Source organism: Equus asinus, chromosome 12, assembly GCF_041296235.1.
Source record: "Equus asinus isolate D_3611 breed Donkey chromosome 12, EquAss-T2T_v2, whole genome shotgun sequence".
NCBI lineage: Eukaryota > Metazoa > Chordata > Mammalia > Perissodactyla > Equidae > Equus > Equus asinus.
Window position 1 is genome coordinate 39685882 of NC_091801.1, and position 257550 is coordinate 39943431.

A 257550-nucleotide genomic window follows, 5' to 3' on the forward strand; every position below is an offset into this window, starting at 1 on the left:
ATGGCTGGGCCTTCACCTCTACGTTACTTCCTCAAAATAACAGTTGTCAGATGCATAAATACAGACATATCTATATAAATAAAACCTCAGAAATAAACATATGCAGAGAATCATATGCTCAGACTAAAATATCTTAAAACAACTCAATCAATTGATGTTTTTAGCCTTTTCAAGTTCAAGTGATAGTCAAAGATTTATTCTGATGCTGGCTGATATGGTCAACAACATGCAACTACAACATAGATGGGAGCTGTTGAATGTTTGGGTACGCTAGAAAGAAATAAAATCATTTTTCTAGATTGGGAGCAAGAATCACAAACTCAAAACCCTACAAGGGCCAGACAGATGACAGAATAAGTGAAGTAGTGAACTGGAGTCTACTGGGGAGGCTGTGTCCTACTGAAAGGAAGTCCCCACTACCCAGCACTAACAAAGGTTTTCCATCAAAAGAAGCAGGCTCGGTTTCCTAGATTTCTCTATTTTTTAAGTGAAACCAGACAACTTTTTTTTTTAAAAGGAAATCTCTTTATTTTTAAATGTTGGACCTAGCTCAATTTAAAAAACAAAAACAAAAGCAAACTACTGGCCAAACAAAATTTATCTACAGGCTCATCTGTCTCCAGTTTGGTAAACTTATTTTAGGAAGATGGGCCATTTTTAGCTTCTTTTCTTTTCTTTTTTTTACTGTAAATAGGATTTTCAAATTTAATTTTATAGTTTTCTTTGCAGTAACATTGGTTTATAACATTATATAAATTTCAGGTGTTCATCGTTATATGTCTATTTCTGTGTAGATTACATCATGTTCACCACCCAAAGACTAATGACAATCCATCACCACATGCATGTGCCTAATCACACATTTCGCCCTCCTGCCTCCCCGCTTCCTCTCTGGTAACCACCAATCCAATCTCTGTCTCTATGTGTTTGTTTGTGGTTGTTTTTATCTTCTACTTTGAGTGAGATCATATGGTTTGTGACTTTCTCCCTCTGACTTATTTCACTTATCAGCTTCTTTTCTAAATTCAATATTTATATTCATTTATTTATATACTTAGATGGGTAACTTATTTCTCTAATGTTTTTAAAGTTCTTAAGTTAAATTAGATAGAAGACGTCTTTCAGATTAATCATCTCAGAGCAATGGCTGCTAGTTAAGGTGGAGGCAGTGCTACTAGGTTGTAGGGGGGAAAGCCAGAAAGAAAGGAAATATTTTCTTGTAGAAATGTTTGTTAAAGACAGTCTTAGGTTTACTGTCCCATAGAAATTTCTGTGATGGATGGAAAGGTTCTTTAGCTGATCTGTCCAACATGATAGTCAATAGCTACATGTGGCTATTAAGCACTTGAAATGTGGCTAGTACAAGTAAAGAATTTTAAATTTTATTTAATTTAAATTAATTTAAATTAAAATAGCCACATGTGGTTAGCAGCTACTGTATTGGACAGAACAGCTTCAGATGTATACTTTAGAATAGGACATCTGGTTCAAAAGCTATCGCTCCTACGTGTATCCTTTTTACATATTGTCATATCTGATCATATATTGATTAGATCAATTTGGAAATTGACTTCGAAATTGGTGTTACTGATTTATATGCACAAAATGATTTGGCTTTTATAGTTCACCTTCTTCAACACTTGGATTGTCAAAATTTTAAATTTTGGGTAGTCAGATGGGCAACAATGGTAGCCTTGATTAGTTTACTCTTAATTTTCCTGATTATCAGTGAGGTTTATCATTTTGTAATATCAAACAGTGAGTTTCTGCTTTGAATTGTCTGCTCATGTACTTTGATCATTTTTCTTTTGAGCTATTTGCTTTTCTTTCTCTCTCTCTCTATCTCTGTCTGTTCTTCCCTTCTTTCCTTACTAATTTGTAGAAGTAATTTATAAATTCTTGATTTTAATCTTTTGCCTATTATATGAATCACAAACATATTCTCCCAGCCTGCGCACTGTATTTTCACTTTGTTTATAGTGCCTTATTTGATCAGAAGATCTAAATTTTTAAAGTCGTATGACGTGTCTAGCACTTATTTTATGGATTGTACAGTTTGTGCCTTTTTGAAGAAATTCTTTCTGAACCAAAGTCTATTTGATCTGATATTAGCATAGCTAGACCAACATTATTTTCATTTAGGTTTGCTAGATTTAGTAAATAAAAGTATTGGACATACAGCTAAATTTTACTTCCAATAAACAATGATTTTTTTTTCTGAAAAGAATATATATATGTTTATATATATATGTTTGTTCCATGTAATATTTGGGATATACTTCCTAAAACAAAAAATAGTCACTGTTTTTCTGAAATTAAAATTAACTGGGTATTCTGTATTTCATCTGGCAACCCTATTTTGTTTAGAAAATACCTGGCATATATTTTTCCCTCATTTTTCTTCCAAACTTTCAAGGTCCTTATACATTAGGTGTGTCTCATAATTAACGCTTAAATGAGATTTAGTTCCTTATCCAACATAAGGATCTGCCTCTTAAAATGTAGATTAAGTCTATTTGCATTTATCGTGATTACTTCCATTTAATATTTACCATGTTTTTTACTATGCTTGTTTTTTTCTTTCTCTGCCTTTTCCTTTATTGATTTGGTTTTCTTTACTCCTGCTTTTACACTCTACTAACTTGGGAGATACAACTCTTTCTATTATTTTAGCCAATGACTTTAATATTTTAAGCAAACGTTTTACTGAAAGTATACTTAATTATTTTAGAGATATGCATATTCTTTAGTCGTAAATTTGAATGAAATTGCTCTTATTTCTTGTTATTTCAATTCTTTCTTCTTGTGTATTTAATGTTTTAAAAGTCATCTTTTTTATAGTCTCTGTTAGATTGTCCTATCATCTCAAGTTTGGAGGAAATCTAATACTTATTTTATCTTTTGTGCACTTTTATTTCATGCCTCCATGTGTACTGTGTTTCAGAGTATTTAATTATCTCTGACTTTTTAGAGCTAATATCTTTTAATATCCCTATTTCTATTTGCAATGACATGTTTGTTGATGTTACAAACATGTTAAAGTCTGCTCTGCTTAAGTAAGAGTGTGATTGTTATTGTAAGATGAATACAACAGAATCCCTGTGCTCAAGATATTTATAGATGTTATTACCTCATAAAATAATACACATAAAATGCATCATTTTATGTGTGTGCTTGTGAGTATGTGTGTGAATGGAGCTTGCCACCAAATATCTCTCTCTATATATATCCATTGCACATAAAAAATACACACACACACACACACACATATGCAAATACTGATTCTACTGACCATTGCTATGATGGTGCATTAGTGTAAAAACTGACCATATGCCAGGTACCACAGTGGGGACACATGCAGCCACTGACTCACAGTCTTCATATTAAAAAAATTTGCAGCCCTTGTAAGTACAGAACAGTCGCACGTATCATGATAGCAGTGTTTGCAAAGTATTTTCATGTACATTCTCTCACTTAATTTTTCCAAATTTCTTATGGGAGTAGGAAATATATTATACAACTCTATTTGTAAAGTAGTAGTTGAGACCCTAAAGAGTTTTAAAAAGATTAGTTCAGAAAGTGTTCTTTTTACTTAAATTTCTAGGATTCTGTAAACCCCAATTCCAATTTCAGGCAGTATTTGATTTGTCACTACAGAGTATGGGCCTTTTGTTTTACTTTATTCACATTTTACACATATCTTAATGAAAAAAACAGACTTTAACCAGAGTTCTGTGCTTTTTCTTCACAGAACCTTGCCTGAAGGATAGAGTCATGAGAGCCACATAAAAAACAGGCTACTTTTAGAACACAAACTCAACATGACCACATACACCATGTTTAAATTAAACACCAAAGTAGATGTTTATATTTCTAAAATTACAGTAAAATAGGTATCATTTTCTCAGATACATCTGAGAGTAAATAGTTCATTGATTTATGTTGCTATTTTAGTTAAAATCACTTTTATAGGAAAAACATGACTTAATCATGTGTTATACACAAGATTTTTCCCAGTTAAATTTCATAACAGAATCCACACCTCATAGGCTAAGCAACCAAAACCTTTAAAAGCTATCTGAATTGCAGATACCAAACAGAAGAAAAGAGTAAACTTTCAGGATTCCTTTTACACATCAAGATCAATGAAAAGAGAATGTTTTTCCTTAATCAGGAGAGTGATGCAGATGACCTTTAAAAGGGTATGGATGAAAAGAAGGGAACCTATTGAAGACAAACATAGCCAAGGAAGGTACTTTGGTTTTTGGTGGGTTTTTTTTTTTTTGAGGAAGACTAGCCCTGAGCTAACTACTGCCGGTCCTCCTATTTTTGCTGAGGAAGTCTGGCCCTGAGCTAACATCCATGCCCATCTTCCTCTGCTTTATACGTGGGATGCCTACCACAGCATGGCTTTTGCCAAGAGGTCCATGTCCGCACCTGGGATCCGAACCGCCGAGAAGAGGAACGTGTGAACTTAACTGCTGCACCACTGGGCCGGCCTCAGGAAGCTACTTTGATTAATCAAATAATGCAATTTATAAGCAAACAAAAGTCATTCTTATTTATCTAATTAAAGAAGCAACTTGTTAGGGAGTAGTTTTAAAACTTGTATACCACAGACTAAAATTCCAGTTGTTGGAGATGCTTCTATACAGATTCAACACATTTGACCCTGTATTAGGTGTCAGTCTGCTGTTGAAATGAGTATCTGTGTAGGAAAGGAGGGGCTCCATAGCAATTTCCTGCTTACTTAACATTGCATTGCAAAAGCAGAGACTGGGGAAATGAAACATGGTAGAAACAATCTTCTAAGCATCTGTGGGCAGTCATAGCATTAATCCCATTCACTGCAGTGCACTCAGTGCCCTAAACACTGCTTAGCACACATAAACCACTTAATAGATATTTCCTGAAGAAATGAATGAATGAAGCTTGAGTACCAAAGATTACATTTTCCCACTTCACTCTTTCTCCCGAGGTAGGAACAATCCAGGTGGATATGACATAGGCTTTATAAGATTCTGCCAGTTGCTACCTAAAGGGCTTGACATTGTTGGCCTCCTAGACCTGAGTATGCATGCTACAGTGTAGACATCACACTGCTGTTTTATCCTCTAGGTTTTCTTCCTTGTCATTCCAGGTAGGGGTCCCAATGTCCTGATGACCATGTCCAAGCTCTCATGCCCTTGGAACCACAATTATTCCATATGCTCCAGTTAAATCAATTTAACATCAGCTGTGTTTGCTTCCTCTTTCTTTTTCTCTTAATAGAACAACATCCCTGTAGTTTGGCAAACTGGCTCTTCTTCTTACAGAACAAGCATCTCCTTATTTTGGAGAGCTGCTTCTCCAACTGTAACCACATGCCTTAGTGAAAGTTGCCAATCATGTTATTCTTCCATCCTGTCCCCAGATATTTTCATTTCCAATTGGATTGTGAGGTCAGAACAATCAGAATTCTTCTGTAGAACTTTTTAAAATGAAATGAAAAAGAGATATAAGCCCTTTTTGGGTACATCTGTGAAACACAGAGAATGAATTGGTTGATGACCACATTGTTTTATATGTGAATGGAAGCAGTCTAAGAAAATGAAAATAGTATGCTAAGAAAAGCAGAAGAGAGAAAGACAAAGAGAAAGAGATAAAGAGGGAAGAAGAGGAGAAGGTAAAGGCGGAGAAGAGAGAAAAGAGAAGAGAAAGATGGTGGGATTGGAGTTCAAGGTTCCAATTTTTCACTGGAGACTTTACCCCTGACTATCCCTCAACTTTGTGAAGAAATAAATAGTTGTTTTTGTTTACATTAACATGTATTTTTTTTAATCACTTTCAACCAAGAGTCCTAACTAGTGCACATAAACTGGTAGCCAAAGCCCTAGTGCCACTGGACAGAGCTGCTAGATAATTATTGTCTACCCATCCCCATCTCTATCCAGCTAAATGTGCTCCACCATCTCCTCCGAGATTCTCACGGCTGGCTGGCGTCAGCAACATGACTCCTTACATGGCTTTTGACACTGAGTTTTCCTTTAACTGCTAGCTTCTGCTATCCTATTTGCCCCAAACCAGCACCCTTACTCAACTCAGCATTATCAGGCTCCAGGCTCCCATGGCCCCTCATCTATGCTCACAGAAGTTACAGAAGGCTTTTGGTTGCTTCTTCCTAATATGTTCCTACACTTCTCTTTTTAGCAAAGTTTTTGAAGCAAGGCAACATAATGATCACTTCTATGCTTTAAAAAGATAACTCTGCAACTATGTGAAGAATAAATGATGGAGAATGGGCTGGAGCAGGATGATACTTGAAGGCAAGGAGACAAGTGGCTGATGAGAGAAGAAGAGGGTCTGATTAGAGGAAGCAGCAGCGAGATGAAAGGGAGTGAAATATGCACTAGAGGCACTGAAGAGAGTATATCACCCAACTTATTGAGTTATCAGATGTCAAATTCCAGATATCTTCATTTGGATAATTATCCAAATGGAAATTAGTAAGAAAATAGCACTCATTTTTTTTCTAATAAGCAAAACAGAAAACCCAAGATTTAGTGAGACAAAAATGCTGTTTGGAGAAACTTCATGTGGTAAGAGGTAGAATGCAAAGTGAATAATTTTGGCTACACCTGTTGTCACAGGGAAAAGCTATCACTGGCCAGGTTGGGGCTGGGGGTTCAGATAGAGAGTGGTAGGAGCTCTGGTGTGGGGTGCCAAGGCTTCTAGGGCACAAAGTCGGAAGTAACTTTTTTCTGCACTTAAAAAAGTAACAACAAAAAAATCCCATGGGGAGAGTTAAATATATGGTCAAGAGAGGGAACGGCTCTCTGGAAAATCACTGCGTCCTCCACCAAGAGCAGCAGTGATGCTGATGGAGATCCTGATCCAGAAAGAGACGGCTGAGAAGCTCGGGCTTCGAGGACGAGTTTGAAGTCCTGAACTCCATCCCCCTCTCCTTCTGCCTTTGGACTTTCCTTCTACACCTGCAATTTATTATACTTTAAGCATTCATATGTAATCTTCATATTCAGGACCAGTTATATCTATATTGGCTTCAGAATCTAGTATTTAGGACCTATGCCTATGTCATATAGCAGATCAACTGAGAGATTTAAAAGAAGAGAAGGAATTACAAGAAGAAAATGTTTTAATTAACCATCTCCAAGATCTCAGAGGAAGGATGTGCCTGACATTAACAAAGGGGGCTGTCTGCTTACAGTAATGCCTTTGGCCAAAATACAAAATGAAGGAAGAGAACCACATACTTCCTATTACACAGCTCAAGATAATATAAGCTTTTTGAGGAGGACTACATCACATTCTTTTGGTGGTATCTTCATTTCCCCATATCAACAAGTTTTCAAAACCTGTTAGTTTTCAATATTTGGTTATTTTTGAAATTTTAGTAAAATTGGAGAGATGCTGTTGTCTCTTTTTCAGTGTATAGTCCAGAGTCTCCCCTGCTGTGATATGGATTTGTGTGGATAGTAAATACATCCAGGGACATGCTGGTAACCCAATATCTATTGGGTCTCTTTTCTATCCCTTTTGTTCTTTCCTGGAGTGAAGAACAGGGACAGCTGCTTTTAGCACGAATTTGGCAATTCCTCCTGAAGAGGTTCAACTGGAAAAGGTGATTTCCTCTGGTGGGCCGCTCCTCCTCAAAGAGCAGTGACAGCATTTCAGCTGATTTAGGTTATGTCTGATGGGGACTGTCAGGTCCTACCTGTCAGTTCATTGTATCAATAAGACTGAGCTCACCTTTGGGCTGTCCAAGACAGTGGGCGCAGCACAGATCCCCACCCTTTTCTATGAGGAAGAAACATCACATCTAACATTCCAGATCTCCCTTGTTTCATTATCTCACAGACCTCAGAGATCTGGGAATTCAAATGTAAGTTTGTCCCGCATGCTGAAAGGGGAAAGTCAATGCAATGAATATAAACTGATTCTTCCCCACCAAGTAAAAACACTATACTTTTCAAAAGACGGTGGAAATAAAAATCTTAGTAACAGAAAAGTAAACCTAAGCGTAGGCGATAATCTAGATATAAATTGAAGTCTAAGTTTATCTAGTCTACGTATTTTTAAATAGACAGAGTGACTGATCAGTAGGCAGTAAACATCCGAAACATCCTAAAGAAGTGAAACTGTACCTGTGGCCAGAAGATATGCTAGTTTGTTATGCTATTAGAGCTTCACCTTCTTTTTTTCAAAGAAACAAAGCCAACTCTGTCAGAGCCGTATATCCTGTTGGCTTTTTACTGCAAATACCTGCATCTCTTTGCCCAAGGGCTTTCTCTGACCACAAGGGCATTCTCATATCACGGACAGGGAAGACTGGAAGGGCTGGGGGATGATGACAGACATCAGGTGGAGGATCAATACCCCCACTTTCTCAACCCTCAGGTGGGATAACACTGAGTAGTGCTCTATGCAGTTTTCCAGAGGTCCCTAGCAGGACTGAGTAATAGTTCCCCACAGTGGTAACCTGTTCATTAACACCCTGCATGAGCATCGGTCCCTTTCCTGTCCCATTTCACCAGTTCCTACCAGTGCCTCCAGTGGTTACCTCCCAGATAAACTACTTGTACTCAAATCCTTATTTCAGTCTACTGCAGGAAAAGCCAACTAATGAGAAATAAGAATATTTTTATGTTTGTTGCTACTGTTTTTATTGTTTGCTGTTCTTCATTTCAGAAATTTTCAATGAAATAGATGATCTATCCATGCCTCCCCCAGGCTACTTGGTAATCTCTACTCAGACCCAAAATTTTTAATGCTTAGGAATATATAGATCGGTGTTTTTCAAAGTGTAGTTGAGAAACTGCTAGCATCAGAATCTCTATAGAGCTTATTAAAAGGAGAAATTCCAAGGCTTTTCTAAATCAGTCTTTGAGGAAGAGCACAGGAATATGCATTTCAATAAAGTACCTCAGGTGACTCTTGGCTCCTGTTAAAAGTAAGAAGCAGTTACTTAGGTGAAGATCGTGAAAGCAGCCTGGGAAGTCTGAGACAGTGCTGTGGGCTTTCCTCATATGTAGGAGCCAGACACACTGATGAACAGAGCTGGATTGAGATGTTTGCTACTCCGAAAGATGATAGCTGTTAAGAGTCTGGGGTTTGAAGCCAGAAAGACTTAATTCAAATCCTGGCTTTGCTACTTACTTGTAATTGGATCTTGAGCAGGTTGCTTAATCACCCTGAGCCTCAGTTTCCTCCTATGTAAAACATGAGTAATATAGTAACCACCTTCGAAGGTTTGCGGATGATTAAAGGAGATAATGGTGCAGGTAAAGTAAGAGCACGGCACCTGGCACAGAGTGAGTCGCCATCTTCATCACCACTGTCATCTGTTCCCAGGAGAGCGCTGGAAGTACACATAATAAAGCATTTCTTGAAAACATCACACAGCTCAGCTGTACAAGGGTTGGTTCCTCAGTGGGACAATATAACTAAAAGATAAATCGTTGACTTAAAATTGGGGTGCCATAAAATTTACTATCCAACCAAGCCATTTTTGTCCAGGACAAACACTAAAACCAATGGAATGCCTAGACAACAGCTGAAAACTGGGATCTGCCCAGGCAAATCAGAAGAATATCTGGTCACCCTGCTTATAATCCAAGCTCCGTACTGCAAAGAAGCCTGTCTTTGAAATGGAAAATCCCAATATTGCATAGTCTGTCATTTTCTGCTGGCATCTAAAAAATGTAATCCTTATATTCTCCCAATGGTAGAATAAATAAATAAGGCTAACACTATGCTTTCCAGTTTTGCATTAAATAAATTATTTCACCGTTTAGCAGACTGTATTTGCCAGGAGGAGTTATTTTTTAGGTTTGTCTCCTATGTATAACAAATAACATCACGGATAAAATTACAAAAATTGTTTGTTAGTAGGTCGAAATTTAATTTATGTGGTTGGAGAGTGAGGTATGATGCAGTGGAGAGCCATAAATAAGGATTCGAGATAGTTCAATTATTTGGATTCTCTTCCTGGTGCCATCACCAGCTGGCTGTGTGATCACAGGGAAATTACTAAACTCTGCTGTGTTGCACAGCTCCATCAGCTGCAAAATGAGAAAAACGCCACCTGCCTTAAGTGCCTCAGAGACTGATAATAAGATCAAATGTGATGTCAGAGTAAATGCTTTGAAAAACTATGACAAAAGAACACATTTTTAGTAAAGGATGGAGCCTCACTTCTTAAACAGAAACCACTCATATCTCCTTTTAAGCCACCAAATAGAATTGAAAGAGGCAATGTGTAATTATAATAAAGCTCAAAAGATCTGGTCTCCTGGGCCTCATCTTCCTGGCCCTCCCATTGTTAGTCAGATGATTAATCATCAGGTTCTTGACTTTTCTCTTTGCTGGCTGGCCACCCTAGGGTGGTAGCCACTTTTCAAATCCATCTTTTGGCTTTGCAGCTATGCAGGGCAAAAAGCCTTCCCTAGGGTTAGGGCATGCCAAAGCAGAACCGGAACCCCCATTAGCCTAATTGATAGTATGACTTTTCCCTGGGGAGGAGAGTGATAATCTAGCTGTTTATCTTGTCTGTAGGTTTATCACCACTGTGCTCAGGCAGAGATGTTTAAATATAAAAATGAGGTAAGGCACATTCTTGCCAGACTCTGTGCCATTAAAGCCACGTTGGGGGTCAGAAGCATGAAAGGGGAGCATCTGGAACTGTGGTCTTCTCTGTTGCTGCTTATTGTCTCAAGTGGCGTTGGAGTAACGGGTTGCTCATGAGGGCACTAAAGGACATCTCTTTGTAATTGGGAGCAGGCTGGAGCTGTGTGGCCACTGCTACCCATGGAGCTGCTGCCTGCAAGCAGCTAGACTGCTGCTTTTCTGCAAGGCAGGAGAGGCCCATTAGAAACATGAAGGGGTGGTTTAATTCTGCAACAAGATGTGTACAAATGTATGCTTCCTATCTAAACCCATGCAACAGCTTCCAAAGTTAATTAAAAGCTAATTTTCTAATGAGGTGGCAACACTGGCAACAACATGCTATCAGTATGAGAGCTGCAGCCAGCAGCCTGCAAGGGAACAGGCAACCTCCTTCTTACAGGATGGAATATCCTACCTGCATCCATTAATTAGCCTCCAGCTGTATTGCTTTAATACTAGACAACAGTATAGACTGTCATAAAAATCATAAATTGCTTTGGCACTGCCAAGATATTGTCGATGCTTATTTTACAGCAGGACTCTTTCCAGCCTGTGTAACATCATAGGAAATGAAATTCATTCTTGGAAATATTAAATCCAGGGGGCAGTGCCATGGACACACTGTTATGTCAAGTGCCATGGGCATTTTAATCCTTTGGGCAATTGTTAATTGTAAATCAGACTTGCAATTATCTTTAATAAACAGGGAGAAAGTGCCTTAAATTAACTACATTTATGTTGGCTTTGCCTCTTGTTTTGATTTCAAACACATAGCCAAGCAGGATGACATGTGGTCATCATTCTAATGATATGGGTCTCCTGGCCGTAGTCAGACTGTGCCAGACCCCTGTAGCTGTTCCTTGGCTTTCTTCACAGGAAGTGTATAATGATGTCATGCAAACAGATGCTGAGAATCACCAAAAAATAATAATAATAACAATAACATTTCTATAGTAACTCCAGGATTCTGGATATTTAAGTCGTAGCTTGTTTGTTAAATTCTATCAATAAATAATTTGAAGACATATTTAGGGTGTATAAGATAATATAAGAAATTGAATAAAAGTCTATGACATAGTAATTTAATGGTAAGCAGCAGGTAGAAAAATCCACTGTACTGCTTCTGCAGGAAGCTTCTTGCTGCCCACTGAATAGGAGAGTAATTTTCTTATTATTTGCTCATCCTCTTAGAAAACGGCACAGAGCCAGGTCTTCTCAGTTAACTGGTCTTTATGTACACACTTCTCTCTCTTATTTTCTCTTCCGCATGGTCTCTCTTTTAAGTTCTCTCTCATTCTCAGTCATTTCTTATTCTCCTATTCTGTTGTATTTGTTCATTGTTTCTTTCTCTCACTCTTGCTCTCTTGTAGTCTTACATTCGAGTGCCCTCCAGAGCTCTCTGAAGCTTGTAATATGGTATTATGTCTATGTTGTTACGAGTTCATGGAAACTTCAATAAACACCCTTCACATTTCACTGGCCAACATTGAGTCACATGTCTGTATTCAAACCAATCACCAGAAAAGCCAATGAGACCATACAATTGGATTAGATTAATTAGGATCCATTCCCTGGTGTTGGGGCTGGCCTGACCATCCCTGAAGCAACGGCTGTGTGAAGAAGTGTGGACACCTGAACAAACCTTAGGTTCTGTTAGGGAGGATAAAGGGGAAAATGGCTGCTGGGTCAGCAACGAATAGTTGCTGTGAGGATGCTCTGCTACAAGGATCATGAGCAATATTTAGAGCATGGCAATCAGAGAGAGGTGAACAAGATCTGAAATAATAGCTCTGAGGATTGTTCCCAGAGGAATATGACAACTAAAGCTGAAAGGAATTAGAGTTCCACCTTCTGTGAGACTAAAAAGTGTGAGGAAAATCTGAACCAGTTCTAGGAGGAATAAGAGTTACCTACATTCATCTTTTCTCTAACAATTGTTTATTGAGTGCTTACTATGAGCCTGGCACTGCAGAAGCCTTGTGGTCATGACAAGCAAGCAAGACAAAGTCCTTACTCTCATAAAACTTACTCTCTAGTGGGAGAAAGAGATGATGAGCAGGTTAAACACAAAATTAGGGAAGTTAAGACTGTGAAGAAACTGAGACTGTATAAAATAGTAGAAAGTTCCTGGTTTGGGACAGGAGCAGGGAACATTAGCTGTTTGTCAGGGAAGGTAGCTCTGAAGATATGACAATAAAAATAAAATAATGAGAATTGACAATGAACTAAATACCTGCTGCAAGTGACATTCAGCTAAAAGGTATGTTCTCAAGAATCCTTGACTTGCTTGGTGACGATTTCATTTCTGAAACATTGCAATAATTGTGATTAAAAAACCATTACTAAGGACATACCATCTGCTAAGAATTTTGTGTATTTTATTGATTCGCTCAATAAATGTTCATTAAGCACCTACTATGTGCTAGGCACTGTTCTGAACAAGTGCTAAGAAACAGCAATAACAGAACCAACAACATTTCTGCTATTGGGAGCAGACATTCCGATCTAATTCTCATCCATTAAAAAACAGACAAACAATGAAGTAGATTCTAATTGCACTTAGCAGGAGAGAATACTGTAGCTCAGAGATATTAAATACCTTGATTAGCACTATATTTCAAAGCCTTGAATTTTGCTATTATAACACAGCCTTAAATAAACCAATAATGCAAAACAGCTGTGGTAGAAAATGCAGGTAGGAATTTTATGAAGGCAATTTTCAGAATATTCCGAGCAAAGACAGGTATGAACCTGTGAAGTGAGGCTCTAAAAGAAATGTTGTTTAAATTAAATTATTTATATTAATGTTTTAATAGCCTTAATAAAATAAATTGGTTTATCTACTCCCTAAACTTATACGAAATTTGAATGCATAGGTGCGTTATTCAGGGGAGGGGCATCCAGAGCTTTCATCAAATTCCTGAAGTTTCTTTATTCAAAAGGATCTAGAACCATCACTTTAGAAGTTACACAGACCTTCAAAGGGAGCTTTTCAATATATTCTAATGTAAAAGGATGTATTAAAGAGGAACACATGCCAAAAAAGTAGCAGAGACTTCTGAAGAGTACCACTAGGGAGTCTTAACCCCTAAATAAACTGAGGTGAGTGGAAATTGTTAAGGACAAATATAAAAACGTTTCACTTATTTGTATGCCAAATAAGAGCCGAGAAGGTCCAGGTTTGCCTGTTGCTCAGGTCTGATTGTATGATACTGACAGATGACACACGGAGAACAGATCTGATAAGGTCTGATGATTTTTCTGCTTTGGTACTCAAGGAAGGTGGTCTTCAGATAGGGAGGGTAGGACAAATGCTGGTAAGAGGAAATCGAATCCGGAAATCTGCAAGAAGACTAAAATTTCTGTCTGTCTCAATTGCATTTGGCTCTCAGCTTTCAAATGTTACTTATTTGGAACTTTAAGGAAATTTCATATCAGTTCATCTGTCTAGCTTGGATATCCTTAAGGAATCATAAGATTTCAAACTTTTGGAAGACTGGAGGTGAGTAAACTTAGCTCTGATGTTCCAAAGCAAGTCAGAGAACTTGACTCCAGTCAAGAGTCTAGAATGGATTGTTTAAAATATATCTTGTGAACACTTAAAATGAAGCCAATATTGTACAATAGGAACCTATCTCAGGCTCATTTTCTTTTAAGCTAGGGTTTCTCAAGTAAAAGATCATGGAAATGCAGTAAACATACTGCATACCATAATGTGTTTAATAAGTTCCCTGTTTGGGAACATTTGGTTTTTTTTCTAGAGCAAAGTACAGTATGACCTCACAGATGATAAATAAGAAAACACAAACTAAATGGAAGTGGTATTACCTACTCAAATATACGTCTTGGTGATATCAAAGAGAATTAGAAGTTAAATAAGCATGGTGAAAAGACTGGCTCTGGAATCAGACATTTTTATTAGGGAAACCTAGATCGATTACTTTTAGATTATGACACTGAGAAAGTCACTTCACCTTTCTAAGCCTCAGTTTCCTCCATGTAAGATGGGGATAGCAACATTACCCACCTCCTGGGGTCCTCTGAGGATCAAAGAAAATAACACATTTAAAGTGCTTACCAGTGGGCCTAGGCTGGCATAGTGTTCAATAAATGGTAGCTTTTGTTACTATTATTATTCCTAGATAATAAAATGTAGTGGTTTTGGTAGTTGTAAGCCCAAACAATGTTCAAGGAAAAGGGGCCAATATAATGGCATAATAAATTTTAAAACTGTTAAAGAAATTATCATATGAGGAATATTAGTAACAAGCGTAATAAGCCCTAATCTTCTCACATGTTAATATAATGCTCCATTAAAATGTTATTAATAATCATTAATGTTAATTTTATTTCAAGAGTGAGCCCTGCCAAAGTACTCAGAGAACTGTGAAGTCATACATAATAAAGGTCTAAAATATTATAAAAACATGTGAAAGAAGAGTACTGATGTACATATAAATGGTTCATTGAAAGTAACTGGAGAAAAGATAACCACTATAATTTGCCTATTTGCAAATGTGTTTCTATATCTTAGTGTCCAGTTATTCAGAACTGTAAAACAGATATCTACTTCTCGGTGAATCTGTGCCATACCCATCACTCACTGAGATGCTTTGTCACGCACAGTATTTTCAATAGAACAGGACCTAGTTTGTTCAGTCCCTAATTTGGGAATGTGCTAGGTAATTCTGGGAGTTGCTAACTAAATGATCTTTTCCTACTGACTGTTACTGTGTCATTGCAATATTAGGACATTACCAATTATTTATTTTTTATTCAATCCATTTACTGACCTTCAGCTACCTAAGGCCAATGTAGGAAAGGATGAATTAGACATGGAGACAGCCCGCAGGGAGGTAATAGGCTACATAAATAATTCTAATGCTTGATGGGCTGTGGTAAGTGCCTTATGAGAAGCACTGCTGGAGTGCTCTGGGGAGGAAGGGAAAAGGCCATTTCAGTTGAGTCTTAAAGCACCAGTACTATGGATCTGTGAGTGGGTTGGTGGTGAAAGTAGGGACAGCAGGATCAAAGAACAGATGAGGAAAACAGGTGAGCGCTGGGGAATGAATGAGTTTAATTTGATTTAGTTAGATTGGAACAAGGAGTTCATGTCAACTAAAGATTGAGGAGTGCTAAGAGGACTGTAGATTGAACCCTGAGAAACATTGAAATTTAGGGCCAGAGAGAGAGAAAAGGGAAGCCGCAGAGGAGGCTGCAAGAATCAGGAGAAGTGAAATAGTAGGATGATGTGGTATGACAGAGCCACAAGAAGAAAGGGTGTCAAGCAGAAGATAGTTTCCAACAGTGTCAAATCCACAGACAGGTAAAGTAAGAACTGGAAAGCGTCCATTGAATTGGACAGTTAGGCAATTGTTAGTAATCTCAGGTAGAGTGGCTTTCATGGAGAAGTGAGAACTTCAAGTGCAATAGATGAGGAATGAAAAGGAGGTGAAAAGGAGAGACAGTGAACATAGATGAACCTTAAGATATATGGTTTTTAAAACACTTGGTTATGAAGAGAAGACAGAAAGGGTAGTTAGTATTAAGGTCCTGAAAGAAGATACCCTGAAAGAAGATGCCTCAGGTCGAAGCACGTGTGGTGAACTCACACCTCCAGTCTTCCAAAAGTTTGAAATCTTATGATTCCTTAAGGATATCTAAGCTAGACAGATGAACTGATATGAAATTTCCTTAAAGTTCCAAATAAGTAACATTTGAAAGCTGAGAGCCAAATGCAATAAGGGTAAGGAAGGAGAGGACAGGATGCAAGAGAGAGAGCACAGAAGTGAAGTTGTCAGGATGTGAAAGTCAACAAGCTGGTCCCTTGGCTTGAAGGGAGGGAAGAGGAATCATGTAGGACAGCTAGGCTTTTACAGAAAGGTGAATCATTGACAGGAGAAGAAAACAGAGGAGGGAGAGAATCGAGAGAGCAGGTAGTGAATTCTTCTTTGGATGATCTCAATCTGAGGTCTCTTTGAGTTTTATTTTGTAGATCAACGATCTCTAAAGTGGAGTTTGTGCGTCTTTAGACGTTCAAGACGTTTGCTGTTCGTTCACTGGGCCACATTGCAGTTGATGTGCCTGTATTGCATGTGGCTAATTTTATAAAAATTATAATCTTTGTAATACTTTGTAATGAGATTGGAGTGACAGTACAAATCCTTTTCAGTACTCAGAAATACAGAGGCTATCTTGTAGTGTAGTACTTAAAAGAGTGGTAAAACTTAAGAGATGTTGCACGTTTATCTTTTTAAAAAAGACAAATATTCCAAATTTGCTGACCTTTTCTTCACTGAAATACTCCTTGCTCAGATCATAGGAGGCCATGCTCAGTAGGTTTTCCTCCTACTCCACTGCCCACTTTTCTCAGCCTTCTTCTCTGGAGATTCCTCATCTTGCTGATTTCTTAACATTGACAAACCTAGGGATTTTTCCAAGGATCTCTCTTCATCTCTATTTTTATCCATTCCCTAGGAGATCTCTTCCAATTTTACGACCTAAAATGTCACCCTATATGACTCCTAAATTTGTACCTCTAGTCTGTACTTCTCCCTCAAAACTCAAGTCTTAGATATTCAGCTGTCTATTCAACGTCTCTACTTTAATCATCCCACAAATATTTTTTTGAATATCTATTGTGTGCTAGGCACTAGCTTGAGCACTTGGAATTCATTAGTGACCAGGTAAAAGTCTCTACCCTGTAGACCTTACAATACAGTGGAGGGAGATTAAAAATAGACAATACACATAATCACTAAGTAAAACATGCAGAATGTTCTAAAGTGATAAGTATTAAGTAGTGAAGAAATAAGACTATGGTAAAGTGGCTTGGGGGTGCTGGGACAGGCCAGGTGGCATCAGGTTGCAATTTTAAATAGGGCAGTTATGGTAGCCCTCATTGAGAAGGCCATATCTGAGCAAAGATTAGCAAGAGGTGAAAGAGTGAGTCATATAAAAGGTCAGTGCAAGGCCCTCAGGTCGAAGCATGTGTGGTGAACTCAAGAGTCTGAACTGAAGCTGTGGTAGAGCAAGTGGGGCAAATGGGGACACTCATTCTCTGCCGTCCATACCTTCTTTTCTCCAAAGCACTTCTCATCACCTGGCATACTGTATTTATGTATTTGTATGCATTTTTTTCATTTGTTATTTCATATCTCTGCTTGCCTACTCCTCCAGAATGTGAGCTCTGTGTGGGCAGATATTTTATTAGTTTTAGTTCCCTGCTGTATTTCCAGTTACTAAAAAGTGCCTTGTATGTAGTAGAAATGCAGCAAATATTTGTTGAGTGAATGAAGACGCAAGAAAGAATATGGCAATATAGTAGGCCTGTCTCTGCCTACATTTATGCATCTTTTGATTAAAGACTGCAAAAATGTGAGTATTACTATAGTCACAGGCTATTGAGGCCTGAGAACAAATAAACTGTATATTTTTATAAGAATATGAATGTTATAATGTATAAAAGAATATGAATTATATAAATATTATTAGGGTATATTTCCGGATAGTATGATTTGGGTTGATTCATTTATTAGTTTTTGTATTTTTTTCTATAATGAACATATAATTGGATATTAAAAATGATAAAACATATATAGGGGTGTGTGTATGTGTGTGTGTGTGTGTGTACATATATATCTCCTGAACCTGTGATATTTGTTGAATTGATTTTTCTGAACTAGTGAAATAGACAGAGGTCAGCATACATTAAAGTCTTGATTTGGGATCTTATTATAATTTTTGGTTCAGTAGACCGTAATTGTGATATACCTCCATAAGCCACAATTTAATGAACCTGGAGTCTCATTTCTAGGACCAAAGAGGATTGGGAGACCTGGAGCTCAATAATGCTGTTTTGTTTCATTAAATGTTCTCACTGTCTGTGTGGAAATAAATGTGACTTGTCCCTGACAGATGATAAAAGGCAGGAGACATCATTAGTGTCCATCACATGACTCCCGACACCTACTGGAGAGAGGGCCTCTGTTTGCTCATGATCAGAAGTAAAATCTTTTGACAGATTGATTTGAAATTACTGCTTAACTTCAATGTTCAGATCTAGCCATGAAGCCAAGAGTGGCTTCCTATTCCAGCCTTAAAAACCTTCTTCTGAGGTTTTAAATCATTTCAGCCCTGTATTTCAGGATGTTTCAAGGGGCAACCATTCTTCACAAAGGAAAAGAGCTCTGTGAGGTGCTTTATTAGAATTCTTAAAAAGTGCCATCTCTTGAACTGCTCATTACTAGGAGCAACCTGATGCCAAACAACTTATGATTATTAAAACATATAATTTGCATTTAAATTAAATGAATTAATAAATAGCAGAGATTACAATAATGTGTTATATTTTCTTACTGTTTGCTGCCTTAGTTTTTATACATGCTAAAATAAAGAACAAAATCTATGGGTTTTCATTTGTTTTTTACTGAGAAGGTATTGAGAAAAATATCAACTGGAGAAATTACTTAGTCTCTATTATTTTCAGTGTTTTCATGAGAATGTGTTCTCAGATGGGTGTTCCCCTTAACATATGGCTTCTTTTTAAGAAATTGGACTACATTTTAATTATTTTAGAAGATATTTCTCAATGTTTATCTATGTCAGAAATCTTTTTAAAAAGATATAAAAATAACCCAAAAGTTTTGTTTATAACTTATTGTATAAAAAGGTTTTCTTATATAAATAAGTGATAGCCTTAATAACTAAATAATTAATATTTATTGAGAAACTATTATGTGTAGGTTTTATATCAGGTATTATGGTGAAAATCAAAACTATAAGATCTCTCCCCTCAAAGTATGTAATCCAATAGAGATACAACTTAAAGACACAATAATATTTTTAAATGTGAGATATAGTAAACCTATAGAAAACAAATTCAAAGTGACTTTAAACATTTAACCTAGAAAATGGTCAATTTCAAAATTTTAATTCCAAGGAAATTGTAGGATTGGAGATAATGGCATCCTCCTGAAGCTGATATCTCTCCTCAAGTCCTCCTCAAAAATCGTAGCAAAAAAGACTGCAAATAAAATCAGAAATTACTCACACCTTTAGCCTTACTAGGAAGTAGAAAATAGCATGATCAAGTTACCTATAAATAGAGATATAAACACCACATTCCAAGAGACCCCCTGAGACTACTGTAGCATGTGGGTGCTGAAAGCAGGAAGGGGAAACTTAAGAGACACCACTTGAAAGAGGCACACACAGATAAGGCATAGATCCCAGAGAAAGGAAGTACAACGCTAAGTGGCAAAATTTGAAAACGAGTGGTATTGAAGAAGTCAGCAACTTCAAAAAGCATTGCTTCCTAGAGAGAATTACAAAAGTAGAAAAAAGTTTTTGCCCTTGAGGATGTATGAGAAATGGGAAAGAAGATGGTAAGAGGAGAAAACTGAGGATCTTTTCAAAATGCAAGAGAAACAACATATGCCAACTTTTTGCCTCACCCCTACCCTGAGAGTATTCATTAAAGAAACTGGCCTCACTATACTGACAGAAAGGGGCACTCCTGGACTAGGGATTCCACCCAAAAAGTGGCTAGGAACAAAAAAGAAAGCCAACTCCATACAAAGCTAATGGAAGAAGAAAACAGAAAGTTCAAATCAAAATACTTCAGCTGATAAAATGCTCCCTACCAAAAAAGAGAGGAAAAAGCTCCACAAAACAGAAATATACTCTAACATAATTTTTAACTAAATTAAAAATCCTCAAACAAGCACTTGAAGATCAGATGTAGATATGTAGATATAGATATAAATTAGAATCAGAAAATTTAAAACTAAGACTATAAGTGAAAAAAAAAAGGGAGTAATGCAGTAACAGTTGATTGGCCTCAGTAAAGAAACTAAAGAAAAACCCAAGGTCATCTCAGATACAAAGAATAAATTAAAAGATACTCAAGGTATAATAGATTCTAGTGAAATTTAACAAGATACTTTGAAGAAAATCACGAAAATAACCAAGGGGATAAAAATGAGATAAAGTAACAAGTAAAAGGGTCAAAGAGAAAACAGTTGAAATGGAAGACATGCAAAGAGAGTTTAACATACATATAATTGAAGTCTCTGAAGAAGGAAAACAAAACATGTGCTATAACTGATAATGTAAAACTATAATCAAAGGAAAATTTTCAGAACTAAGAAAAAAGAACTATTTTTACATATTTAAAAGGGCCCATGATGTACCCTGAAAACTCAAAAATAATAAACTCTGAGACATTTACTAGAAAAACAATTAGAATTTAAAGACAAAGGAAAACATTCAGGGTATATAGGCAACAAGATCAAATTACTACAAGGGTTAAAAAAAATAGGGTGGCATCAAACCTCTCAAGGGCAACATACAAAACAAAGCAACAACACAGCACCATTTTAAAGAAACCCAAGGAAAGAAACTGCAAGCCAAGTATTTTATAACCAGTCAACTGCTCCTCAAGTGTCAAGGCAATAGAAAACCACTTTTAAAGGTTCACAAATCCAGGGAATACTTTAAACGTGAGACCTTCCTTGGTTGGATGAACTTCATTCAACTAGGAAATAACCTGGAAAACTTTGGCAAAAGAATTGACAATAAGCTTTTCATATATTTAATTTTAGAGTTAAATTTAAGAGTTAAATACCTAAAAGGAGGGTAGTGGCATGGGTGGAAGAATAGAGTGTACATGTTATGTTTTACATATGATGTGCTCTCGCAAAGTAGAAAGAAAACAACTAGAAATGGAAGAAGTGAAAGACAAAGGCGAAAGTGGAATAAGATTATTGACTGTTTTCTAGGCAATGGATGAGAGCCAAGGATACCATGTAAGACTGACAGTCCATAGAATAAAAAGTGATTTATGAAAATGTATATTTAGGGGACTAAAAAAGTATAAATATAAGAGAAACTTCTAAATAAATATACCAATGTTCAAAAACACCAAAATAATTATTTCCAAAGCAAAAACACACCAAATAAACACAGTACTTATAATGAAATACATATGGTATCTATAACATAAAATTATATACAGAATTGACAACAATATATCAGCCACATCAAAAAATGTGAATGAGGGGACAGCCCCATGGCAGAGTGGTTAAGTTCCTCACACTCTGCTTCAGTTGCCCAGGTTCGCAGGTTCAGATGCTGGGTGCAGATCTACTCTCTCATCAGTCATGCTGTGGAGGCATCCCACGTACAAAAAATAAGAGGAAGATTGCCACAGATGTTAGCTCACGGTTAATCTTCCTTAAGCAAAAAAAAAGAGGAGGTTTGGCAATTGATGTTAGTTCAGGAGGAATCTTCCTCACCAAAAAAAAAAGTGAATGAGCTTAACTCATCTACTACAAGAAAACAATTTCAAATTGGCTCATAAAGCAAATCTTACTTTTTGACATTATTAATAATGCTGAGGTTAACATACTTTATGCATTTTTGCATACTATATGCATTATCATAAAATAAATTTCTAAAGTATACATGAAATATAAGACTTTCAAAGTACACTGCAAAAGTGCCTTCTGGAAAGTGTATGAGATTACCATTCCCCGCCCCCTCCACAGTATATGAAAGAGACGGTTTCATTACATCCTTAATTAACACTGAGTACTAGGCTGCATGTTAGATTTTAATTTAATGTGTTATAATCCAACAGTATTTCCTTATGATTTCTGACTCATCAAACAATGCCTAGAAATAATTTCCCTACTAAAGTGTTCTAAAAATGTCTAGAATTTCTTCTAAAACTTTTTATGGTTTCATTTTTTTCATATAGAAATAATAAATTCCATGAGCAACTAATCTTGTTTTAAGCCATGTTATAAACATCTTTTAATTTCCAAATGGATAGTCAGTTTTTTCAATACATTTAGCAAATAATCTCTCTTTCCATCTTTATGCCTTACATGATACATTAAATTAATATTTATATTAGGATCTATTTCTGGACACTACACTTTCTCAATTGGTTTATCTACTATTCCCTGACTATGATATTATTTTAATTATTATAACTTTATAACACACTTTAATATCTGGTGGATTAAAGTTCTCTTTTCTGTTTTCATTTTAGAAGAACATTTATATTTGTATAATATTGACTTATCTCATCCAGGGAGACAGTTGGTCTCTTTTTTATTCAAGTTTTATTATGTTACCCTGTAAAGTTCTTTTTTCCATTGAAGACTCTTCATATTTTTTGCTGATTTTTTCTAGACAATTCATAATTTTTATTACAATTGTAAAAGACTTTTATATAATGATATTTAGCTAATCATTGTAATTATTGGAGAGATAGATAAAGCTATTGATTTTCACAGTTATTTTCTAAAGGAGTTATTTTGCATAAATCTTACTCAATGTTTTCTTAGTTTTCCAGTCAATCACATAATCTGCAAATATTATTTTTTTCCACATCTACCACTTATGGCTATTGTTTTTAGAATCTGATTGCACTGGCTATCACTTTCGGAAAAAAGTAAAATAATGTAAAACCATAAAACTTTTATACTTTAATGATAGTACCTTTAATACAAAACATGATAATGGAATTCTCATTTCAGTAGTGAAAAGAATGATGATTGCAATGGGTTGAATCAGATCACATATGTAAAATCTATGACTCTATAATGATAATAAAAGCAACAATAGGAACAGCAATGCCAAATCTTCATTGGTCACTGGTAGAGTGCTAAACTATTACTCTGAAATTTGAATTGCAAGTATTTATCCTTTTATCCTAATGAGATAATGGACCTAGGAAACAATGACGAATGGATGATAAAAGTTTCAGGTAAAATGTTGATATAAAATCTTGTTTTGAAGAAAATCAGGTTACTAGCACATGAACCCACTGATAAATTTCAGCATTACCATAAGTGAGACAACCAGATATTATATGTCTCATTAAGCACAATGAAATACTCTTGGCTTACAAACCAAATGAAAACAACAACAAAATTGCCTGGATCTGATCTAGTCTAAGATCTAACTCCTAGTTTACAGCAAATAGGACAAACATAGGAACAAAATGAATAACAAAATGAAAAAGGCCAAATCTAGAATGTTGGACATTCAAAGGACAAATAACTTGGTTTCTTCAACAAATCAATAGCATTAAAAAATAACAGGTTTGACACAGAATAAAAGAAATTTAAGACACATACAACCAATTGTAGTACAGATCTTGATTCAAACTTATTATAAATAGACATGTTTTAAACAGATAAAACCTATTATAAATAGATAATTAGGGACATTTGAATATGGACTTGGTATTAAATGATATTAAGAAATAACTAATTCTATTAGCTGTAATAATAGCTTCTTAGTAACAGAAAAAAAAACAACAAATAACAGACAAATAAATATACACCAAAGTTCCTGGCAGGGATGCATACTGAGATATTTACAGGTAAAATGTCACCATATCTAAGGTTTGCTTTAAAATACCTCAAGTTAGGGGCCAGCCCAGTGGTGTAGTGGTTGTTTGTGTACTCTACTTCAGCGGCCCAAGGTTTGGGGGTTTGGATCCCAGGCGTGGACCTAGTACTTGTCAAACCACACCGTGGAGGTATCCCACATAAAGCAGAGGAAGATTAGCACAGATGTTAGCTCAGCAACAATCCTCCTCAAAGAGGAAAAAAAAAAGAGGAAGACTGGCAATAGATGTTAGCTCAAGGCCAATCTTCCTCACACACACATACACACACACACACACACACACACACACACACAAAATAACTCAAGTTACAAAAAATGGGAGAAATATCTGAGTGGCAAAATACTGGTAATTGTTGAAACCAGATGATGAGCAGATTGAGGTTCATTATACTACTCTCTCTAGTTTTGCGTAATGCATGTGGTAAGTGATTAGGTAAAAAAGAAAAGCAGGTAAGAAGTAAGAGACAGTGGAAAAAAATAGGTGAGGATCAATGATGATTCTAAAAGAATGAAAGAGTAGAGACAGTTAATGTAGTAAGTACATATTTAAGTTAAATGACTTAAAGTACAAGTGAGGTTCACACAAAGTGAGAGGGAACGTTAGAGATGGCCTAGAATTTGGAGTTAGAGCAGACAGGGAGAGGGTGAAGAGTAGGGAGGAACAGCACTCAAATGAGATGCCTAGAAGGACACTCACTATCTGGATCACAAATGTTTAGGAACTAGTGTAATAAATAATTTTTTATGTCTGGATTATTTCTCTTTGGTCTACCAAGTTCTCCCACACTGTTGTTTTATGTAACGCATCCTCATAGAGGCTAAGACTATGACCTCTTTCTCATGGCCAATATAGCAAGAGCTATATCTGGCCATTGTTTATTTATAAAACCTTCTTTTAAAAAACTCCTGCAATTTGATGGACTTTTAAAATGTCTCTAAATCTCACTGTATAAATATGAAAACAGAAAAAAAAACAACCTCTGAATTTAGTTTTATCCTAGGATGTACAGAGAAGGCTCCAATGAAGACCTGCCTTGTCACATTCAATAGAGCAAGTGCAGAAGCAATTTGTTACAAGCAGATGGATAGTTGAACACTAAAAAGGATGATAAACTAGAGCGAAATTAGATATTGAAATCAATATCTTTTAGGCTTACCATGAAACTTCAGATTTACACAAACAATTGTATTTGAAGAAGTCAGAAAAAAATGCCATACTAAGATGGGTGCCCGTGAAAACAGAACATTACACATGCTATAGCCTTTATAGTCACCATTTACTTGGTTGGTCCAAATATTTATAGTTCATTGTTATGACTGCCAAAACTGGCAACCACAAGGATTGTTGTCTCAATTAGGACAGTAAACAGATTGTCTCTTTTTTTAATGAAAAAATCTAAAATGTAATACTTCACAGTTTAACATGTTTATTCATCTAAACGAGCTAAAAAATAATGGTGCGACATCTGTTCGAGAGGCATTGGTACCTCAAATTTTGGCTGCCTCCCCACCAATTTGGTTGGTGTTTTAAAAAATGAAAAAATAGGAGGGGGTACTGTCATCAAAAAATCTTCTGGCATGTAAAGTATCTTATTTTTCTTGAAATAAGGATCTCATGTCTGTTGCTAGGGATAAAAAAGAAAAATCGTTTAACACAAGAAGACACAATGCTGAATATGGCAGCAATTAATTGTTTTAAATGAATGTACTGACCCACTGTGGATATTTCCACACAGTATAGTTCTTTAATGCTCCTCTAGTTCCCCCTGTACTAACCTGTATATCTAAAACCTGTACAGAATAGGAAGAATGCTTCTGTACGTACTGAATTAATCTGCTACAGTTTTTTACTATGGGTTGCACTGATTCTAGGTATGATGTCAATGGAACAAAATCTAGCAAACATCATTCTATACAGGCTGCACTGGAGAAATTCCAAAAAAAGAAGGCAGTGCTGCTAAAGGAGAAGTGGTAGGAATCTCCCCAGAGAAGCTTCAGGTAAGTGTAAAGAAATCTAATTGTTGGTAGGGAGAAAATAAAAACTTTTTTTATGTAGTCTCTGGCTCAACAACCTTATTATATGGATGAAATACATTAATATGTAAGGCTCAACAACTTTGTGGATGAAATACATTAAAATTTAAAGTTTAAGTTTAATTTCTCCAAGTTTAGTTCTGACGCTTATATAGAGCATAATTTGCTCTACTGAATTATCATTGATTATATAATTTTAGAATCTGGAAAAGATAGAGCTTTACTATTCACGTAAATACAAACATTATAATGAAAATTCAGTTTTATTTTCATTTGGAGTGAAGATGTATATGAAGTTAAATTTAAAAACATTGAGTATGGTTTTTAACAATACTAAGATAAAAAGAGAATATTTGATTTCCTAGAAAAGAGCAAGGTTTCTGTTCTACAGCAAATTTAATGCTGGTTGTTTTGATCTTAAAGAGAACCAGGATGAAACATATATGTCTCAATACAACCAATGACCATAATGCTAAGAGTTGATCAATATTGTGATTTTTAAGTTTTATTTGTTAAATGCAAACAATTTTTGATCATCTACCCCATGCAAAAACTGTGCCAGGCTCTCAGAGGACTAAAAGAGATTGACTTAAATTTTAACATGCATTTATTAAATATGTGCAGATCACTACATTATTGGCATTTCAGAAATAAAAAAGAACATATTCTCAAGATCTTACAATCATTGATTGGGGTGGGAGTATTTCTTCCATCTTTATGAAAAATAGAAAAGATAGAAAATCTTCAAGTTTTTTGCTACTTTACAACAACAATAAACCCTATACTTGTATTACAATAGGCATTTTGTTCATCTGTTTTAAAAGAAATTCTAGATGAGGTTATATTTTTACAACATCTCTTCTCAATTGAATTTATATACTCTTTATTTTGCATGCAAAATAAGGACCAGCAACCCTTCAAGCTTCATTCACGGTATTCCATAGGCTATACGTTAAGTCTGCGTTACTTGAAATTTATTCTGCACAGTATGTTAACAAATAGATTCTAACATTCTGAAAAGTCGTCACAATTTTTCTGTTTTTGTCTTCTGGATTATTCTAAGCAGCGAATTATTGGAGGGGAAAAACTCACACCTAAAATTTGCGTCTGGTACGAGTCTCAGATTTATGCCAAATACCACCCACTGTTCAAAAGTATGGTCCCTTCAAACTACAGGCCAGATATCACCTCTCTGTCTTCAAAGATTCAAACCAGACTTCAATCTGGGATTTCTCAATAGAGGATTGGCTGCTTCCCAGTTAATGTGAGTTTGAAAATTTTGCATTTCACAAAAATAGTGTTGTGTAAATATATGTTGTCTCACTTTACCGGCTATCTATTAAAATCCGAGTTTAGCCTTTGGGACTTGTGGTTCTCTGGAGCCATCATAAGTCAATCAGTCATACAAATGGACTAGCCATAGACTCAGGGTATCAAGAAAACTAGGTAATGAAACTTGCCTATAATTATACTATGTTCAGCCTAATATTTATTACTATCAGAAACAACACTTTTTTCTCCAAAAGAACACCTCTAGAGTAGAACAAGACAGTAAAGTATTTTTCAGAGTAATGAATTTTCAAACATTTCCAAGGGTATAATCATCTATTTTAAATGCTGTAAATTCTGTTATATCTCACTTGGACACATATCTAATAAACAATTATTACATACCCTCTCATTTAAATTATCACTGAAATTAGAAATAATCTTTATTTAATCTGTTTTTAACACCATATGGGAGGGGAAATAACTAAATGAAAATTGTTCACGTAAATGTGATAGGAGTAGGGGAAAGCAGTATTTCTTGACATGTGGCATGTCACTCAGGAAAGGAAAAGGCCCATCATATCCAAAATGCCAGCTTGGATATTCCCTTGCCACCCACTTCACGAACAGACATACCACATGGCATTAAATGCTGCAACCTTTCCTAAAAATGCCACTTGGATTGGTCTGCTGTGGTAAGTAAGTAAGAACTCTTGGTCTGTCTCTTGAGTTTGTGATTTCAAGGGATAGAATTCAGTAAATAACACTGGCTAAATTTTGCCCTTAGATGTTTGGCATAAATGATCTGTGAGGATACTGGAACTTATGGCTGTTTTCACACTGATGAAATAAATTATGCTACTTGAAAAAATTCTACAGAACATAATGCCACACAGTCATATTCAACTATTTGAAAAGTCTCAAAGAATACCTAAGGTATTTATCAAAGCTTCTTCTCTTGGTGAGTATGGAATCAATCTTAACATTTTATTTACTCTCCATAAATACAATGTATATACCATAAAACACTTTGTGCATGTTTCAAATTATTCATTTTCTACACATCTTTATATAAGGTAGCAGAGCTAACAACTCTGCTGTGGACACATATTTTTCCATTTTCTAAGCTTTATGTATTCATGTGTTCTAAAAATATAAGAAAATTCCACTACCAGTAAAAATATTGAATATATTGGTTGTTATACCCCCAAAATAGAAAAGATCTTGAAAAATTATATAAACAGAGAACTACATATGTAATATGAGACATATTTTCTTCTATTATTTATTTTTCATGTAAAAGTTCTAATTCATTAACTCACAAGAGACAAACTGTAATTTTGTAAAACTACTTTGTATTGTTCAGATTTAAGAGACAAGAAAAATGATTGTGAGTAGGTAGGACTTCTGCTACGACTGTTGTGTGAGAAAGACTGCACAATTAAACGACAGACTGTTACATGTCTCCCTAACAAGAGGGGCAAACTGATACTGCAAGAAGCCAGAACAACATAATTAAAATAGAATTCCAAGTTTACAGTAATAGAGTAATAAGTTAATTAAAATCAAGATCAACTGAACTTTCTATTTACGCCAGTTCAGACAGCCCAAGAGGAAAGGAACTCTATTTTAGAGACATATGTGACTCTTTGAGCTTCTGTCATCCAGGTGCCATTTCTGATGGAGCACATGTGCACCGAACAGTTGGCAACGAAGGAAAAAGAGTACTGTAGCTGCATGTGCAGATAGTCTCTCTCGTGATATAAAATACGTCTGGAAAGAAAGCAGGGCTTCTTAGTAAAATGAAAAATTTCCCATGACTTTTCATTCTTTCTTAGGCTCTGAATGTGATTTGAGAATGTTTCTGTAAATGAGGATATATACTTTTATTTATGATGTATATGGAGCAAAAATAGATTTAGTAATTTGCATGTGATGGTGTTATACACATAAATGGCCAAAGGCATCCGAAGAATTTAGGATCTGTTTTCCACGTTATCTAAATGCACCATGAATAGCTTGCCTGTCAAAGTATAAAGATTTTAAAAGTATCTGGTAGCATACATTATACTACATTGCTAGGTAAGGTTCTTTTCCTGATACCCTATGCAACTATTTAAAAAGATATTTCTGCAAACCAAAACTATCAGTAGAAAGAAGTCAAGATGTTGCTGTTTCAGTACTTCAGAAAGTATCGGTCCCATGAGGTGCTTTTATAAAATTATCTTCCTTTTCATGAATTGACTGCTGCTCAGCTAATCTTCGTCTGGTTCCAGATCAGGGTCAACATCTGTTGACAGTCTGAGATAAAAGCAAGCATAGAAAGCCAGTAGGAGGGCCAATATTGCTGCAAGTACAAGGCCAACTTCCTGAGGAAGAAAAAAAAAGTAGATTTGAAATTGATGAAATGAGATTGGTTAATGTTACCAGTTTCATCAGATAAAATAGCCATATAATTCCATGGTCTAGAATGAATAATTTGAAACTAATAATCACAGTCTGTGTTTAACACTTTTTGCCATTAAGAAAAGAAATTTATTTTGTACTTGACAATACTCATTACAATGGCAAATACATCAGTGGGTGAGTCATTTCTATTATTATTTTTATTTAATTTGTTTATATTTTTCTAATAGTAAAATTAACATTTATAGGGGCCTGCCCGGTGGCGCAGCAGTTAAGTTCACATTTCTGCTTTGGCGGCCCGGGATTCACTGGTTCTGATCCTGGGTGCGGACATGGCACCACTTGGCAAGCCACGCTGTGGTAGGCGTCCCACATATAAAGTAGAGGAAGATGGGCACGGTTGTTAGCTCAGGACCAGCCTTCCTCAGCAAAAAGCAGAGGATTGGCAGCAGATGTTAGCTCAAGGCTAATCTTCCTCAAAAAAAAGAAAAAAAGAAATTAACATTTATAATTTTAATATATTTTCATAGTTTGGATATCAAAATGTTGGGTGCAAGCAATGTAGCTTGTCCCTACACAGTATATCTGTTCTCTCTTTGGTATGTTTAACTTTATTTCTTGCTTCAATAAATTTATTATTAGTTATAGCATTTGGATACAGATTTTTTTAAAAATTATCATTCCTTTTTAATGGGAAAAAACTATTATAACCAGTTTCTACATTATGTCTCTGTACACATCTTTATTAAATATTATTTTGTTGAAACTCTAATCTTCTAAGCTTTTAATTCTAAATTCTATAGTTTATAATGTGGCAGAACAAAACTGAGTACTCTTAGCTCATGAAGCATGATACAGTATAATTTATCACGATTGTGAAAGATGGTCCTGGATATCACATTTGATGACTTGATGTAGATTTGATTAGTCAATTATGTTGAAATAACCAAAAACTTACAACATATATAATGGCAAAGAACATATTATCTGTCAACAAGTCTATAAACTTTCTACATATATACATACCATGAAGGAACTTTCTCAATACTAACATATCATTTGGCTAAGCAGAAAAAAGAGAATATAGTGCCAGTTCAGGATTCTAAAGGGCCTAATATTCCCTTCTAATTTTCACTCCTGTATCACACCCCTTCCTGGTATTATTTTATGGAGAAGCAATTTATTTTCATTTACATTAATGCATTTTACATGTCATAAGAATGTAAAATCAATAATTTAACATGTTACCTAATAAACTTTAAAAACATTAAAATGAGTTTGGTTTATAATCAACATAGAATTTTTACCTGAATGTTGAAATTACAAATGGACACTTTATATAGATTTTTATCTTCATAATTACATTTATTTAGATTTCCAAACTATGAAAATAAACACTAATAAAACCATTGGATTGAAAGACTCAGTGTCAACTACTTTTGTAAGATTTGAGTTTTTCAATCTAATATATCAAAGTTGGAACATTTTGGCATCTGAAAAGGGCATGGCAGCATCCAACAGGTTTATTTTCTATATCTACAGCTGTGTTCCCAGACCCACCTGGTTACAGCTACTAATTTTAAGAGGATGTAATAAACAAGTGACACACAACTGCAAACTCCATCTGTTCTGTATAGTGGACAACAAAACTGCTCAACAGCAGTCATCATTAACCAGCTTAATGCAAGAATAAAGTTTTTACTCTTGATTTGTGGCCATGATTCTCATCTCGTTGATAATCACCTCTAATTGTTGCTTTTCAACTTCTTCTTGTCTTCTCAAACATCTCTGTATCATCTTCACTGTATATTTTCAAAATACCCAGAGGCATGAAAAAGGATTTTAAGGGCAGGGAGCAGAGAACATTCATAGAATAGAGCTTCAGAGGATCCATTAATTCAATTAAGTCTATTCAATATATGGTGCAGGGGGTGGGGCTTAAGAAGTATTGGATAGGGTGGTATGGTATATCTTTTTTTTCAAAATGTCCCTATTCCATTGAGGAGATGTGCATTGTGGGGACTGCACATTGGGAGGATTAAAAGAGTGGTAAAATTTGAAAATACTGCTTTCAGGGGGCTGGTGACACTAACATAAGTTAGAGAACGGTAGGCATTTATGACTCCCCCCACTCGCTGGCTATTTTTAGTTTTAGATCAGAAATAACAACAAAAAAAAGGAAAGTAACGTTTCCAGCTGGCTCATCCCAAGGGTGTGTTAACAGGATCTGGTTAACACTCGACTATTTTATTTATGTAACAGACAAATTAAATTTTTTATCCTTTTTCTTTTATTATGATTATACCTTTCAATTAAACCTTTTAAATAAACTAATTAACTAACAAATATAGATTACCATTTTCCTTCTAAATACTAGGAAACATAAGCTCCTTCTAAATGCTAGAAAACATGGGCATTGCATTGCAAAAATTTGTTAGTGATGTTGTAATTCTTGAAAAACAAACTTCTAATTGAACAGCAACCAAATAGCAAAATTAGCTGTGCAAATATTTTTCAGATGGCACTCATTTCATTACTAGGTCATAAATTATGACATTTTGTTTACATTGGTAAGACACAGGAAATAAAAATAGCTTCTCAATAGAAATTAATTCTAGATTTTTGACACACTCACATTCACATCTTATTCTGAATCATTACTATTCCCTCAAAACATTTTCTATTACTAAACATACATTTACAAAAAAGCTATAGAAGCTTCTGGGAGTAAAAACTCTATAGCATAACTCTTTATACCTCCAGTCCACCATTTCTCAATCACTCTTGTTGGTTTTATATGGTAATGAAATCTGGAAGTGATTTCTTGTATAAATTTCTCCAAGAAGATCATATCTTATTCATCTTTCTTTCCACAAGTTCTACAACATTGTAATACTTATAGCAACTTCTAAATAAATAATGAAGGATTAAGATTTATATAATCTATATACAAAGTATATTAAAATCATGTAATGCTCTGAAAACTTCACACTAGTACTATCCATAATATTCTCTCCACAGCAAAACTGAGAACATTTGGTAATTTGTGATAGAGTCACACGATGCAGACTTAGTTGAAGCAGGTGCTCTTTAGGCCAAAGACAAACATCCAAGGGAAGTCTTATTTATATAAACCAGTAATAGAGAATTCTAATTCAAAGAAATATTTTCTCAGTCAGCTAACAATTCATAAATGACTTCTATGTGCTAGGTTCATAAGTGTTTTCATTGTATGATTTAACTCTCCTGACAACACTGTGAGGTAAATGGCGTCATGTCCATTTTACAAGTGTGCCAGCTCAGACTCAGCTCCGCCAGGGTTAGAGCCAGAGGCAAGAGGGATGTGGTCCTAGGCCTCTTTATTTTGCGTTCAGTATTGTGATTACTGTTATTTTTCTGTTTCATGAAGTTATTCATATTTTCTGTAGATTTAAATGATTTGAAGAACCTAACTGGTTCATTCTAAAGAATAAGTAGTAAAGAAACAAAATGTTACAGTATCATGGTCATTCTGCACCAACTAGATAAGAATCAAACATGTTTGATGTTGATTACTCCTTAGGTGCTTCTCTGACATTATCGATATGGATAAAATCACTCACTGGGGAAATTAAACAGCATTAAATGGCAACTGCTGTACGAAACTTTGCTATTTAAAGTCCTACGCTAAAATGACAAGGCACTCAAAGTGTGACAAGGCAAACTAATTAGTATGTCAGATTTGAAATGTAAAACACATCCATGGTTCTCATTCTAAAAAGTTTCATATCATTTTAATGGGATCTTCACATACATTTTCAAGCAAAGTAAACAATGGTTAAAGGTAAGGTTTTTGTTTTCTACAAGTTTACAAGTCAAAATGATATGCTAGCTTAGAAAGGAGCTATGTTCTGATGTCAGTTAGAAACTATCCTGTAAATACTTTAAATCACAAATGAAATCTAAGACAAATTATTTTCCTATAAAAAAGACAAAAAACTTCTACATTGTTTTTAAAAAGATAATTGCACCATAAGGTAAATTTATACCAGGAACATAGCTATTTCCTCAAATTAAAACAATAAAAGTTAGAAGAGCAAATAAAACAGAGGATGTGTATAAGAAAGTGGTTTATATTTATAAATGAATGGCTGCACTGTTTCTCAAATTCTAATTTATTACTGCTCATTACATTGTGCCACCAGTGGAGTTTGCTATCCCAATATTTTTATTAAAAAACTCCAAAGACAAAAATACTGCATTGTGAAAGATAAAAGTAAGCGTTATTTTGCCTCAGTGGAAAATGACAAACAATGCTTTCACTACAAGAGACAATCATCAGGTAACTAATTATAAAATAAAAAACTGAGCACTGCTTTTAGAAAGGTCAAGTCATGGATATAATTTTAAATAAAATTTCATATGCAGATAGAAGAAAAGTTCAAAAGATTAATCAACTCTCTTTTAAACATAAAGGCAATTTACCTTTTTCATTAAAAACTGACACAGAGCACTAACTGAGTAGATTGTGTTATGAAAACATAACGTATCACATGGCAATGTTTGATCAAAATCAGCAATCAGGAGTAAAAAGAAGGCAGTGTTTTGTGATCATAACAGCAAATTCTGGAAGACAACCAATTATATCATCTGGCAGTTCAACAGCTGTTACAGCTTGGTAGTAATACCTTGGCATTTGCTATAAGCTATAAGTTAGAAAAATTGATTTTTTATCTGCCAGATAAAGCCCAAAATCTCTTTTTAACATTTTAATATTTAAATAAAATATATGTTCTAGTCACTTTGATTTTGCACACTTGACAGTAGAGCTGCCAAATTAATTTTTCTATTTATAGTTTAATTTGACTCAATACTTGGCAAAGAATGGACATGGGTAATAATGCAAAAGTAATTCTGTTGAACTTCATTGTGCTAGCACATTGGATTAATATCTGCTAACATCATTCTCAGTTACATTTATTCCTCTTACACAGTTAAAACACTGATTTTCTAAAAGAACAAGTTTGAGGACATCATTAGAATTTCACCATACAGAGTACTGACAACAATAACACAAAGAGTAAAATTATACATATTAATAATCTCAGCATATATAATTATAACTAAAATTTAAACAACCATAAAATGAAAGTTATTGAAAATGAAACAAGTTTTTGATTCAGGCCACATAAACCACTGAAATGTTTGAACAATATATACAGTAGCTAGAGAAAAAATAAATTGCAATTTTAAGTATAACTGGTTATCTTAAGTGACATTGTGTTTTATTTTAAGACCCAGTAAAATCTCAGGATAGAAAAGATGTTTCCCATTAAGTAAACTCTTCATAAAAACCTTTAATACGGGTATTCGACTTAGATTTTGAAATGTCATAAAACATTTAGAACTCAACATTTATGTAATCCAGCTTGAGAAAACGAAATGGCATGCATATATCAAATTTTAAAGTTATCAAATACAAGTACCTTTATGCCTATTGCTGTTTTCCTTGCTTCTGCTTTTAATTTGGTTGCTCGTAAAATAGGTTTGGTTTTTTTATAATCCTGTTTACCTAGAAAAAATCATTTCAGACAATGAGCTATGCTTACCTATAATTCAAGTTTAACAGCCATCTGCAATGTCAAAGAATGTTTACATAGAGTAAAACTGGGACACAAAGTTGCCAAGTAGTTCCCAGTTAATGAAACCATAAATTTGTCACCCTAAGGTCATCTTTTCCTCCTCTCTTACTCTTTCAGGATGAAGATTTGACAGACAGCTTTGATTTGCTTTCAGTTCATATCAAAAAAATAAAAACTTATTTTGGAGAAAATCTTTTGAAAGCATTTGGAAACAAACAGATAAATAAATGAGTAAACATAAGATCCCACTAATAGGTAAAGTTAACTTTGTCTTCATAATTGAAGAATAACAGTTCATTATAAATTTATTTTATTACGAATATAACAAATATTCGAATAATCAATTTGAGAAATTGCCTCAACCTTTCTCTAAATAAGAAACTAAGGAAGGATCTGCAAATTGTTAACTTTTAGTTGCTGAATTCATTAGAAAAATATATATTTAACTTTTGTTTGCTCTTAACAGAGGACAGAATAAATATGGCTAGATATAAGATGTAGGATAGCCACATTTAGATATTAGTTTCAATCTTCTCTTCCATAGTTCACAGCCAAAAATGAACAGTTAGTGTCACCAAATTTCCTTTTCTGTGTACCATCTGGTGACCTCACTAATGAGTAACAAAAGAGCCATTACACAGCCTTTAAAGAAAATAGATTTTACAACAATAACAACAACAAAAGCATTGACTAGAATAATACACTATTTTGTTAATCAAACTTTTAACTAAGAACTGGGTCAAATATGTCATTCTGACTGCAGTTAACACATGACCACATAATCTCTCTGGCTATTTTATATCCTCCTTATTTTGCCTTGTTGTTTCTATCTTACTCTCTCTCCTTTCAAAGATCAGTTCCTTTCCACAACTTACCCCTAGATTTCCTTTATCGAAATAATACAACTTTTATCTTTAATTTCCACATCTTCCTCACATTGAAATAAATCTGAAAGCAGTTGATCTAAAGTATATCATAAAAGTTTAATGTGCAATATATTTCTTAATGTGTCTGCTAATGATTCGAAAGTACGTTTAAATTTTCGTATAGAGTTTTAGAATTAGAAATCGCAGAGAGAAGTGAGTCAAACAGACAGGAGTAATGAAGAAATGCTATATTTGTGTTCATTAGACACATAAAGGTGTTTGTTTGGCTGAAGAGCTATGTATTTTTTTAAAAAGAGAGAGTGTATGCTATTTCCTTAACTGCTATTGTATAGCAGTCATTCTGGATCTATGAGCACCCAGAAGTTTAATAAGTATTATTTGATGATGGGGTTTAATGACTCAGAAATGAGCCAATTGTAAAAGTATCGCAAATGATCTAAATTTAAACTATGAAATGAACAAAATACAAAAAATATTACTCTGACCCATTTTAAGTTAGCAACATTTAAACATTTAATTTTGTTGAAAAAACCTTGACAAGTGTTGACTCTGATTTCACATCTCCACAGTCAAACTATTCATGCCATTATTCCCACTGAGAGAGAAAAGAGTTCAGAACCATGAAAATGGTGACACATCAAATGCCTCCACTCAGTGTTACAAAGCAAATTTCTAATGATAATCTAAAAAGAAATTTGAAGATTATAGATTTGAGGCCAAAAAGTCATTCCTTGTTTTATCTTACATATGCCCTATACTAATCTCTGGGTACAATGGGGAAAAATAAACAAACGAAAAAGGATTATCTTAACCCATATGCTTTTTACACACTTATGCAATATTCTGGATGATGTGTGTGTGATAAAACAGATTCAAATATATCTGAAAGAGTCAATGTTAAAGTGAGAATTTATTACTCTACTTCACTTGCCACATAACCATTGGTTAAATAATGGTGTTCTATTTCACTTCAACTCCTATAATCTCTTAGAGAATAATACCTCTAGATTTATATTAATGTCGATATGAACATTTGAAACTATGTTTATAATAAATGGTTTTAAAAATTACTGTACACCTGGTACTTCTCCAAATAGTGCATCTGTCATTAATTTAGCATTCTCCTTGCTGACTATGATATCCAAATGTATATATTACAAAACATGGTTTCAGTCTACTAAGTGAAAACATTTACAGGCGCATCTGTTAAGTTCTTTATAACTAAAACCAGATCTTTCCACTATATCCAAAAAGGTTTTCAACATTTGAATGTGTTATGGCTTCAAGAAAGATACCTATGCTCACACGATTGTGAAAAATATAAAATACAGAAGCCCCTGCATTCTGAGTATTTACACCTAGAAAAACTACATTTATATAATCTAGATTTTATATGTATATGGTTAATTGAACACGATTGAGTCTGATTTTGGTTATATCAATAATGCAATAATCAAAGTAGTTGTTTAGCAATTTCTCCTTACATTTTATATGAGAGAAAACCTGGATAATTCAAGTTATAAAGCCAATCTGGGGCCTCAATCATCTAGTTTCTCTATTCTCAATGACACCATTCATCAAATTTCTGTATTTTCATTTCCTATAATATAGTTTAAGTAACAAAAGCTTTTTTTCCCCATCTCCATGCTTCCTGATTGACTGGTTTATGCTTTCTCTCACCAATATAATCCTATAATACTATTGAACTATATTTTATTTTAAAATTAACAGAGTGAAATTGACTTTTTCCTTTTGGCATATGGTTCTATGAATTTTAATGTTCAGGTATTGATTCATGTAACTCCTGCCATAATCAGGATACAGAAAAGTTCTATCATTCCAAAAACTCCCTATGCTATCCTTTTATACCCACCCTTCCTCCTCATAATTCCTGGCAACCAGTGATTTCTTGTCCATTTCTATAGCTTTGTCTTTTCAACAATGGGGCAATAATGTGACAAGGGCTTCTTTTATTCAGCATTAGGCCTTTAAGTTTCACCCAAGTTGTATGTATTACCAGTTCATTCTTCTCTATTGCTGATTAGTATTTCATTATATGAAAGTACCAGAGTTTGTTTATCCATTCACTCAATGAAGTGCATTTGGGTTATGCCCAGTGTTTGGCAAGTGTGACAACAGCTACTATAAACATAGGTGTACTGGTTTTTATGTGAACACAAGTTTTCATTTATCTAGGGTAGGATTGCTGAGTTATATGGTAAGTATATATCTAACTTTGTAAGAAACTGTCAAATTATTTTCCAGAGTGGCTATATCATTTCACATTCCCACTAGCAAGGAATGAGAATTCTGCTAGCTTGTCATCATCACTTGCATTGATATTGTTTAACTAGGTTATCTAATTTTTAGCATATAATTGTTCATAGTATTCCCCCCTATAATTCCCTTCATAATCCATTTTATATCTGTAAGGTCAATAGCAATGTACTCTGTTTCATTACTGATATTAGTAACTTGAATGTTCTTTTTTTTTCTTAGATAGTCTAAAGGTTTTTCAATTTTGTTGATATTTCTAAATGACAAACGGTTTTATTGGTTTTTTTCTTCTCTATTTTGTTTATTTTCACTCTAATCTTTATTACTTCCTTCCTTCAGCTTGATTTGGGTTTTGTTTGCTCTTATTTTTCCAATTTGTTTAGGTGGAAAGTTAGATTATTGATTTGAAATCTTTCTTTTTTATTAATATATTAGTTAACAGGTATAAATTTCCATCTAAGTACTCCTTAGCAGCAACTCATAAGTCAGTAAGGAGAAGAAAAAAGTTATAGACAAAAAAATACATGTAGATTTCTATTATACTTACCTATGCAGTTAGTTTTACTTGTGTTTATTTTTTCTATTTGTGGATTCGAGTTACCCCTTGTGTACTTTCATTTCAGCCTGTAGGACTTCATTTAGTATTTCTTATAGGGTAGGTGTGCTATTGACAAATGATCTGGTTCTGTTTATCCAAGAATATCTTACTTTTTCCATTTTTTGAAGGATAGTTTTGCTGGATATAGAATTCTTGGTCAATACTCTTTTGTTTTCAGTACATCATATGTAATGAGTTACTTTTCTCTTGCTGCTTTCAAGATTTGCTCTTTATGTTTGACTTTCAATAGTTTGACTATCATGTGGCCAGGTGTGGATCTCTTTCAGTTTATCCTACATGGAATTTGTTGAGGTTCTTGGATGTATGAATTATAGTTTTTCATTAAATTTTGGAAGTTTTTGGATATCATTTTTTCACATATTCTTTCTGACCCTTTCTCTCCCTCCTTTTGTTCTGGAACTATTATTATGAATAGTTGGTATGCTGGATGGTGTTCTACAGGTCTCTGCATCTCTGTTCATTTTTTTTCATTCTTCATTCTTTTTTCATCATGTTCCTCAGATGGAATAACCACATGATGCCTGATTCTCCTGCTAGTTTAAATCTGCTGTGGAGCCCCTTTACTGAAATTTTTATATTGGTTATTGTATTTTTAACTCTAGGATTTCTATTTGGTTTTTTTATATACATAATTTAGATTTCTATAATAATATTTTCTATTTGGTGAGATATCATTCTCATACTTCAATTCTTTAGACATGGTTTTCTTTAGTTTTTGAACATATTTAAAATGGCTGACAAAACCTTTTTCCAGTAAGTCCAAGGGCTGAGCTTCCTTAGAGACAGTATCTATTCTTTTTCTGCATATGGACCATACTTTACTGATTCATTGTGTGTTTCATAATTTTTGTAGAAAACTGGACATATTAAATAATATATTGTGGCAACTCTGCAACACAGATCTCTGCTAGTATTTGTTGCTGCTGCTGTTTAGTTTTCTTTTGTCCGTGTTAGTGTTGGTTTATTTGGTGACTTTTATGGTCTGATTCTGTAAAGTATGCATTCTTTGTCATACCCAGCCACTTAGCTTAATGTTCACCTAATGACTGGACAGAAATTTTCTTTTTTTTTTTTAGGAAGATTAGCCCTGAGCTAAAATCTGTCACCCATCCTTCTCTTTTTGGTGAGGGAGACTGGCCCTGAGCTAACATGGATGCCCATCTTCTTCTACTTTATATGTGGGACGCCTGCCACAGCACGGCTTGACAAGCAGGGCATAGGTCCTCACCCGGGATCTCAACCAGCGAACCCTGGGCTGCCGAAGCAGAACCTGTGAACTTAACCACTGGGCCACCTGGCCAGTCCCAACAGATATTTTCTTAAATGCCTTGAACTAATAAGTCTTCCAGCTTTGCTAAGGGGCTATGCATGTGTATGTGTGTGTGTGTGTGTGTGTGTGTGTGTGTGTGTGTGTGTGTACGTGTGTGTTGGTGTACATTTTCCATGCTCCAACAGGAGTTTATAGCTCTGTTTTAGCCTTCACTTTCTGCCAGCTTCCTCAAGGTCAGCAAGAGGTGAGAGATTATAGCTTTTTCAGGTCTTTATTGGATATGGCATAGCCCTGCACAGGCTTATGGCTTTCCAGATTCCCAGCAATCTATGTCAGAGGTTTTTTAAAGACCCTATGGATGTATCACTGCTCAGTTTTTTTTTTTTTATTTTTTTTATTTTATTTTATTTTTTTTTATATTTATTTATTTTTTTTATTAATGTTATGATAGATTACAACCTTGTGAGATTTCAGTTGTACATTTTTGTTAGTCATATTGTGGGTACACCACTTCCCCCTCCGTACCCTCCCGCCACCCCCCCTTTTCCCTGGTAACCACCGATCAGATCTCCTTCTCAATATACTAATTTCCACCTATGAGTGGAGTCATATAGAGTTCGTCTTTCTCTGACTGACTTATTTCGCTTAACATAATGCCCTCGAGGTCCATCCACGTTGTTGTGAATGGGCCAATTTCGTCTTTTTTTTTGGCTGAGTAGTATTCCATTGTGTATATATACCACATCTTCTTTATCCAATCATCAGTTTCTGGGCATGTAGGCTGGTTCCACGTCTTGGCTATTGTAAATAATGCTGCGATGAACATAGGGGTGCAACGGACTCTTGAGATATCTGATATCAGGTTCTTAGGATAGATACCCAGTAATGGGATGGCTGGGTCATAGGGTATTTCTATTTTTAACTTTTTGAGAAATCTCCATACTGTTTTCCATAGTGGCTGTACCAGTTTGCATTCCCACCAACAGTGTATGAGGGTTCCTCTTTCTCCACAACCTCTCCAACATTTGTCGTTCTTGGTTTTGGATGTTTTTGCCAATCTAACGGGGGTAAGGTGATATCTTAGTGTAGTTTTGATTTGCATTTCCCTGATGATTAGCTATGATGAACATCTTTTCATGTGTCTATTGGCCATATTCATATCTTCTTTTGAGAAATGTCTGTTCATGTCCTCTGCCCATTTTTTGATCAGGTTGTTTGTTTTTTTGTTGTTACGCAGTGTGAGTTCTTTGTATATTATGGAGATTAACCCTTTGTCGGATAAGTGGCTTGTAAATATTTTTTCCCAATTAGTGAGCTGTTTTTTTGTTTCAATTCTGTTTTCCCTTGCCTTGAAGAAGCTCTTTAGTCTGATGAAGTCCCATTTGTTTATTCTTTCTATTGTTTCCCTCAACTGAGGAGTTACAGTGTCCGAAAAGATTCTTTTGAAACTGATGTCAAAGAGTGTACTGCCTATATTCTCTTCCAAAAGACTTATTGTCTCAGGCCTAATCTTTAGGTCTTTGATCCATTTTGAGTTTATTTTGGTGTGTGGTGAAAAAGAATGGTCAATTTTCAATCTTTTGCATGTGGCTGTCCAGTTTTCCCAGCACCATTTGTTGAAGAGACTTTCTTTTCTCCATTGTAGGCCCTCTGCTCCTTTGTCGAAGATTAGCTGTCCATAGATGTGTGGTTTTATCTCTGGGCTTTCAATTCTGTTCCATTGATCTGTGGACCTGTTTTTGTACCAGTACCATGCTGTTTTGATCACTGTAGCTTTGTAGTATGTTTTGAAATCGGGGATTGTGATTCCGCCGGCTTTGTTTTTCTTGCTCAGGATTGCTTTAGCAATTCGCGGTCTTTTGTTCCCCCATATGAATTTTAGGATTGTTTGTTCAATTTCTGTGAAGAATGTTCTTGGGATTCTGATTGGGATAGCATTGAATCTGTATATTGCTTTAGGTAGTATGGATATTTTAACTATGTTTATTCTTCCAATCCATGTGCAAGGAATGTTTTTCCATCTCTTTATGTCATCGCCTATTTCTTTCAAGAAAGTCTTGTAGTTTTCATTGTATAGATCCTTCACTTCCTTGGTTAAGTTTATCCCAAGGTATTTTATTCTTTTCGTTGCGATTGTGAATGGGATAGAGTTCTTGAGTTCTTTTTCTGTTAGTTTATTGTTAGTGTATAGAAATGCTACTGATTTATGCACGTTAATTTTATACCCTGCTACTTTGCTGTAGTTGTTGATTATTTCTAATAGTTTTTCTGTGGATTCTTTGGGGTTTTCTATGTATAGGATCATGTCGTCTGCAAACAGCGAGAGTTTTACTTCTTCGTTACCTATTTGGATTCCTTATATTTCTTTTTCCTGCCGAATTGCTCTGGCCAGCACCTCCAGTACTATGTTGAATAGGAGTGGTGAAAGTGGGCACCCTTGTCTTGTTCCTGTCCTCAGAGGGATGGCTTTCAGCTTTTGTCCATTGAGTATGATGTTGGCTGTGGGTCTATCATATATGGCCTTTATTATGTTGAGGTACTTTCCTTCTATACCCATTTTACTGAGGGTTTTTATCATAAATGGGTGTTGGATCTTGTCGAATGCTTTCTCTGCATCTATTGAGATGATCATGTGGTTTTTGTTTTTCATTTTGTTGATGTAGTGTATCATGTTGATTGACTTGCGGATGTTGAACCATCCCTGTGTCCCTGGTATAAATCCCACTTGATCATGGTGTATAATCTTTTTGATGTATTGCTGTAATCGGTTTGCCAAAATTTTGTTGAGGATTTTTGCATCTATGTTCATCAGTGATATCGGCCTGTAGTTCTCCTTCTTTGTGTTGTCCTTGTCAGGTTTGGGGATCAGAGTGATGTTGGCTTCATAGAATGTGTTAGGGAGTTCTCCATCTTTCTCAATTTTCTGGAACAGTTTGAGGAGAATAGGTATTAAGTCTTCTTTGAATGTTTGGTAGAATTCTCCAGAGAAGCCGTCTGGTCCTGGACTCTTGTTTTTGGGGAGGTTTTTGATTACCGTTTCTATTTCCTTACTTGTGATTGGTCTATTCAGATTCTCCATTTCTTCCTGATTCAGTTTGGGGAGATTGTAGGAGTCTAGGAATTTGTCCATTTCTTCCAGGTTGTTCAATTTGTTGGCATATAGTTTTCATAGTATTCTCTTATGATCTCTTGTATTTCATTGGTATCTGTTGTGATTTCTCCTCTGTCATTCCTGATTTTATTAATTTGCGATTTCTCTCTTCTTTTCTTGGTGAGTCTGGCTAGGGGTTTGTCAATTTTGTTAATTCTTTCGAAGAACCAACTCTTTGTTTCATTGATCCTTTCTATTGTCTTTTTTGTTTCAATATCGTTTATTTCTGCTCTTATTTTTATTATTTCCCTCCTTCTACTGACTCTGGGCTTTGTTTGTTCTTCTTTTTCTAGTTCTGTTAGGTGTTGTTTGAGGTTGCTTACGTGAGCTTTTTCTTGTTTAGTGAGGTGAGCCTGTATTGCAATGAATTTCCCTCTTAGGACTGCTTTTGCTGCATCCCAAATGATTTGGTATGTCGTGTTCTCATTTTCATTTGTCTCCAGATAATATTTGATTTCTTCTTTAATTTCTTCAATGATCCATTGTTTGTTGAGAAGCGTGTTGTTTAGTCTCCACATTTTTGCACCTTTCTCTGCTTTTTTCTTGTAGTTGATTTCTAGTTTAATAGCGTTATGATCAGAAAAGATGCTTGATATTATTTCAACTCTCTTGTATTTATTGATGTTTGCTTTGGTTCCCAAAATATGGTCAATCCTTGAGAATGTTCCATGTGCACTTGAGAAGAACGTGTAACCTGCTGTTTTTGGATGAAGTGTTCTATATATATCTATTAAGTCCATCTGGTCTAATTTTTCATTTAATTCTATTATTTCCTTGTTGATTTTCTGTCTGGATGTTCTGTCCATTGGTGTTAATGGTGTGTTGAGGTCCCCTACTATTATTGTATTGTTGTTGATGTCTTCTTTTAGTTCTATTAAGAGTTGCTTTACAAATTTTGGTGCTCCTGTGTTGGGTGCGTATATATTTATAAGTGTTATGTCTTCTTGGTGGAGAGTCCCTTTTATCATTATATACTGTCCCTCTTTATCTTTCTTTATCTGTTTTGCTTTGAAATCTACCTTGTCTGATATTAGTATAGCGACACCTGCTTTCTTTTGTTCATTATTAGCTTGGAGTATTGTTCTCCATCCCTTCACTCTGAGTCTGTGTTTGTCTTTGGGGCTGAGGTGTGTTTCCTGGAGGCAGCATATTGTTGGATCTTGTTCTTTGATCCATCCTGCCACTCTGTGTCTTTTGATTGGGGAGTTCAATCCATTTACATTTAGAGTGATTATTGAGACGTGGGGGCCTACCACTCCCATTTTGTGTCTTGTTTTCTGGTTTTCTTCAGTTTCCTTTCTTTCTCGTCCCATGGTTTAATCTGTTCTGATGTAGAGCTGCTACTTTCTGTTGTTGTCCTTCTACTTATCTCCTCTGCTCTTGGTTTTGTAGCCCCTTTCCTTTTTTGGATTTTTCAGGAATGAGGGTTTTCCTGAGGATTTCCTGAAGAGGAGGTTTTGTGGCAATGAACTCCCTTAATTTTTGTTTATCTGGGAAAGTTTTTATTTCTCCATCGTATTTGAAGGATATTTTCGCTGGGTAGAGAATTTTCGGCTGTAGATTTTTGTCCTTCAGATTTTTGAATATATCATTCCACTCTCTTCTAGCCTGTAAAGTTTCTGCAGAGAAATCTGCTGATAGCCTGATGGGGGTTCCTTTGTAGGTTAGTTTCTTTTGCCTGGCTGTCCTTAATATTTTCTCCTTGTCGTTGACTTTTGCTAGCTTCACTACTATATGCCGTGGAGTTGGTCTTCTTGCATTGATAAAGTTTGGAGATCTATTGGCTTCTGTCACCTGAAGATCCATCTCCCTCACCAGATTTGGGAAGTTCTCAGCCATTATTTCTTTGAATAGGTTTTCTGCCCCTTTCTCCTTCTCTTCTCCCTCTGGTATACCTATAATCCTTACGTTGCATCTCCTAATTGTGTCTGATAATTCTCGGAGAGTTTCTTCATTTCTTTTAAGTCTTGCTTCTCTCTCCTCCTCTGCCTGCAACAATTCTATATTGCCATCTTCCAAATTGCTAATTCTTTCCTCCATATTATCGGCCCTACTGTTCAGAGCATCTAGATTTTTCTTAATCTCCTCTATTGTGTTCTTCATTTCCAATATTTCTGTTTGGTTCTTCTTTATCGTATCAAACTCTTTTGTGACATAGCTCCTGAACTCGTTGAGTTGTCGGTCAGAGTTCTCTCTTAACTCATTGAGAATCTTAATGATGGCTGTTTTGAAGTCATCATCATTTAGGTTATATATCTCATTTTCTTTGGGATTGTTTTCTGTGTATTTGTTACTTTCTTTCTGTTCTGGAGATTTAATGTATTTTTTCATATTGCTTGATGTTGTTGATTTGTGCCTCCGCATGGAGATAGAGTTTAGTTGCTCCTTTCACTTGTTTCAGCTGCTGCGGTGGGGGGAGCAGCTGTTTATACTTCACCAACCAGGAACCCTGTCTGTAGTTGCTAACTGGGCCTGGGCCCCTCTTCGTAGCCACAGTGGCCCTTTGGATTCCCTCCTCTGCCGTGGGGGCCGTCACAGGGGGGCTTCAGGCTGCAGGTGCCTACTGTTGCAGCCCACCTAGATGTGCTCTCTCCTTGGGGTCTGCAACGGTGTTATGGGCTTTTCCAGCGGCCAGGGGTGGGATCACTTATATTTGTCGCTCCGTTGCTGTCGGCACCCACCAAATCTCACTTGTCCTCTATGGGTTGCAGGAGAGCTATTGGCATCTTCTACAGTCCGTGATTAGTACACCTAGCTATGCTGCTTTTGCCCTGGGGTCTTCCAGCCTTGTGGCTGGCGGCTGGGTGCCTTCTACTGGTGCTGTGCAGAGGCTTTCCCTAAGGCTGCTGTGAGCCTGTAGGGTTTCCCCCTAGGCTACTAAGCTGGGTCTCTGGAACTCTCTCCAGCCCCAGTCCTCTCCGAGATCTCCGGCAATCCCTAGCCTCACGGGGCGGGCAACGGCAGCTAGGGGGTCGCCCCGCCCTCTGGGATTCTCTCCGGGCCTCTCCCGGAGCCGTGAATGCTCAGCGTGGCCCCTCTGCTAACGGCAGACAGAGAGTTTTGTCTGCTGCCGGGGCGGAGCTCCGGCACTTCCCCTCCGGGTCGCAGAACCGGCCTTTGAAAGTTCTCCCCGCCCTGGTCCTCTCCGAGATCTCTGGCAATCCCTAGCCCCACGGGGCGGGCAACGGCAGCTGGGGGTCACCCTGCCCTATAGGAATCTCTCCGGGCCTCTCCCGGAGCCGTGAATGCTCAGCGTGGCCCCTCTGCTAACGGCAGACAGAGAGTTTTGTCTGCTGCCCGGGCGGAGCTCCGGCGCTTCCCCTCTGGGTTGCAGAACCGGCCTTTGAAAGTTCCCCCAGCCCCGGTCCTCTCCGAGATCTCCGGCAATCCCTAGTCCCACGGGGTGGGCAACGGCAGCTGGGAGACCTCCGTGCCCTCCGTGTCTCTCTCTGGGACCCTCCGGGCGCCCCGAGCACCAGGCTGGGTCTCCCCGCCAATGGCGGGGAGAGACTCTCCCCGCGGGCTCAGGTGTGCAACTCCAAAGTTTCCCTCTGCGTTTAGGAGTAATTGCGGGGGGTTTAGGTAGGGTTTTGGTCACCTGTTTCCACCGTCGCTCCTCTGTTGTGTTCTCGCTCCTGCCCTAGATGTGTGTAGATCCTCTGGGGGCGTCTGTTGGAAGAAAGCCGCTTGCGGGTACTAGGCTGCCCGTCGGGGTCGGAGAGTTTTCACCTATTTCCACATCCTCCCGGAGGAAAGTCCATCCGCCTTCCGATGTATAGTCGCGTGGGTGTCTCAGACGTCCTGAGATGCTGTCTGGATATCCTTTGTCAAGCGATAAGTGTCCAAATAATTGTAGACTCGAAGGGCGAGAGACAAAGAGGACTACTCACGGCGCCATCTTGGATCTTCTCCCTCACTGCTCAGTTTTTTATGTTTTTTGGTCAGCCTCATGCTAGCCCCAACTAGTAATGCTCGTTCAGGTAGTTGTGATGTTATATACTCTCCACTGATTGTTTTTATCAAATGCCATGGGGAGAGGGCTCTTCACACAGCGTGAGCTCTAAGTCAGGTCAAATAAAGACAAGTTCTGAGAATGGGGCTTCTTAGTGAGCTGCCAGACAGGTCAAATAGTGACAGTTCTCTGGATGGGGTTTGGGGTAGCTCCAAATCCTTTCTGCCTTCTCCAGTGGCTGCAGGCTGCTGTTTTTCATAACTACTATAGTTGCAAGGCCGAGGGGAGGAAGATGGGATTAGGAGAAGTTACAACACAACAAAGCCTGATGTTCTAACTGAGATTTAGCTGTTTTTCTCAAATAGATACTCCTTGGACTGTTGTAAAACTTTATTTCATTTCCAGATTTCTGAAAAAGTTGATTTCGACAGTTTTTTTTGCCATTGTTCTTGTTGCTTTTACAGAGGAGCAGACTTATGAGGTCCTTACTTTCCATTCAATAAGTGTTTATCCTCTATTCTTTTACTTTTAATATCATTATATTTGATATGCTTATCAAATATTCTTATATTTAAATATTCTTATATTTATATTTATATTTATATTCTTATATTTAGATTATTTTATAAGATTTCAACTTGAAAATCCTCTGTCCTTTAATTGGTGTGTTTAGACCATTCATATTTAATGAAACTACTAATATATTTTTATTTAAGTCTACCATTTTATATTGTTTTCTTTTTGTTCCCTTTGATTTGTTCCTGGTTCATTTTTCCTGCCTTTTTTTAATTAGTTGAACATTTTTTAGTATTCAAATTGTATATCATGATTTTAATATATCTCTTAGAATTAGTTGTCCTAGAGATTCAAAATATACACTTAACTTTTCAGAGTCTAGTTCAAATCAATATTTATTCAATTTTTGATTTTAAACATATTCTGCATTATTTTAAAATTTTTAACATGCACAATCCAATACATTTCATATTCTAATATAAAAGAAACAAGTAGTACATTGCTTTGTAGAGCTAGCATTACTAGTTGTTGTTGATATCTTTTTCTTTTTTTTCTTTTGAGGAAGATTAGCCCTGAGCTAACTACTGCCAATCCTCCTCTTTTTGCTGAGGAAGGCTGGCCCTAAGCTAACATCCATGCCCATCTTCCTCTACTTTACATGTGGGATGCCTACCACAGCATGGCGTGCCAAGTGATGCCATGTCTGCACCTGGGATCCAAACCGGCGAATCCTGGGCCACAGAAGTGGAACGTGCGCACTTAACCCTGCACCACTGGGCCAGCCCCTGTTGATATCTTTTGACTTTGCTTTGCTTATATTTGAACTTCTTGGACATAGGTCATAGGTTAGGAAAGTTACATCTCTACAGTAAACTTTTAATAATTCAGGGCTTTAAAGGTCTGCAAAGAATTATACAAGTAAATATACTACTTTAGCACAGGTGTGTTTTCCTCAAAAATGCCAGGCAAAACATTGGTGTCCCTGTTTGATGCATGTTCTTATTACAGCTTGATAGTTTTTCAATGAAAAGTAACAGGTACATGCATAGGTAGAAGGATTCTTATATTTGGTTACTGAAACTTTATATTTGTGATAAAAACTGAAAGCTGTCCTTAGATAATATTTGCTATTTAGTTCTGGGATAAAATTCCTACTACTCCTGAGTTTTGTGGTCAGTTTAATTGAAGAGTATCCTGAAATTGGTAGATGTGTACTATTAAAAAGTTACATTATTTTAAACTATTTGTATTGATAGAATTTTAGAATTTTCCTGATACTGTGAAACCAAAACAAAGTACAGAAATAGTGTAATGTCCAGGTTGATAAACGATAACAATGTCATTCTTAATCCCTAATCTCAATTACCTCCATTAAAAAAGCCAAAACATTCTTTGTTTTTTTCTAAAATAACTAAATATAATTTAAATTTATGAGATATATTTATACTAATAAAATTCTGCCTTTATATGTTTAAAATAAGTTGCAAAATTAATATTCCACTAGAAAATTCCATAATGTGGGAAACTCCTTTTACAGACTAGTGAGAATACAGATTCTGTTATCCACTTAATAACGAAAACATATTTAGATGATTGTGTTATTATTAAGATTGTCAATCCAAATAGAAAATTTCTCTGAAAATCATGACATTGAGTTAATATTTCTTCAAATCAATCTGAGATTCTTAATAAACAGAGAATGTGTGTTTCATCAATGTGAATTACTCATTACAAAACTTCTCCTTTGCATGTAAAATTCAAGATCATTCTTGGGAAGAAAGTGAAAAAGCCTCCTCCAAATATGCTAACTACAGCTAAGTAATGCACTTGGAATAACAAAACATATTTACCTTTATGTGAAGGCCAGGTTTACAAGAACTTATATAAGGGGAAAAATATATACTTAGGATGTGTGAACTTTGCTATTTATTCCACAATAGATTTAGCCATTTTTCTTTCACAATCAATTTGGATTTAATGCTGAAAACTAGGCATTTCAAAATTAAGAAATATTAAAACTTGCATTTTCACACAGGGAATTTTTGTCATAAAATTGCTCTCTGAATAATATCAGCAACTGAATACCAAATTGCCATGAGTATGTGCACATTGTTATTGAGTAGAATGTGAAATCTCTGAAGTAAGGTTATTTTGGCTAGCAAGGAACAAAATATTAGTTATTTTCCATCAGGAAACAAATGAGAAAAATATATATATAATAGTTTCCTATTTTCATCTTCATCCAAGCTCATAGTTGTATGAACCATTATTTTTTATAAGTAGCAGATACAATTGCTAGACTCTCTGAGAATAGTATCGCAAATAGCATAACATCAGATTATATCACCGATTATAAGTTTTCTTAGTTAACCTCATACCTAAGCATAATTGCAAATGTTCACTTATGGTCACAAGAGTTTTTATATCTTATTTTCTTAAACAACTCTTTCATTCATCACTAAAACTTATTTATTGAGCACTTACTATGTAATAAACAGTGTTCAAGGTACTGAATATACAGTAGTGGGAGTAAAATAGACCAAGTGCCTGTTATCCTGAACCTTGTGAAAAGATAGACTATAAACAAAACAAATCATTCAATTTGCCAGGTGACGAAAAGCACTAAAAAGAAAAATAAAGTTCGTAAAGAGCAGAAAATAAAGGGGAGACACGTATTGTTTCACATAGAGTGGTCAGGGAAGGCCTCCTTGATAATATCACTTGACGTCACTTGATGAGATACTTGAATGAAATTAGGGAGGAAGTCATGTAGATATCTGGTGGAAGCAATTCCAAATACTGAGAATATCAAAGTGCAAAGACTCAGAAAACTGTAACTCCTGGAGGGCCAATATGTCACTGAAGTCTCTCAAATCAGAAATAGAGCTTAATAGGTAATAAAATTTAAAAAGTTCAATTCCTGATGGCAGACTCAGCGGGCAGAAGAGATCCTACATTTACTTGTCAATTTCTGAACGTATATGCTCAAACTACAACTTTGGAAAAAGACAGGATCTTCAGCTTGGTAGCCTGATATTTTAGGATGATGTGAGAACTATTTTGAAAGTAAGGATGAAGTAGAAATATTACTCCTCTTCCTTACTAAAATGGTAAATCAAAGGGAATGCACATGCCTGGAGAAGTTTCAAAGATTGACTATATCATCAAAAACTAAACATTCAGTCACACTGATTATGTTCACAGACCTATTTATTTCCTCACTGTGGCTAGTTCATGTCAGAGACCAACTGAGTATTATTAAATTTAAACTTATGGTAGAATTTTCTTACTGTACTTACCGTAACAGAGTATAAAAGTTCTTTGCACATGCTCACAACTAGCTAGTTAATCTAGCCAATGCATTTTTCTAAGTTCTGATCACAGATACCATGAGACACTGTCTGCCTTTACTGAAAGGGACAGCAGTAAATTTACAGCCCTGCTTGAGAACTAAATCAACTCTCCATTTCAGTGCTATGGTTTCACTCCAAGAGACTTTAACTGCCTCACCACCCCACAATATATCACAATGACAATGACAGGATCCAAGCCTTGGCGAAGACATGGAAACTGCCTGAGATGCCTCATTTAGATACACGCATAATAGGGAGAGGAAAGAACATTCTGTTAAAATACAGAGACTTGCCACCTAAATCTGATTCATGGAGGTCCATTGATTTAGAGTATGTCAGGATTGTTTCCAAGAATAAAAGGTCAACTTGCTGCACTTTGCACTCCATCTACCATTAAGAAAGGGTCATAAGTACAACTTCTTAAAAAATTGGCACTGCTTGATTTTGTCACAAATCCATACCTAGGATCCAACATTCTTCTATTAGGCATATATTGTAGAGAAACTCCTGTATATGTAAATCAAAGAATAGACATGTCTAAAAATGTTCAAAGAAAGCTCATAATAGCATTTATTGAAAGAAAAGAAATTGAGAAGGATCTAATTGTCAAAACAAGGAGAACAGATAGAAAAATATCTGTATATACATACAGTGGAATGCTATAAAGCATAGAAAATGAATGAACTATATCAACATTCATCAACAAGAATAAAACTCTAAAACAATGTTTAATAGGAGCAAGCTATATAACAATATATACAGCATGATTTCATTTACACATAAAGTTACAAAAACTAAACAATATATTGTTTGACACATATCCAGGTGGGAAATTCATTAAAAAGAATTAATAAAAAAATCAAGATAGTGATCATCTCTCAGAGGCTTAAAGGGTATTACAATTGGGAAGGGGCATAAAGAGGCTTCTAAGGTACTGGGATATGTCCAATGTTTAACCTGGATGATGGATACATGGTTACTCTTGTTATTATTGTTTTTTTTTAAATCTACATACATATTTTATATATGTATAAACCTGGAAATCTGCTAGTGTTGGGTAGGGCATGGGACAATAAAAGATTCTCCAGGAGATTGCTATGAAAGCTACTCTACCAAAGGCAGAGTCAATGGAGCTTGAAGTGCTTTTAGCTAACTGACACATAGAAACAAGCCTTTAGCAGGTCCCAATAAAAAAAAAGGTGGCAACCTCTAGGGTTTTGGAACAGTGCCATACATCCTTCATGAGGTAACAGCTGCTAAGAAACAACTCCTGGATTGTTACCAAGCTCTGATGGAGACTGACTACCTAGTCATGAGACTCAGGGACCATTTGGCCTGAGCTGCTAGTCATGAAATGGGGGTTATCTAATTCAACAAACCATAAAATTGGGTACCATAGTAGTTAAAAAAATTCTGTAGATGGCCTTTATAATAAGCTGACACCAGCTAGAAGTAGACTGCTATCCTTAGAGATGATCCTAAAACACAGTCTATAAGGAAAATCCTCCCAATGGTCAAAGTTTGAGAAGTACATTTTGTTGTGCACTTTACCTCGAAAGAGAGGTAACCTAAGAAGACACCATAATAGTTTTCCTGAATTGGAAGCTGCGCCTGCCAGTTGGTCAGTTTGGATTCTTCATGTCTATTGGTAAACAGGCAACATGGGGAATCACAGTATTGGCTGGAGTAATTGATGCTGGTTATCAAGGATAAAATGATTTATTAATACATAGTGAAGGCCAAAAGGAATATGGAAAGATACGAGAGAATTTCTAGGGTAATCTCATGTACTATTATGACCAATGGTAAAATTTAATTAAATTTCTATAGAACTTTATAACTAGAAGAATCACCTAGAACCTTCAGGAATGAAGATTTAGGTTATCCACTAAAGGCAAAGGTCTCATCTAAGATGCTTATTAGGGACAAAAAGATTTAAAATGAATGTTGCAGGTAGGTCAAAATTTACAACTGCTATGACCAGCTAGAGAACAAAGAAGGGTAATCTGAACCTTTATTTCTTTGCTTGTTCCTAGAGTGTAATGCCCGTTCTCTCTACACAACCAATTTCTTTGTCAAGTTAGAATTATCAAAATTTTAAAAATGTTTCTTCCTTTTCCTTTAGGGTGGATCAGAATAGAAAAAAAAAAAAAAAACGGAAGACTAAATATCACTTAAGATCCTCAACTTAGAGAACAGCAGTCTCACGCTTGGTTGGGAACTATGTGGGGAGTTGTTGAGGTTCTTCTTAGATCCCGTCAGGATTATTTTCATGATAAAGGACAGAAATCCAACTTAAAATAACAGGAAAATATGAGAGAGAGCGAGATTAATTGAGTATTAATTGATTATAGGAGATAAGAGAAGAATAAGGGTTTAGTTGGGATTCACATGAACACGAGCCTCTGCAGGATTTTCTCTTTCCCCACCAGTTTCTATTTCTTGTTTCACCTTGCATTCATGCCTGTTTCCAGCTCTGGCTCACTTTCTTATAAAACTAAGAGCAAAATGGAATGGATACTTTTCCTTGGGATCATTTTAATCATTCTGATGCCCAAAAAGATTATCTATCAAGTTTCTTCCAATACAGTAGATTAAGATTCACCTAACAATATGTGTCTAGTTCCTAATTCAAGCAGTTTTAACAAGTTAAACTAGTCTGTCTCTGATTTCTCTCGTTAAATATAGATTGAAAATATATACTTGAAAACTCATGGTACATAATCAACAGAATTTCTTGTTCTAAGTCTTAAACAGGGATTATGAATATTAACTAAAAGCAAAATCATAACTAAAAAGTAAATATTGATGCAAAATAATTTTCAAATTATGCCTGGATCTTTTTACTCCAAAGATACCACACATATTCATAATTTTTATTTATACATACTTTGCAGACAATCTGTATAGTATCTGCTTTTGGAATAGAATAATTTAAAAAGCCATTTTCAGTTATAATTTCTAATCAGTAGCTATTATCTGTGTTAAAAGTTCCTTTTTTATTCATTATAATTAAAAGACATTTAACTTTAGCATGAGCAGCGTTTCTATAAAAAACCACAAGTAAATACAAAAACATATATTTAATAAAGATCATAAATATTTTGGTACCTTAATATTATCATTTACCATTCTATTATTTTAGAAAAGGATAAAAGTAATTCATACGCTCTATTTAATTCAACATAAAAACCTATATTCATGTTATGAATTATTTCACATTTAAAGCAACAGTCAGTTTTAACTGTGCCATGGCTTTACTGAGAGTTTCCTTAGTTTAATAAAAAAATAGATTACTTAACTGCTTTTGGCTTTTTGCTTTTCAATTCCTTAGCTCTACCCAGAAACAACACTGCATCTTTGCCCTTTGCTGATATTGCTGCCTAAGCTTATTATCATGTGAATATCTGGTTTTTGTTTTATAAATGTTCATTTTTCAGAAGCTCACTATTGTTTTCTTTGTCAACAGTCGACTTTACACTAGCCACACTCATTATCATCATGTGCAGTACTGCTCTTCCTCTGCCTTTGCTGCTTTAAAAATTAATGCTCTGTTATTTTCTGAATACTGCATAAGCTGCTTATGAGTACATTATGCTATCAAGCAAGCACATGCAGAAAAGCTTCCTAAACTGTTATTCTTTCAATGAAAATACAGCTGGTTCTGCTTCAAAGGCACATCTTTTCACCTGCAAATGGACTTGCTTCTACACTTATTCCTCAATCCATTGTCTTTTATTTGTGTCTGGAAATCTTTAATTGCCTTTAATTAGAAAAAAGTAAATTCAGTGCTTTAATCTTGCAAATACATTCAATCAGAATTCTGTCTGGGATGAATACCAAGTTCTATTCACTGTCTGATCTCTATAACAAAGATATATAATTTATTGTCCATTTATATAGACCACACCAATTAAGATACAACAGAAAAGCAAAGAGATAAGAGTCAAAATATTTGAAAAGAAAAATTTGCAATCTAAATTTCATTACCTAAATGAATTATTGGAAGATGAGTTATTTACAGCATGCCAAAAATACAAATAAAATTTGCTAATCAACAGTGAAGACTTTTATATTTTCTTCAACAGTTTTAGAATAATTTCTCATCAACTGCTTCAAATCCCTCCTCCCTTCCTCAAAGAAGCAAAATACTATTTGGAATCTTACTTTTCTCATATTACCAAAATTACACATAAAACAGCAATACAATTTGGCATATAAAGTAATTTCCTAACTGCCATATGAACACAACTTTTTGTTACTATATTACCGACTACAAATAACTGTAGAAAACCCATTATAAAAGCAAGGGTCAATAATAGTCTTTCTTATGGAGCCCTATAGCAAACTCCAGTAGCTATGTCAGCAAACACAATGGTCTGCATTTTGATAGGTGCAAGACGAGTAAAACTACAAATAATATGGTCATGGGGGAAAAGCAATTAAAATGTTAATCAATCAAGTTGATAAAAAGAAAATTATTGTAAAACCCAGAAACAAATAAAAAACACAGCTCCAGTGGAAATATGATGCCACATATTTCCTTCAAGAAGAAAAGGAGGTATCACCTCTAAAAGTAAAATTTGGAAAAAATATTTTTCTCAAAATTATTTAGGGACATCTGGGCTAAAGAGAGGAAGCTAGGGAGCTGGCCTGGTGGTAAAGCAGTTAAGTTCCTGCACTCCACTTTAGCAGCCCAGGGTTCACCGGTTTGGATCCTGGAAACAGACATAGCACTGCTTGTCAAACTATGCTGTGGCAGGTGTCCCACATATAAAATAGACAAAGATGGGCACAGACGTTAGCTCAGGGCCAGTCTTCCTCAGCAAAAAGAGGAGGCTTGGTAGTGGATGTTAGTTCAGGCTAGTCTTCCTCCAAAGAAAAAAAAAAGAGAGGAAGCTGGTAAATTAATCCTTAAAAATGAAAGTCTCATGCAAACTTTTAAAATCATGTATAAAGGCAACTCAAACCAATGATAATTTCTCAATGCCTGGACAGAAGAGCTTGACATTAATCAAAGATTTCAAAGGACACACCACCATTTAACACCACATTAAGTACGAAGAAACAAGTGCTACACTTTGAGTTACTACAAAGATAAGCCAACAACTTGCTCATGAGATAAAAATTAATTTCCTGGGAAATCATATTAAAAATGCTAACCAAGCAACAACTTATATATGGAGGGAAATATAGTTAACTAGAAGATATTATAAAGTATATCAATCTTTAGTTTGCACTTGGTCAAAAAAAAATCAACAATTTTCTTTTAAGTAGCTGCTACACGCAGTGTACCCTTGGCGATACACAGATAATATCAAAGAAAAACAAGAAAAAAGTATCACAGGGAGGATAAAACACAAACTTCAGAAAAGTTAAATAACAGCATATTTCAGTAAGTTTTCAAGTCAGTTAAAGATACTGTTTATTAATTCAAGAGAAATGATAAAACACAAGACTAATATAAACAGAGTAGGTTAAACAAAGGGTATACAGAATTTTAACTACCTGAGAATTAGGGAGATGGTTTTATTGATTATTTTAACAGATATTTATTAAGCACCTTCTATTGTTAGAGATCATTATTAGGGATGCAAAAATAAAATTAGATAGAGCTTCTGACTGCAAGAATGTTTAAATCCCAGTAGGTATAAATTCAAAAAATATATAAATATGCAAAACAAGGTAGAAAGAAAGTGGTATGTGCAATCAGTGAAGTAAAATGTTCAAAGTACTTCTAGTTCTGAAAACATGGTAGATTGAGCTACAGTGGACCTTTCTTGGAGGTAAGTACATAGAAAATGTAGGGAAAAAACCATTCTATAAAGCTCTAAATATTAAATGCATACATATTTACATACACACACATACATTTATGATAATAAAAGGAAATAAAAGAAATGTTCAAATACCAGAAACAAAGAAAAACACAAAGCAAGACAGCTAGTTCCAGCTGATATTACGGTAATCCTGGGTGCAAGGTGGGGGGTAGTGAATTAGTGCCCAGTTTTAGATGTCAAGAGGATTGTACAGCCACAACTAGAAGGACCCACAACTAAAACAAAAAAACATACAACTATGTACCCAGGGGGCTTTGGGGAGAAAAAGGAAAAATAAAATCTTAAAAAAAAAAAAAGAGGATTGTACATTGGCTTTTTTTTGGTGAGGAAGATTGGCCCTCAGCTAACATCCATTGCCAATCTTCCTCTTTTTGCTTGAGGAAGGTTGTACCTGAGCCACATCCGTGGCAATCTTCCTCTCTTTTCTATGTGAGATGCCTCCAGAGCACTCCAGAGGAGTGGTATATAGGTCCAGACCAGGGATCCAAACCTGCAAACCCTGGACCATTGAAGCAGAGTGTGGAAACTTAACCACTACCCCACTGGGCAGGCCCCTGGCATGTTGGCTTTTAAGGCCCAGGCATGTACAGAGCTACTGTGAGAAAGAAGCTGAAACTGAGGTATATGGGTAAAGTCAAGGTCCTCAAAGGACTGACCAAACCATATAAAAAGGACAGAAAAATAATCTGAACTTATTTGGAGAAAGAGCAAGAAATCTTTCTGCTTCCTCTAAGCTCTGGGTGTGGAGGAAAGATGCGTCTCCTGTGAGAAATACAAATCTTAAGCCTGTTAGACACAAAACAAGATGTGAGGTCCAAATTACTCTACAGAAATCCTAGGCCAGGAAATAAGCCCAGAATAATGGTCCAAAATCTATAACATCCCTACTGTTGATAAGTAAACAGAACATTGTTCTCTAAAAATATTTCACAATTCAGACTGCTGGGACTCTCACAGAGAGAGAAAATAGAAACAAAAACAAATGAACTTCTACTGAAGTTGAACACACACACACACACACACACACACACATGCACACACACTCAGAACTATAAAGCACAAAGGGATTGAAAAAAGAAAAATAAGAAAATAGCATGAGGTAAAATAAGCTAATACAAGAAATGGAAAAGTTGCTACCCATAAGAAGAAGGAATACCGGGAGAATTTGAAAGAATATATATAATTGGTGTTTAAAATAATCAAAGAGAAGAAAAAAGGAAAGAATAAAAAACAATGATTTTTAAATGATCAAATAGACCTTTTACACATGACAAAAAAAATCATTAAAATTATATATTCATGGGTGCACATTAGACATAGCAATAAATAACTGAGAGAGAGAGAGCAAAAAAAAAGATGAAGAATTTGTGAACTATAATCAAAGGGAAGATAGGTCTGAGAAATAATACACACAGAATATGGCAGAGATATAAATATAGAAAAATAATAAAAGTAATTTTAAGAGCTATGGATGTTGTAATGTGAGGACTCCATTTACATATAATAGGAATTCCATAAGGAGAGACTAGACAGAAGGGGAGAAGTCATTATTCAAAAGAAAAAATCAGAGATTGAAATCCTTCCAGAACTTAAAAAAGAAAACAATCATCAGGATAAAGAAGCACACCAAGTCCCAAGCCTTTTGTTTTCTTTTTACTAAATAAAAATAAATATTTGCATTAAGTTAGAGCTGAAAAATACTTAAGATGAAAGTAAAAATCTTAAAAACGGGAAAGAAAAATAATCACTAAAAGAAATGACAATGAAGATGAATGGAAGACTTCTCTTCAGAATGTCAGAAACGGAAAACAAACATAACAATACTTTCAAAGTTCTGAGTGGATACAAATGTCAACCTAGAATTATTTCTCCAGCTAAATTATAATTCAAATCTGAGAACAATATAAGAATACGGTCTTATAAGCAGAGACTGAGAAATTTTGCCACTAATAGATACCCACATGAAGGCAAAAGGAACAAGAAAACTTCACCAGAAGGAAGATGTGAAATACAAGAGGTAGAAGTTAGTAAAAACAGTAAACATGAAGTTAGATCTAAGCAATTATTAGTGGTTAAAAACTTAAGAATAATAATTGTAATAACTGAGTTTGTGGTGTTAAAAACAAGAGAGGTAAAGTAATACACAACACCACCATGAAAAATAGCAAAGAGTAATCAGATTTAAAGAGTTAAAAATCTTTATATTGTTTAGGATAAATAAAGATATTGATACACTTTAGATTTAACTAAGTCAAATATACCAGATAAAATTTGAGGGAATCAAAAAAAGGAAAAGAATAATATTCCATTGTGTATATATATCACATCTTTTTATCCATTGATCTTCTGATGGACATTTAGGTTGTATCCATAACTTGGCAATTGTGAATAATGCTGCAATAAACATGGAGTACACATATCTCTTCAAATTACTGTTTTCATTTCCCTTGGGTATATAACCAGTAGTGGAATTGCTAGATTGTATGGCAGATCTATTTTTAATTTTTTGAGGAACCTCCATACTGTTTTTTATAGTGGTTAGACCAATTTACATTCCCACCAATGGTATATAAGGGTTCCCTTTTCTCTACATCCTCTCCAGCAGCTGCTGTCAGCCATTCTAACAGGTAGTTAGATCTCATTGTGGTTTTGATTTGCATTTCCTTGATGATTAGCAATGTTGAGCGTCTTTTCATGTGCCTATTGGGCCATTTTGATGAACTCTTTGGAAAAATGTCTACTTAGTTCTTCTGCCCATTTTAAATTGGATTACTTCTTCTTGTTGTTGTTAAGTTGTATGAGTTCTTTATTTATTTCAGATATTAACCCCTTATCCATTATATAGTTTGCAAAAATTTTTCCCATTTTGTAGGTTGTATTTTCATTTTAATTGTCTATATTTTGCTGTGCAGAAACTTTTGAGTTTGATGTAGTACCATTTGTTGACTTTTGCTTTTAATTTTGTGCTTTTGGGGTCATGTCCAAAAAATCATTGCCAAGACCAATATCAAGGAGCTTCTTCCATGAGAAAGAAGGATATCCTGCCATTTGCAATAACATGGATGGATCTTGAGCACATTATGTTAAGTGAGATAAGTCAGACAGAGAAAGAGAAGTACTGTATAAGTCCAGTACTATATATTGGAATCTAAGAGTCAATCTCAAAAAGAATAGAGAGTAAAATGGTGGCTACAAGTGGATGGGGGTGGGGCATAAAATTGATGTTGCTTAAAGGTACACACTTGCAACAAGTATTAAACAAGCCATAGTGGTCTAATGCACAGTATAATGAATATAGACAACAATATTGTACTATAACTATGTAATATGATAAATATCGCTATAATGGCAATCATATTAAATACATCTATGTATTAAAGTAAGATGGTGTACACCTTAAATTCACACAATGTTATATGTCAAATATGTTCAATTCAGAACAAGAAAAAGAAAAAAGAGAGAGAAAAAATAGAATGCAAAACTCTAAAATTTTGAAGAATAAAAGAAAGTCCAAATTTTTCTAGAAAGAAGGTTAGAGTAGAGTTTAGCAAGGAAAAATCACCACAAAGAAAAAATACAAAATAAAACTGTAGAAATATATCCAGATTTTTCATTCACAGTAAATGATATAGAATTAAATTTTCCTGCTCACAAACAAAGATTCTTAGGCTATATCAAAAACATAAAGTATAATGTTAAAGTCTAGATGAAAGTAAAGGAATAGGAAAAAGATATCAGAATACTAAACAAAAGAAAGGTATTTACCACTATTAATGTAACATAAAAAGGACTCTAAGAAAAAACATAATAGCATTTTATAAATAAAAAGGCCATTATTTAATATAAAAGGGGAATTATCAGAAATATATACCAAGTTAGAAATGCTAGGCAACAAAAACACAGCCTCAAAATATATAAAGCAAAAACTGATAGAATTACAAGAACTGACAGCTTCATAGTGTTAGCAAGAAAATTTTAATTCTCCTTTCTCACAAACATTCATATAAAGTACAAAATAGATTTGAATATCGTAATAAACATAAGCAGTACTGCATCTCAATGTCAGAGAATACCTATTCCTTTCAAGCACAGAATATTAACAAAATTGACTACATACGAAGTGATAGAGGAAAGCTTAATAAGAAAAACTGACATCATACTGAACATTACCTGAACAAAAAGACAATAAGCTTAAAAAAATAGAGAGAGAGCACCAGCCCTGATGGCCTAGTGGTTAAAGTTCAGCATTATCATTGTTTTGGTGGCCCTGGTTCAGTTCCTGGTTGTGGAACCACACAGCACTTATCTGTCAGTAGGCATGCTGTGGTGCTGGCTCACATAGAAGAACTAGAAGGACTTACAATTAGAATATATGACTATGTGCTGGGGCTTTGGGAGAGGGGAAAAAAAAGAGGAAGATAGGCAAGAGATATTAGCTCAGGGCAAATCCTTCCCAGTAAAAAAAACCCAAAAACTATAAATAATGTAAGGGTGCCAATAATATAATGAAGAAAACTGACACATCTTAAATGAATACATCAGTAAAAAAAGTTTGGAAAACAAATAGCAAAGCATTTAGCTCAAATAATTACAAAAAAAAAGGGAAAAGTTAGAGAATTACAGTGAAGGAAATCATAAACATAAGAGTAGAATTATGGAAAAGGAAACAACAGAATCTATAGTCAAAAAAGTAATTCTTTAAAATGTCTAAAGAATTAGACAAGTCTCAATTAATACTGAAGAAAAAGAGATATAGTAAAATTAAATGACATCAAATAAAAAGAGAAATTACAGTAATATTTTTTAAATGATTAAGAGAATTTTATGCACAACTGTTTATGAATACATTTGAAATTTTTTCCTTCAAGGTTACCACTAAATATAAGGTAGCCAAATTGGCTCAAGAAAATATAGATCTATTAACCAATGAAAAAAAAGACAAAAAGTAGTTATAAATCTACACACACAAAAAAAGCATCAGACAGGGGTTTTGTTAGGGAGTTTTATAAACATTCCAGAAAGTTATATTTCCAAATTTATATAACCTATCCTAGAGCATATAAAAATAAGGACATTTCTCTGCTTCACTATAGAAATCTTGCATGACTTTGAAACTAAAACCAAACAAAGATGGTAAGAGAATGGAAAGATATATGCCAATTTCATTCATGAAGGAAGATATAAAAATCTTAAATAAAATATTAGCAAACTGAACTCAGCTATGCATTAAAAAAACATCAAGGCAAAGTGGGATTTATAACCATAAAGCAAAGATAGTTTAACCTTAGAAAATATATTAATATAGTTTGCCAAAACAGCAAATAATGTCCTTCAAAGACACAGAAAAAAGTGTCTAATAAAATTCAATGTACTTTATTATTTTAAAAAAGAAAAAAAGACTTAGCAAAATAATAACAAAGGGGAATTTCTCTAGCCCAACAAGAAGTATATGCCAAAAATCTAGAGCTAACATCATACTTAATGGCAAAATGATTAAGCATTTTCTTTAAAGTCAGAAATAGGATACAAATATTCACTATTTCCACTTTAAAAATAGAGTATAACAAGATATGAAAGATGAAATATAAAGATTAAAAATTAAATAATATTATATCTATTATAAAACCATCTGTACAGAAAATCAAAGAAAAATTACAAATTGTTTCAACTAATAAGGAAATGTAGTTAGGTTGCTTAATATATGACTAATAATTAAAATTCAGTAGTATATTTATATAGCAGCAACAATCAATTACAAAATATAACTTTATAATATCTATTCACAATAATAACAAAAAACTTAAGGTATGTATCACTTCTGTTTAACTCAAAAACACTCAATAACTTTATAAAGAAAAAAGTAAAATTTTAATATACCAAACACAATCACTTCAAAAGACAAAATTGATATGACTTTCATATATAAAGATAAAGTCTCTCCAAAGTAATCTATAAATCCAGTGGAATTCCAGTTTGACTACCAATGGCCTTTTTCATGACTATATAAAGTTAATTTTAAAGTTCATATGATAGGGTAGAGGTCCAAAAGTAGCTGACAAAAATTTTATTTTATTTTATTTTATTTTTCCTGAGATTGGCTCTGAGCTAACTTCTGTTGCCAATCTTCCTCTTCTTTTTTTTTTTTATTCCCCAAAGCCCCAGTACATAGTTGTATATCCTACTTGTAGATCATTCTAGTTCTTCTATGTGGGATGTCACCACAGCATGGCTTGATGAGCGGCGTGTAGGTCTGTGCCCAGGATCCAAACCAGGGAACCCTGGGCCACTGCAGTGGAGCAAAAGAACTTAACCATTCCACCATGGGGCCAGCCCCTGAGACAAGTTTTAAAAGTACAAAGAGCGGAGAGTATTTGCCCTACCATATGTAGTAATAAGTAAAGACTCATTACAAAGCTATAGTAATTAAACAAGTAAGGTATTTCCACAGCAATAAGCAAGTTGGATAAAGGAATAAAGTAACAGAGGGTTAGTATCAGTATATATAAAGAACTCAAACAATGGAATGAGAGAAAAACAACTTAATAGATTTCATTCAACTTTTTCACATAATATGTTATCCAAATTTGTTCAAGAAAATATAGATCTACTAATAGATGAAAAAAAGAAAGAAATAGTAGTTAAAAGTCTACTCAAAAATAAAAATAGAAAAATGGGCAGTGATAAATTCACAAAAGAGAGAAATCAAAAGGTCAATAAATATGAGAAGATTAACCTCAGTAAGCAATAAAACGAAAACTAAAATAAGAATGAATACAATTTCATGAGAATGAGATTGGCAAAAGTTTTAAGTGTAAAGGCAACAAAAAGATATGGAGAAATAGACAAACTTTTACACTGTTTGTAGGACTGTAAAATAGCACAACTACTTTGGAGAGCAACTTAGCAACATTTGGTAAAGCTGAAAATACACATATCCTATTATGCAGCAACAGAGTTTCTGGTATTTGCCCACAAGGAGAAAATAAAAAAGAAACTGGGCTAATATTTTGAGGAGACTAAGGCCACAAATTTTCTAGCAAAACAAAAACAGCAAGCCCAGCAAATCTCAAGTAGGATAAATGAAGACAAATCTATACTTAGACTCATCATAGTGAAAATCAGAAATCCAAAGACACAGAAAATCTTAAAAGAAGGTACAAAAGAAAAGACTGATGAAGCAACATTTAGAGTGACTTCCCAGAGCAAAAATAATAGCCAAAATGCAATGGCATATGTTCCTGTGTTGAAAGAACACACAATGAAATAAAAACAAAACCTGCCAAATGAGAATTCTATAACTAGAAAAAACATATTTCAAAAATTATGATATGTTAATATCATAAAAGAAACAGAATTTGCCCCAAGCAGGCATACATTCTAGAAACTTCCAAAAAATTTCCATTAGGGACAAAGAAAATGATTTCAGATAGAAGGTCTAGGATGTAAAAGAGAATTAGGAACAAAGGAAGTGATAAACATGTATACATTTGTGTATGAATTTTGACTGAATAAATCATAATAATAATGTCTTAAGAGTTTTAAAAATATAGAGAGAATTAAGAAATACAAGAATCATATTTTGGCCTTTGTGTTTCTAAATTAGGAGCAGAGGTACCTCAGACTCTCATAGCCATAGTGCTATTATACTGTCAAGTCCATGACTCACATCCTGTGACTTCACCATCTTTGCATCTGTCAGTACCTAACATAGTCTTTGGCCCCAGGGAGGCAGTATAGTGAAGGGATTCTCTGGTCAATTTCTTGGAATTGAGCACTGGCTCTACCTCTTACCAACTGAAGAAGCTTAGGAAAATTCTTTAACTCATCTGTGTCAAGTTTTCCTGATCTGTAATAATGGAGATAGTAATAGTTGGGACTACTGCGAGGATAAAATAAGATGTTCCCGGCACAAGATGCCTAATAATTGTTAGCTACTTCTATCATGTAAGAAAATAGAGATTTACGAGTAAATTAGTTTTATTTTTACATGATTTACCTAGCACATGTAAATATTATTTGGCCTGATATATTTAAGAACATCTATTTATAAAATATCTTAATTATGTTAAAACAATTTTTTAATTCTCTTATCTGATTTTGAAATAATTTATGTCTAAAACAATACATATAATATTAGCCAATCTCACACCATCTATTTTTAACATACTATTTCTGAAGAAATGATGAGGCCCAAACAAATTTATTTCACCTTACAGTCAGTAATATTTCAGAACATTCAGTTTTTCTTAGCTTATTGCCTTCAAAGTGAAAAGGTATTTCATCTCAGTTCACTACACATTTCAAGATCATACTACATTAATGAAAAATGTTCATTTAACGTAAAGATTCTAAATCTACAAGGTGTTTCCAGTCAAAGTGTCAGCCCATTTGATTCTCACCTGAGCAAAGAACATTGTAAAAGAGGCTTTTGTGAAAGCCATTAATCATTGTCATTTAGTACATAGTTGAAAAGGTAAAACTTTTAGCCAAAGATAAATATCAAACGGTGATATCAAATTCATCATTCAAAAAATGGCACTGGTTTTTCTAAACATAGTTACTGACCATACAAAAATTGCATAAATAAGTGAGATTTAGTAACAAAGGGATATTGCACAAATATAATGCTATTATTCTTTATGAAAGTTTATTAGCAATCTGAATTAGCTTACTAATGAGGTAAACATTTGCAAAAAACACTACAACACCCAGTTCATTTGTTATTTGTACTTCTTTTTTACTGCCAATACTGAAGTATCTCCCCAAAATAATTCTAGTAGCTTTATTCTCTCATTACATTTTGGATCATATGTGGGCAACATCTGCATAGGGCTCCATTTAAGGGAGACACTGTCAATGACAGAAGATCTGTCATCATTAGCATGTGTTCAGGCTTGTTGGACTTTCTGACTCTGACACAGAAAATCAGAAAATCCTTCCTTGAGAAAATCCTTGAATTAGTTAATATCTTAATTAATTAATTTTTATTAATTAACTAACATCTTTTCCATTTCATTTCTTTCTCTGCTTTTGCAAAAACCTTATATATAACATTCTATAGAATGTATGAGAATCTTAAGACTGCAGTGCATTATCCATAAAAAGAGTAAACAAAAGTATGCCCTCACTATTTTAATATAATTTGATTATGATTACTATATTTGCAAAGTACACACAGGATAAGTCATGTCCATGTAACACTCTTGTTTCCCAAGTGCTCTGACACTTCTCGCGGATCTCACAAGGCCCTGTGAGACAGGTAGATCTTGTGCCTGCTTACATTTTCAAAAGGAACTAAAAGAGGAAAGAGAACTTTGTATGGGAACATAAGGCATATCATGGTCCCCTTCAGAACAATTTAGCATAAGAAGACGGCTGAGGCTTCACAATTATATTACTTTCTCTGTCGTATTCTTCCTTGGCTCTAAGAAATATGAACAGAACTAAATAAAAAGAAAGATATGCCATGTTTGTAGAACAGAAGACTTTGGATATTTAACATGTCTATTCTCCCAAATTTATTATTAATAAAATTCAACTTCAATAAAAATCTTAGCAGGCCTTTTTTTTGTAGGAAAAAACTCTTCTCTGATGATAGAAATCAGAATAGTGGTTGCATACAGGGGGTGGGTAGAGACTGACTGGAAGCAGACATGAGCAACTATCAGAGAAGATAGAAATGTTCTATATTTTGATTAGCATATGTGGTTACATGGGTATATAACTCTTGTCAAAATTCTAAGAATTATACATTTAAGAGTTGTATTATGGATTGATCTGCAATATGGTTATTCTTTATTTATGTGGTCAGCACATCCCATTTGACCAGAGACTTCAATGTGGTAAATCAGTCCTTTTGTTTAAATCATAAATAACATAACCCACTATTTATTCATAAGTGAAGGAAGGATATACAAAAGAAATCAAATATTAACCTTCCCTCAAGAAATTAATCCAGTCAGAAGTACTATTTTTAAATTTGCATTTATCTGACTATCAGGTGAGTTAGATCTTTTCATTTGCCTCTTTTGATTTCATTTTTTTATTGTAGTACTTGTTTGTTTTGTTTTCATGTTTGTCTATTTAGTTTCCTCTTTTATGAATGAATGAATATTATTTGCCACGTTTTACTATGGGGTTTCTAGACTATTTTATTCATTTATAGCAGAACTTTATTTTTCTAAATATAAATTTTTAATTGATTGTATGTATTCTAAATATCTTTTCACTTTGAATGTCATTTGCAGAAATATCTTTCCTTTTATGTAGTGCACCTTATGTATCATATTTATGAAATAGGAATATACTCTTGGTAGCAATTATTTCTACTTATTTTCTGACTTCTATTGTAACTTCTTTGTTTACCCGTCAGTTATTTAGAAGAGTTATTTAAAATCAATTAATTTTTTTAATTTCGAAAGGAGTGGGACTGGGTAAGAATGAGAAGGAACATGTAAAATGAGAGGGTAGGGGCTGGGGAAGGGGAAGTTACCTTTTTTGCTTCTAACTGATTTCTAATTTACTACATTATTTCAAAGTCATGGTTGTAGGATACTGATTCTTTAAAATTGAGGGGACTTGGTTTATCACCTAGTATGTGGGTAACTTTTTAGAAAAACTCCATGCATCCTTGAAAAGAATGGGTAGAAAATCTTTACCTAGTTCCTAGTCTAAAACAGATAAGCTTTCTGTTATCTTCTATGCTGATAAGTGGACTTTTCTCTAGTCCACCATTTTATTAAGGTAACATTTTAAAGGAGAATTTTGAGGTTATCAAATTATTGCCATTAAGAGTCAACAGAATTAAAAGTTTGTATATGAATAAAAAGAAATGATTTAATAGATGATAATATTATTATATATATTCAAAGCTTTAAAGGATAAAAACCTTCAGCCAAGAATACTCTATCCAGCAAGAATTTCCTTCAGATATGAGGGAGAAATTAAATCTTTTCCAGACAAACAAAAGTTAAGGGAATTTGTAACTAAAAGCCCTCCATTACAAGAAATCCTCAAGAAGGCTTTCATACTTGAAAAAAGAAAAAAGGGAGAAAGGGGACACAAGCCACAGACTAGGGAGACCGATGGATAGAACCAGAACAGGATAGCAAATATTCAACTATAGCATTAGGGTAAAAATAAGGAAACTACCAAAACTAGGACGATCTTAGCACTCTAACTACAAATTAATAAGACGAGTTGGAATAAAAAATGAAAATAATTATTTAGGAGGGGAAGAGCAAAGGGTCTAAATCAGTATTGGTCGAGTAAGTAAGAGACCACCAGAGAAGAGACTATATTATACATGAGATTCTAAATACAAACTTCAAGGTAGACACTAAAATAAAGTACAGAACAGAGTCACAAATCATAGATAAGGAAAAATCTAAGAAACCCAGCATAAGAAATTGCAGTATTAAATGGATAGTATAAAGCACACAGGAAAAGAAACACAGGAAAACAAGATAATGAGCAACAGATTGACAGCATTAAGTCCACATGCATCAATAATCACTCTCAATGTGAATGGATTGAACTCTCCAATAAAAAGACACAGAGTGGCAAAATGGATTAAAGAACAAGATCCAACAATTTGTTGCCTCCAGGAAACACACCTCAGCCCCAAGGACAAACACAGACTCAGGGTGAAGGGGTGGAGGAAAATACTTCAAGCAAATAGCAAGGAAAAAAAGGCCGGTGTTGAAATTCTCATATCAGACCAAGTGGATTTCAAAATAAGACAGGTAAAGAGAGACACAGAGGGACAATATATAATGATCAAAGGGACACTTCATCAAGAAGAAATAACGCTTATAAATATCTATGCACCCAACACAGGAGCACCAAGATTCATAAAGCAACTATTAACAGACCTAAAGGAAGATGTTAAAAACAACACAATAATAGTAGGGGACCTCAACACCCCACTCACATCAATGGACAGATCATCCAGACAGAAAATCAACAAGGAAATAGTGGAGCTGAATGAAAAACTAAAACAATTGGACTTAATAGACATATATAGATCACTCCACCCTGAAGGAGCTGAATACACATTCTTCTCAAGTGCACAGGGAACATTCTCTAGGATAGACCATATGTTGGGAAACAAGGCAAGCCTCTACAAATTTAAAAAAATTGAAATAATAACAAGCATCTTCTCAGATCATAGTGCTATAAGGCTAGAAATTAATTACAAGAAAAAAGTTGAGAAAGGCACAAAGATGTGGAGACTAAACAACACACTACTGAACAAGCAATGGATCATTGAAGAAATTGAAAAAGAAATAAAAAAATACCTGGAAACAAATGAAAATGATAGCATGCCATACCAACTCATATGGGATACAGCAAAAGCTGTATTAAGAGGAAAATTCATCGCAATACAGGCACATCTTAACAAACAAGAAAAATCCCAAATAAGCAACCTTAAAGCACACCTAACTGAACTAGAGAAAAAAGAACAAATGAAGCCCAAGGTCAGCAGAAGGAGAGAAATAATAAAAATCAGAGCAGAAATAAATACTATTGAAACGAAAAAGGCAGTAGAAAGGATCAATGAGACAAAGAGCTGGTGTTTTGAGAAGATAAATAAAATTGACAAACCACTAGCCAGACTTACAAAGAAAAAAGGGAGAAAGTCAAATAAACAAAATCAGAAATGAGCGAGGAGAAATAACAACAGACTCTGCAGAAATACAACAGATTATAAGAGAATACTACAAAAAACTATATGCCAACAGAATGGATAACCTAGAGGAAATGGATAAATTCTTGGACTCCTACAGTCTCCCAAAGCTCACTCAAGAAGAGGCAGACAATTTGAACAGACCAATCACAAGGAAAGAGATTGAAACAGCAATCAAAAACATCCCAAAGAATAAAACCCCAGGACCAGATGGCTTTCCTGGGGAATTCTACCAAACTTTCAGAGAGGATTTAATACCCATCCTTTTCAAGCTATTCCAAAAAATTAGGGAAGATGGAACACTTCCTAACACATTCTGTGAGGCCAACATCACGCTGATACCAAAACCTGACAAGGACACCACGAAAAAAGAGAACTACAGGCCAATATCACTGATGAACATAGATGCAAAAATTCTAAACAAAATTCTGGCAACCAGAATTCAGCAATTCATCAAAAGAATCATACATCAGGATCAGGTGGGATTCATACCAGGGACACAGGGATGGTTCAACACCTGCAAATCAATCAACGTGATACACCACATCAACAAACTGAGGAATAAAAACCACATGACCATCTCAATAGATGCAGAGAAGGCATTTGACAAGATCCAACAGCCATTTATGATAAAAACTCTGAACAAAATGGGCACAGAAGGAAACTACCTCAACATAATAAAGGCCATATATGACAAACCCATAGCCAACATCATACTCAATGGGCAAAAACTGAACCCCATCCCCCTGAAAACAGGAATGAGACAAGGATGCCCTCTATCAGCACTCTTATTTAACATAGTACTGGAGGTCCGGGCCAGAGCAATCAGGCAAGAAAAAGGAATAAAAGGAATCCAAATAGGGAGGGAAGAAGTGAAACTCTCGCTGTTTGCAGACGACATGATCTTATATATAGAAAACCCCAAAGAATCCATTGGAAAACTGTTAGAAGTAATCAACAACTACAGCAAAGTTGCAGGGTATAAAATAAATTTGCATAAATCAGTAGCATTTCTATACTCCAGTAATGAACCAACAGAAAAAGAACTCAAGAATACAATACCATTCACAATCGCAACAAAAAGAATAAAATACCTTGGGGTAAATTTAACTAAGGAAGTGAAGGACCTATATAATGAAAATTACAAGGCCTTTCTGAGAGAATTGGATGACGACATAAGGAGATGGAAAGACATTCCATGTACATGGATTGGAAGAATAAACATAGTTAAAATGTCCATTCTACCTAAAGCAATCTAGAGATTCAACGCCATCCCAATCAGAATCCCAATGACATTCTTTACAGAATTAGAACAAAGAATCCTACAATTCATATGGGGCAACAAAAGACCCCAAATTGCTAAAGCAATCCTGAGAAAAAAGAATAAAACAGGAGGCATCACAATCCCTGACTTAAAAACATACTACAAAGCTACAGTAATCAAAACAGCATGCTACTGGTACAAAAACAGGTGGACAGATCAAAGGAACAGAATTGAAAGCCCAGAAATAAAACCACACATCTATGGACAGCTTATCTTTGACAAAGGAGCTGAGGGCATGCAATGGAGAAAAGAAAGTCTTTTCAACAAATGGTGCTGGGAAAACTGGAAGGCCACATGTAAAAGAATGAAAATTGACCATTCTTTTTCACCATTCACCAAAATAAACTCAAAATGGATCAAAGACCTAAAGGTGAGACCTGAAACCATAAGGCTTCTGGAAGAAAACGTAGGCAGTACACTCTTTGACATCAGTGTTAAAAGGATCTTTTCTGATACCATGCCTTCTCAGAGAAGGGAAACAACAGAAAGAATAAACAAATGGGACCTCATCAGATTAAAGAGCTTCTTCAAGGCAAATGAAAACAGGATTGAAACAAAAAAACAACCCACTAACTGGGAAAAAATATTTGCAAGTCATATATCTGACATAGGCTTAATATCCTTAATATATAAAGAACTCTCGCAACTCAACCACAAAACATCAAACAACTCAATGAAAAAATGGGCTGGAGACATGAACAGACATTTCTCCAAAGAAGATATACTGATGGCCAATAGGCACATGAAAAGATGCTCATCATCGCTGATCATCAGGGAAATGCAAATCAAAACTACACTAAGATATCACCTTACACCCGTTAGAATGACAAAAATATCTAAAACTAATAGCAACAAATGTTGGAGAGGTTCGAAGAAAAGGGAACCCTCATACACTGCTGGTGGGAATGCAAACTGGTGCAGCCACTATGGAAAACAGTATGGAGATTCCTCAAAAAACTAAAAATAGAACTACCATACGATCCAGCTATCCCACTACTGGGTATTTATCCAAAGAGCCTGAAGTCAGCAATCCCAAAAGTCCTGTGCACCCCAATGTTTATTGCAGCACTGTTTACAATAGCCAAGACGTGGAAGCAACCTAAGTGCCCATCAACAGACGAATGGATAAAGAAGATGTGGTACATATATACAATGGAATACTACTCAGCTGCAAAACAGAACAAAATCATTCCATTTGCAATAACATGGATGAACCTTGAGAGAATTATGTTAAGTGAAATAAGCCAGCGAGAGAAAGATAATCTGTGTATGACTCCACTCATATGAGGAATTTAAAACTATGGACCAAGAATAGTTTAGTGGATACCAGGGGAAAGGTGGGGTGGGGGGTGGGCACAAAGGGTGAAGTGGTGCACCTACAACATGACTGACAAACATTAATGTACAATTGAAATTTCACAAGATTGTAACCTATCAATAACTCAATAAAAGAAAAAAAATACTGATTATATAAAAGCCTTAATAATAATAATAATAAAATTGATTTTTGCTTTTATTAAATTAATAAAAATTTTAAGAGCTTTGAAAAAATCACAAGTGCACAAACTCATTTCTTCATTGGTAGATAAAGCTGTACTTATCTTTAGTTCCTTAAAAACTCTATATAGTCCTTCATTCTTCATATTCTATGTATCACATGTGTTAGGGAAGAGTTATTTTCTTAATATCACACATAACTGCTTTTTTCTTTATCTTCATTCACAGTAATGTGTCACAAGGAATTCATTGCTTACCAATTTGCTTTCTGTACTGATCAACAGGAAGTTTTATAGTGGAGGCATCTTTTCTACCCATCTTTGATCTCCAAAATGCCTGCTGCAAAGAAAGAAAATAATTATGATGAAGTCCTAAAAAAACCAAAAAGACTGTCTACAAACTTCAGGAATAATTTATTCCATAAAATTCATTTTTAAAGCAATGGGTAAAAATATCTTTGACTTATTCCCATTGGATATAAGTAAGGAACACAAAATTCTTTCAAATAAAGTATCAAGTATACAATTGCCTATAATTAAATTTCCCAATCATTTGTTTTTGGTAACATTCATTTTATCAAGTACTATCACTGCTGAATTAAACCACACTGTTAGAAAGCACTATCTATAAATGTGAAAATCATGTACTATTTATTCAGATGGGTTGGGGCTGTAGGCGTGCTCGTAGCAGTATGTTTCTTTCCAATTACCTAATGCGTGCTCGTAGCAGTATGTTTCTTTCCAATTACCTAATGTGTTACACAAAAAGACTAAAGTGTGTATTCTCAGGTAGTTTGAATTTTGTTTAAAAAAGCATGACATAAGTAACAAAAGTACATGAATTTGAATTCTAGCTATGCCTGTCTTCCTGTAAACAGTATAAAAAACTATTATCATTTACTAATATTCATGCTCACTACATTACATGCACTGATTTAATTGACAACATATCTTTCAAATCCTTTTTTTTTTTTTGAGGAAGACTAGCCCTGAGATAACTACAGCCAATCCTCCTCTTTTTGCTGAGGAAGACTGGCCCTGAGCTAACATCCACGTCCATCTTCCTCTACTTTATACATGGGACGCCTACCACAGCATGGCTTTTGCCAAGCAGTGCCATGTCGGCACCTGGGATCCAAACCAGTGAACCCCAGGCCACCGAGAAGTGGACCGTGCGAACTTAACCACTGTGCTACGGGGCCAGCCCCAAATCAAATCTTATTATTTTTATTGAATTTATAAAATATTGTGGCAGAGACCACAACTTACTTGTCAAAATTCATATTCTCCTTTCTTCCTGGCAAAGACCTAGAGTATACTTCCTAGCCTCAGTTGAAACATGTAATTGAGTTCTTGTCAATAGAATACGAAAGGCGGTGATGTGTGTCACTTCCAGACCTGAGCATTAAAAATCTCCCACGTAGAATCCTGACCTCTCTTTCCTCTTCCAGTTGGCTAGAATAGAAATGACCCCCTGACAAACCCTAAGGGTACATTTGTAGGAACACAAAACCTTGAGTAGCCTGGGGTGTAGAAGGGTACTCTCTAATTTGTTTACTATGCTAGTACTCTACTGAAAAAGGAAGAAATTCTACTGTGATTGAGTCATTATACATTGGTGGGGTCTATTTATTAGACTTAAGTGTTCCCCAGAGTGATGCCTGGAAGTTGCTCCTCAATGCTTCTATTAAGGAGCTATAAGATAAAGATGAGATCAGGCAAGAACTGACAAGTTCACAAGCAAAACTATAAGGGAATAAAGAGTCACGTAATTTGGAGACTAACAAGGTTGGAAAAGCTAACTACTTCTAAAAGCCAACTTCTTCTAAAAGTCAAACAGCAGGAAATAAAAATGAAAAAGGCTTTAAAGAACAAAGGCCCATCAAGACGACTTAGTTAAAAAACGAGAAAGAGAGAGACAAAGAACAGATTAAGGATGTTCCTCTCTCACCTGAGCCTATTGTTTCAGATCACCTGGAGGCAGCCACCTTTGGGTAGAAAGAGGGAAGCAAGGAGTTCTGAAGTATAGAAAGAAAGCAGATGTGAGAAGTATGACTAGGAAAGAAATTGCAGTGTGATTACTGGCACATGGAACTAACTAGAAATGGTAAGAAGGTTACTAACATCTGAGGGAACTATACATACAAGAAAACAAGAAACTTTGCCTAAAAATGTCTGTGAATGAAAACCAATCCTTGGGCCTCTAAACTTAAATCAGCAGAATGTAGCTCCTAAAGGCAGCAAACTGTAGATTTGTAACATCCACTTCAGATGTGACCAGGAAGGAGAACTATCCAGAAGGCAGAGCCATGGAGATCAACAGACAAGGTGGTTTCTCTATAAAGATCATAATTAAAATCTAAGCAAGAAACTTCTACTGTCAGTACAATGGGACTTCTGAGTGGTCTCCAGCACAACAGGTTTCATCATCACAATGGACCAATGACTCATGTGTGTTTGCATTCTTCCTATCCTTCCCTTTCTAAATGGGAATGATTATAGCAGATATTCTCTGAATGAAGCAGATAGCCTCTGCTTCACCATTTATTTGCGGCTTGGTGAGACTAGGGAAGAACAGTTAAATTTCATAGCCTGTAAAACCCAAGGAATCACATTCCAACCTGAGAGAGAGGACTTGCATTGGCTTAAGATCCTTGATTTTGTGTTGGATCCAATAAATAGGCAACGTTGGGATCTCCTCACATGGAAGGCAGGAAAAGGATGTGCATGGCTATTTCATGGCCAGAAAGGTAGACTATAGACAAAAGTATTGGCTGCTCACTAAAATACATGTTCTCCTTTTTTTCCTAGGCACAGCTGAGTACATTTTCCAGCCTTCTTTGAAGCTAGTTGTGGGCATGTGACTGAGTTTCAGCCAAGAGAATGTGAGTATTTTAATATTTGCTACTTCTAGAACTAACCTATTAAAACTTTTCATATGTCCTCATTCATCTGGCTGAAATGGACATGACCTCCAGAGTGAAGAAGAAAATAATGTAATGAAGATGGCAGAGCCTATGACTGCTTGGATTCTGAATGACCGCTTGGAGGAAAGCTATTTAACCAACTTGTTATCCTCTTCATATGACTGTGAGTACAAGGAATAAAATTGTAGCATTTGCGCTTCTATACATTTTTGCATCTATTTGTTATAGTAAGTAGTATCACCCTAACTAAAACAAATATGTATAGATGTCTCCATATAAACTGATATAATTATCAAACTGTAATTTTCCTAATGAGCATTATTAAGGTTCTCAAATGCCAAATGCATTTGAAATCCATTCAGAACTGTATTGTTTGTCTATATATATTGTGACACAGATAGGGCAATGCTAATAATGATCCTACCTAATACAGTAAAAGGCATCCCCAAATTAATAATTTCTACTTATGTTAAGAAAATCATAAATTCAGCTAAAAATCTATTTTTCTATTCATAATAATCTTCAGATTTAAAATTATAATACTATCTAGGAATGTATAAAGTAAGGCAGAAAGTCAAATAAATTAAATCTTCACCTCTCATAAACCATATAATTACATCTAAGATCCTTAAAATTTCCTAAAACCTTAAAATTTCCTAAATGAAACCAAGACAACACCTAATCCTATATTCTCACTTGTTATAAATCAGAACATTAAAAATAACTCTGTTAATACAAGTACCATTAAAAAAGGCAATAGATATATTATAATTATTTGTATAGCAATATTATTTGCATAATGTTTTTATGCACATTTTAATTGTAAAGAGGAGTCAAGTTATTTTAATCTTGATTGTGTGTAGCTTGAAAAGATACCATTCCATTTTAGGAGAGAAGTTAATTTAAATGAATAACACACAAGACATTATCCCCTCTTCAATTTAGTTTTGTTCTTTGCTTTTATGGAATAACCTTAATTTTTTTAAAAGCAAATTACTAAGGCTCTCTATCAAAATGGTCATCCTCTATGCATCTTCCAATTTCTTCCTGGACACTTAAACCAACAGCCCAGGAAAGATAACAGTTTAGCGGTCAGTATTTTATTCATTCACTACCTGTAGTAAACAGAAAAGTAAGGGATTCACAGATGATATCTTTTCACCAAAGTAAATTGGATTTTACTTATTTTAAAAATATACTTTAAATAAACAAAATTATAACAAAAAAACTAAAGAATCTAAACTTTTATAAGGGCCTATATATTCTATAAACACACACATTTTATCTGTATAATAACATGTGAATATAAAAACTTCAAAACAATTTCAACCAAGGAGAGACATTACAAATGGACTGGTTTTAAATTTTCATTCCCAATTATTTTAGCGACTGTTAATCCTTAATCAAAATTTAAACTTTATTCATGTCTTTGAAATTATCATATTCTATTCTTTAAGCAAAATAACATTTTACCAAATGTTGAAACAAAAACTGCCTATAAAACACACAGACTCAAATGACTCATATTTTATTAGCTGCAACAAACACAAGAAGTTGAAAAATATTTTACTTTCCTAATAAATACATTGAGGCTACTTTACATGATCTAAAGAGATAGCCATTCATGTGTGTGATACAAACTGTCAATGCCTCAGACATCTAGAACCTCTAAAATGTCCTGACTTTTCCTCCTTGTTCAAAGCCTTGCAGTAATCATCATTCATTTCTATTGTTTTGATGAGTAGATAGCAAACTCCCAAGAAATCCAGGGAGACATTAGCACATACAGCCGCAATTTCTAATAAGACAGCTATTTGCATTTGAGATCAGCCACAATTTAAAATGTGTTGTGATAGATGTGGAAAGGGAATAACAGATTTATATTAGCATGTACAATACTAAGATTGTTTTCACAGTTTAATTCCTTGGAGATTACGTCTCATCGCCTTCTTTTATAAAGAACACTGCATTCCCTGAGGAACTAACTTGCTCTGAGACCCAGCTACACTAAAATATGGATTAATAAGATAATATTTATTATTTATGAATTTTGCTGTAGGAATGATTTCAGATTAAATCATCAGAGACGTTTTTAACGTTCTTGAAACTTGATAACACATATTTAAGAGAAAAAAATGCTAATTTTATTTAATACCTAAATTGCGTATTAAAATAATTCATAATTAATTTTTTATTTAATCAAAACTTTATACTCTTTAGGACTTTTAAGATTGAAGATAGTGTTTTTGTTTTTAGCATGCTTATTTAACCTCAATTTTGCACAGTGATTTTGCCACACGTATTTTTAAGCATAACATATGACCTTTAAAAACAAAGGCAGTCTTGTATGCAATCACATTCTAACCAAGTTATTTTATTGCTCATTTATACCCTTTTTATGAAATCCAAAAAGAACAAGTAAAGAAATAAAAAACCTGAAGCTTTCACATATGTCTCTGCTTCCAGAAAAAGCATTCAATCCAGACTGTGACATTTAAATATGGATAAAAACACAGGTTATTAAAAAATTCAACCCATGACCACAGAAAAAATAATCAGCGCAGTTTTTACGTCTAAAAGATAGACGCTCAGTTAAGAAAAGTCTTACTTAAGTACGAAGTTATAAATGGGCAAAAAAGATGTTTGGTTATGGCTCCATCAGAATTGAGAGTCAATCATGAAAACACAATTATTTGCTAGATGCTGGGATTAATAAAGTAGTGAATAGAGAAGACACTTGTCCCTGATCTTATGGTGCATTTATTGTTTCCAGACTAATGTTTTAAAAATTCAAAGCTGATTATGTAATTAACATACGTTAAGTCATCAAATGATGGCCCATTTCCTAGATAAAGCAAAAATCTTTAGTATAAAGAACTATTAATAACCTAATTTTGTCATTTTTCCCTACTCGTGCACTATCAAATTCAGCTTTCAGTTCCATAATTTTAACAAGTTGTAGGGGAGGAAGACATTTCCTCTTCCCAAATGGGGGTTCGTCTGGCCGGAGAACGAATTAAATTCACATGAGACAGAATAGCAAGAGAAAATTAAACAAAGCATTATGAGGAACCATGGCCCGGGGCCTTTCTTCCCGAAGGAAGAAAGGGCACCGAAGAAGTGGGGTACACATAGTGGTTATCTACCCCCAAACAGGGTGTTTCACATGTGATTGAAATGTCCCTCCCACAATAGTCACAAGATTGCCCTGTTGGCACAATGCTTGATGGACACAGCAGGTAATGGTCTGCTATCTCGGTGGGCATAGCAGGAGGCAAGTCTATTGTGGGAGCTGGGCGATCACAGGTGAGCACAGCAATCAGTTCCTAGCCTAAGGAAAGATGCTTAATCCTTAAGAAATGCCAAAGTTGGAAGGGGGAGGGAAGTCAGTTACAGGAGGTTACCAGACTACCACAATAAAATGCAGATTTAAGTCTTTGCCTTTGGCATTGATTAAGAGTTTCTAGAGAGAAGGTCATCTCCTTTCTTCTTCCTGGTACAGAGAGGGAGGCACCTTTTACAGATAGAGATTTACCTTACAAATGTAAATGTGTCCTAACAAAGGGCAAGTTCCCTTCCTCAGAGCCTCCTTCCCTGTCCCAGTTTATTAAAAGCAATCAGCCTCAAATAATCCTGATGCCAAAGAGACATATCTTGGGGTGGCCAATTTCAGGTCCCCACAACAGTTATCAGTTCCATGATAGTTCCAAAATGTCATGTTCCAGGAAATGAATCTCAGTCATTGGGACTCACCCTTCAGCCATACTATGGAACTAAAAAGAATGCAGTATCAACAAATAGTCCTGGAACAACTGTATATCCTTATGGGAGAAAAAACAAAATAAAACTGGACCTCTGTCTCACACCACACACAAAAATCAATTGAGGATGGATCATAGACCTAAATAAAAGAGCTAAAACAATAAAGCTACTGGGAAAAGAAAAAGAGATTATGTTCATGACCTCGGGGTAGGCAAATATCTCTTAGAGACAACACAGATAGCGTAGACCATAAAAGCAAAGAAAGGATGTACTGTCTTTCACCAAATTAGTTTTTGCTCATCAAACAATTCCAGTGTGAAAATAAATAGGAGAGTTATAGACAGGAAGTAAATATCCATAATACCTATATCTGACAAAAGAACTTGCATCCAGAATGTATAAAGAAGTACTCAATAAGATAAGACATACAACCCAATAAAAAAATGGGTAAAAGACTTGAACAGGAACTTCACCAAAGAAGACATACAACTGACAAATAAGCACATGAAAAAGCTCTCAACAACCATTAGTAACCAGCAAAATGCAAATTAAAATTAGAATTGAAATATCACTACACATCCACAAGAATGTTTCAAATAAAGATTTCTTATACAAAATATTGGGAGGACGTGGAGCAACTGAAACTCTCATATATTGCTGGTGGGAGTGTAAAATCATACCACCACTCTGGAAAATCATTTGGCAATTTCTTACAAAGTTAACTACCAGCAATTCTACTCCTAGGTATTTATCTAAGAGAGATAAATATATATGATCACAAAAAAACTTTGTACAAAATTGTTCAAAACAGCTTTATTCATAACAGCCAAAAATTGGAAGTAGCCCCAATGTTGATCAACAGAAGAACTGATAAACTGTGGTTTATTCATACCGTGTAATACTACCCAGCAAAAATCTACTGATAATATGCAACAATGGAGATTAAGTGTCGAAAATACTATGCTAAATGAAAGAAGGAATAGCTCCTTTGGACCTAAATCAAATGGGCATTCATCAGTTTTACGTCCTTGTAACATCATTTAACAATGGAGATCCCTGCTCCTTCCCTGATGCACGCATTGAAACACTAACTTCCTATCAGCTAAGGAATAAGTAAGAATGATACAACAGAGATGGAAAGTCTAAACAAATCTCTTACAAAATAAGTAAAATGAAGGAAAGAGACAGAACAATCTGTAGAGAGGCACCGAGGTTAATGGAGATTTTTTGTTATGCTTTGTTTTGCTTTACTCTTGAGGGCTTGTTTTTGAATAAAGATGGAAATTCAAGTTGGTCTTAATAAGTGGAAGGAGGCAGTAGACAGTGAGGGGTGAAGATATAGAAAAAAAAGGAAAACATGTTGGAGGTTGCCATGTAGATAGCAAGGGATAGAATTCAGTGTACACTTGCAGGAATAATCATAGCAGACTACCTCTTTCACTTGAACAGGAAAGAGGAAAAATTGATGGGTAAAAATACACACAAGGTTTGAGGTTTGGTAGCCCAACATAGAGGGAGCTCTATCTGGTAGTTCACTATGAAATAGGAGACAAGATTATCTCCTAAGAGTAAAATGGATGATGGAAAGTTTGGAGATTTGAGAGTGCAGAGGCCAGAATTTATGCTATGGAGAAATGGAAAGGGTTGTCTAGGGAAAGCAGGATTAATGAGAAACACTAAGAGATCAAATGAATTTGGTAACCATGAATCTCTGGTAGCAGCGAATTACATGATTGCAAATAATGTATGTCTTTCTGAGTGCTCAGCTGCTCAGTGCTGGCATAGCGAAGGGATATACAGCTGGATTAAGGAAAGTTTAGGTTTTCCCAGACAGGCATGACTGAAGGGCAGTAGGGCAAACAAGTTTAGGATACTATATAAAGTGAGCGAAATGAGGTACCATGGAGTCTAAAGCTGGAGAAGGTAGCAAAGACAGCAGGGAGTTTAGAGTTAAGCAGAAAGTAGATCAATTTTTGGACTTAAAGATTTGGATTAAGTCAACTAATCATTCTTTTACTAGAGAAGAACTAAAGATTATTCATTGAAAGTGTGAGGTGACTGATATTATTGAAATGGAGCAGGTTATGATTCAGGATGACTAAAGAGATAGGAAAACATTATGCCAGATAAAGTTAAGGAAATGAGAGACCGGGATAATATATACATCACAGATGTGAATAGTGAAGACACCCAGAACGGTGCCAGGATTTTGGCTAGAGTGGAAAGGAAGATAGAGGAGTGACCTGGATGTCCATAGATAATAGCAAAAAAGTGAGGCAGAGGGCACTAGAGTCAAATGGAATGAACCACAAAGGAGCTGGGGGTTTTTTGTTTCATTTGTCTTATTTGCTTTCACACGCATGGAAAAGTAAATGATCTGGAAGTGGCAATAAGAAAATAAAATAACAACCAGCCTCTTGATCCACAGATATGTGGTAAGTTAAAAAAACAACAGTCTCCACTTAAGAAGGCATCAGGAAGATGGTGTCTATGAGAAGAATCAGGTTTTAATTAATGTCAAGAGGTAAAAGTAAGAATCAACGAAGTGCTTGAGGAAAGATGGGGTTCAGGAGGGATATAAAGAAAAATATAGGCAAGGACGGGAATAACAAGAGTTCAGGCTGTAAAAAAATAAATAAAACCATAGATTAATATGGGCTTAAGTGTTCAGGGGAGGAGAAATGGCCAAATGGGTCATCTTGGACAGTGAATAAAGATAACAGGAATGTGTAGTATCTTGAATTACCTAATCTCAAAACTGCATTGAGTACCACAGACTCTGTGGTACTGGTAAAGTGGGGAAATCCCAGTCCCTCTGGGAAAGATCAGCTGGCTGGAATTGAGTATCTCACAGGAAAGGCTAAGGTCTAGTTAGGCACAACGATTCACCAGGAGCAGCTAGAGGCTCTAGGTTAGCATTTGTCAAGGTGTGGTCCAACCATCACCAGCATCAGAGTTGCCTGGGATGCTCATTAAAATGCATATTCCTCGGCCCCATCACGGTCCTACTGAATCAGAAGTTCTTGGGCTAAAGTCGATGAATTTCCAGTTTGAGGTTTTGTTTTGTTTTGGAGGGGCCATTAAAGTTTGAGAACAAATACTTTTCTTTTTAACCACTCATAGGTAATTCTTCTGGGCGCTAGCATTTGAGAAACTGCTGGAAGTAGACATGAGAGCTGAGCACCACAGACTGTGAGATCCTTTAGCCTCCTTGGTGGAGGCTTGAATGGGGCAATGACTAAATTGTGGCAGCTTTTAATGATAGGCTGAAACTTTAGATTTTTTCTGAATTCAACAGGAAACCATAAAAGGGTATTGTGCAGTGAGGTAACCAAATCAGACACTTTTTAATAAGATTAGAAAAACTGGGAGGTTTGAAAATAATTAATAAGCTAAAAAAAAAATCTAGCTACATTCCAAAGGCAATCCAGTAAGGGAGCAATGCAGCAAGCAAGCAGAAAGGAAGTGACATTTGGTGCTTGACTTTTTAGAATCTGGGAACAGCCTGGATACAGGACATGAGACAGAGGAAAAGGTAAAGAGAATGGTGGTTTTAAACTTGAGTGATAATTAAAATACAAAGTCCCAGGCTTCATTCATCTGAGCTATACAGTCAGTAAGCTTAGGGAGGGGCCAAGGAAGCTGCATTTTAAACAAGTACCAACTCCCTGCCAAGGTTTTCAAACTCAGGTGGTTCATGGATCATACTTGGCAAAATGCTGAATTAGACAGATGGTAATGTCATTAACAGTAATAGGGAATATAGAAGGAGAAGCAGGAATGGAATAGGTGGTGAGGATAGAGGAGTACTATGAATCTACGTTATAAAATGTTTATAATTACTGTAAGAAAACAATGCACTTTTGTTTTTCCTGAAACCTAATAGAATTAGTTGATTCAAACATAATTGTATCACAAATTCCCTGGCCCTCACCAAAAAGTACCCACAAATATTTTACTTACTTTTATTTCAGTGCCTTTTAAATGCACAGATTGTTGTGGCATCTGGACACATGACATACTTGAAAACAACACATTAAATTAATACTGCCCAGAATAGACAAAAACCCACCTTGCATGTACCATCAACAATGCTCATCATTGGGGGAGGGAGGTGCTGCATTAGCTGGGTCCCAAGGAATTACTTTTCAAAATTCTGAACTTTGCATGAATATCAAAGTAATAAGCACTTCAAATCTGGGAGAGAGAGAATTTCTATTGAGTAAGTGACCATTTTCCTAAGCAGAAAAATGATCATTATGACTTACCAGGGTTTAAATTCAGCAAAATGGTAAATGTACCTCAATTAATTTTTTGTACTATATTTGCAAAACGAGGTAGGTTAGTTAAACTAGAATTGGCTATGATATAACTTTTAATAATCAATAAGAAAGACATTAATGACATAAATTACACTATTTTTTAAATTAAGGTTATTTTTTTATTTAAGCTGTACTTTCTAAAAGTTTCTAAAGGTTACAATACTACGGTACAAAATAAATAAAACTGCAGACCCTGTTAAAAGAGCAAAGACATCTACAATTCTAGCATAAAGGCAGTAACGTAGGCTAGGAGCTTCGCGAGTCAAGAGGAATGAGAAGCAGCAAGGGTTTGTTTGGCTTCAGGGATTCTGAGGTAGAAAAAGAGCAGTTTCGTATCTACTTTAACTAACATACCTTCAGACTGTTTTTCCTGATGAGACGAAGAGTAATTGAAAATAGGGTTATATATCTAAAGGTCACACACCTTGAGACTTCAATACTTATAATCCTTTTAAACTGCATTATTTTAAAGGAATTATATGAAACCCAAGATCATTTCAATTATCAAATCAATAATAAAAAACTTTATTCCATCCAGATGGTTCCAAAAACTTGTGGCTAAAGAATGAGGGCAAACAATAAGCTCTAGATGCATACATTTCAGGTGGCATCTATTCTTATCTCCACAATTCCTAAGGAAACAGATAAATATCTATTTTATCATAATTCTTCAATATGAACTGCCTTTTCTTGGTTTTAAAGTAATATTAGTGAATTCTTGTAATTCAGGGCTTTCAATAAGTGAACCATGACAAAAAGTTTATTAGCAAACAATACATTTTTTAAGTTTAGCCCAAATGTTAAATACATTTGAGTGAATCTTCTAAATAATATATCTGTGTTCAGTGTATATGAAATATTCTAAATCTATCAAAATCACTTTTTATAACCAAGTTGGCTTATTCAAAGTTAAAATTTTTATTTTTCTTAATTTACACATAATTTACACTGAAGCAAACATGAACCAAAACATGGTAGTTTTAGGACAACGTATTAACAAGTTTGGGAAGTCTACTGAAAAGCTTTTCTGAGTCTCTACATGTGCCTGGTCAATCTCTAAGAAAGGACTTGAGTATGTCGTGTCTCCAATGCTACTTGTCCAACTTTTCAAAGTTTGCACATTATCATCCCACGAAGCCTCTGGTTCATGTAAAATTTGGGGAACTAGAGGGGTTACTGGAAAGCTGATTTAGAAGGGTTATAAGGGAAGAGAATAAGCCTCTGGTTAATGAATAAAAGATATGAAGAACTGGCTAAAAGACTTGCTTATCAATCAGTTCCCCAGCTTTAGATATAAAAGGAATATTCTGTCAACAGAGACCTAGAATGGGGGGACCACACAATTTACCATCCAAACCAGGGAGCTTTTGCGAATGAAAGGGGGCCCTATGACACCAGAACAACAAGTGTAAACCAGGACTGTCCTGAGCCAAGTGGGATATACTCTTGCCCCAACTTTAAAGAATATAAGGCCAATTCACAACACACTGCAGCGCAACTACTTTTGTCATTCATAAATTGCAGTACAAGGAAAGAATGGCAAGTCTTTTTCTAGAATACTGACATTTTCTAGAATACACATTGTCCTGTGTAGAATACTTACATTTTTCTAGAATACTTACAGGAAATAGATGATTATTTTAGATAAAACTTGCTCAGATAATGAGAATTAAACAAGATCAGGTTGTGCTATGGGACAAACTGTCCTTATTTATGAAATCTCTCTGTGACACATGGCACTACTGAGTACTTGGTCCTGAATCTCTAAGCCCTTGGTTTCCAAGCCAGCATTCTCCCAATTCTCCTCCATTTTAATTTCTTCTTGATTGCCTTCATAAGCATTCTTCTTTGGGCTGCCTGTTAACTCTGGTGCTCACCATAGTTCCCCATTCCATATATGCTCTCCCTGGATGCCTCATTCCCTCAAATACATACATACCGAGGACCTAAATCTCTAGCCCTGACTTCTTTAGTCACACATCCAACATCATTCTGAGCATGACCAACCTAAATTTCTCATTTCTCCCTAAGACTGGCTTGTTTTTCCCATTTTCTACCTCATTTATTTTTGAACTAAAGCCACAGGAATATCACAGAAGTAATGTTGTGTTCTTCTCATTGCATGATTTCCTCAACTGGTAGTGTTGACTTTGATCACTTGATTAAGGTGATATCTGCCTGATTTCTCCACTGTGAATTAGTCTTCTCCCCTTTGTAATTAATAAGTATTTGGTATGGAGGTACTGTGAAACTATGTAAATACCTTGTTCTTCATTACATTTGCAACTACTGGTTTAGCATTTATTGATGTTTCGTGCTGAATTAATTATACTCAGACAGTTGCCAAAAGATGATTTTTTTAAAGATTGGCACCTGAGCTAACATCTGTTGCCAGTCTTCTCTTTTTTTTCTTCTTCTTCTCCCCAAAGCACCCCAGTACATAGTTGTACATTCTAGTTGTAGGCCCTTCTGGTTGTGCTATGTGGGACACCGCCTCAGCATGGCTTGATGACCAGTGCCATGTCCGCACCCAGGATCCAAACTGGCAAAACCCTGGGCCACGGAAGCGGAGCACGCCGACTCAACCACTCAGCCACAGGGTCGGCCCCTATTTATTCATTTTTGTGTTTATAGCAGTATGTACTCATAACTTACTGCTTTGTTCAATGGGTTAGAATCTATTTATATCATTTGTTCATTTTGATGCTCAAGTTGTCCTAAATTAGCCAGTGAAAGGTCCTTCAAGTGGTTTGTGTCCTTTTGACATATTATCATCATTTTTTTAAGCACCTCCTTATTTTTTAGAACAATAAAATATTTGAGGTTCATCTTATACTTGCCCTGCTATTGGCCCGGAATCTCACATTTAGCCCAGGAGCCCAGTTCCCTTCAATGAGGAATGGTATTTAGAAATCAAGATCTGAGGATAAGATATGCTTATTGCTACTGGCATGATACTGTTCCCAAGCCTTCTTGGTGGACCGAACTAGGGAATATATGTATTGGTGTGAATTCAATACTTCCAATTGCCAATCCAATGCCACACAACTCATTGTAGTTTTGTCTTTTCCACATTTATATGTGTAATTTTCTTCTCTGACAGTGAGAAACCTGTCAGACATTGTTATCAATGTAAATTTGTCATATTTAATTTTTTATATAATATTTACTAATAAAAAGTTAATACTGGGCCAGCACTGATGACCTAGTGGTTAAAGTTCAGCATGCTCTGTTTCCGTAGCCCAGGTTCAGTTCCCAGGCACAGAACAATACCACTTGTCTGTCAGTAGCCATGCTGTGGTGGCATCTCACATAGAAGAACTAGAAGGACTTACAACTAGAGTATACAACTATGTATGGGGGCTTTGGGGAGGAAACAAAGAGAGGAAGATTGGCAATAGATGTTAGCTCAGGGTGAATCTTTCTCAGCAAAAAAAAAAAGAAAAAAGTTAATACCTAAGATTTTTAACTTACAGATCATCTATGAAACAATAGACATAACAAATAACTAACCTGTGCTGATGTAGGCCAACTTGAGGATAACAGTGAAAACAAATATTAATACCCCACAGATGCTTATCACGTTATTTTATATCTTACAGACATCTGCTCCACTCTATGACAAGGAAAATGAGACTGCTCTTAAACCAACGAGGCCTACCCCTAAAGCTGGCCAAGGGGTCTGTTCCCCTTAAGCACATGGTTATACATGGGAGGGGTAGATAGAATAAAAACAAGATTCTCTGAAGATTTACGGGATTCTAAAAAGGCAACTAAAAGTGTCATTTCATTGTGTTGCCACATACTATGTACATATAAGTAAACATACATTAAAAAAATAAAATGAATATATCAAATTGCTAACATTCCAGATCTATATTATGAACTATGTGCATGTATATTGATTCATCGCTTAATCTAAGATTTAAAAACAATGATTCTCACACTTTTTCCAACTGTAAAATATATAGATAACTCACTGAACTTCCCTGATCTAGTTTAATGGCAAGCATCACTTATGCTAAGTATTAGTCATTTCAATGTGTATTATCTATTGTAAGCAATCAGGTTTCCAAATTCAACAAAAACAAACTGGGACAAGTCACTTAAGTCCACCTAGAAAAGCAATAAATACCATATATTTGTCTTCCTTTCTCTCGCACTCTCTCTCTCTTTGGCTAACTACTTCAGGAATAGTGAACTGAAAAAGAAAGTTCTAGTTTGGCACATGGATAGTTTCTAAGAAACATCCATGTTAACATTCAATTGACCAAATACAAGTATAGCAGGGAAATGTACAAGACCAGAAGACACAAAACCTTAGCGTAACCTTGTCTTTTCAATAAAAGACTGGATGACCTTGACAAAGTCATTCGGTTTCCTTTCTTACATGATTCTTTAATTTCTTTCAAACTTAAAAACCTAGTAGGGGCCAGCCTGGTTGCATAGTGGTTAAGTTCATACGCTCTGCTTCAGTGGCCTGGGGTTCATGGGTTTGAATCCCAGGTGCGGACCTACGTACCACTCATCAAGCCATGCTGTGGTGGCATCCCACGTCAAAAATAGAGGAAGACTGGCACAGATGTTAGCTCAGGGACAATGCTCCTCAAGCAAAAAGAGGAAGATTGGCAACAGATATTAGCTCTGGGCCAATCTTCCTCATCAAAAAAGGGAAAAAATTTTAGTATACATGAGCATACGTATCAGGTTAAGGATAATTGTTTCCATGCATAGAAACACATCTTTGTATATTAAGATAGGTCCAATAATAATACTACATACTTTTTAAACATAATCTTTTAAAACCAGTGAAAGATATGTTTACTGAGTTAAGCTTAATGTGAGTATATAAGGGGAAATAAACAGCTCAAAGAAACCATCAGAATACTCTTTATAGTTATTTTGCTTATAGTGGTTTCACAATTCTGTATGACGTACTAAAAACAGCTTTATTAATAAATAGATGTCAAAAGTATAAAAACAACTAGTAGACATCAAATTTCATAGAGTTGCATTAAATGCGCTTATTATATTGGAGTCCCATGTGATTATATCACCACTTTACTAATATAGGAATTTCTCTGACTGGTAGTTTTCAAACAGATTGTGTTATTAAAACCTATATTTACAAACAATAATGCAAATTACACATTTATAAAACCACCAATTCATACTACCAGAGAAATACCATAAAGAGTAAAGGCAAACTGCAGAGATATTGCAGGTTCAGTTCCACATAACCACAAAAAAGCAAACATCACAACAAAGAAAGTCACACAAATTTTCTTTTGTTTCCCAATGCATATAAAATTATGTTTACACTTTACTGTAGTTTATTAAGTGTGCAAAAGTATTATGTTTAAGAAGCTAATGTACATATCTTAATTAAAAAATACTTTTTTGCTAAAAAATGTTACCCATCACCTGAGGCTTCATGAATTATAATCTGTTTGCTGGTGAAGGGTCTTGCCTCAATGTTGATGGCTGCTGACTGATCAGGGTGGTGTGTACTGAAGGCTGGGGTGGCTGTGGCAATTTCTTAAAATAAGACTACAATAAAGTTTGCTGCATCAATTGACTCTTCTTTTCATGGACGATTTCTCTGTAGCATGTGATGCTGTTTTACCCACAACATTTTACCCACAGTAGAACTTCTTTCAAAATTGGAGTCAATCCTGTCAAAGCCTGCTGATGCTTTATCAGCTAAGTTTATGTAATATTCTAAATCTTTGTTGTCATGTCAACAATCTTCACAGCATCTTCACTAAGAGTAGATTCCATCTCAAGAAACACTTTCTTTGCTCATCCATTAGAAGCAACACCTCATCCACTAAAGTTTTATCATGAGATTACAGCAGTTCCATCACATCTTCAGGCTCTACTTCTAATTCTAGTTCTCTTGATATTTCTAACCAGATCTGCAGCTACTTCCTTCACTTAATGAGGGTTGAAATCAACTTCTTCCAAATTCCTGTTAATGTTGATATTTTGACCTTTTTCCTTGAATCATGAATGTTCTGAATGGCCTCTGGAATGGTGGATCTTTTCCAGAAGGTTTTCAGTTTACTTTGTTCAGATCCATCACAGGAATCACTATCTGTGGCAGCTATATCCTTATAAAGTGTATTTCTTAAATAATAAGACTTGAAAGTCAAAATTACTTCTTGATTCATGGGCTGCAGAATCGATGTTGTGTTAGCAGGCCTGAAAACAACATTAATCTCACTGTACATCTTCATCAGAGCTCTTGGGTGACCAGGTGCATTGTCAATGAGTACAAATATTTTGAAAGGAATCTTTTTTTCTCAGCAGTAGGTCTCAACAGTTTGCTGTTGGTTACTGTGAACTATGTTGGAAACAAATGTTCTGTCATCCAGGCTTTGCTGTTCCATTTACAGAGCATGGGGAGAGCAGATTTAGCATAATTCTTAAAGGTCCTAAGATTTTTGGAATGGTAAATGAGCAGTGGCTTCAACTTAAAGTCACCAGCTGCATTATCCCCTAACAGGAGAGTTAGTATGTCCTTTGAAGCTTTGAAACCAGGCATTGACTTCTCCCCTCTACCTATGAAAGTCCTAGATTGCATCTTCTTTCCATATAAGGCTGTTTTGTCTACATTGAAAAATCTGTTGTTTAATGCAGTCTCCTTCATTAGTTATCTTAGCTAGGTTTTCTGGATAACTTGCAGCTTCTACATCAGCTCTTGCTGCTTCACCTTGCACTTTTATGTTATGGAATCGGCTTCTTTCCTTAAACCTCATGAACCAACCTCTGCTAGCTTCAACCTTTTCTTCTGCAGCTTCTTCACCTCTCTCAGCCTTCACAGAATTGACGAGAGTTAGGGCCTTGGTTTGGACTAGGTTTTGGCGTAAGGGAATGTTGTAGCTGGTTTAATCTTCTATTCAGACCACTAAAACTTTCTCCATATCAGCAACAAGCCTCTTTTGCTTTCTTATCATTCATGTGTTCACTAGGGTAGCACTTTTAATTTCCTTCAAGAACTTTTCCTTTGCATGCACAATTTCGTTAACTGGTGCAAGACACCTAGCTTTTGGCCCTTCTCGGCTTTTGATATGCCTTCCTTATTGAGCTTAATCTTTTCTAACTTTTGACTTAGAATGAGAGATGTGCGACTCTTCCTTTCACTTGAACACTTAGAGGCCACTGTAGGGTTATTAACTGACCTAATTTTAATATTATTGTGTCTCAGGGAATAGGGATGACCAAGGAGTGGGAGAGAGGCAGGACGGCAAGTCAGTGGAGCAGTCAGAACACACATATTTATCGATTAAGTTTGCCATGTTATATGGGTGTAGTTCACGGTGCCCCAAAACAATTACAATAGTAACATTAAATATCACGGATCACAGAGCACCTTAACAAATATAATAATAATGAAAGAGTTTGAAATGTTGCAAGAATAACCAAAATGTGACACAGAGACACCAAATGAGCAAAAGCTGTTGGAAATGGCGCCAATAGACTTGCTGTAAGCAGGGTTGCCACAAACCTTCACTTTGTGAAAAATGCAGTATCACTGAAGGACAATAAAGCAAAGCGCAATAACACAAGTATGCCTGTATTGAATTTAAAAACTTGAGAAAACAACATGCAAAAAGGTTAATGGGGAGGAGCACGGGATTATTAATTAATACAACTCTACTCTGTAGAAACAAATAAAAATGGAGGAAAAAAGTACAATATTAAAAAGTATATTAAATGTTTCCATAACAATGGATTGACGGAGAAAAGGATATCCCAGATATGAACCAAAACACAAATGAGAAAACCATACATTCTATTTTGTACCAGGTTCTATCTCCCATCTCCTATTCACTAATTCCTATTCTATCAAATGTATAAGGCATTTCATGTCAAAGTACTGTTTGATAGGTGACCTTTTGAAGAACATTCAGTTTCACAAAGAAGAAATAACTAAAGAAAAGCTAATGAACAAAAATATAGAAAATATAGATTTGAAATAGTCAAAAAGCAATGAAAGACTTCAAATTCCATTAATGCCATGGACTACAGACATTAAAACACTTCAACTGTAAATTAGTGTTCTGGCTACATGAGTTTTCATTGTGTGAAAATGCACCATCTACACTTGTGTTATGCGCATGTTGCTGCATGTATTATACTTCAATGAAAAGTTACAGAAAAATATAGGATTCAGCTAACACAATACTTAGAAGAAAGAAACTAGAATAGACAAAAGATTGAAAAAAAAGAACTACAAAGAAAACACTAAAATAAAGAGTAAAGTTCCCCAAATTACAAGGAGTGATAAATAAATTAAGAGCAATAAATACTGAAATGGAAAATAAAGATGCAAAAGAGATGAGATGATCAACATAAACAAAAGCTAATCTTTTTAAAAACAATCACATGGAACAAACTCTTGTCATGATAGAACAAGAAAAAAGATACAAACAAGAAAAAAGGTACAAACATATTAGAAATGAAAAAGGGAGCATGGCTAAATATTCAGCAGAAATTTTACATAACAAGCGGACACCATGGAAAACTCCTTGTCAATAAATTTGAAAATTAAAATAAAACATACATTTTTTAGAAAACAGACTTACCAATACTAGTTCAAGAAGGTAGAGGTAGAGTAAAATTGAATGGAACTATAATCATCAAATAAAGTCAATTAGTGTTTAAAAATCTACCCTTAAAAAGAAAAGATACACATAAAACAAAACAGGCAAGACTAGATAGTATTAGAGGTAAGTTCTATTAACATTCCAGGAATAGATAATCCTTATAACAAGCTATATCAGATGTATATTTTTTAAAAAGCTATTTTGAAAAATTGAATAGGCACAATACTGCTCAACTCATTTCATTAGGCTAACAAAACCTTGAAATGAAAACAAGGCAAGGACATTATGAGAATGAAATCTCATAATCTCACTTATGGAGAGAGAGATAGAAATCCTAAACATAATATTAGAAACCAAATCCAGTACATACAATCATAATAACAAAATTTAACACGATTAAGCTGGACTAATAACAAAATGCAAGAACAGTTTAACATTATATAACACATTAATGATATTCTCCATGATGGCTGATTAGAGGGAAAATGCTGCAAGTCCTCAATAGATACAGGGAGAAAAAAGTCACACTAAATGCCCATTGATTCTTCAACAGAGAGAGAGAGAATAGAAAAGAAGGGAGGAAGAGGAGAAGAAAGGGAGAAAGGGAATGAGGAAGGGAGGTAGGAATGGAGGAAGGAAGGAAGGAAATAGGAATAGAAAAGAAATTTCTTACTCTGTTGATAGGTAGGCAAACAGATAAAGAAAAGATTATATTTAATAGCGAAAATCATAAAGGAGACAAAGATAATCATTGCACTGAGACATCTAGGTAATTTAGTGAGGCAAGAGGAAACGGACTTAGGGATTGGCAAGGAAAACACCAAGTTATTATTCTCAAATAATATGACCTGGGAGGTGGGTGAGAAAAGCTACAGGTAAATTATTAGAATCTGTACAACATCCTTTACAAGAGTTCAGCAAGTTTACTATGTATGAAGTCTACTATACACAAAAATCATAATATACTATAGCAGTAAAATCTATAAAATACCTATAAATATTACGAGTACCTCTAAAAAGTATATGCGAGACCACTTATGAAAATTTTTTAGGAGAATAGACTATTGCAATAAAATAAGAGCAGTAATTAATGAGTATTTTGGGAAGCAATGCAGCAATATCAAGTAAAATTTAAGATATGTATATCAGAACCATAAATGCCACTGCTTGTTATAGGAATTAGAGAAACAATCCTATATGTACACAAAAACACTAGCAAGAATGTTCACTGCAACATTTTTAATAACTTAAAATAAATTTTGGATAAAAATCAAAACCCTTTATGTACATCACAATTTATTCATCAATGAAATATAAAGCAGTTAAAATGTGTCACCAAAGATACATGTTTTGATATATTTATATAACATTTTAAAACATTAAAATCAATAGCTGATATTATTTAGGGAAAAATTACTTATTTAGATTATATACACATATTCATTCATCCTAATGATAAAACACCAAATTCTTTAGTTATCTGGTGGGAACAAGGAAGGAAGATAACATTTAGATAGCTTGTACAGAAGTATTTAATTGGATTTGTTGACAGCATATAGTTGGGTCTTACTTTTTAACCCAGTCTGAAAACATCGGTTTTAAATGGAGTGTTAAGATCATTGTATTTAATGGAATTATGATATCTTCATGTTTATATCCATTATCATGCAATTTATTTTCTATTTATCCCACCTGTTCTGTTCCTTGTTCTTTACCTGCCTCTTTTGGATTAATTGAACATTTTTAAAATTCTATTCTATCTTTGCTTTTATTAGTTATTCCTCTGTTTTGCATTTTTAGCAGTTACTCTAGAATTTATAATATACATAAATAACATAGTCTATCTTCAAATAATATTCTACCACTTTACATATTATATTAGGCCTTACAACAGTAAACTTCCATTCCTGTCCCCTACTCTTTGGGCTACTGTTGTCAAACACTTCACATCTATATATATTATAAGTCATTGCTAATACATTTTCTTTAAACAATCACGTATCTTTTTAAAAATTTTAAAAATGAGAAAAATATCTTTTATCTTTAGTACTATATTTACTATTTCCAGTACTCCTTATTCTTGTATAGATTGATGTTTCATTTTCCTTTCTCCTGAAGAACTTTCTTTAACATTCCTTGTAGTGTAAGTATTTGGGAGAAAAAATTCAGCTTCTTTTAAGATACAAAAGTATTTATTTTGTCTTTCATTTTTGAAGAATATTTTCGTCAGGTATAGAATTCTATGGTCACAACTATTTTCTTTTAGTACTTGAAAGATGTCACTCCTTTCTCTTCTGGTTGGCACAGCTTTAATGAACACTCTTCAAATTTATCTTTTTTCTTTATTTCATATTCCTCCCTTGCTCTGGCTACTTTAGAAAAAAAATTTTTATCACTGTTTTCAGCAATTTAACTTTGATGTGCTTTGTTGTCTGTTTGGTTGTCTGTTTGTTTTTATCCTGATTAAGGTTCCTTGAGTTCTTACATCTGTGAGCTTAAAGTTTTCATCAAATTTGGAAAATTTTCTGCCAGGATTTCTTCAAATATTTTTTCTGCCTCCCCCTTTCTGGGACTTCAACAACATATATACTAGACGCTTCATATAGTTTCATCAGTCACTGAGGCTCTTTTTAAATTTTTTAGTAATTATTTTCTGTCTTTCCTTTTGGAGGAAATTTTATTATAATACTTTCAAGTTCATTGATCTTGTCTTCTGTAGTGTCTAATCTGCTAATAATATTATCCAGTGAAATTTTTAATTCAGAAATTGTATTTTTCAGCACTAGAATTTTCTCTCTTTCTAAAGCTTTCATTTCTCTCCTATGTTCATGTTTTCCTTCAAAAATTTTTAAATATTTATAACTGATTAAATTTCTTGCTATTAGTTATACCAAATCCATCACTTATGAATCTATTTCTATTGATTATTTTTTCTCTTGGTTATGGAGCACATTTTCCTGCTCCTTGCACATGTCTAATAATTTTTTATTGGATGATGGACATTATAAATGTTACATTGTTGACTGTCTGGATATCATTTTCTTCCTTTGAAACATTTTGGATTTTTTGTTGGGAGGAATGGGAGGCAGTTAAGTTACTTGCAGATCCAGTTTGACCATGTTTTATTTAAGTTTTTCTGCGTTGGGTCTGGAACAGCCTTCACTCCAGGGATAGATCAGCCCTACTTCTAAGACATTAGGCTCTCCACTAAATGCCCTGGTTGATCATGAGGTCACACCATTCTGACTGACCAAAGTTCTAATATCTCACTATTCTATGCAAGCTCTCAGAAATGTTCAGTTTAAAACTTCCGTCCCATGCTATGCCCTTCCATATGGAGTTTTACACTACACATGCATGGCCCAGAATACAGAATACAAAAAAGACTCAAGGGAATCCCTATGCAGATTTCTGATGTGTTTTGGCTGCATAGCTCCCTCCAGAACTCTGCCCCAGAACAGCTGCCTCAGCTTCTCCAAATTCCAATCTCTATCACCTAAACTCAGTGAGTTTGCTGGGCTCTGTTTAGGTTCCTCTTCTCCATATTCATAATCAGGAAGTTAATTCCAAGAAGAAAGCCAGTGCTTACCTTGTTTGTTTCCCTTCTCTCAGGAATCACAATTCTATGCTGTCTATTGTCCAGTGTTTGAAAACTGTTGAAATATACCAGTTTATTTTTGTTAGCTGTTTACAGTGGGCAAAGTCTAGCCTTTATTAATCCATCATGGCCAGAAGAGAAAGTCTTCAATTTGCAATTTTATTTCTTAATCTTTGGTGTGAGACATAGATGTTTATAATATTATTTTATTACACTTCATTTGATAATGAAATATTTCATTACAAAACAAATAACATGCTTTTTATGTACAATTGATGATGAAAATTTACTTGATCTATGTAAACTTTGGTTTGTTTATTCATTAGACAGCTATTATTTATTTTCTTCATAGTTAAGAGTTTTCCAAAAGTCAATTAAAATATAGTCCCAGAGATCAACCTTTGAGGTTAGTTTGCAGGAGAAAAATCTGGGACTATTAGGTAGCAGTTAAAACTATGGAACTTAGCTAAAATAGATACAAATATACCTGAACCTGGGAATAAGAATGGTCCTGTTAAAGCCAAGGAACTTACCTTAGAGATATAAAAGGAAGGATCTGAATATAATTGGTCAGTACAACAAGTTTATTTAGAATGACAGAATCACATAATCAGAAAAAACCTAGAGATTAATAAGTCTATTTGTTCTTAACCTTTACCCCTTGGACAGTCCAACAAGCCTTATTAAAGAACCTGGGTTCACCCTACCCTCATCTTGCTAACAATGACAAAAAAAATAACAAAATTTTTATATAAGAAGACCATGTACATATTAATTTGAATTTTGCTGTTATAGTAATTGCGTGAAAATTAGACAATTGGCTTTTGTCTACATGAATAAATACTGACCTGGTTGAAAACTCATATTTGAAAAGCAACACATTCACAAGATCGATGCCTTTTAGTATAACTCTAGGACTCAACTAACAAAGGATATCCAAAGGAATGATATTTATTGTTTCTCATATTAATTATGCTTGATTCACTTCTCCATCATAAAAGGAAAAAAAAAACACTATGTAAATTTTGAAAAGACTCTAAGAACCAAAGAGACTACATTAACTAAAAATTAAACATAACAAACCTTTAATGAGTTCTAACTGTGGTGTGGGTACAATCAAAGGCACATTTACATATGATAGAGAATCTTTAAAGAAGTTAAGCCAGATGCAATCACTATGTATTATCCTATGTTAGACCCAATGTATGTACTTCTCCAGATTCACTGCCTACTGGATCCTCAGTCACTTGCCCAACGAACAGCACCAGCCTTTACCTTCAACTTATCTTCTAATACCACTGGCTGACTTGGCTTCCTCTACGAGTGAAGGTGAAGACAGCTTCTATCACCACCCCCACAGCCACAGCAATATCTGCACCTAGACCCATAGAAGCTTGGCCTTCCCACCACTTCCAGATTCCGATGAAGACCCATAGCACAGAGTGTGAGATCTGACTTCCCCAACAACAATCTGAAAGGTACAGGGACAATAACATACCATGAGGTGAGCTTTCACCAGTGAGAAATAAGAGATAGGAAGATGTTGGCAGATAAATTTCTTTCTCTTCCTCAATTCAACTAATTGGTTCTATACAGCTTGGCAGGAGGAATCCCACATGACTAAACAAAAGTCTATTTTTGTCATGCAGCTGTGGTCAGCTTAGTAACTACCTTGTGTTTCTTTTTTCTCATATACTGTTTTTTTTTCTTCCATTTTCATTCATTCTTGTCCTCGTATTGCACCCAGGCATAAGCTGTGCCTCAGACTCTGTTGTCTGGAAAACCTGTGATAAGATAATTCATTACTCTATTTCTGTCCCATCAATTCCTAAATATATCACAGCTTTTTACAATTAACTGAGGTACTCTGTAGTTTTTCAAAAACAGTTTTGAATATCCAATGGAGATCCAAAATAACTCTCCCTAGGAATTCATAAGCTTCTTCTTTAAAATAGAAGTCTCAAGCTGTGAATTCCCTATGTCTGCCCTGCTCTAAACCCAGATAAGAAGAAAACTACGATAATAGCCACAGAGATGTAGGAAGTGGAATGTCAAATGTAAATACAAAAATGTTGAGTGGGTAAAGTAAGAAAGACATGGTATTAACTACAAAAATAAATGAGGTGATCCTGGAGTACACAGTCAATTAAAAGTTATCCATATGCTTATATTGATAAGTAATAACCAAATCAAATGTAGTTGGCAGAATTCTAAGATCATCTCCAATACCCTCATCCTTGTATATCTCCCCCCTTGAGTGTGGGTGGAATCTGTGAATATGATGTGATTGATCATATTGATATTAATGATATTGATATTGTGATTGATCATAATATCTGTGAATATGATGTAACTCCTGTGATTACAATATATTAAATAGCAAAAGGGGTTTCCCAGATCTAATTAATGTGCCATATCAGTTGACTTTAAAAAAGGGATATTATCCAAGTGGGACTAATCTGATCATATGAGCACTTTAAATCTCGGTCTAGAGGTCAAAGTCAGAGAAGTCAGAGAGATTCAAAGTGAAAGGGATTTGATGTATGAGAAATTCTCCACTACTGGATGGGGCCATGTGGCAAGAAATATGGGTGGCCTGAAGGAAGCCAGTCACCCAAGGAGGAAATGAGAACTTCAGCCCTACAACCACAACAAACTAAATTTGGCCAACAACCGATATGATCTTAGAAGTGGACTCTTCCACAGAACCTTGCATAGCCTGGTTGATATTTGATTTCAGAGATCCCAATCAGGCCATGCTGGACTTCTGATCTACAAAATTGTTGTGAGTGAATAAATGGTTTTTGTTTTAAGCCACTAAGTTTATGGTAATTTGCTACGCAGCAATGGAAAAGTAATACATACCTGGAAATAAGCCATCTAATATCTAGATTATTGCATCAGTTAAATACAGTCATGAAGGTTATTATTAGTAATTTTTTGGGGGGGGGGGTGAGGAAGCTAACATCTGTGTCAATCTTCCTCTCTTTTGTATGTGAGATGCCACCACAGCATGGCTTGATAAGTGGTGTGTAGGTGTGTGCCTGGGATCTGAACCTGCAAACTCTGGGCCGCCAAAGCAGAGTGCGTGAACTAAACCACTATGCCACTGGGCCAGCCTCTTAGCAATTATTTTTAAAGACAAAAGAATGTGTAAAGTTTGTTAGATCCTTTCCTAAACTACATTCTTATTAAAAAATTAAAATGTCATTATACTCTTTTAACATATGTCTTAATGGTTTCTATTTTAGAATCAATATTTATTCTACTATAAAATGGCATTAGTACTCTGCAAGTTTTCTCTTTTCCACTGGTCAGTTTTCAACAGTATTGATCAAATCCTCCTTCAGATAAGCTAACATTTTACCTGTGAATCAGGTTCTCTAGAAGCATATTTGCAAAAGAGGATGATTATGGTCAGCAGTTTGCTATTTGCCCCTTAAACCAATAGAATAATGATCATTGATGTTCATATGAAAGGTCACAAGCACAGGAAATACATACTTTCTGAATTTAAAAATTCAATTACTTTAATATAGTTTTTAAATATATTTTATTTTACTTTCTTTTTTACACTGGTACACAGTCATATGTTATGTATATGACTAAACACAGCATCTCCTTCAGCCATGTCACACAATAAAAGAATGTATTTTATTTCTGCCCTAGCTCTTTGTATCTGACCTTACACATCACTCAGATATATGAAGGACTGATTGAAAGAATAACCTTTCATCTTTATGATTCTCAAAGAATTTGTGAAACATAACTTTAGATCTTCTAGCTGAAGAAGTAAAAAATGAAAATAGACAACCCCAGGTCACATGGTCCTTAAATGCTCACTCATATAGGTAATCCATTGGAAACATGCAGCAAATAACAACAAAACCAGGAATGATGGGCGCAAGATTTTTATTTGCACAGTTTCATACCTTTTTAGAATCACTTGCTTTGTTACATGGTGAGAGTACAGAGTAGTAGAATGCTGGCAGCTTTCACTAAGTGTTCCATGTCAACTTGTTCCTCAATTTTGAGAATTCCATTTAAATTTTTACTAAACCTTAGGCAAACACTCATGCAAGGAAAGGATGGCATTGTGCAATGAACTAATATAATAGAGTGAAAAGCATTCCTTATAAAAAGATAGAGACAGGTGATACACCAACAGTTTCCATATTCTTCACTTAACGCTTTTAACTGTAAATATCATTATAAAGAATAAAGAAAGAATAGAAAAAGATGTGGAATGAACTGAACTGATAAAAAATCTACTAAAGGTACTCATGTTCAATGTGATTAAAGAGAGAGAGAGTGATTATTTTGTGAACTGAAGATTGGAGTTTAAAGGGTTTATTCAGAAAACAGCCAGAAACTCTCTGGAGATAACTAAATTGTTTGCTACTAGTAATGGTTCTTTTTCATAGATTTAAGCAATATGCTGGTCTTCACAACGTGAGTGCTGAGAGAAAGGGAATAAAAACTTTTAAATAAAAGTTTTGCCTTCAATTATTAAAAAGGAAAAAATATACAAGTCTGACAATCATAATTTGCATAATATTTCATATTCAGGAAGGTAATCTCTACATAAATAGTGGGGTTTGCTTTAATTTGACAAGCAAGCTGTATAAGTTATCTCTACATAAATCAACAATCACAGTTATTCACAATAAATCAATATATTTATTATAAAACATTCTTCTTTATGGAAAATTGTGTATGTGTAGGTGCATCCAGAACATGTACGCACAAAGATGGTGTGTGTCCAGGCCTCGATATTCATTCTAGTGCCATCATGCGCCCAGAGACAGCTCCGTGTATGAAGTTTACAGTATAAAATACAGTTAATTTTCAGTTAAATTAGTTTCTAAAGTATGTCCAGAGAAAACCAGCAGCATTTATAATTGAAAATAGAAGCATAGAACAGAAAACAAAAAGAGAAAATATATCTTATAGTAAATAGTATAATTATAAAAAAGAACAGAAAAAGTTAATTTCCCAGTGAACCAGATGCTCTGGGCAGAAAGTAAATGACTAAAATATCAAAATGGAAAATTAGAAATCGGTTTGTTTAATAACATAGGCTAACTCTTAACGAAAATCTACTCCACTTCCCAGAATAATTTTATGATATGAAAATGATGAGTAAATTATTTCTCAAGTGTGATTCTTCTAGGAAACAGATCAGTGAAACAAAAAGAATATCATCACACCTCACACCATACAAACAAAAAATTCACATATAGAAGCAAAAACTCACAGTTTACATCGCATTCATGTTTAAAATCAAACATCACTTTTTCACATTCTGAAGATTCCTCCTTTAGCCCCCAAATATGGAAAGAAAAACAAGCCAGGGCTTTAATATAATATTTTTTTCCAACCTGGAACAGCTGCAAAAAACAAATCTTGCTGGAGATAAGCTTGGTTATAAATACCAACATCATCCCCTTTAAATAAGGGAGTCCAGTTTTCATACCATCTGCCTCTTTCTAAACGGGAAAGAAATATGAAAATCATAAACCAGGACATTCTCTTTCCAATAAGGCATTTAAAAATGAATGTAGTGAAAAGGTTATGAACTGCTCTGAGCCCCTGCCTTTAAACTCGGCCTGCTTAGCTCAGATCAGAAAATGGGATTTCATGAAAGTAAACAACTCTTATTCCATGTATAAACTGCCTGCAGTAATTAATAAAGAAACAAAAGAATGTTGTTTTCCAACTTGTTCACATTATTGGTCATAACCACAATCTCTGATTGGACCATATTTCTCCTTAATGCATCATACTCCCTACTGTTTATTTTTTAACTACATGAGTCACTTTTGTTACCTCTACTTTTTTCAAAACTTTTTTAGAGCTTATTCCAAAGACTTTCATGTTATCTCTTTCAGTACAAAAATCTAGTTACTAATAGAACAGGACTTTTAATACTGATTCTATCCTCTGCAAAAATCTTTCCTATGCCTCTCTCAAAACAGTGGTCTTTTTATATTTGAGTTTCGATTTTATCTAAAAACCTTCTTTCTTCTTTTGCCCTTAATTATTTTTCATTCTTTGTTAACGACCTTGTAATTGAGCATTTTAATTTTTCACTGTCCCACATCACTATTACTTCACTAATGAAGTCCATAAACCGTATCCAATATTTAACTCCTTAAAGCATTCACAGGAAAGAATTAATGCAAGGTGGCCTACCAAATAGAGCAGTTCAGAGGGGTATACTAGATACGCCCACACAAAGGAATATCCAGTATAGTAATACTGAGATCGCTTGAGAGAAAGTAGAAGAAACAGAGGAAAATGGCACCCTCTATTTTAACAATATATGTAAATATGGAGTCAGTTCCTTGGATTACAGTGGTAGGACTCTGAAAAGCTACTGAAACAAAGGTACCTAGGGAACTCCAGCACAATTCATTCTCATATTTATTCTCTCCCTTCCTCGTTTTCTCATACACACATCTTTATTGCATACACACACCTATATATTGCAAACAAAAAGAACAAAATTGAATTTTCCATCATGAGCATTTGCAGTTATTTTACAGTGCTAAGACTGTACTTAAATGTATCCTTCATAGGAAAAATATGTCCTAAGCCTTTTGTTTATTTGCTTTCATTCTGTTTTAGCCATTGACCACCTAATCTGTAATTTTAAAAGACGAAGTTGTTCTACAAATGACAAATGACATTTCATTGCCTTCTTGGAATGCTGCATCTTCAGTGTGTAAGGAGGAAGGAGAGGGAGAGATTAAAGTAATGGTCATAAAATTTAGTCTCAAATTAATTATTTAAAATAAACAATCATTTTACAGCAATCAATATTTCATCCTTTTCATGAGTTGATGTAGGCACTACAAAATGATATGAGCTATTAGATTATTAGCTTTGCAACAGAGAAGTTATTTTACCTTAGACCTATCAACTATTAGTTTAAAAATACTGAAATGCTTTTTTCATTTTAAATTTAGTCTACTGTTTATTTTCTGACTTCCCTCCACCAGAATGTGGTACCACAAGAGCAGGGATCTTTGTTTTGTACAGAAAAGAATCCCAAACAGTGAGAACAATGTGGCACACAGTGGACTCTCAATACTTATTTTTCAGTAAATATTTTCCAGAGGACAGTTATGTTAACTTAAAACATCTACATTTTATGCTTGTCATAAATAATTAAAAATTCTTTGAGTTTGAAAATATTAATATCAGCTCTCAATCTTTTATAAGAATATGAGCCTGATAAAGGGTGGGTTAACTCCTCCCTACTTTAACTTGTTTCCTTTCTGGTTCTGTCACTTTTTAGCTGTTTACCAAGATACACTCATTCACCATTTTTAAAATGGGTACAGTAAGAATACCTATCCCAAACGGCTGTTGCAAGTGTTAAATTAAACGGCTAATTCATATAAAGTAACTAACACAGTGCTTCTCACATAGTAAGCACTCAACAAATGTTATTAATATCATTACACCATGCTGGTTTAATCAGTTACTCACTGTTGAGGCACCACACAATCCAAATAATTTTTTTAGACTAAAAGCAAGCTGAAGTTGATGACTTCACATTCATTTAAAAAGTCAATGGGCTCCCTTATATTTAAGGTTCTCAGAGTATAAGAATGGTCTCATAATATACTAAGCCTGTAATAACTTAATTACATATAAATTCTACACTTTCTGCTACTATTTGGTCTCCTAACCATCTTCCATCATCAGCTAAGTGGCTTCCACAAAAGTATCTTTGGATAACTTTTAAGATGCCAAATTGCATATGCTAACTTATAGTTAATAAGTTGGAAACTCTGCATTAATAGAGTATCACTTACATGCTTAAAATGTGTGTATGTAATCAGTACTCAAAAATACGTACTTTAAGAGGCCGGCCTGGTGGCACAGTGGTTAAGTTCACACATTCCACTTCAGTGGCACAGGGTTCGCTGGTTCAGATCCCAGGCATGGACCTAAGAACTGCTTATCAAGCCATGCTGTGGCAGGCACATCTCACATATAAAATAGAGGAAGATGGGCACAGATGTTAGCTCAGGGCCAATCTTCCTCAGCAAAAGAGGAGGATTGCCGGCAGATGTTAGTTCAGAGCTAATCTTCCCCCCCCAAAAAACACATACTTTCATAAATGAGAGGCTTCTGAACAAAAAAAAAAAGTTTAAATGCTAGTACTCATTTTTAAAAACTGACAAATGAATTGCTAATCTTTGTCAGAAGTCCCAAATTATCCTCCAGTCTAAGTAAAGAACCTCCTAAGGGAACACTTCCACCAATTCTTTGTTATTCTCTCCTCAAAAGTTGTAAGCTCCTGGTGTTATTTCTACTAAGTCCATATGTCACAATTTCTCTTATATATCCACCACATGCACTGAGCAGGTCAGTATGGTTCTTTCCAATGAGCAGTAATCTGACATTAGATAAACTGGTTCTGTCACCTAGGCCTCAAAACTTTCATTTGCAATAATAAATTTAGCATTCTAAATATTTAAAATAATCATGGGTCTAATACACATTTGCCAACAAGAAACACAATTTTAGAATATCCTTTAAATTATAGTACACCCCAAACGATGTTTTCCTAAAATATTTAAGAAAAATATCCAAAGTATTCCAATCACTTTTCTATTTTCTTTTTAAAAATTAAACTACACTGTAACATTACACTACTTTATTTAAAAGTCTACAAAAAAAATGATTTTATAAAAGCACTGGAGAGGGGCTGGCCCAGCGACGCAAGGGTTAAGTGCACACGTTCTGCTTCGGTGGCCCGGGTGCAGACATGGCACCGCTTGGCAAGCCATGCTGTGGTAGGCATCCCACATATAAAGTAGAGGAAGATGGGCACAGATGTTAGCTCAGGGCCAGTTTTCCTAAGGAAAAAGAGGAGGATTGGCAGCAGATGTTACCTCAGGGCTAGTCTTCCTCACAAAAAAAAAAAAAGTACTGGATAACTGCCTCCCTAGATTTAGAAGATCTTCCTGTTATGAAATGATTGAGTCTTTATTATCACATTAACCAAAATTTGGGGGCAGGGGCTAGATTATATCTCATGAGCCCCTCTCATAGAAACAGCATACACAAAATTCTTTTAAAGTGTAAATTTTTAAATTATTGCTGAACTCTAAATAATTTGAAGAAAAAAGGAACAGAGATTCCCAAAACAATTTTTGCAGTGAAACGTGCAATCTGATTTTCTGCAAGTATATAACAGTAGCCAATAATCTCTCTGACCCAAGTCGGCCTCATCTCCCATTTGACTCAGTAGCAATTCCAGTTTGCAGGGTTCTCCCGAAGTCCTCCGCCTACCTTCATTTTAGTCTGGGTACATGAGCTTGTTTCCCAAGTCATAACAAAAATACACATCATTAGGTAAGAATCGCTCACTTTCCAAGTTTGTTCTAACTCACTCTCTTACAAACATCAACACACATATTTACACACACACCAAATACAAACTAATCTACACACACATACTCAGGCATGAAGACTGGCCACGTCAGTACTTCTACTTTGATTACAGTGTAAGAGGTGTCCTGTCTCTTGCCAACACGTCCTCTGTGCTCTGGAGCCCACCCTCTATATACTTTCCTCGCCCTTTTACCTTTGTTCTCCTCATCCTCATCTCCTCTGTCACTGCCTTCATCTGGGGTGTTACCAGCCTTATTACATTAGTAGTATTATTGGTCTTACTGTCTCCAGTCTTCTTCCCCTCAAATCCATCCCCCACACTACTTCTAGAATAATCTAGAATAATAATCTAGAATAATATTCTAGAATAATCAAATAAAACCTAATCAAAAAGTTCCCCTGAAGTATATTATATCATCCAATGTTTCCTTATGTCCTTTAGAATAGAGTTCTAATTGCACAGTTTGGTGTAATCTAGCCTCTGTTTTCCCTCCAATTTCTTTATCTGTCTTTATCCCACACATACACTGTGCTCCAACTACTTTGAATTACATACAATCCCTGAAATTATCATACTACATAAGCTTATTGCCTTTGCCCATGCTTTTCTTTTCTCTGAAAATGCTTTCAAATACTTCTTTGCCTGGATATTTTATACTCCTTTAACACAGTAGAAAGGTATGGCGGTCATTAATTCTACTCACATATCTTCCAATTCTCCTTTCTCTCTTGGTAGAGGGCAACACTGCTCTTCAAAGTTCCCCATTTGCAATTAAGCAATTTGCTTTGACCAATGAAACTCTAAATGCCAGTGCATAATTTGCCACTCTCTCTTCCCACTGCTGCAGTGATCATGGAAGTACACTGATGAAGTCTGATGAAGTCTTTGATGTCTTGAGTCTCTGAGCTTTCCTACCAACCCATTTTGGACATGTAGCCTGTGTGGGAAATAAACATTTGTTGTGTTCACACTGAAATTTGGGCTTGTTTGTTCCCACAGCATAACCTAGGCTATTTTGACTGATACAAAGGGTTACCTTTTTCAGGAAGCCTTTCATGAACCCAACACAATCTGATCCAAATGCTGCTTCTCCAAGTGATGACAGTATTCTATTCATACTCTTATCATAACACAACACTGTAGTAAGATGGCTGCTGTAATTATCCATCTCCCTTCAAACTGTACTTCTGAGTGCAGGAACTGTGTATTTCATCCCTGTATCCTCACCACTTAGCAAAGCATCTAGCGTATGGTAAGTGCTTAAAAAAATGTTTGCTAAATTAACTGTTTATTCATTCATTCATCAAAGGCCAGGGACTGCTCTAGTTACTAGAGACAGAGTAAAATCAGAGGAAACAAAAACTCCTGCCCTCATAGGAGCTAATATTCTTGTGAAGGATAATGACAATAAGCAAGACAAATTTAAAATACACAGTTTATTAGATAATGATAAATGCTAAGTAGAAAATATAGAGAAGGAATATTTGGATGGTGACCAGGGAAGACCTTATTTAGAAGGCAAACTTTTAATAAAAACCCAAAGGAAAGTAAGTAAATCGTCCATGCAGATATCTGAGGGAAGAGCAACTAAACAGAGAGAAGAGTGCACAAACCCTGAGATGGTAACACACCTGGCATGTTCACAGAACAACAAGGGAGCCAGGGAGACTCAGCAAATGAGTGGCTAGAGATGAGATTAGAGAGGTAATAACAAGGGGCCAGGTCTTGCAGAGATGTATAGGCTAGGTTAAGAGCTTTAGCTTTTATCTTGAGTAAAACAGGGAGCCATTGAAGAATTCTACACAGACTGAGTGGTGGAAAAGGATAGTGGAAGATAAGGTCAGAGATATAATGGGGGCCCATGTTCTTTCATTTTATGACATATTTCCTCTCCCCACAATACATGTTTACATGTGAAAAGAGGGTGTACCAATTAACCAAGAAAAATTAAAACTAGTATTGAATAACTGACATTTTATGATGATCTTAATCTGTTTATTACTTTACTATGCAAGGACATTGATTATAACCTATATACGATTACCAAAACATAGTAATGTACCAAGTATCATAGTGTATCAAATATCAAGAGAGATCAAGTATTTAATGTAGCAACAAATCCTACTAGACAATTAATAATACTAAACGGCTTAACAAATAAATCAGATGCAGATTTATAGCTCTATGGATCTTGCTTCATTTACTTGTATTTGCCCAAATACCACAAAATAAATACAAGCAAAAAAATTTTCCCATTGTAATACTGCCTTTCATAAGAAAAAACTACATTCTGAATGCAAGTTCATTGCCAAAAGCAAACAAACCAAAACAAGAAAAACGAAGCAAAAGAAAACAAATCAGAAATCAAAATACCTTTTGGCAAATGTTAAATCAAATAAACACACCTTGTATTGTGTTCTTGATGCTGCCAAGTCTGAACTCTGAAGAGCTGCCAAGGGGTAAGATGTTTCCAAAAGCAAGATCTTTACCGAGGAAGCGGTTGCTCACATTCCTGGCAAATTCAACTCCAGATACCAATAATAATATTCTTGGCTGCTTTTTCTTACTGAAATTCAAAATAGAGTATATTCAAATATTAAATGGATGATTTCCAGTTCCCTCATTGTCCACAAAATAAAATTACCACAGCAGCATTTTCTAAAAGGTATTTCTTGGTTTGCTAACTCTGTCATTATGTTCAATCAAAGTAAGTTTCTATGGCCAAATATACTTGGAAAATGTTGCATACTATGCCCCTTTTCCACAAGGCACACTTTCATAAAGGCGCTGGCCTAGTGGTGTAGTGGTTAAGTTCACGTGCTCCATTTCTGCAGTCTGGGATTTGTGGGTTGGATCCTGGGCACAGACCTACACACCGCTCATCAAGCCATGCTGTGGCAGCATCCCACATACAAAATAGAGGAAGACTGGCACAGATGTTAGCTCAGGGACAATCTTCCTCACCAAAAAAACAAAACAAAAGGGCTCTGAGAAGTCCTTTAATAGAGAAGTCCATTTTACTTTACTTGACCCAATGTGTCCCAAATTTATTTAAGACCCTCTTTCTACTGTAATAAAGAGTAACATTATTTTCACAGATCACACTTTAAGAATGCTTCATTCTATAGCAATTATCTGAAAAGTAGTGAGAGATGCTTTTTAGAATTGAATGTGAATGTAAACAGGTGGATTTGAATTTATTTTCTGTTATTGCAATTTGTACAGAGATGACCCATAAGAATAACTGCATTTATTCAACCATAAACTTTTAAGTATATGTTACCTTCTAAACTAAATGCCCATTAAAAAAGCAACAAGGAAAACAATCAAATAATGGTATGATTTATTCATTTTTGTTCAATGAATATTTACTGAATATATATTATGTGTCAAGTACTAAATTTAACTCTAGTTTTACACTGCAATTGCTCTTATATAGACAAGAGTATCAGATTTAAATGGTTCCAAACACTAACTAATAATAATAACACGAACTCAAAACTTAACCCCAAGTATCTGAGAACACAGTTTTATTAATTCTAATCACATGATTAAAAATACGGATTTTTAAAATAAGCTATTTTTAAATAGGGATAATCATCCAGGTCAAGCATCATAATATGAAAGCATAGTATCTTTCAAAAAACGGTGTTGCAGCACCAGCCCCGATGGCCTAGTGGTTAAATTTCGGTGCGCTCCACCTCGGCGGCCTGGGTTTGTTTCCACTCATAGGTATATACCCAAGAGAAATGGAAACACATGTCCACAAAAAACTTGTACTCAAATCTTCATAACAGAAGTATTCTTAGAGCCAAAAAGTGGAAATAATCCATAATAATAGACTAACAAAATGTGGTATATCCATACAATTGACTATTATTCAGCCATAAAAAGGAATTTATATTGATATACATTACAACGTTGATGAACATTGAAAACATCATGCTAAGTGAAAGAAGCCAGTCACAAAAATTCAATTAATACTGTTTCTTTTATATGAAATGTCCATGATGGGAAAATCTAGAGAGAGAGAAAATAGATTAGTGGTTGCTTAAGGCTGAAGGTGGGAGCAGAAGAGACAGGGAGTAACTGATAATGGATGCAGAGTTTCTTTCTGAGATTATACAAATATTCTAAAAGTAAATAGTGGTAATGATTGCACAACTGTGAATATGCTAAAAACCACCGAATTGTACTCTTTAAGGTAATAACTTTTAAAGTTGTGAATTATATCTCAATAAAGCCATTATTAAAATAAAAGAGTCAAAATAATATAGGTCTACAGTCTTTACCCATAATGTTTGGGCCAAGATATGTCTTGGAAGTTTTTAGATTATAGAAAGGTAATATGTCCCATCTACAACTAACCCCAACTGCGAAAACTGAGTTTCCTAATAATTAAGTGACTTCTCCAAGTATGCACAATCAACAAGGAAAAAGGGCAGTGATTTGAACTCAAATCTATCCAATCACAGAGCTTGCTCTCTTTCCTCTACAGGTAAGAGTGTGTTCAGATCGCCCAGCCAAGCTATAGACTTGACATCTGTAAAATGGAGAAAAGAATCCTTTTAAATTTATCACAGAGATTATTTTAAGGATGAAAGGAGATCATTTTTATGAAAATAATGTGTTGAATATAAAGGTCTATATAAATGTGAGACAATATTATCTGGAAAATTATTTTCACTGTATATCTAAACCAAGGTTTAAAATGAGATATGGTTTCAGTCAAAGTCCATACAGGCATTGAAAACAAAGATGTTAATTTTATTAGAAGAAATGCTAAGCACTAATTTAAACATTGTTTTTTAAATGTCGAAGAGAATCTAAATATGTTCAAGAGGTCCACAACTAAACTTTTACCATCTCAAGTTTTCATAAAGCTTTTGTAAGCCATATATAAAAGTGGCGTAGCGTGCAAACATATACATTATGTTTGGTCTTAACGCAGTTCTATGGACCCAGAAGCCAGACAGATTACTTTTTTACCTTATAGGTAGCTTCCCTAATCTTTTCAAAATTTAAAATTATTTCAGTTTATTTAATACACTGCTTACATAAGTTTCTAGGGTAAGCAGAGTTTTGTTTATACATCTTCCCTCAAGGAAAAACCTGTTATAAATAGGACATAAGTGGGTATACCCCAAGACAACTTTTGTTCTCTCAAAGTATAGTCATAGCATTTAAGAATTTTAGGGCCGGCCCAGTGGCACAGTAGTTAAGTTTGCACGTTCCGCTTCTCAGCAGCCCAGGGTTTGCCAGTTCAGATCCCGGGTGTGGACATGGCACCACTTGGCAAGCCACACTGTGGTAGGCGTCCCACGTATAAAGTAGAGGAAGATGGGCAAGGATGTTAGCTCAGGGCCAGTCTTCCTCAGCAAAAAGAGGATTGGCAGCAGCTGGCTCAGGGCTAATCTTCCTCGAAAAAGAAAATAATAATAATTTTAGAGTGTGCTATATTTGAAAAACTTTAAGAATCCTTATTGTAAAATACGAATCTGATCACGTTGCTCTACTGTTTAAAAACTTAAAATGGGACCTCTGCCTACAGGATGAAGATTGCTTTGCATGGCATACAACAGCCTTCTCACCCTGGGCTCTTTATTGCTTCAACTCCAGCCGGTGAACTTCCTTTCCCAACCACATGATCCTATTGACAGCGTAGTGGCTTTACAAATCTTCTCCTTATCTTGATGTTACCTTAGCCCCAGCGTCATCTACCTTGAAGTCACAGGCATCCTTCAAGGCCTCCTTTCAATGCCACTTCCTCTGTATAATTCACCTATAGCTGCCAAATAAATCTTTGCTGATTAACTGATTGACATATAACTCGTTTATTAAATATTGTACATGCTTACCTCTAAAAGTACATAGAATTTTGAAATACAATAGTAAAGTACTCATCATTTCTTACAATATTGCAGTATGAACTGACTAATTTTTGTCTTTGGAAACGCAATTCTAAAATCCTTACATGATTTTTGTTTCATTTAAGGCACAGAGATGGAAAAGAGAAAATGTGTATTATTGAATGTAAAGAATAATAGATTCTTGGTTTTAACCCCAGTCTATATAAGACCAAAGAGATACTGGGGTAAGTAGAACATTGAAGGGCAATAACTAAGTAAATGTGGGTTCATTGAATAGAAAAAAGAAAGTTCAGCCTTATACACTAAAGTTTTCAGTTTAGTCAGAAGTTGTAAACTTTTTCTGTCAAGGGCCAGACCATAAATATTTTAGGTTTTGCAGGTCAAGAGGCAAAATTAAGTTGTAACCATGTCACTGTGATTTGTAGCACTGTGAGAAGCAGTACAGACAGCATCACATTGCATCTCTGCTGCAACTACTCCGCACTGCTGTTGCAGTGCAAAAGCAGCCATAGGCATATGTAAACAAATGAGTGTATGTAGCTGTGTTCCAATAAAACTTTATTTATAAACAATAAAATTTGAATTTCATATAATTTTTATGTCACAAACTATTATTGTTTTGATTGTTTTCAACCATTTAAAAATGTAAAACGTATTTTGTTCATTGGTCATTCCAAAACAGGCAGTGAGGCATATTTGAGTGGGCCATGGGTCATAGTTTGCCAATTAATGATTCAGGTATGGGTTTAAATATGTTCTTACTTTTTTTTTTTTAAAAGATTGGCACCTGAGCTAACCACTGTTGCCAATGTTTTTTTTTTTCCTTCTCCCCAAAGCACCCCCAAGTACATTCATGTATATTCTGGTTGTGAGTGCCTCTGGGTGTGGCATGTGGGATGCTGCCTCAGCATGGCCTGATGAGCAGTGCCATGTCTGTGCCCAGGATCTGAACTTGTGAAACCCTGGGCCCCTGCAGTCGAGCTCAGGAATGTAACCACTGGCCACAGGGCCAGCCCCGGTTCTTACTTGTGAATTACCAGATTTCATCTCTAGCATAAACAAATCAGAAGATGAAAAAATTTTACTTAAATCGAGTGTTGTTACTGAATTGAATTAATTTTTACATTCTACATCTTCTCATAGAAGCAGTTTTTTACATTTGCAATCAATTTTTAACTAGGTTTAGCATAATTATTTAGAGCCACCTCCATATTCAAGGACTTTAAAATATACCATCAGTTCTTTTGTTTTTGGATATTAACTCAGCTTTTGTTTTATATTGTAACATCTTCTAATAAACTGTTGTACGTCTTAGTTCCCCCCCTCCCAAAAGCAAACACATGTAGTTTAGAATGCCTTACACTCTTAGGAATGGTTTTCTACTGCCATCACACAAGAAAGACAAACTGCATGGAAATTTCTTCTAAAAATTCTAAAAATGTTGCTCTATTGCCTTCTGGTATTTAATGCTACAGAAAAGAAGTCTGAGACCAGCCTAATTTTTATTTCCTGATAGTAATATGCTAGTTTTTCTCTCTTTCTAAATAAAGATTTTTTATCATTGTAATTTGAAAATTTTTTGATATTGTGTCTCTGAGTTGTCACGTCTTACATAAGAAAAATCCTTTCTGCATTCATAGGTTTTTCTCAGCTAAGTGGAATTTCCTGTTAATTCTTTATTAGTTTTTTCAAATGCTCTGTTCTCTTCTTTAGAAACAATGATCTATGTTCTAGTCTCTTCTTCAGAAACTCTAAATATTCACATAGTGGATTTCATTCTTTTTCCTCTATATATCATCTTCTTTTCATGAATTCAATATTTCAGCTGGGAGAACTTTTCAAGTCTATTCTTCACATTGATTAAGTTTTCTACAGTAATATTAATTCTGCTCTTTACTGCCTCAAATATGAATTTTTAATATGTTACTGTGGTAAGCAGAATAATGCCCCCCCAAAGATGTTCAAATATTAATTCCCAGAAGCTGTGAATATGTAACCTTACGTGGTAAAAGTAACTTTGTAAATGTGATTAAATGACGAATGTGGAAATGGCAAGATCATCCTGGATTATCCATGTGGGTCTTTAAAAGTGGACAACTTTTCCTAGCTGTGTCAGAAGGGGTCAGACTACAGAAGAACAGTGAAAGAGATACAATGTTGCTGGCTTTGAAGATGGAGGAAGGAGTCAAATGAAGGAATGTGGGCAGCCTCCAGAAGCTGGAAAAGGCAAGGAAGCAGATTCTCTCCCAGGGCTTCCAGAAAGAAATGCAGCCCTGCACTGATTTCAACCCAAGAAGACCTATGTCAGACTTCTGAACTATAAACTCTAGGATAATGATTTTATGTCGCTTTAAATCACTAAATTTGTGGTAGTTTTTTATAGCAGGAATAAAAATCTAATGGTTCTCATATTTTCAGTTTCTTTGTCATCTTTTTGTTCTACCTATCTTCCTACTATCACTTAATCATTGTCTATTCTTTTTATAGGGAGTTCTCCTCTCCAAAGAGGCCATGTATTCTTGCATGCATTAGATGTCAAAGAATTTCTTCAAATATTCTTCCTTAATTGAAAATTCATCTTAGATTTTCACAGGTATGGCTCTGAATCTTCTGATTTCCTTTTGCTTGGTTTTGCGAGATTTTTTTGTTCCACTTCATTCATTTCAAATGTTGAATTTATCCATAACATTTTAGCATTAAAAGAGACTGTATAGATCATTTCTTCATAGTCCAGTGTTTTCCAAATGTGTGTATGTATGGGGAGAGGAGATATTGAGAAGAGGAGAAGAGACAGAAAATAGACCTCTGGGAAACAGACAAAATGGAATCAGAAACTGGGAGGTTCTTTTTAAAAGTGTAACTTCCCATCCTGAAAAAAATCTCATTTGCTGCTGCCCAGAGAGATCTGGTGCTACATGGAATCACTGTGAGTAGTGAGAATGTATTATAATACTCAAGCACATTCTTCATGAAAACATATACCCCTCTCACTCTATTATTGCAAAGACACAACATTTCTATCACATAAGAAAAGATTAAATGAATGTAATACGTATGTAGATACATATGAACAAAAACTATGAGAAAAATCCGGCCTAGCCTTATGTGTCTACATGGAGGAACTTCCACTGAAGCGGTGGTTATCAGTGGAGATGCTTTGGCATTGGAACAGGGAAAAGAAATTCTTCATTTCTTTCTAGAGTTGGCAGACCTCTACATTTACACGATATTTAGCATCCCTAAACTTCAGGGTCCCAAAAGCCAGTAGCATCTCCTTTAAAGACACTGTAAAAATTTAAAGACACCCCCACATATTTCAAATGGCCCAGAGGAATCACCCAGAATAGAAAACCAGAGCACCATATTGACAGTCCTGGCTTCAGATCCCACCCCTTACTCACAGCTTTTAACAGGAGAGTTAATTGATCAGCAGCTGAAATTCATTGGTCCCCATTACTCCAATGGGTAGAGACAAACACTGTAAACACTAAAGATTTACTTTCTCTTACTTCCCTCTCCACCCCGGATGACGCAGAGTAATACTGGGTAAGCGTATCTGTTCTGCAAACTGAAATTTTCTCCCAGCTGGACTAAAGTCTAGGTTCTGAGAAAGGGAGGGGAGGTAGAAGGGGACAAGAATTACTAGTACTCATTTTTGGTCTCCCATCTAAAGCACTATTCCCAATCAGCTCTTTGGTAACAAAGCAATATTGCAAACTCTACCTGACTGTTTAAAGCCCAAGAGAAAGAAAGAGCTGTTATTTATTGAGCTCCTAAAAACTGCAATTCTATTAGAATGCTCTTTCTAATAATGCCTTTATTCCAGCTCCTCCACCAGAAATGAAATGAGTAAAGAAAGCAATAGGCAAATACTAAACAGTTCAAATAAAATTGTGTGCTAAAGAAACAATAGGTGCTCCTATATACTCTTATGTTTATTACAAAAACAATATATTTTTCCCTTTTCAATGTTTTCCTTATCTAATGATATTTACTACTGATGGCTATTTTTATTGATAAAGCCAGATAAAGGAAATTTATCAAAGAAAATAATTCTATTTACAGCCTTTAACTTTAATATAGAAATCAGGAAAAGAGCCACAGTGGAATCAGCCACAATGATTTTTAGCCAGGGAAAATTAAAATGCTATAAAAGATCATTCACTTAAGTTTAAGAAAAAAGTTCTAAGAGTCAGGTAATGATATTCTAGTGGCATATACCAAATGTAATCAGCTTTTCTTTGTCCAAAATGGACTTTGGTAGAAGAGAAAGTTTATGTACTTAATGCTTATCTCAAAAATACGATTTAACATTTTCCCCAAATATTTGAAAATAATTTCTATTTTCACCTGCTTAAATATAAGAATATTCTATAAGAGAATGATCAAAGGGCATATGGAATGAAATACAGCTTACATGGTTTCAAAGGCAGCAACAATTAATTGAGCATTGGTAGTTCTTGTTTGTTAAACGCTAAAAAAAAAAAAAAGATTGGCTGAAGATCCTGAACTAAGGTAAGCCATGGTAAGATGCATCGTGGAAAAAAGGCAAAAGACCTAACTCTTCTCCAAGCTCTGTAGCTTTGGATATGTTACTCAGTCTCTCTTTAAGGTGAGGCAAAGAGGGAGAGTAATTCCCTTAGCCCTCAAGAAGTTGATTGAAAACAGGTGTCCTTAATCCAGGGCCTATTTATGCTTCAAATTGTGTTTTTTTTCTACGGGGAGAGTCAACAGCTTTCCTTGACTTCTAAAAGTGGTATATGACACCAAAAAGGTCATTCATCATTAGATTAGAAGGTAATGTTTCCCACGCCTTTCAGGCTATGTATATTCTTGAAAAAAACCTTGTGATGTCAAGGGGAAAAACAGTGTCACGCAAGACATTTCACATGCTATCTAACCAGAACTAATACAAAATCAATAAAAGATAGATGAACGGGTTTCTTCCCATTTCTAAATAACCCAAAAATAAAAGAAGAAATCACCAGGGAAGTTTGGAAATACTTTAAGGTGAATGATCATACTTACATGTGTTTACAAATTCAGATCATATAGAAAAAAGGATAGACTTAAAGTGTACTCAATAACACTTTACATCTGTGTAGATCATTAATACTTTCACAATCAATTATTCCTCCTTACTTTTTAGGAACATAAGTAGCTCCACTTTACAGATGAGAAAACAGTTATGAGGGTTATTGTCCAAGGACAAACATTTCTTAACCCTGCCAGTTTCCTGACTTCTACGCCAAGATTCTTCCCAGTGTTAAGAAGCAGTACAAGCTTCCTTCTTGGAGATTTATACAGTAAACTTAGCAGAAGGAAGTAAAAGCAGACTCCTAGCTCCTTTGTGTTTTCTCTCTGGAATGTTTGTTCTGCTGAATCATTTGGCGCCAGCTGATATGAGCAAAGAAGAGAGTTGAAATGGTTATCTGTACTTACCACCTCATAGTTAATCATTAAATATGGGGCAATGAAGCAAAAAAGGGTTTTATAGGCTTAGTATCATCCCTCCACAGTAGGGACTGAAAAGGAGATCATATACTGGGGCCTGTCCAATAATAAATTGCCTCAACTTCCTGGGAAGCTCACTGCGCTCAGATAGCGGCGAGAAAAAGAATTCCAGGTAGAAGAAACCACATCTCCAAACCCCTTTTCCTAGCCGTCCACGTGGACACCAACACCGTGTGGGTTCAGGGATTCACCAAGCACCAGGAAAAGACCACCCCACACAAACACCAATAAAGGCACCTCATCCTGCCTGAAGCTCTTCTCTACAAATGTTTTGGTCTGCAGATACTCATTCACTAAAAAAGAGAGGCAGGGAAAAGTGTGGAGAGGACTACTATCAGAGAGGGAAGACCCAGAGAGCTGGACAGTGAAATAAACGGACGCGAATTAACTGACAGCATAAGGGAGCCAATCCCTAGGCAAGTGAAAGGCTTCAGAGGTGGGTGGGGCTAAGGTTTCCAGGACCCAGCTGCCAGCGCTTGACACGCTGGCGGGGCGGGAACTGCGCGTTCCTTAGCAACCGAGGGGGCCACGCCCACCCACCACCGAAGCCCCTTGCCCACCATCCCCACCCCCACTGCCAGCGCCTGGCTCGCCAGGAAGAGGTTCTTAAGGTATTACGGTACCTACAGGGTTTCCCGGCCTCCGAGTGCCTCCTCTTCCACAGCCTCCCTCCGCCCAGCCCGCCCAAGTGCCGCTCTCAGGGGCGGAACGATCGTCTCCTAAAAGCTTTGGGGGCTCGCTAAGGAGGTGGGTCCGCTTTCAGACCCGGACCCCTAGCTTCCCGGGCAGGCAGGGCTTCCCCAAGCCCCTCGCCGTCGCGGGACACACACACACACACACACACCTCAGCTCAGCCAAGACAAGGGCCGACAAACTTCGTGTCCGGCTGGAAATGTTGCCGTCCGCGGTCCTGTCACTCAAGGTCAGGGGCGGGACTAGCAAGCTGCACATCCCTGCTCCTAAAGGGCGGTACGGAAAAAGAGGCGGATCTCGACGGAAAGGGGCGTGACCAGTCCTCAGTCTGCGCTCCAATTGGTCGGTCTCTCTCCCGCCTCTGCGCTGTTCCTGGGCCCAAATGCGCGGGCCCTGCGGCTTTTCCTTTCTTTTGTCGTGAGTCCCAGGCTCTAATACCTGACTCACAGTGACTGTAGAAATTAAAAATAAGGACTCGTTTTATAAATATAAAACACAAAAACACGTTATTTTGATCATTGAACCCTCCCCATCTAAATACACTCATGTACTCCCCATCACACTCTCTGGGGAGCATCCCTAAAGGGAAGTATGAACTGTCTCTGAAAACTAGGTTGTTTGCAGATGCAAGCTTTTAACAGGAGATTAATCAATTTAGGAAAGATGATTCCTGAAACATGACGAACACATCCACAAAATGGGAGCGAAATAGTAAGTTATTAGTTATTATTTGGAAAGCATTTGACAATTGAATGATTTGTACCTTGTACTGATATAATCCTGACAACACCCATTGAGAGATGTTATTATCCACAGCCTATGGACGATGAAAATGAGGCTCAGAGAGGTTACATTTATTCCATCATTCAATGAATGAAAACGTGCCTACAGTCATTATTTTTATACTGTGGTAAATTGAATTTAAAATTCTTTCAAAATGCATGCGACTTTCAATTTAATTTTTCTTTTGTTCAAGTATGTCATTTTCTTCTAATCTAGCCCATCAAAACTTTAAAAAAAAAAAAAAAAACCTTGAGAAAGGAAATAGCATACAAAAGAACTGAGGCAATATAAAAAGACTAACTAGGAGGTTCTCTGAAATCTCTCAGGATATCAGGGCCAGAAATTGAATCCAAAATGTAATTTTCTTTTCTGTCTTCCTAAATCATTTGCCGGTCTCCAGTTTCTCTCCCAGAAATAAAGGTAGAGTTAAATGAGATTGTCTTAATACTCTTAACCAGATTTTTGTGTGTATGGCTTTAAAATAGTGAAACGCTTTTTCTTTTTATTTATTTATTTTTCTTTTGAGGAAGATTAGCCCTGAGCTAACTACTGCCAATCCTCCTCTTTTTGCTGAGGAAGACTGGCCCTGAGCTAACATCCATGCCCATCTTCCTCTCTTTTATACGTGGGACGCCTACCACAGCATGGCTTGCCAAGCAGTGCCACGTCCGCACCTGGGATCTGCACCAGGGATCCGAACCAGCAAACCCCGGGCCTCTGAGAAGCAGAACGTGCAAACTTAACCACTGCGCCACCGGGCTGGCCCTGTTTTTTCCTTTTATATTAAACCAATACTCAGAAATGTTTATCTTGTCAGATGTGGTAGTAGTAAGAAAGAAAAAAAAAGAACACACTATCTCTGGACAAGTGCTTTGAAATTCAATTAAAATGTCCACCATTCTATGATAAAATTGTTGGAATAAAAGAAACGTTCCAAGTGTAAATTATTTTATCCTCTTGTCCTGCTGAATTTCCAAATTCTTCTGAAAGCTAACTATGAATACCACTGTACAAAAATTTCTTGATGTATATGACTCGTGATCCCATTATGTTTCTTTAATCTTTTAAAAATATTTGATTTTAGACTAAAAAGGAAGAGCTATGATTGTATATTAATAAGTACATTCTATAAATACTGTTAGATTTAAATGAAAGTAGTGAATTATTTATTTGAATCCTTTTTCAATTGCATATTCCAATAAGTACAGCAAATGCATTTGTTTGAATATCTCACATATATAACAGATTATACATTTAAATAAACGTATTGTATGCATGTAAATCTGTAATCATTGAAATAAACACAGCTGTTTATTCCCCTTATGTATAGCTCCACATGTTTGAGGCATACATTCAAATTTCTGGAACTCTACACCTTGGTATCTAGTTAAACATCCAGTGGAAAATATTGTGCTACATATGCATAGGAATACATTCTCAAACTGTATCCACAGTGAGGAAATAAGGTTAGAACAATGACTAATAAGTCTCCACCACTGAGTTTCTTATCTTGAACCTATCCTTACAGATAACTTGTCCTAGCAAGTTGTTCTGCAAGCAGTTTACTGATCTATAAAATGGGCACTAGCCATATTACCCTATATGAATATGACTATTGCAAAGTAGTCTTGCAAGTGTCTTTCAAAATAATTAAACTCCAAAAAGCAATGTTTCAAATTAACTTCTAATACTCTCCACTTTTGGATCCACACCTCAATTATTTATTTTTCAACTTGTGCTTCTCCTTCAATACTTGCAACATACATAATTTGAAATTTCCCCTAAGGCACAATGTATACTAGAAGAAATTATGAAGAACAAACTAATCAAATACAAAATACAATGTATCTTAGGGACATTGAACAAGAAGTAAAAGGTTTAATGTAAAATTAAAACATTCAGATGTATGTTATGAATATGCTTATTTCTTTACCATATGACAGACATGTTATGTAGTTAAATTTGTGGTCAGCTGAAATATAAACTAGAATCTAATAATTACATGTGCTAACACCATTGGTACAGATTAATATGCATATATCTTGAAATTTGGGGGAAGCAATTTGAATCATTTGCAGAAATTATGATTCTGTCAAAAATTTATGAAATTCATTGAATATAATAAAATATGTGATATAATATCAAATTACTTAATCTGGTTCAGCAATCCTTTGCCTTAAATTTTAAAAGCTGAATTATCAGATTTACTTCTCTTAGTGGCTGGAATTGGTTGCCTAATTGGTCAAATACACATGCTACTATTTCTGTGCAATCATCTTAGAACAACATCAGGAAGACATTATGTTTCATGTGAATTCCTTTAAGAAATCCCTGTGATCCCCAAAGTCTGTGCTTGAAAGCCTTAGTTTTTACCCTATAGTACTATAATTAAATCACTTAATAAAGCCTGAGAAATAAGTAGGCTTTTCTTAAAGAAAAACTTCCTTTTCAAAACTCAGAAAATTAATAACCCTTAAAAATATTTGTCATTGATCTGTACAATATTTGAAATTATAGTTATATAGCACATATATAGAATGAATTCCGTGGAAGGAACTGACCTATGTTATTAAGTATATATTTCAAAGTTTGTTTGTTGAATAATAGAATGCAAGATTGTCTCTGAAATCTCGAAAAAAATATTCGTCTCAAAATATCCTTCAGATGATATCAGAACATATATGGGAGAATTATTTCATGTACATGGAAGAAAGAAAGGTTACATATTACAAATGTTTTGAGGAAATAATTTCAAATGTATAACTACCAGCTGTTTCTCCAACTGGCAAATGACATGTAGATAAAAAGTATATCTTGTAGCCCATTGAAAATGTTCACATTTACTTTTTTTTCATTTTATTGAAAATTTCATCCAAAATGTCAGTGACTCTAAAGTGTTTCTGAAATCAGGATTCAGCTTACAAGTAATTCAGTGACAGCATTTTTCCCCTTCTTAGGGGTACATATACTAATAATGGCTTTTTCGGTTGATGGCCTCCTTATATCCAGGTGGTGACTCAGTGATCCAAGCTGCTTTGATCTTCTGCCTCTTCCCTCTCAAAACCAGTCCTCTGCATTATTCCTCACATCAGAGGAAAAGAGCATCTGCAGGATTTCCTAAGAGTTTTCACTGCTGCAGAGCAGAATTGAGGTGCAACATCTGGATGTGTGTTTGTCACTCATTATTGATAAGATTCATCAATATTGTATCCATTTAGTACCACATTGATAAAAGCAATCTTCCTACGCTCCCCTCCCCCTGTGTATTACCTCCTGCAGTTTCTCCAACTCAAGTATTCCAGAGCCCCCTTATCAATGCTTCACTTCTTTTGTTCATAGTCATTCATCACTTTTTAGTGTACTTCATGCATAATTTACTTGTTTATTATATGTATTGTTTATTATCTTTCTCCTCCTCAGGAATGTAATTGCTTGAGGGTAGAGATGGCTGTCGGTTTTATTAACTGATCTATCTCCAATGCCAAGATCAGTGCCTAGCACCCAATGGGCACTCAAGAAATATTTTGCATTAAATTAGTCATTGTGCATAATTGTGATTCAGTTGTTTAAATTTCTTATAATATTCTAGTGAATGAATATGCCACAATTCTTACATCTGGTATCCTGTTGTAGGGTTTTGGGGCTATTTCTAGGTTTGTTCTATCACAAACAGAGTATTATAAATATTCTTATATGAGTTTTCTGCTGTAGATTTGCAATAATTTCTATTCGGTTTATAATTAGGAGTACAATAACAGATTTGTAAAGCATGTGCACATTCTAAATGAAAATATAATACAAAATTGTTTTCACAAGGTGTTGTACTATTTTGCCCTCCTAAGAGAAGTTCCTCGTGAGATTCAAATGTATTGATCTTTTCAGAAAACCAAGTTTTGACTTTGTTAGCTTTCTCTAATGTTTATTTTGTTTCATTGATTTCTTCTCTTATCTTTATTATTTCTTTTTTCTACTTACTTAATTTTCTTATTTTTCTATGTCCTTAAGGTAGAAACTAAGATAATTTATTTAAACTTTTATTCTTTAATGATATAAGCAAACAAAGCTAGAAAATTACCTCTAATGATTGCTTTATTGATATCCCATAAATCTTGATATGTTTTGCTTTAATTAGCATTCATTTGGAAATATTTTTTAATTTCCCTTTCTGTGAGTTTTTCTTAAATCATTGGATTACTTATTTGGAATTGTGTTGTTTATTTTCCAAGTATTTGGGGGGGGTCCTAAATATCTTATTGTTATTGACATTTAATTTAATGCCATTGTTGTTATAGAGCATACTTTGTAAGATTTCAAACTTTTGAAACTTATAGAGACATTTTATAGCCTAACATATGGCTTATCTTGATGATTGTTCCCGGTATACTTAAAAAGAATGTATCTTCTGCAATTGTTGGCTGTAGTGTTCTGTAATTCTAGAAGTAATAGTATATATTATTAATTTATTGCTAAGATTCATCAATATTATATCCATGTAGTATTACATAGTTAAGAGCGATGCCCCTATGCTCCTTCTTCGCCCTACTCCCAATTTTCTCCCCAACCCCAGCATTCCAGAGCTGGAGTTCACAGAGTTTCACATCTCAAACACAGCACTTCTCATTTCCCCTTCATACACCACACTGCCCAAATGTAAGAACCCTAGAACGGTATAATTCCATTTATCTGCCCCACCCCATCTTTTGTATTATTGTTGTCCTATATGTTTCTTTTAAATGCATTATAAAACCTCAGTTTAAATTGTAATTACTTTTGACCCAATTGGTCAGCTTTTTTAAGGAAATTAGAATTATCTTCTGTATTTACTCATATATTTACCATTTCTGGTGCTTCTTGTTCTTTCCTACATTTCCAATGGTATCAATTCCCTTTGTATTGAAGAATTAGTATTTCCTTCCTATCTTCTTCAACTTTCTCTCAAGTTTTCTTTCACCATAAATTATGAGATTATAAATGATTTTGTGTTTGTGTACATATTTGTGTGTATATTTATTTCAAATAAAAATAGATACAAATCCACACACAACTTTACCTTTGAACATTTTCTTTGGACTCAACAAAATATGTCCACACATTTCATTTATTTCTTGCAACATTTATCTGAAATTATATTTACTATCCCATGTTACCGTCAGAAATAAGGAAATTGAGGCTCAGGGAGATTACATTGTTTTTTGTTTTTGGTGAGGAAGATTGTCACTGAGCTAACATCTGTACCAATCTTCCTCTATTTTGTATGTGGGATGCTGTCACAGCATGGCTTGATGAGCAGTGTGTAAGTCTGCACCCAGGATCCGAACCTGTGAACCCTGGGCCGCCAAAGTGGAGCATACAAACTTAACCACTATACAGCCAGGCCAGTCCCAAGATTACATTTTTAACAAGTACTTTAAAAAGCCATGAAAGCTTACCATGCCCCTTTTTGTTTTTTAATTAGCATGTATCTTCCCTGAATCTTACTATAAGATTCAACCTTATTCATTCTCCTTCAATACTGTATAGTGCTTAGCTCACTGCTGGGAACCTCTTAGGTAGATCTTCAAAAATTATATTGAATAAACAAAAGAATGAATTCAGGATTTATATAGCTGATATAGATGTAGATACAGATATAGACATAGATACAGATGAAGATACAGATACAGATATAGATATATACCCACATATTCTATACATGATAGATCAAAAAATATAGTTAGATTGCTTTTCTAAAAATTTCTTCCACTCCCCAAACCTCTCCTTGGGCAACCAGCAATCTGTTCTCTGTATCTGTGAGCTTGGTAGTTTTTTTCTTTTTTTAGATTCCACACATAAGAGAGATTATATGGTATTTGCCTTTCACTGTCTGACTTATTCACTTAGCATAATGCCCTCGAGGTCCATCCATATTGTTTCAAATGGCAGGATTTCATTCCTTTTTATGGCTGAAGAATATTCCATTGTATATATATATATATACATTTTCTTTATCCATTCATTTATCGATGGACACTTAGGTTGTTTCCATGTCTTGGCTATTGTAAGATTGTAAGTAATGCTGCAATGAATTTGAGGTCCATATATCTTTTCAAGTTGGTGTTTTTGTTTTCTTTGGCTAAATAATCAGAAGTGAAATTGCTGGATCATATGGTAGTTTTATTTTTAATTTTCTGAGGAACCTCCATACTGTTTTCCACAGTGGCTGCACCAATTTACATTTAGCCAAAGCAATCTTGAGAAAGAAGAACAAAGCTGGAGGCATCACACTCCTTGATATCAAACTATGTTACAAAGCTATAGTAATTAAAACAGTGTAGTATTGGCACAAAAACAGACGAATAGATCAATGGAACAGAATAAAAAGCCCAGAAAAAGACCCACACATATATGGTCAATTAACTTCCAATAAAAAAGCCAAGAATATACAATGGGGAAAGGATAGTCTCTTCAAAAAACAGTATCCAGAATTAGTATTTTCTTATACTCCAGGTATGTTGGTGATATTTTCTCTCAGCTTTTATTTGTCTGAAAATGTCTGTCTCTCTTCTCTTTTATGAGGTTTACATAGAATTCTGGGTTGAAAGTCATTTTTGTCTGAGCATTTTAAATATGTCGTTCAATTGTTTTTTTACCTCCATGTTTCTGAAGTGAGGTTAGCCATTATTTACCTTACTGTTTCTGTTTGCAATGTGTTTTTTTCCTACACCCCTGACTGCTTTCAAGATGTTACCTTTGGTTTTCAGTGGTGTGACCACCAGGTGTGTAGGTGTGCTTCTCTTTGTATTTATCTTACTTTGATTTTGCTGAAGTTCTTGAATTTATAAGCCAATACTTTACATAACTTAGGAAGTTTTTGACCACAGTTTCTTCTCTTTTTTTTTTTAAAGATTGGCACTTGAGCTAACAACTGTTGCCAATCTTCTTTTTTTTTCTGTCTGCTTTTTCTCCCCAAAGCCCCCCAGTACATAGTTGTGTATTTTCAGTTGTGGGTCCTTCTAGTTGTGGCGTGTGGGATGCCACCTTAGCATGGCCTGACAAGCAGTGACATGTCTGCACCCAGGATCCAAACCAGCAAAACCCTGGACCGCCACAGCAGAGTGCGAGAACTTAACCACTCGGCCATGGGGCCGGCCCCTGACCACAGTTTTTTCAATAACTTTTCTGGGCCATCATAATTCTTCTTTCATCCTGGGATTCCAGTTACATGAGTGGAAATTGTATCACCCAGATTACTAAGGCTCTGTTAATTTTCAAGCATTTATTCTCTGTTCTTCAGATTAGATGCCCACTTCAGCTGTCTTTAATCTGCCCTTAAGTTTACTCAGTAAATTTTTCAATTCAATTACTGTAGAATTTCTAGAATTTCCATTTAAATGTTTGTTATATTTCTATTTCTCTACTGAGATTCCTTCTCTTCCCACATGAAGGCCATATTTCCTTTTAAGTCCTTGAACATGTTTATAATAGTTGTTTTAAACACTTCACCCAGTAAGTAAAACATCTAGGCCTTTTCAAGATCAGTGTCTATTGAATGTTTTTGGTTTTTTGGTTTTTTGGGGTTTTTGCCATTGGTCATATTGTCCTGTTTCTTTACATATTTGGTAAGCTTTTATTGTATACTGGACATTGTGGATGATATGCTGTAGGGACTCTGGATTATGTTATATTCCTCTGAAAAGTGTTGGGGTTTTTTTCCTAGCAGTAAATTCAATTATATCCAATCACTTTGCATTCTTGTATACTTGGTTTTATACTCTGTTAAGGTGGATTAGTGGAAATTCCAAGATGTTTCCCAAGACCCCCTACGTTGACTATCCTCAACTTTCAAACTCCTGTTCTTGTGCAGGCTTGATTTTAAGCTTTGTTAGTGTAGATCTAAAGTCGGCCTTACTTTAGGGCATAATCCTTGCACCTGAGGTGGCTTTTCTGGTGTCTCAGTTTTATCCCTGAAGTGTTTCTGAGGTTTATTCACTCTACTTGGGCTGGAATTTCATCTCCCAGCTCTGGTCAACCTCTTATTATTTATTATTTATTCCTCTCCCACTCTCATGGCAACTAGTCTTTTATAAGCCTTGCAAAGTCTGTCATTGTATATGCACAGCCTAATCCTTGGCCAAAAACTTGTACGGAACCCCCAAATGGACTTTTGGATTCTTTCTTATGTGCCTCTTTCTTCTCTCCAGTATCTTTCCCTGAAAATTCCAGCTGTTTTGACCCCACAAACTTAAATCTGCCTTTACAGATCAGTGGAACTGATGTGCTTTGCTTATGCCACAACTCCTTTTGCTATTATCAGAAAATTGGCCCCTGACAGAGAGCTACAGGGAACACGGGGCTCATGTCAAGTGTTTCCTTTCTTTAAGGGATCACAGTCATGTGCTGACTCTTGCCTGATACCTAAAAAGCATTGCTTCATATATCTTGTCCAGTTGTTTAAGTAGAAGGGCTAGTCTGGTACTAACCACTCTGTTATGGCATGAAGCACGAGTCCACATTGATATTTGAATTTTTATTTTGTATCTTGCAATTCTGCTAAACTTCTCTTTAAATTATCTGGAGTATTTTATTTTCTACATAATCACATCATCTGTAAATAATAGCTATTTTGTTTTTCCTTTTCAATATTTATTTTTTTCATGCTACAATGTTAAATAGAAGTAATGATGGAAGGCATTCTTATCTTTTCTGTATTCTCAAAGGGAAACTTTAAACATTTTATCAGTAAGTATGTGTTGGCCATGAATTTTTGGTTGATATTCTCTACTAGATTAAGGAAGTCTCCTTTTGTATGTAGTTTTCAAAGATTGTTTTTTAATAATTCATAAGTGGATATTGGCTTTATCAAATATTTTTCGTCATATTTTGAAATGATCATAATGTTTTTCAACTTTTCTTATTGGCGTGATGACTTAGATTAATAATTTTCAATGTTAAAGTTAATTTTAGGGGCTCCCCCACCATCCTACCAGGCGCAGTTGAAACCCTGACTGTTGGCCAAGGTGAACAGCTGCCAGAACACAGGGCTTCAGTGGGTCTTTGGGCACCAGAAACTTTCTACATCCTCTGGCATCATGCCACATGGCATGACCCCAACCAGGAGAGTGACAACACTATCTTTTGTACCTGGGCCAAGGAGACAGGGAAGTGAACTGAGAGAGTGGATGAGGCCAATCCCACTAAGTGGAAGGATAACCAGCACTGAGGCCTTAACAGAAACCAAAATGTCCACCCAATCTTTACTGAGCTCCAGCATAGTATCATTCGGGGCCAGCTTCATGGCCTGAGAACTTTGTAGGTACACAGGACCCCATGCTCAGAAGGGCCCCATGTTTCATTACTGCTCTACTGTTACCATCATGAAATTTTTAATAATTTTATCTTTGAACTTTGTCTTTTGCAAAGGCAGCCTAATTGGAAAATGGAGCACACACGTGAGCAGAGGAGATATACACAGTATACATATAGTAAAAAACACATAAAATAGTATGCTTCCATTTCTCTCGCCTTTGTGCTATTGTTGGCATGCATTTTACGTCTACATATGTTATGAACCCAACAATACTTGCTATTTATTTTCTTTTAACAATTCAATTTTCCTTTTGAAAGATTTTTAAAATATGAAAGGTCTTTTATATTCACCTACATACTTATCATTTGTAGTGTTCTTTATTCCTTTGTGTAGATGCATGTTTCCATCTGGTATTATTTTCTTTCTGCTTGAGGGACTTGAACATTTCTGATGGTGTATTCCTGCTAGTGATGAATTCTTCACCTTTTGTATGCCTGAATAAGTATTTTTCCTTAATTTTTGAAAGATATTCTTGCTGGGTATAGAATTCCAGGTTGGCAGTTTTCATTTCAGTATTTTTAAATACCCCCACTTTCTTCTGCCTTGCGTTATTACTAACAAGAAGTCTGCTTTCTGCTATCATCTTATATTTGTTCTTCTGTAAGTAATGAGTCTTTCTTCTGTGGCTGCTTTTAAGATTTTCCTTTTATCAGTCACCTTAAGCAATTTGATTGTATGTCCTGATGTAGATTTCTTCATGGTTCTTGTGTTACAGGTTTGTTGAGCTTCCTGGATCTATAGGTTTATAATTTTCATCAAATTTGTAAATCTTTGGTCATTATTGCTTCAAGTATTTTTTTCTATCCCCCTACTGTTTTGTCTCCTTCCAGGACTCTAAAAACATACATTAGACTACTTGTTCTGTTCATATTTTTCTTTATTTTTATCTCTGTATAATTTTGGATAGTTTTTATTGCTCCATTGCTTTATATTTTGAGTTAATTTGTATTTTCTGCTGTTAATTCCATCCAGTGTATTTTTCATATCGGACATTTGTTTTCTATATCTACAACTCAATTTGATACATTTTCCACATCATTCATTTCTTTCCTTACTATATTCATCCTTCCCTCTACCTTCTTGAACATTTGGAGATAATTATAATAATTATTTTATCATCTTTATCTACTAATTCTATCATCTGTGTCACTTTCTGTGTCTGTTACTATTGGTTGATTTTTTTTATCATATGGGTCATATTTTCCTATTTCTTTGCATGCCTGGCAATTTTTTTAATTGAATTCCAGGCATTTTGGACTTTACCTTTTTGGATGCTAGATGTTTTTGTGTTCCTAAAATATTCTTGAGCTTTCGTCTGCAAGGGAGTTGTTACTTAGAAACAATTTAATCCTTTTCAGGCTTGTTTTGAGCTCTGGTAGGCAGGAGCAGAGCAGCCTTTTAGTCTATTAATGTTTCCCCACTACTAACCTAATACACTTGCGTTTATTCTAACCAATAACCTTTGAATTATGATGTATTTCCATTTTGGTTAGTGAGAACACAAACTATTCTTGACCTTTGTTAGGCACATGGATTGTTCTCTTTGCTTCTTCAAGCTGGTTCTTTTCTCAAACTCAGGTTCTTTCCTCACGTTCATTCACTGATCAGCACTCAGTTGAAATTTCAAGAGGTAAAACTCCACATCTATGCAGCACTCTCACTCTGGAGTACTCTCCTGTATGATATTCATCTCTGTGAACTGTAGCTGGCTTGGCCTTGCCAGTTTTCAACTCCATCATCTCAACTGAGGGACACCACCAGGCTCCACCTCCATCTCCTCTTCCTGAACTGTGGCCTGGGTACTCTGACCAGGCTATAAGCTGGAGGATTCACGGTCCCTCCTTATTTTTTTTTCCCTCCCTTGGGGATCAGTGTTCTGTGCTGCCTAATGTCCAATGTTGCAAAAACGTTGTTTGAGATGTTATCCAATTGTTTAGTTGTTTCAGCTGAAAGTTTGATCTGATCTCTATTACTTAATCATAGCTGGGAACAGATATTTAAGCTGCTCAATTTTATTTGAAAATTATTTATCAGATTTTTTGGGTGTATGAAGAAGAGGCAATCTTCCAGAAAGGATTTGTATTGCCACTGTAAGCACGTTAGGACAGTAAGAATGTATACTTAAAGCATAAGAACCTCAAATTTTGACTGCACATATATGCAAAGTCTACTTTATAGGTACAACTTCTTAGAGATTTTTTTTCTTTCTCTGCTCAGAGGCAGAACAAACATAGTCCTTTGAGGGTAGAGACATGAGTATATTTGTTTTTGCTTCATCCTTACATTGGGGTTCCAAACTCAATGTTTGAGAGTTTCTTATTAGATTTCCCAATTTGGGTGGACCCTGACTCCTAAAAGCTGTGAAAACCACTGAAGTTTCCAGCTTTGACATACACTTTTAGGGCAAAAGCAGTTTCAGTATTCTTGCTACTTGCTGAAATACAGCTGTTTCAATGAACTATTACTATGTAATACACCACCACGAATCTAGTAGCATAAAACAACGATAATTTTATCGTGATCAAAATCCTATGGGTCAAGAATTTAGACAGAACTCAACAGGAAGTGCTTGTCTGTTCCCCAGTGGCTGGAGTCTCAGCTGGCAACCTGAACTGCTGGGGAATGACTCAGATGGCTGGCAGTTGGAATCATCTCTAAGCTCCTCTACACAAATGTCTGGTACCTGGGTTAGGATGTTTTGAAAACTGGATTGCACTTAGCTGGGACTGTTGACAGGAGAACCTATTTATAGCCTCTCACTGTGGCTTGGAATTCTCACAGCATGTTAAAATCACATTGCAGAAGACCTGTCAGATGGCAGAAATTATTATTGCCATCTTTGGAAAATATGATTTGCCACACCTTCTCTTATATTCGTGGTTGAAAAATACTTTCACCTTACTAGCTCATGTTCTCAGCACAAAGAAATCCACAGGTCAATCTGGATATTTAGGCTCAATAATATCACTAGAATGGAACTCTGAACTTTCATATATATTTTGTAATCAATTTTTCAAGTTCCACAAAAATCTCATTGGCATTTTGGTGGATATTTCACTGATATTCATTATTGATGTTTAGATGCCTTTGTAATACTGTGTTCTTGAACATACATGTTACTAGTCTTTCAAGTTATCCAGAAATAAGTAAATAAGGTTTTCTGTTTTCCTAAGAATCTCAGAAAAATAAATAAATGGAGATAAAAACATTTAAAATTAGCAATAGGTAGTAAAAGGACATTATTAATTTTGGAAATTTGGCTTCTCTTTTATATACTTTTACTTGAAATCTGCTAAATTAACAATTTCATCATTGGCAATATTACCTTACCTGGTTATTTTTCTATGGAAAACATAATTTTGAGGTTCTATTAGACTTAAAAACAGAAAAATTAGACAATTGGCCTGCTATTAATTTTAGCAGTATAGTCCCTGAATTTCATTGGAAATCAGGATTTTATATATAATACATTTCTTATGGAATATTAAACTATAACTGTACTCTGCAAACCTAATAAAGTGTTTTGTCAATCAGCTAAATGCATGGATGGCGGGCAAGAAAAAATACTTTCAGCAACCTGACACTCATTGAATGAACCATATGTTGTTCAGTGGTGGGAAATTTCCAGAAGAAGAGAAAGATCATGATTGACTGCTTTCTAGGCAATTGTATCATGCTGGAACATCTACCAGAACTAATGCAAAAATTTGAGAGAAATAATTTTTATATTTCTAAGTTATTGAGTAGATTAATGATATGTTGGTCTTTTAAGTGTTCCTGTAGAAGCAGATGCCCCACAATATCAATGAGAGCTGTTATATTCTCTTTCTTATGCAGCCAGCTGTCTTCTGTTATGCCTCCTGAATGGGGTCACGTTATAAATCCAGAGGTAGGATGAAAATGTGATGTGATATTGAGACTCTTCCTCCTTCTAGGTTGGGAGTGTAGTGCCTAAAGGAAGTGTTAAGAGAAAGGTGGACTCCACTACAACCCATTTTAAAGAGCTTTGGAGCCCTTCAGGATTGAATTTAAATGCTAGATCTATCCGATCTATATGTGATAAATTCATCAAGTTATTTAATGTCTCTACTTTAGATATAATATCCAGTTCGTGGTGCTGCTGTGAGAATTATGTAAGATAATGGCTGAAAAGTTAAAAATACAGTGAGGCCCACGGTATAAATCATATTTTGTTTTTGTTTTTGCTTCTTTTTGGTGAGGAAGATTGGCCCTGAGCTAACATCTGTTGCCAATCTTCCTTTCTTTTTTCTCCCCAAAGCCCCAGCACATAGCTGTATACCCTAGTTGTAAGTCATTCTATTTCTTCTATGTGAGATGCCACCACAGCATGGCCTGATGAGTGGTACATAGGTCTGTGCCCAGGATCTGAACTGGCAAACCTCAGGCCACCAAAGTGGAGCATGCGAATTTAACCACTCAGCCACAGGTCTGGCCCCAATGATATAGTTTTAAAATTTAAATCACTCTAAATTACTTTTATTTACTCTACAAGTACTAGATTAAAGAGAAGAGCAGGTTGCTATCTATATACCAGACACTACGAATCTCATCAGATAGTTCTTTTGGAAATAATGCCACAGCAGACACAAAGTAAAGGCAGACAGGAGGAGAGAGCAGTTAACTTCAGCTCAAGTCAAGACAAACTATTTTGCAATTGTTTATATGCACAGAGTAGGTTAACTGCTATAAGAAACAAGTGCCAAATTTCAGTGGTTTAACATAGTAAATGTTTATTTCTTGCTGACTTTGCAGTTGACACAGGAAGGCAGTGAGGCTTCTGCTCCATAAAGTCAGTCAGGAAGTGAGGCTTCTTTCATCTAGACGTTCCACTATTCCTAGGATCTCCAAAATCTCATGTGAATCTATTGCATCTGGTAAGCAGGAGAAATAAAAGAGAGTAAGAATAGAGAGTCGCATAGGTGTGTTTTTAGGAACCATGCATAGAAGCAGTATGTACATTTCCAAATATTTCATATTACATTGGCCAGAACTTAGTCACATGGCCCCACCTACAAGAGAGGAGAGGCTTGGAGATATAATCTGTGTGCCCAGGGTGGAAAAAATAGTTTGATAAACATATAGCATTGTTTCTGGGACAGATGTCATTTGGTCATATACCAGAATAAGGGCAGGGAGTCTACTAAATTTTCTTTATGGTTTCATCATCTAAGTTTTTTCATGCTCCTTTCTTGTGGTCTTCAAAATAAACATCTCTTCTTAAACTGAAAAACAAACACAAGAATAGTTTAAGAATAGTTTGCTATCAGTTCAGCTCAGTAGATCTTAGTTCAGTGCTGGATTCTTATGCCTAGCTCTTTATAAAGTTCAAGTCACTAGACTTTGCCAAATTTCAGTTACCTAAAACATGTCTATCTAAATCACAGAAATGGAAAGTTAAATTGAGATAATACACGAAAATGTGTTTATAAATTAGGAGGCGTGAGGCATTATCTTCACTAATGAAAAGATGGGTGAACAATTGCTATAATAATGACCTGGCATTCCACTACCACTCTGCCCTGTCTTCATCAAGTCCATTAGCATCCTTGTGCAAATCATGCTGTTTAAATGTCAGATGTATATTTGAATTTCACATGTATTATGCAGCTGGAATCTATGTTTAGTTAACACTTCCTTACAGGATTCATATAAGCTACTACATAAAAAATAATATAGTCATCACAGGGGACAGGATCCTACCATTCCATATGAGCCAAGGATTTGGAAGACAAAGATTTGGATGAAGTAAAGGGAGAAAGGAGTTTTTAAAAGTTGAGTTGGGCAGAGGTTTGAAAAGTGGAGAATTCAAGTGATCATCAACATTATATTATATATGGGAATTAAAAAGAAACCTATGTACAGGGTCTTAAGCTAACTCTTCATCAAAAAACTGAAAAGAGGAACAATTCTTTAGCTCCCCTTTTATTCTGTTGTAGACATTAGTCTACCTTCCAAAATGTATTTCTTTTGCAATAAAACATTAATTACTTAACATTCACAATCCTGTCCTTAATCATCTAAATGGAAACTTAAGATCAAATAGTTTTTCATGCAAATTGGAAGATGTGCCAGTTCCATGAAGGTCCAAGTTATAATTTTTAGGCAGGCTGAAAAATGATTATTTCTTTTCTCTCTCCTCTCTTACTTCCATTTTCCCTACATTTTCTTCATTATTTTTCCACAAGTTTCTTGACTATTATCCCATAAAATCTGGAAACCACAAAAAGAATGTTAAACTATTATGTATAATGCAGCACTTGTTATCTTTAAGTGAGCTAAATTACATGTAAGAATAAATTAGAACTTCTGCCAAGTTCTTCCCATGACAAATTTCTCTCTACTTATCATATGTCCAAAGGTTGATAAATTCATTATCATAATTTTTTTCCTAGACTCAAGTCAGATACTACTATGTATTTGTTTCATTTTAGCTTTCTTTTTCAAAGTCAACTGACACTGTGACTGATTTTGAATGACCGTTACTGTTCTCCAAACTTGTATGAGATCATTTCTTGAACACATAGCTTTTTTTGCTTTAATGTGAATTGAAGAGTGTGTGTTTGTATATGTGAAAAAGAGGGAATCTCTGTACAATAAATGCTCATTGCAAATTTCGCTAGTGACCTTGAAATCTCCATTCTTCATGACTACTCCATGGCTTCTAGACTCCACCCCCTATTTCTTCTTCCACTTTTTGATTTCCTAATAACTCCCATCATACACTAGGTGGTAGGTGAAATCAGAACCTATCTACTCTTGGTACAAAAAAACTGGGAGATAGCTTAATTTAGAGACATTAGAGGAAATTTGACTTCACTATATTTTCAGTTGTCATTTGCTGTAGGAACCCAAAGGCTAACATTTAATCTCATGTATTTACTGTTTGCCTGTGTCTGACATTGTAAAGTCCTCCAAAGTTTCCCCAGCTCTCTCTCTCACAAAAAGTCAGACAAACTTGGGGCTGACCCAGTGGCGTAGTGGTTAAGTTCACATGTTCTGCTTTGGCAGCCTGGGGTTCACGGATTCGGATCCTGGGTGTGGATCTACCCACTGCTCATCAAGCCATGCTGTGGAGGCATCCCACATACAAAATAGAGGAAGACTGGCACAGATGTTAGCTCAGCGATAATCTTCCTCAAGCAAAAGAGAAAGATTGGCAACAGATGTTAGCTCAGGGCCAATCTTCCTCACACACCCACACAAAAGTCAGACAAACTTGTCCAAAACATGTTTGTTAACTGAGGAAAATGTTTGCAAAATGAGTTTTTTGTTGTTATTGTTCTTAAGGAACTGTATTACACATTCCATGCCCAGGCTCTGGCCAGTAAGAGGCCACATAATGTCACTGTTAGCATAATCCAGATTCATACCCTTCATAATTACAGGCTAAGATCCTTGATTTGTCAGTTTACCGAAGTTAATAACAATTCGATGTTCCTTACAATGAGCAATTTAAATTAAGAGTGCCAGATGCTTTTCTTTATTTGCCTAGCACGTTTTTTGCCTATATCTGAGTTATGTGCAAAGTCAAATTACTGGAAAGGGCTTGTGGCCTTCAATCTAACAACTAGTGCTAGTCGATTGATTTGAATGTACAATAACATTAGGCTGAGAATCAAATATATGTTTATGTATACTATATATTATATACTATAACTTACCAGGAAAACCTTTTTTGCAAGTTCTTGAAAGGCACTACACTATTTTCCCAAGTATCTACTGCAATAATTATCTTGCTTCATATGGTTTTATAGCTCTATCAGACATATGCTGTGTCTGAAATCTACATTAAAACCTTTTGATTTAAAGATTTTTCTTCTATAATCAAGAGACAACTACTTGGGAAAATGGTTGAACCCATATTAGTAAAATTAGCAACTACATTTATAGAAATAAACAGGAATAGTTTATGGAAATAGGCAGAAATCTTTCTTGATGAATCATTAACTATTAAAAATCACAACCTAATTTAACATGAGAATTTTACTCAGACTTAGTTAGAGTACACTTTTCTGACTCATTCTCTGTGAGCCCCACAACTCCTTAAGGAATTCTAGAACTATAGAAGCTGTGAGGACTAGAAGTTTTTCCAGTTACTCTTAGTTGAAATCATTTCTCGGGGCTCCACCTCCTACCTAGTTCTACTTTCCTATTTTATACATGGCTGAGGGAAAGAGCAGGAATAAGATTTGTTTGTTGTAATTTTTCAAACTATTAATGAATTGCTTTTAGGAGTTAGGTGGAATAGTACCATGCTATCTCCTTTTCTTTCTTTTCCATTCTCTCCTGGTAGATGACCATTCTTTCCACACTGAATTACAGTGGACACTTTGTCATAAATCAGGTAATGGTATTTGTATGAGTATTTTTGCTATAGAAGCCAAAGATTTTGTTCTATAATGATTCTTCACCAAATATAGAAATCGGAGGCTGGGTGTGGACATGCACAGACTTATATATCCATGAAAGGAAATAACTGGGTGGCATCTAAGAATTATAGTTAGGATGTTGTCCTGCAATAATTTGAAATTAAAAGAAATAAAATTACACTTGAAAGTCAAATTACAAATCAGGATATGACATATGACAAGCTACCCCATTAGCAGACTTGTTTCCCTAGATACATGTCTATCAGGAGAGAATGGACTGGTCTACTAAAAAGTTATTTTTCTCATTGTAATTTTGAAATATGAATTGTCTTTCAGAACTTTCCATTGGTTGAAATTTAAGATAACATGAGTCAACCTTCCCGAGACTAATCAAATCTGGACCACTAAAAAGAGTGATGTTTTTAGTTGCAAGAGGATGAAATATTACAAATTCAAAAAGACAATATCATCACATAGGCCTCTTGAAGCCTCTAGCTTACTTTGATAACGTTCTACAAGACAATTCACTCCTACCTTTACTTTGTAGTACAACGACTGATGTTTTCAAGGGAGGGCTCTATAAATATAAAATTATAAACAGATATCATATGCTTTTTAGATTCTCCAAAGAATTTATTCAATTCCTCAAAACTTAGTGAAAAGAAGAATTAGTTATCCTCCAGAGAATGAAAACTCTATAAAGAATTATTTAATATATAGGCTTATATTGTGTATATGTCATTTGGTTTTACATGATAAGTATTTGGGCTTCTCCTACATAATTAACACAAACATAGAATGAATGGGTACTATTCTTACCTTTGAATACCAGCAGTCTAGAGAAGCACTAGAAGTAATTGCTTGGCATAGTTAATAATAATCAAAATTATAGCAGGTAAATATATGATTCATCAAAATAAATGAAAATCATAATTATATGAAAACAATGATTAGAAAAATTACCTGTACTAATTTTAATGCAGAGAACTTCACAATGAGTTCATATTCTAGGATCCTACATGCCTATTAAAATTTTGTTTTTGAAGAGTATTTAGAAACATGGAGATGGCTTCTCAAATGAAAAGTCAAGCTAATAAACAGTATATTTACTATGATCTAAATATTGATACAGATAGATAGATACAGACATAGACACAGATGTAGATATGGCATGTGGTTCTCAATATTATCTTTGGATAACACATGGTGATTTTTATTTTGTCTCATGCTTATTTATATTTTCTAATATTATCATATCCCAAAAGGTGAATTCATATTCTTTTTATTTTTATTCTTCTTATTGTCACAAAAGGAAAAAGAGAAGAAAAAAAGTATGTGTGTTTGTACATGCGTGCTTAAATTCCATGCCACCTTTTCTGGCATTTAAGTCAAAAAGAGGACTAGATTGATTGATAGGGTACATTTATATTTTACTTTCATAGTAGAAAACATAAGTGAATTTTATTTTCAAGTGTTATCATTTGTTCAGTATTTAACTGATCTAAAATTATTCTATTTCAGATTGTCTCTGTCCTGCTTAGTCCCCAACATTTACTTGGGTAATTTTTACACTTAATAAGTCAGTCAACGAAAACACTATCTATTCCCAGAGGCTTCCCAAGATCCCCAGTTTCGCCCATGTATTAGTTCTCTGTGTTCTCATTACACCAAAAGATACTACTGTCTGAACACTTAGCAAATTTTATTTGACCATAAGTTTCTCAAAATCAAGGATTATATCTTATTCAACTCCTTAAACCTTGGAGCACTGTGTGATGAATACATGTTGAAGTGAATATTATAAAATATCTACCCTTTTTCCCAATTTGTAATTTTTGTCCCATTTCAACCAAAATACAGCAGTGATTTATTCACTTTTGGCAGTGGACATACAAAAAATATTCTAAATTTTATTTGGAAAAGTAATGAACAGGAAGAGCTAAGAAAAGTAGGCATTACAGATGCAAAAATATATGGACAAATCAATGAAAGCAAACAGACAATTCATAAAGAAACTCTTTAGCCATGAGAATTTAATTTGTGATAAAGATAAAATTATATGTCAGGAATGGAAGGATTAGTCTATAAAATATGTTTCTATTTTAAAATAATCAATTAGTGCTACAATTCATACCAAAAATAAAAATAAATTCCAGGAGAATCAAAAGTTAAGCTAAAGCATAGAAGAAATTTTGACTATCTAGAATAAAATATGGCAGAGTATCTGGATAATCAGGACAATTTAAGCATAAAAGTAAGTGAAGAAACCATAGACTCATCTGACTACATAAGAGATGTGTGTTTTTTTTTAAATCTCTTGTTTGTTAAAAAAAAAATTAGAGATTTAAAAGGCTAACATCAAATAACAGGAAGATTGCCACAAGTATTAATGACTTTTATAAAGAATTGTAATAACTGATTTTTAAAAAGTACAAATACCTCAAAAACAAAGGCCATAAAAGAGAAATCCATAAAAGCATAAACTAAAAAATAGAATATTGGTATAACAATATTCAATATTGATCAGAATGTGGTAAGATTGAAACACAATGCTAGGATCACCAAAGAAACCATACATTGTGCTCTTTACATTGCTTATTAAAATGACAGAAATCAAGAAATACATTTTATAAAAATTTTCTCCAGTATTAGAATTTCTTTTTTATTTGTCAATTAATAAGAAAATTAAATTAATCAGAACGTTTGCTTCTCTAAGAATTCCAATCAATTATGATTATATTGACGCTATATTGATTGATTATATTGATGCTATTTTTGCTGTGATGCTTTTGTTTTATTTCCTATGATTTCTCTTATGACTTCTCTTTGTACTTTCTCTGTATATTTTTGGTCAGATTTGCCAAAGATCTGACTATATTAATAGGTTTTTAAATTAAAGAAAACCACAAAAATCAATTTTTACTTATTACAACAGGTAGGATGTGTTGGTATAAAGTGACAAAAGCTGACTTTGATTAACTTAAACCAGAAAAAATTAAATTTATTGCTGGGTCATAAAATTGAGAAACATGAATTAGAGGAGCTCTAGGGGTCTCAGGAGCAAAGGCCCATGAAAAACTTTTTAGTTACTATTAACAGAGTGACTCCACTCCACTGGTGGCCATCACCATGGAGGTTTAAATTCCGCCCAGATTTAAATTCCTGCAAGAAAGAATCCAATGCCTACCAAATAGCTCATTAGTTCTAGTAGTTTTTTAATTTTTAATTTGACTCCTTAGGTTTTCTTAATATATGCAATCATCAGAACAGAGAAGCGATTTTGTCTTTCCTAACCTGATTTTCTTATCTTATTGTATTACTTAACTCAAAAGTAAAATGGAATAAATTACTTAATTCTTAATTTGTTTAATTCTTCTGCTTATATAATTTTTATGCCAGGCCCTGTTGAAGGCTCTGAGGATATAGCAGAGAACAAAACAGACAAAAACTCTATCCTAAAGGACTTTACATTCTGCAAGTCGATATGACACACACAATAAACCAGAAAAATGAGCAAAATATACAGGATGTTATACAGTTTATGCTCTATCTATTGGGATCACCGGCAATGTTGCAGATGGGCTGAAAATAATGGTTACAGGAAGAACCCCTGTCTTATTCCTAATTTCACAGAATACAGTCGCACTGTTTAAAATGAGTGTTGTTTGTTGCTGTGAAATCATCCTTTTTTATATTTAATTAGTTTCTTTCAATTTCAGTTTTTAAAAATTAAGAATGGTAGCTAAATTTGGTAAAATTCTTTTAAGCATTTATTTATATATTCATAAGGATTTCCTCCTTTAATTTATTGATAAGATTAATTATGTTTATGGATATAAACTCATCCTAGCCTTTCTAGCCTTCCATATTTTGTAATAATGTGATTATTTTTAATATGTTAGATTCAATTTGCAGATATTATGCTTAGAGCTTTACAACTTTATTCATAAGTAAAATCAGTCTACAATTTTCTATTTCGTCTTACATAATCAAATTTAAGAATTATTTCAATAAGAAATTTTCCACCTTTTTTCTATGACCCGAATCATTTAAATAGCATTGGGATTCTATCTTCTTCAATACAAGAATAACTAACATTTATATGAAGCTTAATATATTAGACTGTTCTAAGCACTTTGTGTATATTAACTTAATCAGCACAGCAACTCTATGAGGTAGATATTATTATCCACATTTTACAGATGAGAAAACTTAAGCACAGAGAGATTACACAGCATATCTAAGTTCATTTGAGCATGATGCTTTTTTTAATTGTTGATATTAAATATACTTTCCAATCTGTTTTATGATCATTGATCTACTCATGCTTTCTACCTCTTTGGTTGATCTTATTAACTTAAATTTTGTTAGAAAAACATCCATTTCCTCCAATTTTTCAAATTTATTGCCAAAAGTTGCAAATTTTTTCTTTTATAAATCTTTTGTTGTTCACATACCTCTGATTAGGTTTCTAATCTTATTCAAATCATATTTATTTTTGCTCTCATAATTTTGTCTTCAATTAGACCCATTTGGGGATCTAACTATTTTATTGGTCTTTCCAAATAACCTGCAGTATATTCTTTTTAATTTTATCAATCTCAGCCTATAATTTTCTAATTCCGTTTTCCTACAATTTTTTTCTTTTTATTTTTTTAACTCACAAGGAATTTTTTTTGGTTTTATCGTCTTTTTATTAATATTAAAGAGTTTTTAGCGCAATAAGGTTTTTTCCATCCTTTCACTTTCAAACTATTTGTGTCTTTGGATATCAAGTGAGTCTCTTGTAGACATCACTGCTCTATTCTTGTCTCTATATCTCTGGCATCGATTTGCTCACTCCTTGTTTTCGCCTTTTTAAAATCTCTTTGTTTCAATTGTGTTTCATAAAAAATAATCACAAAAGAGGTTCTTCCTCCCTGGCTGATGACTCCTACCTTTAAGAGGGGGAATTCATCCCATTCACATTTAAAGAAACAACTGATATATTTACTTTTACTCTTTCCATTTTAATTTATGTTTACTATTTATTTTACTTTGTTGCTTCTTTTTCTTTTTTCTTGTTTTTGTCTAGATCATTTTTATTCCTTTCTTTGTCTTTGTTAATTTAGAAGTCCTAATAGTTCTTCTTGTCTGTCCTATTCTCAACACTCAATCAAAATACCTTTCTCTTGTACTACATCCAATAGGATACTCCTATCTCTGTCATCATACCACGGCTCTCTATTTACTCACTGCCCCACTCCTGCATGCCCTGATAAAGTAAATCCCCTAGAATGCTGCTAATTTTCGCTGTTGCTACCACCAAACTCCTTAGTTGGACAGATTATAACTTTAATTCTAGAGTTCTGTTTATTTTCCATTATAATTTCTTTTTCCTATTGTCTTAATGTATGTTATTCCAATGTTTCTTTGCTTCCAGTATTGTGGATAAGAAGTCCCATGTCAGTCTAACATTTCTTCCTTTGTTTTCAACCCATTTATTCTGATTGGGAGCTTCTACATTTTCCTCTTTCATAGGAATTCAGGAATCTTATCAGGATAGGTGTATTTTTTTCCATTCACCCTGCCTGCCTGGTATTTGGTGAGCCCTTTCAATCTGCAGGATAAAACCCTTGTTAAAACAGAAATTTTTTCCTGTGTTCTTTCCATTTTCTCCTTTCACTTTAGGTTAGGTCCCCTGGGTTTATTTTATGAGTCTTTTATCTTTTCCTCTATTGTTTCTGGGTTTTTGAATTTTTTGCTCTGTTTTGTGGTAGTGTTCCCCTTAATCTTTCACATCATTGATTCAATTCTCAATAGTGACCATCTTGCCTCAGTTCAGCTACTATTCTTTTTAATTTTAAAATCATTTACATTTGCCCCAGGAAGTCATTTATATGTCACAATGTATTCTACTTAAAAGGGCTTATTACTCTTTCGGTTGAAGTTGGCAAACATTGTCATGTGTACATCTTGCAATTCTGGTTCATAGGAGCCATCTATTCTAAAAGTTCTTCTTAGGTTCTTTGGGAGTACTGATATATTCCCTCACCTCATCAAGTCTTCATTCAACCCTAGTGGCTAGGTCAGGTTTCCTGGATTACTCACGTGATAGGAAATTTACAAGTAATAGAAGGTACATAGATTGGCTTCCTGTGAGCAAGTGATGTGTAACCTATCACATATCAGGTCTCTGTTGAGGCACTCTGACCTATGTTCTCTCCAGTTAAAAGTTTTAATGCTTTCCCAGTCTTGGGCATCAGAATTATCTTTGTCCTTCTGTGTGGCTTTCCTTGCAGTTCTTCTGGGTCCTGGAAGATCCTGAATTCCAGCACTTCTTCTCCCCACCACCAAGATAACATATTCTGTATGTTTTCTTCTCCAAATATTTTGCAAAGCCCTTGAACAGTTACACATTGTTCCACCTTTGTCAAGCTACCTGCCCAGTTTCCTGCATTTCAGAGGAGATAGAGTTGATAGGAAATTGGAGATGTGAGTGTCTTGGCTTGAGTTCAAAGTGCCACTTTCCAAGAATCTCCATGAGTGAGCTTATAACAGTGTAAATCAGATCATGTCACTTCCTTGATTAAAATTCTTCAATGACTTTCCATTGCACCTGAAGTTAGATCTGAACTCTTTTCCATGGTCTGCAAGGTTTGCATGGTCTAGGTGCTGTCTACTTCCCCAGCTTCAGCATGTACCACACTAGACCTTATCCTTCTATTCTCTTTTCTATTCTCCTGAAATTCTTTAAAATTTCTGGTCAGTTGATTGTATCCTTTATTGTTTTCTAATGTTCTTATGGCATTTTTATTTTATATGTTTTTGTTATTTCAATAAATTTGGGAAGGTAAATTCATGTGTTTAGTGTACTGCCTTGAATCAGAAGTCAAGACACACTTGTAAGCAAAATTGTGTGTGGTGTCTATAGCTTCTATAATTGTAATATGTAAGGAGTAATGTTGGGCATTAAAGAGCAAGTAGCTACTTGTATATGGGGTGAATCATTGATAAGAAAATGGTTCACAAAGGAGGTGACAGGAACTCAGAGACTGTTATCACCTTGAGATCAAGAATTGTGATTTGTTCTTCTCTGAATCATCTCACTACTGGTCATTTATTAGTATAAGATTGTAGTTACATGGTAAATAATAAAATAAGTGATATTGTGAGCCCTTCTAAATTCTGGGAAGTTTCTACTTTTTTTAAATCACTAAAGTCACAAAGTTTGGGCCTCGAATCGACTGCTCTTTCTTTTTTAGGAAGCTTAATAAGGAGCTTTTGTCAATTTGCATAGATTGACCTAGAATTAAGACTAGAGTGGATATTGAGAGCTAAATTATTCTTCAAAATAAATTAAAAGAAATCCTTAACTAGCAAGAGAAAGAGTATTGGTGGAAGAAATGGAGAAATGGGAGAATCACCTCAGTAGAGGCAGGAGCAGATAATCAGTCTGGATACAGAATGGGGTCTATGAACATTGGTGTCCACTGGGAAGTTCTTTGTGTTGAGGATGATTAGATAATTTTAGGATGACCAATAGTCAAGTATACATTGTTTCTCTTTCAGTGCTATGGTGTAATTCCCTCCATTTCCTACAAACCTTCAGTAAAATATGTTACAAATAACACGTTTTGCAAGTAATGCATTAAAGAATGATTGAGCTGAGAGGAACTGAGAAAGGAAGTCCACAGGAAGTGAGGCAATGGCACCCAAAACAATAAACAAACTCTGGGAATTCAGATTGTGCAAAGTAACAAAGAAATAAGTTCTCTGGGAAATTCTCAAAAATATTATGGATCTTGCTGGAATTTCCACGATACATGTGATGGGATTTTGGGACATATTATTTGCATATTAAAAGATAGGGCTGCTCTAACTCTATCAACCTCAGAAGGATAGAGGACTCTGCATATCTAGGTTCCAAATTTGTTATTTTTTTAAGTGAACTATGTTATGTTGTCTTAACTGCATCTCAATTTCTATCCTTGAATCTATAGTCATCAGTACTGAGACTTGATATTTGTGATTCACTCTTAGACTTTTGAAATATTGGAGAATATTTCCTTGGTGTTGTAAGTGCTAGTAAGCTGATGAGAGGACACTGTGGAAAAGGCACTGATATCTTGGCACCTACATATAGTAGACTTTGATATACATTTGTTGCGTGAATCACTCACTTAATCAATCAATGCATGAATGAGTGAGAGGATGAATTAATAAAGAAAAGAATAATGCAGAATCGAGGAACTGGGTTTAGTTCTGACCTTTTGGCCTCAGTTTTCTTATCTATAAATGTAGAGAATTTGAATTTGATCTCTGAACATCTTTCTAGCTCTGATAAACCAAGAAAGAGCATGAAGAGATTTCCAACAATAAGACAATACTTACAAATATAAAATAAACTGAAATCTAGAAATGTTATAACACTCATTAATCCAGACAATTACAGTATTAATTTTCTAAACGTTTAAATAAATCAGATGTATATATGCATATGTATATATAATTAGTATGAGAACCAAGAGCAATTATCAATGCAAATAAAAAAATAAAAATGCTCAGTCAGGCCCAAGGCTAAAACTTTTTCTGCTAAAACTTCAATAAACAGTAACTTTAATTTACTAATATTTTAAATCATATAGAGCCCCCAACACAGTACTTGACCCTTAATAATCCCTCAATAAGTGTTTTAGGATAAATGAATGATTAATGATTATATTATGTAATCAAATATTAAATATTTAGCCTACTTAATATTGATATATTTTAATTCTCTTTCCATATTTATTTTAATTCTTTCTATTAATTTCTAGTGTTATAATAAAAATACAGAAAGAAAGGGAACTAGATGTAAACTTCAGTGTGAAGATTTATATTCAGTTTAAGATGACAATTTGGAAGACAAGACTGTTTGATAATAGAGAAGCTTACTGAAAGAGATTGGGAAATTTCTAAGGGATTAGTGTTAGCACAGTAAAAAGGCAGAAAATTAAATTACATCCATACTTTTTAAACTTCTATATTTTATAGCTCATCAACGACTCTTTCAAGATGCTTGAGAACTACCATGATAAAAACCGAATTCCTCCACTTTGTGAAAAGGATGAGTTTTTTATGTAGAACATAAGGTGGGTTATAGGTAAGTATATAATTACAATAGCATTTTGAGAAAAAATTTATTATTGATATCTCAAATTCAAAGAAAGTAGTAATTTCATTAGTTTTCACTCATTTCAAAAGAAAGTTATACAGGCCCTACTCTCTTACTATTTTAGGCCTGAGGCTACAAAAATGAAATGACAACTTTAAGGTACTCATACTTCAGTGGCAAAGTCGGACAAGTAAATCAACATTTCCAAGACAGCTTAATGTGTCTTAATAGGTGAAAATGAAGGGGCACTGGGAGTAGTGAAGAAAGAATGTCTCAGAGTTTAGGGAAAGATTTATAAAAATGTCTCCAGAGACCATTAGAAAAATCTCTCAGATAGAAAAGGGACTATGTCTTTGGCAGAAGGATGTGGACTTGCAGGACTATCACATTCAAAATTGTTAAGGCATGAGAGAGCATGGTTCATCCCAGTACAAATGACTATTTTATTTAGTGCCTTCTATGTTCCAGGCATCCAAAGTGCCAGATAGTGTCAACTTAAAAGCAAATTCACCTGTTAGTTTATCTCAAAATGAGTTTGTTTGGGAATAGCCAAAAGAATTACAATTCAAGATGTGTGTGCACTGGCAAATCCAGAAAAGAAAGGAAGGGAGCTGCTTTTATAGAGAAAAAGGGGGAGTAGGGAGAGGTTGTTCTAAAGGAAAGTCCACTGAGGGAAAGTAACAGTTTATGGCGGCAACGGGTTCTCATTGGCTGAGCTGCAGTGTTTCTCATTGGCAGGGCTGCTGACAGGTGGGGAGAGAAATATTCAGGCAGTAGTAAAGCAGCTTTACTTCCTGTTGAAGATTCAAGTGTAGGCCTCTTCTTGTTTGAGTAATTGACGATGTATGATAGAGCATAAGAGCTCCCCCTACAGGCCTTCCTGACTCCAATTTAGTTAAGGTTTCTTTTACTAGTTTCCACAATAGACAGTGAAGAACAGGCCAGACATTGTCTCCAGCTTCAGGGAGCTACAAGCTAGTATTTACAAAGAGTTTGGTAACACTTAATAAAGTGTCTGTGTGTGTGAGAAAAAGAGAGAAAAGACAAATATGAGCCAGATCATGTTCTTCTAGGGCATCTGAAATGCTGAATAAACAAATATAATTGCCTTGACAGCATTTAGTAGGTATTTCACTCCAGTGTTCAAGAGTGGTTGTACAGTCAAATTTGAAATATTTCCAAGATGTAGCAAACCAAGACAATATCAAATATAATTTTTGAATTGTTCCAAAGAATATCACCACCTTAAGCATAGTTGAGACCATGTTTCCCAGTAATAAATTCAAAGAATGTGCCATATATGGCATAAATCCTCTATTTTTGGCCAAATTCTGCTTTTTTATCAACCATGTCAGAGTTACTATCATAGGTTCCACAGTCTTTGTCTAAAATTGAAAATCACTTATCTCTCAGTTCTTCATGAGTGAAAACAAGTGTGTTTTGTAATAAGTGTGAAACTAATGAAATAATCATTAGTTTTGAATTATTTGTGTTCTTCTGGTAATTCAATGATACATATAATAAAGGTTATTTGTTAAATTTGACTTGTGTCTTTGGCACAATCTAGTTGAATTGAGCAATCTTTAGCTTTTAAAATTTCATGTATTATTGGTTTTTCTTTTAAATTAGTAATCTCATGGTGAATTTTTCATTCTAAATAGTGATAATTTTTTCATTATTTATCTGTCTTGCATGTTTGTCTAATCTAGCACCAAACTTTGAAATCGTTTTTACTAAATCTAAAAGTGCATCATTGTTTTTTGTAAGTATTGTGTTATTAGTGTCAGGAAGCATTGTTGTACATGGCTATATTTAAGCAAGTCTATCAAATTATTCTTTGAAGACCATGATGCCAATGATCTACAGTGTTGTTTACTTGTCTTTGTTGAATACTAGCTATTGCTGTTTATCAAACCTTTGTTATAGTTCTAGTAGTGATTTGCTTTTTTGTGTTCAAATAACACAGTTATTTTTTAAAAAAATTGAAACCCTGAGTATTTTGTTCTATTGGCCAAAGACAGAGTTGACTGTTAGATTTAAAACTTAGAAGTTATAAAATACTTAGTGTCTGAACATATATGTATATAAACTATTTAGTTTCTTTCTCAATTTTAAAGGAATTTGGTAAACATTTATCCAATGGAATATTGTAATCACTAGCTTGAACTGGATCATATTTTGGTAGAAACAGTTTAAGTCAGAAGGCCTTGATGGCCATACTCCAAGATCATCATCAAATACAAGAAGTGGAGCTCCAGACATCTCATTGTTCTCACCCAGTTTGTTGACTTTGTTAATGTAACTTTCTTCATCTGCTAAAGGGCAGGCCAGAATTGGAATTGTTGCTTCAGAGTTATGAATTTGATATAAGTAATTTTGTATTCTTGTTGTTGATGAACATTTAAACCTTCCTGTAATAAGGAATATGAGTTTGCAGAGGTTTCATCTCGTCAATTCAAGCTGCAGATTTGACGAAAATAATTGCCGTTCTCCTTTTCATTGTTTTGAGCAGTAACTACATCTCCATTAAATAAAAACTATGTAGTGCCTTATGTGTGAATTTGTTGTGTCACATGTGACAAAAATCTACTTAACTTCATTATTTTCAGTTTTTTTTTTTAAAGATTTTATTTTTTGCTTTTTCTCTCCAAAGCCCCCAGTATATAGTTGTATATACTTGGTTGTGGGTCCTTCTAGTTGTGGCATGCGGCATGCTGCCTCAGCGTGGCTTGATGAGCAGTGCCATGTCCCCGCCCAGGATTCGAACCAACGAAACACTGGGCCGCCTGCAGCGGAGCACGGGAACTTAACCACTCGGGCACGGGGCCAGCCCCTATTTTCAGTTTTTAAAGACTTCAAATCTCTTCTTTGCAGATTTTCTATTTTTTCATATTTTTTAACTTTTATTTATTTATTTTTTATTTTATTGCAGTAACATTGGATTATAACATTATATAGCTTTCAGATGTACATCGTAATATATTTTGAATTCTGTGTAGATTACACCACGTTCACCACACAAAAATTAATTATAGTCCATCACCTCACATGTGACCCTAATCACCCATTTTCCCCTCGCCCATCCCCGCTTCCCCTATGGTAACCACCAATCCAATCTCCATTGCTATGTGTTTGTTTGTCGTTTTTATCTTCTACTTATGAGTGAGAGCATACAATATTTGACTTTCTCCCTCTGACTTAATTCACTTAGCATAATACCCTCAAAGTCCATCCATGTTGTCACAAATGGCCGGATTTCATCATTTCTTATGGCTGAGTAGCATTCCATTGTGTATATATACCACATCTTCTTTATCCATTCATCCCTTGATGGGCACCTATGTTGCTCCAAGTCTTGGCTATTGTGAATAATGCTGCAATGAACATAGGGGTGCATGTATCTTTATGAATTTTTGTTTTCAAGTGCTTTGGATAAATACTCAGCAGTGGAATAACTGGATCATATGCTAGATCTATTTTTCTTTTTCCAAGGATACTCCATACCACTTTCCATAGTGGCTGCACCAGTTTGCGCTCCCACCAGCAGTGTACGAGGGTTCCCTTCTCTCCACATCCTCTCCAACACTTCTTTCCTGTCTTGTTAATTATAGCCATTCTGACCAGAGTAAGGTGATACCTCATTGTAGTTTTGACTTGCATTTCCCTGATAGCTAATGATATTGAGCATCTTTTCATATGCCTGTTGGCCATACATATATCTTCTTTGGAGAAATCTCTGTTCAGATGTTTGCCCATTTTTCAATTGGGTTGTTGGTTTCTTTGTTGTTGAGATGTATGAGTTATTTGTATACTTCGGATATTAACCCTTTATCTTATACGTGGTTTGCAAATATCTTCTCCAAATTGTTAGTTTGTCTTTTCATTTTCTTGATGGTTTCCTTTGCTGGGCAGAAGCTTTTTAGTTTGATGTAGTCCCATTTGTTCATTTTTTCTTTTGTTTCCCTTGCCTGGTCAGACATGGGACTTGAAAATATGCTGCTCAGACCAATCTCAAAGAGCATACTGCCTATGTTTTCTTATAGAAGTTTCGTGGTTTCGGGTCTTACATTCAAGTCTTTAATCCATTTTGAGTTGATTTTTGTGCATGGTGTAAGGTAATGGTCTATTTTCATTCTTTTGCATGTGGCTGTCCAATTTTCCCAACACCATTTATTGAAGAGACTCTCCTTTCTCCATCATATGCTCTTGGTTCCCTTGTCGAATATTAGCTGTCCCTAAATGTGTGGGTTTATTACTGGGCTCTCGATTCTGTTCCATTGATCTGTGTGTCTGTTTTTGTGCCAGTACCATGCTGTTTTGGTTAGTATAGCTTTGTAGTATATTTTGAAATCAGGGAGTGTGATACCTCCAGCTTTGTTCTTTTTTCTCAGGAATGCTTTGACTATTCAGGGTCTTTTGTTGTTTCATATAAATTTTAGGATTCTTTGTTCTATTTTTGTGAAAAATGTTGTTGGAACTTTGATAGGGATTGCATTGAATCTGTAGATTGCTTGAAGAAGTATGGACATTTTAATGATGTTAATTCTTCCAATCCAAGAATATGGAATATCTTTCCATTTCTTTGTGTCTTCTTCGATTTCTTTCAACAATGTTTTATAGTTTTCCATGTATAGATCTTTCACCTCTTTGGTTAAGTTTACTCCTAGGTATGTTATTCTTTTTGTTGCAGTTGTAAATGGACTTGCATTCTTAATTTCTCTTTCTGCTACTTTGTTGTTAGTGTATAGAAACGCAACTGATTTTTGAATGTTGATTTTGTATCCTGGGACTTGACTGTATTTATTTATTATTTCTAAAAGTTTTTTAGTGGATTCTTTAGGGTTTTCTAGATATAAAATCATGTCGTCTACAAAGAGTGACAGTTTCACTTCTTCTTTTCCGATATGGATCCCTTTTATTTCTTTTTCTTGACTGATTGCTCTGGCTAGGACTTCCAATACTATGTAAAATAAGAGTGGTGACAGTGCGCATCCTTGTCTGGTTCCTGTTCTTAGAGGGATATCTTTCAGTTTTTCTCCATTGGGAATGATATTTGCTGTGGGTTTGTCATATATGGCCTTTATTATGTTGAGGTATTTTCCTTCTATACCCATTTTATTTAGAGTTTTTATCATAAATGGTTACTGTAGCTTGTCAAATGCTTTCTCTGCATCTATTGAGTTGATCCTGTGATTTTTATTCTTCATTTTGTTAATGTGGTGTATCACGTTGATTGATTTGTGAATGTTGGACCATTGTTGCATCCCTGGAATGAAACCCTTTGATCATGACATATGATCCTTTTAATGTATTGTCATTATTCGGTTTGCTAGTATTTTGTTGAGGATTTTTGCATCGATGTTCATCAGTGATGTTGGCCTGTAATTTTCTTTTTTTCTGTTGTCCTTGCCTGGTTTTGGTATCAGGATGATGTTGGCTTCGTAGAATGAGTTAGGAAGCCTCCCCTCCTCTTGAATTTGTTGGATGAGTTTGAGAAGGATAGGTATTAAGTCTTCTTTGAATGTTTGGTAGAATGCACCAGGGAAGCCATCTGGTTCTGGACTTTTATTTTTGGGGAGGTTTTTGATTGCTGTTTTGATCTCCTGACTGGTGATTTGTCTATTCAAATTGTCTATGTGGTCTTGGTCCAGTTTTGGAAGGTTGTATGTTTCTAAGAATTTATCCATTTCTTCTGGATTATCCAATTTGTTGGCATATAGCTTTTCATAGCATTCTAGTATTACCTTTTGTATTTCTGAGGTGTCCGTTGTAATTTCTCCTTTTTCATTTCTGATTTAATTTATTTGAGCCTTCTCTCTGTTTTTCTTAGTGAGTCTAGCTAAGGGTTTGTCAATTTTGTTTACCTTTTCAAAGAACCAGGTCTTGGTTTCATTGATTTTTTCTATTGCTTTTTAGTCTCTATTTCATTTATTTCTCCTCTGATTTTTTATTTCCTTCCTTCTGCTGATTTTGTGATTTGTTTGTTCTTCTTTTTCCAGTATCCTTAGATGCACTGTTACATTGTTTATTTGGGATTTTTCTTCTTTGTTGAGCTAGGCCTGAATTACTATAAACTTCCCTCTTAGAACTGCTTTTGCTGTATCCCATAGATTTTGGCATGTCGTCCCTTCCTTTTCATTTGTCTCCAGGAGTTTTTTGATTTCTTCATTGACCCAATCGTTGTTCAGTAGCATTTTGTTTAATCTCCACATTTTTGTGGCTTTTCTGGTTTTCTTCCTATAATTGATTTCTTGTTTCATACCTTTGTGGTCAGAAAAGATATTGGTATTATTTCAATCTTCTTAAATTTATTAAGACTTGTTTTGTGGCCTAATATATGATCAATCCTGGAGAATGTTCCACGTGCATTTGAAAAAACATATATTCTCTGGTTTTTGGATGGAATGTTCTATATATATCCACTAAGTCCATCTGGTCAAATGTGTTGTTTAAGGCCAGTGTTTCCTTATTGATCTTTGATCTTCTGTTTGGATGATCTATGTATTGTTGTAAGTGGAGTCTTAAAGTCCCCTACTGTTATTGTGTTACTATTTCTCTTTTTATGTCTGTTAATAATGGTTTTATCTATTTAGGTTTCCTTTTTTGGGTGCATAGGTATTTACAACTGTTATATCTTCTTGTTGGATTGTTCCCTTTATCATTATGTAGTGCCCTTCTTTGTCTCTTGTTATAGTTTTTGTTTTAAAGTCTATTTTGTCTGATAGAAGTATTGCTACCCAAGCTTTCTTTTCTTTGCCATTTGCATGGAATACCTTTTTCCATCCTTTCACTTTCAGTTTGTGAGTGTCTTTAGGTCTGAAGTGTGCCTCTTGTATGCAGCATATATATGGGTCTTCTTTTTTATCCAGATGGCCACCCTATGTCTTTTGATTGGAGCATTTAGTCCATTGACATTGAAAGTAGCTATTGATAAATATGTATTTATTGCCACTTTGTTACTTTTTTTCTTGGTGTTTTAGTAGTTCGTATCTGTTCCTTTCTTTTTCTCCTGCTTTCTTCCCTTGTGGTTTGATGGCTTTCTTTGGTAATATGTTTGATTTCTTTTGTTTTACTTATTTGTTTACTTATTATAGGTTTCTGATTTGTGATTACCATGAGGAACCTATATAATATTCTATGTATATAACAGTCCATATTGAGTTGATAGACTCTTTAGCTTAACCTCTTTCTAAAAGCTCTACTTTTTCACTCCCCTCATCCCACATTTTATATTTTTGAAATCATATCTAATGTCTTGTTTTGTGTGTGTCTGTCTATAACCCTCTTATCATTGAAATAGGTAATTTTAGTACTTTTTTCTTTTAACCTTCATATTATCTTCACAAGTGGTTGATCTTCTACCTTTACTATATTTTTACCTTTACCAGGAATTTTATTGCCTGGTTTTGGGGGGGGAGGGGTGTTTGATAATTTTTTATCCCTATTTGTGGTCCTCACATTCCCACTTAAATAAGTACTTTTAGCATTTCTTGTAGAACTGGTTTCTTGGCGATAAGCTCCTTTAATTTTTGCTTGTCTGGGAAGCTCTTTATCTCTCCTTCCATTCTGAATGACAAGCTTGATGGATAGAGTATTCTTGGGTATAGATTTTTTCCTTTTAGCACTTTAAATAAGCCATGCTATTCTCTTCTCACCTGTAGGGTTTTGGCTGAGAAGTCCGCTGACAGCCTTATGGGCTTTCCTTTGTATGTCACTTGTTGCCTTTTTCTTGCCACTTTTAGGATTCTCTCTTTATCTTTAATTTTGGACATTTCAATTATAGTGTGTCTTGATGTGGGCCTCTTCAGGCTTATCTTGTTTGGACCTCTCTGTGCCTCCTGTACTTGGATGTCTGTTTCCTTCCTTAGATTAGGAAAATTTTCATCTGTTATTTCTTCAAGTAAATTTTCTGCCCCTTTGTCTCTCTCTTCTCCTTCTGGGACACCTATAATATGAATGTTCATGCACTTGATATTGTCCCAGAGTTCCCTTAGAGTGTTCTCATTCTGTCTAATTCCTTTTTCTTTTTTCTTTTCAGCTTGGGTGATTTCCTCTCGTCTTTCAACTAGCTCACTGATCTGTTCTTCTGTATCCTCTATTCTGCTATTGAGTCCTTCCAGTGAATTTTTCATTTCCAGTATTGTATTCTTCATTTCCGATTGGTTCTTTTTTATATTTTCCAGTTCTTTGTTGGTGAGCTCACTGTGTTCATCCAGTCTTCTCCTAATATCTGTGAGCATCCTTATGAGATTTTGTTTGAACTCATTGTTGGGTAGGTTGCTTATTTCTGTTTCATTTAGTCCTTTTTCTGGGGTTTTGTCCTGTTCCCTTGCTTGAAATGCATTCTTTTGTCTCCTCTTTATGCCTCTTTCTCTGTGCTTATTTCTATATATTAAGCGAGTCAGCTATGTCTCCTGATCTTGGAAAAGTGTCCATATGTAAGAGATGCCTTTTGAGGTCCAGCAGTGTGCTTCCCTCTCATCACCAGTCCAAATGATCCTGGAGTGATCCTTTGTGGGCTACTTCTCTCCTTCACCAGTCCAAATGATCCAGGAGTGACCCTTTGTGGGCTACTTCTGTCCTTCTGCTGTGGCAGGCTTGCTCCCACTGCAGTGACCCAGGGAGTCTGGTCTCTCCTTCCCTGGCCAGCTGTTTGTAAATCTGTTTGGGGCAGCCTCAGCACCTTTGGCTATGATGTCTAGCAGCACACTCCTGTCACAGCTTTCCTCTTAATTGGGTTGGTACCCAGTGTAGCTGGTTGCTAGTCTCAGGGGCTTACAGTTGCTATAGGCCTCAGACCTACAAGGTTGTTGTCAGTTCTCTTAGCAGTGCAGCTGAGTGGGGGTGGCCCTCAGCATGGAACACTCAATTGTTTCAGGCTTTGGAAGGTGGGGCTGATCTTTTTTATGGGTATTTGTGAAGCACAGGTCTTTTGCCACTGATAAGCTTCACCCCCCATAGGACCACACACACCATCAACACAGTCCTGGTCTGTGCACACTTCCCAAGCCCAACTAGTATACCCCAATGCCCCACTGCAAAGGCCTCCACTTCTCCACCAATGCCCCCCACAGTTCATGTGGTCCTCACACAGGCCCTATCCCACAGAGGCAGACACACTCACCTGCCTGTAGAAGATCAAGGCACCCAGTCAATGCAGGCTGACAAATAGCCTGAGGGCTTGCTGTTGGGCAGGGTGGGTCCCTGGGGCAGGCTGCCTGCCCTAGCTGAACTGGATTAAATCTGCACTCTAGTGGGTGTGGCAGACCCCTGGGCTAACAGGCCAGGGGGAGAACCTCAATGGCGTCTGCCATCCACCAGGATCTGTGTTAGCACACCTAGACCAGGTCAGAACAATGGCCCCCACCAATGTCTCAGTCTCCAGAGAGGTCCCTCCTCTCACTGAGGTGCCCCTAGAGCCCACCAGGTGAGTCTCTTTTCATCAAAGGACTATCAGCCTTCTCTTTGGTGATTTTAGGTTGCTGAGATGGGTGAGTTTGTGTGTGGGCCCTTTAAGACCTGGGTCTTTTCAGCTGTCATCTGATAGTTTTTCTAGGGGTATTCCCTGCTGCAGTTAATAGCTAGTGAAGCCAGATAGTAAGACCCTTATCTCACTTGTGCTGAGTCTGAAGGATGCTTATAGCAGTATTGGCCCCCTCTCCAGAATTCACTCCTCCAGGGAGGGCTGCGTACCTTAGGGTGACTCCTCCCTGGCCTGCTGAGAAACTCCACTGCTCCTGAAGGTGACTTGTTTCTCTCCAGCAGGAATTTCTGCCTCTTCTGCCTTAGTCAGGACTGTCCCTTGTTGTGGGGGTTCTTTTTATCCAGTTTTCAGTCTTCTATCCAGGGTAATTTTTCCAAAAATAGTTGTAATCTGATTGTGTTTGTGGGAGGAGATGAGTTCAGAGTCTGCTTATGCTGCCATCTTGATGAGATCTCCCCCATATTTTTTCTTTTTTCAGCTTCATTTTTTTTTTTTTTTGAGGAATATTAGCCCTGAGCTAACTACTGCCAGTCCTTCTCTTTTTGCTGAAGAAGCCTGGCCCTGAGCTAACATCCGTGCCCATCTTCCTCCACTTTATATGTGGGATGCCTACCACAGCATGGCATGCTAAGTGGTGCCATGTCTGCACCTGGGATCCGAACCAGTGAACCCTGGGCCACCGAGAAGCGGAATGTGCGAACTCAACTGCTGCGCCACTAGGCTGGCCCCTTGAGCTTCATTTTTATACTTTCATTTCTAGCATATTCTCGACTTGTGCTCATTCTCAATGATCTGGACAATATTAAATAACTTTTTAAGAATGTATTTGTATTCAAAGCATAAAATTTAAATCAAAGTAATGGCAAAGTAACTAAGACATAAAAATTATTTCAATATATTTTCAAAATGATATTTTTCTAAAATATTCAAAATAACTAAAATTAAAAAGTACAAATTATAATTATCACATATCAACATTTAAATTAAAACAATTTAAATAAAGCTGAATTTAAAATGTCTCTTTGAAAATGTAATTAAATCTCATTAAATATTTAAATATTCTTAGAAGAATAAAACCTTTGCAATTATAGTTTTACTACCACTTTGTTTCCCATGTAAGTGTCAGTGTCACATTCCACAGAACCACATGAATACCAATTTTAAAGTAATATAGTTTAATATTGTAAAATATTTCTCAGCCACCATGTACATCTATTGCAAATACTGGACTAATTCATGAAAAAGTTTAGAAACACAAATTGGAACATGAAAAGAGAAGAAAATGGGTGCTTGAATTCTTAGAAAATAATATTTTACTATACAAATATCTCCTACATTTTTACTACTTGAAAAGACGAATTTGATTTACCTTTCTTTTCTTTTACCTTACTGCTTTTGCCACTCAAATTCCTTGTGCGCTTTGAGGCATGTCAGCTGTGACATAATCCACAATACATCTTGGCATAGTCTTTCATCGGCCCCGGACAGTGGTACTTACAAGCCTGGATATTTCTTGCTAGTGGTCACTTTCAGCCAATGCCAAGTGCAGGATTTTGAGTATCATAAGTGCCCATGTGGTCTTTAATAAACTGTGTGTGTGTTTCTGGTGACCCCTCTAAATACAGAGGTCCCTCTTGCCTAGAACTAATGGCAGTACTGCCTAATCTAAAGAAGTGGAAGTGGATGTAAACCTGTTTACAACCAGATTTACTGTTTTAACTGTGAAACTTGCTAGTAAAAAAATAATAATGCCTTAACTAGGAAAGATGCAAATGAGAAAAGCTAATGGTGTTTGTGGGTAACATTTAAAGCAGCAACTTGAAGATAAGCTTTAGGTTAAAAATGGTTTATTTCTTTTTAAGAAATAAAAAGAACAAAATGGAACAACATCAGCATTTTCAGCTTCCCCTCCCTGGTTACGGGAGTGGTAGAAGGGGTGGGAAAGTGGAGATCTTAGCAATGTAGCTCTGGTGGAAACACAACTTGTTGGGAGGAGAAAAGAGAAGGAGGAAGTGTTTACATCAATTAAGTGTTTACTATGTGCCACCCACCAGGCTGCACTTTACAAACATTTGATCATTGAACCTTTGCCACAGAACTGTGAGGTGGGAATTAACCCTCTTTTACAGATGAAGCAACAGAACCAGAGAGGTTAGGAAACTCTACCCAAGTGACACAGCTACTATTTGGCAAGAATGAGATTCAAACTTAGTCTAAACCTAAAACCCACTCTCTTACCCACTATCTTTCTTCTTGAAACTGCAAATATATCAGAAGCAGATATACGCAAATACTGAGCGCAGAGGCTAGACGGGGATGGTGGAGAGGGGGGTGAGGGGTGGAAATATTCCTAAGCTGGAGAAAAGTATCTAGAGAGGGCATGAAGCAGATATCTAGCACAGGACTGTGAAGGCAAGAAATTAAAAAAAAAAAAAACAGGAGAATGAGATAGGAACTAGAAATGTGTGGGAGGAAATATGGGCTAAATTTGGACTCTTGAAATTGCACAGATCAATCATACTCTTATAAGTCTTGAGCTAAGAATTTTGTTAAAAGGGAAAAGATTTTTTTGACTTTCCTCTTTGCATTAAAATGATTACCATTTGACTTTTCTTTGTGCCAGAGAACATTCTAAGTCCAGCCAAATGCACAGTTTGAAATATCTTTCTTGGCAATCAGGTAAAACACAGAGTATGCCAGATTCAGTCCATGTGCCCAAATCTCACGAATGTATAAACTAGAGGGAGGAGTGGTGGTTGCAGGTGGACACAGTGGTTTTGAGAGAGCAAATTCTTTGTTGTGGTTGTGAATATTCAGTGCACCATTTGGTCACCGTCAGAAATGCTTAAGGAAAACTGCATTGGACAAACTATTAAAAACATTTCCGGTCTTTAATTCTGGCTTTTCTATTCTTTGACTTTAAACCAAAATTCAGATATCTTTCCAAGCTTGCCATTAATTGTACACTGATACCACAGCAGACAATAAAGCAGCAGCAACTTACCATCTCTTAACAAGATGATGCACCTGTTTAAATCTTGAACTCACTAGCACTTTGTCAGTAGGTTTGGTTTCTTTACTGAACCCTTTCAATCAGAGGATACAAAATATTCCTAAATGATACAGTACAGCAGTTCTCAAAGTGTAGTACCAGGATCAGCAGCATCAGCATCACTTGAGAATTTGTCAGAAAAGCAAATTTTCAGGTCTCGCCCTAGACCTATTGAATCAGAAACAATGGAGGTTGGGGCTCAGAAGTCTGCATTTTCACAACCCTGGAGGTGATTCTGCTGCAAGCTAAATTTGAAAAACACTGAAGCAATGGATCTTCGTGTGTGTGTATGTGTGTCTGTGTGTGTCTGTGTGTGTGTGAGTGAAGGGAACCTGAAGGGAATGTCTGAGAAAGTTGATGTCATACACAAAATGAATCACTCAAATTGGCTTTGCTAAATCTCTTCAGAATTGTCCCAGGTACACTAAGAGAATATATCTAAGACTTTTACACTGCAAGAACTTAAGTTCACTCAATGGTGGTCAGAGAGGAGGAAAATGTACAGTCTCCCCAACATCCCATCTTCAGAAAATCTCTAATTAAACAGCACACATGCGTTCAATAAGGCCTTATTTAGAATCACTTAGACTATTAGGTTTGACCCTCACCCAACTTAAAAAATAATTGTCATTGTCTGTTTGTGTCTCTCTTTCTTGTTAGAAGGTGAGCTTCTTGTGGTGAGGAACCATGTCATACTGACCTTTGCACTGCCTTTGTCAGTGACAGAGCCTGGAAGAGGGTGTGTGGTCAATATATGCTAATGGAAGGAAGGACAGTATGTGTGGAGATTGGAAGGGAGGAAGAGAAAGAGGAATCAACTTGAATGAGATAGAGAAGTTAAAATAGGATTTTTGGACAAGCAAATTCAATAAAGATTTTACTCTGGTACATGAATTGATTTTCAAATAGTCTGTGGTCCATGAAATAGAAGCACCCCTCAAATTACTTAACATATAATAAAACTACAGAATATAAATATTCAGTTAAACAGATGCTGTTAGTGTTTGCGGGTGCCAATTTTTACATATCCTTTTGTAACATTATTCATGCCATTTTCCTATGTGTTTTCCCCCCAAAACGATCCATTTTTCTTAAATAATAATTGCCAGCCGCCCCCAGCCCAACTCTAATAAACAACCCTACTATAGTAAGTCAGTATGTGCCCATACAGAAGAAAGAGAAAGGATTACTTCAGAAAACAGATGTCAGCTTCAAGCTTCCAAGGATTTATTATAAACAGAAATGAGTAAAGAACATGAAAAATACTATGGCAGTGCTATTTGAATACAGAGCTAATGAAAGGCTATATTCACCATCAAATGTATGCTAACAGCCAAATTGCCAGAAAATCTACTGTTTCAGCAGTGGTCTATGCCAAAACACAGACTACAATTATACATAAAAAATGGTTAAACAAAATGTGAAACAGCAGGATTAACTTTCTACTGGGAAATCTGTTTCAGTATAATTGCATTCTGTTGTGACAAATAGGAAATATACGCAAATAATGAGTTAGAAATCAATTTTGGATTAATAAATAATGTTATAGAAAAAGGAAATTCTGTGTAAAACTTATAAATTAGCCGTTATTGTGAACCAATTCTTTTTTGTAAATATACATTTCAATAAACTCTTTAACAATGTAGAGTAATGATATATACCTAAGACCATTATAACTAACTCCGAAAATGATTTTATCATTTCCCAGTCTAGTCATTTTGCTATATGAACAAAGACTAGGAAAAAGTTTCAACATTTTCATTGGTAAAAGTCAATATTTTGAAAGACACATCCCTGCCTTGTAAATCTTTTAAATAAAATAAATGTTTATGTTTCACAGTTTTGTGGATCTTACTGTTGGATTTTTGTTTGTTTGCAATTGTTGCTATTTTGAGTACCAACCAAGTGATACAATAAAAAGTAACTTTATAACTTTTAATCACATATATTTCAAATCTCAAATACACTATGCGGATGATACACTGTTTAGAAAACTATTATAATCCACAGCAGTGTGGGATGAGGAGATGCTACATTTATTTTAAGAGAGGGGGAAAAAATCTGTATTTCATTTGTTACACTGCTAACTTCACTTTAGGTAATTGCATTCAGCTTTATTATCGCCCAGAGCAATAACTGATTGTTAGTTATTGAAGTCTGAAATGATTTTCTCATTTCCCAGGGGAATCTAGAGATTTACACGGTGCACAGCAGTAACTAATAGATATAATCTGGTCATAATGTAGCCATATAATGTGTTAGTTACTTGTGGTGTACATAGATGTTCAACATTTTAACACTTCCTCAAGAAGGGTGGGCTGTTCCGCTCAAGATGTATAAACATTAACCGTATACCGCTCCATCAAAAGCTGACCAGAAATAATATTTTGTTAGAATTTATACATAGATATATATGCAGTAATATATAAAGAGTTTTATTCCTTTTGTGATATTTTTAAATTTATTTTTCATTTAGAGACTTTTCAAAAATTACTTTATATCATTTTAAAATTCTCTTCCCAAATTCCTGCATATTTCTAAAATTCCAGCTAGATTATGATATCTAACATGTAATCAAAGTAAAATAATACTGCAAAATACATTTAGTGTGTGGTTATTCTGTGAATATGTTTTTGCTTTTTGGGGGACTTTATTTATTTTTCTGTATTAGAAATTTTTAGCTTTATACTTTTGCTAAACCCTCACTGAGAAAGTTAAATAAGGATAAGCTTTCTCTGCTTCCTTATTACACCAATTTGAGAGCGATAGCTTGAAGATAGATCTTAGAACTCGAACTAGGGATGGCATACATATAAACCCAGGACAGCCGAGAAACATGCAGGTTGTTACCAAAATCCTCACTTTCATCCTGCAGAAGGCTATCTTTCTTTATATAATACAAGAGCATTGGTAGGCTTTCATTCTTTGCAAAATGTACATGTAATGCAAATTCATTGCATACAATTCTTGAGTAAATAAATTTCCAATAGCAACATAGTGTAATAGGGGCAAATGTTTTATTAAAGGAGGTTTCTCTTTTCCTCTTTTTTTTCGATCTAACTGATATAAATGTTTTATGAAGGTTTCAGAGTATTCCCCTTGGAAACATTATGGGGCCTGTACTTCTCACAAAGCAGGAGAGATTTTTGCATCTTGCTCCCATTAACCCTAATGAGTGTTACCCACAAAACACCTTGTGCATCAGAAACAAAGACATCTTTCCCAAATAAAAACTAAGAAAATAAAACGAAACTTCCTCTGGCTCTGCATAGAGACTTATATTCCTCAGAAACTGAACTTAATATGTATAATGTATGTTAAAAACATACTAATTCTTTTACTAATTCTGGAAATCCTCACTGAAAACTAATGGTCTTGAACGCTTCTCAGCAAAGATTTACTAGCAAAGAGTTTAGACTCATATTACTCAGACTATAAAATGTAGTATAAAGTCTCATCATAAATAATTTAGACTAGAATACAGGCATCACAATAAATGAACAAAGTATATTTTGCAAAGCAATGCCCCTTATTTAAAACAAAATGCTGCCCACTTGCTAACTCAAAAAAGACAAATTTCTTGGCTTTCCAGTGTCCTCTGCCACTGATATCACTGAGAGATTTTAAATCAGTGGACATTTTTCTATTCCAATCAGAAATTATTCAGCACAATGTGTAAAAAAGAGAATATGAGATGCACGTTTGGCTTCCTTACTAACTAGTTTTCTAATCTAGTCTTGAAGAAACAGACTGAACAACAGAGCAAAGTTTAGTTTTCCTGAGATCTACCACAGAGATTTACAAAGTTTATCTCACAAATATTTCACTTTTATATAGAACTCAATCCAGTTTCCAAAACACTTTCAAATTCAGGTCTTATTTTTGATATGAGGATCCTTCAATGTAGGAAAGGCAAGGCATGATGTGAATTTAACAAAGCTTTGAGAAAGAAGAGATGTCTGAGCCAAGTCTTAACTGTTGGAGTTTCAAGCAGTGGGCACTGGGGATGGGGGTGGTGGATGTGTTGAGCAGAGGCAGGTATCCCTGGCAGAAGCAGCTGCAGGTGCAGAGCCCAGAGCTGAGAACACTGTGCATCAGGCTAACTGCAGCACAGCTAGAGCAAAGACGTAAGGTAGCAAAGGAAGTGTCATCACGGAGGGGATAGGTAAAAAATTTGTTATAGTCACATGACATAACATTATACAATAATTATAGACTAAGTATACACAGATTAGTATGGGTAGAATTTAATAACAAAATTCAGTGAAGAAAACAGGCTATAGAATAATATATATCATATGGAATGTTTATGTAGAGTTTTAAAGTACATAAACTAATACAGAATTTTTCATGGTTATACATAAATGTAGTGAAAAAAAAACAAAACAAAACAGAGAACCATAGACCATAAAAATATGCACCAATATTAGGAAACTATTGCTCTGGGGAGAGTGGAAGAGGAATAGGATTCAGCGTGTTTGAGAGGTCCCAGTAACTGACACTATCGTTTACTTACCCTTAGGACCGAGTAACAAAGAAACAAACAAAAAAATTGGCAACTGGAGAGAAAAATATTTCCTCTATTTTAATCAAGTCTAGGTTGAGGGACATGGTATAGGAATGCACCAAAAGAGGCTTCTTAATATTGAAAATATACTTGGATGAAGTTCTCCAAACTGTCACGAGCGGCTCTGGACTTATACCGACCATTCCTATAGAGTCAGAGCTTCTTCCTGTAAAATTAATGTTGTGTTGTTGGAGAACGATACTATGATTCTACTGTCTGAAGAGGAGGAGCTGAATGCCCAGACCCAGCTTCTTCTCCCGGGCTCACCAACAAGATACATGGCCCATCCTGAGAAGAGAGGCAAGAGGCTGGAGACGTCAGTGTTGCCGTGCTAATGAGAGATACCTCCACATAGAAGGAAACAGCAGGAGTGGGCAGTAAGCTTTTCTCCTCTAGAAGGTTTAAAAATAACCCACAGAGAATGCAAGTTGCCCGCTAAAAGCTATTGGAGTCTGTTTTGCTCACTGATATATCTAAACACCCAGAAGAGTGACTGGCTCACAGTGGGTGCCCAAAGAATATTTGTTGAATGAATGAAGATCTTATTACCTTAAAAAAACAATCTGAAGGAAACATCACTGAAAGTTAAGACTCATTTATTTTTGATGAAAGATACATGGGTATTATGATACTTGCTTCATTTTTTGTCTAAGTTCGGAATATGCTGGCCATAATCTTAGCAGTAAAGGTAGGCTGGGAACAGATCTCGAAGACACTTGAGTGCCTTGGAGGTGGGTTAGGTTCTAGGAATACTGACAAAAGTGTGTTGAAGCCACACTGCTTCTGAACTCAATGAGCCAGGTCCATTTCCTGGGTTAAAGATAATTTGAGACAGAAATGAGGAGAAAGAAAAAGAAATCTGATGAAGGAAACATTTTGGCACAAACTATGATGCTATTTTTGCATCCTTCCAGTTCTGTTTCTTGGCATGTATTTATGGAAAAATCCCTCATCATGGAAACCATGAGTGAAGAAAGACATCGTCCCTCAGAACATCTGATTTCAGATAGGTGTTGGAACAAAAACACTGTCAAAGTAGCTAGAGTCTAATTTGTGTGTGATATAGTTTTGCTGGAGAGTTTCTTCTAATAGCCAATATTCCAGCAGTGGTGGGGGAAATATTCTGACCATTAAAGAGCTATTTTACCCCAGAGACAAGAAAGGCAGCTTTTAATAGTAAAATGAATCACGTGAAATGTACAGCTTTGACAGTTTCTTTTATCCTTGCCTTCCAAGTAAGCTGAAGAGTTCTTGAATCAAGGCTCACTGGCATTGTAGTTAAGCAGCCAGTTTTAAGAGTCCCAACATTGCATAGAGCCTCCCTACACACACACACACACACACACACACACACAAATTACATGTGCAGCCTTCCTCACTCTTGCTTGCTCAATTGCTACACGTCAGAATGAACCTAGCATGAGTTTAACCAGAGTCAACTTTCCTTCTGCAAGTTGGAGAACACAGAATCCCACGGTACTAAGACCAGATGGGACGGAGGCACTGACATGGGCAAATGATGACTTTTTAACAATTAAAATTAGTGGACCCTTGGGTAGTAACAAAAATGGAGGGAAAGTACTTGGGACGAGGTAATGTGTGTATGTGTCTAGAGTATGAAAACTAGGAAGAATCTCAATATTGGAGACCAACTCAATCTTCCTAAAAATCAGTCCTGAGGATCAACTTCCCTAAGTGTCTCCTGCCTCTTTTTTTTTTTTTTTTTTGAGGAAGATTAGCCCTGAGCTAACATCTGCTGCAAATCCTCCTCTTTTTGTTGAGAAAGATTGGCCTTGAGCTGACATCCATGCCCATATTCCTCTACTTTCCATGTGGGATGCCACCTCAGCGTGGCGTGATGAGTGGTGCCATGTCCACGTCCGGGATCCAACTGGCGAACCTGGGCCTCCAAAGCGGAGAGCCAACTTAACTGCTGTGCCACTGGCCAGCCCCTCTTGCCTCTTTTTTTTTTTAAGCTTCTTTTCTTCTTCCTGAACTTTTGATCACCTTTTTGATATTTAAAAGTTGAGAGAAAACTTTATTTCCTCATCAGGATTACACAGAGAAGCAAAATTTTCCTCCAAAGTCAGGATAATCTATTCCTTTAAACATTTCTTTCCAGGAGCTAGAATGGCACAGTGATGATGGAAAGAATGGGCTCTGGACAGGGTGCCTCTCACAAAATCCTGGCCCCAACTCTCACCTGCTATAACTTGCTCTTGAGCAAATAATTAAACCTCTCTACAACTTAGTTTCCTCATCTGTAAATAGGGCTAATTAATATTTGCTAATTCATTAGGCTTGGATATTAAATGTTAGCATATCAAAATAACTTAGCAGAATATGTAACATACAATAAGCAGTCAATAAATGTTAACAAACAGGTTATTGACATTTTAAATTATTAATAATAATTTACATGGCTTTGCACATTTACAGCACGTCTATTCTGAGTGATAGGTGTGTAACACCAAAACACATAGGTAACGATGAAAACACCGAGTAACAACATGTTGATTTGAATGCATAGTTCTTGACCTCCTATTTTAGTTAATTCAGTGAGGCAACTAATTGCTTTACTTTTGTAGATAAAGCTTCACCTGGTAAATCTCTAGAGCTTTAAGTCCTATTTTTATTTCATCCACTTCATATAATGCCAGGTATTGACTACTATTTTACAAAAAAATTTGTTTGATGCAAAAGATAATGTACTTGCTTCTGGTTTCAATTTTGTCTACATGCTGCTTGTGTTTCCTGAAAAAATTTAAGCCCTTTTGAGAAAAATCCACCTTTTTATTGCATAAAGAGGACTCATGTCAGCATACAACAAAGAAGCTGTGTCACACACTGGAATTGTTCGCAGTATTAGTAATTTAATAAATGGCCCGCAGCGACAACTCCAGACAGCAGTTTTGTCCTGGGTGATCGTGTGCTCTAAGCCCTGACCCTGCCACCTTGACTACAGTGATTTCTTTGGGGTGGGCACCTAACGCCAGGGCATCCAGGGTCTTACCTCTCAATGACACTGATGTCTGAACTAATCAGATCTTCCTCCCAGGCAGGATTAGACTGGGAGACGCGTAGAGAGGTACCTTATTGGTGGTGGAAGTAGAAGTGAAAATACACCAAAGGAAGCCCAGGCAGGTTAAAATTGGGATACTGACCGAGGAGGGATGGGCCCAGGCAGCTGAGGAAGCAATGAGGTAACTTGATAGTTGCATTTGCTCTCAAAGGCTGCATTCCGGTTGCTACAAGGCCTAGCTGTTCAGTTTCTTGTTCTTGCTTAAAACAGCTTTTTTCTTGCTTTCGTTGAAGATTGGTCAAGATTCCTGTTTTCCTAATTTTTATAGAATTTCCTGTCTGAGGTGAACTGAATGAATTTCTGTTCCTTGCAAACAAAACTGCCTACATAAGAACCAAAATAACACACAAAAAAGGATTAACTTTGGAACTTAAAATATGTACCACAGTAATGCAGTTTATTAGTGTACCTATGTTCAAAAAACATTATTTATTATTTTCATACTGGACAATCTTTTACATTCCATAATGAGATTTTTTGTTTGCTTTCCATGCCTAATCTATAAAGGGATCTCTGAGTTTATTTCCATAAACTGTCCATATTTTAAGCACTTATATGGATATAATGCATTAGCCATTTTATACTAATTTCATACAGCAATATATAATTATTATTATAGCCTTATTTTAAAATAATGTTCCAATTTACATGGTTTATATTATGGAAGTTTAAGGATATGGAATTTCTAAAAAACTCATTGTGTTTTAACTTATATATAAGAAAAGTGATTAGTTGTCTCAGCTATTACAAAATATATATTTGACAAATTACATTAGGCAGTCATAATTTGAGTTTTTTTTCATTTATTTAAAATTATTCTCTAGATATTATTCTCTTTGAATAGCTGATGCTTTGTTTTCCTATATAGAATGTATGTAAACATTTTTTTTTTTTTTGAGGAAGGTTAGCCCTGAGCTAACTGCTGGCAATCCTCCTCTTTTTGCTGAGGAAGGCTGGCCCTGAGCTAACATCCATGCCCATCTTCCTCTACTTTATATGTGGGTTGCCTACCACAGCATGGCTTTGCCAAGCAGTGCCATGTCCGCACCCGGGATCTGAACCGGTGAACCCGGGGCTGCCGAAGCGGAACGTGCGAACTTAACTGCTGTGCCACCAGGCCGGCCCTTAAACATTTTATTTTTAAATACCAACTTTTAATTAGCAAAAAAACCCCACTATAAGACTATGTTGTCCTCCAAAGTGGTCCCATAAGCATTCTGTGAATTTCTATCTATTCAATTAACTTATGTGCTTGCTTGTCAGTGTCCCTCACTATATTATAAACTTCTGAAAGAGAGCTGTACCTTCTGTATCTTATATTCCCATCATCAGAAACATACTAGGCATTCAGTAAATATTTGTTAAATTACACAAGTAAAAAATAAAGCACATAAAACTACCTTTTAAAGGATTGTAAATAATATGTTTACCTAGATACCTATGGCAGAAACTAAATGCCTCCATTGACTGTTTAAATCACTATTGGACATTGTGGGGGCCTGGAATTGGCCACCCCAAGATATGTCTCTTTGGCATGAGGATTGTTTGGGGCTGGTTGCTTTTAATAAGCTGCAGACAGGAAGGCAACTCTGAGGGGTGGAACTTGCGCGCCCTTTGTTAGGAGACATTTACATTGTAAAGGAAATCTCCATCTGTAAAGTGTCTCCCTCTCTGTACCAGGATGAAGGGGGGATGACCTTATCTCTAGAAACTCTTACCAATGCCAAAGGCAAGGACTTAAATCTGCATCTTTTTTACTGTACTTGTCTGATAACTTCCTGTAACTGACTCCGCCCACTGCCAACTTCCTCCTTTGTCTTTAGCTGAGGATGATATTTAAGGTGGTGGCTTCAACCATTTTGATGAGTTGCTCAGGTTGCCTGAGCCTCTCCCATGTGTACATGTTATAAAGCTTTGTTTAATTTTCTCCTGTTATTCTGTCTCATGTGAATTTAATTCATTCTCCGGCCAGAAGAATCCACAGTTGGTAGAGGAAATGTCTTCCTCCCCAACAACATATAAGGTCATGATGCTCCAAAGTTGATGAAAGCAGATGGGATACTTCACTGTTTTACCCCAAGAAGGAGAAGGAAAGTGATCAAAATCTGTCAGAAGTGTAAATTAATAAGGCATTAAAACATCATTTGAAACCTAACACAGTATGCACTTCCCATGGCTATTAAGTGATTTAATTATTGATGATAATTTTGTTATTAGAGACCTTTGATACTCAAGTATTGAAAGCATAGCAAAACCTGTCTCTGCATGCACTTTCTTTGTGCATTTCAACATGGAGCACTAGGATCACTCTATGCCGATGGAGGTGGAAAGGGAGATGGAGGTGGAAGCCTGCCACTGAATTTAAATTATGTAGGGAACATAGCAGTGTTGTACTCTCTTGTCAATATCTCCTTCCAGCTGGTGCTGACATAATTAGGCACATCAAGCACAGAAAAAGACATTTTAAATTCAAAGCACTGTTCCAAGTCCTGTAAGTAGCTACAAAAGGTGCCTGAAGTAATCAATAACACATGGTAAGGTGTGCAGTTCCAGTAGGTTATCCACCCACCTTAGGTCTATTATAAGACAAGAAGAAGTAGAAAAGCCAAGATTGTTAGCTTCTTAAAGAGTGGCCTTGTTTGAAGAGTTTGTCCTATTAAAGTGTATTTTCTTTTAAAAAGAAATATACCTAGAATTGAATCTTTCCTCACAGCATAAAGCAGATAAATATATGCTCCCTGAGACCAGAAACTTCAACGTCCTGTGTTCTCTACTATAGCCCCAGCATCTAACATGGTGTGAGTCAACTAGTAAATTGTCAGGAAGTATTTGTCTGACAGAATTAATATGTAAATGGAGAGCCTCGGTCTTACTTATCTTTATCATTAAAGTGAGAATATACTGTATATTATGGGATTATGTGGATTAGAAATAAATTAGATAAAGCATCTAAGCATAGGTAGTAATAATTGATGTTCCATAAATTGGGAACCATATATATATATAATAGATATATAACTGAAATTTTAGTGGAGAATATTATACAATTTGGCTTCTGTAAATGTAACTCAGGCTTCTGTCCCTCACTGTCTTGCCTGACTCTTATTGCCTCTTCTCTCCCCCAATCCTTCTCTTTCATTCTTTTCCAGCCCTCTATTTTAAGGCAGTGTTTAATAAGAATAAACTTTTATCTATTTATAGTATTCTTCAAGACGATAAATCTAAGGCATAATCTGGGCCATAGACTGAGCAAGTGCACAAGGTTTTGTAACATGTCGTCTATGCATATCACCCAACCATAACTAGAAACCAAGCAACAGAGTCAAAGCTTGTGACATCACATAAAATGGTATTCCTCTTTTGCCTTGTAGTTATCAACACTGGTCTATAACACTTCAAATTGTTTCTCCTGAAAAAATGTCTCACATTAATAAATGTGGGATACAAAAATGTAAGGTGAATGGTAGATTTATTTTATTCAACATGTTTGGAGAGAGAGCAATAATTATGATTGTAACCTCCCAATAGCAGTTAGTGCCTTTTCAAACAAAATAAGTGCCCAATTTCCTATCACATATGTTAAAGAGCTTGCAAAGATGACAGAACAAATTTTCTATGTTTGAGTCCTCTGAGAAGTAGAGGCCAAGATGAGATTTGATGTCCAGGAGACTGACTGAGCGAAACCTGTGAAGGATGCGGGGAGGAAGCAGGCCTAGGAAGGGAGAGTCTACAGACCACAAGGCTGGTCTGACACTTGTGATAGAAGAGGTTGAAGGAAGGAGGCTTGGGTATAAAGAGTCTCAGACTGCATCACCATCCTAAGAAATCTTCGGCAGGCCAATGGAGTCCCTAAGCCAAAGATCCCTCCAGAGAATTCTGTTTCCTGTGAATACCTGCACATTACCCCAGCTGGGAGCACCCTGGGGGAAGCATGGTCTTGGACAAGCACTGGTTATAGATCTCTAGGGGCAGCAGCTGGTATCTGTCAGTCAACTCTGCTCCCCACAGCAGGAGATCTGAGCAATGCATTTCCATGGTGGCTACATTTTCCATACAGGGAAACTCTTTGTTTTTGAAGAACTATTAAAAATTCTAACCTGGCAGACAGTAAATTGACCTATGCCTTTTAATCTATCTGAAAAACAATTCATCTTTATCTTTGCTTCACAGCATAATTTCTCCCTACAAGTAATTTGTCCTAAAAGAGAGTCTTCCAATGAAGGGCTCCTGACTATACGGAGAATTAGGTAGTTCATAGTTTGTAAAATTTGTTATTCTAGGGAGCCAGCCAGGTGGTGTAGCAATTAAGTTCATGTGCTCAGCTTGGGCCACCTGGGATTTGCCAGTTCGGATCCTGGGTGTGGACCTACACACCGCTTAGCAAGCCATGCTGTGGCAGGCATCCCACGTATAAGATAGAGAAAGATGGGCACAGATGTTAGTTCAGGGCCAATCTTCCCCAGCAAAAAGAGGAGGATTGGCAGCAGACGTTAGCTCAGGGATAATCTTCCTCAAAAAAAAATTGTTATTCTAGTAATATAGTTATCCATTTAACAAGCATGAAGTAATGAAGTAAGTGCATACTGAATGCCAAGCAAAGAAGATATGTTTCTTTCCAATCTTTAAAGTACTATTATGCACAGAACATGCACTTAACTTCACAAATAAATTTCAGAATCCATAGTCTGGGAGACACAACACCTATAAAATAGAAGGTGCTCAACAAGTATTTGGTGACTGAATGAGTGAACTGGCAGCATTCTGTGCAATGAAATTCAAGTCCCCTTGAGAAGGCATATTGCACTAGAATATTTTCAGAGGGTTCTTATTCTTCTCCAATACAATAAGCTTAAACATTTCTAGCCTAGAATCTTAATTCAAAATAATATATTTTAAATAAATAAAAAGTTGAGAACTAAAAAAGTTATAAACAGTGATTTGGTCATGTTACATTTCCAAAAATGTTCTGCTTTGGGAAGATAGGTTTGGTTGTGTTTTTATATTTGATTTTTTAAGGCTGTGTTTTCTATAGTTTAAACTTTGAGGATAATATAAAACCCAGACTACAAACCATACACTTAATGATGAGATTTCCTTGAAACCAAAAATCAATTTTTTTTAAAGCACAGGACATTTTAGCCTGACTTAAAAACATCTGATTTTTCTGTTTCCTGCTAACTATATGGCTTGATATATTCTATTTCCAATAACATCATATTCTATTAAGTTTAACAAGAAAAATTATTAAAACAAAACCATAACTTTAGAAACAGATGGTACTACGTCCTTTTTTGCAGTCATGACATATAATACAAAGGCATTTTATAAGGGTAACCCAAGCAGGAAACAATCTTGTTTCTTTCAGTTATACAGACATTTAAGAGACTGAGAAAGTGTCTGTTATCACAATGAAAAAAAATCAGAAGTACTAAAATCAACCTCTACATTTACACACAATTTCCTGAAATCTTATAAATCACCATGTAGTCCTGTAGTGAAAGGACTTGAAAGACCACTGAGGAATTAACTATAGGGTTTGAAAAGTTGAAGGTGTGTTTCAGCTCTGCAGGATTTGTGCAAACCATCAGATGCTACCCAGGCTTGGGAGACAGACATGTATTATGTATTTGTCATCTGGCCTATTTTAGGTCTTGCTGTATACCTTTATACTTTTAAATAATAGAAAAATATTACAGGTAATGATTATAGGAGGTCTTGATTTAATTGACTAATTTGGGAATTAAGTCTAAAGAGTTTTTAATTATTATTTTGTAAGCTTTTAGACTTTCCAGTTACCTCTGTCAATTCCTAAGAAATAACAAAACGCAGTTTATAGTTAAAGTGAGAATATTTCCCTGTCGAAAATTGCCTGTTTTTATTATTGTAAGAATTGGTCCACTGAACTTAGCTCAGCCTCCAAGGTCTTGGGGAGAATGCTATGATTAATGAGGTAGCCATTAATGTCAGTAGATTGAACAACCAAAATCTGATTATATTAAAGTGCTTCCCAAACATTAGGGTCACATTAACAGTTTATTGAAACAAGCTGATAAAATTTAAAATGGTCATCTAATTCCCTTGGGTTCCTAATTGTTGCATGATAAATCACTCTGTAGAGAAATCTATTACAATGTTCCAAATGAGAAAATGTAATTTACTGTACCATTACTAGGGTGTTTGAAGCACTTCGGTTCTTTAACGGGAGGATTTTGCTAGCATGAGAAAAAAAATGTTCAGTTTTTTTTTTTTAAGGGTCTGGCCTTGAATAAAACCTCTTAATGATAAATCTTCAACTATGAATTGGGTAAGAAAAATGATGCATTTTATGAGCTTGCATTATATAAAAACAAATTACATTCAAGTTCCTTATGAGTCCATTACTGAAAGTTCAGCTTGAATGAGCCTTTATTGATGCTCATCTACTCTTTAGGAGGAAATCACTGCAGAAATCAACAGTACCGTATAAACCAGTGGAAATATTTCTTCACTGTGGAAATGTGGTCAAGTTCCCACCAGAGACTAATGTCTCTGCTTTGAAAGATAATTTTGGGAGGTCCAAGCAGAACAAGTTAAATCTTTGCCTGTTCAGGCTTCTGATCATATGTCAATCCCTGAATGCAGTATTTCCAGGAACAGCTCCACAGTTTCACATATTGTTAAGTAGTTGAGACCGTGTCGTCATTTATTCCTGGAAAAACCACTGGCCAAGAGAGGGGAGGAGGAGGTAAGCATTTCTGGGAATGGCCTGAAAAGGTAGTGACCCCCATTGTTGTGATGTAACTGATGATATAGTTAAAAGAAAGGCATATAAGCATGTGCAAATAATGGGAAATTGTTAATCTTTGCAGTGTTTATGGCGAGGGAATATTCTGGGCTTTGACACTCTAAATTACTAGAATTATTATTCAAATTTTTTTTAAAAAATGTTTCCAGGCAACTTTCTTTGATCTTCTCTCTCCACATTCTAACTTGATGCACAAACCTTTAAGAGAGCACTCACCAAGCTGTATTGTAATAGTTTATATGTTTATGTGACCTAATAGCTCTTCAAGGACAGTGATTATATTTTGAAACAACTGTTTAACCCCAGATCCTATCATAAAGTCAATGTAAATGTTCAAGAAATGCTTATTGAATGAATGAATAATGAATGGGTGGATGAATGTATGAATGAATGAATGAATGAAAAAAATGAATGGATCTCCAAATAGCCAATTTGCCATTTTATTTCCCCAGTACTCCATGACTATTTTATATGTTTAATTTGTGATCAGGTTGTCTTTAAAAATTCCTTCTATCACTTGTTTTTAATCATATTTTTCGTTTTACCAGAAATAAGTGCTTTGGAATCCGTTCTCTTTCATTTGCCCACATATCCCAGCAGGAAGGACATGGTATGATGAGTAACACGCAGTGCTAGTACATCCAGTATATTTTAGGAAATTAGAAGACCAGAGTTATTGAAGAGTAAATTGTGTGTTTATGTGGCTGGGTAGGAGGCATAGAGATAGCTGTCAACTACCTGGAGTGATGGCTACACTTGTAGCTTAGATTGGCCTGCGATGAGCCCCTGAGAAAGCAGTGCTATCGGAAAGGTTGGTTGGGCCACCTGGAAAATTGTGACGGCCAATTTTCAAATTACTGCTTGTATTTTAAACATCTCCTGGAAAGTTCAGATACACTTACTACATTTTTCTCATTCCATTCACAGTTGGAAAACTTTTTAAAGAGTTTTGCAAGAGTGTCCAGTTGTTTCTTGGTATTCCTTTTCAGATCTCAGCATCTTGATTTGAGGAAAGGATAGCAGGGAAAACAGTATGTAGAAGAGGACCAATGTCTGCACACCAGAGAATCCAAAAACTACTTTAGGTAAAAATGGGTGCATCACATGGATGCCTTCAATCAAACATCAGACCTTTTCTTTTTCTATAGAAAATTTTCTATAAGAGTAAAATATATCTGCATTGAATCTCAAAAGTTAAATGTTTCTGGGGGCTGGCCCCGTGGCTGAGTGGTTAAGTTCGCGTGCTCCGCTGCAGGCGGCCCAGTGTTTCGTTGGTTCGAATCCTGGGCGCGGACATGGCACTGCTCATCAAACCACATGCCACAACTAGAAGGACCCACAATGAAAGAATATACAACTATGTACTGGGGGGCTTTGGGGAGAAAAAGGAAAAAAATAAAATCTTTAAAAAAAAAAGTTAAATGTTTCTGTGGTCTAAGGCTTACAGAATTGATAATTCAAACAGCAGGAAGTCTTTGCAGAATTTCAAAAATCTGTATTATTTTCTCGTTAATTCAGAGAAAAACACTCTTTGATATAGTGTGAGTATTTAAAACATCATATTTTTATTCAGATGCTAGAACTTGCCCCTCATATTTCAGACCTAAAACTAACATAACACTAACCTATTTTGATTACATCATTGACAAAAACGGTGTTCCTTTTCTCAAAACTGTATGGCTTGCTCCCTCATTTCCTTCAAGTCTTTACTCAAATTTCTTCTTATACAAAAATCTTTTTTCTTTTTACCAAAATACCTAAAATAGCACTTCTCCACCACCATTTGCCCTTATCCTTTTTTAAAAAACATTGCTCTCAGAATACTAGACATATTAACAAATTAAATATTTATTTTTTCATGTTATTGTCTACTTTCTCCTACTTAAATATAAGCTCCATAAAAATAGAAAGTTTATTTTTTATTCATAAGTAAATCCCAGTGCCTATAACAGTATCTGGCACATCATAGGTACTCAATATATATTTGTTGAATAAAAATATTACAGGGAACTGATTGTTAGTTACAAAAGCATCTTCTGTTTTCAGAAGAGCAAGTAATTTATTAAGGTTGGAATACAGCGTGCATATGAGAGCTTAGTGATCAGATTTGCATTTTAGAAAGCTCAATTTGGCATCAGGCACAGAATAGTTCATCTTTACATCAGCTTTCATAAGCAATATTTTTTGACAAATTTGAATTCAATAAGCATTGAATTGAAATGGACATTCATTGAGTATCAGAAAGGAAAACAGGAAACAAGGGTCCTGGGTCATCCTCAAATTGAATTTCTTTTTCTTAAGTAACTATACATCAATTTGGCTGGTGGCATTTCAAGCTCCATTGGTTCATGAATATCATTTTCCCCTCTTTGTCATCTTTAAAGACCTCAAAACTTTGAGGAAAGGTTTATATTTACTGTAGGAGTTAGGGAGACGTGGTTAATATTATGCATGTTCAAAAAGACAAGAGAGAGGCAGGATTCAGTTGCTCCCTAGATCCACTGTAACCCAAAACACGTCATGATTCTGAAGGCGAGTAGGAAAGCAGCCAGTCAAATGCACAATAGTGGTACCTCTGTGATCCCAACAACTATTCATGGGTGGACCCATCTCAGGAAGATTCTTTTTTATGAATCTTAACTAATTTGATTAAATAAAAACATAGATAAATGAATAATAAAAAACTTATTGTGGATTAAATTCATATATTCTTTGATATCAAGCATTTTGTGATGATAAGCATTTTTTTCTACAGGTTTAGTCATAATTTGGGTTTCCTCTCCTGTGAACTGCATATTCATATCCTTTGTCTATGTTTTTTCTGTTGGTTGCTTGCATTTTTCTTATTCATTTGTAGAAGTTCTTTGTATATTCTGGATACGAATCCTTGGAGGATAATATGGATTACAAATATCTTCTCACTTCCTTTTTGGTTTGTTTCTAGTGTCTTTTGATGTACAAAAGTTTCTGCTCTAATTTAGTCAAATTATTCTGGAGTTTCCTATGGTTTGTGTTTTTTGTCTTATTTTAGAAATCCTTCTCTGCTCTAAGGTCACAAAGAATTTTTTACTATATTCCCTGACCATCTTACCTCAAATTGCAACCCTATCCCCTCTTCTCTAAGTGCTCTTTACCTCTCTACCTCCACTGGCTTTACTGTTCTCAAAAACTCTTATAACTTTCTAGTATACTATATAATTTACTTGTTTATGTTTTTGTTGTCTGTCTCATCACATTAAATGTGCAGTTCATAAGAGCAGGGGTTTTTGTATGTTAAATTTAATGATGTATCCCTAATACCTAGAAGAGTGTGTGGTACAAGTAGATGTTTAATAAATATTGATAATTAGTAAATTAGTATTTCTTCTAAAGAGTTTTAAAGCTTTGCCTTTTACATTTAGAATTTTAAATGTTTTGGAATTATTTTTTGTGTGTATGGTATAGAGTTCTACTTTCATATGCTTTCCAAATGGATATCAAGTTGTCCTAGCATCATTATTCAATTGCACAACAACACCAGCATATATGTAGCTTCCATATATATATATATATATATATATATATATGTACCTGTTTTCCTATATTATATATGCTAGAACATAAGCTCCATTAAAGCAAGGACTCGTTTTTTATCTGCTCTATATTCAGTAATTAGAGCAGTGTTTAGCAAAATGGAATATTATACAGAAAGAGAATCTATAACTGCATGCAACAACATGAATGAATTTCACAAACATAATATTGAATAAAAGAAGTCAAATACTAAAGAGTACTTACCATATTATTCCATTTATAAAAAGCACAATACAGGCAAAACTAATATGTGCTCTTAGACATCAGAATAGTTGTCACCCTTGGGAAAGAGTATTGACCAAAAGCAACCAAGAAGGTGGTTTCTGGGTTGCTGATAATGTTCTGATTCTTTATCTGCTTGCTGATTAATTCAATAAAAAAATTCAAAGGTTTAATAAATATTTGTTGTGGACTTCTTATTTCATCCCATTGCTTTATCCCTACATACAGTCTGGAATACCAGACTGTATTAATTACTAAACTTTAAAGTGTGTCTCTAGGATGATGTCAAGATGGTGGCATAAGCAGATGCTGAACTCACCTCTTTCCATGAACAGAAGAAATTTACAACTACTCTTGGAACAATTATCCCTGAGAGAGAACTGAAAACTGGATAGAAAGAACTCCCACAACAAAGGACAGTGCTGACTGAGGCGGAAGAGCCAGAAGTTCCTTTCTGGAGAGAAAAAAAGTCACTTTCTAGGTGCAGTGCTTCATGGTCAGCCAGGAGCAATCTTAGGGTACAAAACTTTCCCTGGAGGAGTGGGGGAGCATTACCACTATAAGCAACTATTGGACTCAGCACAACCAAGAAGAGTGTCATAATATTTGTCTTTTCTGGCTATTAACAACAATGGGGAAGATACCCAGAAAAACTATCTAATATAAGAGGGGGAAAAAGCCCGCATTTAAAGGGCCCATTCACAAATTCACCTGTTTCAGAAAGCAACCTAAAATCACCAGAAAGAAAGGTGTATAGCCCTTTGGTGAAAAGAGACTAACTTGATAGGCTCTGGGTGCATCTTGGTGAGAGGTGAAAACCACCCTCCCCAGGCTGGTACCACCTCCCCAGGGACTGAGACAGTGGCAGCAGCCATTATTGAGACCTAGTGCAGGTGTGCTGAAACAGACATTGGTGGATGTCACTGGAGTTGTTCCCCTGGCCAGTCAGTACAGGGATCTGTCTCACCCCCTAAAGCGCCAATTTATTCCAGCTCAGCCAGGCAGGCAGCTCACCCTAGGGACTGTCTCCCCCCAACAGCAAGCCCTCAGGCAACTTGTGGGCCCACATGGGTGGGGTGCCTGGAATCTCTGTAGTTGGGTGAGTGGGTCTGCCTCTGTGGAGCAAGGTGTGAGTGAGGAGTGGGTCTGCATTGGCAGAGAGTGTGGGGTCTCTCCAGTGGGGCAACTGGGCCTGCTTCAGTGGGTTATATTTGTGGGGTCAGGCCAAGACTGTGTTGACAGGGTAAGTGGCCCTGTAGGCAGTAGGGCTTGTCAGCTGCAGCAGACTTGTGCTTCTGAAACAGCCACTTAGGGGATCAGCCCCACCTTTCAAAACCTGAAACAATTGGGTACTCCTATGACTAGGGCCAGCCAAACTTCACTGCAATTCTGAGATAGCTGACGACAGCTTTGCAAGCTGGAGACCTACAGCAATTGTAAGCCCCTGAGCCTAGCAACCAGCCATGCTGGGGGCCTACTCACATAACAGGAAATCCTCAAGAACAATGTGCTATTAGACCTTGTAGCAGCTGTGTTGGATCTCCCTATGCCTGATAAAGTGACTGAAGGGTCCACAGCAGCCACATGCAGCTGAGCATTACAACCAGCTGGCCATGGAGACAGCCTAGTCTCCCCAGGCACCTGCAGCAAGAGCAACTCTGCCACAACAGAAGAACACACATAATCCACACAGGGGACACTCCTGGAACATTTGGAACTTGTGATGAGAGGGAAGCACACAGCTGGGCCTCAAAAGGCATCTCTTATATAAGCCCACCACTCCAAGATTGGGAGACATGGCTGACCTACCTAATACATAGATAAAAGCACAGAGAAAGAGGCAAAATGAGGAGACAAAAGAATATATTCCAAGTAAAGGAACAGGACAAAACCCCAGAAAAAGAACTAAATGAAACAGAGATAAACAATCTACCTGACAAACAGTAAAAACTACTAGTCATAAGGATGCTCACTGATCTTGAGAGAAGAATGGATGAACCCAGTGAGAATTTCAATAAAGAATTAGAAAATATGAAAAAGAATCAATCAGAAATGAAGAATACAATACTGGAAATGAAAAATTCACCAGTGGGACACAATAGCAAAGTAAATGATACAGAAGAACAGATCAGTGAGCTAGATGAAAGATTAGAGGAAATCACCCAAGCTAAACAGATAAAAGGAAAAAGAATTAAAAAGAAAGAGGACAGTCTAAGGGACCTCTGGGACAACATCAAGCACAATAGCATCTGTATTATAGGTGTTCAAGAAGAAGAAGAGAGAGACAAAGGGGCAGAGAATCTATTTGAAGAAATAATAGCTGAAAACTTTCCTAATCTAAGGAAGGAAACAGACGTACAGGTACAGGAAGCACAGAGAGTACCAAACCAGATAAACCCAAAGAGGCCCACACCAAGACATAGTATAATTAAAATGTCTAAAATTAAACATAAAGAAAGAATCCTAAAAGCTACAAGAGAAAGCTAAAAAGTTACATACAAAGGAAACCCCCTAAGGCTATCAACTGACTTCTCAGCAGAAACTTTACAGGCTAGACGGGAGAGGCATGATATTTTTAAAGTGCTGAAAGGAAAAACACCAACAGGCAAGAACACTCTACCTGGCAAGGTTATCATTCAGAATGGAAGGAGAGATAAAGAATTTCCCAAACAAGCAAAATCTAAAGTAGTTTATCGCCAAAAAACCAGTCTTACAAGAAATGTAAAACAGACTTATTTACGTGTAAAAGAGAAGAATAAATAGGAATAAGAAAATTATCAGATAAATAAATAAATATAAATAAAATCACTGGTAAAGGCAAATATACATTAAAGGTAGCATATCAATCACCTATGAAGCTAATATAAATGTCAAAAGACAAAAGCACTAAAATGTGCTATTTCGATGATAAGAAATGGATACACATGCACAAAAAAAGAGGTTAGATATGATATCAAAAACATAACATGTGAGAGATAGGTAGTAAAAGACTAGAGCTTTTAGCAAGAGGTCAGACTAAAGAGACCATCAACTTAATATAGATTGCTATATATGGAGGTTATTATATATGAATCTCATGGTAATCACAAACCAGAAACCTATAATAAACACACAAAATTTAAGAGAAAGGAACCCAGACATGATACTAAAGAAAGCCATCAACCAGAAGGGAAGAGAGCAAAAGAACAAGAAAAGAAGGGAGAAGAAAATACCCAGAAAAAAGTAACAAAATGGCAATAAATGCGCACTTATCAGTAGCTACTTTAAATATCAATGGACTAAATGCTCCAATTAAAAGGCACAGCATGGCCAACTAGATAAAAAAACAAGACCCATTTATATGCTTCATACAAAAGACACACTTCAGACCTAAAGACACTCACAAACTGAAAGTGAAGGGATGGAAAAAGATACTCTATGCAAATGGCAAACAAAAGAAAGCTTGGGTAGCAATACTTATATCAGACAAAAATAGACTTTAAAACAAAAATTGTAACGAGACAGGAAGACACTACATAGTGATAAAGGGAACAATTCAGCAAGAAGATATAACACTTGTAAATATCTATGCACCCAAAATAGGAGCACCTAAATAGATAAAGCAATTATTAACAGACATAAAGGAGACGTAGACAGTAACACAATAATAGTAGGGGACTTTAACATTCCACTTACACCAATGGATAGATCATCCAAACAGAAGATCAATAAGGAAACATTGGCCTTAAACGACACAGTAGACCAGATGGACTTAGTAGATATATACAGAACATACCATCCAAAAACTGCAGAATACACATTCTTTTCAAGAGCATGGAACATTCTCCAGGATAGATCACATATTAGGCCACAAAACAAGTGTCAATAAGTTTAAGAAGACTGAAACAATACCAGTCATCTTTTCTGACCACAACAGTATTAAATGAGAAATCAACTACGGGAAGAAATAGGAAAAGCCGCAAATATGTGAAGATTAAACAAAATGTTACTGTACAATGATTGGGTCAATGAAGAAATCAAAGAATTCCTGGAGGCAAATGAAAATGAAAATAAGACGTGCCAAGATTTATAGGATACAGCAAAAGTAATTCTAAAAGGGAAGTTTATAGCAATACAGGCCTACCACAACAAACAAGAAAAATCTCAAATAAACAATCTAACAGTGTGCCGAAAGGAACTGGGAAAGAAGAACAAAGCCCAAAATCAGGAGAAGGAAAGAAATAATAAAAATCAGAGTAGAAATAAATGAAATAGAGAATTAAAAAAAGGTAGAAAAATATCAATGAAACCAAGATCTGGTTCTTTGGAAAGATAAACAAAATTGAAAAACATTTAACTAGACTCACCAAGAAAAAAAGACAGAAGACTCAAATAAATAAAATCAGAAATGAAAAAGGAGAACTTACAACAGACACCTCAGAAATATAAAAGATTATAAGAGAATATTATGAAAGCTTATATGCCAACACATTGGATAATCCAGAAGAAATGCATAAATTCTTAGAAACATACAACCTTCCAAAACTGAATCAAGAGGAAATAGAGAATTTGAATAGAACAATCACCAGTAAGGAGATCAAAATAGTAATCAAAAATCTCCCAAAAGATAAAAGTCCAGAACCAGACAGCTTCCCTGGTGAATTCTACCAAACATTCAGAGACTACTTAACACCTATCCTTCTGAAAATCTTCCAAACAATTGAAGAGGAGGGGAAGCTTCCTAACTTATTCTATGAAGCCAACATTACCCTGATACCAAAACCAGACAAAGACAACAGAAAAAAAAAAAATTACAGGCCAATATCACTGATGAACATTCATGCAAAAATCCTCAACACAATACTATCAAATCAAATACAACAACTTAAAACATCATCCATGATTGAGTGGCATTTATTCAAGGGATGCAGGGATGGTTCAATATCCGCAAATCAATCAAAGTGACACACCACATTAACAAAATGAAGAATAAAAATCACATGCTCATCTCAATAGATGGACAGAAAGCATTTAAGATACCACATCCGTCTATGATAAGAACTCTCAATAAAAGGGGATAGAAGGAAATTACCTCAACATAATACAGACCATATATGACAAACCCACAGCTAATATCATTCTCAATGGAGAAAAAGTGAATGGTACCCCTCTAAGAACAGGAAGCAGACAATGATGCCCACTTTCACCACTCTTATTTAACAAGGCATTGGAAGCCCTAGCCTGGGCAATTAGGAAAGAAAAAGATATAAAAGGGATCCAAATTGGAAAGGAAGAAGTGAAACTGTCACTATTAGCAGATGATAGGATTTTATATGTAGAAAACCCTAAAGAATCCACCAAAACACTTTTACAAATAATAAATGAATATGATAAAGTTGCAGGATACAAAATCAACATACAAAAATCAGTTGTGTTTCTATACACTAACAACAAAGTAGCAGAATGAGAAATTAAGAATACAATCCCATTTACAATTGCAAGAAACAGAATAAAATAGCTATAAAAGTGGGGCTGGCCCTGTGGTGTAGTGGTTAAGTTTGTGCCCTCTGCCTTGGCAGCCTTGGGTTCACAGTTTCATATTCTGGGCATGGACCTACACACCACTCATCAAGCTGTGCTGTGGCAGCATCCCATATAGAAAATAGAGGAAGATTGGCACAGACGTTAGCTCAGGAACAGCCTTCCTCAAGCAAAAAGAGGAAGATTGGCAACAGATGTTAGCTCAGGGCCAATCTTCCTCAGCAAAATCAAAAAAATAAAAAATAAAATACCTACTAATAAACTTAACCAAAGAGGTGAAAGAACTGTACACTGAAAACTATAAAACGTTAAAACATTGTTGAAAGAAATTGAAGAAGACACAAAGAAATGAAAAGACATTCTGTGTTCTTGGAATCAAGAATTAACATAGTTAAAATGTCCATACTTCCTAAAGCATTCTTCAGATTTAATGCAATCCCTATCAAAGTTCTAATTACATTTTTCACAGAAATAGAACAAAGAATCCTAAAACTTATATGAAACAATGAAAGACCCCAAATAGCCAAAGGAATCTTGAGAAAAGAGAACAGAGCTGGAGGTATCACACTCTCTGATTTCAAAATATACTACAAAGCTATAGTAACCAAAACAGCATGGTACTGGCACAAAAACAGACATACAGATCAATGGAACAGAACCTAGAGCCCAGAAATAAACCCACACATCTATAGACAGCTAATTTTTGACAAGGGAGCCAAGAACATGCAATGGAGAAAGGAAAATCTCTTCAGTAAATGGTGTTGGGAACACTAGTCAGCCATATACAAAAGAATGAAAGTAGACCATTATCTTACACCATACACAAAAGTTAACTTAAAATTGATTGAAGATTTGTATGTAAGACCTGAAACCATGAAACTTCTGGAGGAAAATCTAGGCAGTAGGCCCTTTGACATGGGTCTTATCAGCATATTTTTAAGTGCCCTAGTCTGACTGGGCAAGGGAAACAAAAGAGAAAGTAAATAAACGGGACTACATCAAACTAAAAAGCTTCTGCTCAGCAAAGGAAATCATCAGCAAAACAAAAAGACAACCTAACAAGTGGGAGAAGACACTTGCAAACCATATATCTGATAAGGGGTTAATATCCAAATATATAAAGAACTCATACATCTCAACAACAACAAAACTAACAACCCAATTAAAAAGTGGGCAGAAGATCATTTCTCCAAAAAAGATATAAAGATGGCCAATAGGCACATGAAAGGATGTTCCGCACCACTAATTATCAGGGAAATGCAAATCAAAACATCAATGACATCCACCTCATGCCCATCAGAATGGCTATAATTAACAAGACAGGAAACAACAAGTGTTGGAGAGGATATGGAGAGAAGGGAAACCTCCTTACACTGCTGGTAGGAGTGCAAACTGGTGCAGCCACTATGGAAAACAGCGTGGAGATTCCTCAAAAATTTAAGACTAGATCTACAACATGATCCAGGTATTCCACTTCTGGGTATTTATCCAAAGAACACGAAAACATGAATGCATAAAGATCATGCACCCCTATATTCATTGCAGTATTATTCATGATAGCCAAGACTTGGAAGCATTGGTGCTCATCAAGAGATGAATGGATAAAGAAGATGTGGAATATACTCACAATGGAATACTACTCCACCATAAAAAAGGATGAAATCTGACCATTTGTGACAACGTGGATGGACCTTGAGGGTATATGCTAAGCAAAATAAGTCAGAGGGAAAATGTCAAATACTGTATGATCTCATTCATAAATAGAAGATAACAACAACAACAAACAGACACATAGACAGAGATTGGATTGGTGGTTACCAGAGGGGAAAAAGCGATGGAGGAGGGCGAAAGGGGTGACTAGGCACATGTGTGTGGTGGTGGATTGTAATTAGCCTTTGGGTGCTGAACATGATGTAATCTACACAGGAATCAAAATATAATGATGTACATGTGAAACTTATACAATGTTACGAACCAGTGTTACCACAATAAAGAAAGAAAGAGTACTCTTATTGCTGGTTTCCTAAATGTGATACTATTAAAAAATGAGAAAAGGCAATGAATAAAAATAATGGTTAAAAAATAAAATTTTAACTGAATTTAAATAAATAAATTAATTAAATAAAATGAGTCTCAATAACCAGGAAAATGAGTTTTCCATCTTCTTATTATTTGTGAAATTTATATTAACTAAAATAATAAAGCATTCATCCTTCCTTTTCTATTTAAACTATACACTGGATAATTAAATAGTAGATGAAGAAATCTTGCTTTTTATAGAAGCATTTTAGCTAATAGTGTAGAAGAATTATTATTATAGCATTAGGGTATCACTGTTTTGCAATCTCCTTTGTATTAATGGATCTAGTCATTGGTCACCAATGGCTGCTAACATTTCAAAGAGAGGCATTACGTGCTTGTGAAGGGAAGAACCCCACCTGGAAAGTAGTTTTGCCCAAAAATGAACTAAAAATTGTACTTGAATATTATCAAGTCTCCATATACAAATAGCCATTTACAGAAAATACAGAGGGCAGAGGAAGATGTTAAACTGCACCACGGGATACAATCAACAAAGTCTAGACTGTAAGAAACTCTACAGGACAAATAACCCAGCTCCTTCAACAAATAAATTGCAAGAAAGAAAAACAGTGGATGAGGGAGTATATTTCCCCCAGTTGCAATGCATGGTCCTTGTTTGAATTCTGAATCGATAAAATGAATGGTAAAATAATTATTACTGTTATGAAACAACTGGAAATTTGAACACTAAGTGGGTATTTGACAATATTAAAGTATTTATGTCTGATGATGTAATGGTGGTTACTTAAAAAAAAAAGTAAGCCCTTATCTTTTAGACATGTAAAATATTACTGAAGAAGTGAAAAAATTGCATTAACTAATGTCAGTCTTATAATTTTAGAATAGGCTTATAAAGTTATATACATGCACACAAACCTGTTTGGATTTTACTGGAATTGTATTAAATTTAAAGATTAGTTTGGGAAAAATTGATATGTTTACAATATTTGCTTTCCCTATCCCATCTATTTGTAGACCAAACATCTCTCTACTTATTCTCCTTCAGTCAGATAATTTTGCTAATGCATCCTTTGAGATTAACTCTAGAATAACTTTGCCAACTTCCTCAGAAATATGATTTGAGATTTGGCTGATATTTCTTTCTAGCTGTATGTTAATTTGGGAAAAACTGAGAAGTTATAAACATTGTCTTTCATTCGAAACATATATCTAGCTATTTCACTGTTTGTTTTTTTTTAAGATTTTATTTTTCCTACTCCCCAAAGCCCCCCAGTACATAGTTGTATATTTTAGCTGTGGGTCCCTATAGTTGTGGCATATGGGATGCCGCCTCAGTATGGCCCCATGAGCAGCACCAGGTCTGTGCTGAGGATCTGAACTGGCGAAACCATGGGCCTCCAAAGCAGAGTGCGCACAAACCCAACCACTTGGCCACGGAGCTGGCCCCTCAACTGTTTTCAATAGAATTCCTGAATGTCTTTTATTTGCACTCTTCCTAAGCAATGCATGTTTATTACTGTTGCTAGGAAAATGGCAGTATGGGGGGCTGGCTCCTTGGCCAAGTGGTTAAGTTCATACACCCCACTTCGGCAGCCCAGGGTTTCACTGGTTCGGATCCTGGGCATGAATGTGGCACCACTCATCAAGCCATGCTGAGGCAGCATCCCACATGCCACAACTAGAAGGACCCACAACTAAATATACACAACTATGTACTGGGGGGCTTTGGGGAGAAAAAGAAAAAAAATGGCAGTATAGTATAGTGCTCTAGTGTTTGGGCTCTGAAGTTGGACTGCCTGGCTCCGTAAATTAGTAGCTGTGTGCTTTGGGGCAAATGGCTTAACCTCTCTATTTTTCAGTTTCCTCACCTGTAGAAAGAGAATTGGAATAATAATGATTATTTCTGCTTCATAAATAAGGCTTTGTTTTTTACTGTTGTGAGGATTAAGAAAACTAATACCCTTACTGCAGTTGACATATAGAAGAGGTTGAGAACATTTGTTATTAAATATTATTTACTATTGTCCTTTCATTTGTATTGTTTCAGAGTATTTATCAAGAATGAGTGTGTTGAATTTTACAAAATGAGTTTTCAGCATTTATTTAAATTATCATTCAAACTATTGATGCTTTGGATGTATGAATAGATGACACTGTAATTGGCTGTTTTTGAAAGTTTGCAAGAATGCACTGGAGTGTTTCCATCTTCAATGATTCCTGTTAAATTTAGGTGTTCTACTTCTTCTTTGGTGAATTTTGATATTCGATTTTGTTGACACTGCCATGAAGGAAGTCTGAGTGAAAGAGGAGGAGAAGTCTGCTGGCAATAGGATTGCTGAATAAAAGCACAGGACACTCAATTAAATTTGAATTTCAGATAAACAATGAATTTTTTTAGCATAAGTATATACCAAATATTGCATGGGATTTTCTTATACTTAAAAAATTTATTTTTTATCTGAAAATTAAATTTAACTCTTTGTCCTATATTTGTATTTGCTAAGTCTAGTTAAGAAGCTATTGCAGTTAATGACAGTAGAGATGGAGAGGAATGAAAGGCATTGAGAAATAGTCAGTCTGGTATTGACTCTTTGGGCCTTCAGTCACTAACTCCTCCTAAATGCAGACCGCCCTTACACCCAATTCTTCTCTAAAGAGAAGAATTAGAGTCTTCTGTTTGTTTTAGTCTCAGTATAAAGTGTTATGTCCCCAAGGCGGAAGTAGTTATTTCATCCTTGCCTCTCCTGGATATTAGGTTACGGTAGAAGCTTGCATTGAGAGTAACCATTATAGAAATGAAAGTGCCCGTCAGTAGTTAGAAGAAACAGTGCCAACAGCAGCATCAAAAACCACAAGAGCCTCTTGTAGGTTGCGTTTCATATCTGTGTACAGTTCTCACATTTTAAATTTTACATAATGCCTTTGTCTTATTAAAAATGGAAACAAAGAGAAAGTACTTCCGTCCATTAATCTCCTCCAGCTGCTTTATCCTCTTCTCTTTGTTTCCCAGCTGGTTTTGTATTTCTCATTTGATTTTTTGCTTTCTAGTCCTTGCCTCTTTATCTGTTCTTTGAAACAAAATCAACAGTAAAAAGAAAAAGCCATTAAACCAGTGAAAGCTTGGCTATGGTTGCTGATTTAAGTAGCACTTCATCTGAATTGGAGCTGCTCTCTTAAAGTAAGAAGATTGTTGGTTTATCAGAGGGTCTTATATATCTCTTCTCCAACTGATGACAGGTCACAAGTTTGAATTCCAGTCAACTGTATATAGCTATACCTCCACCTCGTCTGGCCAATAAGCCATTACTTGGACTAAAACAATTTCCCATTCTTTCCATTTATCTAAGTCAAGCAGGAGCTAGCAACTCAGTGGATGAGAATCATATCTATTTAAAGCAAGAGCTCATCCTTGGTTTATAAAAAGTTTCCTTAGGCATCCTGAAAAAGCATTCTAGCACTGTTAGATATAGGTTTGAATTCCAACTCTTCCATTCACTTGCTTTGTGACCACAAGTAGTTTATATGACATCCCTGAACTTCGGTTTCCTTCTATGTAATGGAGAAAATAAATACTGAGCCTACAGGTGTATTGTTATTCAGTTTGTGTAAGGCAATACCAACCTATGTGATTTTTATGTTAAACTACTGACGGGAATGTAAAATAGTACAATCATTTTGAGAAATACTTTTGAAATTTATTTAAAGTTAAATATATACCTACCATATTCTGGCCATTCCATTCCTAAGTATTTACCCAAGAGAGATAAAACCAAATGTCCATACCAAGACTTGTACACTAATATTCACTGGAGCTTTACTGGTAAAAGATAAAACATGGAAACAACCCAAATGTCCATTAATAGGCAAATTGAAGTGCAATTTGTGGTATATTCATTCAGTGTACTACTACTAAGCAATAAAATTGAATTAACTAATACATGCAACAATATGATGAATCTCAAGATAATTATCCTGGGTAGAAGAATCCAGAATCATACTGTATGATTCCATTTATATAAAATTCTAGGAAATGCAAATTAATGTATAGTGACAGAAAGCACATTTGTGCTTGCCTGGGGATGCAAGTGGAGGGAGGAAAGGATTACAAAAGGGGCACAAGTAAACTTCTGAGGCTGATGGAATTGTATGTTACCTTGATTCTGGTGATGATTTCACAGGTATACGTATGTCAGAATCATCAAAATATACACTTCAGATATATGTGACTTAGTGTGCCTCAATAAAGTTGAAAGAAACAAAATAGAAAGTGATATCACTATTATTATTAAACTCAGATTTAATATCCAAAAGGAAAGATGCTCTTTGATTTTTCCATGAAGAATCAGGATAGTGATTCCTGTACACATTGCACTTAGGAATTTCCTTGATTCTGTGTTATTTCTTTCCAAAAATAACTCACTATTATCAGATTTTGTTTGGGAGCATTCAAATTATTTCTACTTCATTATCATTATAATTCTGTATAAGAATTAAAACTCATATTAAATATACATGTACATATAGATGTGGGGGCCTGGAATTGGCCACCCCAAGATATGTCTCTTTGACCTCATCTCTAGAAACTCTTAGTCAATGGGGAAGGCAAGGACTTAAATCTGCATTTGTTTACTGTACTTGTCTGGTAACCTCCTGTAACTGACTCTCCCCACCTCCAACATCCTCCTTTGTCTTCAGCTGGATATGATATTTCAGCTGTGGTGGTTTCGGCCATTTTGGCGAGTTGCTAGGCTTGCCTGAGCCTCTCCCATCTATACATTGACGAACAGAAATGGCAAGCAATGAGATGTGTTGGAGTACATGAGGAAGCCATTTGGTGTAAACCTAATTCGGCCTGACTTTGCTATTTTTTCCAAAAGGGCCTGACTGTGGCCATTGAGCATGCATTGTATATCTGCTTTAAAACATTTACTATGGCAAGAACAAAGGCCCTTGAGATAAAGGTGCCACTTCCCTCCCCCTCCCAGCATTGGCATTTCCTTAAGGATTAAGCATCTTTCCTTAGGCTAGGAACTGATTGCTGCGCTCACCTGTGACTATCCAGCTTGAGACAATAGACTTACCTCCTGCTACGCCCTCTGAGATAGCAGCCCCACTACCTGCTGTGTCCATCAAGAGCTGTGCCGACAGGGCAATCTTGTGACTATTGTGGGAGGGACATTTCAATCATATGTGAAACAGCCTGTTTGGGGGTATATAACCACTCTGTGTACCCCACTTCTTCGGTGCTGAAGGAAGAAAGGCCCTGGGCCATGGTTATCATAAAGCTTTGTTTAATTTTCTCCTGCTATTCTGTCTCATATGAATTTAATTCATTCTCCAGCCAGACGAACCCAGAGAAGGTAGAAGAAATGTCTTCCTCCCCTACATAGATATTCCAGTTTAATATATCAAAATTATCATGATATTTATTATCTAAATTTCTTTATGTTTTCCTTTTTGTATCATGAAACGATTATATTATGCTTCTTTAGAACTGAATGTGTTCAGTTCCTCACCTGCTTCTTGGAGAACCAGAAATCTTTACCATAAATCACTGTTACTCCCATCTCTAATCATCTCTTCTAGTTTACTCAACACCCTTGACCTCTCTTTACACATAATATCATCTGCCAAATGATTCCTGACCTCTGCTCCTTCACTCCTAACAACACCATGAAGACCATGATTCCTTCTCCTTGCTCCATAAATCCTAAGCAGAATGGCTCGGTATCCTCTTCTACCTTTTTCAGGATCACAAATCACCCAGGAGCATGACAGAGAATGTCATGATGGGCCACTGGTTATGAATAACTTCATTCTCTTAATGAAGTTCTCTTACGAGATGCTAAGAGTTATTATGATAAAGGAAACAATTAAAAGAAGAAGAAAAGAAGAAAGGAAAATGGGAGAAGATAAGAAAAGGGGAATGCAACCAAATTCTATCAACTCCTTGTAGGTACTAAATAAGCCCAGCACCTGAGTTGCTTTATGAATTCAGTATCTTTCAATGGAACTATGGTCCTATTTACACTTCCTGTATTCCAGTGCTCATTCAATCCAGACACAGCAGTAAGAGCAATCTTCCACAAATATGTCACATCACATACCTCTTCAGCTTAAAGTCTTTCAAAGGCTTCTTATTGCTTTCCACTCATGGTGACTACTAGGGTCTACATGCTCACGTATATTCTTGCCCCTGCTTACCTTTCCAGCCTGACTTTGCACTGGCTTTCCCCATCTGACATCCCCCCATCTCTTTCACTTTATTCTGAGAAACTTCACCTTCTTTAGAATATGTCATGCTTTCCCCCTCGACCTCACAGCCTTCACCTATAGTGCTGCCTCCGCCACTCCAACTCCTCCTCTTGCCAACCCCTGAACATTCTTCAGGCAGGTTGTGGTTTGACATTCAGACAAACAACTTGAGGTCACTGGGTAAACCAGTCTAAATTATACACTCCTGTTATACACCCTTGTGAAAATTGTAAATTGTACTTTTCCTTTCTGGCATTGACCAATTTTTTTTAATCACATTTATTTGTATGATTATTTTTTCAGTTTCTGTCTTTCACCAGAACCATTAAGTCAAGAACTAACAAATAATTCTTCTTCGTTTGAATTTTTGTTTTGTTTTCTTTTTACTTTCATTTTATCCATAGGCCTAAGTACAGAGGTGACTGGTACATAGTAGGTATTCAATAGATATTTGTTTAATGAATTTTAATGAATAAATGAATGAATGGATAGACAGGAAAGTGATTCTGTGAAATAGATTCTTATTCTCTCATTACCCATGAGAAAACTGAGGCTCAGAGAGTTTAAACTGCCAAGTTAATACATGCTCCATTATCTCATAGAAGAGATAACAAAGAAGAGAACAAAAGAAAAAGAGCCATGTGCAACAAAGGAAAATTCATTTGAAGGGAATAAGAGTCCATGTCATAAAAAAAGCTTCAGTTTATTTTTAGTTGCACTGAAACTATATTTTCCACTTTACATCAAAGTTCCTGATTAGATCAAACACTGCTTGCTCAAAACTAATAATCTCAGAACCTTAGCTCAATAATCCCCTGTAGCATATGCTTTTGTGCCCTGAGCCATGTCTGCTAAGCCCCACTGCGAACTCAGCTGAAGCTGTGGTGGAGAGTTCTGCACACATTGCCAGTCTCCTTTCTTAAATTCTCCCCTCAAGACCTTTTCCAAAGGCCAGGATCTCACATAGCCCCAGGGCAAGTACAGTCTGGAAGTAGAATCAATTTTGCTGGGCAGCCATCAACCCACATGTGATGGAGTGAGTGGATAAATGCCCCTATCTTCCTGTCTTTGGTAGGGATGATTTGGGGGTGCTTTGCATTCTGGCCTTAGGAAGCTCCCAAAGGTTCTGACCCCTATCCAGAGAGGTGGCCACCTCAATAACCAATCAATTCATTGTTGAATTTCCCTCCTTCCTTGTCTCATTCCATCTTCTCATTCACTCTTGCTTCTTAAATTCACTTCTCAAATAAATTACTTGCACTCGAGGCTCTGCATTTGGGGAAACATTAATTAAGACATGCTTGTTTATTTAAGTATTTAATATGGGCATAGCTGGGCACTGGAGTACAAATTAAATGGTATGCCTTTGCCCTTGAAAAATTCTCTGTTTAGTGGGGTACAAAGAAGTATAAACAGGGCCTGGCCTGGTGGCACAGTGGTTAAGTGCTCAGGTTCTGCTTGGGTGGCCCAGGGTTTGCTGGTTCAGGTCCTGGGTGAGGACCTACACACTGCTTGTCAAGCCATGCTGTGGCAGATGTCCCACATATAAAGTAGAGAAAGATGGGCACAGATGTTAGATCTGGGCCAGTCTTCTTCTGCAAAAAGAGGATTGGCAGCAGATATTAGCTCAGGGCTAATCTTCCTCAAAAACAAAATAAAACAAAAAAACAAAGTATAAACATGATAAATTAGAATACAACATAAGCTTTGTGATAGATGAATGCATAAAGTTGGGAAATAAAATGTGGAGCTATTATTTTGGTGGGAGAATCAGGGAACAATTGAACAAATAATGAAGATTTGAGGCGTCTTGCAGGATCAACAGAAGTTTACAACAACGTAAGGGGGTAGAGAAAAGGCATTAAGGATAAACAGATTCAAAAGTACATACTGAATCACAGAAAATCATGCCATCTGTTGGAAATAGTGAAATATTCAAAGCATCTATAACCTAGGTACTGGGGTTGTAGTAGGTACCCTGGAGTTGGTCACCATAGGAGGCATGTTGTAGGCAGCAAAGTGACATAAATGCTAGGACAAGGGTTTTAAGGCATAAAACCCTCTGTTTTATCCTGTAACAAAGTGTAAGCAGCAGAAGTTTTTAAGCAGGAGAATTACAGCATCAGATCTGAGTTTTTGAAAGATAGCCCTGTCAGTCACGAAGAGAATGAATGAGCTGGGATTGGGGAAAACTGCAGGCAGGGAGAGACTATGAAGGTCGTGTCAGTAAGAATGGAGAAGAAAGAGGATTCAAGAAATAGATTTTACTAAAACTGAGTTCTGAATGTCTCAGGCATTCCAAATGTAACTAAGGCTGTTTGTTTTTAAATAGCTGCCCCCGTACCTCCATAATTCTCTGTTTTTCGCTCCTGTGTTCATAACCTATTCAGACCAACTAATCAAATCCGATAGATTAAACATGGAACACTATTGTCTTACGTTGATCCTCTGAGACCAAATTTGAATGGAGATTTGTATGTAGGAAGTTGACTGGGGCGTGCTCCTGAGGTCAACACCTGCAGTGCAGCGAAGGAGGTAGGGCTGGGCGGAGGGAAGATTTGAACTGTGCTGTGCTTACAATAAAGACCTCCACCTATCCCACAGGGGGAGCTCTAGAGCTGAGATGGTGCTCAGAGTTTTCTGGCTCTGCAGCAAGGGGACAGTGCCTTAACACCCCTCCCCCATAGATCAGTCATTGGATGTGAGCTCTTCCTACGCAGGAGCCAGTGACGTTGGCCATAGAGCCTACCTTCTGTTCGGGCAATCCGCAGAAAGGGATTTAGCTGAGACCTGTCAGCTGCCAGCACTCCTGACATCAGGAGGAACGAGTGTCTCAGTCCTGACTGGGGATCTGACGGTACACAGCAGTGCCCACTACAACTCTTATTTTAGACCCTGTCCCATTTATCATGTTGAGGTTTTGGTAGGTTTCAACGAGGTCAGCTTTAACATAGGGCCCCCCAACTTTGGTAACACCAGAGTGTGATCAACGTCTTAAAGCAGAGAGACAGAATAAAGTCCTCCCTTATAAGATTGTTTTGTTGTTCTTTTTCTTCAGAAGATGAATTCAAAATACTCTATAACCTTTACTGGATTGAATGATTTATTTATTTTTCTTTGGTTTTGTCAGAAACCAGTTGGTTTTGTCAAAAACAATTTCTGAAAAACTTCTAAAATTTTCTGAGCAGTAGCATTAAAGAGCCTCCTTGACAGAAATCTTCCCTTGTTTTAAGTTATCGCTGATGCAGACTGCCAAATAGTGACTGACTCTGGTACTGAGAAAAGAAGTTGTAAAATAAGTCACTATGTCAAACTGCAATTCCAGGTGGGTTCTTATAGTTAGCAGCTGCCATATATAAATAAATAACCAGAACTGGGTGTTTTCTCCCACTCTGGTGACAGAAAATGGTATGTTAAGTCAATACTCTACAAGGTAGCAACGGCATACAACTCCCGCGCCCCACCCTCCCCCCTTGGAAAAAAAAAATCTGCACACAATTGCTCCAAAGAAGCTTTCACTCCATTGTTTTCAAAGCATTTTGTTCTGGTTTACTAATTTCCAAAGAATTTACACTTAAATTTAGGGCATGCCATTCTCCTGTGACATACCTCTCCAGACACACTTCCTCATCTTCTAAAAGGCATTCTTCTGGAGCATTTTCAACCTTTGATTCAAGGTATCAATAAATTTCTAGTAATAATTTGGTATGAAAAAGAAAAACATATTTGAGACTTTGTTTTCCTAAATATTTATTTCAAATACTACATTTTCACAGTGGTTTTAATCCTACTGTCATCCTTAAAATAAATCATTATGTGTACTTCATGTGATCTTTTCAGAATGCAATAAAACAGATTGTTTTTAATGGCTGTTCCAGCAATGAAAAATATCTGTGTTAGGTGGAAACAACAAATTGATGCTTTTTCAATTCCTTTTAATGGCATGAGGATCTTTGCAACCTGCTGTGAAAAATATTCTCTTAATGATAGGCCTGTGGCACAACTTAAGGAGTCATCAAGAAATAAATGCGCCGCTGTCTGGTTGGCAGCTTGGTGTCCCTTAATTGAAGTGTTATAAGATTCTGCGCGGAAGAAAGCCTCCAGGGTTTCGTAGCTAAATGGCACGGACACCTCTGATGAGACATGCAGATGAAGATGTGTCAATACAATCTTCACCAATTTGCTGTAATAGCAGGGACTGATTAATTTTATAACCACGGTGCCTCTGTTAGCTAACCTAAGGAATGATTTAGACTTTATTAAGTGACTTATTTCTACCTTTTTTTCAAGAGAAACTACTGCAACATAGTTTATCTCTGAGTGCTACACTATGGCACATTTTCTAATAAGGATTCTAAATGTATTATTAAAGAAAGAATCCTGAGCTTGCCTTGGCTTCTAGGAGGCTTAATGGCAGCAACTTTTTGGGACTCCTAGTGTCTCAAATGCACTTCAGCAATCTTGGAATTTCTCAAAACTAAAGTAACTTCATATTCGAAGCAACTGAGCTGGCAGCTTTTAAATACATTTTTAATGTGCAAAAAATTGAAGTAACTGGATCGTGGCTGTATATTTTCATCTTTTTATTGATATAAAATTGCTTTAATATTTTATAGTAATTGCTCTTGGACATCTAACATCATTTGGTTACATATAATCAACTAATGCTTTATATTTTAGGGCTTTGTTCAATAAAAAATTAATTATCATGCATGGGTGGGCAATGTATTTGGAGATTGAGCTACATGATTTTATGCGTAAAATAGGCTCCAGTTTATATATTGAAACCAAAATTGCTGTAATGTCCACAGTGCAATAAAAATCAGATACAAAGAGTCATTTAAAACTTCTGAAATGTGAGCCCAGTGACACACCTTTGTATTTTTTTAACTATAAAAAGAAATGAACCTGCATTTACTATAAGTTGAATTTCCAGTAAATTTATTAAAAAAAAAAAAAGACTGGGGACCCATTAAAAGCCATTTTATTCCACACACAGGCTACCCAACAAGACTACTACCAAGTACTTAATACTGTTATGGAGCTCGGCTGCAAAATGCCCATCGCAGGGGGAAAGAACTGACATATTTCTGTCCCATGCCAATGTTCTTGTCTTCTAGGCTTGTTTGGCTGTAGAACCTAATGACAGTGAATTTGAAGAGAACTGCATTTTCAATTTTTATCTAATTTCTTTACAATAAGTAGATTCACTTGCAGCCAAAATATAGCAAACATCATTGGTCTATTTCAGAATGGAAAATTTCTTAATTATGATGTGTCACATTCATCCCTTCAACAATATTATAAGGTCTTAATTTGATTATGGAGCTTTAAATGGCCATGTTATAAAGTAAGATAAAGAGATGCCATCTACTCCCTAACAGTACAGGAGAGAGAAAAATTATATAACTGAACAATTCAGGGAATAATTCAATAAACTATAAATGTAATATGTTTCCAAGTAATATTCACACTGTATTCTCAAAATGTTCTGAATCCCAGCCGTGATTTAGTGGAAGTGTGCTATCTTATGAACTGAGAGGTTGGGTTCAGATTCTAGCCTTGCTGCTAAGTAGCTATGATTACTTTAGCAAGTTTCTTAAAGTATTAAAGGCACATTTTCTCTACTGGTAAAATCAGGAGTTGGCATTAGATCAACTTTGAGGTTGCATTTCACTCTACCATTTTATTATAATAAATCAGGACTAGGGTATGGTGAGCACTTTGATATTATGTATAAGTATTTTTAGTAAGAAGCACACTTGTAGTTCCAATGATACTGGAGATATTTATCCCCTTAAGAAAAGCACACATTTTAGGGTTCTTCTTGCCCATGGTACAAAGATTATCAAAGCTAAGAAAAAATAGTACTAGGCATGTGATCAGTCATCCTATTTACATTTCAAGTGGAGAGAGGTAGTGAGCAATTTCTGTGTAATTGCTAAAGCCAAAGAATGGATAGTCATTGCAGGCCACACAAAAAACCACACCAGTAATTTACCACTGGTGACACAGGTGACAAGCAAGTAGTGACCACTTACAAGAATTTGGGCACTTCTGATCATTTTCTTACTTAACTTTTTTGAAATTCATCTTAGAATTCCAAACACCTATAATGTTCAATATATATCATCTATTTTGAACATGAGGAATGCATCAAAGTATTTAAAGGACTGAACAAAATACAATTAGAAATGTTAGGTGTTTAGAGTGTTTGTTTACTTAATCGAAGCTTTCAAATTTGTGGGAAGAATAAAAATGAAGTTTGTTTGAGGATTCCAAGAAATCATGGGATGGAGATTTAAGAAAAATAGATGAAATATAATCAGTGATATTCAAACATATTTGAGATATACACCGCTGAGAATAAGTGCTGGCATATATGCACTTATATGGATATTTATTTATAAATTACACAATGCACTTCTGAACTAGTATACTATGACCATTATTATAGATGTATTAAAATGAATTTTTAAAAGATGAAGCCAAAATAAATTTGAACAGTACTACTATATTTTCTTCTGTACTTTAAATGCGTTATCTTGCACACTCTCCTGAAATGCAGTCACTCCATTTTGGAAGTCTCTAAAATATTCTACTGCAATGAAATGAAAGTTCATGAAAATGAAAACCAGCAGAAAACACTAAAGCAAGAAAAGAACATTTGGAAATGAAGAGAAAAGATAATCACAGAGAGGATAATGAAAGAATGAAAAACTACTGAGTGTGAATATCTGGTAAACTGTAATCAATGTGGAAAAGACTAACATAAGAAATAATGTGAGCATCACAAGGCAAGATGTTGGGTATAACACTTAAACATATGGAGTATACTCTCATCATAGAAAGGTTTTTATTGACCCCTACACAGTCTGAGACAGCTTCCCTACTGGGAAATCAGATTTTAGAGTGTACGAGTGAAGCCAACACATTACAGAGAATGCATCCTCCAGAGCCAGCCTTGGTCTTTCCATCCACAGGAGCCAAGAGTACACTTCCACTAGTAATCATTTATGGATGACCACGTATTGTCCTCTCAGGGGTTTGCTTGTTGGTCTCTGTACCTGAGAATGAGGTGGTTAATTCTGCTTACAAAGAAATATATGAGTAAATACATAAAACACATTAACATTTTAACAATAACTTCTAGGTCTACCAAAGCACGTTTGTTTTGGCAGGTACAGTTAAATATCATCTAAGTCTTTATGGAAATGATTCTCAGTTGCCTTTGTTAGTAGAAGGAAATATCTCTCCAACCTTGGGAGAATAATTCACAACGTGATTACTGGGCTTAATGCAGAGCTTGGATCCAGGAGTGTTGGACTGAATGATGTTAGGATAAACGAGGGTTGATTTGAATTAGGCATTCTCTATGATTTTCTGGGTTATGTTAGAAACATTCATGCTTCTATCATAGAGATAGTTACCTATTATGATTGCTTACTCAAGCACTATCTAAAGCAGTGTGAAATGAGATGGTGCAAAACTTAACTTCTATATGTTTGCTGAATGTGCAGGCATCCACAGGGGGAATGAAGTCATGCACATGTGGCCACACCCTTATACAATTTCATAAGAGAAAAACCTATGGAGAATGAGGAAAGGTTGGGGTATATAGATGAGACCGTTCTTTACAATTCAGTTTATAGCATGTATTCATGGGTTCTACACTTATTTTTCATCTAAAAATAAGTCAACTGAGTGTTCTATCTTTTCATGTATTCATTTCGTATTTCTTTGGAGTATAAAGGCATGATCCATAGCAGCAATTATCAAACTCTTTTGCTGTCAAGAATACTTTACATTCTTAAAAAATGATTGTGGACAACAATGAGATTTTTCCTAGGTGGATAGATTTATTGATAATTATTGCTAAATTCTTAAAATATATACTAAATAATTTATTTCAAAAGAACAATAATAAGTCCAGTACAAGTCAAAATGACATGTTCCTAAACAAGCAAACAAAAAAAGAGATTTGTGAAGAATGGTATTTTTAACATTATTTTCATTTTCTTTAATGCCTGACAATAGAAGACGACTGGATTCTCACATCTGTGTCTGCAATCCATCTGTTGTGTTATGTTATTTAGTGCAAGCATACGAATAGAACCCTACCTCATACAGAATTTAGAAAAGGGAGAAATATTTTAATAGTCCTTTCAGAAAATTGTGGATATTCTTCTTTGGTACTATACTGAAATTCAACAAGTGGTAATTTCTTAGAGGTTATTTGTAATGTGAAATGTGAAACCATATCAACGGATTCAAGAGCTATTGGGTATCCTGTTACTTTAAACCTCTTTGGTTTCTCTAGTACTTTGAATGACCACTTTTTTAAACCCATAGACCATTTTAAGATCCTGCTTTGTAGTTTGAAAAATACACTAACTTTCAAATATTAACCTTTTATTTTAATTAATTAATTAATTAATTAATTTTTTGGTGGAAGATTGGCCCTGAGCTAACATCTGCTGCCAATCTTCCTCTTTTTGCTTGAGGGAGATTGTCCCTGACCCAGCATCTGTGCCAGTCTTCCTCTAATTTGTATGAGGGATACCGCCACAGCATGGCCCAATGAACAGTGTGCAGGTCCATTCCCGGGATCCAAAACTATGAACCCCAGGCCACTGAAGTGGAGCGCATGAACTCAACCACTACCCAACCAGGCCAGCCCCAACATTTTTTATTTTAAAATGTCGTTACACGTAATACAACCTTTAGAAAACTCCACTTTAGCTTCATGAGAGAATGAATGAAAAAGGTAGATAATATCTTTGCATTATTGTGAACATAGTTCTGACCTTGTAGACCCCCCAAGAGTACCTGGACAACACTTTGAGAACCATTGATTTATAGATATCTTTTGAGGTCTCGATGAAATTGCTGGAAGCATCAATCCACACCTTACTCCATGGGAGAGAGAAGCAGTCTGTTTCCCAAGAAGCAAGTTGGGAATCTACTGGAATGCCCACAGAGGCCATATGTCTACCTTGGGCTCTAAGACAGAAGGCACTGCTTACAGAATGTTTTTAATCCCTAAATAAATGCTTTGAATCTTTCCATGTCAAAAGTTCATTGTAAATATGTAAAAAAGGTTTTTTTTTCTTGATTCTCTTAAAGATCTAGAAGATTAAGTTTTGATTTCTTTGAATGTGACTATGGGAAGTGTAAAAGCATATAAAGGATGAAATCACTTACACAATAAATTGGTGGTACTTAAACTAGTTTTAATAAGTAAATATGGTGAACTTAAAAATTAGAGTTATGAGCTAATATCTTAATATAATTTAGCATTGTTGCACGATTCATGGCATATGAATGCAGTGTTAGGAAGATCTGGGAGGGCCTTCAGCTGTGCTATGGGAGAAGGAATGTCCTCTCCTCTGCTGGACCATCTCATGCTTATAATTCTGTTATGTAGTTTTGTTACCTCCGTCAATAATAAAAAATTATTTTTGAGAGTGTAATAAGATCTGCATAAATAAGTTATTTATAAGATTATTGCATTTCTTGACTATACTTTGGGGAAAATGAAAAAAGGTACAAGGGAATGAAGAATGAATTTGTAGGGGAGGAAGACATTTCCTCTACTCATTCTGGGTCCTTCTGGCCAGACAATGAATTAGATTCATGAGACAGAATAACAGGAGAAAATCAAACAAAGCTTTATAACATGTATACATGAGAGAGGCTCAGGCAACCTGAGCAACTCCCCAAAATGGAAGAAGCTCTCACCTTAACTACCATCCTCTGCTAAAGGCAAAGGAGGATGTTGGGGGTAGGGGGAGCCAGTTATGGGAGATTACCAGAAAAGCACAGTATACAAGAGTAAGGTTATTATGCAGATTTAAGTCCTTGCCTGATAAGAGTTTCTAGAGATAAGGTCATCCCTCCTTCTTCCTGGTACAAAGAGGGAGACACCTTTACAGATGGAGATTTCCTTTACAAATGTAAATGTCTCTTAACAAAGGGTAAGTAAATTCTACTTTTCAGAATTTCGTTCCTGTCTGCAGTTTTTAAAAGTAACCAGCCCAAAATAATCCTCATGCCAAAGAGATGTATCTTGGGGTGGCCAGTTACAGTCCCCCACAAACGAATGAATGAAGAAAAACTGCTCATTCTGATGTACTTTGCATGACTGGTACATTGTTCCCTCATTAATTTCAACCTTAGTAATAAGTCAATATGAAGCATAATTAGGAAATCTATAAATATATCTATAAAATATATTCTATAGTAAAATAAATGAACCTTCTTATTTGACTTTTGAGACTGACAACTGACCAAAACCTATGACATACATTACATGGTACAATAAAAATAGCTGCTCTGGCTACATCTGAAAGATTTTGCAGCTGCAGGGGTACTTTTTGGAAATAAAGTTTGTGTTTACACAGGTGCACTCATATTTACCTAAAAAAATTTTATGCACTATGCAAACAGCTGTCTTTCTGTTTTCTTTGGCAGAGCTCTTTCCAACTGAAACAATTTGTATCAAGCACATCATTCTGTGATACCTATGTAACCAATGCAGAAAAATTCCTGTACAAGGATGAGGTTTCTCATAATGCGTCTTTTAGAAAAACTATTAAAACAGGAGCCACTTGATTGGAGCTTGCTAAGAAAACTATGTCCTTAGTGAAATATTTACCATCTACTATTATGTGTGTAAGCTTCTGGAGAAGCATTAAGTTTGCCAAGAGCACCTATCAAGGGCTTTATCTAACTCCAGTAATTTGATGGGTATAATGACTGGCAGAGGGATTCAAAAAATTGAACATTTTTCCTTAACAACTTAGTATTACATTCCAATTTTAGTTCCATTGTATAGATTATTTTCCAAAATATCTAATTGTAAAATACTATTTTTATTATTTTACTATTAAGAATTGTTATTTTATTATCTATTATTTACTATTATTTTATTTTATCTCACTATTGCTTTACTATTATTTAATCTTTTATTTATTATTTTAATATTAAGAATTAAATAAGAATGCTATATTTGAAAAGTCACAAATGTTTATAAAACTATACTTAGGTATATTTCTTTTGATTTATTTTCTTAAAAAATCCACATAATTTGTACATTGTGCAATTTATTCTTATTGAAATTAGAAATTCTTTATAGATCGTGTGGAGGAGAGAATTCCTTTATCTACAATTCCAATGCTTATGTTATATTTTACCCATTCATTCAACAGGTATGGCTATGTTCCAGGTACTCACTGTTCTAGGTGCTAAGAATTCAGTTGTGAGCAAAACAGACAAAAGCTTTTACCTTGAAGAACAAACATGTGTCAGACGAATACTAGAAGTTACTGCTGTGAACCTTGTGAAAATCAGTAAAATTGAATTAGAAATGTGAATGATCTAAAGAAGAAATAATGGGCATGAAGTGGCAGTGACGAAAGGAAAGTCTGATCCAAAATCCTTAATTTAAAAAGTTTGCACACAGTAGATCAGTTTACTCCTCATCACTAATTTCCCTGATTAACTTGAAGGGGATCCAGAAGTTGAAATTTTAATTTTTCCTAAACTAAGGTGTAGGGGAGGAAGACATTTCCTCTACCTGCTCTGGGTTCTTCTGGCCAGAGAACAAATCAAATTCACATGAGACAGAATAAGAGGAGAAAATCAAACAAAGCTTTATAACATATATACACAGGAGAGGCTCAGGCAACCTGAGCAACTCGCCAAAATGGCTGAAGCCACCTCCTTAAATATCATCTTCAGCTAACGACAAAGGAGGATGTTAGGGGTGGGGGGAGTCAGTTACAGGAGGTTATCAGACAAATACAGTAAACAAGAGTATTATTATGCAGATTTAAGTCCTTGTCTTCCACATTGATAAGAATTTCTAGAGATAAGGTCATCCCTCGTTCCTGGTACAGAGAGGGAGACACTTTTACAGATGGAGATTTCCTTTACAATGTAAATGTTTCTTAACAAAAGGTAAGTAAATTCTACTCCTGAGCCTCCTTCCCATCTGCAGTTTTTAAAAGTAACCAGCCCAAAATAATCCTCACTCCAAAGAGACATATCTTGGGGTGGCCAATTCCAGTCCCCCACAAAGGCAATCATAAGAATAATCTCAATAGTTAAACTAGTTATGGGAAGAGTTTCTAAATAAATAGCATTCAGATCAGTATCTTTTGATGTGGATTAAGGCTGCCCCAGCTAGAGAAGCCCAAGGTGACCTGGCCTACATGCCGAACTATATGACCTGGTGGATTTTTATGGTATGAATTAGGACCGCCCCAGGGAGAGAAGCCCAGGGCATCCTCACATACATGCCGATCTATATGACCAGATTCGTATCTAAAGTTATACGACCACACAATAACCAGACCCCATCTGCACTGAAATCATTTAATGACTTTTTACATCATCTTTTCTTTTTTCCAGTAAAAATAAGTCATGTACCCATGCCTTATAAATTTAGCCCTAACCCTCAACTCAGGGCAGCAGCAGGAGCTCTGACTGCCCATGGGTCCTGTCCCCATGCAGCAGCGGCAGCAGCTCTTTACTGCCCATGGGTCCTGTCCCCATGCTATTCCATACTATTCTCTAAATAAAAGAGCACTACTGCCAGACCTTGAGCGTCCAAGAAATCTTTCTTTCGACTCTTCGGCTCGCAGACCCCGCATCATCTTTGACCTCCTCTGAAGCTTCCAACTAGAGGCCAGGTTGGAATGGAAAGTCTTCTTCTATGACTAGGGATCCTTTCCAGTGTAGGCACCACAAGTATAGACTTGAAAATATCAAACACATGATGTAGTAGTGATCCTCAGTTCTCTGCATACAAGGAGACATTTTAGCATGCTGAAAGGTTTTGTGGTACAGAATATATTTCCATAAAAGTTTCATTGTTTAATAGTACAAGAATATGTTTCACTAAGTATATTATATTAATAAGTATTAAGGCAATACTCTATTTAAACCTTTAAAAAAATTTTTAGCTGTTAGAACAGAAGTCTTGATTTAAGTACATTAGTACGTTAGATCAGAATTTCTCTTTATTCATTTTTGCATTGTAGTTTAAGCTCAACACAAACCTAATCAATACTTTAGTTGAAAGTTATATATATTCTTGGCACATTCAGAGTGTTTCTGTGTTATCAGAGTGGTGGTAGCCAAACTAAACAAAAAAAGCTCTCTTCCGCGTGGTGAAGAACAATCAAACAGGCAGAACATTCTTCATTTCGCGCCATCCCCTAAAATCCTGAGAGGAACCAATTCAAAGGGCTTTGCTGCCAGCTGGCCTGCTTACATGAAGTGTCAGTCAGGAAATCCAGAACACTCACTCACCCTACAAAAGATCTAAGATGTGCTAGCAAGTGTCCTAAGGCTAGCACTCGAGAATTCAGGTCGGGTCTTTTAAAATCAGAATAAGAAATCAGCATATCACCATCAACAACACATACATACATTAACAAATATCTGATTTTCCTAGGTCTCTAGAACCTGAATGCAAGGGGAGCTGCTTGAATATCTTTCCAAACACTTTCAAGTCTAAACAGTAAGAAACACAGAGCTAAAATCCTACAGAGAGATTTCCCTCATTAGCTTTCTTCAGAATGACTCTTCTGTGATGTATAACTCTGCTCTCGGGAGTAATCTACAAAGTTAGCTCAAGGGAAATCGCTGTGATCTTTGGTCTGTTAATTACTTTTCAAAGTATGATTTCTTGGCCGAGTCTTACTTTTTTCAGGAATTTTATTATTTTTCTCATAATGAGTCTGTCTCTGATTTGTGAAGAAAATGAAAGCAGTTTCAGTGTAAAAGCAAATACCAGTCAAGAAAATTCTCCTTGTAACTATCTTTTATTCTTCCTTCACCTCTTTTGCTTTTCCTTCTTACTTTTTTTATTGTTCTTCCTGATAATAAAATGCTCTTTGTAAGAAGTATTGAAAAATAACAAAAAGATATAAAGAAGATAATTAAAATTTCCAAGAATCCTACAATCCAGGGATGAATACTTCTATATTTTGGCTCGTTTCTCCCTGTATTTTCATGGTGATCTTCTTATATCACCAGCACTCCTTACGTGGCCTTGCTGGGCCAAAGAGAATGAGCTTGTTTGGGCTTCTTAACATATACCACTTTTATTTATCAGACTGAGACACTGATATACTTCCAGCATGTATAAAAGTGCCAATCTCTCTGCAGCCTTGCCAGAAGTGTGTACTTTTAAATTTTTTTCTGTATTTGAAGTTATTTTAACTTGTATATCTTCAATATTAGGAAGTTAGTTTTTGTCACATATTTACTTCAGTTGTTATATGTTATATTGAAGATTTTTCTCACTGATTTGTGTTTTTTATATTTTAATACTGGCGTATCAATTTTCATAATGGTGGCAAATATTTCCCATTTCTCCATTTGCCTCTTAGTTTTATTGATTTGCTTAGTGGATAGAAGTTGTTAATGTTTGTGTAGTCTAGTAGGGCTGATCTTTTCACTTGTGGGCTTTTTATTTGCTTTTGTACTTGTAAAGACGCTACACATTCAAAAATCAAAAAATATTTACTTGGATTTTATAGGTTTTCTTTTACAGTTCTTTAGTTGCAAAACATAATTGCTTTATTCATCTCGAATTCATTTTGGGCCCAAGTTGAGGATTTGCCACTTCTCTATCTCTGATTTATTTTTCCTCAGAGTTCTTATCACTGACAGCTATTATATTATTCACTTTCTCTTACTGCCACCAGAATGTTTGAGAATCTTTGTCTATTTAGTCCACTGCTATATCCACAGAGGCTGAACAGCACTTTGTCATACTTGATCCTGGATAAATATTTGTTGAATGCATAAATGTTGTATTTGATAATTATTTTATAAAAACAGCTTAATTTTCCCTGAAATTTCCTACCAAACACAAAATTTCATCATGTGTGGTTATCATAGTTGAGCTGGATTAAGCTTTTGAAAGTAAGTTTTTGTTATTTATGACTCAAATCATCAGACTTGACAATAATCCCATCTTGCAGCTGAAGTGACCAAGTCAGGAAATGAAGGCCACACTTGAATTCAGAATTAACATTAAAACAGGTCCTCGTTTTATTGACACCTTGAATCGTTTGTAGAAGCGGCAAAACAATGTCAGAAAGCAAATGATCATGTGAAGAAACATGGAACTGTCTATCTTTACTTTTCACCTTGAATTTCTACCGAGAGTAATAAATTTTATATGGCAAGCATTGCCCCCATTAAAACCTTTGAAAACAATACTCTTAAAATATAGTTTTGGTGCCTCATAAAAAAATTTTCAAATTTGTGTAAAAACAAATTAATTATACCAATTAAAACTCAATTATATGATTAAAGCTTAATTATACCAATTTTATTCACAACTGTATATAAACTCAACAAATTTGTGGATCTTTTTCCTCCTTGGGAGAATGAAAAATTAAATATATTTCATTCATTCAAAGTATCAAAGTAGTTTGTTTAAACTTTTCTCTTTTTTAATACAATATACAAAACATATAACTAAGCCTTGAAAAGATGGAGTAAAATAAATATTTCTCCATCAGATTGCTAACGGATTCTATGCCTATATAACAAAATCAATCCACTTTTGTAAGTAACATTAGGCACTTCTTATTAAAGTGAACAGAAGTCATACTATCCCGAAGAGAATGAAGCATAAACTTTGAGTTTCTAAATCTTTTAAAATTCCTCTTCCTAAAAACCAAACTCATTTTCACCAAATGTTAAGTGAAGTTGTAATCCTGTGCGAAGAATGTGCAGTGATGAACCAATTGTATGGAACTACTTTAAGAAGCAAGTTAAAGACAAACAAAGGCCCTCTGTATTTCCTTAATCATTTTTTAACAAGTTTTATTTTATTTAATGTTGTAAAATCTGTTTGCCTGGAGACCAAAATATATGTTCTTATTAAAAGACAAATTAACATTGCGATAACAACTGTGATATAAGCTAGCAGTTTTTTCAGAGTAATGCATTTATATCTGTCACCCACGTCACTGCACATTACTTCAAGACATTTGTTCCTTAGAGGGCTGTCATATATTTTATGTCCCCACTGCCAAGCCCCTTTCTTTGCCTATTCTAAAATGCATACATATCCTGAGAAGAAAATGAAAAGCATCACTTTCCCTGAAATAAACTTCTTAGCTTTATTTTTCCTTTGGATAAGCTATAATGCAGAGGATTTTGTTTGTCTGTTTGTTGAGGCACATAGAAAAAAAACACGAGGGCAGAGTAGAAAGATGTAGAAAGTTCTAGCGAAGGTTTCTGCTGCTGCTACTACCACTACTACCAATATATATATTTCCTGAACATTTGTCATATACCAGTCACTATGGTAAATGCTCCTTTTGAATTCCTTCATCAAATCAAAATGGGTTTCAGAAACCCATTTTACAGATAAGGAAACCAAAGTTCCAAGATGTGAACTAACTTTTCTAGAGCACTTGCCTGGCAAGCAGTAGCGCTGGGATTAGAATTCAGGTCTTTCTGCTATAGACTCTTAACATGATGCTTAGCTGCATTATCCTCTCTATACCTCAGCATCTCATCTATAAATGAGAGGGTTGGTTTCTGTTTAGGTCTGGATTTTATCGTCTCCAAATCCGTTTTTATTTTTTCGCAGAGAAAGTTTCGCCCTGAGCTAACATCTGTTGCCGTTCTTCCTCTTTCTTTTTCTCCCTAGAGCACCAGCACATAGTTGTTTATCCTAGTTGTAAGGCCTAGTTCAGCTATGTGATCCACCGCCACAGCGCCGCAACAGACAGACGAATGGTGTGCTTCCGTGACTGGGAAACAAACCTAGGCCACAAAAGCGGTGAGAGTGCCAAACTTTAACCTCTAGGCCATCAGGGCTGGCCCCAAAATTCCTTTTTTGAAGGAACAAAAATATGAGATAGTAAAGCTTAGTATTAGTATTAATGAGAAATAAGATTAATATTCTAGCTGAAGAGGGAGTTGGGGTCCCACAGTCTTCCTGTCAATCGCAGCTCGCCCCTCCCTCTGAAGACCCATGGGCCAACTCTCTTGAAACCCTAGGACACCGTGGAACACTACTGGAAAACACTGGATGTTTTGGCTACCTTTAAAGTATTTTCTAGCTCTATGAGTTACTGGTTAAGTGAAGAAAAACGTATATTTTTTATGAGCTGGCAACAGGTTAACTGAAAGGTGTAGCAATCTGCTTGGCCACTCTCTCTCTCTTAGATCTCCTCTGTTGGAGGGACACAGTGTTTTAATGCATTTACACACATATGAAGAGACTAAACCACTATTTTAAGTAGCAGCTTCCTATTCTTTCTTGGAACAGAAGAAACATAAATACCAAACCAAAATCTTAAAAAGGAAAGCATATAGTGATCATTGGGAAATAATTTGTACCTCTTATTTCTTTTATTGCTTCTAGATTCATGTTTGCTAGTATCACTTTTCAAGAATATAAGAAATCAAACCTTTGGATGAAATCCCTTAATTTATTTGCAATTTACACTGCTCCTGCTGTTGTCTTAGGCAACATCACATCCATCAGAGTCCTGAATTTTAATTCTCTGCTTCTTAGCTTCCTGGATAGAAAAACAAGGCAAAGAGCAAGCTGCTTCTGAAAACAGCTGTGGAAATGTGGTCTGAGGGGAAATGAAAAATTCGATTCAGGGAACATGTGCTGAGTACCCATCATGTGCAAATCACTGTGCTAGGAGCTTGGTAGAGACTGGAGATATAAGGACAGTGTCTCTGCTCTCAGAGGCTTCTCAATCTTGTGGGAAATGCAGACATGCCACAACAGCCAAATTAAATATAAATAAATAATCCAAGTGCAGGCCAGAAATTATAGGGATGAGGTTGAGAGAGTGATCAGCTCTGAATGGCAGAATCCTGGATGGCATTTGATATGGACCTGAAAGGGAAGTGAAAGTGGGAAGGGTACCTGGAGCTTGGTGTTTATTAGGACTTTAGTCTAAATGAGTTTGGCCATAGCCTTCAGTTTCATTGCCGGAAGTCTTTTGCAGGAAGTGAAATCTTGCTTCTGATGTGCCCCTCAGAAGCATCAAGAGGTTATTCACTACTCAAGGAAGAAGTAAGTAGCAATGACATGGGAATAGCAACAAGACAAGAATGTCTCAGAATCTTTGTTTCCTCCATTTTCCTTATGTACCAATCATCAAATCATTCCTATAAAAGTTGTCCCTATAGGTGGCTGAAATCTGGCCCCTCTCCCTCCACCCAGACCACTTCCAACTTTATGTCCACATCTCTTCCCATTTGAACTACTAAAATAGCATCCTGGATGTTTTCACCACTTCTAGGTCTTGCATCTTATTTCCTAATATATTCTCCCCTGGGAATAGCCACTTAAGGGCATTTTCAAAAGTGAAAATCCTCCAGGTTAACTTTTAATGGCTTTTAACTGCCCTCAGGACAAGCTCAAACTCCAGAAGGCACAGCTTGTCTTGGTCTCTCAACCTACCGTTAGGTGGCTTTCTAAACTTATCTCTTGAAATTCTTCTGCTTATACTAAATGCTGAAATTGCACTGAACTGCTTGCAGGTCTCTTGATGACCCATGCTCTTTCTGGACTTTGTTCCTTCAAATTAAACCTTCTCCTGGAACCTGTGCTCTTCCACTGCACTCCTTTACTGACTAACTCATTTGTCTCTTAGGTCCCTGTTTAGATATGCTTAGTCCTAGATGCCTTCTCTGACCTTCATATCTAGATTAAATTCCCTTCCTATGGACTCCCACAGTGTCCTATAATTGTCTCATTGCAGCCCATATTTCTCTGCATTGTATTTGCCTGCTTACTTCTCTGTATCAGACTAGGATTGTGTTTTGTGAAAGAAGGAAGGAAGACAGGAAAGAAGGAAAGAAGAAAGGAGACAATTTGGGGCAGTAGAAATGAGACCCACTCCTCCTTGTCCAGAAGGCAATGCAGGAATAATATGGCAGCAGCGGATCCTGGATAAATGTACATCTGATTTAAAAAAACACTCTTCTGCAGAGAATTATATTTCATTGGAAATAAGTTGGCAGGTCTCTATATTCAGGGGTAGAGAGTGGAATGAGTATGGATATACTTCGATTTATGGTATTAAAATTTTGCCTTAAATTTCTTCTCTAGAGCTCATTTTTCAAGAGTAATGTATGTTCACTGGCTTTTCTGGAGGGATAACTGGATAAACATTTCTGGGTTGTGTATATTGCACAAGTTGGAAAAAAGACTTTGTTTCTGGTGTGTGTTGACATTAGAGTTGACAGAGAAAATGGAGTATTTACACTTAAGAAAGAAAGAAACTTGAAACTTCGTCCTCTCCTCAATGAAGCTCAAATCCCTAACTATGAAATATTTTGTCCAAAGTGATAATACTTTAGGAAGATTTTGAGAAATATTCTCCCTTTGATCTTTATTCATGGACTAGGACTGAATTTAGTGGAGTTTATGGTCATCCATCAAGCAGATAGTATTTTTTTTAACCATCTTTCCTTTAAAAATATTTGAAGCATCATCTTGGCTCTTTTGTCATAGTATTTGCCTAAATTCTCTGCCTCTTTTATTGGTATCTTTGAGCGTCTAGAATTCTAGTTCTACATTAACCAGAGGTTCATGCTAGCTCTTGGTAAATTTTATTATGTAATTTTTCTTTAACTACTCAGTGCCTACAGCTTGACTAGAATCTCAGCAACCTTTCACTGTCTCGATCAGCAACGTCTTTCATCAAGAAGAAAGACATTAAAGGGAGAAAAAGACAAAAAAAAAAATAAAACGAAACGTGTTTTAAGAGATTTGAATAAGATATTTTAGTAAGTCAATTTCATGTCACCATCTTGAAAATTTACAGCAGTCAGCAATGTAAACATGTACTTGACAAACGCCAGCAGCTTGCAGTCTGCAAAGTTCATCTCCTCATTCAGCGAGGCAGATGTTTCATTTAATACTCTTCATACTATAGATTAGGATTTTTTTTCGTTTGCCTCTTTTTTTTTGAAAGGAGAAGGGGAAAAAATTCCCTGACATGCTACTAATATCATCTCACACTGTGGGCCAGATGGCGAAAAATGCAAAGGCTGCAGCTCAGTTTATGTACTATATTGTGGGGGGAAAGGAATTTTGTTTCAGAATGAGTTTCAGCTTGATCATTTGTTACTCTAATCTAAACATGAGTCAATGAGTAAAGTAGTACCAGCTGAACTTCAAAAAGTTCTTGAGAGTAAGTGCTTTACAACGCAATGCATCTGGAAGAGGCGCCTCACGGCGTCCCGACCCACCACGTCTAGAAGGAACAGGGGGAAGACTTGGGGGGCTGCTTTAGTGCAAGGCGCTTTACAAAGACATTTGACCAAAAAAATCTTACATATTATATTTCTGTCACTTTTTCGCTAAAGGTTTTTGAAATGCTTTTCCCTCTGCTTAACATTGTTTGCATCATTTGCATTTAGGATTATAACTAGCTTTAGAGTTATTTCCGTTTATCTGCATCTTTGTGGTTATATTAATTTTGAAGAATAAAAAACTAGCTGTTAAGCTCCTAGTCATTAAACATTGGTATTTGAAGGGACCAGCCCCACTTTCTCATGTGTGTATGAGGCAGTGGAACCCTAGGAGGGATAAAAGTCTTGGCAATATGTGCCTTTTCTGTCAGATTGGAAATAATGAGATTCTGAAACAAATCCTTATCCTGTATCTGTGGTCTGTTATGTCCCTGAAATTCCACAGCCTTCCATCAGACTTTTAAATGGACCCATGACCCCAATAAGCTTGAGAATAAAGAGTCTACCTGCATTGTTGCTCTGTGTATTAATTATGCACAGCCCACAGCTTTCCATGTGTGTTTTTATCACCTGTAGAATAAGATGCAAACAGTGACATGTCAAAGAGAGCGCTGTAATTTTCCTAACTGAAGGTCTGATTCAATTGGGGTGGGAGAATGTTTCCATCCTTTGATTACAATGGGCCAAATCTTTCTGCTGGGAATGAGCCTATCTACTGGGCCATGACACTGAAGGATTTTATGCACGTGTATCAGAGGAGCATCCATCCAGGTGCAATAGAGTCACTCTCCTGTCAGGGCGAGCTGATGTTCTGCCTTGATAACCATACGCCCTAAACTACCGATGTCTTTTTTTTGTTTTCTTTTGTTTTATTGCTCTCCTCTCTTTTATGATCTAAGCAACCTTTACTAACATGCTGTCAGCCTTCCCCAATTTTTCTCCTTCCCAATCCCAGTTACAGAAAATTTCGTCTTCTGCTATTCAACATCTCAGGTTACCCTTTTCTCTAAGGAGAATTTTGGGACTGATTCTCAGGCTTTTGAGTTTTTAAAAAATATATAATACAAATTATATAGAATATAATATAATACAGTATTATTAACTATAATCACCATGTTGTACATTAGCTTCTCAGGCATTTTGTGATGCCGAATCATGACAATGGGGAAAGAGATAGAAAAATAGAGAGAAAAACGAAAAGGGGAAAGGATTCTAGATTGCTGGGTCTGGTCCTGACTTTCCTCATTGAGAAGGATCTAGATCATTGGAAAGAAGAAAGGAAATTTTGAAGAATTCTGGGCAGCTAAGTTGCCATACATATGAAAGAGCTAGTGTAGGGAGAGAGACAACTATGGCAAGGTGTGTGAGAGAAATTGACAAGAGATTCCCAGGTGACACCAAAGATCAGCTACAAGATATAGGAGAATTGGGGAGGAAGAGAAGGTAGTTTTGAGAAATGTTTCTATGATTTTGATATGTATTATATATAATGACTTTAAGCAGATGTAAGTAAATATTGGAATAATTTTTTTAAGTTTCTTCTGGTTCTTGGATTCTGAATACAGCTCAGTGCAGATACTAGGCACATGGAATCTCACCCCTAATGAGGATTTCACTTGTTCTTCTCTTTTCCTCCTTGGCTTTATTATCAGCACTGTACATTAAAGAGAGAGAATGTATTATTGTTGTTAGCACTGTTGAGTCAATTTTGACTCCTAGTAACCTGTGTACAGCAGAACGAAACCCTGGCTTGTCTTTTTGCACCATCCTCTCACCTTCTGGTGCTACATCAGACAATGCTATGCTGCTATTCAGAGGGTTTCCATGGCCAAATTTTCAAAAGTAGGTGGCCAGCTTCTTATTCCTCATCTGTCTTAGTCTGGAAGCTCCGCTGAAACCTGTCCACTATGGTTGACCCTGCTGGTATTTGAAATACTGGTGCACAGCTTTCAGCATCACAGTAACATGCATCTGCCACATTATAACAACCAACAGACAGGTGGTGTGACTCCCTGACCAGGAAACAAACCTGGGCTGCAGTGTTGAGAGTGCCGAATCTTAACCACTAGACCACCATGGCTGGCTGAGATAATGTATAGGCATCTTGAAAATAATGAAAGCCTGGGGCCAGCCCCGTGCCCGAGTGGATAAGTTCAGCTTACTCTGCTTTGGCGGTCCAGGTTTGGTTCCTGGATGCGGACCTGTGCCACTCTTTGGCGGCCATGTTGTGGAGATGACTCACATACAAAATAGAGGAAGATTGGCATGGATGTTAGCTCAGGGCAAATCTTCCTCAGCCAAAAAAAACAATGAAAGCCTGGTACAAATTCAAAGTGCTTTTATCAGCATCAATGTTAATTTTTTAGTGAAGCATATATTCTTTTGAAATAATTGATCACCTTAAATTCATCTCTCTTCACTGATAAGCATACATACAAGCATTATAGCAATTTTATCGGTGGTTAGAAGAGACAGTTTCCTTCAAACCAGCTAGAAGTTTTTTGAAAATGTGTCTATTTTCCAATATTTCACACATTCAGTATGGTTACACAAGGTCAGAAGCATGCAGATCATTTAGGGCAGCAGTTTTCAAAGGCTAGTCCATGATAAAACTTATACTGGCTCACAGTAAGGAGTAAAAAATAAGAATCATGTAGCAAATTTATCAAAAAGCTCAGTGCATTTAATTTAAAGGACCATATTGCTATAGTTTTTATATTAAAATATTTTTTTATGAAATGACAGTGTTCGTAAGTGGTAATATTATTAGAGCAAAATATATGGTCCCCACCCTCTTTTAGGGGGCTAACATTCTTAGAAACTTTTTCTGATGTATGAACCCAGAAAGAAGCCTAGGGACCACTGATTCAGGGTTCTGAGGCAGCAATGTCCTAAATGCACCCTATAGACACAATGGAGCCTAACTTTGCTTTAGTGCAACTTCTAGTCATTAGCGAAGCTCTAGTTCAACAAATTAAATTAGCAGAGGAACACAAAATAAGGAAAATATTTTTAGTAAAAGTACATTTCCTAAATAAGTGAAGCTACTATTGTTGGGCATAGGAAAATGCTAAAGACTGGTAAAGAATTTTTATATAGCTTATTAACTACACAGTAAGGTCATTGAAGTCATCTTACTTTACTGAATATCTAGAATACAGCCCAGTGCTTGGAGGAGTACAGTTCTTCAATGAATTTTTGTTTAGTGAAAGAATGAACAAATGAAAATACTTAACCTAGAGAACATACTGGAGGTGGATGTATAGAAAAAGACACAACTTGCACATTTCACTAGTAAGGTACTTTTTAGTAAAAAAAATATTTAAAACATAAAGGAAAACACAGACAGTAATTTAACAAACATCTATGTACTTACAACAAAGAATTGCAAGTATTAATATTTTGTCTTATTTCCTTGAGAACTGTTTGTCTTTAAGGAACAAACATTGAGCCAACCCTGATGGCCTAAAGGTTAAAGTTCAGCACACTCTGCTTCTATTGCCCCGGTTTGGTTCCCAGGCACAGAACCACACCACTGGTCTGTCAGTAGCCATGTGGTGGTGGCAGCTCACATAGAAGAACTAGAAGGACTTACATCTATAATATCCAACCATGTACTGGGGCTTTAGGGAGGGGGAAAAAAAAGGAGAGGAAGATTGGCGACAGATGTTAGCTCAGGGAAAATCTTTTCTGGCAAAAAAAAAAAAAAAGCAGACATATTTCTGATCTGCAGAGTTATGGACCCCCTCCTTGGGATGTGGCACTTGGAGCCTCATCCTTTAAAAAAAACGTAAACATTAAAATAGTGTTGAAATTTCTTAATCTTCACCAAACATATTATCTCCTTCTTCTTAAGAACTATCACTCCAAAATTAGGATGTATCATTCCAGATATGCGTCATTCCAAGCTGTTTTCAAAAATATATATCCACAAATAACATATAGTATTATTGTGCATGTTTAAAAAATTAACTAAATTGCATTTTTATTGTAGTTATCCTTCGGTAATGTGTTTTCTATACGTTATTTTGAAATATATTAATGTTGAAATGTGTAAATGTAGTTAATTTATTTTAACCTCTATAGAATATTCAATCATCGGCATATCTTCAATTACATTATGCATTGCCAAATTACTCTCCAAAATGTTTCTCAAATTTAAATTCCAAACAACAGTATATCTGAGTTTATATTTCCCCACATCTTCACCATCATTTATTATTATTAAATTTTAAAATTTTTGCAAATCTAATGAGTATGACTTCTTTTTCATTAAGTTGTTACAAAAGGTGGATAGATTTGACAGCATAGCTCAAATGACAGCTATTCCTGCTCATTTTTCTCAGCTACATAAGAGAAAAATACCCCCAAAACTATTTGTGCATCAAAACAGTTGTCACATCTCTCAATTATTTAGTTACTTGATTTTAACAATTTATAGATACAGACTAAATAGTAACTTGAGGGTTGTTTTATACTGTCTTGATACTGTTCTCTGTTGAAATTGTTAGAAATAGAAGGGGAGAACTTTATTATATGGACACTATAGACCACAAATAACAAAAATTGACTGATTGCTGTATGATTGTAAGACAAGCTCCTAACATCTCTTTGTATTACTTAATTAAGAGATAATGAACCAGATTACTTAGTGATAATGGGTTGTTTTCAGATTTTAATACAGTAATCTTAATGATGATTACTAAATTTCTATATTTGTAGAAGAAAACAATTCATAAATATCAAATTGTACTATTATTAACATAGGCTTCAGTTTTCTACCAATGTAAAAATCTAGTAATTATCACTAGAACTATACACTGAAATTGAGAAATACTGTAAATAAATAAGGAATAAGAATGCCATTTATTTCTTAACATTCTAAAGCCAAATATATCTACCTATTATCCTTTTCAATAGCCTGACACAATGACAATGGAATAGAAGGTTGTCACAGCATAATAGTACCTAGGTGAGAAATTAATACTGAGGTGAAGCTGAGGCATTTATCAAAAATAAGTGTCAAAGTGAAGGAGAAATGGTTATTTTTTCAAAGTGAGAGACATTGATCCTGTGATAATGTTCTGTTAAAATGACTTTATTTCAGTTACACCAATTGACTGATTTTGACATAATTATTCTTAAAAATAGAATTTGAGGGGCCAGCCCCATGGCTGAGTGGTTAAGTTTGCATGCTCTGCTTCAGTGGTCCAGGGCTTTGCCAGTTCACATCCTGGGCACAGACCTAGGACCACTCATCAAGCCATGCTGAGGTGGTGTCCCACATGCCACAAGTAGAAGGACCCACAACTAAAAATATACAACTATGTACCAAGGGGCTTTGGAGAGAAGAAGGAAAAGTTAAAAAAAATCTTAAAAAACAATAGAATTTGATGTGCTATAGCCCAATTTCTTTCTTAGGGATTTATTTACCAACCTGTGCTTCCCTTTAACACTTCAACACGCATCTTCAAAGCCTTGAATGAAATAAGAACACAGCACCTCTAAACATCTTTACTCTTCCTCCCATCTCAGCATTTGAACTTTAATGTCCCTTTATGCATGTTACTGAGTTACAGTAAGGAGAGCTAGAATCATGATGCTTTCCATTAAGGGCACCAGCCTGTGCATTTCCTTCAATCTTAGATGTCTAGCTCAATTTCCATTGAATGAGGTAATGGAAAGGACCATGAGTTCCACAGCACCATTCTTGGTTGTCTCTCGGGAGTCTAGAGAAAGTGCAATACACTTCAGCTTCACTCTCACCCCTATTGTACTGTACAGCTGAAAATGTAACATTTAAACACAAAAACTTAGGACAGGCTCATATCAGCTAGTGCAAGTCTCCACAATTTGTCTTTTCTACAAATTAATAGTTAGCAGTTTCCACATTTGGAAGATTATAGACGTCTACAAGTATTTTCATATAAAAGGCTGCCAGATTAATAGAGTTTAAACATAAAAAAATAACGTGGACATTATAAAGCATAGTAATTTAGGAAACCACACTAAAGGTAGGACAGATGTTTGAGTAATCTTTGTGTTCCCACAGAGTTAGAGACTTGTATATAGTATATTTTCAATAAAGTGCCATCAGATGAATTACTAAAAGAATTGTGTCCACAAAAATATGAAAATTCTATTACGTTATATGAGATTTGGACAAGCTACCTGGGATCCTGATCACTTGAGACTCTTCTTCCAACAGGGACATAATGTTAAGTAACAAGAAAGAAACGTTTCTTCAGTTTGGGAATTTAGCCTAGGACGATCCTGGAGGAAGACAGAAATATGTCAATAAGTCTGGTCAGTACTTGGATAATCCTTGGAAATACTCTCATGGAAATCTCAATTGAAAACGGCCTTTGTAGATAAGAGAAATTTCAACTCTACAGAAGAACTTCATTTTTATGTTACAAAAGGCAATTTTCCAAACATATGACATAGTTCATCATCATATTTGGTTCATTCTCTCTACATTTTCAAATGTTAAAAGAATACTTGCTGACTTTATTGATGAGGTAAAAAGTAGAGTTCATTTTTAAATAATATAACAAAACTAACATTGTCCCAATAAATCTTGACCTAAGTTTTATGCTTTACATACACATGCACACACATGCACACACACACAAGCAAACAACACATAATAGCATTGCTAGTAATCCAATTTTAATCGTTGGTTGCTTTCGGATGAGTGACATTTTAGCACAAGCCATCCAAAAGAGAGAGACAGTCACTTGGTCTTGTGAAAACAAATAAAAATGCATAAGGTATAGTTTACAGTAAGACATTTATTGTATAATACCCTACCAGCCTTTCTATAATATGTACCCAGTGAGTACTCAATAAATATTAATTGATGATAATGATGGTTCAAAAAGCCATTGAACTTACTTCAAGAAATGAAACTATAATTCGTATCTAGTATAGGAATTGTGTTTCCCCTGAGGGAGAAACTGGTAAATAGAGACAATGCTCATTGCTTACAGGTGATCACCAGTTTTCTGTGGCTCAAAAGGTAGTTTTCTTCCTTTGTTCCAAGGTGTTTTATATCTTGAGCCTCGCACACCACCCACCTCCTGCGTAAAATTTACACAAGCATTGAAAGATTGTGGAATACCCAAGGAAATCATTTTTCAGTCGATTGAGTTCTTAATGGAAAAAGCTCTCTGAATGCTATCTTACAAATTAGAAGATCCCCTGCTTTCTAAATAGTTCAATTGAAACCAGCTTTGTATTTATCCTTCGGGTCATTTAGGCTGAAATGTTGTTAAGTCTTAAGTCCAAAAGTCAGACTTTTAAAGGCAAAATGTCAAGTCCTTTTAGGCTTTAACTGACCTTTTAAACCAGATTGGGGATTTGAAGCATTACACATGGATTTCTATATTTTATATCCCCATATTTAACAAATGATCAAATATAACTCCCAAGAATACTATTTTTACAAGCTTGACATTTTGAGTCTGAGAGCTGGCTGTCTGACTCTTTTTACATAAATTTACTAGTGGGGGATTCAGTGAATACTTTGGTTTATCTAACCTCCATTTCTTTGAAGAAACTGTATGTTTGTGTGGTATGGTGGATGATAACCAATGCCTTAAAATAGTCACTAAATGATGCAAAATGACCAAGTCTTTGTATCTCTTTAACTCGAGATCTAATGCAGTGATAGTAGACAATACATTCTTTGTACTGATGATGATGGTGATAATACCAATACATGTCCCAGATTATAAGTTTTTTGAGACTTTACTTACCTTTGTGTTCTCCACAGGGTTTTGACCATAAACAGTTTACAGGATTGAATTCTGTGTTATTTATTCTGGAACTATTTGCCATTGTTGCTCTTCCATATTGGTGTCAACTTTGGCTGAACATTAGACTCATATGGAAAGCTTTTCAAAAAACAAACAAAAAAACTGAGCTCAGCCTGAACCAAATCAGAATCTCTGATCAACTAAATCAGAATCTCTGGGGATGGGATCCAGACATCAGCATTTTTTAAAGTTCTTCAGGTAATTCTTACATGTGGCTTAGGTTATGCACCACCCCATAGAACTCTAAGAACTATGTAGTAATAGATATTTATATTATGTAATAATAATTATTATATAATAATTACATAATATTAAAAATAATTTAACTCTGAAAACAGGAATGAGATGATTTATTTGAGTATCTTGTCCTTAGCTTCTAATATTTGACAGGGAGGGGCCCCAATATTTATTTATTTAACAATTACCTTGCACATGCAGGACAGCCTAGGGAACACAATAGTCCTTACTTTGAAGCATAGAGTTCAGTAGCAGACACAGGACATGGACATATATGCAGATTTATAGCGCAAGGCACCTTGCACGTTTCAGACTCTCAGATGTTTGCATGGGCTAAGGTTAGTAAGATTCATTTCAAATAAGTAAAACAAAGAGAAACAAGCTAACACTGCCCCCCTAACTCCTACATGGCTCCAGGCAACTCTACTCACTCCTGCATCTTTTCACGAAGTTAAGATAATAATCATGGCAGTGGATTGATTTTTTTTTCAATATTAGTTCCTTTGTGCAGATCTCCTTTTACCCAGTAACAAGTTCAGCAACAACTCCACAGTGCAGATGTGCTTCTAAATCCCCTTGCAAATCTCACTCCCATGAAATGATGGTTGATGGAATGAAGAAAGATCAATTTCCACAGCTATAGCTAGACTTCCATTCTGGTGGCTACTGTGAAGCCAAAAGAAATCATTGTTGGCACCACATTCATCTGACTTTCCTTTAGTGAGGCTTTGAAGGGCTTTGGTTGCATGCTAACTTCCTGTTTGGCTTGAGTCTCTAGGTCCTAAAGTCCTCCAGATTTTTACTGGGCATACCAAGGCACACATCAAAAATCATTTTGAAATGGGTCAGTCACAGTTTGTTAAATGGAAAAAATATGATGTTAGAATTTAAAGAGAGCACTTTTGACCTGTATCTTGAATAATAAATATGAATTCCAGAGAAACAGAGAGAAAAGCTCTGATGTTAGAGTTTAAAGAGAGCACTTTTGACCTGTATCTTGAATAATAAATATGAATTCCAGAGAAACACAAAGAAAAGCTTCTTTAAGGTTGAGGGCATGGCATAAACAAGGCCATTTAAAAATAAAGTAGAGGAGGGGAGGTGGAGCAAAATGGCAGGGTGAGCTGACCCGGGACTCTCTCCCCTCCAAACTACAACCAAAGAATCAGAAAAACTGAATTTCAGGCAATAACCCTAAAGCCAGACCATAAGAAAACTACAGAAACGAGATGACAGTGGATGGAGAGGCTGCAGCCAGCCTCAGAGGAGCTGGAATGGGGTAAGAGAGAACTTCGCTCCCTCCCCTAGAGACTGGCATGGCTGCCTTGGGTGAGGGAAGGAGCAGGGGAGGGGCCGGGCGACCAGGGGATCATCCAGGACTCCCGCCACCAGTGCAGTGGAAACCTTCTGACAGGGGAAAGCTTCCACGTGTGGGGACCCCATCAAGCCAAGGCCCCAGGAGACCAGAGAACGAGAGCTGATCAGAATCCAGATCAGCGTGCCAGAGAAAGTGCCCCTCCACCCCCAACCCATGCTGGGTGCCGCCATCTTGCCTGAAGGCAGAGAGCTCAGCACGCGTGACTCTCGACCCCCATCTAGTGGCAACAGGCTGTAACTGCAACCGAATACTACCATCATGCACAAAAACTGCTCCTCCACCATTCAGCACTTTATGAAAGCTCCAGACCAGAAGGAAAACAATAAAAACACAGAATTAAGTCCTGAGGACTTGGAAATAGGTAAACTAAGTGAAAATGAGTTCAGAGTAGCTATCATCAAAAAACTCAATGAGGTAGAGGGAAAGATAGAGAAACAAGTCAATGAGTTCTGGAGTTACCTCACAAAAGAGATTGAAAGTATAGAGAAGAATCAATCAGAAATACTAAAGATGAAAAATACAATGGACCAGATAAAACAGAATACGGATTCCCTGAATGCCTGTGTAGACACCATAGAGGAGAAAATTAGCATAATTGAAGATAGACAGGCTGAATGGCTCCAGACAGAGGAAGAAAGAGAACTAAGGATTAAAAAGAATGAGGAAAATATCAGAGAAATAGCAGATTCAATGAGGAGAATGAATTTAAGAATCATCAGAATTCCTGAGAACATGGAAAAGGAAAATGGAGCAGAAAGTGTGCTTAATGAAATTATAGAGGAGAACTTCGCAAATCTAGGGATTGAGGGAAAAATGTGTGTGGAGGAAGCTTTCAGATCTCCTAGATTTGTCAATGTAACAAGACCTTGCAAGGCATATAGTAGTAAAAATGGCAAAAATGAAAGACAAAGAAAGAATACTCAGGACAGCAAGACAGAAGAAAATAACCTACAAAGGAACTTCTATCAGACTTTCAGTGGATTTCTCTCCAGAAACCTTACAAGTTAGGAGAGAATGGAGTGACATATTCAAAACTTTAAAAGATAAAAATCTTTAGCCAAGAATACTCTATCCAGCAAAAATACCCTTCAGATATGAGGGAGAAATTAAATCCTTTCCAGACAAACAAAAGTTAAGGGAATTTGTAACAAAAAGTCCTCCACTACAAGAAATCCTCAAGAAGTCTCTCATACCTGAAAAAAATAAAAAAAGGGAGAAAGGGATCACAAACAACACAGTAGGGAGACAGATAGATAGAACCAGAATAGGATTGCAAATATTCAACTATAGCATTAGGATAAAGGTAAGGAAACCACTAAAGCAAAGACTATCTTATCACTCTAACTACAAACTCATAACACGAGTTGGAATAAGAGATGAAAATAATAATTTAGGAGGGGAGGAGGAAAGGGACTAAATCAGTCTAGGCCAAGTAAGAGACCGCCAGAGAATAGACTATATTATACACGAGATTCTAAATACAAACTTCAGGGTAGCCACTAAACTAAAAAACAGAACAGAGCCACAAAACATAAAGAAGGAAAAATCTAAGAAACCCAGCATAAGAAATTGCCGAAGTCAGTGGTTAGGCTAAAACACACAGAACGAGAGACAAAGGTAATGCAGAAAAACCAGATAATGAGCGAGAGAATGACAGCATTAAGCCCACATGCATCAATAATCACCCTCAATGTAAACGGTTTGAAGTCTCCAATAAAGAGACACAGAGTGGCAAAATGGATTAAAGAACAAGATCCAACAATTTGTTGCCTCCAGGAAACACACCTCAGCCCAAAGGACAAACAACGGCTGAGGGTGAAGGGGTGGAAGACAATACTTCAAGCTAATAGCAAGCAAAAGAAAGAAGGTGTTGCAATACTTATATCAGAAAAAACAGATTTCAAAATAAGGCAGGTAAAGAGAGACACAGAAGGACAATATATAATGATCAAAGGGACACTTCATCAAGAAGAAATAATGCTTATAAATATTTTTTCACCCAACACAGGAGCACCAAAGTTCATAAAGCAACTATTAACTGACCTAAAGGAAGATGTTAAAAACAATACAATAATAGTAGGAGACCTCAACACCCCACTCACATCAATGGACAGATCATCCAGACAGAAAGTCAACATGGAAATAGTGGAGCTAAATGAAAAACTAAAACAATTGGACTTAATAGACATGTATAGATCACTTCATCCTAAAACAGCAGAATACACATTTTTCTCAAGTGCACATGGAACATTCTCAAGGATACACCATATGTTGGGAAACATGGCAAGCCTCTACAAATTTAAAAAAATTGAAATATTAACAAGCATCTTCTCTGATCATAATGCTATAAGGCTAGAAATTAATTACAAGAAAAAAGCGGAGAAAGGCACAAGGATGTGGAGACTAAACAATACGCTACTGAACAAGCAATGGATCATTAAAGAAATTAAAGAAGAAATCAAAAAATACCTGGAGACAAATGAAAATGATAACATGCCATACCAACTCATATGGGATACAGCAAAAGCTGTATTAAGAGGAAAATTCATCACAATACAGGCACATCTTAACAAACAAGAAAAATCCCAAATAAGCAATCTTGAACTACACCTAACCAAATTAGAGAAAGAAGAACAAACAAAGCCCAAAGTCAGCAGAAGGAGAGAAATAATAAAAATCAGAGCAGAAATAAATGCTATTGAAACGAAAAAGGTGGTAGAAAGGATCAATGAAACAAAGAGCTGGTTCTTTGAGAAGATAAATAAAACTGACAAACCCCTAGCCAGACTTACAAAGAAAAAAAGGGAAAAAGCTCAAATAAACAAAATCAGAAATGAAAGAGGAGAAAGAACAAAAAACTCTGCAGAAATACAATGGATTATAAGAGAATACTATGAAAAATTATATGCCAACAAAATGGATAACCTAGAGGAAATGGATAAATTCCTGGACTCCTACAGTCTCCCAAAGCTCACTCAAGAAGAAGCAGACAATTTGAACAGACCAATCACAAGGAAAGTGATTGAAACAGCAATCAAAAACATCCCAAAGAATAAAACCCCAGGACCAGATGGTTTTCCTGGGGAATTTTACCAAACTTTCAGAGAGGATTTAATACCTATCCTTTTCAAGCTATTCCAAAAAATTAGGGAGGATGGAACACTTCCTAACACATTCTACGAGGCCAACATCACGCTGATACCAAAGCCTGACAAAGACACCATGAAAAAAGAGAACTACAGACCAATATAGCTGATGAACATAGATGAAAAATTCTAAACAAAATTTTGGCAACCAGAATTCAGCAATTCATCAAAAGGATCATACATCATGATCAAGTGGGATTCATACCAGGGACACAGTGATGGTTCAACATCCACAAATCAATCAACGTGATACACCACATCAACAAACTGAGGAATAAAAACCACATGATCATCTCAATAGATGCAGAGAAAGCATTTGACAAGATCCAACAGCCATTTATAATAAAAACTCTGAACAAAATGAGCATAGAAGGGAACTACCTCAACATAATAAAGGCCATATATGACAAACCCACAGCCAACATCATACTCAATGGGCAAAAACTGAGTGCCATCCCCTTGAAATCAGGAATGAGACAAGGATGCCCTCTATCACCACTCTTATTTAACATAGTACTGGAGGTCCTGGCCAGAGCAATCAGGCAAGAAAAAGGAATAAAAGGAATCCAAATAGGGAGGGAAGAAGTGAAACTCTCGCTGGTTGCAGACGACATGATCTTATATATAGAAAACCCAAAGAATCCATTGGAAAACTGTTAGAAGTTGGGCTGGCCCCGTGGCTGAGTGGTTAAGTTCGCGCGCTCCGCTGCAGGCAGCCCAGTGTTTCGTCGGTTCGAATCCTGGGCGCGGACATGGCACTGCTCGTCAGACCACGCTGAGGCAGCGTCCCACATGCCACAACTAGAGGAACCCACAACGAAGAATACACAACTATGTACCGGGGGGCTTTGGGGAGAAAAAGGAAAAAATAAAATCTTTAAAAAAAAAAAAAAAAGAAAACTGTTAGAAGTAATCAACAACTACAGCAAAGTTGCAGGGTATAAAATCAATTTGCATAAATCAGTAGCATTTCTATATTCTAATAAGGAACTAACAGAAAAAGAATTCAAGGACACAATACGATTCACAATCGCTACAAAAAGAATAAAATATCTCGGGATGAATTTAACTAAGGAAGTGAAAGACCTATACAATGAAAATTACAAGGCCTTTCTGAAAGAATTGGATGACGACATAAAGAGAAGGAAAGACATTCCATGCACATGGATTGGAAGAATAAACATAGTTAAAATGGCCATTCTACCTAAAGCAATCTACAGATTCAATGTTATCCCAATCAGAACCCCAATGACATACTTTACAGAATTAGAACAAAGAATCCTAAAATTCATATGGGGCAGCAAAAGACCCCGAATTGCTAAAGCAATCCTGAGAAAAAAGAACAAAACGGGAAGCATCACAATCCCTTACTTCAAAACATACTACAAAGCTACAGCAATCAAAACAGCACGGTACTGGTACAAAAACAGGTGCACAGATCAATGGAACAGAATTGAAAGCCCAGAAATAAAACCACACATCTATGGACAGCTTATCATTGACAAAGGAGCTGAGGGCATACAATGGAGAAAAGACAGTCTTTTCAACAAGTGGTGCTGGTAAAACTGGAAAGCCATATGTAAAGAATGAAAATTGACCATTCTTTCTCACCATTCACCAAAATAAACTCCAAATGAATCAAAGACCTAAAGGTGAGACCTGAAACCACAAGGCTCCTAGAAGAAAACGTAGGCAGTACACTCTTTGACATCAGTATTAAAAGGATCTTTTCGGACACTATGTCTTCTCAGAGAAGGGAAACAATACAAAGAATAAACAAATGGGACTTCATCAGACTAAAGAGCTTCTTCAAGGCAAATTAAAACAGGATTGAAACAAAAAAACAACCCACTAACTGAGAAAAAATATTTGCAAGTCATATATCTGACAAAGGCTTAATATCCATAATATACAAAGAACTCACACAACTCAACAACGAAAAATCAAGCGACCTGACCAAAAAGTGGACTGGAGACATGAACAGACATTTCTCCAAAGAAGATATATGGATGGTCAATAGGTACATGAAAAGATGTTCATCATCGCCGATCATCAGGGAAATGCAAGTCAAAACTACACTAAGATATCACCTTACACCCATTAGAATAACATAAATATCTAAAACGAATAGTAACAAATGTTGGAGAGGTTGTGGAGAAAAAGGAACCCTCATACACTGCTGGTGGGAATGCAAACTGGTGCAGCCACTATGGAAAACAGTATGGAGATTCCTCAAAAAATTAAAAATAGAACTACCATACGACCCAGCTATCCCACTACTGGGTATCTACCCAAAGAGCTTGAAGTCAGCAATTCCAAAAGTCCTATGCACCCCAATGTTCATTGCAGCATTATTTACAATAGCCAAGACATGGAAGCAACCTAAGTGCCCATCAAAAGATGATTGGATAAAGAAGATGTGGTGTATATATACAATGGAATATTACTCAGCCGTAAAACAGAACAAAATCGTCCCATTTGCAACAACATCGATGGAACTTGAGGGAATTATGTTAAGTGAAATAAGCAAGTTAGAGAAGGACAATCTCTGTATGACTCCACTCATATGAGGAATTTAAAAATGTGGACAAAGAGAACAGATTAGTGGATACCAGGGGAAAGGTGGGGTGGGGGTGGGCACAAAGGGTGAAGTGGTGCACCTACAACACGACTGACAAACAATAATGTACAACTGAAATTTCACAAGATTATAACCTATCAACTCAAAAAAAATTAAAAAAAAGAAACTAGAGGACAAATTCAAGGAATGAGGATTTTCCATTTGTGGTGATGTCACATAATGACATTAACAAACTGGAAGCTAGAGAAAAGAGTTTTGTTTTATCTTATTGGACAAGGTTGAACAAGTTTGAACTACTTTCTATGCATATTACAATATCTTTGGAAAGGATTGAAGAGGTAATGTAGTCTAACACCATGATTTTGTGGATAAAAATCAGGCTTAAAAATAACAATAAAGGAATGAAAGAAATGTTGAGAATACCAGTTGGTGACAGAGCTAGAGGCAAAACCTAGATGTCCTGAGTCTTTCTACCATGATAACTAATCTCAGAAACCTGAGGTTGGCTACTAAAAGCCACTTATTTCTATATCAGGCCAAAAAAACATGCTAAAAATATGTGCGTGTCTGTCAGAAAATAATTTTTGAACAATCATTTAAAATGAGTATTATGATTGGAAAATATCACAAAATCTTAATTTCTAATAATAACAAAATGGCAATGGCAACTCAACTCACATAACTTAGAGAAGTGATTTCAGGTCAATTATTACGACACATTTTAGAAGCAATTCTCTCGCAGCATTACTGGTCTCTCTGTGGGGAATTGCAGCCACTTCCATTTTTCCCAGCTGATGTTCTTCTGCATTAATAATAATTTGCTCACTTGAATTGCACTAAAGGAGTATTATCAAACTCAAACGAAAAATATGTATATATTGGCCAGTTATGCTGCCTTCCTTTTCGGTTTATCTACTGCTGTCTATTGTTGTTGTCATTATTGGTTTTGCCAGATTCTTTCTCAACTCTTGAAAAACTGTAGACATTTTATAAAAATAACGTCACAGTTCCAAAACAAAATACTTCAAAGGATGCATACAGATAGGAAGTATGTTTTGCTGTTAATGATCTGTTTTTAATGAATGTTTAAATCCAAAAGATTCAGGCAGCGTTCATTTGCCTTCCAAGGAACATGAGAATGGAAATTATAGGTTACACCCAAATAATAACTTTCTGAAAGTTGGAGATAAACCAAATGTCTGAGGGAGTTTGTGGAAATTTCTCCATTAGTCAATTGCGTACTTATCTCTCCAGGATGATTTCTACGCAATCTTGTCTGATAGAAGATAATAGCTTGATATCTTGAAGTATCTCTTAGAATGGAAGTAGAATAATAGATGTCTCAATATTGTCATGAACTCCTACCTCCTTTGTTTTCTTTGGCCAGTGCTAAAACAGTTTTCAGATGAAAGAAGAAAGATGTCAAGATGGCTATCAAGAATGAATAGTGCAATATTATTTTCAAATAATCTATACAAAAGATAAAGGATTTCAGGATCATATAAAAATAGTGTTGAATGTCTCTGTATGGAAGAATTAGCTAATAATTATCAGTACAAAATTTCCTGCACTGAATTAAGATACATGGTATACAACTAATGAGATGAAATGGTATTAACTCTTCCTAGCTCTCTACTTGCATTTAATATAGTAGTCACCAGGTAAATAACCACACCTCTTACAGACAGAGGAACAGAATATTGGAAAAATAGCCATGAAATACAACCTACGCTCTTTTGGTGACATGTATGTCCTTTCTCAGTGAAATAGTAAGCATAGCTTTATTTTCTATTTTAAATCTAATTTAGCAGTACAGCATAGGAGCTATGTACTGTGCTGAGACCTAGGACATAAAGATACATATGTTACACTCCCTGTTCTTAAGAAACTCAAATTTTATCACGGGTTACTGACAACTACAATTAAATGTGATATTAGAAGAATAGTAGCTAACAGCCCAGAATTTGGAGTTGGAAAGAGGTGATTTTAAATCGTGGCTATTCCATTTACTACACTGTGGGCAAGTAACTAACCCCCAGAACTTGATGCCCTTAGTTCTATCACAATCAACGCGTATTGGGCCCTTTGCCGGGTATCAGGAGCTCCTCTAGGCTCTCCTGTGTATTAATGATTTAATCCTAACAATAACCTTTTTATCACCTTGGTTTTGCAGAGTAGGGACCAGAGGCATCTGAAGTTGAACTAACTCATCTCAGGTGTGAGAGCTGGTAAGTGGTATAATTAGCATTTGAATAAAAGCAGCCTACCTGTTAGAAATAGTGCCTGAGCCTAGGTGAGAATAAAATAAGATGAGAACTCTAAAGTGCTTAGCAAAGGGTTTGGCACAAAGTAAACATTGTAAATTTCACCTAGTATTTGCCAATATTATCACTGTTGTTGCTGTTACTGATGTTACCATGATTATTATTATTAATACTCCCATCTATTTCTATGTAGAAAAAAATTATTGGGGGATAGGTTACATATTAATATACAACTGACTTCACTAAGCATACACTGGATAAGTTTTTCTTATTAAATAGGATGATCCTAATTTCTAGTGATTATAGCAAATACAAACTAATGTCCTAAAGGTTAATTTTCTTTTTTAACATTTTTCTTTTCCTTCAACTCCACTGCATCTTTAGTGCTATTCAATTAGCACTTTCATAAAAAACAAAATAAAATAAGTGACTCATAACAGACAAGGAGTGAATTGTAAAGTAACCAAGATACAGCAAAGATTGGATACATATTTAGCAAACCCAGAAATGTGAAAGGGTTTTCTGATATTTTCCAGTCTTCAGAAGAACTAAACATAAATGGAAGATATCTATGCTACATAAAAATATCACCAAAGCATCCAGTCAATTCAGTGAAGGAGGAGGATTAATTTCCTCCCCAAATCCAGCATTAGTAATTGTGTGTCATTTAGACTGGAAAAATTGCATATTTCACTTCATATTTAATTTCTTAATTTGATGAACCTTATTTAGAAATAGGAAGAAGGCTATGTTGGCTATGTCAATTCATAATCTTAACTTGAAGGTGGTCAAGATGCTCAATCTTTCTGATACATATTTTTTTTTTTTTTTGAGGAAGATCAGCCCTGAGCTAACATCTGTGCCCATCGTCCTCTATTTTATATGTGGGATGCCTGCCACAAAGTGGCTTGATAAGCGGTGAGCAGGTCTGCTGGGGATCTGAAGTGGTAAACCCCAGGTCACCCAAGCGGAGTGTACAAAATTAACCACTATGCCACCAGGCTGGCCCCAGCTCAATCTTTCTGTAAAGCAATTTTTCAATCCATAAAATATAGTAATTCTCTCTCTCTCAAATATAGAAGCAGTATAAATTTTAATTAAGTAATATTAGATAAAATACCATGAGATCCATGAACGAAAGATGTTTCAGAGAGCTGATTATTTTTTTATTATTTCTGTCCTATAAGATCTAAGAGCGTTGATTTCTTCCTGTTAATAATTCCTGTTCTTCCCAAATAATTGTTGGTTCAAACATGCTGGCCCCACAGGGAAACGTTGCAGCCAGCTGGGAAGACAGCTTGACTCGTGCATCTTTTCTTTCTTTAGTCTTTAAGTTTCAGTCTACACGTTCCCTGCTGTTTGGGTCGGTGGCTTTGCAAGAAGAATTAAAGATTTTCATTTCCTGTCTCTCTTTTTTTAATTAATGCCCTAGTTCACTTATCATCATGAATAGTTCTTTTAGAAAACAGAAAATTGCAATTAAATCACGTATTTATGAAATTTGCGGGAACAGAGATGACAACGTTGGTATGAATTCAAAGTTCCAGCTGTTTAAATGCGTGGGACCCTGTGCAGATGAGAGCAAAGGGAAGGGCTGTGTGGGCCAGGTGTGTTGGTTTGAGTGGCTCCCGGTGGTGAGAGGCCTCGGGGTCACAGCATCTTCTGTGCTGGCTCGGGAGCCAGATTCTGAGTTTAGCTCTCTTCTTGTCACTGAGATTTCCCTGAAACTTTAGACGTTACTTCACTGAATGGATTTTTAAATTAATATTTATTTTTGAGATGTTCATAAGTTTAAGAAATTTACAGGGGCCTTCCTGTGGCCAAGTGGTTAAGTTCGTGTGCTCTGCTTCAGTGGCCCAGGGTTCCACCGGTTTGGATCCTAGGCACAGACATGGCACTGCTCATCAGGCCATGCTGAGGCGGTGTCCTACATGCCACAACCAGAAGGACCTACAACTAGAGTATACAACTATGCACTGGGGGCTTTGGGGAGAAGAAGAAGAAAACAAAAAGATTGGTAACGGATGTTAGCCCAGGTGCCAATCTTTGAAAAAAAAAAAGATTATGCATCATCCCTGTTGCAGTTTTTAGAAATTAAAAATTAAAAAGAGGAAATTTGCAAGCCAAAAAGGATAATCAAAAAGTAGAGGTTTTAGGCAATGCTCTACATCAGACTGGTCTGAATTTAAGATTTCAAAAAAATGGTTACATCCATTCTTTTAATGATAAACTTTAAAGACAGATGAATTCCAGTGATCTTTATTGCATTTCACATTCACTGTTTCTTATGCTCAAAAAATCTCTCTCTCTCTCCTCTGTCACATCCAGACCCCATCTTCCATCCCCACTCTACCCCACTTTTGTTAAATATATGCCCTGGACCCTAAATCTGTCTCCATTACTGCTATGGAGAGGAGAAAACACACTTTTCTTCCAATGGCCTGCCAGTCTACAGTTACTTCTGGTACCACCAAAACAATTTGCAATTTGCAAGCCCCAGTGCAACAAGACATATATCAAAATAAAGAAAAAAATTCCTTCAGAAGAAATTATTGTGAAAAGAACAAAGAGGTTCTAATAGGCCAAGAAAGAACTTCAGTAACTTAGGAAATCTGAATGTCTACTAGCAAGTTTATTGAGTATTTACACAAATGAATTATACATTCAGAGAATTGCAGATCCTGGGAATGTCATCACAGAGATTTAAGACTGTGATCTGATGAGCCAAGTCTTTGCCCTACCCAATTTGTTGTCTTTTTTTTTTTTTTTGAGGAAGATTAGCCCTGAGTTAACAGCTGTGCCCATCTTTCCTCTACTTTATATGTGGGACGCCTGCCACAGCATGGCTTGACAAGTGGTGTGTAGTTCCCCACCTGGGATCAAACTGGTGAACCCCAGCCACCCAAGCAGAATCTGTGAACTTCACTACTGTGTCACTGGGCAGGCCTGATGGTGTTGTCTTCTTGAAAGTTTGCAAGAACTGAATGCACATGCTTGACCAAAGAATACAAAATATCTCCCATAGTGGGCTGCATGCTCTGGTTATATTTTTATACCCTTGAACATTTGTTTTCTGATCTCATGTGAAACCCAAACGTTCTCCTCTGCCTTATTTTGCATGCAGCTATACTCTTCCTCACTTGGATTTCTCTGTCCTACTTTGATGCATACAGGGGGAGAATGATGATCAAAAAATGGCAATAATCCTTCAGAGAGCAAGGAACTGAGGTAAGACTACAAGGACTGCAATCAGGACATTGTTAAAAGATAAAAGAGTCTTCTGCCAAAGCTACTGTGACTTTCCTTGGTTGGAAAGATGTCTGCTCATCTATGACAACAATGAGAGTGAATTTTCCAACCCAAAGTGCATTATCATCTTAGACCAACTCTACTTTTCACGGGGTAATAACGATCCTTGAGGTACTAGTCCTCTCTGCTATTAGAATAATTTACTGGAAGTATTTGAGAAAGTTTCTAATCATATCTGATTTCACCTCTTACCAGAAACTACTCAAAGAAATCATGTTCATAATTATGTCTCACAGTTTATAATGTAAATTAGTGAGATAATTTGATGTATATGTATATAAATAATTTTATATATACATAAATTCAAAAAAAATGTTTAAGGCAAAGCAATGAGATCTAAATTACCAAGAGGATAACTTGAGTATATCTTATTTGCACTGAATAAACATATTCTTTTAATCAAATTTTATGCTAATAAAAATAAAATAATTTAAGTAACTTCTGAGGTTGAAGGTGTAGGAGAGGAAGACATTTCCTCTACCTGCTCTGGGTCCTTCTGGCCAGGGAACAAATTAAATTCACATGAGACAGAATAACAGGAGAAAATTAAACAAAGCTTTATAACATGTACACATGGGAGAGGCTCAGGCAAGCTGAGCAACTCACCAAAATGGCTGAAGCCACCACCTTAAATATCATCCTTAGCTAAAGACAAAGGAGAATGTTGAGGGTGGGGGGAGTCGATCATGGGAGATTACCACACAAGTACAGTAAACAAGAGTCAGGTTATTATGCAGACTTGAGTCCTTGCCTTCCACATTGATAAGAGTTTCTAGAGATAAGGTCATCCCCTTTCTCCTGGTACAGAGAGGGAGACACCTTTACAGGTGGAGGTTTCCTTTACAATGTAAATGTCTCCTAAGAAAGGGTAAGCAAACTCTGCTTTTCAGAATTTCTTTCCTGTCTGCAGTTTTTTAAAGTAACCAGCCCCAAATAATCCTCATGCCAAAGAGACATATCTTGGGGTGGCCAATTCCAGTCCCCCACAGAGGTTCTAATTACTACTTGCTTCAGAAATCTGAAATTTTCATTTTGAAGTCTCACTTAACTCCATGTGTTTCGTGAGACATGGAAAGGAGTCATTTCCTTAACACTTCACATTTTAATACTGGTATAATGAAATCGGCCAAAGAATTGACATATAGCCATAGATATTTGAAACTTAAAACAAAACCAAAAGGCATTGGAAGAGATAATCTGTAGAATGGGTTCCAGTAGCTGTTGATATGTCACAGTTCTATCAATAATATTTGCACCAGAAAAGCAGAAATATTAATCAAAAAGGGATATATATTCATAATACACAAATTTCTAATTTTGACTCTAAAAAGTCTGCCTTTGCTATGTCACTCAGGATAAGCTTTGATTTGGGATAAGCAGCTGAACGATCTTGTCATATGAATTAGGTAACAAACATTCTAAACTTTCCACAATCTAGACTCGGCTTAATATATTTCAATCATTCACAAAAAAGTAAGACATAACAAAAAAATAGAAACTGAAGAAATAAGATATTCATTACGAAATAACATGCATAACTTCTAGCAATAGTGGGAGTAAAATTCAAAGAAAAATGACACTTTTTGGAAGGCTAGCAGTGATAAATTGACTCAATAAACACAATTAGCTTAAAAAAAAAGTTACTCACTTCGAGATGCAGGAGGTGAAACTGCAAACTCCCTGAGGCAGGAACTCTAACTTGCAGATCACCGTGCCCCTAAAGCCTAGCAGAGAGCTGCTTAATAACTATTTGTTTGATTAATACATGAAATTATTCACATCAAATCCAGGAAACCTTATGTAAGATGTTAAATTAGGGGAAGCAGGATAAAGAATATACAGAAACTTGATTTATTATCTTTGTAACTCTTCTGTAAATCTAAAACTTTTTCAAAAGTAAGTTTTGTCTTTTTTTAAGGTTTGCTATGTCTATGGAGTAGACAGAGAGGGGAGGACTACCTGCCCTGACCCCTTCTCTGAGGCCTTTGTGGTCGTGGCAGCATCTTCTCCAGGAAACCCCAGAAGCAGCCAAGGGAACAATAAGGAATGAAGGTAAGAAGCAAGGGCCAGTGAACTATATGCATTCTCTGAGGATCTTTAGAAAATCAGGGGGGAGGTCTAATTTTTACAGTTAAACAGGATGGTGGATTAAACTACTTTTATTATTTGTTAATATATTTGGATATTAATGTAAAGATGTCTCTGAATTGTCAAAAAATCAGAGATACTCAAGTCACATCATAATTGGTAATTTCAGCTCTATTCATAGTGTAGATTGTGGCTTTTGGTTTTACTCAGTATAGGGCGAGCCAGTTTTATTTAAGAAAGAAAGAGAAAAAGAAAGGAAGGCAGGGAGGGAGGGAGAGATAGACCGGGAGGGAGACTGGATGGAAGGAAGGGAAGACAGGTGGAGGGAGAAAGGGAGAGGGAGAGAGGAAGAGAGCAGACAGAAGCTCCAGGGAATGCTCCCCCATAAATGATATCCCCGCCCCTCCATCAGGACCTAGGAGATAGTGAAAGTTGTCATTCTAGAAGGTCTTGGGTATAAGCCATTAATGATAAAGACGTTATATTTAAATTTGCCTTCAAAAATAATGTCCCCAAAACAGTGATTTTAAAATCATTTAAAAATGTGTGACATTACAAACATGGTTTGTGGGGCTGAGGACAGAGTAAATTGTTGTTAGGAAGAGACTGAGATAAGTGGCTGATGGGGTTCAGGGCAGGCTGCCCCAAAATGCACCACTCTGGCATGTGGATTATTTCTTGCTGATGACAATAAAGGCTCAGACTCAGGAAGAACATTCGACCTTTCCCCCATAACTGCCTAAAAGAAATGTAAGATAAAGGTCTGTTCCCCAGACAGCCCATCACCATAGATAACTCTGGGTTTTGCAGACTGGGAGGATCCTTGTTAAGCCCATTTTATCAAAGTTCTCTTTACCAAACATTTGCTTTTCCACTTCCATGTGAGTTGCCTTCCTCCCCTTTGAAGCCCCAAGTCACTACCATAAATGTCCTCCTTGTCTGTGGCTGAAGATATTTAAACAGGCAGCCTCGGCCAGTTGGCTGAGTTACTCAGTTTCTCCTGGGTTTCTCCATGTATACATGCTATTAAACTTTGTTTGATTTTCTCCTGCTAACCTGCCTTTTTAATTATTTGACCAGACATAAGAACCTTAAGGAAAATGGGTGGGGGGAATTCTCCCATTTCCCTGACAGTTTTGGTGTGGCAGCGGGATCCCCACTGGCTGGCAAGTTGGCTTCTCTGGCAGGAAGAACTGCTTCCTGCCTGGGACCACTGCAGATGAGGAGATCCCGGGTCGCCTGATGGAAGTCAGCAAAAGGTAAGATTTCTTACCACCCCAGCCTCCCGGAATCTCTATCTGAGGGGTCCAGTGGAAGCAAGTGGTGAGAATTTTTTTCTCTTTCTAAATTTAGGTTAGCAGGAGAAAACATTTTGGAAACTAGTTTCTTGTGTGACTCCGGTAAATCTGGTAGAGTACGCTTGGCTTTATTGCTCCTTTTCCTCCCAGAGATAGCTACTATGTGTTTTCTTTCCTCTCTGTCTTTTGTGTCATGTGTCATAAGAAGGAAATACCATGGGGTAGGACACAGGCATAGGCCCTAGAGCCTGTTATCTTGGCCGGCCCCACAGGCCTAGCGGGTTTGGTGCTCTCACCAAACTGGTGTCTAACTAGACAAACTTTGCTGTGGGTTAATGTGCACATGAAGTGAAAGCTGTTGCTAAGGGCATCTTGGAAGCCAAATAGGCTGCAAATTTGGTGAGCAGGGGTTGAGCAGTTAAGAGCCATTAGGATGCTCACCACCTCAAAAAGTCTCCCGTGGAAGGATAAGTTGGTCACAGAATGGGGTAGATGACACAGGTCCCCCACCAACTTCAAGAAAATATCTGTGCAACGACGAGGTACTCTGTAAAGCTCACATGATCCCCAACCCCGCGGCACCTCCCTCCTAGGTATTATTCTGGCTCCAAGAGACCCAAGGCTTAGCTAAAGCTGTCATTGTGCATATAAGAAAAAAACCGGATGAGGTTTTTCCTTCCATCTTGTTCCGTATCTTGAGAATTTGGCTTCTTGACCAGTGAGAATATTCTCCTTGGTCTCCACCATACAGAAGGTGCACTTACCAGGTTTCACCTTGGTGGCCAGTCAAACAGACTGGGGTTCTGAGCTCTCTCTTTGTCCAGCTGTGTCAAGCTCTCAGGGGAGTTTGTCATAAACAGCCCAGTCCATAAGGGCCTTTGTTGTCTCAACTTGTGTTGCTTGATAGTGCTGGAAAAATCCCATTTCAGTAGTGCCTGCCTGGTGTCACAGATTAGCGGGTCTATGACTGGGGGCATCCCATGCTCTCATGGGAGACTGGATACACCATTTTCATGACACCATCCTTACCACCTGTGCAACGAAGGTCTTTCCTTCCTCTGACTAGTTCTGGGAGTGAACTTTTGGATCATGGGGGCTACATCATCTGCGCCCTCTCCAGGGACACCTCTTTTGTCCACAGTAAAGATTTACTCTAGGCCTGAAAGGTTACCTCCAAGTCTTTCCTTAAAAAGTCTTATTGGGTTAAGTCACTGTTGGAATGCATATACAAATGGAGATCCTACTTGTCAATGGCTGGACGACCGATCTTTTGAATTGGAAAAACTATGTTTGAAAACTATTTTAGACAGCTCTTGTAACAAGCAGCTACCTTACTGGTATTTATGGGAAGATCAAATTGAAAAGAAAACCCCGCAAATATAATGGCTAGCCTTAAGGAATCTCTTAATAAATTGAAGATCAGAAGTCAGACTTAGAGCAAAGATTAAAAAGTAAATTCAATGAAAATTCTCCTTCCCCTCCCTCCTATGATCCCCTATATCCCCAGCTCCCTGTCCCTGATTCCCCAGAAGATATTTTGGATCTCTGGGCCCCTGGTTCAGGCTCTCCCCCTCAGGACTTAGCTCCTCAGCCAGCTCCTCAGCCAGCTCCCCTAGATCCTAGAATGCCAACTTCTCAAAGGGGCATTCAGCTGCCTGTTTTAACTTCTCTTTCTCTAGAAGACTTATAGGGGGCACTCAGGCCTGACCTCCAAGTGAGAGACATACAGGTTACTTGTGTAAATGCTCAAAGCCAGGAAGTGAATTTAGTGGAAGCGGCCATAAAAAGCAGAAAGGTTCACTTGGCTGTCCCTTACAACTCCTCCTGCTTTCCAGGGCTCTGTAATCAGGCTCTGCCAGCCTCAGGGGTTCCTATGCAATGTCCACTGCAGATGTATCCTGGACATCCACTGCAAAGAATTCATGTCCCCTGGACAGCAGCTGACTTATCGAGTCATAAAACTCTCCTGCCTCCATTGTCAGAAGATCCTACCAAGTCTAGAGAGGAATTAGAAAGATTAGTAGCTATTCATAACCGCTCCCCCCCCCCCCCCCGACACACACACAGATTTTGACTGGCTGCTAAGGGGCGTTCTTCCAGCCCAAGATTACACAGTAGTTATCAGACAGGCCAGACGACCCCCTGGAGAAAACCTCCCTCACAGGGGAAATAGATGGCCAGACCCTCTCCCAGTCCCTCCTGCAAATGACCAGGAAGTGGCGCAACTAGAGGCTGCACTCCAAATGGACTTTATAGACTTGCTCCCAGCCCCCAGCTCTTACTGTTTGGTTACCTCCCACATGTTTAGTAGATGGACTGAATGCTATCTGACTAAACATATCGACACCACAACACTGGTAAGGAAATTAATAACTGAAGTTATGCCTTGTTTGGGCATTCCTTTATGGATTGAATCAGACCAAGGAACTCATTTTACAGAAGAGATAAACCACTTGCTTGCAAAATCTCTGTGGTACTCAGTAAAATTCATACCCCAGATCACCCTCAGTTATCAGGGCAACTGGAACATAAGAATCTAGATATAAAACGGACTTTAGGAAATGTCTGTCAAGAAACTGGACTTAAATGGCCGGAAGCTCTGCCCTTGGCCCTTATAAAGATGGAAATACTCCAAATAGGAGACATGGATTGACTCCTTTTGAAATAGTTTTTGGACACTTGATGCCTACTGGCATCTCTAAACCTTTGATTCATGGATTAAGTGAATATTATGAGAACTTAAGTGAACAATTTGATACTATGACTAGCTATATACAGTTAATTGTGTATATGGAAATTAACTAGCATTCTTGAAGCATATCATCAATAGGTAAAGGAGGTCTGGCCCCCATCTTCTGACAAACCTAGCCATTCCTTTCGACCAGAAGATTGGGTGTACATCAAGGTCTTTAAAAGAAAAAAATGCACTGTCACCTCACTTGCAAGGACCTTATGAAGTCCTACTGACCACCCATACTGCCATCAAAATAAAGGAAAAATCTTGCTGGATCCATCTAAGCCACACCAAAATAGATCCAGGATATTGCTCTCAAGACACCTGGGAGACAGTCCCCACAGGCGACCTTAAATTAAGGATTTCCGGGGCCAATTCCCAGGCCTCAGAAGCAGCCGACATCATGAAGCAGACAGCTTTTCCCAAGATCATGGATCAAGAAAACTTGCTTTCACCTGTTTTCTCCACTTCGCATTTAAAAGCTCCCTACACACACACACACACACACACAAACTATTAGCAAATATATATATTCCTTTAGTCATTTATTAAAAAGCTGGCTGGAGAGTGCTGGTCTCTATCTACCTTATTTCCCCTCTCCAACTCTCCACTATGGGCTTTTTTCCAACCTGTGTCTTGCTTTTACTAACCCGCTTGTAGTGCCTAGGCCTTGCTTGCTGAGCAAAAGGCCCCAGGCCCATTGCAACCATGTGTCCTTTTGGCTCCCTGATGGGCAGGCAACCCAGCTACCGGGATCTGTAACGATCTGGGCCTGGCCAGCCCGGACCCTCCCTTATTCCACGAGAAGAACATCGTGTCTTATAGGAACACAGAACCCCTCCATGTGAGCTACTATTCTGGGAATGCTGGTCATATAAAGGACAGCCCTTTGGCAAGCATGCAGCCTTTTACCCTCTGCCTACTTAAACAAGCTTCTCTTGGGGGGCGGTTGCAGGTACACATTTCGATCCAGCCAGCCACCACTGAACGGTTTCCCATAAGTAGGGCCCGATAAACCTATATGTCTTGTCCACAGTCTCTGGGTCATTTCTTCAGTCTCTAGGCAAGATATCCTGCTGCCCTAGCCCAGCTGGGCTTGTGGCCTAACACCTCTCTTTTTTACCAAGTCGAGCACAGAGCAAACACTCCTTTATGCCAGTTTACCAAGTTCTGGCCACACTAACTAATCAATCTGACTGCTGGTTATCTCAACAGCTAGGTAGCACAAAGAACCTGAACTGGTCTTTGTTCCTGATGAAGTGAACACCTGGTGGACTAAGTATGGAAGATGGATGAACAACAGGTATGATATGCACGACACAGAAAACTTCACTCTGCCTCTTCTTCTGGTGAGTCATCTGGGCCCCAGAAAGACTCTATAGAAGCTCCAGGACTCTCCCTTGCCCAGATAAAGACAATAGGTGAAAGTTTTTCCCTCTGCACTGAAAATAAACATGACACTGGACCTTTCTTGGGTGACATACTGGGATGACATTGTAATCAAACTCTGTGGTTCGATTCCACAGGTGGCATCACAGACCTCTAAAGGGAATGTCGATGAAAATAATCCATAACCAACCCATAAATGAAAATTTGGGAGAGTTTATTCTGAATTAAAATGTGAGGACCATGGCCCGGGAGATTCCTTCCACAAAGGAATGGAGCACTCCAAAGAAGCAGGGGTATACAGGGTGGTTATATACCCTCAAAGAGGATGTTTCACATATGATTGAAATGTCCCTCTTACAATAGTCACAAGATTGCCCTGTCGGCACAGCACTTGAAGGACACAGCAGGTAGGGGGTCTGCTATCTCAGAGGGTGTAGCAGGAAGCAAGTCTTTTGTCTTGAGCTGGGTGGTCACAGGTGAGCGCAGCAATCAGTTCCTAGCCTAAGGAAACATGCTTAATCTTTAAGGAAATGCCAACGTTGAAAGGGGGAGGGAAGTTGTACCTTTATCTCAAGGGCATTTGTTCTTACCATACGGAATGTCTAAAGCAAATATACAATGCATGCTCAGCAGCCACGGTCAGGCCCTTTTGGAAAAACAAGGTCAGACCCAATTAGGTTTACACCAAATGGCTTCCTCATATTCTCCAATATATCCTATTGCTTGCCACTTCTATTTGTCAGGAGTTATAAATGACTCTAACACAGATTGACAGGAGCACATGGAAAATGGAGATGTTTAGGCACTAACAGTACAAGTGGCATAGGTCATGGAATTCTCTAGACCACCGGAACTATAGATTCAGTTCCAACTTTGTCTATGAACCACACTGGTCTTTTTATTTCATGTGGCAACAAAGTATATAAAGGATTCCCATCTAGTTGGTCAAGACACTGTGGACCTGGATACCTGGCCCCTTCTGTCACTAAATACTCCACCCGAAACACCAGCCAAATTACAAACCCAGGTTCCTTTGTTCATAAGATTGTGCCACATAAACGTGCCAGTCGGGAAATCATGGAGAATCCGCTTGTGTATCACAACTCCAAGTTCTTTTCAGCATTGAGAGTCTTATTCCCCAGCTTTGGAGATTACGAGTTGGAAAAGGCGATCTTAAATCTCTCCATGGTAACGGGACAAGAGTTCAACACCACCATGTGAGCTTTGAAAGTACTCCAGTCAGAGATGAACAGCCTAGCCTCTGTGGTACCCCAAAGTCAACGTGCTCTGGATACACCGACTGCCCAGCAAGAAGGAGCCTGTGCAATCATTGGTGAAAAACGTTGCTTTTATGTAAATCAAACTGGGAAAGTAGTATCTAACTTACATCTATTAAAAGAGAGGATTGACATTTTCGATCAGATAAATGAAGCTCACACATTTTATTGGACTGACTTATTTCCAGGACTGGAGGAACTGTTTTAATGGAATGTGGGGAAATGTGCGACAGTTTGTTGTTTTCTGCTTGTTTATCTTCTTCCTAATCTATGTTCTTTTCTCTCTTTGCAGATTTCTTACCACTTGGCTACTAACTCAGTTTTTCTCTCTATAGCTTTTTATATGTGAAACTTCCAGGGAAGTTTCAGAGAAGGGAACTGATGGGGTTCAGGGCAAGCCACACCAAGATGCACCACTCTGGTATGTGGATTATTTCGTGCTGATGACAATAAAGGCTCAGACTCAGGAAGAACATTCGACCTTTCCCCCCTAACTGCCCAAAAGAAATGTAAAATAAAGGCATGTCCCCCGGACAGCCCATCACCATAGATAACTCTGGGTTTTGTAGACTGGGAGGATCCTTGCTAAGCCTATTTTATCAAAGTTCTCTTTACCAAACATTTGCTTTTCCATTTCCATGTGAGTTGCCTTCCTCCCCTTTGAAGCCCCAAGTCACTACCCCAAATATCCTCCTTGTCCGTCCTCCTTGTCCGTGGCTGAAGATATTTAAACAGGCAGACTCAGCCAGTTGGCTGTGTTACTCAGTTTCTCCTGGGTTTCTCCATATACATGCTATTAAACTTTGTTTGATTTTCTCCTGCTAACCTGCCTTTTTAATTATTTGACCAGACGTAAGAACCTTAAGGAAAAGCGGCAGGGGGAATTCTCCCATTTCCCTGACACAGGACATTTTCATATAAAAATTTAATCCAAAAAGAAAGAGGGAGATGAATTGCTTAAAGAGGGGAAAGGAGGAGCATGTATGATTCTCATTCCCCACACCGCCGTGAGTCCTAATGCAAAATATTTTGAAAAGAAAAATAATTGGACATAAAATAATTTTCCCAAATATTTTATCTGGAAGAAATAAATAATCTTGATAAATGAAGTAGAGGACCCTTGATTTAATTTTCTATACAGCTAGAAAAAAATGCCTAAAACCATCCTGCATAAATTAAAGTTCTACAGTGGGATTGGGACGTAGGGACGACAGTCGTTTGTGATTAACTGTCCATCATAAATCTTAGCCTCCAAAGTTCAAATTGTCCCCCAAGTTAGGAAGAAAAACACTTGAGTTTTCAAACCTGAGAGCACGGGCCCGTCAATTTTAGTAACTAATATCATTAACAACATTCAGTTTAGTTACACTTTCTAATTTTGCATTTATTTGTCCAGATGGTTGTAGAATATTTATATCACAAAACTGTTCCTCTTAATAATAATATGGACTTATTATTTTGTTAAAATTTTCTGTGAAAAAGTAAGGAATTTAAATGGAAGGGACTTCAAAATGAATGCAATCTTTAAGACCAGCTTGGGTGAAAAAAGTTTTATTGCAATGAGTTTCTTAAGAAGGATGTTGCTAATGAGCCTCCATGAAAAAATATGGTTTGATGTCACCTGTTACTTTTAAGTAATAAAATTCAATTTGCCTTCGTGCTTGAGTACAGCACTGGAGAACTGGAAAACTTCCCAGACTCGCTAAGCTTCATATGAATTCTCACCTCCCTCAAACTTCTGTATTTAGCGAGTGCCTTTCTCAATCATAGCTGCATTCTGACAGTAACTAACCATTGCCCTGAGTGACAGCAAAGAAAGTCAAGAGCCTTGAGGCTAAAAGAGATCAGTGAATGTGATCTCCAATCACATACTCAGCCAAAAAGGATTCCTCCCGCGGTTATTCTAATGCTTTCTCTATCAGGGGCCAATTGGCATGTGTAATTGCACAGATGCATTGTTGGGACATAATAGATACATTATAGGGACCTAGCATCTATAAAGTGATGGCAAATTTAGTGACTTCATTTATTTTGCTGTTATATCGAAATAGCATCAAATAATCTAACAGTAAAAAGTAACCTACTTTATTAGTAGAGTGGCAAATTTCTGCATAATAAGAGCAAATTAGTGATTACGAAGTAAAGGTCTGCTTCCATTTTATTGACAGTTTTCTTTAATAATGACATTCACAAGCAGTTAGTCTTTCTCAGTTTTTTTTCCTTAAGAGTAAAGAAGAAGGTGAGGATTTTCTGAGTGCTAACTTTTGTACTTTTGGAAATGTTATTTACAAGTGAGAAATTTGGAAAAGCGAAATTAGACTACATATCCAAACTGAAAAATCCACACAACAAAAGTTAAAACAAAAAATACATTCAACTCTATTTCATCATAAGTCATTGCCTTTAAATATTAAAAAGCTGTGATTTTTCCATTACACACACAGAGATACACACACAAATTATCATTAATGAACAACACTTAATTATCTGATCTATGAAATAATTGAGCTATTAATAGATTATGGAAATATAATTGCATTGTCAGCTTTCTGATGTGCAAACCTGACCTTTATAATCATTTCTATATCAAATTCTTTAGTATTAGTTATTAGTTTTTTAATCACTCATATATTTAAAGTAACTACAGAAAACCGATCTAAATGAACCAATTTTCCATTTCAATCCTTTGTAAATTCATTTCTGAGATAATTACATCCTCTTTGAAGCTTTTTTATCCTGATTCTCCACATGCTGACCTATGATGTCAAAATCCACCAAGAGGGGACTCTTCTAGACCAAGCTTTCCTGAAATGTGCTCCATAAGACGTTATTAGATGTTCTGAATTCAAACACATTTCAGAAAAGTTGGATTAAATAACATTGAGTAGGTTCCTTTACTCCACTGATCTTTAGAACTTTTATTATTATAAATGCTTGTTGTGAATGTCTAAGACATGAGTACTTTAGATGATGCTTCCCAAGGATAGTGTTCATGGAACTTTTTCTCATTGAGCATTTAAGGGATTAGATTGATTTGAGATACCCATTAGTTGCCAGGAAGTTTTTTTTTTTTTTTGCTTTTTTTCCCCAAATCACCCCAGTACATAGCTGTATATTTTAGTTGTGGGTCCTTCTAGTTGTGGCATGTGAGGCACCACCTCAACATGGCCTGAGGAGCGGTGCCATGTCTCTGCCCAGGATCCAAACTGCTGAAACCCTGGGCTGCCGAAGTGGAGTGCACAAACTCAACCACTCAGCCACGGGCCGGCCCCTGCCAGGAATTTTTAAAGTGACATCTTAGATAACTAGAACTAACTACAGGAGAGCTCCATGCCTGGTTAATAGGAACAGTAACCAACGACCAGAGTATAGATCACAAATAACTTAGTGACATACTGTGAGGGAAAATGGAGGGGTTTTTTTTCTTTTAATTTTAGTACAGGCACTTCACAATAAGAATATCCAAACAGCAAATAAACACATGAAAAAGTACAGAAAGGAAATGTCCATCAAGAGTAGAATTGAGAAATAAGCTGTGGTATGTTCAAATAATGAAATACTATAAAATAAAAACAAATCAACTATAGCTTCACAAAACAATATGAATAATCTAAAAAACAATCTTCAGCGGAAAAAAAGAATATTATATATTTATAATTCCATTTATGCAAAATTCAAAACTCAGGAAAACTAACCTTTTTGTTGGCGGCAAGGATGCCTGCTTAGGTGTTAAAACCATAAAGAAAAGCAAAACATAGTTCCCATGAGAGGCAAGCCTGTGGGCAACTGTGGCGGGCAGGGAGGGAGGGGATGGCGATTGGCAGAGCCACTTTAGGTACTGAGGACGGGGATCTCGGCTGCTGGAAATGCTCTATTTCTTTTCCTGAGTTACAGCTACTGGGTGTTTTCATTGATATAAATCTTAGAGCTGTACATTTGTGTTTTGTACTTTTTTCCAAGAAAGAAGGAAGGAGTTAATTTGGGTTGTTTTGAGGTTAGTAGGTTCAAAACTTAGATGCAAAAAAAATTTGCTTTTTTATAAAACCACTTTTGGAAAATCTGTGGTATCTCTGTCGATGACCGTGTTATGTATGGCAGCGGGGGGCACATAAAGCACCTTCATATGTCAGACTGTTAAATTTCAGTTCCCTTCATAAAAGATTAACGTATGTAATGACACTTACAAAGCTGCAAACTATACAAAGATAAATGGTTATTCTCCATCTACATCTCTTTTGTCTCTACAATTACTACCTTTGGAGCACTGATAACGAGCAGCCTCTACAAGAAGGGTATCAGGTTGTCAAGAGGATTTCCAAAGTGACCCCAAAGGAAGGGTGGTCACGATCTTGGAAGGTTAACATCTGCCTTTGCACTCAGTTACTCTACAACATACCATAAATTGCAGCAAGGGGGAAAAAGTAATGAGAAGTTATCAACAACTTTAGAATAAAATAATAAAAATTAAAGGCAAGGCTAGAATAAGACTTTAGGGTTTGTTGATGCATCAGTGTGTAAGAAATTTTTCTGTGCTCCAGAAGGCCACCCCCAACATTCTCGCCAGACTCCTACAACTAAAATCACGTTTCTTAATTCATCCTTTTTAAATATTTGGGTCACGTCTAATCTCCATCTTGGATGTAAGAAACCAGAGGCCCCTGAGTAATTTTCACAGAATCAAATGGCATGTCTTTTATGGAGTGGAAGCCAGGATTAATGACCTTTAATTTGAACTCAGATTAACCTTAACTCCCCATGAGGGTAAAGGGAATGGAAAATCTGGATGGAGACAGTTTCCTAAACATATTTTAGTGATTTCATGCTGATGTGCTATTGCTGCTAATGATGATGGTGATAAGATCTTTTCTTGAAAAACATTTTAAAACTATTTATTGAGTGCTTACCAAATGCTAGGCACTTGACTGATCCCTTAAATTATCCAATCGTCTTTATAAAAACCCTGTGAAGTGGGTTTTACACCCCATTTTACAGGAGACAATTTTATCTAACTTAAACTATTAATATGGAAAAGTTCTAAGATGCCAGGAATAAAGAAACAAACACTCACAGTTGAGTTCATATAACTCTGTTATGTAAGGTTGAGGTAGCGTTGAAAGGCCTGGCACTGTTCGCAACAAACCCAATATGTTGCTTCTCAAACTGCAGTCCTTAGACCACTTGTATTAAAATTATCTGGGGGAACTGGGAACACACAGATTCGAAGGTTCTAGCCCAGACTTACTGAAGCAGAAGCTCTAGGGGAAACACCTAAGAATCTGCATTTTCAGCAAGTTTCCTTGGGTGAGGTGCTTCACATGCAAGCTGAAATTTGAGCACCTGCACAACAGTGGCAATGAAACTGTTACACAGTAAAATCCCGAACAGCAGCTGCTGCAAAGAGGGAAAGTTTAATGTTGCTTCACAGAAAGCGTTATAACTTCTATCACCAGAACAATAGACGAGGGTGGTTGTTTTTAATATCAGATTCAATCTAAAAGTCTTTTTTCTGGTCCAAAGCTTATTCCCATTGCTGGATCAGTGTTCAGGAGAGAAACGAAAGAAATACAGAGACAGAGCTAACTTGCCACTCAAAAAGAGACTGGGACTAGATTTTTGCTGACTATACTGAAATACAACTTTCTTGAGAATAGTTAATGGAGATACTTTCTATTGAAATAGAATCTTTGATCAAATACTGGCTGATCTTAGCTTAAAATTAAAGGCACGTGGGGCCAGCCCAGTGGCATAGTGGTTAAGTCTGTGTGCTCCGCTTTGGCGGCCAAGGGTTTATGGTTCTGATCCCAGGGACAGGCCTACACACGACTCATCAAGCCATGCTGTGGCAGTGTCCCACATAGAAAATAGAGGAAGATTGTCACAGATGTTAGCTTAGGTACAATCTTCCTCACCACAAAAAATGAAAAATTAAAGACATGAAAGCTCTCAGTCTTTCATCACCTGGTAAGGGACACAGACAGTTATAGTGTTCAGGCACTGCCCTTGAGCACCCCTGGGTAAAATTTTCACCTGTTCCTAATGATGAAGCTCAGCAGTTAATTCCAGAGCCACACTGTATTTTTTGTATTTGCTGTGCATAATTAATTATGCTGAAGTTAAATGTTTACTAAATGTACATAGTTCTTATTCTAGTGTGGATTATCGGAATCCACAATCCTTTTTGTCACCTTCCTAAAGTCTGTATTTAGAGACCCCTTTAAATGTTCCTGGTGAAGGTAAGTGGGCCATTTACGTCCCAGTTACCAGCTGTATTCCAGGCCCTGACAATCAAGCAGGTAGAGTAAGTCAGCAGCATCTTAAGAGAATGGTTTCCTACCCTGTATTATTTTTCCCTATACTATCCTCTTTTTTGCCAACAGGTCTCATCAGTCTACAATTTAATATGAGGATAGAGTGAAAGGAGTAGTCTTTTTCAAATTTAGTGAAGAGTTTTGTGACTTAATTCCGTTATATTTCTTAAGCTCTGAATTGTATTTATAGTACACTTGATTCCTCAGCCACTGGATGTAATAAAACAGCTGTGTTACAAACTACAAAAACATTGTGCTATGCTGGAACCAGATAGTGGGGATGGTTGCACAACACTGTGGATGTACCTGATGCCACTGAATTGTATACTTTAATATGGTTAAATTAGTAAATTTTGTTTTTGTGTGTTTCACCACAATAAAAAATTAATTCAGACATGTAAAAGGCAAATTGGAACCTGCTTCTGATGGCTTCCAGCTTGATCTCTACATAGTGGGTGTGTGTGGGGGGGTGTTACTTAGCTCTTCATCCTTGTTTTCTTGATTTTTACCAGATTATCAACCTGATAATCTTGATTTTTATCAGATTATAAACCTGACACTTATATGTATCATGACAAATAAATAAATGTCTGCCTATGTTTCCTTTTGTTCATAAAGTAAATACCCATTGAGCCTTACTGAAAAGGCGCCACTGTGCTAGGCTCTACTCTAAAGGCAAAGATGAGTCAACAAGGCCCTGCCATCCTGGGATGGCCTCCAATCAACTGAGTGCAAAGAACATAGTTGAGTGCCTTCTACAAGCCAGGCACTGCCCAGGTGGAAGGGAAATATAAAGTGTAGTAGTCAGACATCCCAGTTTTCTTGGTGAGTTCAGAGTCTGGTGTGGGGAGATGATATAACACATATTCTAACGAGCAGGAGCGAAGGCCTTTGAAAACACAGGCAGTAGAGGGAAAAGTCATGAATGAGACTGATTTCAAGGCATCACGACTTATGCCGGGAAGTGCATTTAGTATGAAAATGTTCATGGCTTTAGGGGAACCTGGCCTTCAACAGCTTTAGGCACTACTCTAATCACACAGAACTGACTTATACAGCCCCTGGGAAAATGCAAGCATGCTGCTCAGATTTGGTCACCAGATTACAGTTATAACTAATCCAGTTAGCACAGTCACAGTTTTTCGACTTTTCCATATATTCAAGAATTAAACCCCAGGGCTTAGGCTAATCCAGGACTTCTACATGCCAAGCCACTAATAGGTCTAGCTTGTGACCTTGGATGAGTCATTTCACTTTTCTGAGTTCTAAAACAATGGTATTAGATGCTGCAAAGATCATGTCTATCTCTGTTGTGATTTCTTTTATTTTTCCTTGTGGCCCAATGCTTTAGATATGAGAACTTAGAGAAACACTTGATAAAGCTAAATGTTTCTTTAATAAAAAAAATCAGCAGTGCTGCATCTGGAAACTTGAGTGCCAAGGGATAAGTGGTAGCTAATAATTAATAAAAAGTGGTTGTGAAGCATTTTGCAAATATAAAATGCCAGATAATTTATAAATATTTAAATAGTTATTAAATTGAATATGAATATTACACAGATACCATTTTGATTTCCTACGCCACTTCATTGCCTCAGAGTGCTTCACTGGTATTAATTATGTTACTGTTGATAATATAGCTGTTAATTGTATGGTTTCTTGAGGGGTATACCCTAGGTAATGAGGAGAGGGGAAATTGGGGTGAATAAATTAGTTGTATGATTTTATTACAGGAAGGTAATATTCTTTTCTGTTACAATGTAGTTGAGGTTGCAGTCAATTAAGTGCCTGGTACGTAAGGTTCTGTTTTCGTTTAGATCTGGTTTTGACTTTGCTTCTTCTGGTCTTAAAACTCCCCCATGTCACATGTCATCGTTTTATTCATCTTTGCATTCCTCCAAAGTTTCTTAGTCCGATGTCTACTTAACCAGTGTCTACATTGCTTTAAAAAAAATGCTAAACCTTGAAGGGGAAGCAAGGTAACACAGTAAATGCTCACCAATCTCAGTGGCCCCACCTCATAGTTTAGGCAAGGCTCACACCCTTGCAAGTAGGCATAATTGTCCCACTTGGGAGATGAAGAAACTGAGACTGTGGCAGGCTGACGAGACTACTAAATGTATCCACCTAGCAAATGATGGATGCAAACTCTATTCAGTGCCAAACAGCCTGCCTTTTCTCATTACCTAATACCATCTCCATAGAAACATATCAATTAATAAAAAGGTGGAATTGTTTGGGACAGAAATTTGTAAGGAATTATTACATTTTTAAAAAGTCATTCTTAATTGAGGGTTAGAAAAGGCTTTGGAAGCACAACTAAGGAGAAATGAAAAAAGAGTAGAAGAAGCAGCAATGAAGGAGAAGAGAGGGAAACAATAGATAGACCCAGAAAAGCAAGAAAACATTTAAATAAAAGTAATGCTATGAACACTTTGTAGAAAAGAAGACAGACCAGAACTCACAGAGCACCTCAAGGTAGTAGCATGTAGGGCGGAGGGAGAGGATCAGGAATAGAATTCGCCTAATACCCTGTGGGCTTTGTTGTGGAGGTGTGGTGGAGTCTATAAGCAAAACCAGGAAGCAAGCACAGGAGAAAGTAATTGGCTTTGCTGATAAGAGGCAAGGAAGAGAGCTGGCTGCAGGTGGGCCCAGTGATAAGCAGAATGCGTGACACTGGGAAGACTTGATTGGAATAGTTTAATAAAAGCATTTGACTGTTGCTAATTAGAAGCTAAAAGTAAAATATGATTCTGCTGCTAATTTTGTATCCAAGTAGAATTATCCTGTGATTAGGCTAATAGAATGGCATTGAAAATCTGTAGGCACTGCATTGGAGACTCACTATCTTGCAAGCAGCTGAACAGAAGCAGTAAAGCACCACTATCTGTACCTTACCTGGCCCATGAGAGGTTCATGCACAAACATGCTTGTGTGGAGGCAGCTCGAGAAGGGGAATAAAGGATTCCCAAGGTGCACAGCAAGAGGGTGCAAACTTCACAACCCAAGCCCCAAAGAATTCTTAGTCTGCTGGGAATTATGTTTACCTCTGGATGTGCAATACCCAGAGGGACTTTTAAGTGAGTCTACTGTAGGGGAGGAAGAGATTTCCTGTACCCTCTCTGGGTTTGTCTGGCCAGAGAATGAATTAAATTCACATGAGACAGAATAACAGGAGAAAATTAAACAAAGCTTTATAACATGTACACATGGGAGAGGCTCAGGCAAGTTGAGCAACTCACCAAAATGGCTGAAGCCCCCACCTTAAATATCGTCTTCAGCTAATGACAAAGGAGGTTGTTGGGGGTAGGGGGAGTCAGTTACAGGAGGTTACCAGAAATAGGAATAAGATTATTATGCAGATTTAAGTCCTTGCCTTTGGTATTGACTAAGAGTTTCTAGAGATAAAGTCATTCCCCTCTTCTTCCTGGTACAGAGAGGGAGGGACCTTTACAAATGGAGATTTCCCTTACAATGTAAATGTCTCTTAACAAAAGGCAAGCAAGTTCCACTCCTCAGAGCCTCCTTCCCTGCCCCAGTTTATCAAAAGCAACCAGCCCAATAATCCTCATGCCAAAGAGACATATCTTGGGGTGGCCAATTCTAGGCCCCCACACTACAAATAATTCTTCTACAACCTGCCAAGTGTCTTGCCCTGCAGGAATCTTGTGCCTGTTAGAAAGAGCCTTCTGGAGTAGCAGCTTCGGAACAAATGCCTTCTGTGAGATGAAGCCCTAGTGTTTGCAACCAGGAAGGTCCTGCTGGAGCTCTCTCTTACCAAAGTCAGCCTCCTCTGAAACTCCAGTGAGCAAGAAAGGAGGAGAGAATTCGACAGCATAGAGAGAAATTAGTGTCCAAGAGTACACATAAATGGTCCAACCTGCCCAGAGAAACAAGTAGACATTCTCTTATATTCTCTACACCATTATAGTTCTCTCTCCCACTGACTCTTCCTCCTCTCTTCTGCACTCTCCACCCTGGGACTTGGATTAAAGGCTGATTTATATCTGTTGTGTGTCCCAATTTCCCATGAGTATATGAATGAATTTACAACAAAGGAGCTCTCCTTTATTTCCATGAAACGTGATGCATGGTGTCACTCAGCAGCTAGTGATATGTGGGCTGGCAACAGTAGGGTATTGCCTTTTGAAATACTCTGTGAACAATCCATATTTAACTGTTCTTCCTATTCAAATTAATTCAGATACTGAAATTACATTGCAGAACATCTTAAAGCACCATGCAAGCTAAGATGGGAACCTGGTAGAAAAAAACCACAGCCTTTTCTTTGAAACAAAAACTGTTTAACTGGTACTTAAAGTAAGATTAACATGATACAGACCACACCCAACCTGCTGGAAGGACCTTGGCCTCCTGATGCCTTATATAATGATAGCTGGTTCCCAGCTTCCTTTTCCAACCATGCTAACATCATCCTAATTTCCGCTGTAGTAGTTGAATCTGCATGCATGAATTAACTCTGTTTTCTTACCCTGAGGTAATGATACTTGCTCGATTTGGAAATACCAAAGTGAAGACCTTCTCACCCATTAAACAAATAAGATTGAATTTCTTCCGCTTTCACATCTCAAGAAAACTTCCCATTTTTTTTAAGTCAGAGGATCTGATGATTGGCTCAAATTTCTTTAGCTCAAGTTCACTTACAACAGAGCAACAGAGATGAGCAACATGCAAGGACCATACTCAAACTCTTGACTTGTTTTGACAAGGAACTAAATCTTTTAGTCTCTGTTAATAGTCTGATGCTGATTTTTACTTTGTATATTTTGCAGCGCAATTGAGAAGAAACTGATTTGGTTAATCACAGGGGTGATGTTGCTTGGCAAATGTTTATTGAATGAATGAGTGAATGAATGAATGACTATAATGCATGCACATAATAAATGTTAAAATAATACAAATTCAAATGAGTACTGTTCGACCTAATTCTCTTTTTCCATCTTATACAATAGTTGTAACATTTACCAGTTTTTTTGTAAATGAGCATTCTTCTAGACATTTACTGATATATATATATATAAGGAAGGCAAAGTAATGGTCCCCCAAAGATGTCTATGTCCTAATCCTTGGACTCTGAATATATTACCTTATATGGTAATAGGGACTTTGCAACTGTGATTAAATCAAGGATTTTGAGGTGAGGGGATTATCCCAGATTATCCCAGATTACCCGGGTCTGCCCAATTGATCACAGGGGTCCTTATAAGTGAAAGAAGGAGGCAGGAGAGCCAGAGTAATAAGAGAAATCTGAAGATGCTACACCGCTGGCTTTGAAGATGGAGGAGGAACAATAAGTCAAGGAATGCAGGCAGCCTCAAGAAACCAGAAGAGGCAAAGAAATGGATTCTTCCCTAGAGCCTCCAGAGAACACAGCCCTGCTGACACCTTGATTTTAGCTCATAAGACCCATTCATATTTCTGACCTCTGGAACTGTAAAATAACATATGTGTGTTGTTTTAAGTCACTAAATTTGTGATAATTTGTTACACTAGCAATAGGAAACTAATACAGTGAGTATATAACAATCTAAATTATCCATCACAGGGATAATTCAATGACCATCACCTATCCTAGGTTCAGGCCAGTTAAATACAACAAAAATTGGAGAATGAGGAAGAAAAGAATATTCATAGTGCTTACTCTGTGGTATATAATAAACCCTTTCCTGGGGCATTAACCCACTTGACTCTAAACAGCATATGATTTTACAGGTGAAGAGACTGAAGTGTAGCAGGCTTAAATGACTTGCCCAGGATTATACGGTAATAGGTGGCAAAGCTAGAAGTCTGGCTCTCAACCTGTCATAGATTAACCTCGAACATATGATATATGACCCACTGTGCTAACTTTTTTTTATCAGGAGTGGTCAATCAACCGCAGCCTATTTGTATGGCATGTAGATTGCTTGCTCTTATTAAGGTTCCCTCCATTCTGTCACAATCATCTCTGAAACTTTCTCACTGCTGACAATCATTCTTGTCCTTAATCACTTTGCTAGAGATGGTGCATTCACGACCATGGAGAAAAATCGGGGGCGGCATAAGCGTTCTATCTTGTCCTTATACTATGGAATGTTTGCTAAAGCTGTCACACCAAAAATGACTTAGTAAAGTCCTAATTCAGAGGAGGGCTGTATGCCCAGTTATTGAAACAAAAGTTAGAGTGGACAAAATTAGGTTGCAGACACAAATCTGAGTTAGAACATAGTAAACATTAAACAAACAAACAAAAACCAATAGGTTAGAGGAATGAATGAGCTTTCAATTAATCCTTCACTTGATTATAAGATCCTTCATGGTAAGGATTATGTTTAAATTCAATTTTAAGTCTCCAGAATCTAGTGCAGTTCATTGGACTTAGTAGAAGTTGATTAAATGTTCATTGGTGGACTATATCATCCAGAAAAATATATCATGGATGTTGTTTCATTGCTCAGGAGCCTCTTTTAAAGGCTTTGGGATTTCTTCCCACCAGTCTTGGAAATATAGCTCTATGACTCTCTCAATTGAGAGTCTGAAGGTTTGCAAACCTACTTCTGCAATTTTCTTTCTTACCAGCAAGAGAATGTTAGCTTTCCTGCATAGCTTAGTGTTGCTTCATCAGAATCTTCTAGAACATAGCAGACTGCTCAGTTTGTTTTTAAAGGAGCAATAAACAAACTAGGAAAAAACACGATCCATGATAGACATAGCCAGTGTCCCAGGATTCAGAAAAACAAAGCAACCCCAGGATACTGAACCAGAAATGACTAGAAGAATGGACCTCTAAAACAAGCTCTTTATTACAAATACTTATAAGTTAACAAAAATTACTTACAGAAAATTAACAGAGATCTCAAACTTAACGCTTCTTTTAGGTAAAATAGACATAACATTCAAACCCTCAGAATGTATACAAGTGTTTAAGAATGAGTAGGCAACCATACTAGATCCTGCTCTTAGCTGAACTTTATGTCAACCAGGGAGAATTTTCTAAAAGTAAATGTCTTAACTATCCCTGATTTAAGATCAACAAAAACAACCTGTGCTACCAGCTGGTAAGGAAAAAGTTCCACAGTTAAGACATAGAGCTGAGGTCAAATCTCTGAAAAGTCTTCCTCCTGTCCACACTTTGCTTGAAGGAGTCCCTCCCATGGCTGGACCTAGGTTAACACTGAGCAAACCAGTGGGCCTGAGAGACTGAAGATAGGGAGTTTGATGTCTCAGAGGGGATCCACCAATTGCAAGGAGGGATGGCAAACCAGAGTCAAAAGATGGAATTGTAGAGAACAGGATGAGGGTGGGCAAAGCCCACTGAATTCTTCCTGCTCCGCAATATTCCTCTTCCTCCTAGATTTTCTCTCCCAATTTTAGTCCTATTGTCTTTCTTCTTCCATTCTACCTTTCTAATCCACTCCCCTTCTTTTCACTTTTTCTCTTTTTCTCCTTTATTTCCTATATAATTTTTTTCAAACTTCTTCTTTCTTCCTTCTTAACTGGCCAAAACAAGACGGTGAAGTATATTCCATATGTTTGTGGAATACAATTTTAAGTTCTTTCCTTTTCATTTTGTTAATGAGCAAGTTGGATATTGCAATATTGTGATTTAGAAGAAATATATTTTGGTCATCTGAATGAACAAATATATATTTCTTATATATATTTGGTCTTTGCCCATATTTACTGATTCACAGCTCCCAAAACCCTTGGAATTTCAAAAGTGTATTGAATAATAAAAGTGTCATTTGCTATGTTAATGCAGTGACTTTTGAAAAGAACCCAAAGATGGGAGCTGGTTGCCAATGGAGCCAACCATGTAATTAGAGGGCTGGAATTCTCAGTCCCACTCCCCTGACCTTGAGAGGAGAGAGGGGCTAGAGGTTGAATCAGTCTACAACGGCCAATTATTTAATCAATCATGCCTGTGCCTCCATAAAAATCCAAAAGGAGAGGGTTCGGAGACCTTCTGGGTTGGTGAACTTGTGGAGATTTGGGGAGAGCGGCGAGCCTGGAAAGAGCGTGGAAGCTCTGCACCCTTTCCCCATCCCTTGCCCTATGCATCTCTTCCATCCAGCTGTTCCTGAGTTATATCCTTTTATAATAAACTGGTGATCTAGTAAGTAAATGTTTCTCTTGAGTTCTGTGAGCCACTCTAGCAAATTAATTGAACCAGAGGAGGGGGTCATAAGAACCTCTTCTCTATAGCCAGTCAATCAGAAGTACAGGTAACAACTTGGGTTTGCAAATTGGCATTCTGAGTTGGAGGGGGTCATTGAAACCTCCAGTCTGTTAGCCATTACCAGCAGAAGCACAGGTAACCACCTGGGCTTGTGAGTGGTGTCTGAAGTGGAGGCGGGGCAGTCTTATAGACTAACCCTTACCTTGTGTAGTCTGATGCTGTCTCCAGGTAGATAGGGTCAGAACACCCTACTTATGTCAGAGAATTGTTTGTTGGTGTGGGTGGAACCCTCCCCAACTCAGGTTGGAACTGGGTCCAGGAACCCTTTTAAGACATTATATGTATATTGTGGGGGACTATAATTGGCCACCCCAAGATACATCTCTTTGCCATGAGGATTATTTTGGCCTGGTTACTTTTAAAAACTTCAGACATGAGGGGCCAGCCCAGTGGCACAGGTGTTTAAGTTCGCATGTTCTGCTTTGGCAGCCCAGGGTTCGCTGGCTCGGATCCTGGGTGTGGACCTAGGCACTGCTTGGCAAGCCATGCTGTGGCGGGGGTCCCACATAAAGTAGAGGAGGATGGGCACGGACATTAGCTCAGGGTGGTGGTGGATGTTAGCTCAGGGCTAATCTTCCTCAAAAAAAAAAAAGAAAAAAGAAAGAAAAAAACTGCAGACATGAGAGAAACTCTGAGAAGTAGAAGTTACCCTTTGTTAAGAGACATTTACATTTGTAAAGGAAATCTCCATCTTTAAAGGTGTCTCTGTACCAGGAAGAAGGGGTATGACCTTGTAGGGGATGGGAATTGGCCACCCCAAGATATGTCTCTTTGGCATGAGGATTATTTTAGCCTGGTTACTTTTAAAAACTGCAGATGGGAAGGAGGCTCAGGAGTAGAATTTACTTACCGTTTGATAAGAGGCATTTACATTGTAAAGGAAATCTCCATCTGTAAAGGTGTTTCCCTCTCTGTACCAGGAAGAGTTGGCGCAGATGACCTTATCTCTAGAAACTCTTAATCAATGCTAAAGGCAAGGACTTAAATCTGCATTTGTTTACTATACTTGTGTGGTAATCTCCCATGATCGACTCCCCCTCTACTCCCAACATCCTCCTTTGTCTTCAGCTGAAGATGATATTTAAGGTGGTGGCTTCAGCCATTTTGGCGAGTTGCTCACCTTGCCTGGGCCTCTCCCATGTGTACATGTTATAAAGCTTTGTTTAATTTTCTCCTGTTATTCTGTCTCATGTGAATTTAATTCATTCTCCGGCCAGAAGGACGCAGAATGAGTAGAGGAAATGTCTTCCTCCCCTACAACCTTATCTCTAGAAACTCTTATCAGGCAAGGACTTAAGTCTGCATAATAACATTACTTTTATTTACGTTGCTTTTCTGGTAATATCCCATAACTAACTCCCCCCACCCCCAACATCCTCCTTTGTCTTTAGCTGAAGATGATATTTAAGATGGTGGCGTCAGCCATTTTGGCGAGTTGCTCACCTTGCCTGGGCCTCTCCCATGTGTACATGTTATAAAGCTTTGTTTAATTTTCTCCTGTTATTCTGTCCCATGTGAATTTAATTCATTGTCTGGCCAGAAGGACGCAGAATGAGTAGAGGAAATGTCTTCCTCCTGTACAATATTTTTCCTCTCTAATGTTAGTTCATTGTAAGTTCATTGATATTTTTCTGTAGGTTGTTCTTCTATGACAGGGTTTGCCATCCCTCAGTTGACAGATCCTCTAGTGTGCCTGCTTTTCTTTATTTCCTTCATTGACATAGGTGTAATTAAGTGGCCCCATATTTCAGGGGGAGAAGCAAAATGTGGCCAAGAAAACTGCTCTTCGAAAAAGAACAGTTATTCTGCCAAAATGCACAAACAGCAATTGGAAATTTTGTTTGGGGACCTAGATTTAACTTCTCACTGTGACACTGATTGAGCGTAAAGGTAAGAGGTATTTTACCAGTGTGTTTTTCCTTTAAAACAACCTTCAGTGTCTAATGCTAATGTGAAAATACAATACACATTTTTAACTCCATTTAGATTTTTGTCACTGACAAAAATAGGAAACTCATTGATGCCCGAAAACATCTCCTTGTGATTCAGGTAATATCATCTAGGACGAGTCGGTATGAATTTCAAACTCTTGAAAGCGTTAAAGAAAAAGACCCCTCTAATTCCAAAGGGAATGAAGAAAATATGAATAAATCATAATGTTCTGATGTTAAGATATTACTAGAGGTCAAGTGAACTTCAAGCTATGTAGCAATTTCTTATCTGGGTATTTTAGTAGAATTTCATTTCTCTTAAGAAGGAGAAAAAATTTTGCATCTTGTATTATTTTTCAGATGAGGGATACTCATTTGAATTAATATCAAGAGGCATCCCACGCAGAATTTTAAAAAATCATCAATCTGCCATCTTATCCACATTATTTTGTACCTTCAGGCTCTTGATGTAGTTTTTATGAACAGGATTCAAACAAATTGGCTCTTTTTCCTTGGTGGTTTCTTTAATTACTTTGTTATTATCCGAGGAACTGGTTTAATTTAAATGAACACTGTGTTCCTGCTACTACTATCCAGAGAAAACAGACTCAGAACATGCTGTTTTGTAGTTAAAGTGTATTTCTCTGCATGAGGATGCCAGAACCCACAGTTGAAAGGCATCTTCCTATTTCATATAAAGAGCAAATCCAACCTACCTTGTGAAATCAATGACTTCCCCAAAACTCCTATTCATTTCACTAGGTACAAAGAATAAATAGTAAACACAAAGTAATGACTTGCTTTAAATAAATCTGACAGTATTTCATTCAAGCCAAGCAAACCAGCAAATCTATGTGGTTCTTTTCCTCCCAAACATCTTTATAAGAAGTACATTTTAAAACTAATTAGGGGTTGAAGTTATCATGGGTGATTCAATGCACTCCCCCCACAATTTCCCAGATTTTGACATTAGACAAAGTCTTTATTTAACATTTATTTGAAACTGAGATGTTTGCAAAGGTGCAGGATTCCCTCTTCTCTTTGCAGCTTCCATCCAAAGAAAGTATAGCATAAATTTCAGAGGAACCCCCCCCAAATATATATATATATATACACACACACAAACATTAAGATGCCATAAAGTATTTTACAGACACCATGAAAATATAAAATTGTATTTCATTTCCTGAAATAGTTAGAGTTTTCAATCCCAGCTCCATCTCTAACTAAAGCCATGTGTGAGAAAAGCAAGTTTAATCTTTGGAAACATTCTATTTTGGACTATTGCATTTGTGATGTTACAAGCAGAATGGAGAGCAGACCGGCCCATCTACCAAGGGATGAGAGGAAATGCAGCACTTGGGCGAAGTGGGGGGAACAGGGGTTCTCTGCCTGTGAACAAACAGCAAACTCATACTTTGTTTCATTTTACACCTTTCCCCTGAGAGTTTACATTCTGTCATACAATAGCCTTCCTTTTTTAAATGTGCAAACAAGTAAGCTGAAAGGTGATCCTTTGCCAGAGGTGACAGCAAAGCCT

General features: G+C 36.1%; 1 protein-coding gene across 10 annotated transcripts; it reads right to left on the bottom strand.

The window, feature by feature from the left end:
- Positions 1 to 2805: 2805 nt before the first annotated feature.
- Positions 2806 to 117784, bottom strand: TRIQK (triple QxxK/R motif containing). Of its 10 annotated transcripts, XR_011493252.1 has the most exons (7): positions 117661 to 117778; positions 107838 to 107998; positions 73055 to 73136; positions 12899 to 12970; positions 9302 to 9358; positions 9157 to 9209; positions 2806 to 5470 (listed from the first exon to the last, which is right to left on the bottom strand). XR_011493252.1 is itself a non-coding variant. In XM_070481338.1 (6 exons), the coding sequence occupies exons 4-6, from the start codon at positions 73113 to 73115 to the stop codon at positions 29652 to 29654; spliced, it is 261 nt and encodes an 86-aa protein (XP_070337439.1). In that variant the 5' UTR covers positions 73116 to 73136; positions 96009 to 96072; positions 107838 to 107998; positions 117661 to 117784; the 3' UTR covers positions 28122 to 29651. The 10 variants fall into 10 exon arrangements, 7 of the variants coding, with proteins under 7 accessions (XP_070337439.1, XP_070337437.1, XP_070337434.1 ...); XM_070481338.1 differs by lacking the exons at positions 2806 to 5470; positions 9157 to 9209; positions 9302 to 9358; positions 12899 to 12970 and adding exons at positions 28122 to 29765; positions 35268 to 35353; positions 96009 to 96072 and having other exon boundaries at positions 117661 to 117784; XM_070481336.1 differs by lacking the exons at positions 2806 to 5470; positions 9157 to 9209; positions 9302 to 9358; positions 12899 to 12970 and adding exons at positions 28122 to 29765; positions 35268 to 35353; positions 106136 to 106369 and having other exon boundaries at positions 73055 to 73133; positions 117661 to 117784.
- Between the last annotated feature and the right edge of the window lie 139766 nt (positions 117785 to 257550).

Bases quoted from the DNA above. Each gene is read 5' to 3' on its own strand.
- TRIQK (XM_070481337.1), bottom strand. From the start codon at position 73,115: ATGGGTAGAAAAGATGCCTCCACTATAAAACTTCCTGTTGATCAGTAC. The intron at 35,354-73,054 runs GTAAGCAATGAA...GATTTTTTCTAG, and splicing joins TCAGTACAGAAAGCAAATTG to GTAAACAGGATTATAAAAAA. The intron at 29,766-35,267 runs GTACTTGTATTT...TTTCTTCCTCAG, and splicing joins AAACAGCAATAGGCATAAAG to GAAGTTGGCCTTGTACTTGC.